The sequence below is a fragment of the Stegodyphus dumicola genome, chromosome 12, assembly GCF_044657685.1.
Source record: "Stegodyphus dumicola isolate Sdum_Otavi_A_Nest chromosome 12, ASM4465768v1".
In the NCBI taxonomy this organism is placed as follows: Eukaryota; Metazoa; Arthropoda; class Arachnida; order Araneae; family Eresidae; genus Stegodyphus; species Stegodyphus dumicola.
The window spans coordinates 123,732,908-124,021,265 of NC_140779.1; the positions used below are offsets into that span (position 1 = coordinate 123,732,908).

Here is a 288,358-nt window from a genome sequence, read left to right on the forward strand (position 1 = left end):
AAACTAAAGTTGATGTATAATAGCGTTGTGTAAAGACTTAAATCTTGCAAAAAGTTATTGTATAAATTTTATTTAAAACATTCTAGCAAGAAAGAAGTTTTAGTCTGAAAGACTTTTTGAAATGTAGTATTATTTCAATGTAGAAAGAATTGGCACTTGCTTTGAAAAGAATAGAAGTTAACAATGTACTACTAATGTATGTTTTCAAATGTGTAAAATTAACGGCATGTTGATATGTTCTTATATACATGTGAACTGTTATTTTAAATGTTAAAAAATACCGTGATATGGTAAAAGTAAAAGTAATGTTAAAAATTTGTTATTCGTGTGACTGTAAAGATTAAATCATGGCGAATATGTGGTAAAGGTTGAATGATGTAGTTAGGCTCTCTGACGCTACACTTTAGAGTTAGCCACTTTTAGAATAGTACCTCAGGGTTTAGAGTTGAAAGTAGGGTGTGTTAAGAGGTCTCGTTATGTTGAATTTTAACACGTTAGTGTTTTGATTGTAGGAGGAAGTGTGGCACACGTAGACAGAAACACATTCGTGTTTGGTGTTCTTTTACAACACATGTCAGAGAGCACGGGAAGATAATTAAAATAGTCATGAATGAAATAAGAATGTTAAGAGAAATATAAATATGCATGTTACTTGCCATTTCATTGTGTAACATTTCATTAAACTAGTTTTTCTTCCAGATCTCTGGAAGGAACCAGATTTGAATAAAAGCTCCTGTTTAGATGCAGTACAGATGAAAAATTGGGTGTCCATGGAGCTGCTATTGTAAAAACAAATTTTTTTTAAATTTCTAGTTTCTAGTGAGAAATGTTTGTAAAAGATTGGCCTCGCGTTAGATTCTAGAGCTAAAAGTTTTCAACAAGGTCGTTTTAGACCTCAGTTTCAAACTAATTAACTCTGGCGGGAAGTATGTAAGGATCTTAAGTTTTACTAACGTTTATTTTATTTTAAATCTTTACTATCACTTCTTATTTTCTACTTCCGGCCAGAATTATAAGCGTGAAGGTTTTTATGCAAAGTTTGTCTGGCGAACGCCAAGTATTTAAGTGTGGCCTTTTTTTGCCAAGCAAAAGAGAGGAAGCAGTGAGTTCGAAGCAGGCCGCTTACCTTAGAAGTTACGCAGTTGCTATTTGCCTTCCAGGCCAGAGGTTTTAATCCTCTTGATAAATTAAACGTATTGTAGTGTTCACAGTCTCTGAGCTACATACGCTTCCTGTTATTATAAGGCCAATCTTACACGTGTATTATTCTAAAGTTAAATTAGAGTTTAGTTTTATTTTGATATCTTTTACGTTAGACCCCGAGTGGAGGGTCATTGTATTCCGAAGTACGGAAGTCATTGTATATAAAGAAAAATAAAGGGTTTTGTATACCCTTCGTCTGTATCCTGTCTACTTACTACAATTAGTGAACATAGCTTTAGTAAGCTCTCTGTTCTTAGTCAGGTCCTTGTATGTTTCCGAAGAAGGTTAGAAGAAACATTGAACCTGATAGTATTATTTGTTACTGTACTAAAAATGGTCTGCCTTAATGGATGTTGTGCATTATTTATTTTTAGATTATTATATTAGATTAAGTTTATTCTTATAGGAAAAAAAAAGTAATAATGTATATATGTGCAAGATAAGTTGATAAAAAGGTTAATTTTTTTGATTGTTTACTTAAAACATCCAACAGAAGTCATACACTTAAAATTTATATGTATAAATTGATTCCCATATTTGCATTAAACCGAATATCTTTAAATACATTATCTTAGAATAATAATGTACTTATGTAGAATTTACTAATATTTTACTCTATATACATACAAATATATTGCATTATTTCAGACTTCCATATTTAGATATTTGGATAAAAAAGGCCAAGCATTTTTAGATGTCCATCTGTAAATAGTATAAAGCAAACCTCTTACAGAAGAAGAAGAAGAAAAAAAAAAAAAAAAGGAAAAGAAAAGGACATTTGAAGTACAGTTCTTATACTAGAAATTAGGTGCTTTGAACCTATAAGTTCTTTTGATAAAGTTAATGACAAGACATAGTGCTGCCATTTATTTCTTAAATAGAATATATAAATATGTCATCTATTACTTGAATATAATATATATATATTAATATATAAATATGCTTGAATATAATGTATAATTATTTTCAGGAAAATATTCATAACATTATAATTTTTCTAACAAAAATAATCATCTGTTATCATACTTCAATACCATAAAATGGCAGTTTTCGGATAACCGGCTCTTGGCGACCTCGCTACGGCGGCCGGTGGTGGCGATTTCCGCCAAACCCGGCTACCCACCCCGACAACTTTCTGCTGACGTTTAGGTTACTGTAGAATCCGGAGTATCGGGAGGGATTTAGGGAAAACTTGTGTGCTCATATTTAAGGTCACGTGACCATTTTTCTTCGCTTCTGCTGCGTGGTTAGAAGTTGAGAAGTTTGTCTCCTACTTGATCGGAGCGTAGGTAAATAAGTAATAGTGTTAAATGCGAATTAAAACCGATAATTATAAATAAATAATAATGTTAAATGCGAATTAAAACCGATAATTATAAATAAATAATAATGTTAAATGCGAATTAAAACCGATAATTATAAATAAATAATAATGTTAAATGCGAATTAAAACCGATAATTATAAATAAATAATAATGCATAAATGCGAATTAAAACCGATAATTATAAATAAATAATAATGGTAAATACGAATTAAAACCGATAATTATAAATAAATAATAATGTTAAATGCGAATTAAAACCGATAATTATAAATAAATAATAATGTTAAATGCGAATTAAAACCGATAATTATAAATAAATAATAATGTTAAATGGGAATTAAAACCGATAATTATAAATAAATAATAATGTAATTAATTATTATTTTTATATGTTTTTTTCCCTTTTGCTTTTCATTTCTTACATATATACGGATAATTAAATATAATAAGAAGATTAATTATTATTTTTATGTTTTTTCCTTTTGCTTTTCATTTTTTACATATATTGTTCGTAATTGGAGTTTCAATAAAAAAAATTTAAATTCCCTTTTGCTTTTCATTTTTATTTTTAGAATTAAAACGGATAATTAAATAAATGATAAATTATTAATGTAAATAATAAATTAATGTATGTAAATTCGGTGTCTCCTACTTGATCGGAGCGTACGCAAATAAAAAGGCGACCCACTCTTTAAGGAAATGTTCCTCTTTTTGCAATCACAACTCGAAAATTATAAATCAGAGAAGTAACTAGGCAGGATTCTGATACTTAATTTGGAATGAACTTTGCAAGTCATTCCGTAGCGTTTAATTTTTTTCATATCTTGAATCTCTTACTATCATTAAATAAGGAAGAAATTGCAGGTTTAAATGTATAGTTCTCACAATGTAATAAACGACAGTACTTGCAACCTGTGCAGTCGCACGAAGAGGCATGGTTAGGGACAGAAAAAGTTTGGATTTAGAAGTACGATTGACATTACCAAATGGCAAAGTTAAAGGCAGATAGATTTTTTCTCTGTTATTTACACTAATAAGCGGGAGGGCAAGAACGCCTTTCTAATTGTTATTTGAAATTTTACAATTTACTTTACTTTTGCTTTTAATTTACTTTCTACAGCATTCAGTACGTGAAACCGTCAATAATAATATAATAATGATAATAAAAATGGTATCACACAACTAAAAGTATATACTACTTCGTAAATTTCGATAAATTAATTACTGAAAATATTAAGCATATCAATGGCAGCGTTGGACCTAATAGTTTTAAGTTGCATTTCAACATTTGAAAGAACGCGAATTACATTGCTATTTTCACCACACAAACGAATGGAATATTTCAGAAAAGAATTCTCCCCCGTTATTACAATATTTCAATAATTTTCGCAAATTACAAAATTTATTTAATACGTTTTAATAATAAATGAAGCGATTTTCACTCATATAATCCCTTTGTACATTACTATCTTTCATTTCAGAACCACTGCATAACTTTTCTAAGACATAAATAGCTTCCGTTAATATATGTTCCCATACATTATATTTATTTTTTTTATATTTTTGTCTTTAATAAATTAATGATAGATAGATAAAAAAATTGATACTGCTTAATTTATAAGCAGCGTAAAAACTGGAAATCTGAGGTCATTAATTTCCGAGACATTAATAGTTTTTCAAGATGCAAATAAAGCAGATAACAATAATCATAAATATTAATGCTCCTAAAATATATCCGCATTTCCTAACTGATTTTTGCTTTTTGATCCACCACAAACCTATTTTCATTAAATGAAGTTTTGCGCATTTCTCTGCAAAGTACGAAAAACTTGTTTCATAAAACGTTATACTTGTTTAGGAAAGTATAAAACAAGTATTTATGTGTACTACTTTTAAAATCCATGTGACAGAGTGTGAGTTCTCATCTTGAAATATACGTTGTGTCGATGAGCTTAACTACAAATTATTAAAAATTTCTGGCAAAATGCCAAAAATTAAAAACAAAATTTTTTAAACACGTCCTGCGCTGTATCTGCAGGATCTATCAATCAATCAATCGACACGACAATCGAAAATCAATCGACTTGAATGGAGCTCACCAACATGTAAAAAGCCTTTCTATTAATATGCAAGATATGAGAAAGAAGTTTGAAGACATTATGAAAGAAGCAGAGTTTTGAATATACAATTCTTGTATATTCACAAAAATACAAATATACAAATTTATATACAAATTTTATATACAAATTTTTGTGTATAAAATAAATGGGACATAGAAACTAAATTTGAAAAATAGAAGAAAATAAAAACAAGAAAATATTGATGAGTTATGTGAGGATAACAGGCTTGAAAATTCCGAAATGTCTTTTAAAGTAACAGTTTTTTATGCTGCTCTCGACATTTTAAATACTCAGTTAAAATACAGAATGACTGGAATAACAAAAATCGCAATGATGTTTTCATTTTTGGAACTTAAATTTCCGTATTTGTCATTGTTAACAAATACGGAAATTATTAATAACTAGCGAGCAAGCCCGCCAGCTGAGCTGGCTGAAACCCGCTTTTAATTGTTGACGTGTATAAGAGTTCCTATGTTAAATATCACCGTTATGCCATAGTTGGACCGAACTACCAGGGTTCAGCGGTTTTGCGCGGGTTCCCCCTGCTTTATTCCCGTGCGCATCCAGAAGGTACTGCATACACGTCACACATGCGTAAAATCACGAAAACACCTAAGCGGGCAGCCCGCTCGCCGGGATTCGAACTTTGGACCGAACTACCTGTGTTCAGCGGATTTGCGCGGTCTGCGCCCGCTTTATTCACTTGTGCATCCAGAAGATACTGCATTCCCAATACACATGCGGAAAATCACTGAAACACATATAGAGTCAGCCTGTTGGCCGGGATTCAAAAGTTGGACCGAACTACCAGCGTTTAACGGTTTTGACCGGGTTACGCCTGCTTTATTCACGTATTCATCCAGAAGATACTCCGCACATAATACACATGCGTAAAATCACGAAAACACCCATGCAGCCAACCCGCTAGCCGGTATTCGTAAGTTGGACCGAATAACCAGCGTTCAACGGTTTTTCGCGGGATTTATCCGCTTTATTCACCTATGCATCCAGAAGATACTGCATACACGGTACACATACGTAAAATCACCCAAACACCCATGGACCCAGCCTGTTTTCCGGGATTCGAAAGTTGGACCGAACTACCAGCGTTAAACGGTTTTGCGCGAGCTGCACCCGCTTTATTCACGTATGCATCCAGAAGATACTGCAAACATCATACACATGCGGAAAATCAAGAAAACACGCATTCAGCCAGCCCGTTAGCCGGGATTTGAACGTTGGACCGAATTACCAGTGTTCAGCGGTATAATATATGCATCCACAACATACTTCATAAACGTTACACATGCGGAAAATCACGAATATTTGTCATTGTTAACAAATACGGAAATTATTAATAATGTTTCAAAAATACAGAAAAAAATATAAAGAAGACTTTGCTAATGTACTGGAAGTACAACTTTTATTATTTATAAATACTTTCAGAACAGATATCCAAAATTTGAAATCCGTTAAGGATTTAGCTAAATTAGCAATGGTAAAATACTATGACATGACAAGCAGTTAATCGGGAGTGCAATTAACTTATATTGTATTTATCATTCATTATCTGTAACCAAAGCCACGAGCGAGAGGTCATTTTCAATAATAAAAACATATTTAAGAAACACTATGATACAAGATCGGTTGTTAAACCTATCACTATTGAGCGTTGAAGTTGACTTGGCTGTGAAAATGGACGTCCAGGTATTGATAAATAATTTTGCGGAAATGAAGGTTAGGAGACGCAAATTTTAACAAAAAAGATTTTTGTCTTTATGATGAATTTCGGTCACCAGTGTTATAATTACACTTATTGAGGGGGGTGGAATTAGAGAAGAACAGCAGTACGGGCTGAGGGAAAATTAAAAAGAAACAGGAAAAATCTTTAGCATTCATGTTTTTTTATAAAAATGATGTATTCAAATAGTTTAGTGTACCAAAAGGATTTTTAAAAAGACAGCAAAAATATTACATATTTTCTACTAAAATTGTATATTCAAATAGTTTTCTTTATGAAGTTTATGATAAATATGTTTTATATTTAACAAATGTATCATTTACATCATAAAAGTTCTTATTTATTACTTGTATATTATTGCATAAATTATGTTCGTAAGTTGAGTAAATCACAGAGTACTATCTATTGACGCAATATTTTTTCTGTACGTTTATCAATTATCTTGTCTGTCAATATCAATTATCTATCACTCACACGCACGCACACAAAAAGTCTTAAATTACAGAATTAAAATCATCTGACGTCAAATACCCAGACTAAAGCAAATTTGCATTTCACCAGTTAGCAAAGGGGAAATATTTTCCTTTTTATTCTTTCTTCATATTACATAACTTTCAAATGGTTCCCTGAGAACGTGCTTTTATTTTTTAACAATTAATCCAGATGTGATAAAAATCATGAAAACATTGGCTCCAGAAATCCTTGATTTTTTTTTTTTTTCCCCCACGTGTTTTTTTTTTTTTTTTCTTTAGTTTAATTTTTATTTTTAAGCACATTAAATTTATTGGTTTAGGGACCCAGGAAATTATTTTGCATACGGGACCAAGAATTCTAGTTACACCACTGTCTATAATGTATATATGCGTAGCTAGTATATGTGTAATGAGATGAACTACCAGTGCTCACACACTTTACCGCCAGGCCGCTGCTGAACCCTTCATTAATTAATGACATAATCACACAAAGCCACGCATTTACACACAACTCGTGAGCATAACAAGCAACCAGCGCATTAGCGGGATTCGAACTTCGGACAGAACTACCAGTGCTCACACACTTTACCGCCAGGCCGCTGCTGAAATCTTCATTAATTAATTACATAATCACACAAAGCCACGCATTTACACACAACTCGTGAACATAACAAGCAACCAGCGCATTAGCGGGATTCGAACTTCGGACAGAACTACCAGTGCTCACACACTTTACCGCCAGGCCGCTGCTGAAATCTTCATTAATTAATTACATAATCACACAAAGCCACGCTTTTACACACAACTCGTGAACATAACAACCAACCCAATTATTCTACACTTATATAATAATTCTATAATTATTCACATTATTTAAGTGATATGATTCATTAGTGTAATTGTACTGGCTCGTATACACACGAGGAAAACCACGAAATTTCCAATGCAGCCAGGGCAATATGAAAGACAAAAAAATGTAACAAATAACCAACAATTAAAGGTTACCAATAATAGTGTACAACAGAGATGTATACCTCTCGCCAACTGAAAACAATTGTTAAATTCAATGGAAATGAATTTTCAAAATCAACAGACATGCGGTCTTTAAATTTTGTACATCCGAATTGTCTTCTCTCTTAAGCAGCAATATGACAAAACATTTAAAAGAAGAGCATATCTTTAGAATTTCCGATAGACAGTCTTGCGCCGAACAGTGTTGCCATTGCTCGCTTAGAAATCGTCGAGTTTCTTAATCAAAAACACATAAATGCTTTACAAAATGTTAAATAGTTAATAAAACAAATTACAAATTTGAGCTTTCAGATGCCCATATTCGGGTGGTGACGTACATATTCAAAATTTCATAGCTGTAGGTACCGTTGTTTTATCACAGTATCTGCATAAATGTTATGTACGTTAAACATACGTATATTTATGCTGATTCTTTATTATTAAATATCTTTAAATATAACACACAGTGATAATATTCGGTAGAAACAGTTCAACGCAAAATGCGAAAACGAAATTAATAGCCCTTCTGGGCTAACGCGCTTTGGGATAAAAACGCAAAAATAGAACATAACAGCACATTGTCAGTGCTTAAAAAAAAAAAAAAAAAAAAAAAAAAAAAAAAAAATCGATAGGCCTTATTTAATTTAATAAAATCGAAAAGTTGAGCAAGTTGCATATTTTTGAGAGGATAAATATGCCACGAAACCTTCAAAATCATTTTTTAGTTCATCACGCACGCATATCTGCACACAAAAATAACAATACCTATTATTCTTCTGCATCTCTGTTTAAAAATGTTTTAAAAAAACATATGTACCAAAAAAATTTATTTGTAAAGTAAAATATTTTTTTTTTTCGAAAATATTTTAAATAAATTTAAAAAAGAAGATTTTTCGCGATCATATTTTGCCGCGGTTAAGCCCGTGCAACTGTCTGTCTGTCTGTCAGGTACTGAAAAAAATCAGTACCTCGGTACTTACGTGAAAACGTGGTTTGGACTTTGCCAAAGCTAAGTTTACTTTTAATCTATTTTCATCCATTACATTTTTTAATATTATTTTTCACTTGAAATTTGTTTTAATACTTTGTTTTCATAGATACATATCATTACTATTATTTTTATTTTCCTTTTTTTTTTTTTTTTTTTTTTTTTTGTAACAGTACTTTCTAGTTTAAACTTTTCACTTCTCTATCTTCCTATAATGAACTAATATTGTTTAATTAAACTTATAATTACTTTTCATCTTTATTAAACTTTTTTATTTCTGATAGTTTTGACTTTTGCATAATTGCCAAGTTTCTGAAATTTCTAACAATAAATTTCATTAAACTATTTCTGTCACTGTACTGACTTTTTTGAATATGGCTTCTTTGCATGAAAAACTGAAATATTTCTGTTTAATTACTGACATGCATTTAATTAATACAGAGGCAGCTGCACTCAAGTTTGCCACCGATGCTGGACTTCTTCCCAGAGAGGATGAGGCACCACCTTGCCCCAAGTGCCAGGCACCGATGAGAAGCAACAAGAGAAAGGAATCAAAGCTGGGATGGCGTTGGGTCTGCAGCCTGAGAAATCGCAACAACTGCTCTGGCATGATTGACCCCATTGAAAACACCTTTTTTGAAGGTACAAAAATCCCAATAAGGGAAGCTTTAGTCATAACTGTGTACTTTGTTCTAGATCACAGTTTTAGCTACATAAATCAGCAGCTAAAGCTATGGAGGGAAAAGCAAAAATTACCAGTAATTGCAAATGAGACTATAGTTGACTTTTTATCATATTGTCGTGAGGTATGCGAAATTTTTGCCTCTCATCATAGCAGAATGTTAGGTGGTAAAGGAAAATCTATATTAATTGATGAAACATTTTTGACCCGCCGCAAGTACAACCGCGGCAGGGTAACCAAAAATATGACCATCGTAGTTTTAGGCATCTACTGTCGAGAAGACAAAGAAGGATTATTTTTCAAGGTTAAAGGAAAAAGCAAAAGGCATTTGTGGCCTTACATTAAACGTCATGTTCACCCAGAAACCACCTTCATATACACTGACTCTGCTCCACAATATAAAAGGATAGAAAATTTATTTCCGGCAGCAACACATAAAACTACCAATCACAAGAAAGGTAAATATGTGTCTTTTTTTTTAATGAGTGACATTTTTTTTTCATCCTTAACATTCATTAATCCTTTATTTACAGGCGTATTCGTAGATCCCGATGATAAACAGAACACTATAAATGATCTTGAGGGTGAAAACAAACTTTTTAAGAGGTCTATAAAGAGCAAGAGAACAGATGATATTTGCACGCAGTACATGGCTGTACATTATTACAGGCGGTTCCGCTTGAAGCCCTTTACTTATGATGGAGAAAGACTTGCTCAGTTTCTACAGGACATTAAAGCTGTGTATCCAGGCCATGGAAAAGTCGGCCTTGAACTTAAAATGTTGGACGAAACAACATCAGAAAGCGAAGGAATTGAGGACCTGATGCCTCCAAAGAAATCAGCCCGACAAGATGATGATATACCATTCATTCAGGAAGATGATGATAAATGGGGTAAAACCAACAAATATAACTTTATTTTTGACATAATTTATTTATTTACATATATATACATACAAAAATTGCATTTAAATATTAAATTACATACCATTATAATCTATGTGCTTATTTTTCAGAGTAAGGGAACACAGACCAAGTTTTAAAACTGGAATAAATGATAAGAAAAGCATACAAGTAAATTGTTTACTATAATTTGTGTAAATGTTCAGATGGTCCACAAATTTTGATTTAATACCTTTTTGTTTTTCACTACATGAAATTGTTATTTTTTATTTCCTTTTAGAATTCAACCAAAAAACAGAGCCCAGAAAACAAAAGGATGGAAATGTTGCGAAAATGTTTCATATCTTTTACAGAAAGAGGTAAATATGTATTTCAGTTATTCTCAACTTTTATTTTGACGTGAGAGCTATTCTTTATATATTTTGTTATTCCTTCATTAAAATAAACTTTCTTTCACAGCTGCAGATCCAAAATGTCATGAAATACTATGACAGAGGTAAGACAAAATTTTAACCATTCACAGCTTATGTTTCAAATTAGTGCTTCACTTTATTTTAATACTACTTCTTCAGTAAAAGCAACTGTAAAATTTATTTAGTTATTATTAGTATAAGTTTACCTACTTATTTTTCAGTAAAAAAACTTTATTGCAAATTAGGTAATCCAAAAAAATAAATAAAAGAAAGAAGAAAATTAATTTTGACAGATAAATTGACAAACATAGAGGTGAGTTGATTAATTTAAAGGTTTCCAGCCTACTTCTTACCAGAAAACATTTTATTGTTAAGGATAATTTATCACCCCTTTCAGGTAAAGAATATTGCAGAAATGAGAAATGAATCATGGAAAGAAATGAATCTTCAGTCAGAAAATATACAGGTGAATTCATTACTTTTAATGTTTCCAGCCTGTTTATTTTAATTATGTATTTTCATACTACGTTTATTATTTTAATTTTACCGTTTATTTATTATTTTAAATATAAGGATTCAATCTTACATTATTAACTTCTTAAACTTGCCACCCTTTTGTGGTAATTGTGTGTTTTTGTACTATGTTCAATTATTATTTTCTAGTTAAAAAGAGTATGTAGTTAACAAAAGATTAAAACTAAACAACAGAAAGAACACTTTTAGAAAAAATATTAAAACATTTAATAAAAGTGTTTATATATACGCTAACTTATGTTTTCATTATCGTAACCTTGTTTAGTTATCTTGTATTATGAATATGCATAATATGGATATTTTGTTTAGGGACTTCAAAAATAACATTTTGCTGCCACTTAGACGAGGGAAGAAGCAGATGGAGAAATCAACTCGGATGACAAACCCAGTACCTGGGGGTATAGCCAGGTTTTTCTTTCAAGAAACACATCCGAGTTGAAACGACTGATGCGGGCCACACCTGAAAGCAAAGGAACTGAGCAACTGCTGCCACCGCAGGAAATCTCGATGATCATGAAATTTAAAATCTTGTTTACTTATCTTGTATTTTGAATATGCATAATATGGATATTTTGTTTAGGGACTTCAAAAATAACATTTTGCTGCCACTTAGACGAGGGAAGAAGCAGATGGAGAAATCAACTCGGATGACAAACCCAGTACCTGGGGGTATAGCCAGGTTTTTCTTTCAAGAAACACATCCGAGTTGAAACGACTGATGCGGGCCACACCTGAAAGCAAAGGAACTGAGCAACTGCTGCCACCGCAGGAAATCTCGATGATCATGAAATTTAAAATCTTGTTTACTTATCTTGTATTTTGAATATGCATAATATGGATATTTTGTTTAGGGACTTCAAAAATAACATTTTGCTGCCACTTAGACGAGGGAAGAAGCAGATGGAGAAATCAACTCGGATGACAAACCCAGTACCTGGGGGTATAGCCAGGTTTTTCTTTCAAGAAACACATCCGAGTTGAAACGACTGATGCGGGCCACACCTGAAAGCAAAGGAACTGAGCAACTGCTGCCACCGCAGGAAATCTCGACGATCATGAAATTTAAAATCTTGTTTACTTATCTTGTATTTTGAATATGCATAATATGGATATTTTGTTTAGGGACTTCAAAAATAACATTTTGCTGCTACTTAGACGAGGGAAGAAGCAGATGGAGAAATCAACTCGGATGACAAACCCAGTGCCTGGGGGTATAGCCAGGTTTTTCTTTCAAGAAACACATCCGAGTTGAAACGACTGATGCGGGCCACACCTGAAAGCGAAGGAACTGAGCAACTGGTGCCACCACAGGAAATCTCGACGATCATGAAATTTAAAATCTTGTTTATTTATCTTGTATTCTGAACATATATAACATGGATATTTTCTCTACAAAAAAATCCAAATAGTGAACTGCCAAGTAATACTGCTGAAAACTGCAAAATGTGGTGCTGAATGGTAAGTAATATAAAATATATGTGTACACATTAAAATTAGAGGATTATGGCTCCTGGCGAAACCTCGTAAAAAAAACGCATCAGGATTCCTACCTCCTAGTCTTACACGTACTAGCTTAAAAATTGGGATTATTTGTAACTATTTTGTTTCACTAATATCATTAATCACATTTCTTACTGTTTCTATTTTTTTTATCAAATTTAGATTTAATTAAAAATCACTTTAACCTGCATGTAACGTCATGTAATGTGAAAATAGTGCCTATTTTTTAAATGAAATTATATGATAATACCCGCATAAATATTTTTTTATAAATAATTGATTTAAATATAATAATTTACAAAATTTGGTAATGCTTCAATTAAAATGAATAGTCAAAAAGCAGAAGAAAAGATTTTTCTTTTTTTTAAGTACGTGTAAGTCTTAAGGTGATGTTGAAATGGAATCATTTCTAATTTCAAAATGCAAAATGCTTGTAAAAATTGTTCTTTTTCAGATCTGATGAACAGGCCTCGATCTATAAGAGTGGAGTTCAGTGAAACGAAGTATTGGATTTTAACAAGGAATGAATCTATAACAGTTTTTCTTGTGAAAAAATGAAATTTTATAAGTTATCGGCAGAGTCATAGTTACTGTTTTCAGCGCCCAGGGACAACTGAAGATTTTGTGCCCCTCCCGACTACTGGCCAAAAATGGAAAACATTCAACTCTAAAAATTCGTAACATCATTTTGGCTTCCCTTGGATGATGTGCCCACGGACATATGCCCCCTTTCTAGCCCTGGTTATCATATACACAGTTTCTTGTGAACTTGTTGACTGTGAGAACCTGGATACATATTTTCTTGCAAAACTGTGAGAAACTAGATAAAAATTTTCTTGTGAAAAGATGAAACTGTGAGAACCTGGATAAAAATATTCTTGTGAAAAGGTGAAACTGTGAGAACCTGGATAAAAATTTTCTTGTGAAAAAGTGAAATTTTTATATAAATATAAATAACATAATTTAAGAAGACAAAGATTGTACACGCAATGTCATCTAGGGGTAAGTACCTTCATTTTGCAATATATGTTTACATTGATAAATTAAAAAATATGAAATTCTAGCATATTGAAACATAAGTTAAGAAATATTTGTTTAAATTTATTAATTAAAAAAGGTGAAATTCTTACATATTGAAACAAAAGTTAAGAAATATATGTTTAAATTGATTAATTAAAAGAGTTGAAATTCTTGCATATTGAAAAATAAGTTAAGAAATGTATGTTTAAATTGATTAATTAAAAAAAAGTTGAAATTCTAACACAGGGAAAAATAGAAAATATATGTTCAAATTGATTAATTAATAAAAAAAATGAGTGCTATATACTGAAAAATAAGTTTCTTAAAAAGAACTTACCATATATTACAAATACCTTAATAAATGTTCTAATTTTTAATTTCTCATCCATATATATCATGTTTAACTATCATACACTTACCTGCATAACATAATTAATTTAAATATAAATTCATTATTAATTTAAATGCCAAATAATATAATGCCGAAATTACATGCAAGTCAAATTTTTAGGTTGGAAGCTTTCTTTTAAATCGATTGTTTACAGTTTGAGCGTAAGTACTTCTTCGCCCTATAGCGTTTCATGCAAAACATTTCACTCGTTAAAGTACACGTTAATTAAAATTTCTTGTTTTATTACTTTAGACTGAATTACAATTAGTAAGTTATCATATCATGCTTAGTAATATAACATTAACTATGTTGTACAACATTGAAGAAATAGGGAATGTCAGGCGTCATCATGTCAACATGAACAAGGGTAAGTTCAATTTTTCCTTTTGGCAGTTCAGAATTGTTTTCCCTGTCCACTTCCCTCGGATAGGGAAAACAATATTTGACCGCCATCTTGGATTTCGAAATGCGCTTTTTGGCGCATTTCTGAAATCCAAGATGGCGGCCAAAAACTCGCCAAATTCAGCCAAGAGCTGGGTATCCGAAATGAGCCCTATAAAATATATTTGGAGGTAAAATGACTTTCCTGTATAAAGTTTTATTTTTGAGCTTATGAGGGCAGGATATGATAATAAAACAAATACTGCATAAGTCATTTGTAAGCGATTATTTTTTCTATATTCAGAGTGTGTAATCAGTCACATATATTTATAAAAAATTCCTTAGAATTATCTTTATTATAATTTTGTACATATCCCCCTCCTTCTTTTCAATATTAAATATAAGAGAGTCAATTGTGTTTTTAATAAATCATCATCAGGTACACTATGAAAAGGTAAAAAATTTTCACGTCTTTATATTAAAATTTGAGTTCTTCTAAGAGTTTAAAACAAACCCACACACAAAAGTTTGCTGTAGAAACCAAAATTATGATAAAAAATTTCTAAACTGTTTTATTTTAAGGAGCTGGGTGGTTTGTTTACATTCTTTTTCAGCAAAACATTTTTCGAGACCAGACTCAAAAATGTATGTATGCATGTACACTCATGTCCAAAATTATGTTTACATGCATAAATTCACGGATTTCTCAGAGACTATGACTTATAATTTAATGAAATTTCGTGGAATCATACATAACATGATGACACATAAATGCAAAAGAAAAAATTGAAGATCACCTCATATGATATAAAATTGTAGCATGAAACAATAAAAATGGTAATAAAGTGTGACAAAGAGAGTTAAGAAAAAAAGGAATGATTCAGAAAAAGAATTAAGTCTTACGAATTTAATATGGAATATGATCTCCCCTGACTTGTACACACATATCACAACATGTTTTAAGGCTGGAAATAACGTTGTTAACCACAGTTTGGGGAATTAATCTCCACTCTTCCAGCAATGCCGTCTTCAGAGCATTTACATCTATAGGAGGAGGATGTATACGTGCAATTGCTCTTCCAAGGTAGTCCCATAAGTTCTCTATCGGGTTAAGCTCAGGAGAGTTTGGTGGCCAAGGTATTCGCTTAATGTCTTCACTTTCAAGGAATTCATCAACGAGGTTTGCTCGATGTGGACGGGCATTATAATCCATAAATAAAAAGTCAGCTCCATATGCATCCCTGAAAAGTCTTGCATAAGGATCTAAGACCTCATCGCGATATATCTGGCCTGTCACAGATCCGCTGCTGAACACGTGTAGGAGCGTACGTCCATCGATCATTATTTCACCCCATACCATCACACCTCCACTACCGAAACGGTCACGTTCCACAATGTTCGAGGGATCATTTCGTGTTCCTGACTCCCTCCAGATGTAAACATGTTTAGAATCACCAGTTAAATTAAACCGCGACTCATCAGTAAAGAGAACATGGGACCATTGATGTTCAGTCCAGTTTTGATGTTCTTTACACCAATTAAAGCGATCCCTCTTTTTCTGTGAAGACAGTAAAACACATACCCTTGGCTTTCTGGCATAAAGGCCTTTTTCATTAAGCCTTCTGTATATTGTTTGCCGTGATGCAACAGTTCCAGTGGCGGCTGCAAGCTCTGAACTTAAGACAGACAGACAGACAAAGTAGACAGATGTCTTGTTTTGCACCCGCTAAGTCTTTCTGCACCGATGGGCGAAACATCAAGCATAGGTGCGAGGGAAAGGTACACTCACGTTTGTGAAAATTGCAACACCAAGAAGGAATCGTCATAATTGAATGCAATTTAATACACAGTTGAGTGGTAGTGGTACAAATAAATGATTAAATGTTCAAAGCAAACAAACAAGAACAAGAGATCAGAATCAGTATTTTGTGTGGCCACCACGCGCCGCAATAAGTGCTGCTACACGACGTGGCATGGAGTCAAACAAAGTTTGAATGTCTGACTGAGGAAGAGCATTCCATATCGTTTGTACGCGTACCCAAAGTTCGTCTGCAGACGCAACAGGACGAGGATCACAAGCAAGACGCCGACCAATGACATCCCACACATGTTGAATTGGCGACATATCCGGGGAACACGCAGGCCAAGGAAGAAGCTGTACCTGCTGCGCTGCAAAGAAGGATTTAACAATCCGAGCAGTATGAGGGCGGGCATTGTCCTGTTGAAATACAGCGCCTGGCAAGCTTTGAAGGAAGGGAACAGCTTCGGGCTGTAGAACTTCACGGATATACCGGTTGCTGTTCAGATTGCCAGCAATTGAGATCGTCTATGATATGCTATGGCGCCCCAGACCATAACTCCGGGTGTTCGTCCACTGTGGCGTTCGATAATGCACTCCGGAAGGTGGCGTTCACCGGCATAGCGTCTGACACGAATGCGGCCATCATGGTACCACAAATTAAAGCGGGATTCGTCAGAAAACACGACATGCTGCCAATCAGCACGCCAGTCTCTATGCTGATTGGCCCACTGTAGCCGCAGGCGGTGATGGTCGTGCGTTACGGGGATCCTGTATAAAGGAGTCCGTGCGCGCAGTCCACACTGCAGCAGACGTCTACGAATTGATGAAGCACACAATGAAACACCTGTAGCTATTGACCACAGTGCTGCCAATTGTCTAGAGGAAGCTGTACGGTCCGTCCGCGCCATGCGGACCAGGTGTCTATCATCGCGATCTGACGTCACATTTCGGGGTCCACTCCCGGATTTCCGAGTTGTCCGACACTCGTCCGTCCAATGCTTCCAAACGCGCATCACTGTGCTGCTGTTACGCTGCACACGAGAGGCTACTGCACGATACGACAATCCAGCTTCACGAAGGCCGATGATTCTCCCTCGTTCAAACTCTGTAAGTTGTTCAAATCTCGCTCTCTTTCGTCGACGAGGCATAAGTACAGATTGAGTTAACGTTTACCACTAGCAGATAACCACCGATAACCATACACGCCTCGCTACAGCCGTCTATTTATTCGGATCCATCAGCCGTTCAGAGGGCGCTGCTCAGCATACGCAAGCGCTACGGATTTGCAATTCTAATCATTTGCATATCATGCGCTACTTTGCATTTCCTGAAAATTTCAGCTCACTCGCGTAAGTCCTTCATGGTGTTGCAATTTTCACAAACGTGAGTGTATATAGAAAGAGGGGCAATTTCGTATTTGAGGAGAGTAAAAAGGAACTTCGTACATCTTGTACGAGTTCAAAAGGCCATGAAGAAAAGATGGGACAAAATAAAATTTAAAATAAATGGCCCAAAAATAATAGAGGGAAAAAGAAAAAAAAAAAAAAAAAAAAGGCCTATAGAAAGAAAAGGAAAAGAAGTAGAAAATATCCTAAAATACGATTGTGTCCATGAGTGTAGTTAAAAGGAGAAGAAACTGTCTTCATTTACAATAAATAGTGTCTCACAGGTGTGTTTGTGTAGTGAGTGTGTTTGGTAATGGTGAATAGATGTGTTACTGGGGAAAAAACAAATATTGACGGTGTTAAAATGCTTCGTATCAAGGTATTTAGCATGGAATATAAAGTAATATGTACGCTTGCATCCTGAGATATCAACAAAGGTCATCAAACAAAAGTATATATTAATTTAACCAAAGTAACTTATGCTACTTTCATTCTCAACATTTTCATACATTTTTCAAAAAGCAGCAGCAGACTAACAACATAGAACCATATACAATACAAGACCACAACCGCATACACCCCCAAAAAAAAATAAATAAATAAATAAAATAAAAAAGATATATATATATATATATATTTATGTGTGTAAATAACTGAGTATATGTATTAAAAATACAAATTAAACAGTATTTATTAATTTAACTATCATAATTTATTACAAGATTAATTATTTTACTATCATAATTTATTACTAGTTAAATAATGTTAATATAACACAATGAGGCACACTGTTATTTATATAAGCTCATAGTTCTAAAAATTCATTTAAGGCGGTGAAGAATAAACCATCCCTTACATATGGACATTTAACAGATGGCAAAGAACAGTATGAGAAAAAATCGGTGAGGTATAATATTATTTAAAGGCGAAACTATATTCAAGCGATCTAGAAAGAAAAGAGAATCCAGAAGATCCGAGAGGGAAATAGCGCGATGCCCAAATTATCCCTCTCATCCCCAAATTTTCCTTCTCTCGAGATTCCTTAAGGGCTTTGTAAGTGTTGACAGACGTGAACTGATAACGCTGGCGTCTGTTTCGAGTTGATACACAAAGGAAGCCACAAGCAATGGCAATTTCAAGTATTTTTTAATGCTTTAAACTGATGAAAAATTAAGATTTATTGATTTAAAGGCACTTATTTATAGAAATTTGATTTAGTTTAGATGAAAGAAAAGTACTTACTTTAAATTCCAGGCTTTTGGAGTATATCCTTACATTGTCCGCTGTTTTATTCTCGTCAACATCGGAGCCGAAATTCATTGGAATGATATAGGTTTTGTAGGGGAAAAATAAACATTTTTCAAAGAAATTTAATCGATAATCACCAAGAGGAAAGGAAAAATTTTCACTTTTTTTACGGAGCGCAGCGATCGTGCTGCCGCTTGCCTCGGTGATCACCCCGCTATCAGCTCTGAATTTAACTGGCGAGCAGTAGCCTTTCTGTTACGACAGGCAGTTAATGCCAGATACCGATCTTCAGAAGCAGTTGTCATTCATTTCCGACCTTGTCCAGGCCTTCTTTACAACACTTCCATCATTTTGAAACTGTTTCCATAGCTTAGAGACTGTCTGTCTTGAAATATTCAGACATGTGGCTGTTTCCATGATTGACTGCTCTGCTTCTAAACGGCCGATAATTCACCACTTTACAGATTCTTCCAAATGATACTTCGAAGCCATAACAAACCGCTTTGAGTCCCTACACACTGAAATCAAACACTATGTTGCAGAAATTCACTCAAATATTCAGTCTGCGCAAAGCGCTTGATTCACCCTTGGATGACGTAACGCCTAGATTTGCATATCACAAACCGTTTGATTACTTTTGATTGGATAATGCTAATTAGGCTTGGTTTTCACACATTCCCTGCAAATACGGATCACATTGATTCGATATTTCATTGAATATCATCATTTTTGGGTATGTAAAGATAATTTTGGACATGAGTGTATATCTGTGCACACACACACAAACGTATGTACACATCTACATCCGTACATACAAGCATATGCACATACATTTCTGAATTAATCTCCTGAACACACTCTTTATGTATATAAATGCTTCTGTATGCAATTTTATAGAAATATTTAGCAACGCATGACAGAAAAATTACACAAGGTTTTAAGACGATTTTTCAATTTCGTTTCATAAGAATGTGATTTTACTGCTTGCATGCATGATTTATTTAAATCTGTTGATAAGAATTTCAAGAAATTTTGATTATTTGTGTAAACTCCGCATCAGTATAAAATGATCAAACATTAGCAATTTAAAAGAAGAAGAATATTCAGATATATTCAAAGCTCTTTATTTTATATAATGTTTTAGATATCTATCAAAGAATGATAGTAATTAGTCATCAAACGAAATAAAAAATAACTTTTTCTTGACATTCTAGCGCTACACGGTAAAGCAATTCACCCTTCCGATAATCAACACACATGTAAACAAACATCTCTTTACGACTGGTCGGAATGCGCAGAAATCACGAAAGTGTCTCTGCGCAACTAGTCGTACGTTTAGCATTTTTACCATGTTTCAGCTAAACTTCCGACGTCGTACGGGTAGACACAGCCCAAAGCTATCAGCTATTCGTCATCGATGGGGAAAGGACAGTCTGGGCCATCCGAAAAAGCGGCGACCGTTTACTTTACGATAAGGCGAACGTCTGTTTACTTCAATTAAAATGGTTTAGAAGAGATGACTCAGGACTTAGAAGACTTCAGGACTTATTTATCCTTGGAGATGACTGTTTCTACTTCGACTTAGCTTTTGATTTTTTAATAATATTTAATATTTTATGCAGACAAATTATGTTGAGCAGAATAATGAATTTCAGACGTGTTCAAAAGGTGTGTATCTGAATATAATAACATTTTTGTTGTATAGTATCCATTTTTTTTAATTTCACACATTTCTAAAGCAACAGAAGTACGGTATCACTATTTTGGCACACACATCAAAAACATGTATAATTAAAATGAATGTTACATTCCTTATTAAAAGTAATGGGTCTTCATTAAATGCAACCAACCATTCATGCTTTTAGAGGATTTTACATGTGGTGGTCTTAAAAAGATGATGTTCACTACCAATGTTTGTTTATGTTCCCAAAAACAGAGATCTCTTAAAAGGTGACCTCTTAGAGATGTTGTAAATAGATGATTTGCTATAATTATTTTCCAATAGATAATGGAATTAGTGTCATTTAATGTCAATAACTCGAGGAAGCAAGTTTAAATACGGTGCAACAAAAATACAGAAGTATTTTAAATGACGAAAATATTCATATTTTGTCAATATCAAATTTAAAAAAGAATTAATTTTGGACAAATTATGAAATCTAACTTTTAATGTCGTCTTCTGGTTTCTATATTTATATCTGGCAAAGTTTTATACTTGTTATGAAAAAATAAAAATGCAAGAAGTTTGAGTCCCGTAGGACAAAGATTGACCGGGAAATTTAGTTTCAAAATTTGCAATGTTTGGTGCCATTTGTAACTTGCCTTCGGGTATCCTTTAATTGAGTTAGAATAATTCGAGGAAATAAGTTTAAATGAAGTGCAGCCAAAATAAGCATAATTTAAATAGTCGTAGAAGGAAGTCATGCGGAATCCATATCAAATTTTCACTTTTTCATAATGACCATAAAACTTTCCCAAATACAAATACAGAAACTGGAAGACCGCATTAAAGATTAGCTTTCGTTATTTGTCCGTTATTCGTTATTTCGTTTGCTGCTTCCCCCATTCCCTTCATCAGAACCGCTAATGACGAAAGGGTGAAATTTCCCTGATTCATCCCCTTTCCAAAAACTCCTAGTTGAGACTTATTTGTTGAGACAAGGAATGCTATGTTATAAATGTCAACTTGCTTTTTACACTTAACAATATAATCGATAAAAACATTCGCACATGTATAGGTTAAGTACGAATTAAGAAAGAACTTAAAAGAAATTTAGAAATCTATAAAAGGTAAGGACATTTTTATGTTACTTTATTAGAGATAATAGTGAAGCACTAAATATTTCAATCAATGTTATTTCATAATACCTTTATTAATTTAAGAAATGGCCCATCAGCGGTAGAGCGGTAAAATCGCTGAACACTGGTAGTTCCGACCTGAGTTCGAACTCAGGCAAACGGGCTGGCTTCATAAGCGTTTTGTGGTTTTTTTCCCTTATCAGCTTACAAGCCAGCTTACCACGTACCATACGAGCCAGCTTTCCTAAGAAAGTGCTCTACGAAGGCATTTCTCCTCTTAGGCACATAGCCCCAGTGTGATTTGTCATAATCAACTAAACCAAATCATTTAAGAAATATATCAGTTGATCACTGCTCAGTGTACATCTGCTGTTTGCTTATAAAAACACTTTAGAGAACACTTTCTTTTTAGTAAAGACATTTCCACTATTTTGCTAATAATTCTGGAAGGCTCATAGAATCCGAAATTATGTTACACTAGCTAACAGAGAACTTAAGTCTGCTTAATACAACAAAAATCTGCTTGACTTGCTTTCGTGTCTTTGGAAAGTGCTCCGTGGTGGGCGGGGCCGTCGGACCCGAATCTTTTCTTTCCTCATGATGGCTAACCCTCAAATTTTTCTTATAAAGGATTTTGAAGTCACTCCAGTCACTCAACCGAATTCTGAAAAGCTTACTGCTAAACCAGTCACTCAACCTAGTCCTGAAAAGTCTACTGCTAAACCAGTCACTGAACCTACTTCTGAAAAGTCTACTGCAAACAAATTACGCACAGATACAAATGAAAAAAATCATAACAATAGTCCCCGTTTCCTAGTCATTTCTAGTCCTTCTGGCGAGCTGCAGAAGATGTCTCCTTTCATAATAAATAAATATATTCATTCTTGTATTGGTGAGCCGAGAAATATAAAGCGTCTCCGCTCCGGAGACTTGCTTGTTGATACAATCTCAGCCACCCAGTCTGCTTCTTTACTTCAAATAACTAAACTTGGGCAAGCGAATGTCACTGTAACAGCACATAAGACACTGAATTATTGTCGTGGCGTAATATCGGAATTCGACCTTCTGTATGTTCCTGAAGAAGAGATCGCTTCCGAGCTATCCGACCAAAATGTCTGCGGTGCTAGGCGGATCAAGATGCGTAAGGAAGGTAAGTTGATCGATACGAAACACGTGATCCTTACCTTCAACACGCCTGATCTGCCTAAGAATATTAAGGCCGGATATTTAAATTGTCCCGTAAGACCTTATATTCCCAACCCTATGCGATGCTTCCAATGCCAGCGTTTCGGCCATTCTAAGACGTCTTGTCGTGGCAGCCTCACATGCGCCCGATGCTCACAGATTGGCCATGATTCTGAAAATTGTACCGCTGCGCCTCTTTGTATAAATTGCAATGGTGAGCACCCAGCATTTTCACGCCTCTGCCCAAAATGGAAATTGGAAAAAGAAGTGCAGACTGCAAAGGTTACGAGGAACATCTCATATGCCGAAGCCAGAAGATTAGTACAAAGCACACAGCTACGACTAAATACATCTTACGCCAATGCTCTTAAAAGATCTCGCACAGTTGCCACCCAAACATCAGTTAGTATGCAGACTTCACCAAACAAAACTCAACAGACTACAAACAAAAGAAAGAAAATCCAACCCATACAGTACAAAATAAAGAAATAGTAATTTAAAGCAAACCCAAAACTACCACACGAAAAGAAACAAATAAAAATAGAAGTTCCAGCAATAGCTCTCTTGATGGAATGGTTTCTTAATCTGCGGATTCAGACGGTATGGAAGTAGAAGAGGGTCTGGAAGTTCCCAAGCATCTACTTCCACGAAAAACCAAACAAGAGCACAGAAAGAACAAAAACTATTCATAATGGCCACCCTCGTATCATGGAACTGTCGCGGATTCCACCGAAATCTGCTCGACATCAAAGCTATAATCAATGTTTATCAACCTGTATGCTTCGCAATACAGGAAACAAATCTAAAACCGGAACAACAAGCAAAACTCCGGAGGGTTTCTTTCGTCAGGAAGGATAACCTTGCAGGTGAGCGTGCCAGTGGAGGTACAGGTCTCCTCACCTCACTGGACTACCCCTCAAGTTCATTTCCGTTGACGACCCCCCTCCAAGTTGTCGCTACTCAAACAAATCTTGATATTGTTGTAACAGTCATTTCCCTGTATTTGCCTCCAAATGAGCATATTGATCAGCAAGATTTAAATAATCTAATAGAGCAGCTGCCTGAGCCTTTAATCATAATAGGAGATTTTAACGGCCATAATCCACTATACTATGGTTATACACTGTCAATACTATGGTTAGTAACCTGAGTAAATCCTGGAATATCACTAAATAACGAAGCAAATTCACTTACCACTTGTCGGATTCTTCGTTGCTCTTTATTAGGCAGGTGGTCAAGGTTTAACATCGGCGGTTCAGCCTTTTCTTCTCGAACTGGTTTCATCGTCAGCTTAAGGGACGCTTCATTAAAATCCAGCGTTGCTTGTGCCTCTGAAAGAAAATCTATTCCTAAGATAATATGTGCTTGCAGATTCTTTACTATGAAAAACATAACCTTTACTTGTTCGTCCTTGATACGGATGTATAGTGGTAATTTACCTATGCACTTACATCTTTCTCCTTGCGCCGCTAACACTGTCGTATTATCCGAATTATATATGCGGTATTTCCGAAAATACTTCCTAAAAAAATCTTCTGCCACACAGGAACACTGCGCACCTGTATCCAGGAGTGCGGTGGCTGGGATATTATTCACCAACACGTCAATCTTCGGAAGAGTCAAATTTTTCACCATTACTGTATTTAACTTGAAGGAAGAGGGGTTTCCTTGGCCTTCGGATTTCCGCACCCTCCCGTCAGCAGAAATCCGTTTTAGTTTAAATCATTTTTCATTTCCATGATTTCCTTCTTTTTCCACTGGCCTTGAGACTTTCTTCCTGGATTGCTATTGAACTGTCGACGTTCGCCGGCTGTTTTTGGATGCTCGGGTTTCCTTGCCCACTGATTTGCTTTGCTTCCGTAGCCGTGTGCTTGACTTTGCTGTGGTCTTGGCGCACCAAATTGGTTTCGTTGTTAATATTGGCGTCTTCTTTCAATGTCCGCCGTTCTTCTACTTTTAAACTGGATTGCTAGCTCAAATAATTTTTCCAGTGTAGTCGGATTCCTTAATTCAATAAACTCTTGCACTTGGGGAAGTAACCTCGGCAAAATCACTTGAATTATCTCAGGATCCGGACGGTTTCCATACAAGAGTTTGAAGACGTGAATTTTTCTTAAAATAAAGCTTGAGAGATTTTCGATTCTTTGCTGATATATGCTGAAAAGTTCCATTTCTAATTTCGCACGATCCCTTACGACAGGGAAGGATTTTACTAGGGCAGTCTTGAAATTCTCGTAAGTATAGGTGGGACTTCCTGCTTGACCCAAGAGACTTCTGCCTATACATTTGAACCAGTTAAGCGCATGGCCCCTCAAAGCGCTGGTAGCTAAGGTAACTTTTTGAAACTCGTGCACGGGGTAGAGCATGAAGTGGTCATCCAATTTTTCCAAAAAACTGGTTACCGGTGAGTTTCCATTAAATGTTGCTTCTGGTTTCATCGAAGCGCGCATGGTCTGGAGGATGTAACCAAATCCTTCCAGGGCGGCAGCTGGCATTTCTGGATTCTCAGCCGCTTCTGCAGGCAGCACAAGTTCTTCTTGAAACTCGGCCATGGTTATTCTTCTTCGTTGGGCGCCACTATCAGGTTCTATGTTCCGTCTTACTTTCTTTGGGAACATGCACAGACCTGACTCGGAACAGGGTGCTTACTAAAGCTATGTTCAATAAATGTGGGAAGTAGACAAGATACACAGGAAGGGTATACGAAACCCTTTATTTTTCACTCTTTACAATAATTTCCGTACTTCGGAATACAGAGACCAACTACTTGTGGTCTGAACGTAAGAATATAAAAATATAACTAAACTCTAACTTAACCCTCTGAGCGTTATGACCGGGTTTAGGCGGTGAAGACGGCCTACCTCGAAAGCGTTACGGACGCTTCTAGGCGGTCACTGGAAAAGTGTTCGAAAGCGTTACTGAGGGTTCTAGGCGGTCAGTGGTGAACACCTCGAAAGCGTTATGACCGCCTTAAAGCGGCCGTGCAGATGTCTCGTGCCCCCCTTATTTCTGGAACCCTGGAGATCTCTAAATGACAGTTCTCAGTAGGAGGCAAAGAGGGTTGCTCTTTTTCGTTTTAGACCGATATGTTTAATCGCCAAGAAAACGCTTGAGCATGTAGTGGTTTATAAAAACAAACAAACGTGGACATTCTTCGCGAAATAAAAAAGTAGCATGTAAGCATGTTTTTTCAATACTCTCTTTAAACAGATAACATTTTCATAAAATATCCTTTAGTTTTTAAATTGAATGTTCAGAAATATGCGAAATGCTCGTGAATTCAATTAAAAAATAGCATTAGGAAATATTTAAACAAATTTACTTATGGATATATAGATACATAATTAAAAGCGACAAGTTATAAATTTTAATTATTCGCGCGAAACGAAGCGCATTTAATTACTGCATTTAATTTAATACTGCATTTAATATGAATTATATATAATTACATGTAAAGAATAACATAATTAAGCAATAATTCAAATAAAAATTAGCCATCAACAGTAATTTATAATAAGCGTATTTTGAACGGGTTTATGAAGCATAATCTAATTTGATAGTAAAAATAATAATGGCGAATTATTTATTCATTTTGGAACAATATTCGTGGCTTATACTGGTTTGATGAAGTCCTGTTCAAATTCATTTCAAATATTCCAAATCTTTTTATGTACATTGATTTCAATGCGATTTTTATTAGAAAAAATTCAATGAGTTTGATTTTCTTACATAATTGTAATTGCATTGTTCAACGCAAAATAACTACAAGCATAAAGGCAAAGGTGTGTTAAAATTTCTGTATTTTGCTATATAAATTATTAAAATAACCAACCGACAGCCTAACAACTGAAAGTCCGAAATATAACCCGCAACTTTTCTAAAAGTAACAAATTTCAGTTAAAAAAAACCGCAGTAAATAAATAAAACGAAATAATATTAAGAAAAAAAGCACGAAATTTTTTTTTTTTTTTTTTTTTTTTATATATTTACTTACTTTATTTTTAGTTCAAAGGGGCAATTTGCACTGAAGGACTTTTAATTTCGCTTTAACATTTTTCATTGAAAACTATAAACGGCGAATCACTTTTCAAATTGTTGCCACTAAATATTATCGCTCTGTATTATACTTAAAGAAATTAAATATTGAAGAATCTGCATGAATGTACGCATGTTTCTCGCATTGTGATAAAACAACGGTACCTAGAGCTATCAAAATTTAAATAACGTAATCTTCCATACAATATGGGCATGTGGAAGCCCTAATTTGAATTTGAAATTTGTTTTATTATCGATTCCATATTTTATAACACTTCAACGAACTTTTGATTAAAAAACTATACGATTTCAAAGCGAGTAATGTCAACATCGTACGAAAAAAATCGTATTTTTATCTCCAGCGCGAGAGACTCTAAGATACGGTCATTTTAAAATAATTTTGAGATATTGCTGTTGAACTGAACTTTATGGTTTGAGTACGTAGAACATGATATTTAATGAGGTAACACACAAAACGTTAAAAACGCTCCTTTGACGTAGTTTAAAATCTGAAACCTTTCATATTTTTATTTATTAGTCCAAAGGGACGTATTAGTATTTAAAACAATAGTCCGTGAGAGATTATTGTTTTAAATACTAATACAGTTTTCGTTTTTGCGATTTTGCGTTGAATCACTAGAAACGGCGAATCACTTTTCAAACTGTTGCCACCAAATGTTATTAGTCCCGCATTACATTTGAAATAATTAAATAATGAAAATCTGCGTAAATGTATGTATATTTCTCGCATTGTGATAAAAAAAAGGTTTGAAAAAAGGCCATCCAAGTTTGAATGACGTAATCCTCCTACGAATATGGGCATGTGGAAGATCAAATTTGAAATTTGGAATTTGTTTTATTATCTATTTCATATTTCGTGAAACTTTAACGAATTTTTGAGTAACAATCTCAAAGATTTCAAACCAAGCAATAGCAACACTCTACGGGGGTGGAAACCTTTTTATCTCTAGCGCGCGGAATTGTGTACCGGAAATTCTAAATATATGCTCATTTTAAAATTATCGACATTGCTATTGAACTGAATTTTATGGTGTAGGTGCACAGAACATTGTATTTAATAAATAAAGGTAGCACACAAAACGTTAAAAAAATGTCCTTTTAGACGTTTTTTTTTTTTTTTTTTTTTTTTTTTTTTTTAATTTTTATTTTTATTTTTTTTTTATTTTTATTGTTTTTTGAATATATGTTGTTGGCGAATGACGCAGTAGTCGTGTATAATCTGAATATATAATAATTATTTGTGCTATTTTTCATTTGAAATGCATAGAATTCTCTAAAATAGTAGCATTCTTAGATTGAATACTGTCTAAACAGGTGCAATGATATTTTAACTTCATTACCATATCAAATACAGTTTCTTTTCAATTTAAAAACTTCGGTCTGAAGCACCTTTTTGAATCATAGTATGAGTTTTAATAAAATGTGTAGTAGTCCGAATTTTTAAAAGTATTTAGAATTACTGAAATAAAAAAAGCTAACCTTTTTAGAATTTCTTTATCAAAGTATTACATCTTAGGCCAGCAAGACTTGATTAGTAAAATCTGGGAAAGGATCTATGATTGTTTAGTAAGAAGTAAAAAAAAAAAGTACTCTAGGTCTAAGCAGTAAAAAAAAGCTTGTCCCTCTATAGAAAATTCTCACGTATGTTAGAAAAGATTTTGCAAGACGTTAATATTTTAGCTTAAACATGATTTTTTTTTTTTTAAATTTAGTCTCTTGTTTTAGAGATGGTGTTCAAGCATTTTACCATAATTTTATTTTCACATGTGCAGAATTTTTATATTTTTTATTGATTGCTGTATTTTTAACTTCCATAGCATAAATTAAAGAAATACACATAGCAACTTCAGCCATAAACAGATGACTTAAGAGAAATTTGTTTTGACATATTATGTGAAAGACTAAATAAATATTAAATGCTTTTGCATTTATGTTACATGACAGTAATTTGAAAACAATAACTGTAGATGCGCAAAAAACCTGTACTTATAACCTTCTGCATTTTTAAAGAAAGTACAAAATAGTTCAGAATAGCAGATGGCTTTCAGATCATTCAGTAATGTCATCGTAAGTATATTCTCTTCACGTTTCGGAAGAACTGCAGTAGTTCAGATTTGTCGTAAAAGACTAATTACACACCTGGGGATTGGCGTACTTAGGGAACGGAAAAATAAGCTTTGAAACATACTCATACAAAAGTCCTACCTTTTCTTCGACAGATAAATGACAGATGTGATATTTGAACACATGCTTTCAATCAGTTGTTTCCTTCTAACAAAGCGTCTTGCGCGGCTAGCAGGATCCTAGCAAAGTCTTGTAATAGTCTCTTGTTTTAAATATGCTGTGTTCGAACTCAGACTCAAAGACAGGCATTTAAAGATTTTATTAATGCTTTCTTTTACATTCGGCGATTCAATATTTATTAAAAAAATAAGCACATAAATAAACTTGCGTAGCTGATCAAAATTATGTTGCTGTGGAAATGTTTCATCAACAGTTATTAGTAGTTATAACAGCATAACTAAATAAGCCCATTTCGAAATATGGATGATATCGCATTCATTATTTTTAATCTGAAACAATATCATGTTGTTATTACTAGATAAAATGGCTTAAAATAAGCTGACACATTATAAGAAAATTTTTTAAAATGAAAATTGAATTCACTTTCTTTCACATAATTTATGACCAGTTCTTCCAAAATATTTTAAAGCTTACTTTACTACATAATAAAAATGTCTCCACGTTCGTTGTTTTTAGTTAGTTTGCAATTTTAATTGGAGCTGTTATATAAGAAGGCTATTTATCGTTGTTGTTGTGTTACAGTATTTATTTTATTGTATAATGCAAATTTTGATCAATTGGTTAATTTTATAATGTATAGAGGAACTTCAAAAAGAAAAAAAGTAATTTCCACCGTTATAATATGTCCTTAAATGGTTCCCCCAATAAAAACATAGTTAACTAAGTAGTATACTACATTATATTAATTAATTTACTAACCAAATAGCAGAAACATTTCAAATTCGAAATCCATCTTTTTACTAAGTACTTTTTGCAAAGTAACAAAAATTCTAATCCCTTTGCTGCTTAAATTAAATATAAACAAAAAATGTTTTTTTTTTTTTTTTCCATGAAATGCTAATTTTATGTTATTTGATAAAAACTGGGAAGTGCAAAATCAAAATCCTGGCGAAATACATATATTTATGAATGAATAGAGCACACAAACATTTCTTCACCCTAAGCACGAACACAAATAATATTTTAAACAGCTTAAAATGAATCCAATTTCAAAGTATTTAATTTGTGATAGATAATGACAGAAAACATTTTCCAATATTACAAGATAAAATGAGGTTATTTCTCACATAGTTTCACAAATAAACTCACAAAATAAAGAACGCTTTTTTAAATTTTTAATTTGCAGTATGTTAGATGCTTTATTGAAGAATTTGCAATAATATCGTTCTGATTTTTATTTTATCCAAGATTGCCATTATTTTTTCCTGATGAGCAACTTGCTAATTATTAGTCCAATGTAGAGTCCTCCTTCTGTTTTCTCATAAAATCGCCTTTGTAAATTTAGAGTTTAATTTAGCAAAACGTTTTCCACCTAAGTGGTAAAATGTCTTCGTAAAGGATTCCCTAAAGAAATCTGCCTTGTATTTATGTTGCATTTAGGGATATTTTCAAAAATACACGCTGCTGATTGTTATTTTTAATAGGTGAACAAAAGAAATATTTTTTAAGAAAGAATATAACTTAACTGCAGCGCTATATCTTATTCCTAGATAGCGAAGCTTGATTACAAACTCAATTTTTAAAATACATTTAATTATCTTTATGCTTTAAAAAATACCTTATCTGGTAATTGTAAATGCATAAATCACTTGTTTTTTAAAACTAAGTGATCCACTCTAAGTTGAATAATTACAAATAGTATAATGTGAACGATCAATGAAGCTAGAACCGCCAGTTTATTCTTATGTAATTAATAAAAATTTCATTGTTTCAGCATCCTAGTATCTTTCTTCTTCCATACTAAAGCTCACGTTTAAGCGTTAGAAAATAATCATATTTCTTTCAATTACCATCCCTCAGTGGAAACTGATGAATAATAGTTTTCATGCATAACAAAGGTGTTTTACTGGGTATTCGGATAGAAAAAAAAAAAAAAAATTCTCGAAAAATTTGAGTTGTTAATATATTTTTGCATAACATCCTGAGAGGAATTCATTAATAATAGTAATATGTAAAGCCATGAAAGAGGTAAACTCAAAACGTCCTTGGAAGTATCAAAATCATGATCGATTCAGTTATTTAAATAACGCAAAGCTGCGAGGGCTACCTGCCTATGAGGAAGGATGCCTTCGTGGAGGACATTCTGAGAGAAACTAGCATATTATACAGGGGGAAAACCACAAGAACCAACCATGCAGCCGGTCAGTTCGCTTGTGATCGAACCCAAAACAGGTCGAACTGCCAGTATTCAAAGGTGTATCTTAACCACTGATGAGGCTTGGACCAAGGACCAAGGCGTTTGAATTACGGAGTACCTTTGCAATTAAATGCAATTACCTCCACATCTTCGTTCAGAAAATTGGAATGATTAAGAGAAAGTAGTAGCTAAAGTTTGTGAAAGAAGCAGTTAAGCAAAAAATCAAGATTCGATAAGAGTCCTCTTGTTTGGACACAGGAGGAAAGAGCAAGCATTGATCACAATGGAGGGTGTTTAGCCCCCCGTTGAGTCAACTGCTTGTTCTCAGATACAATAGGAGAGGCAGCCAGTACGCTGAGCGTGAATGGTTGCCATGGAAACGAAACAGCTGATGGAGAGAGGCGCGGAAAAACCGGGCCCCGGGAAAGGTAAGGTAACTGTATTCAAGCTTTTAGCTAAGAGCCTTGGGATGGTCGGGGTGGGGGGACGAGGTCATTGACCGAAGAAGGCGAAAGAGTCGAAAAAGCGCTTGCTGTTTGAGTAGCGAAGAACCGAAGGGTGAAATTGTAAGAAATGCAGCTTGTATTGCAGAGATGAAGCTTTAGCTAGGGAGAAATGATTTAATAATTTTTGAGTAGCAGATGGATATTAACATTTGAGGTATTAGTTTTTTAGGGATTAAAATATTTTAAAGAGTAATAAGCTTTTAAAGATTTAAGAGTTTAGTGATTAAGATATTTAAAGAATTATATGTTATTTGATTCTACATTCTTCCGGCAGCAGAGGTCTTGGCAAGAGTGGGTATTAAATAAAAATAGCAGCACGGTGATGGATTCGCGAAAAGCTATGCCAGATTAGGTCTGGGGGGTATGTTTAGTTAAATGTAACTGGGTTAGGCCCATGAAGTACTGATAGTTTAGCCAGATGAGGTTCCCCGATCAAGCAAACAAACCCTTTTAGGCCGCCTAGGGAAGATGTTATAAGACCTGTCCATGACAGCCCTAGGTCTTTTAGCAGAACTAGGTTCAGCTGGATTGTAGGCAGGAATGTTATGCAAGACCGGGTTGCTAATCTGTTCAATTCTATTGAAAAATTTTGCCGAAATGTGCTTGAAATAAGCATCCAGGGGAAGAATTTTGAGGTCAGAATGTAGTACTTCATTGCGTACATACCAGTGAGCATTAGTTAGGATGCGAAGCGTGACGTTTTGGAAAACTTGAATCTTCTTAAGATGTGAATTAGCTGCTGTGGCCCAGATAGGTGCTGCGTAAGTCAGGATTGGCATGATGGTGCTTGTATAGAGTAGAAGCTTGTTACGGAGAGATAGGTGGCTGGTTCTGGATATTAATTGCATTAGTTGATTCCTGGTGGTTTTAGCTTTACTTATTGCGTATGAAATATGGACGCCCCAGATTAGCTTCGCATCCAGATAAACTCCGAGATATTTGTAGTAGTCCACCCAAGGTACATTTTCATTGTAGAGCTTGAGTGGTTGGAGTTGGCTGTGAACATTCCTTTTTCTGGAAAAGAAAACGGTGGCAGCACTTTTTGCAACATTAATTTTGATCTTCCAGTCAACGAGCCAGGACTCTAAATCTGACAGGTATTGCTGGAGATGATGCAAAGTGTGGTGAAGAGTTGAGTGTTGTGAAATAATGGCAGTGTCGTCTGCATAAAGTGCAAGATCGACAGTGGGTAATTGTGGAATGTCGTTGACATACAGGTTAAAAAGATACGCGCTAATTATTCCTCCTTGAGGGACCCCAGCCAGGATAGGGCGGGGGGAAGAGAGAGAATTTTTAACTTTGACACAGAAATGTCGATTATTTAGGTAGGAGTGCATTAGTCGCACAAAGTCAGCCGAAAGTCCAAGTCGCATGAGCTTGTATATTATGCCGATGTGCCAACACCTGTCGAATGCCTTTGCTACATCTAAATAAACAATAGCGGTTGGCATTCTATTGCGAGCACCCGTATGAATGATTTCCACTACTCTCAGTAGCTGGGCCTGAGTGGAGTGTTTAGCTCGAAAACCGAATTGTTGTGGGATAATTATATTTTGGTTTCGGCAGAAATCTTTCAGGTGTCTAAGCAATATTGTTTCGTAAAGTTTACTAAGAGAGGACAGGAGGCTGATCGGCCTGTAATTTTGAGGGACTTTTGGGTCCGAAGCAGGTTTTAGAATAGGAATTACGCAAGACTTTTTCCAGCTATCAGGATAATATTTTAGCCTAAGCATAGTATTAAACAAAAATGCTAGGTAAAATATGATTTTAACTGGGAGGTTTTTAATCATGCGATTGTTAATATTATCCAGGCCTGGTGCCTTTTTGGGGGTTAAGTCACGTATTATATATGCTAACTCGGACATTGTTGTTTTAATGGGTTCTTCTGAATCAGGGGCTGTGTCTAGGAAATTATTAACCTGTATTTGGACCTCTCGCCCATGCGGAGTGCAGGTATCGAACAGAGGCCCAGTATTTGGTGAAAATTGTTCCTGTAGACTGTCAGCAAGGCGTTCAGCTTTGTCTGTGTCTGTGATTGCCATCCGGTTATTAACCGTGCCCATTAGGGGGGGAATGTCATTTTTTGGTTTGCGTAGCCGAGCGCTAGCTTCCCAAAGGCTATTATTTGTGGTCTTTAAGGACCTAAGATAAGAGTTAAATTTATCATCAGAATACCTTTTGATGTCAGATTTAATCTCGTTCTGGAGTCTTCGTAGTTGTGTTCTGGTAGTTTCAACTCGGGTTCTTTGCCAATCTCTACGAAGACGGTTTTTAATTTTGATTTTATCTTTAATGTAGGCCGGGAGTTTGGAATAATTTGGTCTAAATTTAGGGAATGGGGCCGTATCAAATGCACTTTTAATTGTGCTAGTAAGTTGCTCAATAGAGTTATCAACTTCTTGATTATTGCTAATTTTGAGGGGGGGAAGATTTTTTGAATTCAAAATATGCCAGAAATTGTCCCAATTAGTGGAGACTTGCGCCGGTAAATTTTGATTAATTTTGACACAGTTAAGGGTAAGGTGAACCGGGTAGTGGTCACTTGACAATTCCGGAATCACTTGTATCGAATGATCTAATGGTATATTTTTGAACAGAGCCAAATCAATAATAGATGGAGCACCTATGCCTCCAGGAAACTGATAATGCGTAGGTACTCCTGGCGCAATAATTTGGATGTGGGCGCCCTGAGCCCAGTTTTTTAATTTATCACCATAGTTATTGGCAGTGACGCAATCCCAACTTCTATGGCGGGCATTAAAATCTCCTGCAATAATCATGTTATTTAAGACTCCGCTAAGTTTTTTAAGGTCAGGAAGAAAGTTTGGTCCCTTTCTTGGAGGCATATAGCAGGACGCTACTGCTATGGGGGGTAAATTTTGAATATAAATTTGGACGATAGTTGCTTCAAGAGCCTCCATGTGCGGAGTTGGAATTCTACTGTGTTTGACAGTGCGTTTTACATAAATAGCAGTGCCACCACTAGCGCGAATAGCGTCACTGTTACTAGCCGCTCTATCATTGCGGTAGCAGTAATAATTAGGAATATTGGCGCTACGTTCCTCAACCAGATGAGTTTCCTGAACAAGGAAGAGGTCCACAGCATGCTCACTGATATAGTCCCGTAATTCATGAATTTTGGGAAGAACGCCGTTCGCATTCCAGAAGCCGATGAGGAGATTGTCTCTATTTGAGGCGTTGAATGTTGCAGTTTAAGATGTGAGAGCACAGTAGCTTTCAAAGATGTAGAATGCTTTTTCTGGTCCAGAAGTAGCAGATTTTAGTTGTGGTAGGGCCTTCCGGAATGCTGCTAGCAACAGATTCTGTTCGATTCCAAACTCCCTTGATATTTGAAAGACACTCCTGAGTGTGTCTGTACAGGAGTTGTCGTCCGGGGCTGCAGTTGGGGCTAGAACCTGGGCCGGTGGTTTCTCCAGCGCAGGAACAGTCACAGGAACAGTAGAGATGGTTGGTGCTGCTGCGTTACTAGCAGGAACGGACGTTCTTCCGGGATTTGTACGCTTGTTAGCTACTACTGATGAGAATAAGGGGGCCGTGCTGCTAAATGGAGTAGGAGCGGGAGCGGGTACAAAATTTTGTTTCCCGGCACCTGGGATTTTCGAAACGGGATTAGGTGGGATCCTCTGTTTCTGGGTCTTGTTAGCTGAATTCCTTGGACAGTGGTTCCAGTTCGCCGCATGTCCTCCTGAGCAGTTTGCACAGACGTTGGGCTCCTCAAATGGCTTGGGGCAGTCCCGGGCAAAGTGAGGTCCGGCGCATCGCAGACATCTAACTGGAAGCGTGCAGACAGCACTGGAATGAAAAAATCCTTGGCATCTCCAGCATTGGGAGACCTTTCCTTTGCGGCCACGGTGTTTTTCGACTTGGATGTCCATGCCGAAAATTTGTGTCTCCTCGAAGATGTCATATACACTGATGGTCGGGTTTAGTGGTATGAGAAACAGAGGCATTGGGTGCCGGGATTTGTAATGTCTTAACTGCGTTACACTAATCACGCTGTAACCCATCAGAGAGAGTTCAGATTTTATTTCCTCCGTCTCAGTTTTCACCGGGAAACCCCGAATGATAACTTTGAGGGGACGATCCTGCTTCAGATGGAATGATTTGTATTCCGCGCCCTGATTTCTCAGGACGTGGTCTACAGATCGATACTCCTCTTCAGAGGTTACCGTGATTCGTAGATAGTGGCCTTTCATTCGGCATTGTGCTTTTGGTACAGTTCTCTGTACGACTTTGACTAAGAATTTCCAGTCGTTCGGGACGACAAAAAAGTGCGGAATATTCTTAGCGGGAGGGGGAGGGGGAGGCCCGCTTTCGCTCCGCTCCGATGCTTCTTCCTGAATTTCTCCTTCCTCTAGTGAGGGGGGGGGGAGGCAGAACTGGTTTTTTCACTCCTCTCGCTCCAAGATGGAGGCGAAGAAGAAGTGGCTTCCTTTGAACTTTGCTTATCAGGCACTTTATCTAGTTCTTTTAGAGTTGGCTTTTTAGCTATGAGGTGTTTTGAAGGTATTGAAAATCCTTCGGAGTCAACTTTAGGCTTTTTTTGGGGTGGTTGTTTGGCTGACTTTTTAGCTTTAGTAGGGGTTGCTTTTGGAGTGGTATTCGATGATTTTTTAGGAGATTTCGGATTGTATTTTTCACGATGATCAAAAATTAGTTTGGCAGGTTTGATAATAGGATTTTTATCATTGCTATTAGCATTATTGTTAGTTCTCTCAGATTGCGGCATCTTTTTTACAGATTTTGAAATAACATCCAATTGTGAATCACTATCTGGGGGGTTTTCGCATGCGCGAAAAAGTTTTTGAAAGCACTCTTCTTCAGTGCTTGGGATTGCGAATAGGGGGAGATTCAGGCGTTTGGCGAGAGAGGTTAGTGAAAAGAGTACTACCTGGGATTCTTTTTCCACTTGCTTGAGGTCGAAGTGCTCGAGTGGCGTTGTCCTTCTGGATCTGGTTAGCGTCGCCTCTAGCTCTGCAAATCTCGATTTCAATGCATAAAGTTGTTTAATCTGCAGAAGCAGATTATCAATGATGATTTCTTCTTTATTTATGGTCGGCTCAGAAACATCCTTCACAGGCTCAGCTGGAGGAGAATCGATGATGGCGGTCGTATCCATAGGCTTCGGTGAGTCTACGGGGCCGGCCCGTGCGTCCGGCGTTGGCAAGGGAGAAGGCGAGGAGCTCATGACAGGACGTCTGCTCTCTTCGGTGGCTATCACAATCATGAATCTCCAAACTTATTCATCTAGACGTGCTGTCAATTTACCTTACAAGGGCAGCCCCCCCCAAAAAAAGATCATTCCTTATATTCTCCTCCCTTAAGGACCGGGATTTGAACCACAGATCTTCCAATTTTACTAGCTGGATCTGCTACTACTTGCACCACCACAGGACGCAAGGTAAACCAGTAAGTCTTTATAAATGTACTAGCACGACAGCATTAATTATATGAATTGTTGGGCATTTTAACTTCGAAAATTAGATAGAATAGTATTTGAAAATGAATATTTTGTTCAATTATTTTTAAGTTTGTTTGTAAACTGATCGTTGCCTTTCCAATTCAAAAAAATTTCGAATCATATCTAGATGCTTGATATATCATTAAAACATTTACTTGATTTGGCCACCTACTTAACTTACACGTTGACCATTTAAATAGAGCACTACCAATTGGCACATTCGCATCTCTTTTCTGTTTCGCATCTCTTTCTCGGAAACAAATATACCTCTGTAGTAGATTAATGTATAGGTAGCAGACATTCTGTCACTGTCAGCCGAGCGGTAAAGTCGCTGAGTCGCAGAATACCGAGTTCTGACTTAAGTTCGATTCTAGGAGAACGGGCTGGCTGCATGGGCGTTTTCATAGTTTTCCGCATATATAACATATATACGAGTAGTTTTTTTAAAAAGTCCTGGGGCCCACCAGCGGCCGAGCGGTAAAGTCGCTGAACAGCACTGGTCGTTCGGTCCGAGGTTCGAATCCCGCGAACGGGCTGGCTGAAAGGCTGTTTTTGTGGTTTTCACCATGTGTAACGTGTATACGAACCAGTTTCCCTTAGAAAGTCCTCCACGAAGCCATCCCTCCCCTTAGGCAGATAGCCCTCGAGGCTTTGCCGTAATTAAATAACCTAACCTTTAAAAAGTTCTCCACGAAGAGACCCTCCTCTTAGGCAGACAGCTCTAGCATGCTTTGATGTAGTCAAATAAGCCAAAACATTCTGTTGGCGAAAAAGCAAGATTGCATTAAAATTCAGATTGCCTGAATTTTAACAATTCTCAGAAACGAAACACAAATAACAAGAAACTAAAAAAATATTTATAATTAATTAGGATATATAAACGATGTAATCATTAAGCATATTTTTAGTAAGAAAGAATATTTTGTAATAAATAAATGAAAAATATATTTAATATTAAAGAATCCTCTATATATCTCTACAAAGTATAAAAATTACAAATATTTTTCAAGGTGCATGTGTATATGTACCTGATAAAAAGATTTACATTGTTTATTATTCTAGCGATATTTTTAACCAGATGCATATTTTCCGTGAGGCATTTTCCGGAGATTTTTTTCACCGATATACATTTTCAGGATATTTTCTTGGCATTCGTTTTACTCAAGTGGTTAGATTAAAGTGTTATTTTGTATGCTGTGAAACCTAACTAGAATTTATTTTCATTCCATAGTTGCTTCACATAAATTTTCGATTTCATGTAATATTCAGTTTCATAATGGCATTTTGAGATTTACTATACATTTCAGTTTTTTTTTTTTTTTTTTTTTTTATTAAATGTCGTCTACAACTACTTTCAATAAAATACTGATATATAATAGGGAAATATAACATACACGCGCACTCATGCTCACAAACATACATCACCATATGTATACACAGTGTTTTGTTCTGTGTGTTTACATATATATATATATAGTTTACATACAAAACCATTTTAATAATTCCTATGAAAAATGTGATAAATTTTCACGAAATAAACTGCTTGCACTTTCTATAGTTTAACATAGATCAAGATTTTAAAGTCTGAATTTAAATAATGATATTGTGTTTATATGTACTGTAATTACTGATGAAAGGATGTTTCTGAATTTAAAGCCAGGGTAGCTTAAATTACTAACAGACGGCAAATACACAACTTGAAATCAGAGTCTTTGGAAGAAGCAATAAATTTAGAATTTACGGCAGCTCCATTTCTTGTCATAGTTAACAAAAGGAACAAACTGAAAAAGATCAGAATTACAGATTGTCCTTGCACAAAGGTCTCCCATACAAAGTAGAAAATGTACAAAGGTGGTAAGCTTTTAGTTCAGTACCCCCTGGAGCTATATTTACGTTGAAGTCAACTTGGAGATTCCGCTATTAGGTGTTTTCTTTGAAAAGGGTAATATCTTTTTCAGCACATAACCAGAAATAAGAGTTTATGTTTTCATTACTTAATCTTCAAAGCTGTATAATTTGGAGCATCTGCTCGGAAAACTGTTAACTTATTTTTCATCATTTATGAAAAGAATACACACCTGCGTAAATGTCTTGGAGAAATAATATCGTTAACAATTTTGCTACAAGGAATTTTTTTTTTTTTGTTTTGTTTCTATTAACATCTCGATAATGCACGTAGTATATAAATACTTGCATTGTAACTCTTATATAGTTAATTACAAGGAAATTGCATTGTAACTCAAACTATAAAATTCAGTTCAACAGCAATATCTCAAATTACATATCTTTAGAATTTCCGATACAGAGCCTCGCGCTGGAGATCATTTTTTCCCCGTACAGTGTTGCTATTGCTCGCTTTAAAATCGTTTCATTTTTTTAATCAAAAATTCGTTGAAGGGTTACAAAATCTGAAATCGATAAAAAAATAAATTTCAAATTCAAATTAGGGCTTCCACGTGCCCATATTCTATGGAAAATTATGTTATTCAAATTTGGGTGGATCTAGGTACCGTTGTTTTATCACAATGCGAGAAACATACGTACATTTATTGAGATTCTTCATTATTTAATTTCTTTAAATATAAGACAGAGCGATAATACATGGTGGCAACGATTTCAAAAGTGATTCAGCCTCTTAGCAAAATGCCAAAACGAAATTAATAGTCCTTCAGAGCCAACCTACACTTTTGGACTTTAAAAAAAAAACGACCGAATGGATGTAAAATGCACAATTTAAGGGAAATTTCCTTGCGTGGATTAGGTATTCCAGATTACCTCAGCTTAAAGGTAATAATTTTATCAGATTCTAAATAATGAGAAAAAGGAATTTAGACTCCCAGGTATATGATATACCGATGAGACAAATAATATGTACGTATGTCCGATCTGTAACAGAACTGCTATAGGCAAATATTAAGTTGCATTATACGTAAAGTTTTGCTTAATTTAATAACATATATAGTGAGACATCAGATAAATAAACAGCTAATGAGCAATATATCGAACAACTAAGCAGTGAAGAAAATCACATCATATCATATGCTCCTTTTTTAGAAGGCGGCTGAAAAATCGGCAAAAATATTTTGTAATTATGTTATTACATTAAAATTGCGTAATTGAAAAGGCGATAACCGAAGAATCGAATTATCGTAGTTAATTTTATATACAGTTTTAATTTAGCTGTATTAAAATTTTTAATATTTATAAATTTCATTACATTATAAGGTATTTCTCCCGCCTTCGTGGTGTGGTGGTCTGCACGCTCAGCGCGTAATTGAGAGGTCCGGGGTTCGATTCCCGGCATATTTTTCATCACTCCTGCTTTCCAAAAATTACCTAATTTCTCTACAGTGGCGCCCGAACTAAAAGGTTGTTGGATGATGATTCTCCTTCCCCTGGATTAGGTGACCTAAAAACCCAGTTGCCAAATCCCATCTTCTTGGTATGCCTTCGTGGTGTGGTAGTCTGCACGCTCAGCGCATAATTGAAAGGTCCATGGTTTGCTTCCCGGCATTGCTTATTTTTCATTTTTTCTGCTTCCAAAATACCTAATGTCTCTAGAACGTAAAAAATAACAAAAATTGTGTTTATGATTTCTCATTCATGAATAAGTTTTTTGATAAAATTATTCAAGCTAATTTGTTTTAAGTGCATTCTGCACTCTGATTTATCCAAGTTTGGAAAGTGTGTCTAGAAGCAAAATATTGTTTGCATTTTATTCTCCTTCGAAAAAAGTTTCAACACTTCAAATGTATTTACTGCCTTTTTTTATGTCATACTTTCTCTGTGTATGTATATCGTACTTCCTCAGAACGATATATGTATATAGAGAACTGTCGTACTTCCTCGGTCCTACTTTTATATCGCACTTTATCGGAAGCTCATTTGATTTAACTGTAAGCGATGAAAAATACTAAGGTTATCTGCCTAAAGAGCGTAATGTTTTCGTGAAGGATTCTGTAAGGAAACCTACCTCACATTTGTACTCCCTATGGAGAAATCCACAAATGCAGCCAGGCATTTGCCATGATTCTGGCCCAGGTCGAAAACTCAAATTCTTTGGGCTTATCCAATCGGCCATCAGGAGGCCCAGTTTTATAGAAAATTACTTGAATCAAGTCATTGAGAATTTAGTAATTTCTTGTTACATAGTATCTGCTAAATAACTTAAAGATGATATAGATTTAAAATTCTAACATAATACAGCGGTAATATCTCTGAACACTAGTACTTCGAGCCAGTGTCTAGTTCTGGCGAACAGGCTGACTCCATGGAGGCTTTCATGGTTTTCCTTATGTGTTAACGTCAGTGCCAACCAGTTTTCCTTAAGCAGTTCTCCACGAAAGCATGCCTTCATTAGGCAGATAATACTTACGAATACTTGTTTTGCGAAATCAAATAAATAAAACTAAACCTAAAACACTTGCCACCTTTTAAAGGACATTTTACACACAACATCCTCCTGTAACAGCAATGAGATAATTTTACTTGATCGCATATTTCATATTGATATATTTTACCCGTTCCAATATTCAAAAGGATAATTATAACACTATTTTGGCTGATTATAGAGTTAGAAATAGATTATAGAACAGACGGACATAGATGATAGAAATCGATCTTTACACAGAGCTTGTATCATTGTTACATTGTAGTTGAACTGACTGCTTATATTATATACAGGTAGATAACATAAATTTAAGCATACCAAATTTATGAGTAAAAATATTACTTTAGAATGAATATTACACAAACATTTTTCAGAAAAACAATTTAAGGTGGAAATATTGTGCGATATGCATTCTAAAACAATATTTTCCTCCTTAAATTGTCTTTCTGGAAACCGTAACTGGTTTTATATGTAATATTTTATAAAAGGATTTAAAGAAAATTTAATCAGTTATTCTTTAAAATTTCAACTTTCCTTGAAAAGAAAATGTATTTAATGTGTTTCTTCTCAAGGTATGCTATTTAGATTATTTCTTGACTTCCTTGTAGAATATTTACAAACAAATAAAGCTGATACATTTGAGATCATTTGATATTCAAACCATATATTTATTTATTTTGAAACATCTTAAAAAATCTGATGCGGACACCACATGACTTCCTTGTACGACAAATAAATGAAACACAATTTTTGCTAAACTTCATTTAAACCTATTTCGTTTGAAAATGAGATATGATCTTCCATTTCAAAATGCCCCTTTGGCACTGTCGAAAGCAATAAAAAAGGGAGGTGCACAATTAGATGTTATACAGATGCCCCATACAGAAACTTTCATCATTCTACGGTTAACCGTTTCTGAGTTATGCAATATACATGCATACATACGTACAGACATACGTCGCGCTAAAACTAGTCATAAGTCCCAAACATAAAATTTCAACATTTTATGTTAAGTTATGCGTCATACGTACGTGTAAACGTCATGATGGAACTATTCAAAATGGAAATTTCCTTTGAAATAGGAAAATCAAAATGTTTCGCGATTACAATACTTTATTTGTTTCTCACAAGTCAAAACGGTGTCATAAATAACTAACTACTAATAAATTTATGATGCAATCTAAAGAATCATTTAAATCTAACACTTTAAACTGGAATAAACTTATAATATTTGAAAATTAAATATAAACATAATACTAAAATAAGTTGCGAATAATTTGTATTCGAAAATTTGGAACACGAGAGAAAAAAATTCTCACAAATTCCCTTTGTATATTAAAAAGTATTTCCTCAGAAAATAAGGATAAAAAAAAATGCAAGATTAATTTTTCACCATTATCGAAGCAATTCCTTAAAGAAACTGAAAATTTAAAGCATTTTACGTAGTTTCTCTTACTGATGTATATTGACTAACTTTCTGTATTCGGCACACATCTTGATTTAAGGTACGAGTAATGTATAGCATATGTGTTAGTGTGCAAATTATAAAGTAGCCAAATAAGAGATAAAATACTATTTTAGCAACCAGTCTCGTGACGAAGATACCATAGGGAGAAAAACTAATTTCACTCGCTAAATTCAACGGAGGGGAGAATTAGCTTAATTATATCCACATGGTAAGGGGGGCCCGCTTTTGAAGCAGATTGAGTAAAAATGCTTGCCGCTTTTGCGACAGTCCTGGTAAGAAAATACGATTATTTTTACGTCGTTTTCTGAAAAAACCCGTAACACTCGGGGGGTTAAATTTGGAATAATCAACAAGGGCCTACGTGTAAGATGGGCTGGATATTAACAGGAAGCCGTATGTAGTACAGAGAACTGTTAACACTACAATACGTTTAAAATTATCACGAGGATTAAACCTCCGGCCTGGAAGGCAAACAGCAACCGAGTAAAACTTCTAAGGCAAGCGGCCTGCTTCGACTAACTCCTTCCTCTCTCTCGCTTGGCAAAAAGTCACAACTTAAGTACTTGGCGTTCGCCAGAAAAATTTTGCATAAATAAGTTAACGCTTTTAATTCTGGCCGGAAGTAGAAAATAAGAAGTGATAGTAAAGATTTAAAATAAAATAAACGTTAGTAAAACTTAAGATCCTTACAAGTTATTTTATTTTTATTTATTTATTTATTCATCTTTCCTGATGGCCTTCCATAGAGCTCCAGCACTTCTAATTTTAAAAATTAAGTCCTGACTACAACCAATGATTGCGAAAATAAAAGTCAAGTAACTTATTTAGTGATAATTAAATAAAATAAAAGCCAAAGCTTTTATTATATATATATATATATATGTAAGATAAAAATGTATGAATCAGAATTATAATATAACTATAAACATTAATTCTTCCTCTCTATTCTAAAATCGTAATAACTTATCTGCATTGCGTCATTCAAATTAATCATGCGATCTTACGTAAACGTTAATACCAGATGCCTCTTGACGACCAATCACCGAATTGTAAACCAAAACTTTTCTCTTCGCGTGCTTCCATCTTTCATAACTACGCACTTCAGTTTTTGCTCTCTACTGTGCTAAGATGTAATTTCGCTGGCTTGCTTTCTGTCTCAACAATATCAAAAATGTAAATCTTCTGTGGAAAGGCACGACTAGAGTGCTATTTCATCTGTGGCCACATAATGTCAATTGGAAATAAAAATGGAATTAAAACTGCCTCAACTGCCAAGTTCTTTAGATCACCGATCTACAGTAAGGCTCCTATATACCAGGCTGAATCATCAGGCATTCGCGATCCCAAGTGGGAGATTTAATGGCGGCTGTGTAGTTACGGTGCAACAATTTTTTGTGTTTTTTTGTGTAAAATGGGCGGATGTGCAGCTATTAATTGTTCAAATCATTCACGGAAAGGTCATACATTGGTAAAATTTCCTAAAAATGAAGAAAGAAGAAAAGTATGGGTAAATAATTGCAGAAGAGACAATTGGAAACCTGGTCCAGGCGCTGAACTTTGTTTAGTAAGTATAATGTTAATTACGCCTTCATTTAGAGTTTTTTATAATGTGCAAGTAAAGTGAAATTCTTGTGTACAATAACCTGAGTATCTGCTAATTTCTGTAATAATAGCTATAATTAAATTAGTCTAGGGTTAATGTACCCGTCGCCAAACATCGCCAATGTGGATGTTTTGAATGTGGAAAAGAAATTTCTCTTCTAATATAAAGCGCAGATTTTGTTTTCCTGTGCTAATTGTGGAATTTATACTAATGTAACATGAAAATCATTAGCATATTGAAATTTATTAAAAAATAAATAATAATTTGGAAAGTCAAGATAAAATCTGAATGTTTGCTAAAGATATATGTAACATTATACTATAGTTGCAATATCGTTGGAATGATATATAATTTTTTTCTTTATTTTATAATCACTGTTGTTAAAAAGTTAGATGAGTTGTTTATGCACGGTGCCCACTACTGTTTCTTGGTTAAAATAACTTCCAGAATTTTGACATTGACATCTGATGTCAGTAGAATAAATTGAATAGTATGAGACAAAATATATATAATCTAATCAATAATTGCAAGTACCATATAGTTATAATCACAGTATTATACAATTTGGCAATGGAGTAAAGATTTAGAAATGAATGCAGAACATTCAAATAAGCACAGAAAACTTGTGAAACTGCATGTGTATTTTTCAAAAATAATTGTAGTGTTTTTAATGCATGTGTAGTGTTTTTAATGCATGTGTAGTGTTTTATGCATGCATAACAATCAAATAAATCTGCCTGTAATGATGAATTTCAAAAGCCAAGCCAAAATCCTTTCATGAATTTGATACTTCTAAAGAATGTGATCTCGTCAAATTAAAGCCTCATGACATTGATAAACAGTTATTACTGATCTGTGTTACAAAACAGATTTTTATACATGATAAATAATATTTTCTGAAGCGTTATTTTGTGTTGTCATCTCTAAATAAAAAATTGCCTACAAATTCAGAAAGCTACTGAACTACGTTCTAGAGTTTTTAATAACTTTAATTGGATATGTCTGTGCCGATGTAATTAAAAAAATTGTCCTTTAAACTGGCCTTGATGCTTTTTAAAATGCATGTTGGCACTGTGCTCCGAAATTAGGGCTATGTTTTGAATGATTAGAGAATTAAAAATTAAATATTTCAATTAGAGCAATAAACATTACTACAATTATAACAAGAATCATAGTCTGATCTAATTATAAATGTATTTATCGGCCTAGTATCTTAAAAGTTGGGTGAAGTGAACTCTTATTTTCTTATCTATTGTAAGAGCACTATAGCAAGAAATATAAAGTTTTATTTTAGTTGTTTTTAATGTCATAGCAAAACACTACTTCATTTAATTTTTGGATAATGTTCTAAAGAACACTTTAAATTATAGGCAAAAAATAAATATTGGATAATTAAATTCTGCCCAAGCTTACAAGATGCTGCCGCTGATATTTAGATTTTTGTTGTTTGACTTCTGAATCATGTTAGACATGGTTTGTTTATTGTTTCAGTTTTTTATAATACTGGGCCTAATTTAATTACCTGCATATTTATTTATTGCCTATACTTACTTACAGTTCATGCTTGCTGCCTTTGGCACAACCTCACTGTGTGGTTTGTTTTTTGTACTTTTATTTATTTTGTATATTTTTTTTTATTACTTTATATATTTACAGGATCATTTTGAGGAATCTCAATTTGAGTCACTATGCAAAGATAGTTAAAAACTAAGAAAAACTGCAGTACCAACACTCTTTAGCATTCCAAATCCACCACCATCTGTAACTGACAAGAGGATAAGAGAAGTAAGATGTCCTAAGCCAAATACTGAAGTGGTAAATTATTTAATATTCTCCAAAAAAATTGTTGAAAAAATCATTGTTATTACAAATATATTAATTCATCCAACCATTGTTTAAAAAAATAATCACAGCATAACATGTTTACTATTTCTTTTTGAATTTAGGAAACTCTACCTGCTTCAAATGAAGAGTTGTTAAAAAAAAATAGAATTCCTTGAGCAACAGCTTCAAGAAAAAGATGCAAAATTGACATCATTTTTGTCCGATGAGCAAGTAGGAGCCCTTGCTGTGCAGTCAAAAAGGAACTGGTCAGAAAAGTCCATTATAAAAGGACTGAAGATGCGATTTGCTTTGGGCAAACATGGATATAATTACCTCAGAAGTACTGGATATCCAGCACCATCGTACAGTACCTTGAACAGGAGGATTAGGGAAATAAAAATAAATTTCGGCATTTTAGAAAATTTGTTTTTTTTCCTCAAGACAAAAGTTCATTCATTGGATGCTCTTGATAGGAACTGCTGCCTTTTAGTTGACGAAATGGAAATAGCTTCATATCAAGATTTTGATACATCGTCTAAGTCATTCATTGGAAATGTTACGTTAGGAAAACCTGCAGTTGCTAAGCATTACACTATTGTAATGCTTAGAGGCCTTAAAACATCATGGAAACAGATTGTTGCCAATGAATTAACAGGGCCTTCAACATCAGGTTCTGACATGAAAGATCTAATTCATAGAACTGTAGTAGCAGCTACAGAAATAGGTTTAACTGTAAGAGCCTCTGTTTCATATATGGGAAGCAATAACAGAGCAATGTGGTCGTCATTGGATGTATCTGTCTCTAGGACAGATAGGAAGACAAATTACAATATTGGAGGACCTGATGTTTTCATTCACAGTATTGCAGATGTACCACATCTCATTAAAAACATGAGAAATGCATTTCTTTCAAGTAGTATTGCAGGTGTACCACATCTCATTAAAAACATGAGAAATGCATTTCTTTCAAGTATTATAATATTACCAGAGGAATTTCGCCAGCAGCATGCTTTGCCATCGAGGATAGTATCTTCAGTGTATGTGAAACGACTCTGGTCAAGTGAGATAGAATCAGATGCTGCCCTGAGATCTCTACATCACTTGAACAGAGTTCATCTCTTCCCAACACACTTTTCCTCGATGAATGTGGCATCTGCTGTGCAATTGTTTTCTGTAAAAACAGCTGCTGCTATTGAAAAAGCAGTTATTTTACACCAAGTTGCAAAAGAAGCATTAACTTCTGCATGGTGGCTGAGACTTGTAGCAGAATGGTTTACACTTATGACTGCAAGGCATCCAAAAAAAGGCATCACTATCAAAAATCAAGATGAGAAATTTAATATTTTATTGAAATTCATTCATGTGACTGAAACTGTTCAGTTTGGGAAAGCATGGAAGCCATTTCAAACTGGCATTATTATGAGCACATTGAGTGCTGTGAAACTCTCAAAAGAATTATTTTCCGAGGGGTTTATATTTTTCTTACCAGGCAGGTTGACACAAGATGCGCTGGAAAATGCCTTTTTACAGATTAGACGAAAGTCAGGTGCAAAGCCTACTGCTTTGCAAGCCAAGAGAGCACTGAAATTAGTGTGCCTATCACAGTTCATTTCAGATATCAATAATCCAAATTATTGTTCTGAAAGTGACCACAGCCTCTTTGATGCTTCTGAATTAGAGGTTGCTATCAGAAAGGAGGTCTTGCATCCTATCTCCAATTCTGTAGTGCCATCTACCTCTTCTGCAGTGGCAGTGAAACGTCGCTTGCCCCCAGCTGTGGAAGAAAATGATGTACATTACATCGCAGGAGCCATATATAATAAGTTGTTGAAAAAAAAAAGCATATGTGAAAATTGTAAAACAGCTATGACCATTTCAGAGGACATGCTGGAACCTGACATACCCGAGCATCGCACAATTCTTACAAAACATAGCAATAAAGGTGGACTGAAGATCTCTTCAGGAATGTATCGAATATGTAGGGAAGCTGAACGAGAATTTCAAAAATGTAAAGATGTACTCCTTCGTTTACAATCAGCCATCACAAAAAAATTAGTTGAAAGAATAATTGATAAATGTACGCATGTGGCCATGCCAGAATGCTGTAATCTTAAGAAAGTAATTATTGATAATTTTTTTATTACTAGATGCAAAGGCCTTACACAGCATCTTATCAACAAAAGAGCCCATAACGTTTCATATTCATCAGTATCGGCCAATAAGAAACAAAAAGTAAAATAATTTTAGAAGGTATGTATGTTTTATATTAAATAATTTATGTGTTTTATGTAATATGTATTACTTTTTCCTAGGCTATGAGTATATAAATTTCTGTGTTTGATGTTATATATGTTACTTTCTGCTAGGCTATGAGTATATTATTATGGTATTATTTTCTTGTTTCTAATGTATAGAAATATAGCATATTTTCCAGTATAAAATTTCAGTTAAGTTTTACTTAAAAGTATGGGAAAGCAGATTTGTTTCATGCATGATCTTTATAATACTGGTATGAAATAAATGAATTTTAATCTGTAAACAATTTTTTGTTAATATTGAAATGTGTTTCTTTGGATACATTTTTAGGCACTTGTGGATCATGTCAGACAACATGCAATAGAGAAAAGATGTCCGTGTGCATAAATTTTCCCATTGTGTTACTTCATTTTATCTAAATTTCAAGGATAATTCTTTTCATTTTTATATGGCATGTTATCAGTATAAAGGCTAGTGAAAATAAATTGGTATGTGTATCTGTTTTTGAAGTGTAATGCTTAAATAAAAAGATAGTGTGTGTGTATCCTTGAAATTTAAACAAAATTTCAGAAAAATACTATCCTTGAAATTTAAACAAAATTTCAAGGATAGTATTTTTCAGCGTTGTACTGTTTGTTATTTCTCAATGTAAAGGGTAACAAGGGGAAAAAAACTGGTATGGTACATCTGTTTTTTAAGCATGATAATTTTATTTATTTCTTTAGTGATGCATGTATATAGAGAGAAGGTATTTGGTCCAACTGAAGTTATAATAAATCTAATTTTACTAGATCTCTTTCTCCCCTCAGGTGTAGAAAATTTTCAAATGCAGAAAGTTTATTTGCAGAATTAATTCATTTCTGATAAACTTATTATCATTAATTTTTTATATAACATGTTATTAAGTTACATGTTTGACTACTGTGTAATAAACTTGTATTTAGGGCAAAAAATTAACTATTTTGCAGCTGGTGACTAATATCATATGCTTCTAAGAGTATTACTTTTAACTTTTTTCATAATTTTTGTATTTCAGGAACATGAAACTGTTATTTTGATATACTTAAATAATAAAAGTGTGTATCTGAATCAATTAATGGATACAAATATTTTACAGTTATTTTTAGAACATATTTGCTTCTAATAATTCATAAAGTATGTTAAAATATAGGTAAATAATTTGGTGCAGAATTCAAATTTAGGGTTTGAAATATAGTGAATCATGAGACTAAATGATTTTTATTGTCATGATTTGCCTGGGCTTAAGAATGTACTTTTCGCCCGGTGGAAATTGTCATCAAACTGTCCTGAACAGGCTTTTTGTTGATAATAACTTCCAGGCTTATCAGTACCTCCTTTTGAGTGGAGGGTATACAAATATAGTACCCAATTTAAATTACATTGTGATTGTAATAATATTGTGGTATTAAATAAGTGATTATAATTACAATTTAGATAATTGCATTGTAATTATATTACATTGTATCTGGGAACTCTTAATTTCATTACTTTATGCAATTATGTAAGTGCATAATCTAATTGCAATAATATAATCTATTCACAATTACAAAATAATTATAAATGCAGTTACATCTTAAATAGAGGCCATTTTAATACTTTTAAATTTTCGCAAGATAACTTCCCATTAAGGTTCATTTGGAGGAAACTATGCAAATACTCAAAACGAAATTATGCTAAATTTACATATTTTGTACAGTAGTTTCTTGTTATAATGCTGTTCAATATATTTTCAATACTTTTGTAAATTTAACGACATTCTTTGCAATCACTGTGGTGCTTTAAAAAGAAGTTTCTTAGTTATGCTTTCTAATAAGAATGTGCTAAAAATTAAGTATTATGTATAATAACTAGCAATTAAAAAACCTTGACTGCATGAAAATGCTGTTGCTGTGTAAAATAGAAAATAAGCTTTCTTTTATGCTTTGAAATGAATTACGTGGGGTTAAGTTGTCCTTTTACAATTTAAGAATGTGGTTAACACACATTCTTAAATTGGACAGGTTTTATCTAAATTATTAGTATAAAATATATAAACTATGACTTATTTTGTAACATAACTCAAATTACAAAATTCATTCTATATATGTTTAAATTTATTATCTTTTATGGAATAAATGTTTTTTAATTTAGGTAAAAATTGCATTTTTAGAAGTAGTACAAATACAATGCAACACAAAGGTGATCTGATTGGAGAGGAAGGACTTTTTATTACGGTTTCTAGTTCGTATTTATATTACATTTGGTGAAAATCATCCAAAACACAGAATGCTGTACTTTCTTCTTCCATATATGTTATGAAATATTTCACACATTTAAAAGAAAGTGTTTCTTCAGAGTCTTGCACAATTATTTCCATATACCTTAGACTAAAATTACAACATATTCTTAAGTTATTTTTTAGTATGAATTTACAGTGTTTTTATGGAAATTTTTGTTAAAATGTCATTAAGATAAATTTATTTGCACACTCTACGCTTTAACTATTTCCCCATTTGACACTATTGAAAGTTTTTATTCATATCTTATTTATTTTAGTCTGCTAACAAAACTGAAACATCTAAAGAATAAGTTATTTTGAATATGTTTACAAAATATACGCGAAATTTTTATTTAAGTGAAAACGTCTATATACTATTCGAGAATTAATAAATTATCCGAAAAGTTTATGTGCGCTGAATGCCGCGCGTCTATAAAATAAATCTTTAAAAAAACAGCAGACATTCAGCCAGTGTGTGCGATAAACGCGCCAAAATTGGTAGCGCGTTCCCTCCCTCGCCAAGAGAGAAAAGTTGGTGATTCAGCCTGGTTTAGAGGAGCCTTAATCTACAGCGTTCCGTCAGTTTCCTTTGCTTTTATTATAACAATTAAGCCGGCAGGATAGTTTCCTACAGCCTGAAACCTCAATGGAAAATTTAATTCAGCTCTTCAAATCATCGTTTTGTGATAAATCCAAGATAATGTGAAAGAAGTAAATCATCAAGTTTGTTTTTTCAGTGTTTTAAAAAATAACAGATCATTCTTCTGCTGTGGTGTTTGCAAGTGCTTCAAAAAAATAAATAAATAAATAATCTCGTGTAGTGTTTACAGATTGAAAGTAATCTCTCGATAAATTGAGAAGTTCGAATGCCTAGTGAAAAGGAATATTGAATTTGCTTCGCCGATCTCTACAATATTTAGAAAAAAAGTGCTTTAAATCATCAGTGAATTACCGTTTAGGAATTCAGCATTACAGCGGGTTCAAGGTCGATCCGAGGTAGTGTTTGCAAGTATGTGCGACAGAAAATTATCTGCACTTCCGGTTTTTCAACAGCTCAAAAATTATTACATTCGTGTGAATCTAGCTCAGGAACTAAATTATTTAATGTGCTGCGGATTCTATAGTTTTCATTTCAACTTTGGTTAAAATTTCTGCAATTTATTTTGAGAAAATCTGAAATTCTTGTTCATTAATTTTTCTAATTTTTCATAATTATGTGTGAGCAAATTAAGTAATTAATTTTAAGCTATTTAAATTATTCATAGGGAAGGATATTAAGATAAGTTTTTATGTTTTTGAAATTTTGTTGAGAATTTTGAATACGAATTTTATAATTATTCTAAAAATAAAGGTGTAAAAAATAAGTGAAATTATTACAGATATGTAATATGAAATTATGGTAAATGCATGTTAAATTTATGGGTGATTGTACGTTAAGTATAGTGTATGTCGAAGGAGTACTGGGTTCTTAAGCAGAGGCCTGTAATTACCTCTGTACAGTTGTTCCCTTTACCCTCTTCAAGTAAGATAATGTTGGAGGCTCTCATTTTATGAGTGTTTGTAATTTTTTTATATTATTATTATTATTATTATTATTATATATATTTTATTATGGAATTTATTAGTGCAGTTCTCAAAGGCCAGTTACCTGAATGCAAGGAACGCAGGCCTTTTCAAGTAACTGTCTAGGCACCCTGGGCCACCAGTGCATAGAACACACTGGATAGCTCAAGAGGACAGCCCTATTGATGGATATGTTTGTTTAGAAGTATTGCGAGGCTTCCAGTTTGGTAAAATACAGGAATTGTAAATGAAAGATGATAACGGTGAAACCATAATTTCTGAAGCTTACTCCTATTATTATATGGTATTAAAATATAATTTATCAATATGAAAATTAATATCATAAATATTTATGTGCATTACATTTAATTATAAGTAATGATTATGTAAAAGTTTATTTTGTGATATTCTGCGATAACAAGAACCTTCCCTGAAGAATTATGATTATGTGAACTCTCAAACAAAAAGACTTTTGGACCGAAATGCTGAAAAATTCAATAGGACTCTAAAAATTAAAAATTTATTTAAAAAAAATTGATATTTATAAATTATACTTTACAGGACAAAAATTTTATGATTTATTTTTTTTTTTAACATTTGCTAGTGCTTTAACTCTTTCTCTTTAAAAAGACTTCTCTGTCGCTACGCCTTTTTCTTTTTGAAGGGGGGAATATGTAAGATAAAAATGTATGAATCAGAATTATAATATAACTATAAACATTAATTCTTCCTCTCTATTCTAAAATCGTAATAACTTATCTGCATTGCGTCATTCAAATTAATCATGCGATCTTACGTAAACGTTAATACCAGATGCCTCTTGACGACCAATCACCGAATTGTAAACCAAAACTTTTCTCTTCGCGTGCTTCCATCTTTCATAACTACGCACTTCAGTTTTTGCTCTCTACTGTGCTAAGATGTAATTTCGCTGGCTTGCTTTCTATCTCAATAATATCAAAAATGTAAATCTGTGGAAAGGCACGACTAGAGTGCCAAGTCATCTGTGGCCACATAATGTCAATTGGAAATAAAAATGGAATTAAAACTGCCTCAACTGCCAAGTTCTTTAGATCACCGATCTACAGTGTTCCGTCAGTTTCCTTTGCTTTTATTATGACATATAGATATGTTTGAGTGTGTGTGTGTGTACTTTAAATTTAATTATAAGGACATATATATATGTACTTTACATTTAATTATAATTTATTTGATATATATATATATATATATTTACGTTTGGTAGCATTACCGATTGCAATAAAAAGGGAGGTGCACATCTAGATGTTATAACGGACCCATATACAAAATTTCAACGTTCTATAACTAATCGTTTTTGAGTTATGCAAAATGCATACATACGTACTTGCACATCACGAGAAAAATCCCTTTCAAGTATCAACTTAGAGTCATAATCATTATTAGTCATAAGTATCAGCTTACAGTAAATGGGATTACATTTAACAATAAGTTTTTTTTTTGAAAAAAAAAAAAAAAAAAAGAAGAGTCCTTCATTGTGTTCGTGCGTACAGACGTCACCCGAAAAAGTAATTCACATGGATTCCGTAATCGTCAAAAACGGATATTTCCGTTAAAATATGATACCCAAAGTTTTCTCGATTACAATAATTACTACCATTTTATTTGATAGTAAAAGTACAGTAGTAAAACTGGTTTGTTAGTAGTTTGATAGTAAAAGTGATACAAGGAAGTAAAGAACCTATATTAACCTACATATTCTTATATAAACAATACCTAAGTGCAGTATATAAATATTTCAAATCAATAAAATCTCACTATGGCACGCTCAAGAAAAAAAAAATAAATAAATAAATAAATTATCATCTAAATTTTCAAATTACAAACATAAAAAGCAATAGTAAAAAGCAAATACAAAATAACGCTTCCCGCTATCAAAATTACTCATCTTCTTAAATATCAACAACTAAACTAAATAGTATTTCAACTAAAACACATAATGTAAACAAGAGTTTGCCCGATGCCCAAAAAAATTCAAAATTATCTATGAAAAATATGAGCACTTTGTAACGCAACCGCATCATTCTCATTCGCATAGAAACCGCATCATTCGAATTCGCATTGCAACCGCATCATTCGTACTCGAACAAATCGCATCGTACGACAGATGCGAGTAACGAAATGAATTTGTGAGTACCGAATCGGTACTTCGAGTCAACCGATGTACCCGTTACTCAGTAACGAATACATGCGGTTTGCTCCAGGCTGCAGCTCTAGTGTAATGCGAAGAAAATGGCTAACATAAGACAATGTTTATATCTATAGTTGGGGACTGGCGCTGCGATCACGAAAGCTGGAGGCAGTGTCTAAACATAGCTCCGAAATTTTTTAAATAACTGTTTCAGTAAATATTTTCAACTCTCTAAAAAAGTTTAATGCACCTTTCCTATGCAATGTCTCATTCATCAAATTGAAAAAGGAAACTTCGCTTCATCGAAACTTCAGGTGTTTTGTTAGCTGTTTACTATCAACACGAGAAATCCAAAAGAGGCCCTGACACGGAATATTCAGATAAGTAACATTCTGTTCTCTATACAATATATGTTTCTCTATCACTAGAGTGCAATTAAATTTTTTTATTTATTATTTTTAATAAGATTCTAGCATTATACAATAGTTAGTAATAGTAGCAAGTCATGTGGTTCTTTTCTTCGTAACTATTCCGTAGAGACGCCACATTCCTTATCAGTAGTCTGTTCTCATCAGCAATTCACACCCTTCGGAGGCCCCCCTCTTCGTGCTTAGGAATTTCTTGAGAGGGAAAAAATGGGGATCTCTTGACCAACGATGAGTATAGATTGTGATTTTTGTAACTAAGATCCCCGACTTTTTTTTTTTTTTTCAGGTCTCAAACTTAGAATTATGAGCAAATAAAAATACAGTGTGACGGAATTTGTTAAAGTTGTACTATAATAAATTACAATGGTTAATTAATAAATTAATTTTATATTTAACTAATATTTAAGAAAAATAAACTGTGTAATTTATTTTTGCTGAAATGCTCTCACACTGTGTATGGATTTATGATTTTGTCAATTACTGTTTTTATGAAATATACATGAATTTTTTGGGAACGTTAATACCAGATGTAATATTTAATGTTACTTTAGATAAAATATTATGTACATCTCTGTGATGATATATGTCTTTTCTTGTTAGGTCTCAAGATAACAAGTCCGTTACAATTATGCGACTACAAACGCTGACGGTTTACGGAAGTTAGCGGGTCTCACGTGACTGGTGGCAACAATACGTCCCAAACTATTTGTCTGGGTTACTATAATTGGCTGTTTTCCACTTTTTTATGTGAATTTCGAGAAGTTTAGTTTATAGAAAATCCTTAATACCATGATGTAAACAAACAACGATGGCAAAAAATTATTTGGTAACTACATCCATTACGTATTGATAAATGTTTCGACATAATTACATATAACTGCATTAATAACCAAATAAAACAAACTTAGATTACAAATGCGTTGTCTAATGGAGCATGTAACTAAAACTTCAGAATTGTAGAATCCGGAAGATTTTTTTTCCGAGTTAGAAGTATAACAAAATACGAGCAGTGTTCTAATAAATTTTTAAATCTTCATATTCTTTAATATTACTGCTGTTTTTGATAACATGATCATAACGTAACTGATGATCATAACATAACTGATAATTAATTATACTGCTGTTTTTGATAACATTAACAACTTTCGTTGGTGTTAAAATAAAATCTATTAATTCTGCTGAATACTGCTTTTCATGAAAGCACGAGAATATTTTAATGGGATTATTAAAGTATCTGTAATAAAGAAAAAAAAAAGTAGGTTAGGAATAAACAGTAAGGAAAAGGAAGATTACTAATAATATATATTAACTATTGTATATATGTGTAATTTTGTGAATTGTGAAATAATGATATTTGTTCATTTTATAATTTAATAAATAAAAATTGTGAAAAAATTATATTTGTTCATTTTATAATTTAATAAATATTATGAAAAAGCTACGTACTTTTTAAAAAATCATTTGCACTTTTTTTTCATTATTGCATTTAAGTTTTATTCATTATTTGAATCAATATATATAAGAATATAAGAGAATTGTATACATTTTACAAGTAAAATATTATACGCAGTATGAATGGAGATATGTTACTGTAAGATCCTAAAGTCTGGTAAATCCTAGGTTTTACCAGTAAAACCTAGCTTTTACCAAAGTAGCTTGTTAAAAGCTCGAAGTATGCTTTAATATGATTCCACTTCAGCCTTTGAGGTAAAACCGAGAAGTTACCAATGCCTTCTGGTAAAATCCTGAAATGAGGGATTTAAATCAACCTTGAATAAGCCTCCGCACACAAATTCCGTCATGACACTTTTCTGTTCCTGCCTCTCCTTATTTGCACCATTCGCAGTCTAACTTGGACATAATTTAAATAAGTGTAAGCAGCTACAATCTAAAAAAGAAGAAGTTAGTCCACAAGTGCAGAATCGCCCACTTATCGATGTGCACATGGACAAAGTCAAGGGAGTGTGTAGTGCCAAGTGCGTAGTGCATGTTATTTTAAGCAAAAATAGGTCGTTGTGTACATGGACACTGAGTTTGTGCAATTCTTAGACTTGTTATTTTCAAGTTGGCGATTTTGAGAAATGCGCTAAGCAGGGGTGATTCTGCACTTTCCCTGAAGTTTGTTTCCATTTTTACATACTTTGTTTTTTTTATTTTGCTGATGGGAAATGAGTGATGTTATGCGGAAAAAGATTATGACATTTTGTCTGAATTTGTAAAAAATAAACCTGATAACTGCTTTTATTTAACAAGTGAAAAATGTGTGATGGAGAAACAAACAGTTCATTACAGAAGGTTGAAACGCTGTCGTATTCTAATTGGAGGAAAGGACAAACTTATAATATCACTATTTGCAAAAATCCTATATTATGTTACAACTGATGAAGTCTTCAACACAGCACTCATATTGCAATTGGCCATGGTGAAAGAACTTGCATGATTAAAGAACTGAATCGTAAGTACAAGAATGTAACAGTAGAACCTATCTTCACATATCTAAGACTATGCGAACCATGTCAGAAGAAACAAAAAACTGTGAAAGAGGGGATTGTAATTAAATCAGTTGTGCATAGTGAAATGAATTCTCGATGCCAAGTCAACCTAATAGATATGCAGTCCAATACTGATCAAGATATGAAATTCATTTGAGTGCATCAAGATCATCTTACATAATTTGTCCTACTCTGAAGTTTACACAGTAAAAGAATTGTTGAAGTAGCATATCACTTTCTGGATATTTTCATAGCTTTTGGAGCCCTGAACATTCTTCATTCTGATAATACGAGGGAATTTTGCAACCAAATCAAATCATAAACAGTTTATGTGAAATGTGGAGTGATATAAAAATAGCTCACTGAAAATCGAGACACAGTCAGTCACAAAGTTCTGTCGAACGGGTGAACCAAGATGTTGAGAACATGTTGGAAACAAATAAGATAGGAAATTGGTCAGAAGGATTAAAATTTATTCAAAAATAAAAAACAAAGCATATCAGGAGGGATTCAAATGTTCATCTTAATGAAGCTATCCTGTGATGTCTTGCAAAGTTGTCCTATGAAGCTAGGACTTGCTAACTCAGTTTTGCCACATAATTTGATTAGTAACATGACCACTGAACAAGATTTAGAAAAAAGTTATAAGTAGGTATTACTAATGAATGTGTGGTTAATACAGAAAATGGGAAAACTAATCTCGAATCAACAGTTGATTTAGAATCGCAAGATAATAATAATGCATATGAAAAATAATCAGGCATAACAATGGAAGCAGATACTGAAGTTTGAATTGAAATGAAAGAACCAGATATATGCTCTGACACAACGGGTGCAATTATCAAGAAAACTCAAAATGTGAAAGTGTTTCGAGAGACAGTTAAGGAAGGACTTCAGAAGCAGGCAAAGAAGATGAAGACTGTGTCTACTAAAAACTTTCCAAAACCTACATTTGGACAAATACTTTTGGAAAAATGTTAAAATAAAAGTACCTGATATTGATAGATCAAAAATGGATCCAAAATCAATAATAGCCGTTATTAGAGATATTTAAGATGATGAGTTTTTATGTTTTTGATAGTAAGTTCGGTAAATTAAAATCGTTGTAAACAGGAAAGCAGTTTATTTTTTGTAAAGAAAAATTTTTTGAACATTGAAGAAGTTGGTATAGAAAGTAATTGTATGTGAAATAGTAAAAAAAAAAAAAAAAAAAAAAAAAAATCTTTAGTTGGGGTACAAGGACTTAGAAAATGCAGCTGTTATAAAAAAGTGTACTACAAACATCTGTTTGTGCAAATCAGCTGATCTACTTTGTAAATCCAAATGCCATAACAATCAAACTTGTTGTAACAGGTAATAAAATGTATTAAAGTAGTAGTACTAAAGAAAAACATGCTACAGTTTTCTTATTTTTTTAGTTACGTGCTTATTTAACTCTACCTTATATGTTGTGGTATTTCAATTCCTAGGTTTTTAATCTTTTTTTTTTTTTTTTCCTCGTTTTCAATCTTAGAACTTTGTATTTATCAAGTAATAAAACAGAAGCTGCTTACAGTATCATCTGTATTCAGGCTTACAGTACTGGATATTTAAGATCCTTCAAGATTCAGTGTTATTCAACTTTGGCATGTTTGATAGTGAATATAAGTAAAATATGTTACAAATAAGAAATATTTGAATTTCAGTTATTATACTTGATACTCAAGTCATAAAAATGTTATTTATTCCTTGTTAGTTGAAATCATATTTTAGGATATTATGAGTTAAATTTCGTAAACTATATACTTAAAATGGAAAACCTTTGAAAATTTGTCCTTAGGTGATAAAATAATATTAAAATATAGCATATAAGCATAAAATTAGAATTCAATAGCCAAGCCAGAATTTAAATTACTAAAGTTTAAAATGCTAAATTTAAATTACTAAAGTTTAAAATAGTGTGAAGAAAGTCTCATGTTATTTCGAGCTTCCCAATAATGTTTAAGTAGAGAATTCTTTGTTAGAGCAGGACAAAGAAGGAAGTGATCACTATCCATAAAGCCAGAATGGCAGAGATAATCAAGACTATTAAAAATTCCAGTCTTACTCATATGGACAGCCCAGCAATGATATTCCACTGCTAATCAAAACACAACTATTGTATCTTCACAAGGGCACCAGTCTAGTAAATCATCAAAATCCTTGAGTTTTTCCCTCAATGTAAATTGAACAAAAACCTGCTGAATTTTAAGCTTCATGGCTCAAAGTTTATCTGAGACATCTATGAAAGTCTAAGAATGTTGTTGAAACTTGAGTTGGAAATTTGTATCTCATGAGACATGCACAGTTGTCCAGTTCAGTATAAAAGTAACTCTTAGGCTTGTTTTTTTCAATGCCAGTCAAGGCGAAGAATCTGATTTTGCATTTGTTCTAATTTGTTCTTCAAATCCTCAAAGGCAGTTATTAATTGAGTGCTGGAATATTTCATAACAGTAAGTAGGTTTGTAAGTTGTAAATAAAGTGGAAGTCGCATATCCCCACCTTACTCCTGTTGTTTAATTACATTGATACAATTATTTATCCTTAATGTTAGTTCCTCCACCCATTAATTCCAAGACCAATTCCTATTTAAGACAATTACCATGTAGTTAAAAGTTTAGAAACAATTATTTCAATGATAATTCCTCCAATCCATTAATTCCAAGACAAATTTCTATTTAAGACAATTCCCATTTAGTTAAAAGTTTAGTATTGAGGCACATGGATATTATTATATAAAACTCCAAGTCAAAAGGCTTGTGACACAATACAAAAGTTATACAGGCAAGGTTTCTGTTTCTATGCATGTTATTTAATTGGCACCAAGTACTCAAGTCTTCATGACATCATTTAATTAACTATTTCTGTGTACCTTTTTTGAGGATGGAAGACCATATCACCAAATTTTCAGCATACATCAATACATTTACATCCCTATCTTCTAACATAAATATAAGATTGTTGACATGTATATTACAAAGGAACAGCTGAACATAGTATCCTAGGGAAGATGGGGCTGAAGTTGCTTGTGATGAGATATGAGTAAAGTGTAATGCAATATGTTGTGTTATTCATAACACAGTGCATTTATTATAAGACAGATCATTTAAAAAATCATTATTTGAGTTTTGCATTTCTATTTTTTATTTTATTTTCTATTACTTGATTCTCCCTTTAAAACAACTGTAATAACAGAGATACAAGACTGAAATAATGATTTTGTTTCTTACCTGCTTTAAAATGAACACACTGTATGTCAGTGTTAGACTATCAAATTATATTAGAAGTTAGAATATCAAATTATATGGAACTAGAAGCATATCTTCTGTCCTTCATTTCTTTCCAAATTCAGTACCAAGCATCATTTCATCATGTGGTGGAATATGCGAATTAAACTGTTGGTCATACAGGTATAATTCCACTGCGCTAATGCTGCAGCCATCCAAATTTTGATAGAGAACACCCCTGGGGATACATCTGAGTGTCTTCCATTTCTCGTTCCCTGCCACCAAACCACTCAAGAGGACTTTTGGCTCACTAGTCTTTTTAAATGGCCGCATATCACACACATTCTATTACACTAACAAACATCCATGCACTCTCTGGAATTTGAACCCAGGCCCAAAGTAGTATACTTTTAATGAAAACATAATTATAAGGTGGCAGATGAAATTTTGGTAGTTTGAATTTATTTGACATTTCCTATGTTATTAATTTTATGTGTTCAATTGTTATTATTTTCACTTCTATGTGCGGTTTTTATTATTTCTTTTTTGTGCCAAAGAATTCAACGAGTTCATAGTACAACATCTGTCATGATGCAATAACTTTTTTTTTTCTCACAGTTTACATAAATACAACTTTACAATGTTTGTAAATAATGCTTTTATATTCAATTATCTGGATTTAGTATTTAAAGTAACAATACTTTTCCATTATGTGCCTGCCACCCTTTTTGACACCTGTGAAAGAGAAGCTAAACACATGTTGAGACCTAATGGTAGCATTATTGGTGGACTGTGTGTATGAACAAGAATAATTAAATACCCACATACTATTACAATAATACCTATAAGATGTGTGGCAGATGCATAATGGAAAAGTACCAAAGTAACTTCAATTAAGAAGAAGAGCTATCAAAAGCTCAATATTGGCTGGGAAATTTGTGAAAAGTATGTAATATTGAGAGAAAAATTGTTTGATTTTGCATAAATAACTAAAATAAAATAAATTGATGTAGTTCAAGAAAAATAACTGAAAAGGCTGGAGGTAAAAATCCTGAGTTCATGACAGTTACTTCTGACTATGATCCTAGTATAAAATGACCACATTTTCATTGAGACAAAGCGGGACAAATGGAATGAAATGAAAATTGTAATTTAGTTATGAAAGCAGACCAATAATTCAAAAAATATATTTTATTCTATACATTCATATACTTTTCTATAAATATACAAAAATATATTTATTATTAGCTATTGATAACTATAAAATATTTGCAAAAAAAACAATAATTTGAATACTATATTTTTTAATTAAATTAAAATTTAATTAAAAAAATTATGATTTTCATTCACGGTTATATTTTTTATCTGAGTGAATACTTTGCAATAGATTCGGATCATTTATTGAAATGTTGTGAAATTTCTCACATGAATTGGTCAAATTATATTTTACCCTTAATACGGATTTTAGAGTTTTAATGTTCAACTGCATTTTTTGAATTATCCATATTTTATTGATACTAGAAAACACACGTTCCGTTGCTGCATTTGTTCCTGAAAGAGCATTCTAAAGTTTTAAAGTGTTCTAAAGTTCTAAAGTGTTCTAAAGTTTTCAAAATATTTTCATAAGGAAATATTATTCTGTTTAAAATGAAGGAATAACTCCGTCCATTTTTTATCTGTTTCCGCATTTGCAGACAACCAACATTTCATTTTTTCTTCAGTAACATATCTTTTTACCAATGACACCTCATCAAAAAGACCATTTTCGCAAATATTATTTTTCAGAAAATGGTTACTACTATATTAAAAATATTTTTCCACATGTTCCCATAAAATCTCCTTTTTTAATGTCACCCAATTCTTTTATATTCAATTTCTACGCTTTCACAAAAATCCTTCAAACTTTCAACACGTGCAGTATATATATAAAAATATGAATAAATTTTTGCAATAATATTTTCAAGATCCACTGGAAGTAATTCAGATGCTGTTTGAATAGTATTGTGTAGAATGTGTGCTGGACAAGCTACTCTAATAATTTTGTGGTTCAAATGTTCGTTAAGTTCGTAAAAACGTTATTGATGCTTCTTCTAGCTTTTCCACCAAAATTTGCATTAGTGTTATCCTCACAATAGGCAATGATTTTATAGTTCAAATTATTATTTTTTAAAATAGTACTTATTGAATCAAAAATTATTTCTGAAGTTTCAGCCGGCAGTAAAATAAAATCTAATATTCTAATTTTAATTTCTGTTTCTAGATCAAAAAGTTTAACAATTGTGGAAAATAATTTTAAATCTTTGTGGCTGGAAGCATCATAATATATGGATATAAATGTGCATTTGAAATCTAATAGTTTCTGCAATTGTGAAAACGAATACAGTCAAAAGTGTTTAATCCGGACTCGTCGGGACTTTGGCGATTCCGGATTATCGATTTTTCCGCATTATAGATCATCAGTTTAAATCTGGTAAGATTGCATGCAGAAATCATAAAATTAAAAATATGAAACCGTGATTTATAAAATAATGAGCAATTATGATCTAAAGGGTATCAAAATTTACAAAAAAAAGAAGCTTAATATTTATTTGTTTACTTTATTGAACATTTCTTTCAACGCGCGCATGCGTAAAGCATACATTAGGCATAGTCGAAATTAGAAAATTGCAACCAGAAAACTATTTGATTTGTATTCGTGATATTTATAATGAGGAGGAATTTGATTTAAATCATATCAAAGACCGAGTAAATCGAGATGAAATACAACATTTAGTAAGGAATTATAAGCCGACTAAAATAAAAACATCTGCCCTGAAGATAACGATAGTGCTGACAGATCAACTTCCAGTTCATCGCTCGCCGCGACGTCCCCCCCCCCGCGCAGAGCAGCGTGAAATTGATAAACAGATTTCGGAACGGTTAGATAAACAAAGGATATGCCTTTATCCATTTTTGTAGCAATTCCACTTTTTGTTTGATGGACATCGAAACATACTTTCGTTTTGTAGATCCTTTGGGAGCTCCAGCATCGGAAATTCTATTTGACATAATCGAAAGTTCAAGCTTACTTTTATAAAATTGCTCTTACAGTCTGCAAAAAATAATAAGCCGGATCCAATTAGAAGATTAAGGAACAACGCAATCATCAACATTAACTGTAATAGATAATTAGATAATTTTAGCTTATACCGTCCGTTATTAAACGCGCACGCGAAAACGTATTCTACGCTTGCGCAGACGCATATGCAAGTCGTAAAGGTCTTGCGCGCACGCGTAAACGCCTATGCGCATGCGTCAACGCGGCGCATGCGCAGAAAGATTTTAGCTTTGAGGTCCGGATTATAGATCATTCCGGATTATGGGTGTCCGAATTAACGACTTTTGACTGTATAGTGAAAAAAACATTACAAATAATTGCTTCAGTTTTTGTCGTTGCATCTGCAAATTTTTTGTTGTACAATGTTTTGATCATTTACGATGTACAATCAATTGATCTGAAACTTTGATTGTGGTTTATAGTGTGGAAAGCAAATAGCCCTTCAGCTAATGCTAGCTGTTCCTCCATTAACAATAGATAATCCTTGACGAGACGTAACGACAATGATCGAACACCACCGAGTAAATCTAACTTATTACATCGCCTATTTTAGTGTACTCTGCATACATTTTATGTGTTTTTTTATTTATGTATTTTTTATTTCTTTATATTTACTATAATAATTAATAAATAATAGGTAATATATTTTAACAGTACATTTAAAATAAGAAATGCAGATGTTTTCTAAAAAAGCGGGACATTTTTAAAAATCTGTGGGGCACGGGACAGTCCTCCAAAAAGCAGGACTGTCCCGCCAAAATCAGGATGTGTTGTCCTAGTAATTTTAACATTAGTAATAATGAGAGCAATAATTGAATTGCTTTAGCATTTTTCTCTTCATAAAAGAAATTGAGTAATGTACTTCAACATTGATGTGATAAGATAGAATCCTTCTGTAAGTGATGCCAAAGAACTGAAAGCTCTGCTAGAGAAAGGGGATAATTATTTTATTTTAGAAAATATTCACCAAATCATTGCATCAGGGACTTGAACAATGGAGATCATAATTAATTAATCATAGTGAAGAAAAAGACCATGCATTTTGCTTCTGTTTTAGCTGTTTTTCAGTAATAAAAATCATTCTCTTATGATGGATATAAGGACTTGGAGCATTTACATCTGCCTCTGAAATGAAATAAAAGATGTCTAAAAACCACCTGAAACCTCATGAGAGCTGGCACTAGAATCTGTGCGGTCACACCAGATGACATTATTTAGAAATAGGGGCTCACCAGCGGCCGAGCGGTAAAGTCGCCGAACACTGGTAGTTCGGTCCGAGGTTCGAATTCCGCAAACGGGCTGGCTGCATGGCCGTTTTCGTGGTTTTACCCATGTGTAACGTGTATACGAGCCAGTTTCCCTTAGAAAGTCCTCCACAAAGGCATCTCTCCCCTTAGGCAGATAGCCCTCAAGGCTTTGCCATAGTTAAATAACCTAACCTAACATTTAGAAATAGTTGAGATTACAACAAGTGGAAAAAAAAATCTAGTGTTGAAAAGGCCTAATCGTGAATCCCATAAGAAATGATTCACTTGTAATCTAAAATATGAGACAGTAGATTCGATGCAATAAAATTATTAAATGTAGGCTTTAGTGTACAAAAGCATAGCAAAACATGTAATGGCCATTTCCCAAAGTTCAGCTGAACTTTTATATCCAAATTGTTACTGAAAATATCTAAAAGACTACTTTAAATTATTTCAGAAAAAAACATTAAAGTAAGTTGGTTTATTTTATTTCTGGGACTAAATAAAAGAAAATAATTTATGCAGAAAAGCATTAAAATATAATGATTTATTTTGTTTCTGAGAAGATAAAACAGAAGAAAAGTTATGCAGTCAGGAATGCTAAGTAATGCGACATATTTTTAGATAATAGTCATTAAATGACATAAGCAAAATACATTATAAGGTTTCTTATGTGGATGAAGGTATGTTCCATGTATAAAAATTTCTGAAAATTTCACATATGAAAATATATTCTGAAAATTCAATTTAAACTGAATATTTATATTAACAAACATTTATCAGATGCAAATATTCTTGTCCCAAACATGTGTGCTCAAAGTCATGACAGTAGATACCACATGAAAAGAATACATTTAGGTGTTCCATAAATAATGCATTAGGGATTTGAAGCACAGAGCTGATTTTTATATTATCTCTTTTCATTCTCTGAATCATAAGAACTGATTGAATTGGAAATAATGCCTCAACGTTTTCTGGTGAAAGGTCTAGAAATTATGTGTTTTTATAATTATAAATATCAATACATATTTTTGAGGTTACACTGAGGAATTTTTAAAACATATATTGCAATGCTGACTCTAACTAAGTAGAGCATTACGTAGATATTTTTTTGCCTTAAGCAGAGGCATACCCCTATGTTTATTGAAATTAATGATATTTATACATTTTCATATTCATTGAAGATAAATATTTCAAATCACAACATTCTAACACTTATAATATGTTCAATCATAGCTTTATATATTCAGAAAAATTATGTTACAAATAATGATCTATATTTATAAACTGAGAAATGTTTAAAAAATAGCAAATATCAAAGAAACAGAATAGATAGCAACGTAAAAAATGCTGTACTAATTATGTAATTTTATATACAGTAAAAAGTCGTTAATTCGGACACCCATAATCCGGAATGATCGAAAATCCGGACCTCAAATCTACAAACTTTCTGCGCATGCGTCGCTTTGACGCATGCGCGTAAGACCTTTACGGCTGCGAATATGTGTGTGCGCATGCGGATAATACGTTTACGCAAGCGCGTTTAATGTATAACGTACGGTATAAGCTAAGCTGAAATTATCTAATTCAGGTAATGTTGCAGATTGCGTTGTTCCTTATTCTTCGAATTGGATCCGGTTTATTATTTTTTGCAGACTGTTACAGCAATTTTATAAAAGTAAGCTTGAACTTTCGATTATGTCAAATAGAATTTCCGATATATATTTACTAATATGTAAAGGATCTACAAAGCGAAAATATGTTTCGAAGTCCATTAAACCAAAAATGGAATTGCTGCAAAAAATGGATAAAGGCATATCCTTTGATTATCTAATCATTCCGAAATATGTTTATCAATTTCACGCTGCTCTGCGGGGGAAGGGAAACGACACGGCGCGCAATGAATTGGAAGTTGATCTGTCAGCACTATCCTTATCTTCAGGGCAGATGTTTTTATTTTATTTGGCTTATAATTCCTTACTAAATGTAGTATTTCATCTCGATGTACTCCGTCTTTGATATGATTTAAATCAAATTCCTCCTCATTATAATTCGCTTCCGATAGTGAAGAAAGTGGCACAGAGGTTATTGAAAACGAAAAAATTTCGATTGACAAATTAGTCGGTATTCTCGACACAGCAATTATAGGACTTGAACAGCGGAACTTTGTAACTGAAGAAGAAATTATGTCTGTTTATATAATTAAAGAGAAAGTATTATCACATAAAACAAAGCAACTTAAACAACTTACATTGAAAGAAATGTTTAATAAAAATAAAAAAAAAAAATAAATATTAAGCTCTTTTTTTTTTTTTTTTTTTTTTTTTTTGTTGTTGTTGTTGTTGTTGTTGTAAATTTTGATATCCTTTAGATCATAATTGTTCTTTATTTCATAAATTACGGTTTCATATTTTTAATTTTATAACTTCTGCATGCCATCTTACCAGATATAAACTGATGATCTATAATCCGGAAAAATCGATAATCCGGTATCGCCGAAGTCCCGACGAGTCCGGATTAACGACTTTTGACTGTATATAATTTAATTCTCCTTACCTTTATAGAACAAAATCATCAATATTTTTTCCAGAAGGAATTCGATAGCTTAATTCATATTCTATACAAAGAATAGATGAAGATGTTTCATAATTTTTTATTATTTTAAGATTATAGAAGCTTCTCTTACCATCAGCTACAGTAACTGGGAATATTAGCCTTATTTCAGCTTCAAATTTCATTATGATTGAACTAGGCTGTAATTAGAGAATTATCTTCAAAAGATTTAAAGCAGTCTTACTGTTCAAATAACTGGTTTTTAAAACTAGGAAGTTGTGATGAAATTTTTATTTGTATATCATTTAGGTATTTAAATGTTAAATTATAAGCTTCTTCATTTGGATAGCTTAAATTTTATTAATGTTAATTTTTCACTGAATAGAAAATGAAAGTCAAAAGATAACTCGTTAAATTTACATATCTCAGTTTTTTTTTTGTTGTTGTTGTTGTAAGATTAAAACGTTAAACTAATAAACGATTATTACTTCTTTCATTTCTACTACGAGAATTCCCCCCCCCCTACAAAATTAGTTCTTTTATCAATTTATTACATTTTCACCTTCTCTTCAGATTAGGTTACTTATATTTAAAGCTGAATATCAAATTTCTAAAAAATGTTTTCAGATATAATTTTATGTCTTCATTCTAATCAATGACAATCCCTCTTTTTTATATTTATATAAATAATTCAATTCAGTTGTAGATTGTCAGGATTTCTTTGATATGGGAGATGTGAAAAATTAGCAATGCCTTCGCCGGGACTCGAACCTAGACCTCTCGAATACGCACCGAGTGTACTACCATTACACCACGAAAGCATGCAGAAAGGAGGGGGGAAAACACCTTAGGGAACCCAATCGCCAAATCCTGATGGCTAAGAATCATCATCCACCATCTTTAAGGTCGGGGCCACTGTAGAGTCACTAGGTTATTTTCGAGCAAGAGGATATGGGAAATGAGAAATACCCTCGTCCTTTCGAATACGAAACGAGTGTGCTAACCGTTACATCACGAAGGCATGCTGAAAGGAGGGAGAATAACAAAGCAAAATAAAGGAAATTTTCTCCTGGAAAATTTGAAATGAAATTTAGAATGCAAAATTGGGCTATTGTGGTAATAATTGGCAATTAAGAAAGCATTTTTAGATTTGAATATAAGCTACCAGATTATAAATAAAGGTACAGCAGTGTAAATAAAAACTAAATAGTAGAGTAAAGCAGAAGAATTATTGCTGATTCCATGGACAGATCCCGACTTTTTAAGAGGAATCATAATAACATATATATATATTGGGTTTTAACGAAACTTTCCCGCCACCGCAAATATCGTCTTCGCAAACATAATACACTGGCGTGCTTAATCATATTTTGTCAAATGGTTTTTGGCATTTGAAAAAAACAGATTTGTTTTAGAACACTCATAGAGATATTAGGTATTTTTTGGAAGCAGAACAAGGGAAAAATTAGCAACACCTTGGCCGGGAATCGAACCACAGACCTCTAGAATACTCGCCGAGTGTGCTGACCACTACACTACGAAGGCAGGAGAAATTCTTTATATACTCTCCCTTTTAAAGGGCGTCTGGGGTTTTAGGGGACTCAATGGCCAAATCCTGGGTGTGGAGAATCATCACAACCACCCTTTTAGTTCGGGCGCCACTGTAGAGACATTAGGTATGTTTTTGGAGCAGGAGAAGTTAAAAATGAGCAACACCTTCTCCGGTAATCGAACCACGTACCTCTGGAATACGCGCCCAGCGTGCTGACCACTACACTGCGAAGGCATGCTAATAAGGCGGGAGAACTAGCTTATACACTGTGTTGTGAAATTTGTAAAAAATTATCGTTATTATTAAATACAAGGTGTCTGAAATAGAACTATCACGCTACCAGATTAGAACCATCATTTACTTCCAATTCTGTTTCAAAAAATCAGCTACAAAATGTCACCAAATCATGTGCTACAGATTTAGGTACTAATGTCGTAACATATGACACTGTGAAGGTTTGGAACCGAAAGTTCAAAAACAAGGGCTGGGCTCAAAAGCAGAGCGCTCTGGCAGGCCTACTGACGTTGATGAGGCCCGCTTGCGAAAACTTGTAGAAGAAAATCAGTATAGAACCCATCGAGAGCTTGCTAAGGAGTTAGACGTTAGTCCCATATCCATTAGTCGCGCTATACGTCGCATAAACTTGACGTATAAGTTCAATCGCTGGGTGCCACATGAACTGTCTCAAAAAGATAAGGATATACGTGTTCGGGCCTGCACTAATCTGCTCGAATATCAACGCAAGGACAAAATTCTGGACTGAATCATCACTTGTGATGAAAAGTGGATTTACTTCAATAACACAGGCCGAAAAGAGGGTTGTTCTGTGGCCTGTGAGCCCGTTGGCAGCGTCGCAAAGCGCAATTTGACTAACAAAAAGATACCTTCCAGAATACGTTGGCTCATGCGAGCAGTGTGTGGTCGGGCGTTGTACTGCTGAAAGAAGGCATTGGCCACTCCCTGAAGGTACAGAAGTGTCAGCAGCCGCAGCACATGATCCACGTATCATTGGGCCGTCATAGTGCCTTGAATACGAACTAGAGGTGACCTGGAATCGTAAGCAGTTGGCCCCCAAACCATGATGTCGCGCAGTGGAGCGTTCCACAATTGCTGCCGGGATTGAACTTGTCTCCACATCGACGCCACACTCGTACGCGGAGACTATCATTGGAGAAACAGAAGCTAGTCTCATCCTGAGAACACGACCTATGTGCCATTCCGTCGTCCACATCGCTCGAGCACGGCACCATTGCAGACGTTGGAGTGTATGATGTGGGGTCAATTGCAGTTTCTTAGCGGACGCCACGAATGCAGGCCACTAGCCACCAATCGACGGCAAATAGCTCTGGTCGATATTGGAGCATGCAGGGTGTCTTGAACATGCTGCAGAATGGAGGTAGTGCCACCTCCTGTCGTCGAATGCGTCGGTCCATACGTGCTGACGTCACTCTGGCTGCACTGGCACCCGTCGAACTTGGCACATTTCCTTGTTCCAACCATCGTTGCCACAGCTGGTACACTGTGGATGCATCAAGGTGTGTGTCAGCTGAGATTTGCCGTATGGATCCACCTGCCTTTCTCAGCCCGATCACCATGCCCCTCTTAAAATCTGCTGTAACTGCCTCCGTTGACGGCCTGGCATTCTCTGCCTCTAAGACAAAAACAGATTTTGTACGATGATTTCCCTAGCAGAAATAACGGCACTAAAGTTGAACATTCTGCAGGTTCCTTCCCTTATATCTTTTTCAACGTGCGTTGGAGAGCTGCTCATCTCACATCATTCGCATAATTCGGTGAGGTGCGTCTACCCTGAAATTTGCGTAATTTTTAGGCCTGTCCTGCTTGGTGTTGCATTTTCCAATGTTGAGTAGTGCATTTTCTCTCATATCCTTGTTTTAAACAGTGCAGAATTTCGATTTTTGTACCGTTAGATAGGACGAAAAATAATATTCCAAATTAAGAGTTTTTGGAAATTCTAAAGTAATTTACCAAATTTGTACTTTTTTTAAAAAAAATCATTCAGTTTTTTTTTATTATGGCGTTATTCTTGATTGTGACGAATTTATGATTCGAAATATTTGATCCTTCGTTTTTAGCAACGTACAGTTTCAAGTGATGGGCATTTAATTTGCATACAAATGCAGATTTCAGCAGGTAAATTAGGTACTAATTATGTTAACAGATGCGGGCTTGGAAGAGTTTGGCGCGTTTTAAAATATTTTGAATTTTTGGAGAGAGATTATGTTGCAATAAGACATTTTTAATCATCAAAGCGTTCCCTCAAAGCTATCGGCAAATAATGTTTACTTCTTAAATTTTATTTGAAATAAAACAGAGCCTGGTATATAACGCAATTCGAAAAGGAAAAATTTCCATATTAAAAATTAAAGGGCCTGAAATAAAAATAGAATTTTTATCTTATACAAACATACACATATTCAAAGTGATTAAAAAATATCAGCCAAAAATGAAAGGCAGGTAGAGGGGATGAAATAAAGAGATTTTGTAATGGAATATGTGCGCTTTGAGGGGATACAGGCCGTTGTTGAGCGGTAAGTAAAAGCTTTTAGCTGGCGAAAATCGTCGTTACTCTTGCAGATTTGGAGCGGCATGCATCCCTAAAAAAACACGAAATTCGGCGGTAAAGCTCAGAACCAAGGATACTGCCTTGTGGGATACTGGATCTTATAGGTCTTGGAGTTGACTTTTCATTTCCTTGTGCAACGAAGAATGTACAGTTTTGCAAAAAGGAGAGGATCAGAAGAATAAGTTCTCTAGGATCTAGTTTGATAAGCTTGAAGATGAGCCTCTCATGGCAGAGGCGGTCAAATGCTTTTGCCACGTCCAACATAAGGAGCGCAACACTTATTGTGAAATGCAGATCCGACGAATTCAACAATTCTCACGAGTTGGCAAGTAATGCTAAGATTTTTTCTGAAGCCTTATTGATCGTTAGGTAAAAGATGAAAATATGGCTCAATTCTTGTAAGTATAATTCGTTCCTAAATTTTTCCTAGGCTGGATAACAGACTGATAGGTCGATATCCGTCAGGTTTGGTGAGAAGAAAGGTCTTTGCTTGATAACAAGGATCAGGAAAATAATTTAGTGTGAAACAGGCGTTAAGTATGCTGGCAAATTTACTGATAATATTTCTGGGCAAGTTACGAAGCATTTTGTTGATATCTTATAATGTCGTGAAAGAAAGGAGTGGCACTTAAAAACAAAGGCCATAAATTATTGATAACAATTATTGGGTAATTTCTTTTCATCCCCCAAACTTTTTTTAAAATTTATTAAATGAAAATAAAACAAATGCATATTGAACTATTATTCTGTATAGGAAGCATATCCAAAATGATATAAGGGAAAAATTATCTGAATAGAGGAGAAACGAACAGTGCGTTTCACAAATGGGATGACAACTCTACGCTGGAAAAATAAGCTTGACATTTTCATGTTGATTCATATGCATAATCTAGTGGTTATACACTGACTACCAATAAGTATTTGGACACCTAAGCAAATGATGATACCTGCGGTCCTAAGGTACGTCAAGGACTCCGACGATATATATCGTGTAGGAAACAGCATCGGCTTTAGTCGCGTGCAAGATGCCTCGCAGTTCGGAGCTCTCTGATTTCGAGAAAGGTATAATTATCGGGTATCACAAATGTGGCCGATCCTTAAGGGACATATCTAATGATCTGAAGTACCCAAAATCGACAGTGGCCTATGTGATTAAGAAGTGCAAGGTGTGCGATGATTGTCGGAATGTGCCCCGAGTCGGCAGACCAACGAAACTGGAAGATAAAGACCGACGAGTGCTGTCCAGAGAAATTCGCCAGAACCACACCCAACCAATGTCCCTCATCCGCGAGGAGTTTCTACAGGTATCCGGGAGTATTGTTTCAATGAATACCATCCGTAAGGAAGCACATTTGCTTGGTTTTCATGGTCGTGATGCTGCCCATAAGCCTTTGATCACAAAGTCCAACCGCGCTGTTCGGTTAATGTGGTGCATAGCACATCGAAATTGGACCGTAGATCAGTGGAAACAGGTTCTTTGGAGTGACGAATCAAGGTTCATCCTTTACCTTTCGGATGGCAGGGTCTGGGTCTGGCGTCTACCTGGAGAACGTCTCCTGCCAGAATGCATTGTGCCAACAGTCAAGTTCGGCGGAGGTGGAATTATAGTCTGGGGGTGTTTCTCCTGGTATGGGCTGGGATCCTTAGTCCCCATTCATGGTAAGCTCAACTCTGATGCCTACTGCACTATTTTTGGATGACAATGTGCTTCCTACGTTGTGGCAGTTTTACGGGTTGGACCCCTGTTACTTTCAGGACGACAATGCCAGTTGTCATGTTTCGACGTTAACCAAGGCTTGGTATGGTGCCAATGGACTGGCCTGCCCAGAGTCCAGACATGAACCGTATCGACAACCTCTGCGACAAGTTGCATCGCCGAATTCAGGGGTGCAATACCCGTGCAAAATTGGCGAAGGAACTTCTATGTCTTCTCCAAGCCGAGTGGAAGAATATACCACTAGCTGTCATACAAAGACTTGTGAAAACAGAGTCGTAGGTAGGGTTTTCAGCGCCCACGGACAACTGAAGATTTCGCGCTCCCTACTGCTTGCCAAGTATGAAAAACATTTAATTTTAAAATGTCGTAACATCAGTTTGGCGCCCGTTGGATTCTGCGCCCGGGGACAGATGTCCCCCTTGCCCCCCTCTAGCTACGCCCCTATGTGAAAAGTATGCCCTGGAGGGTCCACGCTGTAATTACCTCTCGTGGAGGCTCTACCAATTATTGATTTTGAATAAAATTATTTTTCTTTTCTATCACAGGTGTCCAAATACTTATTGGTGTCCAAATATCACAGGTGTCCAAATACTTATTGGCAGTCAGTTTAGCTGCTGGAAAGTCAAAACTCGAAATTGCAGCTTGTTGCTATTCCCTCGTGTCTAACGTGATTTATAAGCCGCTTTCTCTCGAAGTCTTCGACGAACTTAAAAGTTAAATTAATTAATTAAAGAAATTCGAGGACTATCTGTGTGGGAAGAGATGCCGTCGTAGAAGACTTCCTAAGGAAAGCAGGCACACATTCACGTTTTATATGAGGAAAGCCATGAAACCTTTCATGTTCGCCTGAATTTTAACCCCGGTTGACCTACCAGTGTTCAGCGATCTTATCACTCTTTCGCTGGTGGGTTCCTCCACAAAAGTGTCCATATTTTAGGCAACTAGCAATGAACTTCTGAAAACTAATGAGCAGATTTTAACGAAATTTGCTATGAATATACATTTATAACAGAGAAAGAGATGTATTATTCAAAAATCATTTCATATATGCGAGATTGTCAATAAAGTTCACGATGCAAGGATGTCGAAAATCCACGTTGTGATATCGAACTAAAAATAAGTGCAATATGAGCTATGTGTCCCTCTCACAGCCAGACAGGTCGCGCAAGGTGACGCCATACTGGACATGAGGCAGTTAAGGAATTCCTGTGTCAGGCGATCCCACTTCTACAGCAAGGCAGTTTTCAACTTCGCTTTAGTTCTTGGAGGGGGAAATGGCGAGATTAAACTGGACTACCAAAAGCGTCATCGAAGACATGTTTTTTAGGATTAAGGTGAGGACATCTAGCTGGCCAGTCCATGTTGACAAATATACTTACTTTACTTTACAAGTAATGGTTGACTAGCTGAGCCCTTTATAGACGACCGTTATCGTTTATTAACAGGAACCCACCACCAACTGCGCTCCTGGAAAGTCGAAAAAAGAGCTCTAAGATCTCTCTATACCTTGTAATAGTCTGGAAGCATTTGTCAAACACATGCAGGTTGTGTGGCTATTCAACATAATGCCTGTTCAAACCATTACACTTCCACAACCATAATGATCTTTTTTCTGATGAAGAGGGGGTGGTATCTTGTTGCATACTCTCTCCAGATAACAGAGGCGTAGCTAGGTTTCCAGCGCCCGGGAGCAACTGAAGATTTTGCGCCCCTTTCTCTGTGCCAAGAACTGAAACATTTCATTCTAAAATTTCGTAACATCAATTTGGCGCCCTCTGAATGCTGCGCTCGGGGACAGATGTCCCCCCTTGCCCCACCCTAGCTACGCCACTGCCAGATAAAGATACGCTAAGAATCAGTGCCCCAGGATGAATCGCGGCTCACCTGTGAAAAAGCACGCTGTTCCGCTGAAATCTGGCTCAAGGCACGTGTCATTTATACTATGCTAAACATGCTCTCTTCCGTGCTGCAGTGAGCAGAACACAACCAGAGATTTTCCTGGCATACAGCCCTATCTCACGAAGCTTTGAGGCAACTGTAAACCGTAAAACTCGAGTTACATTGACAGCACACATCTCACGTAACAGCTGTAGCGGTCCCGTGTCGCCGCCCTGAATGTTCTAAATTATGATTCTTTCATCGTTTTAAATGTTTGTAGACCTTGTCCAGGTCTTCTTGATATAGATCCATTGTGTACTTCTCGGAAGTGCATATAAAATAGGAACGCTATAGATCCATTGTACTGAAACTACTTCCGGAAAATGGCAAATGACACTGGACTTTACATTGCAGCCATCTGCGCTTTTGACTGTCCTATCTCCAATCTACTGACAATACCCCCCTTATTCCATCATCTATACATTCTTGGCTACTAATTTTACTTGATACGTCATAAAATTTACCCCACTCTTGCGAGAAACACAGCAAATGTTGTAAAGAAGTACAAGTACACAAATCGCCGAAAACCCTTCGTGCGGCCTAGATCCCCTCCGCAGATATGCGTACGCTTTATATTCGACATGTTTCATCATAATTCTTTAGAGCCATAATTAGTATCTTTGGTTCAATACTTTTTGTAAAAATAGACATAATTTGCAAATTTTCTTAATTTTGCACTTCAGTGTAGTTATGCCAAGGCCGTCTTAACGCATGTGTTCCTCAGCCCCAAGTGCGTACGGGCCCTATGCTTATGCGTTTATATTTCACTTACATTTCATTTTTCTGAGCAGTTGCTAGCTACATATCTCTTCAGGTGTCAAACTGATGTTACGAAATTTTAGAATGTTTTTCATTCTGTAAATTTTACTACTTTCATGGGGAGGGCACAAATAACCACTATAATGGTTTGGTTTATTAGATTACGGCAAAGCACTCGAGGGCTATCTGCCTTAAGGGAGGGATGCCTTCATGGAGTACTTTTTATGGAAAACTAGCTCGTATACACGTTACACATGGGGAAAACCACGAAAACGTTGATGCAGCCAGACCGTTCAAGGGATTCGAACCTAGGACCGAACTACAAGTGTTCAGCAGCGTTACCGCTCGGTCGCTGGTGAGCCTCTATAATGACTCTTCTCATTAGGGAACAGTAATAAAGGAGGGCAGAAAAGTGATTTGGATCGTGCCTTTCTAAAGGGCTTTACAACCTTTTTTTCGCTGTTCTAAAGGATGTTTTCCGCGAAAAAGCGCGAATTAGGGAACTCAACATGTTTCAGCTGTTTTTAGAATGATGTCTGTTTGTGTGTGAATATGTTTTCATCCACAATAACGCTTGCTGGAACTTCCAAAAATTCCCATTTTCCATATTTAAGCTTTCTACATTCGTACATAAAGAGTTGATTAGATTTTGGGCAAAATTGGACAACTAGAAGTGGTACTTTGCTTGAAGCTCATAAGGCCTGTTTACACTACTTATACTCCAACCTAGAGCAAAACTTGTCAGCAGTCAATGTGTGAATGACATTTTTACAAATTTGAAAATGTGCATATAAAGCATATTTTTATTACCCATTTATTAATTTTTAATTAAATCATTAATTGTAATCCATTTAATTAGATTAGCTTAAAATATCTCTCTATATAAAATTGAATAAATAAAAATCTTATAAATTATATGCATATTTTATTAGAAATTTTCCTTTTATTAAAGCAGAAATATCAAAATTTACTAAAACATTACTGATGCAAATATTTTAAATCACAAATAATCATAGAGAAAATTAGAATCCATAAATCGTATATATTTAGGTTTTTGAATTCTGATTTCTATAGAAAAATAAAGTTACAAAAAATTGAATTTTAGATACAGAAGAATAGTACTATATAATGATAATAAAATTACTTATAATTTCTTTACAAATAATGAATATAAATATTTATAGGTAGCATGCTTAGTAAGATTAAGCTCTAAATTATGGAATTTTTTAAATAAAGTTTCTTTTCCCATTATATTTAACTTTTCAATTAGAACTGCTTCAAGAGTTTCATGCCTAAATATAGTTAAAATCCAGTCTTATCTTCTTTACTTTTAATGGAAAAAAATTCTTTAGCAAGCTGTATTGGAACTTAGTATAAAAAAAGATATGAATGGGTGCATTAAATACAAAGTAATGCTTTTTGCTTTAATAATAAGCAAAAACCACTACTTTGTATTTAATGCACCCATTCATATCTTTTTTAATTTTACAGTTTTTCTCCATACTATATCAAATCTGCATCTTCTTACTTTCCAGTTTTGGCATTTAAGACTTTCATATCAATGGGAACAACTAGATTTTTCTTAATATTAATACACTGGAAGTGATACTTTTAACACTTGGAACAGGCTTTTGTAAAAAGACAAGAGAAACTTCTGAAATTTGGTATTTAAAATAGGTACGTGATTGAGAACAACATATTATATTTATAAGCGTTAAATGTATTTTGGAATTGTGCTAAATGCTATGAGAATAAATTCATTATGAAGCAATTAAATGTATTAGCCTTAGTCCATAATTTCATATTTATTTCATTTTTCCAATAAAAGAATGCTTTCACCAAATGTTACTGTTATGTGTTATTTTTAAGGATACAATTTAACAACTATACAAAGAAATGGACTGACATAGTTGACACTATATTGAGAATTCTAAAGATTTAAAAAAATGTATGATTAAGTCATTGATTTGTGAATCCGAAACCATATATGACCGCACGATGACTTCTGCGAAAGTCATCCTGTGGTCATATATGGTTCCGAGTCCACAGGATGACTTTTCATGTACCATTATTTTTTTATATTTGATGGGAGGAATGAATACTAAAAAATGACCAGTGTTTATAATTAAGACTGAGCCATAAAGTTAACAAATTAATTAGATTTCATTTATAAATGATCAACTAGATTTTGATAGTTCACTTAAAGCTCCTTACTATTTTGTCAATTCCACGTCTCAAAATGGTTAGAGGCCACATTTCTTGAATCTGAGGAATATTTAGTTGCAATATTTGAAAATAACAGAAATCTGGAATAAAAACAAGTGAAACATATCATCCATCTTCTGTGAAATATACCATCTGCTTTTTTAACAATTAACAAGAATTCAAATGTAACTTTACCAGATGTTCTTTAAATTCTATATAGGGAACATATTTTTATATGTCCTAAAAGCAATTATTTTCTGAAAGCTTTACAAATATATTGCACAGTCAATCACAAAAACAATTGCCATTGGGACTTAATCTTTTCTTATACTGGCATGGCATCCATCCATATAAGAGATCATTCAGCTACCATGCAATTAAAAAAAAATTATTTCAACAAAAAAGTGTTTTAAAGCATAAAAAAATATGTTACATAAAGACAATAAAACTTAAATTTATAATTTCACTTTTAATGTTACACAAAATTTAGATCATTAATAACAGCAGAATCAAGATTAAATATCCTGTTACATTAAAAACTTCATTAATATCTAATTCATCAATCATCTGTATATTTTGTATGTAATCAGCCTTTATGAAACCAAATTAAAAACTTCATTAATATCTAATTCATCAATCATCTGTATATTTTGTATGTAATCAGCCTTTATGAAACCAGTCATACAAGAAATTACCAATAAGTTACCGAAAAATAGAAATCTGGTTTTCATATAAAAAGCAGGAAATTATGCTTAATTCTTCTCAGTCATTTCCTAAAAAATATTTGAAAATTCCAGAACAAGTTAAAATAGGTTCCCGGATAAAAGACCACTGAACAAATACCATTGTGATAATTGCCCGTGCAACAAATACCTATGTGGATAGCAGCCAGTGACACACTTATGAATATAATTTACTTAAATAATTATTAAATACAGCAGTATTATATATCCATAACATTTAAATGTTAAAATACAGTAAAAGCTGGACTATCAACTAACTGGAAATTTAAGTGACATATAAAGCAAGGACAGGCCTCCAGAAACCCTGCTGATAACTTCTAAATTGTGAAGAGATTTACATTTACACACCTTTCTTACATTCCCTCTTCCCCACTGCTATATCCATCATACTGTTCTAAGAATTCCTCCAGAGAATAGGCTTCACCCAAGGCTAACAGTAACTATAATAGTCCTTATTTTTGGCTCAGATTCTTCTCACCAGTTGTGAGAAGTTACACATTTCAGTTCCCATTAGAAGTCCTTTGTTACTACTAGAGGGGAACATAGATTTCTTGTGGTGAGCAAACAGGACCAAGGTCACTGCATAGAGTGGAAATTTGGAAGTGCACTTGAACACAGGTGTTCTATCAGAAATTGTTTTCACCTGTTTTACTAACAGATTTTTCATTAAATTGGTCCTCAAGTTGAATAGGCTATAGGTAACAATTTCTAAACATCTTTTAGTGTGACAGGAAATTAATATTGTATCTATTTTGATTAATTATCCATCTGCTGACTGAAAATCTTTGCCAGAACTTGACTGCAAAAATGGAAGATTCTTCAACATATAAAAAACAAAATAATTAAGTTTTGAAAAAGGTGAAAACAAGCAAAATTTAATGAAAGACTTTAGCATCGGATTAATTATAATTTATGACATTAAACTAGGAAAAAATGAATGAACAATGGTGATACAAAGTGCAAAATTATCATACAAAATTTAAGTTTTTGATATGCTATATCCTTAACTTGAATCATGATATTAAATAAAAATTGGCCATTTTCTTTAAGCTCCTACTGGAATGAATGGTGCAAATTTGGCAACATCTCCTTTAATTTTCATGATGACATTTAATAAGAAGATATTTTAATTTTATATGGCAAAAGCCTAGCAAATACATACAAATTTATTTGTGAAGTTTTTTTTAAACGTTACATAATTAATTGTAGGCTTTTGATTAGAAGCTGATAAAAAATAAGAAGACAGTTTTTATAGTATTAGACCTGAAATTTCTTTCTCCATTAACAGGACTTTTCTGCCAATTGCATTTTATATATGCCCACAAGCGGCCGAGCGGTAAAGTCGCTGAACACTGGTAGTTCAGTCCGAGTGGTAAAGTTGCTGAACACTGGTAGTTCGGTCCAAGGTTCTAATCCCGGCTGCATGGGTGTTTTCGTGGTTTTCCCCATGTGTAACGTGTATACGAGCCAGTTTCCCTCATCTTTGGCAGATAGCCCTAGTGTGCTTTGCCGTAATTAAATACACCAACACCACACCATTTTATATATTATTATCCGGAAATTTTATTTATCAAGAATTTGCATATCCCAAGCATTTCATAGTCCATCTCTTACCGTGTAATATATATGAGAGTCAAAATATGTATTATTATAGTAGTAAATGTGTTAATGAAATAGCAATAAAATCATAGAAACTTAATTACTGCAGTTAAACCGATTTTTACCATTTCATTGAAATTTTATTATCATTTTCACATATTCCTTTAGTTAGGGATAGATTTTTGTTGTTGCCTACATAAAAGAGAAAGCTTAAAAATTGCATCCCTGATGCTTACTGAATATACAAATTTTATTTCATTTATGTACTGAATTTTTTGATATTTCAATCTTCACTTAAGTTACATGCTCAGATTTATTTTGAAAGGAAGAATGCCTGGAAGTAAATAATTTTACATTTTATTCAAGTTGGCTCAGTCTTGAAGGAAATAAATCTTAATATTTCTTCTTTATTACCTATTGCTATATAACACTTCAAGAAGCGTTTTTTTTTTGCGATTCTTATTTTAAAGTTATTTTGGAAAATGCTTTCAGTTTACTTACACAGAGCATATTTCTTCATACCCTATGTATACATGAACTGATTTATTAGCTTAAAAACTGATCCAATATACATTCTTCCACTTATGGAATTTTTCAAAATAAGATGAAGACTGACTCCAAGACATTGAGGATTTTGATTAAAAAATTAACTTTTTCTATAGCTCCCAGAGAGAAAAATCTCCAATCAGCAAAATATGCACTGATCTGTTAAAAAAAATTCTATCTATGTTCGAACTTTGCAAAAGTTAATGTTTAATTGACTAACAGAACAGGGCATTATAATGGCTTAAGCTATTGTATCGACCACCACAACATTCTGAAAAAAAGAATGGCGGCTTTGAAAGTTCCCACGGACAGAGCATTTCTTAATGAATTCTCAGAAAGAAAGTGACCAGCAGCCACAAAACAAACTCAAGTTTTTGTTCCTCTTATAGTTGTCCGAAGGGAGACATTGTTCTGTTCCCTTTCATCAGTTTATAGGTGCGTTGTCTCAGACCACCTGGTTTGAGTCCCCAGGCTGTCTTCATTATATCCGATTTTTAATCAAGGTTCTCTTGCCAGTCAAGAGGCACTTTTAAAATTACGAACAAATGAGGATCCTCAATATTTTTTCAACATGCCCAGGACAACTTGAACAAAATCATGGAACGTAGTTTTAGAGAAGGAGTGAGAGTGAGTTACAGTAAGTGAAGAGAGAAACCTTCTCTTGGTTTTTCCAGCTTGGTCATGCGCAAATTTTATTTCGCTCTGCGTAGAGTGACATTAATATCTCTGCCAAGAGTTTACAGTGAGGTAGCCTCGCGTTACCTTACCAGACAGCATCCAACTCAGTCCGGGAACCACTAACTTGGAGAGACGATTAATTCTAAACAGCATCATCTTGAATTATTTTGAAACAAGAGCTTTTATCTAGAATCAGTGCTAAATGGAAACTTTATTCACAATGTCTGGTTGTTATAGTCCCCCCCCCCTCACCCTACAGTGAGTTTATTTATTTTTGCATATAGCCTAGAAAGAACTCCAATAAATTTATTTACACTTACCTCTTGCCTTCTGAATTCGTCACAGCATGGAGGACTTCATAAAGACTGGCTCATATTTACATACACAGTATGAGCAAAGCTATAAAAGCAGTGTGAAACTAGCCTCTTTGCCAGCATTCAAACCTTTGTTAAGTGATAAAAGTTTAGAGCTGTTTTATTCACTTAGCCACAGGTGAAACTGATAGGGTCAACTACCCTCAGGATGTTTGTGACAGCAGTCGTATGCTTTTTTTTTTAATCAATTAACTGAATATTAAGAAGTTTTTATTGTGAAAATAGTACTTATTACAAACTAAGAGTCATCCTTTTTGAAAGTCGAATTCCTTGAACTAAAATTTTTGGTAAGCTGGCCCTTTCTTGAATTGCTTTATAACTGTTTTCTTACCTTCCTTTCTTGCTAAGTCAAAATCAGACAATATCCTTTTGCATTAGAGGTCATATAATGTCCTTTGTGAAATTTTGAAATACGAAATAGTTTATCTTGTGATCTTTTAAGAGAAGCTGCATGCCTTCTTGTGGCAATTCAAAAATGTATTAAAAGGTAGTTTTATAAATACAATCTACATTTCCTCCATTTGGAACACCATGGAAATGAACTATTTCAAATCTGCATTTTTATCCTAAGCTCTAAAACATTAATGCCCTAATTGCCAAATTTTTTATCTTAATGATAATCCCCAACTCTATGCAAATACGAATACCTTATTGTATTTTATTAAAATTAAAACATTTAAAAGTTGTGTTTTAGCTTCACACTGCTGCCAGTTACTGTTTCACTCTATAGATAGCTACTGATAAACATATATTCGATTACCTGCTGGGTTTTAATGGTTCATTTAAAAAAAAAAAAAAAAAAAAACACAGAAAATTTGAAACTAGTATATGCACTTCTGATATATAACTAGAAATAATAGATTTGATTAACAACTTGTCTTAATTTTAAAATGTCAACGAAATAACATCTGCTAATGAGTAAAGAAAGTATATCTGACAAGTGAAAAATTAAGACTACTCAGTCAGTTTAGGATCACCGTTGACTCTCCCAATATTAGTAATAATAAAAATTAAATTGAGATATTATGAATTTTCTCAGGGGGATTATTGAATACATTTTCTTCTTTGAAAAATAAAAATAGTTAGAAAAGGAATGAATTTACTCATTAACATATTTAAAATGGAATTAAAAGCGAAGTGCAATCAACAAACCAAGTAATTATTGTCCTGACCAGAAATTAGTTGACTTTTATAATTAATAGATGCGAAAGAGTTTCGTCTTTTTCTCCAGTAAGAATCAAGATTTAACCCGCGAGCACACGCACCGATCCGACGAACACGAGAACACGCGTCGGGTATGTCATACCCGAATAAAAAAATTGTAATTAAAAATTTGTCAACAAAAATTAATCGTTTTTAAAAGAAATTAAATGTAAAACCAAGTTAATACTTCATTTTAGACAAAATAGGAAACAATAAGGCGACTTACAATTTTTTGAACATTGTTTACAAAATGAGGTCATATGTTCCATACATATATTTTTGCTACTATTTTCACAAATGAAGTTGGGAAGTAGTCTTTCTATCCTTTTTCTTGGGGCACTCTGTACACCTCTTGTAAGTCATTTTAGGGGATAGTTCATTGTTAACATGTTCATCGGTGGTCAGTGTTTGTCCAGAATCAGGAACCACAGATGCTCGCCGTCATTCATTTTGAACATTTTTCTATTAGCTGCATCCCTAAGGCTTTGAGAAAAGTACTCATCCCGTTCACGAGTGAAATTTTCTCGTATTGAATAAATGTAAATATTTTTATTGTCAACTACATGTTTTAACATATCTTCATCAATAAGCAATGACAAGGAATCTAAAGGTGTTGAGAATTTTTTAGAATACTTTGTATTTCCAGGGAGTTTAGTTATAATATTTTTGGAAATTTATTTTTGTTCCATTTTTTCCAACATAAAAACTCTGCTACATTCTAGAGTTTCATTTTCTGTTTCTGTATCTGAATCACTACTCTCTATGGGTGAATCATGATTACTATTATATTCTTCATCATCAACATCTTCCTCTTCTTAACTAAATGAATCCTCATCAGAAGAAACTGTTTCAGGGAGATTTCTCAATCTTTTCATCTCTTCATCGTAAGGAATATACGGAGCCATGCTTACAACTCAAGAAAAACCTACACTAAAGCTTGAAAATGAGAAGTGACTCACTGAGAAACGCGAGTACACGCACGGGTATGACATGCCCGAACAATGCTGTTCCTAAAAAACCGTTGCACTTGCCATCTCAGGAATTTCCCCCATTTAAGTATGTGATCTTAAACTCAGCTACACCAAGTTTCGTCCTTTTATGAAATAATGGGTGAGAAATATACAAAAAGAAAAATGCACATGGTTATGATATACCCGCCACGTGTGCTCGCAGGTTAAAAAGCTGTTTAGTAAAATTATTCAAATTGCTCATAAAAAAACAGAAACTGGTCATCCTATCAAACTTGAAATGCAATCTTTAAATCGGAATATATAATTCTTATAAGAGCAAGTTTTATTTTCTTACCTGAAAAAATTGCTTCATGACACTTCTGTCTTTGATTATTTAAAAGCAATGCAAACTTTGTAAAAACAAGTGTACAAAAACATATTCTCATAAGACAAAAATGAAAATTTAACATTAAGAATGTATGAAAAAGAAATTTTACATGTACATTAAATATATTTATGTAAATAAAATTTAAAAAGTAAATTCTTCTAGCTATTGCCTATGAGCTAAAGTGATACTTTGGTTCCTTTGCTAAGTAGTATGAACACAAAGTAAAGATTCAATTGTAATTCAAAAAGTAAAAACATAAAATATATGAAATAATAGTTAAGAAAATTAGAAAGCTTAACTTGATTTAAACTTAAAAGTTAATATGTAGAATAAAGTTGAAGCTATTTCAAAACACATTAGAAAAAATACTACCCCCCCCCCAAAAAAAAACTACAGCTGAGCAGCGTCGCCTTGCATTTTCCCATTAACCGCTGCTTAGTAGTTTTTGTTTTTTAACATTTTTTTGTAGTATTTTTTCTAATATGTTTTGAGATAGCTTAAACTTTATTCTACATACATATAAACTTTTAACTTTGAATCAAGTTAAGCTTTCACCATTTTCTAACTTTCTTAATTAGTATTTCATATATTTTGAGTTTTTACTTTTTGAATTACAATTGGATCTTTACTTGTGTTTATACTACTTTGCAAAGGAACCGAAGTATCACTTTAGATCATAGGCAATAGCTAGAAGAATTTACTTTTGTCGCATAGGCAATAACCACAGTGGGTTTATTTTTGGTGCTTTTATCCTCCTGTCACTGTTAAAAGGTTATAGTACTAGAAAAGCATAAAAACAGTATTTTAACACATAACACATTGTGAAAATCTAACTTAAGCATTAACTATAAAGAATACTTAAAAATTCTTTTTTTCAAATCCATTGAGACAATATAAAAATACACAGGTTTCCATGCCATCCAAGAGGTACTGTGCAAGCTCGTTACCATGCTGGTTCTCCTAAACTAACATTTTTACATAGCTGCTTTTTTGGTAACGTCAATTCTGAACATTCAAAGAAAATTATATCAGCCAGTTGAAAGAAAAATGATAATTTAAGGCCTATATAAAAACTATGTTACAAGGCTTTAAACAGCCAATTTTGAAGCTAAGTACCATCAAGTGTTACTAAAAATAACAAGACAAGACCAATTTAATAAGGGAAATACATTTCGGAATTAAATTTCACAAACATTCAATTCAAGGTTTAAAGCAAGAAGAAAGAAAATTCATACTAAATGCAGTCTTTGAATTTACAAGTTACGGCAGTAAAATATATAAAAAAAGCTTAGGGCACAGGAAACACAAGATAAAATACTACCTATGTGAGTTTAATGCTATATCAATAGGTCAGAAAACAAAAATTAGATAATATTTAAAACAAATGAACTATATATTTAACATCTATATTTTCACAATCTCTCCACCTAATTGTGTAAAAATAAACTTCCTAAATTCATATAAATTGAAAGCCTGTTTAACATCTAAATTTCTGCTAATCTGATAGGCATAATAACAAATGAATACTCCACAACTCATGCCATCATTCTGAATAGCGTGATTGGGAAACGAACAATACCAATTATCACATATATCTAAAACATTATTAAGGATACTTTGCCACAAATGAATTAATGAATACACAGAATTTTGAATGGCATTAAAACCAAGTGGATCATAAAACTGAAACATTCTATCTTTAATCTTTGCAACAAGTAAAACCCAATGATTATTATTGATAAGAGAAAAGAAATCAACAGATGCAAAATCAGCTTTTTTCCATACATTTGGAGTTTTATTACCTGACTGAAAATATGGTGTATGGTAACATTTGGCAGCTATGAAAGAAGTATTATGAAGAATGGTAAAAAAAAAAAGCATCAATAATATTGTCACTAAGCCAGCCAAGCTGAAAATTATTATTTACAGCCTTCAGGGCTAAATTTCTTCATTTGAAATATAAGAATCAAGAGATTTTATATCGAGATATGTTAGATGTGTTTCCTCAGCTCGCAGAACACATTTTGAAATATCGGATACATTAAGCTCAGGGGTAAAAGAATTATATTTAAGTAAATTGCTACCCTTAACCTTAATTGTAATATCCTGTGATGATTTATGATCATTCACATTAATATTATTTGATAACCCTAACAAACCTTCCTTGACATTTTTTTTATTGTAAGTATCGGGATAATCTAGAATTTTACGTTTTATACCCTTCATAGATGTTGTACGAAACAGAGTTTGACGTGATAATTTTAAATTTGGAGCAACCTGAGTAAATGGCATTTTATCAGAAAAATCTTTCAAATGGTTTGATTTTATTGCACCTTTACAATAAGAAACTATATCTTTTAAATTCTTTGTTATACTAGGTATTAATATCTTTTGGATTGCCGGATGTGGCAACATAACTAATAATTCAGACATTAAAGTCTTACAAGTGTTAATTTAGGTTCAGTGTTACACACAACAGTATCTGAAATAGCATTAGATTTTTTAATCAATTCTAGAGGGGAGTAGTTTTCTGCTTTAAGGATATCTGTTGCAATTACAGAAGGACTTGGTTGCCTGCATGTAATTGAATGTATTTTATGTACGTGTTTACATAGTGTGCTGAAGTCTGGACAATTACAATTATATAAACGATGACACAGAGTTAGACAGGAGAGGTTAATACACTTTGAATAACACTGATCTGTTTCTGAACATAGTTCATGCAACCGCTTAACTGTATATTGAATATTTTTACGTGTCTGTGATTTTATAGACCACAACAAGGATGTGTTTCTGTTACATCACTATCAGGTATTTTCATTCCAGATTCATGTCGTTTATTATAAGTTGGCGGGTAGATGCTCTCTTTACAGTTAATTTCAACTTTATACTTATAAGCCATGTAAATATCTTCTTCAATTTTTAAAAGCACATTAATTAAATTATCAAGGCTATTAAATTTACATGGTTTTCAATTTATTGAATTATAAAGTACATGGTTTTCAATTTATTGTGAAATGACTTGCAATACATGTTAGTATCTGTGAATGCATGAGGGAAGTTTCTGTATGCCATTGACCACAGACTTGCTCGACAAAAATAATACTCCTCAAAATAATTTACAAACGATGGTGCAACAGCTCGAAACTTTTGAAGGAAATTAACCATCATAGAAATAAATAAATAAGAATTAGTTTCTTCAAGCAATATAACTAAATTAAAATAAATTTCATCCCTAAGTTTTTGACTTCAAACCATTCGAAATACACTACGTTGCCATGCACGATGTACATGCTATTTACATAGTATATGTTTAATACCTGGACCAAATGCTTTTTCAAATGCAGGATGTGTAGTTTTATCATCATCTGTCATTAAACAATTAATATTAAGCTCAGGTATTACACATTTGATACTAAGAAATAAATTGTACATCGTATCCTGATCCAACTGATTTGAAATAAAATGTGCTACGGGGTAACCACTACCAAATTCATCTGGAACAATTAAATTTAGCAAATAAAAATCATACTGATTTGTTTTGTGAGTAGAATCTATACATAAAATCCTGCCACAACCTTTAATCATCATTTCTTTTTGCTCCTTTGTCTGCAATCCTAGTGCAAAAGACTTATTTGGAAAAGACAGTGTGTTAAGGCCTTTCGGACCATACAATGTTGGTTTTCCTCGAGATTTGTAAATAAGAATAGGGTCATACGATTCCTGCCTAAGTTTCTCAACCATGGCAGCAACAGAAAGTGAATCATCACTAAGAGAAGAAATCATTACACGCTTTACATAGTAATTTATAGTCCTACGTGTTACAAAATTATCTTTAATACTTAAGCTCTCTCTATTATCACGTGATCCACTTCCATCTCGGATAAATTCCTGAATTTGATCGGTGGAAACACCTAACTGAGCATAAGTTTTGATTTGATCACGACAATTCTGACTAAGCTGTTGAAATTTGGTATTTTCAAACGACAGCTCATGATTGTGACCTGAATAAAAAATAGCTGTCATAAGATCTTGTTCCTCAGAAACTAAAATTCTGGATGGACATCTGAAGCCTAATGGTAAAGAACCTTTAAGATTTTTTCTACTTGAAATTGGCACTGGTTTTTTTGTGTTACATTGAAGTGACAACAATAATAATGGTATGCTTTATTAACTTTATGTTTACTCCTAGAACACTTCTTAAAAGAACTGAATGTTTCCTTAGAATGACATTCTAACCACAGCTGAAACTCCACCATTGATGAAAATGTAAGCTCCTTCACATCCATCTCACAATTGTGAAATTTAGCCAAATGTTTATTATGATCACTAATAAACCGGAAGGATGCCTTGCAATCAGGAAAAATACACGGTTTACGAATATTTAAATTATTTTTAGAACAGCAAAACTTCTTATGATGAAAAAGGTTACTGCGGGTTTTACAGTCTATCTCACAGTTGTCACAAATATATGATTTTGAATCAATTTCAGAAGACACAGATTTACACTTTTTTTTTATGATTAAAAAATGACTGTCTTGAAGCATATGACTTCATGCATACCTCGCACGTTCTTGGATATTTATTTTCTATTTAATCATTCTTTATTCTAGTACATAAATTATCCTTATTTAAAATTTTACAGTTACGTTTGTATCTTGATAAGTTTCTTTACAAGAGAAATCTTTCTTACAACATGGACAAATTATAGTCTTTATATTTGGGTTAACAGAGGTAATAACTTTGCAGTTTTCTTCAACATACCCATTTTCAGATTTCTGTACATTACTTTCACCCTGATTAGAATCATTTGCACCCCCAAACTTAATGTTAGAACATTCTGAATAATTTTTAAGAATAGAAAACTTGTTAAAATGAAAATATGGATGGTAAGAATTAAAATTTGCACAAGAACCAACAACTGATGGGCAAGTATTGGAATTGGTGACAAGCTCAGTAGATGAAACAGAGCCGCAAAAGCCAGTAGGCTGAGAAGTGACTAACGACATAAAAGAAAATTTAGATACAGATGTAGTAGCATTCTGCAAATCTGAATCAGAGCAAACAAATGAACCCTTAAAAACTGGAAAATTCGACATGGAAGTACAAGAATTGAAACTGATACCAAGATGAGATGATGATGAATTGGAATCCGAAGAGCCTGCAGGTTGAGAATTAGACACTGAATTTCCAGGAAGTTCAGAAATAGCTGCAGTATCAGGAAGTTGAGATCCAGTAGAATTTAAAACACCTGATGTAGTGTGGACAGTACATTCGAGAGCTGGAAAATCCAATACATCAAAACACGGGAGCTGCTATCCAAAATTGTACTAGAAAATCCATGTTTTAAAACATCTGAGTAAAGTGGCTTAAGAGGTGGATCCAAAAAATTTACACTAGTGCCAAGTGAATATTCAAGAAGTGGAAAATCTGATAAACTCGGAATACTGGGATTAGTATTCAAAACAGAGCTAGTAAAGCAATCATGCTTTAAAACATCTGAATAAAGCGGTTTAGAAGAAGAAACATGACACAAAAAATTTCTAGAATTACAAACCCGAACACTGGAAACTAAAGAACGTTTCACAACATCTGAAAAGAGTGGTTTGGAAACAGAAGCACCAAGACTACTACCCAAATGAGTACTCAGAACAGAAGGAATACTGGTTAATGCTGGGAAACTGCTAAGGGATGTAGAACAAAATGGTGCACTTACCTCTGCAACAGTCAAACTTCTCCTGATATCTTTTAGCAAAAATTTTCCCCAGCTGCTGATTACCTCTCCGATTAAGGTGTAAACCGTCTCTGGATAAACAAGTACTCCAAGAATAATCAAAAGAGCTGCAAAAGAAAAACCCATCTTTACCATCGTATGTTGCGAGAAGTCTTGAATTTATTTTTAGTATCTTCCTATTAAGTTCTTGTAGGTGATACGTGTTACAATCTCGATATAAATCCCGGCATCGTGGGAGAACACCTGAAAACAGAATGCCCTTCGGGTTTAATCGTTCAATTCCCTTATATAGACAACCATATTTACGATGAATTTCATCTAAATCGTCATTTGAATTACTGGTACCAACGTGGACGAAAACTAAATGAAAATGGTTGTTCATAAAGGCAATCTCACGTGTCAACCTTTCAATCCTAGCTCCTGGAAAGCAACGAAAAACTTCGTAATCAGGTAAATTCGCAGACAAATATTCTTGTAAATATTTAATTATAGAATTCCCGATTATGAGTATTTTCATCTTTTCAGATTGCTTAGACAAACACATAACTAAAATAAGATAATTAAAACTCAAAATATCAGCGCTAATACTACGTACCTTGCTACAACAGCAGCACGAGCAAGCAAAATGGCGAGAACCTGTATTGCTTACTTCCAAAAATTACATTTGGCTTCATTTTTCAATTTTGGCGCAAATTACGGTAACCTCTTAGTATTGCCATCGGTCACGTGAGACCCGCTAACTTCTGTAAACTCTCAGCGTTTGTCGTCGCATATATCTGCAAACCTCCAAGATAACGGCATACACATTACCATGTAGGAATTCATTCATTCATTCATTTATTTTTTTTTTTTTTAACTTAGCTAAAGTTTGCTTCTTAAAGACACGCATTTTTGCAGATGAACTCCTTATCTACGCTCATGGACACAATCGTATTTTAGGGTATTTTCTACTTCTTTTCCTTTTCTTTCTATAGGCCGTTTTTTTTCCCCTCTATTATTTTTGGGACATTTAATTTAAATTTTATTTTGTCCCATCTTTTCTTTCTGGCCTTTTGAACTCGTACAAAATGTACGAAGTTCCTTTTTACTCTCCTCAAATACGAAATTGCCCCTCTTTTTATATTACCTTTCCTTCGCACCTATGCTTGATTTTTCGCCCATCGGTGCAGAAAGACTTAGCGGGTGCAAAACAAGACATCTGTCTACTTTGTCTGTCTGTCTGTCAGAAAATGGCTAAAGTTGTCTTCGAGTTGTTGTTTCTCGGCGCTATTTCTGGAATCTGCGATTAGAAAGTGCAAAAAACTATCAGATTTATCATTACATTTGTAATAATGATTTGTCAGATTATCTCAGTGATAAGTGAAGAGTAACACGTTGGAATTATCGTTGTGCTTACTTCAATAGAAACCTTAGTTTATGTTCTGCATCACAGAAATTCAACTTTGACTGTCCAATCGGCGGTTCTTTCTTCGCACTCGGACGTGAACTGGTATTAATCTGAGAAATTTCTTACTAATAATGACTGTGAAAGCCGTAAGAAAATATTAATAATAGAAATAAGCTGTCTTTCTACTACTAGTGCGGAACGCTACTATTAGTATTTGTTTTCAAATGTCTAGTTTCTGGTGCTGGCGAAGCACTTATAACCCACTGCCTATAAGGCAAAACTCTTCCCCATTATTATTTCGTTCAGTTGTTAATGGTAATAATTTGTTTTCAGATTCATTTCTCACCTATTTTTTTATGGTTTTAGGCTTATTATGTGCATGGAATATTTTTTTTATCAACAAACTTGCGCATTTTTACGTACATGATTTTGGATTGTGTTATAGACTACAACATCATATATTTGCTATAGCCAAAACATGTCTTGCAAATGCTCGGTGCACTTGGTACGGTATTAATTGGAGTAGAGTTTTTGCAAATATAGGCTGAGGAGAAAATGTTGTTTTGAAATTATAATATTGTATGGAGTAATTTTCGACATGTTGTTTAGTGTCAAATTGTTATTTTTCTACACAAACATAAAATACGCGAAGAATGACATTCTTCGTACGATATCAAAATTTGGGGATTTGATGTGAGAGTGATTGGATAGGTATTACGTGTATCTGATTTGAGAAAGGGCAGTGATATGCCTATTGTACTTTTATTTTTATGTGCATTGTCTATGTCAAGTGTCTATTCTTTGCTTCTTACAAATGTTAATATCTCTAATAACATTAGATTTTTTTAATCGCATCTGGAAGTGTTCAGTTTTAGGGACTCTGGAGTAAGGATAAGAGTTGTAACTCGGGATGAACTTGTTTGCCTGCATATAAATTGTATGTGTTTGTGTGGTGTGTTGGAGTTTGGACTGGTAGCAGATTGTAGAAATTTAGACGAAGAAGCTAAACACTTAAAATGTAAAGTCCAGTCCGCATGAGTTTTTGACTCGTGTCCAGACTCGTTTTCAGCATGATCAGGTTAAAGGGAGATCTTAATCCCATGCTCCTTAAAAAAATCACATTTCTGAGCAAAAGGTATAATGACATTATTTGATGGTTGGTATTTTTAGAGATATGAACACAGTGTCAAAATAAAACTGAACAATTTTATGTGTTGCTTTTTACTGGGTCGATTGATAAAATTCAACTTGTGTTTATCCTTTCTTGAGAGCATAACTTGGGTTATATATTAGATTTGTATGGTGAAAATGCTGTTGAACCCGACCCTTGGCAGATTTTGAAAATTGCCAATGGAGCATCACTGAGAGTAAGTTAATGTATATGTTACAGTTAAAGTAATAAATCTGGCTAGTATTAATAATCACATTTTCTGGTAAATGCGATAAATAAGGCACATTAATCACATTAACCAGTTAATATTATTAATTGCCTGTAAAATTGAGTCAGTCTGATTAATTAGGCATTACTTAACTTAATTTTTTCATCTCTGTGTGCTACGAGAACAAATCTGACTTAGACATAACTAGAGTTAAAAATTAAAAGGCTTACCTGAAATACAGGTTTTTGCTTATGTTTAAAATAATAGCTTTAACAGTTTTTTTTAATATATATTATCACATATATTGATGAATCATAGTTTTTGAAAAAATTAGTTATAAATTTTACTACCGTTTTACAAATACAAATTTAATAGTATAAATACAAATTTAATAGTATAAAATTTGAGACAACTCATGAATTGATTCAAGGCATTGACTTTGGTAGAATATACTACAAAGCTTCACATGATATAAAATACTACTCTTCTGTTATTGGGAGCTTGATTCAGAAATGTATGCATGCACGTGTGTATTGACTTATATGTGTGTACAGATGCATTAGATTGTCTCTTATGTGGCACAATTTTTTTTTTTTTTTTTTTGTCTGACTTTAAAATGCATACTCTCTTTTTATAAATACTACACCCTACTTAAGTATGAAATTTGGTCTTTCTATGACGATTACAACCAGTGACGACCGAGTTGTGAAATTTTTTTAAAAAGATACTTTTTCCTAATATTTGGTATATCTGTCAATAAACTAAGTAATTTACAGATGGAGTGCAATTAAAAATATTTTATTTGTAAAATATAAAATAATAACAATTAGCCAAAGTAATTTCTCTTTAGGGTCTGTTTTTTTTTAGTCTTGGATAAAACTATATTTGATGGTGCCTCCTTGGTGAACTTAACGATTTTTGTTTGGTGCCATTCCTGTTCGCGTTGAACACTGTGCAAATAGGCATGGTGGCCAAAACATAATGAAATTGCAATGACGACAATATAAGTAAATGTAATGAACCAATTAAAATGCCCCCTTTGACGCGTGGTGGTTGAGCTTTTTTTTATATCTGTGATTATTTTTAGGCTTTTATATCTGCGCGGCTTACATAAATCGTCGCATACAAATACGCGAGATTTATGGGCTACTGATGGATCAGGCATTGCAATTTTATGAACACAATGTCATATAAAAGATTTAATTTTCTTCTCTGGTTTCTACGATTAGACAATGTGACTGATTGTGAAGCTCGGAAAAAATTGAATTTTTTTGCCGATTTCAATGAAAATTCCCCAAAGATATACAGTGGTGCCTCACACAACGAACTTAATTCGTTCCAGGAGCAAGTTTGTTATGCGAAAAGTTCGTTAAGTGAAATGAGTTTTCCCATAACAATACATGTTAAAAAAAAATAATTCTTTCAGTAGCATAAAATATGCTAAGATGACATAAAAAAAGATAAATTTTTTGTTATTATTTTTATTTAGATACATCTAAAAACATAATTAAAAAAAAACATTTTTTTAATTTTAAGAGAGACTAAGTAGAGTCTGCCGAATTTTGCACATCTTCATCCATTTTCTGCTTTTTGGCCGGTGGTTTCATGAAAAACCTGTCCAAAGTCGTTTTTTCTCTTTTCTCCAACATCTGCCGGAAATAACGGACAAGAGTATCGGAGTAAAGATTGTACATCCTGTTTGCTTCAGCTGAATCCGGATAGTGGGCATTGGTAAACTCCTGAACTGCTTTTCATTTGACCAGGATGTTCTTGATGTCAGCAGTTGGGATTGGCTGATTGTTTGATTGTTGCTTCTCGTTATCAGATGACGCTTCCCTTTGAGCATTGTCCTGTTGCTGGACCAGAAGTGCTTGAAGCTCGTCAGTTGTCAGCTCTTCTTCGTGTTCCTCAATAAGCTCCTCCACCTCTAATTCCAACCTTTGGGTGACTGTGATGATGTCCTTCACTACTTCTGTGTCGTCAACTACTGCTTCTTCCTGGGTCCACGAAGGCACAAGCATCTTCCAAGCAGAAATGAGGGTCCTTTGTGACACTTCTTCCCAGGCCTTTCTGTATAAGTCTTATTGCCATAAGAACATCAAATTTCTCCTTCCAAAACTTTCGGACAGTCATATTGTCTCCACCAAACTCGCATTCTTCAAAAATCTTATTAAAGAGGGCTTTAATGTAGAGTTTTTTTAAAGTTCGCAATAACTTGCTGATCCATTGGGTGAAGAATGGATGTGGTGTTTGGTGGCTAATACTGCACCTTGATAAAAAGATAATTTTCTTGCAATATATCCTCTAGGTCTTTTGAGTGAGAAGGGGCATTGTCAAGTATAAGAAGGGCTTTGAGCGGCAAAGGTTTCCAGAATCCATTCGTTGAAGATAACTTGGGTCACCCAGGCTTTTTGATTGGACTTCAAACGGACGGGCAGTTTGTACTTAATAATGTTAATTTTCTTGAAAATTCTTGGATTTTCAGAGTGATAAACCAATAGAGGTTTGATCTTGAGGTCTCTGCTGGCATTAGACGAAAACATAAGGGTAGGTCTGTCCTTCATGGCTTTGTGTCCTGGCAATTTCTTCTTCGCATTGAACACTTGTTGTGGGCAGTATCGTTCATCCTTAATACATTTTTGAAAGTTAATAGAGAACTTTTCTGCTTCTTTCTTGTCAGCACTGCCAGCCTCACCATGCATAGTAACGCTGTGGATTCCACACCTTTTCTTAAATCTAAAAAACCACCCCCTGCTAGCTTTGAATTCTTCTTCATTATCTTGATTGCTGCTACTTCCAGGGACGTTTTTCTTTAGATCGTCATAAATTCTCTTGGCTTTGTGACAGATAATATCTTGGGTTGTTACGTCACCTTTCACCTGCCTGTCCTTAATCCAAATCTCTAATATCCTCTCCATTTCCTTGTGGATTGAAGACCTATGTTTTTCATGAAATAGTTTTGATACTCCTTTGGCTACTTTGGCTGATTTGATTGCATCCTTATTTGTGAAAATGGTGGTCTTGCTGAGGCCAAACTCTTTGACGAGGTCACACTGCTTTACCTCACATTCACTCCTTCTAATTATTTCCTGTTTCATTTCGACAGAAATCACCTTCCTGCTTTTTTTAGAAGCCATGATATAAAAAAAATATTGATTTTAACTTAAAAGGACGATATTGAGTTTAACTTAAAAGGAGGTATTGCCGCGATACGGGCTTAAGTTAAGCAGAGTGACTAACGACTGCCTGCGCAGAAGGATGCAATACATCGGCAGCGATCGTGGAAGCTCGGGCGAAGCAGTTGTGGAAGCTTGGACAAAGCTGTCATGGAAGCTCGGGCGACTTCGTTGTGTGAAACAAAGTTCATTGTATGAATCATGAAATGAAGTTCGTTGTGTGCAGCGTTTGCTGTGCGAGGCGTTCTTTATGCGAGGCACCACTGTACCTTATTGGTAAATATGTTATTATCGAACAAAAATTAGAGAAATTTCAAGGGTGGTGTTCCTTTCGTCAGTATATACCCAGCAAACCAGCGAAGTATAATTTCAAAATATTTGCGGTAGTGGATTCAAGAACTTTCTACAGCTATAACATGGAGATATACGCAGGACAACAGCCCAAAATTCCCTTTAGAGTTGGAAATTCACCATTTGAAATTACAAAATGTCTGTGCACCCCATTGTTTGGAACAGGCAGAAATATAACATTGGATACTTGGTATACGAGTTAGCTTCTTTGATGAAAGTTCTTTTGCTAGAGGATAGCTATTGTAGGAACTCTGAAGAGAAGCAAAAACTGAAATTCCCACTAAGTTCGTCCAAACAAAAACTAGGAACGTTTATTCTTCTATATTTGGGTTCCAAAAGAACAATTCTAGTATCGTATGTGCCTAAAAAATAAAATGTTTAGTTTTATGATCTACAGTGCATTGCGATGACGCCATTGATGAAAGTCATGATACGAAGAAACCAGAAATAATTCACTGTTAGAAAAGGTGGTGTACACAAAGTTGATGAAATGTCATCATTATATACGACAGCTCGGAAAACCAAAAGATCCCCGATGGTCGTTTTTTACTGTGTTAAGGGTCCCTGCAATAAATGTCCGAGTTGCCTTATTCTCAACAAAGACCCCTCCCTTACAATATCGAAATAGTAGAAAGTTCCTAAAAAATTTGGCTATATCTCTTATACCCAGCCAGGGAGAACATCCAAGAAATCCCTCCAACTATCAGACAATTGCCCTTACTAGTTGTTGCGTATGAAAGCTGTTTGAAAAAATGGTAAACAGCCGCCTAATCTACTTTTTCGAAAAGAATAATAATATATCGCCTTATCAAAGCTGTTTTCGAAAGGGGAGAACTACCGTAGATAATATGTTGTTCTTAGAGACATCTATTCAAAAAGCTTTTGTAAGAAAAAGTCACCTTGTCTCGGTATTCTTCGACATTCAGAAACCTTTTGATATGGCATGGAGATACGGTATACTTCGCGATCTTCACGAGAGTGGCTTCCGTGGCAACCTACCAATTTTCATTCAGAATTTCTTGAACACGAACTTTTCAAGTAAGGATTGGCACTGTTTTGTTGGATGTTTTTGAACAGGAAGAGGGTATGCCTCAAGGCTGTGTGCTGAGTGTAACCCTGTTCAGTTTAAAAATAAACTCGTATTAAAAGAACTTCCTCCTAGCATCTTGGGATCTCTTTATGCTGATGATATACAGATTAGCTGTCGAGGGGCAGACATGACATTCATAGAGAGGCAATTGCAGATGACTTAGAATAAGATCCAAGAATGGTTAGACAAACACCGCGGTTTTCATTTTCGAAACAGAAAACTTTTTGTGTTCAATTATGTAGGAAGCAAGGTCTCCATCCTGAGCCTGAGTTATATCTGAAGGGTACAATTATTCCAGTTGCACCTGAAGTAAAAGTTTTAGGAGTGACGTTTGGTCCAAAATTGACTTTCCATTCTCATGTTTTAAACCTGAGAAGGAAGTGTTTAAAAACGCTAAATACTATGTTAAAAGTGTTGGCGAACACCTCCTGGGGTGCTCACCTGAGAAAGAAGTGTTTAAAAACGCTAAATACTATGTTAAAAGTGTTGGCGAACACCTCCTAGGGTGCTCTGTGCTTTGCATTTACAGAGCTCTTGTCCGCTCTAGACTGGACTTTGGCTCTGTTGTTTACGGATCTGCTCGGCCAACAGTTTTGTTAAAACTAGATTTTGTTCACCATCAAGCTCTGCGGATTTGTTCAGGAGCTTTCAGAATTTCTCCTGTCCAGAGCCTGTATGTTGACATTAATGAACTATCAGTTCATCTGATGCGTGAGCAATTGTCCATTTTGCAATATTTTAATATTCTATCCCTACCTGAACATCCCAATAAGCTGTGCTTACTTGCTAAAGTGTGTAACACTTTATTTGAAACACATCCATCCTGTGTTCCTACTTTTCCTTTAAGAGTTTGCCCTGTCATTGAGGAACTTTCCTTCTCTGATAGCCCTCAGGGGCTCACTTGTGAGTACGAGTGTGGCAATCCCGAGGTACGTTAGCCATCTTCTGGGTGAGAAGGCGAGAAAACTGCCCACGTGTTTGCCGTGCGTGGAGACCCGTGTGGCTGGAAAGGAGGGTACTGGTAGTTGAGGGGCGAGCTACTGTCCCCAACACACTGCTTTGGCCTCTGCTTCAGCTAAACGGGAGACACCTTAGTCGTCCTCACGGGTGTCAATCGGCTGGTCACTAGTCCTTGTGTCAGTGGCTTGGGGTCAAGCTCTCGGGAGTACCTGCTTTCGGGAAAGCCGACTGTGGGGCTTCAGTTTGCGTATAGGTCCGGCCAGCCCTAACACAGGAATCTGTGTTCCCTTGTTGGGCTCCGTGGTGGGCGGGGCCATTGGACCCGAATCTTATCTCTTTCAAACATGGCTTCACTTTTTATATTAAAAAAAACTGATACAAACGAAACTAAACAAGAAATAGAAATTATAGACAAATCCATTAACAAAAAGATCCGTACCGATGCAAATGCAAATGCAAATGCAAAGGAAACTACTGAAAATCCGCGCTTCCTAGTTGTCTCTAGCCCTTCTGGTGAACTGCAAAAGATGTCTCCTTTTCTAGTAAGCAAATACATTAAATCATGCATAGGTGAGGCAAAGAACATTAAGCGTCTCCGTTCTGGAGACCTGCTTATAGATACCGTTTCGGCCACCCAGTCTGCTTCACTTTTGAGTCAAACCAATTTTGGACAAGTACCTATAACTGTGTCAGCACACAAAACACTTAACTACTGTAAAGGTGTGATCTCGGAAATCGACCTTATGCTTGTTTCAGAAGAAGAGTTGGTTTCTGAGTTGGCTGACCAAAAGGTTTGTGCTGCTAAGCGGATCAAGATGCGTAAGGAAGGTCAGTTGATCGACACAAAACACATGATCCTGACCTTCAAATCGCCTGATCTGCCAAAGAATATAAAGGCTGGGTATCTAAACTGCCCCGTAAGACCGTATATTCCCAACCCAATGCGATGCTTCCAATGCCAGCGGTTTGGTCACTCTAAAACATCCTGTCGTGGCAGCCTGACGTGTGCTCGATGCTCGTCGGTTGGTCACGATAGTGAAAATTGCACTGCTGCTGCATTGTGTGTAAATTGCAAAGGCGATCATCCGGCATTTTCTCGTTCTTGTCCAAAATGGAAAACAGAAAAGGAAGTACAGACGACAAAAGTCACTAGAAACACCTCCTACGCAGAAGCCAGAAGCACCATCTTTGTTGCCATTTTGCACTTTTAGTGTCAGAAATGACCTGTACAACAGCGATCATTATCCTATTTTTGTATCTCTTGCACGAAGAGGAGCAAACCCCATGTCGAGACTCCCTCGGTTTATACTGGACAGGGCAGACTGGGAACTCTTCTCTTCCTCCGCAGAGCTCACAGAGGAAATGGTAGAAGATGTGCATATCGATGACGCTGTGGAAGCTGTTACTAATACTATTACTCAGGCAGCTATGTTTCGATTCCTAGAACATCAGGAAAAATACTAAAATATTTGAAACCGTGGTGGAATCGCGACTGTCATGAAGCACTGAAAAAACAGAAAAAAGCATGGGGTATTTTTCGTAGATATCCTAATCTGCGAAACCTCATAGCCTTTAAAAGAGCCAAAGCAAATGCACGAAAGGTAAGAAGGCAGAGCCAAAGGAATTTTTGGATTTCATATGTGTCGTCAATAACATCCTCCACGCCTAGCAAGCGGGTTTGGGAAAGAGTTCGAAAAGCATGCGGCATATATAAAGACCACTCACTTTCCTTTTTGGAAAAAGATGGCCGAGTGATTAGCTCCATAGAAGAAATTGCAAATACTATCGGTGAGACATTTGCTTCCGTTTCTTCCAGCAGAAACTATACACCTGCATTTCTTTCTATGAAGCAGCACTCTGAAATAAATCCCATCGCATTCAACTCTTCCAAATCTGAGCCTTACAATAGAGACTTTACTATGCTTGAATTAAGGAGTGCTTTAGTGCAGACACATAGGTCTTCTCCGGGTCTTGATGGAGTGAATTATGAAATGCTAAAGCATCTGTCCTATAAGTCACTGAAAGCCCTTCTCACTCTTTACAATAGAGTGTGGAAGGAGCATACTTTTCCCAGTGCATGGAGGAGAGCTGTTGTCATTCCTATTGCTTGCCAAGCCAGGAAAGAACCAAGGAATCCCTCCAACTATCGGCCAATTGCCCTTACGAGTTGCCTCTGCAAACTGTTTGAAAAGATGGTAAACAGCCGCCTAGTCTACTTCTTGGAAAAAAATAATATCATATCACCTTATCAAAGCAGTTTTCGAAAAGGGAGAACAACCGTAGATAACATGCTCTTCTTAGAGACATCCATTCGAAAAGCTTTTGTAAGAAAAAATCACCTTGTCTCAATTTTCTTCGATATAGAGAAAGCTTTCGATAAGGCATGGAGATACAGTATACTTCGCGATCTTCACGAGAGTGGCTTGCGTGGCAACCTACCAATTTTCATTCAGAATTTCCTGAACGCTAGAACTTTTCAAGTACGAATTGGCTCTGTTTTGTCAGATGTTTTTGAACAGGATGAGGGTGTGCCTCAAGGCTGTGTGCTTAGTGTAACCCTGTTTAGTTTAAAAATAAACTCAGTACTAAAAGAACTTCCTTCCACCATCTTGGGATCTCTATATGTTGATGATCTGCAGATTAGCTGTCGAGGGGCAGACATGAGATACGTAGAGAAACAGTTGCAGATAGCTCTGAATAAGATCCAAGAATGGTCAAACAAACAGGGATTTACTTTTTCGAAACAGAAAACTGTGTGCGTGCACTTTTGTAGGAAGCGAGGTCTCCATCCTGAACCTGAGTTATATCTCAATGGTTCAATTATTCCAGTTGCGCCCGAAGTAAAATTTTTAGGAGTGACATTCGACCAGAAATTGACTTTCCTTGCTCATGTTTTAAACCTGAGAAAGAAGTGTCTAAAAATACTAAATATTTTAAAAGTGTTGGCGAACACCTCCTGGGGTGCAGAGCGTTGCTCCATGCTTCGCATTTACAGAGCCCTTGTTCGCTCTAGACTGGACTATGGCTCAGTTGTTTACGGATCCGCTCGGTTATCAGTTTTGTTAAAACTCGATCCTGTTCACCATCAAGCTCTGCGTATTTGTTCAGGAGCTTTCAGAACTTCTCCTGTCCAGAGCCTGTATGTTGACTCTAACGAACCATCACTTTATCTGAGGCGTGAGCAATTGTCCCTATTGCAATATTTTAATATTCTATCACAACCTGAACATCCCGATAAACTGTACCTACTTGATGATGTGTGTAACACTTTATTTGAAACACGTCCATCCTGTGTTCCTACCTTTCCTTTAAGAGTTCGGCCTGTCATTGAGGAACTTTCCCTCTCTGATATGTGCCCCCAAGCAGTACAGAATTTTGAAATCCCACCTTGGGAAAATGTACGGATTCAGCTTCTTGATGTTTTCAAGCATCAGGTCAAGCCAAGCACCAATGACATCATTTATAGACAACTCTTCGCTGAGCACAGGCACAAATATAGCAGTTATCTTCCAGTTTATACAGATGGTTCCAAGTCAAAAGATCATATCGGGATGGCATTTGTAATTGAATACCACATGGAGGGCAGATGCTTGCACCATGCCTCCTCTGTCTTAACATCTGAATTAACTGCAATATATTATTGTCTTTTGTACATCTCTAAGCTCTGCCACAAAAAGTTTATAGTTTATACAGACTCCTATAGTGCACTGAAATCTTTAGAAGCTTTTTCTAACTCTCAAAACCCAGTCATAGTGGATGTTCTCAAGATACATATAAACCTAACGAGTCGTGGATTTGAAATCCTGTACTGCTGAGTTCCCGGTCATGTGGGAATTAAAGGGAATGAGCTGGCAGATATCACAGCCAAATCTGCTGTTGAACTGTCCAGTCGCCTCATCCCTTTTGGAGACATCTCTTGTGTTGTGAAAGAGAAGATACGAAAAAAATGGCTGCAATTTTGGGATGTTCAGCGTCAAAACAAGTTAAGACATGTAAAGCCTAGAATTGAGCGTTGGGATTTTGCTGGAAATCGTAAAGAAGTTGTTGTTTTGACTCGCCTCAGAATTGGTCACACAAGAGTGACACATGGCTACCTTTTAAAAGCAGAGAATGAGCCTGTCTGTTCAAAATGTACTGTTTGTCTATCTGTCCGTCATATTTTAATTGAGTGTCCATATTTTAATAATCTTCGTCAGAAGTATTTTAATAGCTGTGACATACCTCTCGACTGTTTAATCGGAAGGGAGGTGAATTGTAATTTATTTTATTATTTAAAAGAGACTGGCTTTTATCACCTAATGTAATTTGTTTTGAAGATTGTGTCTTGAATTTTAAATGTGTGGTTTTAACTTGTTTTTATATGACTTCATCCTCTGGATTTGATACATTTGTCTACTTGTTTTTATTTATTGTATTTTAATTTCATAAATTGTACTCACCCTATCTCGCGTTTGGCGCACTATAATCAACTTTGGTTTTGCGCCATAATCTCTCACTCACTCACTCACTCACTGATATTGTTGCTCGTTGTTGGCATTTCGTTCCGCACAATTGATACATTTGAGAGTAGAGCTATCGCAGTCTTTGCGAGAGTGGCCCACCCCGCCACAGTGATCACACGCTTCCTTCGTCTGACATTGCTTTGAGATATGCCTGAATTGGCAGCACTTAAAGCATTGTGTGGGTCTTAAATATTCTTTAATGCTAAATCGTTCCCAATTAATGCATACCTTTTTAATTTTTTGGAGTTGCTTGAAAATTTCTGGGGTGACCTCGCACACCCAGTGGTTTTTGTTCTTTTGTTTAATGGGGAATTTAACCGTTAAACCTTCCCCAACAAGTTCTTCATTTTGAGCCTTTGCCCTCAGGGGCTCACTTTTGTGAGTATGGGTGTGGCAATCCCGAGGTACCCTAGCCCTTAAGGGGATCATCTTCTTGGTGAGACGGGTGTCACGATCCTGGAGCCCCAGTGATCTTTCCTCTTTTCTGTCTCCTCTCCTCTTGGCTGGATCTTTTTCCCTTCCCTTCTCCCTTGTGGTTTCTCTCTACGGAGTTTGGGGCTCGTCACGAGAGGCTGGAACAGACCTTGTTTCTAGTTTTCAAGTGGGGAGAAAACTGCCCACGTGTTTGCCGTGCGTGGAGACCCGTGTGGCTGGAAAGGAGGGTACTGGTAGTTGAGGGGCGAGGTACTGTCCCCAACACACTGCTTTGGCCTCTGCTTCAGCTAAACGGGAGACACCTTAGTCGTCCTCACGGGTGTCAATCGGCTGGTCACTAGTCCTTGTGTCAGTGGCTTGGGGTCAAGCTCTCGGGAGTACCTGCTTTCGGGAAAGCCGACTGTGGGGCTTCAGTTTGCGTATAGGTCCGGCCAGCCCTAACACAGGAATCTGTGTTCCCTTGTTGGGCTCCGTGGTGGGCGGGGCCATTGGACCCGAATCTTATCTCTTTCAAACATGGCTTCACTTTTTATATTAAAAAAAACTGATACAAACGAAACTAAACAAGAAATAGAAATTATAGACAAATCCATTAACAAAAAGATCCGTACCGATGCAAATGCAAATGCAAATGCAAAGGAAACTACTGAAAATCCGCGCTTCCTAGTTGTCTCTAGCCCTTCTGGTGAACTGCAAAAGATGTCTCCTTTTCTAGTAAGCAAATACATTAAATCATGCATAGGTGAGGCAAAGAACATTAAGCGTCTCCGTTCTGGAGACCTGCTTATAGATACCGTTTCGGCCACCCAGTCTGCTTCACTTTTGAGTCAAACCAATTTTGGACAAGTACCTATAACTGTGTCAGCACACAAAACACTTAACTACTGTAAAGGTGTGATCTCGGAAATCGACCTTATGCTTGTTTCAGAAGAAGAGTTGGTTTCTGAGTTGGCTGACCAAAAGGTTTGTGCTGCTAAGCGGATCAAGATGCGTAAGGAAGGTCAGTTGATCGACACAAAACACGTGATCCTGACCTTCAAATCGCCTGATCTGCTAAAGAATATAAAGGCTGGGTATCTAAACTGCCCCGTAAGACCGTATATTCCCAACCCAATGCGATGCTTCCAATGCCAGCGGTTTGGTCACTCTAAAACATCCTGTCGTGGCAGCCTGACGTGTGCTCGATGCTCGTCGGTTGGTCACGATAGTGAAAATTGCACTGCTGCTGCATTGTGTGTAAATTGCAAAGGCGATCATCCGGCATTTTCTCGTTCTTGTCCAAAATGGAAAACAGAAAAGGAAGTACAGACGACAAAAGTCACTAGAAACATCTCCTACGCAGAAGCCAGGAGGCTGGTTCAAAGCACACAGCTTCAACCAAATAGATCATATGCTAGTGCCGTTAAAGCAACAAGGACCGTTGCAACTCAAACATTGATAAATGCACAGATTCCTCCAAACAAAACCCAGAAGCATGCAAGCCAGAAAAAGGAAACTCCGACTCATGTAGTGCAAAAACAAGAAATAGCAATCCAGAGCAAATCCAAAAATGAGCCTTCAAAAATAGAAACAAAAAACAGAAGTAATAGTAATAGTTCATTTGAGGATATGGTATCTGAATCTTTAGATTCAGATAGTATGGAAGTAGAAGAGGGGCTAGAACTTCCCGTGCATCTACTTCCATGAAAAACAAAAAAGCAGCACAGAAAAAACAAACATGAATTATAATGGCTACCCTGATGTCTTGGAACTGTCGCGGATTCCACCAAAATTTTCTCGACATCAAAAGTATAGTCAAAGTTCATCACCCTGTGTGCTTGGCAGTACAGGAAACAAATCTGAAACCAGATCAACCAGCAAAACTTCGGAGGTTCTCTTTCGTCAGGAAAGATAACCTTGCAGGTGAACGTGCCTGTGGAGGTGTAGGTCTTCTCACCTCACTCGACTATCCCTCAAGTTTCCTTCCTTTGACGACATCCCTCCAAGTTGTCGCTATACAAGTAAATTTTCATATTGTAGTTTCAGTTGTTTCTCTTTATTTGCTTCCTAATGAGCACATTGAGCAGGAAGATTTAAATTGTCTTATAGAGCAGCTGCCTGAGCCTTTCATCATAATAGGAGATTTTAACGGCTATAGTCCGCTCTGGGGTAGTAAAGGTACAAATTGCCGAGGAAGACAAATTGAGCAGATGATCGAAGATCATAGCCTTTGTCTCCTGAATAATGGGCAGGTTACTTACTTCCATGAGCCTTCAAGGACATTCCACGCTCTCGACTTTGCCATCTGTTCACCGTCTCTGTTGCCATTTTGCACTTTTAGTGTCGGAAATGACCTGTACATCAGCGATCATTATCCCATTTTTGTATCTCTTGCACGAAGAGGAGCAAACCCCATGTCGAGACTCCCTCGGTTATTTAAATATTTTAACAGCTGTGACTTACCTCTCGACCGTTTAATAGGAAGAGAGGTCAATTGTAATTTATTTTATTATTTAAAAGAGATTGGCTTTTATTACGAAATGTAATTTGTTTTGAAGACTGTGTCTTGAATTTTAATATGTGTTTTTAACTTGTTTTTATTTGACTTCATCCTCTGGATTTGGTACATTTATCTACTTGTTTTTATTTATTGAATTTTAATGTCATCAATTGTAATCATCTCATCTTTTGTTTGGCGCGTCATAATCATCTCTGGTTTTTCGCCATAATCACTCACTCACTCGCTCTAGACTGGACTATGGCTCAGTCGTTTACGGATCCGCTCGGTCATCAGTTTTGTTAAAACTCGATCCTGTTCACCATCAAGCTCTGCGGATTTGTTCAGGAGCTTTCAGAACTTCTCCTGTCCAGAGCCTGTATGTTGACTCTAATGAACTGTCACTTTATCTGAGGCGTGAGCAATTGTCCCTATTGCAATATTTTAATATTCTATCACAACCTGAACATCCCAATAAACTGTACCTACTTGATGATGTGTGTAACACTTTATTTGAAGCACGTCCATCCTGTGTTCCTACCTTTCCTTTAAGAGTTCGGCCCTATCATTGAGGAACTTTCCCTCTTTGATATGCGCCCCCAAGCAGTACAGAATTTTGAATTCCCACCTTGGCAAAATGCACGGATTCAGCTTCTTGATGTTTTCAAGCGTCATGTCAAGCCAAGCACCAATGACATCATTTATAGACAACTCTTCGCTGAGCACAGGCACAAATATAGCAGTTTTCTTCCAGTTTATACAGATGGTTCCAAGTCAAAAGATCATGTCGGGATGGCATTTGAAATTGAAGACCACATGGAGGGCAGACGCTTGCACCATGCCTTCTCTGTCTTAACATCTGAATTAACTGCAATATATTGTCTTTTGTACATCTCTAGGCTCTGCCACAAAAAGTTTATAGTTTATACTGACTCCTATAGTGCACTGAAATCTTTAGAAGCTTTTTCTAACACTCAAAACCCAGTCATAGTGGATGTTCTCAAGATACATATAAACCTAACGAGTCGTGGATATGAAATCCTGTACTGCTGGGTTCCCGGTCATGTGGGAATTAAAGGGAATGAGCTGCAGATATCACAGCCAAATCTGCTGTTGAACTGTCCAGTCGCCTCATCCCTTTTGGAGACATCCGTTGTGTTGTGAAAAAGAAGATACGAAAAAAATGGCAGCAATTTTGGGATGTTCAGCGTCAAAACAAGTTAAGAAATGTAAAGCCTAGAATTGAGCATTGGGATTTTGCTGGAAATCGTACAGAAGTTCTTTTGACTCGCCTCAGAATTGGTCACACAAGAGTGACACATGGCTACCTTTTAAAAGCAGAGAATGAGCCTGTTTTTTCAAATTGTAATGTTTGTCTATCTGTCCGTCATATTTTAATTGAGTGTCCATATTTTAATAATCTTCGTCAGAAGTATTTTAATAGCTGTGACTTACCTCTCGACCGTTTAATTGGAAGGGAGGTGAATTGTAATTTATTTTATTATTTAAAAGAGACTGGCTTTTATCATCTAATGTAATTTGTTTTGAAAATTGTGTCTTGAATTTTAAATGTGTGGTTTTAATGTTTTATATGACTTCATCCTCTGGATTTGACACATTTGTCTACTTGTTTTTATTTATTGTATTTTAATTTCATCAATTGTACTCACCCCATCTCGCGTTTGGCGCACTATAATCAACTTTGGTTTTGCGCCATAATCTCTCACTCACTCACTTAATCATCCTTGGTTTTGCGCCATAATCTCTCACTCACTCACTCACGCAAGTGCAGATGTTATTTTAAAAAGTGTGTCAACATGCACTCGTTCTGATGACAAAACTTTCATAGTGCTTTCTTCTAACTGTGATATTAGACAGAATAAAGCATCTGAAGGATAAATTAAATGCCCTTTACTTTTTAAAGCAATTAATTTGTCATTTTTTTCCAAATTATCCTGTCTATTATTTTTTAGAGAATTGACACATTCATTGCACTTTGAAAAACGGCTCACACGTCTTGCTATATATCCTGCAATGTAGGATATTATGAAATCCGATGTAGTCTGCAAGCTATATGTATGATCGCTTTCCAAAGCTTCTTCAATAAGTTCTGTTTTCCCCCATCCAAGATGCTGTCCAACTGATCACTCCAGATCTTCTTCCTTTCAGATGTCATCTCTCTCATCTCCAGTAAGGAAGACAATACCTCAGAAGAAGCACTGCATCCTTTATTTGGTTTGATCAAAGAGTATGTGCTGATCAGTCTGTATACTTGCAAGAAAATTGCAGAATCCGGATGATCATTTGATCCACATGCACTTCTCATCATCCCGAAGAATACCTGAAATATAAAATTATATTATGCAATATCTGGAAAATATAGCATTCAAATGAATGCAAAATTGTAGTAAATTAATTGCAAGTATGATCATTCATAAATTTAGATCAACTTTTATTTAGCATTAATATTAAATGAAAAACATCTGATCTTTCATCAGACTAACAATGTAATATTTGTGGCTACATACAGATAATTACAAATATACTGTAATATTTCGTTACTTAACAAATAACTTTATTTATTATTGAAGTGGCAATGCCATATTTGTATGACGTATCCATTGCTCAGCAACGTAAGAAATTGCTTAAACTTAGAATTCTGAAGTTTTACCAGCTAGTAGATGCTTGAAAAATTTATAACCAAAAGACTGTATTCAAATTAATTATCTCAGTAAACTAAAAATAAAATTTATGTTTTACTAAGAAGATTATCTGTTATTTTGTCAATTACTGCAAAATGCATTACAATACATAATATAAAATACGCATGGAATTTTTTTTTTCAACTATTATAGTTAAATTATAAATCTTACTTCAAGTGAATCTTGATTTAAACGTGATGTCATCAAATACTCAAATCCACATTTAATGCTTAAATATTGAAACAGTTGCAATGTAGACTCCAAAGTGATTTTTAAGCCTATGACTCTGAAAGGAAGTTAGTTTTTCCAAGCATTTCCCATTGTTGAATGTATTCCAGGAAATCCTGAATAATCTATAAAGAAAATAATTTGTTTTGTTAGAATACGTCCTTCAAAAACTTAAAAGGTAACTCAAATCTTTTCTTTGCATTTACCTTATGCTCAGACGAATTAAATCTCAAAGCAGTGGCAGGTATACGTGAATTCATCGCATCAATTAGGTGATTGAATTTCCTAATAAAAGCGATGGATGAATTGCAGTCTTTCAGGTGATTGTGTTGATCCTTGTATATTTCCATACCTGAAGCAACAGATTCACTAAAAAACTAAGAAATAATAGTTAGCATTTTATGGAATATTTACTTTTAGAATAAGATGGCATTTATCACTGAGTTTTAAGCATTCATACTCATATAAAATTTTTAGATTATATGCACTTACTTTTTTAATAACTTGAATTTTCGTTTTTAATATTATTCCAACAGACACAACTTATATTTGCTAATATTTATAAGATAATCTATCAATAATTTTACCAAATTCACTTTATTATTATAATAAAAGATTTTTTAATATGACATTACATATCTCAGTATAGAATAACTGTTTGTATGTCATTAACAACTTTCTTTTTGGTATCATCACAGCTTTAAAAATTGTCATTCTGTTTTAGAGCAAATAAATAAAGCTAATTATTTTACATTATAAGAAAATATCTTTCACCTGAAAAGCCATAGCTACATTCATTTTCTGGAAATTTTTGGGATGAACATGATCTGGAGTGAGACGTGGACAGAGCTTTAAATTATATCCTCTGGGATTATCAAGGGTTATTATGGCTTCCCAGTGCTTTAACTGAATAAGCCCATCTGGTGTCTAAAAAGAAAATTCAAATAATTAAATTCTTAAGTAACAAATATATACTTGAATGATGAAAATATTTTGCTTACAGTTTGGCATCAATAAAGCCAAGCTTTCTTTTTATTTTACTGGTCCCTAAATATTCCTCTAAACTTACCACAATATTCTGTTTCATGCAAATGCAGTTTCTGACATTTTTTATTAAATGTGTGGAAATCTGAAAGAAACCACAACCTCCTATCTGGATCGCACATGTGCTCACAGCTAGTATTTTTGTCAGAAATACCACACTGTTTCCACATGTTACGATTCCATGTTGCTCCATCAGTAGTTATCCCATCAACAAATAATCCAGCCTTTTCTAACAACAAAACTCCTTCTACTATAAGATGATGCAAAACAGAGCCTATAACAGTAATGCATTCATTTTTAAGGAATCTAAATTTATATATGTCTATTTTTTGTTTTTAAAAACTCAGATTTACTGTATCGTTTGCAAATTTTAATATGACATTAAAATATAACCTTTTTATTTTTAGCAAAATACAATTGTTTTGAAAAGTTAATCTTACCTGAAGCAGCCCCTTTACTCAGAAAACATGCTACTGCTTGCACCCATTTTCCTTTGAATGGCTGGAACATAAAAACTAACACATGGTCTCCTTGCTGCTCCTTTTGATGATCAGGTGTGAAATCCCCTAAATCTGTGAATCCTTGAACACTTAAATTTGTTCTGTCAAAAACAATAGATGGGATACCTTCATTTCATCAAGAAGCAGGATTCCTAAAAAGAATATTAGAAAAATATTTTTAAATTAATTTTTCTACTTAGAAATGGAAAAAAAGTGCATTTTTGTTGAAATGCTTCTTTGAAGAGGATGAAATTATCACTGTTTTAGTTGAAATAAGTTCTTTCTCATAATTTTCCTTGTGATCCCCAAACTTCATCATACATTGGTAAAGAAAAAAATACACATTTACACATGCATTTTTTTTTAAACTTCCTGGTTATCAGCACACCTAAGGAAGAGTCACAAACTTGTTGCCAGCCTTAAGGAGCATTTGGTATCTTGTTAGGGACTTTAGACTAACCTTTACATCTACTTGTACAATGCATTTTTTTTTACATTCTTTGTCCTGCATGCTTAACTCCTCAAAAGTAATTACACTAATTGATAGTTGTGTTTGGAGATAATTAATCCCATTCCTTCCAAACAGAACTATCAATGCAACGCCCCCCCCCAAAAATAATAATAATAAAAAAAACTATTTTCAAAAGGGCAAATTAACATGTACTCAGACACATGCCAAATAGACAGTTTTTGGTGACACTGGGGGATTGCCAGATAAAACTTTTCCTTTTTTATGAGTTTTCAGTGAGGGTGCTGATAATGCGAAAGTTTTTTTTTCTTTTCTCTTTTTTAATTGATAAATGTCTTTCTATACAATGTTTAACAAAATCTGAAAATTAAAAAAAAAAAAAAAAAAAAAAAATCCAATAACCACAGAAATTTCAAATATGTGTAAAGGAATAACAGAAAAAAAAAATCTTGTATGGTTAAAAATAATTACGTCATACCATGCCGATCAGGGGGACTCATATTGGCAGTTTTGATACGAATTGAATCAAAAACTGCATCCTGGAAGCCATAAACTCCCTTAATTCTTTTGATGTACCTATTCAACGTGTTGATACATGGCAGTGCAAGGATGTTATGTTCCTTCAAGTGTTTATATGCTTTTCTGCTCTTTATTTTTAACAGTAAGCATTCATACCCCCATTGAACTGTGTATCTCATTCCATTTCCACTAACTTTTGCAGCAGCTATGCAGGCTTCTACCGATATTTGCTGTGTTGATGGCAAGCTTGAGAGAATGTCCTTAACAGCATCTTTGTTTGCCTGTGCACATTTTTTCTTAATATTTTCCATTTCCATTTTCACAAGATTAAGCTAAAGAAGAAAAATAAATTACAATCTTAATAATAAAAGTACACAAGAAATAAAAGAATATAATATACATAATTCTAACCTTTCTTACGAGACGAACATTCTTACGAACGATATTTTTATAACATGTTTTCATTATCTTATGTTGCTGGCAACTCCTTTTCCTTAATTCCATTCTTTTTTCTTTAAGCCGCTGACGATCTGCTGCTTTTGTTTCATTAGCTATACAGTTCTGACATGCAGTGGTTTTAGGGCCTCTTTTGAAACCAACAGATCCTGCATATGCAAGGCAGTTTTCTTCTCTGGAAATATAATCATAGTTTAACTAAATATAGTTAATTATGTTCTCAATTAGGATATGCGTTTCTCATTAAGTACTAGAATAATGACCAAAAATAACTAATTTAATGAAAATAAACATTTTAAAAGAAAACCTGTCTATGTTTCTGCAAATAACATAGCAGCTTGCTTAGAAGAAGTAGAATGTTAAGTCCTCAATAGAAGTAATTCGACTTTTGGAAATTAAAATATGCCTAACCCTCAGGGGGCTCACTTTTGTGAGTACGGGTGTGGCAATCCCGAGGTACCCTAGCCCTTCAGGGGATCATCTTCTTGGTGAGACGGGTGTCACGATCCTGGAGCCCCAGTGATCTATCCTCTTTTCCGTCTCCTCTCCTCTTTGCTGGAACTTTTTCCCTTCTCTTCTCCCTCGTGGTTTCTCTCTACGGAGTTTGGGGCTCGTCACGGAAGACTGGAACAGTCCTTGTCTCTAGTCTTCGAGTGGCGAGAAAACTTTACCACAATTTTACCACAATTTAAAACTATTAATTAATACTCAATTCACAATATAAAAGCAGCAGCTATTCAAATTATTGAGGGCCCTCAGGGGCTCACTTTTGTGAGTACGGGTGTGGCAATCCCGAGGTACCCTAGCCCTTCAGGGGATCATCTTCTTGGTGAGACGGGTGTCACGATCCTGGAGCCCCAGTGATCTTTCCTCTTTTCCGTCTCCTCTCCTCTTGGCTGGTACTTTTTCCCTTCCGTTCTCCTCCCTCAGGGGGCTCACTTTTGTGAGTACGGGTGTGGCAATCCCGAGGTACCCTAGCCCTTCAGGGGATCATCTTCTTGGTGAGACGGGTGTCACGATCCTGGAGCCCCAGTGATCTATCCTCTTTTCCGTCTCCTCTCCTCTTGGCTGGATCTTTTTCCCTTCCCTTCTCCCTTGTGGTTTCTCTCTACGGAGTTTGGGGCTCGTCACGAGAGGCTGGAACAGACTTTGTTTCTAGTTTTCAAGTGGGGAGAAAACTGCCCACGTGTTTGCCGTGCGTGGAGACCCGTGTCGCTGGGTCCTGGTAGTTGAGGGGCGAGGTACTGTCCCCAACACACTGCTTTGGCCTCTGCTTCAGCTAAACGGGAGGCACCTTAGTCGTCCTCACGGGTGTCAATCGGCTGGTCACTAGTCCTTGTGTCAGTGGCTTGGGGTCAAGCTCTCGGGAGTACCTGCTTTCGGGAAAGCCGACTGTGGGGCTTCAGTTTGCGTATAGGTCCGGCTAGCCCTAACACAGGAATCTGTGTTCCCTTGTTGGGCTCCGTGGTGGGCGGGGCCGTCGGACCCGAATCTTTATTCTTTCACTATGGCTTCTCATATTTACTTAATAAAAGATTTCGAGGTAACTCCAGTCACTCAAGTCAATCCTGTCACTCAAGTCACTCAAGTCACTCAACCTAGTTCTGAAACTTCTACTCCTAAACCAGTCACTCAACCTAGTTCTGAAACATCTACTGTTAAACCAGTCATTCAACCTATTTCTGAAACGTCTACTGCTAAACCACTCACTCAACCTACTTCTGAAAAGTCTACTGCAAAAAAATTACGTACAGATACAAATGAAAAAAATCATAACAATATTCCCCGTTTCCTAGTCATCTCTAGTCCTTCTGGCGAAATGCATAAGATGTCTCCTTTCGTAATAAACAAATACATCCAGTCCTGTATTGGTGAGCCGAGAAATATAAAGCGTCTCCGCTCCGGAGACTTGCTTATTGATACAACCTCAGCCACCCAGTCTGCTTCTTTACTTCAGATAACTAAACTTGGGCAAGCGAATGTGACTGTAACACCACATAAGTCACTCAACTATTGTCGGGGTGTAATCTCAGAATTCGACCTTCTGTATGTTTCTGAAGAAGAGATCGCTTCTGAGCTCTCCGAACAAAATGTCTGCGGTGTAAGGCGGATCAAGATGCGTAAAGAAGGTAAGTTGATAGACACGAAACACGTGATCCTTACCTTCAACACGCCTGATCTGCCTAAGAATATTAAGGCCGGATATCTAAATATTCCTGTAAGACCTTATATTCCAAACCCTATGCGAGGTTTCCAATGCCAGCGTTTCGGCCATTCTAAGACGTCTTGTCGTGGCAGCCTTATATGCGCCCGATGCTCACAGATTGGCCACGATTCTGAAAATTGTACCGCTGCGCCTCTTTGTATAAATTGCAAGGGTGAGCACCCAGCATTTTCTCGCCTCTGCCCAAAATGGAAATTGGAAAAAGAAGTGCAGACTGCAAAGTTTACGAGGAACATGTCATATGCCGAAGCCAGAAGATTAGTCCAGAGCACACAGCTTCGACCAAATACATCATACGCCAGTGCTGTAAAATCATCTCGTACAGTCGCCACCCAAACATCAATAGGCACACAGACCCTAGCAAATAAAACCCATCCGTCTACATCCAACAAGCAAAAAGAAAATGCAACCCATATAGTACAAAAGAAAGAAACAGTTATTCAAAGTAAGCCCAAAACTTCTACACATAAAATATCCAATAAAAATAGAAGTCACAGCAATAGCTCTTTTGATGAGATGATTTCTGAATCTGCGGATTCAGACTTTATGGAAGTAGAAGAGGGTCTAGAAGTTCCCAGGCATCTACTTCCACGAAAAACAAAAGAACAGCACAGAAAAAACAAAAACCATTCATAATGGCCACCCTCATGTCATGGAACTGTCGCGGTTTCCACCGAAATTTCCTTGACATCAAATCTATAATAAATGTGTATCATCCTGTGTGCTTAGCAATACAGGAAACAAATTTGAAACCCGAACACCATGCAAAACTTCGGAGGTTTTCTTTCGTCAGGAAGGATAACATTGCAGGTGAGCGTGCCAGTGGAGGTGTAGGTCTCCTCTCCTCACTGGATTATCCCTCAAATGTACTTCCTTTGACGACATCCCTCCAAGTTGTCGCTACTCAAATAAATTTTGATATTATTGTTTCATTTGTTTCTTTGTATTTGCCTCCAAATGAGCACATTTATCAGCAAGATTTAAATAATCTAATAGAGCAGCTGCCTGAGCCTTTTATCATAATAGGAGATTTTAACGGCCATAGTCCACTCTGGGGAAGTAAAGATACAAATTGCCGAGGAAGACAAATAGAGCAGATGATCGAAGATCATAGCCTTTGTCTCCTAAATAATGGGCAAGATACGTACTTCCATGAGCCTTCAAGGACATTCCACGCTCTCGATCTTGCCATCTGTTCACCATCTCTGTTGCCATTTTGCACTTTTAGTGTCGGAAATGACCTGTACAACAGCGATCATTATCCTATTTTTGTGTCTCTTGCACGAAGAGGAGCAAACCCCGTGTCGAGAGTCCCTCGTTTTATCCTGGACAGGGCAGACTGGGAACTCTTCTCTTCCGTTGCAGAGCTGACAGAGGAAATGGTAGAAGGTGTGCATATCGATGATGCTGTTGAAGCTGTTACTAATACTATTATTCAGGCAGCTATGCTTTCGATTCCTAGAACATCAGGAAAAACACTAAAATATTCGAAACCGTGGTGGAATCGCGACTGTCATGAAGCACTGAAAAAACAGAAAAAAGCATGGGGTATTTTTTGTAGATATCCTACTCTGCGAAACCTCATAGCTTTTAAAAGAGCCAAAGCAAATGCACGGAAAGTAAGAAGGCAGAGCCAGAGGGATTCCTGGATTTCATATGTGTCCTCAATAACATCCTCTACGCCTAGTAAGCGGGTTTGGGAAAGAGTTCGAAAAGCATGCGGAATGTACAAAGACCACTCACTTTCCTTTCTGGAAAAAGATGGCCGAGTGATTAGCTCCATAGAAGAAATTGCAAATACAATTGGTGAGACATTTGCTGCCGTTTCTTCCAGCCGAAATTACTCACCTGCATTTCTTTCTATCAAGCAACGCTCTGAGAAAAATCCCATCGCTTTCAACTCTTCCAACTTTGAGCCGTACAATAGAGACTTTACTATGGTTGAACTAAAGAGAGCTTTGTTGCAGACACATAGGTCTTGTCCGGGTCTGGATGGCGTGTATTATGAAATGCTAAAGCATCTGTCCTGTAAGTCACTGAGTGCCCTTCTCACACTTTACAATAGAGTGTGGAAGGAGCGTACATTTCCCAGTGCATGGAGGAGAGCTATTGTCATTCCTATTGCGAAGCCAGGGAAAGACCCGAGGAATCCCTCGAACTATCGGCCAATTGCCCTTACCAGCTGTGTTTGCAAACTGTTTGAAAAGATGGTAAACAGCCGCCTAGTGTACTTCTTGGAAAAGAATAATATTATATCGCCTTATCAAAGTGGTTTTCGAAAGGGGAGAACAACCGTAGATAATATGCTCCTCTTAGAGACATCCATTCGAAAAGCTTTTGTAAGAAGAAATCACCTTGTCTCAATTTTCTTCGATATAGAGAAAGCCTATGATAAGGCATGGAGATACGGTATAATTCGCGATCTTTACGAGAGTGGCTTGCGCGGCAACCTACCAAATTTCATTCAGAATTTCCTGAACGCTAGAACTTTTCAAGTAAGGATAGGCTCTGTTTTGTCTGATGTTTTTGAACAAGAAGAGGGTGTGCCTCAAGGCTGTGTGCTCAGTGTAACTCTTTTCAGCCTAAAAATAAATTCTGTATTAAAACAACTTCCTCCCACCATTTCAGGTTCTTTATATGTTGATGATCTACAAATTAGCTGTAGAGGTGTGGATATGAGACATGTAGAGAGACAGCTCCAGATCGCTTTGAACAGGATCCAGGAATGGGCAAAAAGACAAGGATTTACGTTTTCGAAACAGAAGACTGTGTGCGTGCATTTTTGTAAAAAGCGAGGTCTCCATCCTGAGCCGGAATTATACCTCAATGGGTCTGTAATTCCAGTTGCACCTGAAGTAAAATTTTTAGGGGTGATGTTCGACCGAAAATTGACTTTCCTTCCTCATGTCTTAAACTTGAGAAAAAAGTGTACCAAAGTTCTAAATATCTTAAAAGTCCTGGCGAACACCTCCTGGGGTGCAGAGCGTTGCTCCATGCTTCGCATTTACAGAGCTCTAATTCGCTCTAAACTGGACTACGGCTCAGTTGTTTACGGATCTGCCCGGTCTTCAGTGTTGTTAAAACTAGATCCTGTTCATCATCAGGCTCTGCGGATTTGTTCTGGAGCCTTCAGGACATCTCCTGTGCAGAGCCTTTATGTTGACTGTCATGAGCCATCACTCCGTTTGAGGCGTGAGGAGTTGTCTCTTTTACGCTATTTTAATATTTTATCTCAACCTGACCATCCTTATAACTTGTGTATATGTGAAAATAGCTGTGACCTTTTATTTGAGGCACGTCCATCCTGTGTGCCTTCTTTTCCTGTTAGAGTTCGTCACCTCATTGAAGAATTCTCCCTGTTTGATATTTCCCCACAGGCAGTACAGCATTTTGAAATTGCACCTTGGGAAAATGCACTAATCCACCTTCTTGACATTTTCCACAATTACGAAAAAACAACTACTGATGAGAGCATCTACAGACAAATTTTTGCTGATCACAGGCAGAGTTACAGGAGTTATGTTCCCATATATACGGATGGCTCTAAGTCAGCTTGCCATGTTGGCATGTCATGTATAATTGGTGACCACATGGAAGGCAGACGTTTACACGACGCTTCCTCTGTCTTAACCTCTGAACTGACTGCCATATATTATGCGCTTTTGTACATCTCAACGCTGCACCATCGAAAATTCATTGTATATACGGACTCCTACAGTGCATTGAAAGCTTTAGAATCCTTTTCTAGCACTGAGAATCCTGTGATAGTGGATGTTCTCAAGTTGAATATTAAATTGAAATGTCGTGGATTTGAACTTCTGTACTGCTGGGTCCCCGGACATACAGGAATAAAGGGCAATGAGCTGGCTGATATCGCAGCGAAATCTGCTGTTGAAATGTCCGGCCACCTCATCCCTTTTAAAGATATCCGTTGTGTCATAAAAGAGAAGATCCGAAAGAAATGGCAGCAACTTTGGGACCTTCAACTTCATAACAAGTTGAGAAGGGTGAAGCCTAAAATAGAGCATTGGGATACTACTAGCAATCGCAGGGAGGAAGTTCTTTTGACTCGCCTTAGAATTGGTCACAGTAGAGTGACACATAACTACCTTCTGAAAGCTGAGAACGAGCCTATTTGTGCAACTTGTAATGTTTGTCTTTCAGTTTATCACATTTTAATTGAATGTTCATATTTTAATAATCTTCGTGAGAAGTATTTTAATAGCTGCGACCTGCCTCTCGACCGTTTAATCGGAAGAGAGGTCAATAATAATTTGTTTCACTACCTCAAGGAAACAGGTTTCTATTATTTAATTTGATTTTTGTCCTGAGATTTTATGTTGGAATTTTAATTAATCAGATGTTTTAGGATTATATATCTATACTGCATCTCTCATTATCAAAGTTATAATCAGCATTTTCATCCCATCATTTAAATATCTTTTTACTTGCCTCGATTTTAAAAGTGTGCTGTTGTCTTTATATTTTTTGTTCCTTTAGTTTGTATGTTCAAAAAAGAATCCTGTGTTTGGCGCATATGGCCTATTGAGCTTTGCGCCATAAAACTACTACTACTACTACTACTACCTTCCGTTCTCCCTTGTGGTTTCTCTCTACGGAGTTTGGGGGCTCGTCACGAGAGGCTGGAACAGACCTTGTTTCTAGTTTTCGAGTGGCAAGAAAACTGCCCACGTGTTTGCCGTGCGTGGAGAAGTGTTGTTTACTTCATAGATAATTCTTCTATTTTCTAACATTGATTCAATTACCTTATAAAGGTTGATAGGACACATAAGATTTCTCAATTCTTGTAGAAGAAAAGGCCACCAAATAATATTGAAAGCGCTTTTAATATCAAGAGATATAATATTCGTTTAACAGTTATTTTTCCGATTGTTTTCAACTGTGTCAATTATGTCTTTTATGGCATCCGTAGAGCAGACTCCAGCCGTAAAGCCGTACTGTTTATTACTGAGTTTGTTGTTTGAAAATAGGTAATAGTTTAGCCTATTGGTAATTAACTTGTCATAAACTTTGCTCCATGTGTTTAGTAGACATATTGGTCTGTATGCTTCTGGAAGTTCCAAATTTTTGCCTTCTTTGGAAAATAGAACAAGTTTAGCGGTTTCCCAGCAATCAGGAAAAGTACCTCTTCTAAGAAGTTCATTAAATAGTACCGTATGTACTTATTGGGTTGGCGTGGAATGCTTCTAAGATTATTTCTTTAGGAATGTTGTCCAATCCAGGAGCTTTGCCTGAATTGAGTGATTTAATCGTGAATTCAACTTCCTGTTTGGTGAACGGAAGATCTCGCTTAGCGCCATATCGAGTCTTAATTTGATTTCTTATCTGTCTATGTCCAATTGAATCTGTGCTCTGGTCATTAGCTGGGAAGTGGTGCGCCAGTAACAATTTAAGAGTCTCATCAATGGTCTCAGTCTTTGAATTGTCTGGTTTAAGAAGCGCTTTAATTTGAAAAGGCCCCTCAGGGGGCTCACTTCTGTGAGTACGGGTGTGGCAATCCCGAGGTAAACTAGCCCTTCAGGGGATCATCTTCTTGGTGAGACGGGTGTCACGATCCTGGAGCCCCAGTGATCTATCCTCTTTTCCGTCTCCTCTCCTCTTTGCTGGAACTTTTTCCCTTCTCTTCTCCCTCGTGGTTTCTCCCCTCAGGGGGCTCACTTCTGTGAGTACGGGTGTGGCAATCCCGAGGTACCCTAGCCCTTCAGGGGATCATCTTCTTGATGAGACGGGTGTCACGATCCTGGAGCCCCAGTGATCTATCCTCTTTTCCGTCTCCTCTCCTCTTTGCTGGAACTTTTTCCCTTCTCTTCTCCCTCGTGGTTTCTCTCTACGGAGTTTGGGGCTCGTCACGAGAGACTGGAACAGCCCTTGTCTCTAGTCTTCGAGTGGCGGGAAAACTGCCCACGTGTTTGCCGTGCGTGGAGACCCGTGTCGCTGGAAAGGAGGGTCCTGGTAGTTGAGGGGCGAGGTACTGTCCCCAACACACTACTTTGGCCTCTGCTTCAGCTAAACGGGAGGCACCTTAGTCGTCCTCACGGGTGTCAATCGGCTGGTCACTAGTCCTTGTGTCAGTGGCTTGGGGTCAAGCTCTCGGAAGTACCTGCTTTCGGGAAAGCCGACTGTGGGGCTTCAGTCTGCGTATAGGTCCGGCTAGCCCTAACACAGGAATCTGTGTTCCCTTGTTGGGCTCCGTGGTGGGCGGGGCCGTCGGACCCGAATCTTTATTCTTTCACTATGGCTTCTTCTCATATCTACTTAATTAAAGATTTCGAGGTAACTCCAGTCATTCAAACTAGTTCTGAAACGTCTACAGCTAAACCAGTCACTCAACCTAGTTCTGAAACGTATACTGCTAAACCAGTCACTCAACCTAGCTCTGAACCATCTACTAATAAACCAATCATTCAACCTAGCTCTGAAACGTCTACTACTAAACCAGTCACTCAACCTGTCACTCAACCTAGTTCTGAAAATTCTGCAAAAAAATTACGGACAGATGCAAATAAAAAAAATCATCACAATAGTCCCCGTTTCCTAGTCATCTCTAGTCCTTCTGGCGAAATGCATAAGATGTCTCCTTTCGTAATAAATAAATACATCCAGTCTTGTATTGGTGAGCCGAGAAACATAAAGCGTCTCCGCTCCGGAGACTTGCTTATTGATACAAACTCAGCCACCCAGTCTGCTTCTTTACTTCAGATTACTAAACTTGGGCAAGCGAATGTCACTGTAACAGCACATAAGACACTGAATTATTGTCGTGGCGTAATATCGGAATTCGACCTTCTGTACGTTCCTGAAGAAGAGATCGCTTCCGAGCTATCCGACCAAAATGTCTGCGGTGCTAGGCGGATCAAGATGCGTAAGGAAGGTAAGTTGATCGATACGAAACACGTGATCCTTACCTTCAACACGCCTGATCTGCCTAAGAATATTAAGGCCGGATATTTAAATTGTCCTGTAAGACCTTATATTCCCAACCCTATGCGATGCTTCCAATGCCAGCGTTTCGGCCATTCTAAGACGTCTTGTCGTGGCAGACTCACATGCGCCCGATGCTCACAGATTGGCCACGATTCGGAAAATTGTACCGCTGCGCCTTCGTGTATAAATTGCAAGGGTCAGCACCCAGCATTTTCACGCCTCTGCCCAAAATGGAAATCCGAAAAAGAAGTACAGACTCTTAAAGTTACCAGGAACATCTCGTATGCTGAAGCCAGAAAACTAGTTCAAAGCACACAGCTCCAATCAAACAAATCTTATGCCAGTGCAGTTAAAACAACACGTAGCATTGCCACCCAAACATCAATAGGCACACAGACTAAACCAAATAAAACCCAACCAACCACATCCACCAAGAAAACGGAAAATGCAACTCATTTAATACAAAAAAAAAGAAACAGTCATTCAAAGTAAACCTAAAATTGAAAGTCACAAAATAATTAATAAAAATAGAAGTCCCAGCAATAGCTCTTTTGACGAAATGATTTCTGAATCTGCGGATTCAGACACTATGGAAGTAGAGGAGGGTCTAGAATTTCCCAGGCATCTACTTCCACGAAAAACCAAACAAGAGCACAGAAAGAACAAAAACCAGACATAATGGCTTCCCTCGTCTCATGGAACTGTCGCGGTTTCCACCGAAATTTGCTCGACATCAAAGCCATAATTAATGCTTATCATCCTGTATGCTTCGCAGTACAGGAAACAAATCTAAAACCAGAACAACAGGCAAAACTTGGGAGGTTTTCCTTCGTCAGGAAAGATAACCTTGCAGGTGAGCGTGCCAGTGGAGGTGTAGGTCTCCTCACCTCACTGGATTATCCCTCAAATGTGCTTTCTTTGACGACATCCCTCCAAGTTGTCGCTACTCAAACAAATTTTGATTTTGTTGTTACAGTCGTTTCTCTGTATTTGCCTCCAAATGAGCATATTGATCAGCAAGATTTAAATGGTCTTTTAGAGCAGCTGCCTGAGCCTTTCATCATAATAGGAGATTTTAACGGCCATAGTCCGCTCTGGGGTAGTAAGGATACTAATTGCCGAGGAAGACAAATTGAGCAGATGATCGAAGATCATAGCCTTTGTCTCCTCAATAATGGGCAAGATACTTACTTCCATGAGCCTTCAAAAACATTCCATGCTCTCGACCTTGCCATCTGTTCACCATCTCTGTTGCCTTTTTGCACTTTTAATGTGGGTAAAGATCTTTACAACAGTGATCATTATCCCATTCTTGTGTCTCTTGCACGAAGAGGAGCAAACCCCATGTCGAGATCCCCTCGATTCATACTGGACAGGGCAGACTGGGAAATCTTCTCTTCCATTGCAGAGCTCACAGATGAAATGGTAGAAGATGCGCATATCGATGACGCTGTTGAAGCTGTTACTAATACTATTATTCAGGCAGCTATGCTTTCGATTCCTAGAACATCAGGAAAACTACTAAAATATTCAAAACCATGGTGGAATCGCGACTGTCATGAAGCACTGAAAAAACAGAAAAAAGCATGGGGTATTTTTCGTAGATATCCTACTCTGCGAAACCTCATAGCCTTTAAAAGAGCCAAAGCAAATGCACGAAAAGTAAGAAGGCAGAGCCAGAGGGATTCCTGGATTTCATATGTGTCGTCAATAACATCCTCCACGCCTAGCAAGCGGGTTTGGGAAAGAGTTCAAAAAGCATGCGGCATATATAAAGACCACTCACTTTCCTTTTTGGAAAAAGATGGCCGGGTGATTAGCTCCATAGAAGAAATTGCGAATACTATTGGTGAGACATTTGCTTCCGTTTCTTCCAGCAGAAACTATACACCTGCATTTCTTTCTATGAAGCAGCACTCTGAAATAAATCCCATCGCATTCAACTCTTCCAAATCTGAGACTTACAATAGAGACTTTACTATGCTTGAATTAAGGACTGCTTTATTGCAGACACATAGCTCTTCTCCGGGTCTTGATGGAGTGAATTATGAAATGCTAAAGCATCTGTCCTGTAAGTCACTGAATGCCCTTCTCACTCTTTACAATAGGGTGTGGAAGGAGCACGCCTTTCCCAGTGCATGGAGGAGAGCTGTTGTCATTCCTATTCCTAAGCCAGGGAAAGATCCAAGGAATCCCTCCAACTATCGGCCAATTGCCCTTACGAGTTGCCTCTGCAAACTGTTTGAAAAGATGGTAAACAGCCGCCTAGTCTACTTCTTGGAAAAGAATGATATTATATCGCCTTATCAGAGCGGTTTTCGAAAGGGAAGAACAACTGTAGATAACATGCTCCTCTTAGAGACATCTATTCGAAAAGCATTTGTAAGAAGAAGCCACCTTGTCTCGATATTCTTCGACATTGAAAAAGCTTATGATAAGGCATGGAGATATGGTATACTCCGGGATCTTCACGAGAGTGGCTTGCGCGGCAACCTACCAATTTTCATTCAAAATTTCTTGAACACTAGAACTTTTCAAGTAAGAATTGGCTCTGTTTTTTCGGATGTTTTTGAACAGGAAGAGGGTGTGCCTCAAGGCTGTGTGCTCAGTGTAACCCTGTTTAGTTTAAAAATAAATTCTGTACTAAAAGAACTTCCTCCCACCATCTTGGGATCTCTATATGTTGATGATCTGCAGATTAGCTGTCGAGGAGCAGACATGAGATATGTAGAGAGGCAACTGCAGATGGCTCTGATTAAGATCCAAGAATGGTCAGACAAACAGGGATTTACATTTTCGAAACAGAAAACTGTCTGCGTGCACTTTTGTAGGAAGCGAGGTCTCCATCCTGAACCTGAGTTATATTTGAATGGTACAATTATTCCAGTTGCGCCTGAAGTAAAATTTTTAGGAGTGACGTTCGACCGAAAATTGACTTTCCTTTCTCATGTTTTAAACCTGAGAAAGAAGTGTCTAAAAACACTAAATATTTTAAAAGTGTTGGCGAACACCTCCTGGGGTGCAGAGCGTTGCTCCATGCTTCGCATTTACAGAGCGCTTATCCGCTCTAAACTGGACCATGGCTCAGTTGTTTATGGATCCGCTCGGTCATCTGTTTTGTTAAAACTGGATCCTGTTCACCATCAAGGTCTGCGGATTTGTTCAGGAGCTTTCAGGACTTCTCCTGTGCAGAGCCTATATGTTGACTGTAACGAACCATCACTTTATCTGACGTGTGAGCAATTGTCCCTTTTGCAATATTTTAATACTCTATCACAACCTGAACATCCCAATAAGCTGTGCTTACTTGATAATGAGTGTAACACATTATTTGAAACACGTCCATCCTGTGTTCCTACTTTCCCTTTAAGAGTTCGCCCTGTCATTGAGGAACTCTCCCTCTCTGATATGCACCCCCAAGCAGTACAGAATTTTGAAATTCCACCTTGGGAAAATTCACGGATCCAGCTTCTTGATGTTTTTAAACATCACGTAAAGGCGAGCACTAACGAGATCGTTTACAGACAAATTTTCGCTGAGCACAGGCACAAATATAGCAGTTATTATCCGATATACACAGATGGATCAAAGTCAAATGATCATGTCGGGATGGCTTTTGTATTTGAAAATTACATAGAGGGCAGATGCCTGCACCATGCTTTCTCTGTCCTAACATCTGAACTAACTGCAATATATTATGCTCTTTTGTACATCTCAAAGCTCTGCCACAAAAAGTTCATAGTTTACACAGACTCGTATAGTGCTCTTAAATCCTTGGAAGCTTTTCCCAACGCTCAGAATCCTGTGGTAGTGGATGTTCTCAAAATTCATAGAAATTTAATGATACGAGGATATGAAATCCTGTACTGCTGGGTTCCCGGGCATACGGGAATAAAGGGAAACGAGCTTGCAGACATCGCGGCAAAATCTGCTGTCGAACTGTCCAGTCGCCTTATCCCTTTTAGAGATATCTGCAGTGTCATCAAGGGAAAGGTCCGAAAAAAGTGGCAGCAAATTTGGGATGTTCAGCACCACAACAAGTTGAGAAACGTCAAGCCTAGAATTGAGCATTGGGATTTTGCTGGAAATCGTAAAGAGGACGTTCTTTTGACTCGACTCAGAATTGGTCATACCAGAGTCACACATAGCTATCTTCTTAAAGCTGAAAATGAGCCTGTTTGTTTTAATTGTAATGTTTGTTTATCTGTTCGTCATATTTTAATTGAGTGTCAATGTTTTAATAGTCTTCGCCAGAAATATTTTAATAGCTGTGACTTACCTCTCGACCGTTTAATCGGAAGAGAGGTCAATTCTAATTTATTTTATTATTTAAAAGAGATTGGCTTTTATTACCAAATGTAATTTGTTTTGAAGACTGTGTCTTGAATGTTAATATGTGCTTTTAACTTGTTTTTATATGACTTCATCCTCTGGATTTGGTACATTTATCTACTTGTTTTTATTTATTGAATTTTAATGTCATCAATTGTAATCATCTCATCTTTTGTTTGGCGCGTCATAATCATCTCTGGTTTTTGCGCCATAATCACTCACTCACTCACTCACTCACTCACCCTCGTGGTTTCTCTCTACGGAGTTTGGGGCTCGTCACGAGAGACTGGAACAGACCTTGTCTCTAGTTCTCGAGTGGCAAGAAAACTGCCCACGTGTTTGCCGTGCGTGGAGACCCGTGTCGCTGGGTCCTGGTAGTTGAGAGGCGAGGTACTGTCCCCAACACACTACTTTGGCCTCTGCTTCAGCTAAATGGGAGGCACCTTAGTCGTCCTCACGGGTGTCAATCGGCTGGTCACTAGTCCTTGTGTCAGTGGCTTGGGGTCAAGCTCTCGGGAGTACCTGCTTTCGGGAAAGTTTACTGTGGGGCTTCAGTTTGCGTATAGGTCCGGCCAGCCCTAACACAGGAATCTGTGTTCCCTTGTTGGGCTCCGTGGTGGGCGGGGCCGTTGGACCCGAATCTTATCTCTTTCAAACATGGCTTCACTTTTTATATTAAAAAAAACTGATACAAACGAAACTAAACAAGAAATAGAAATTATAGACAAATCCATTAACAAAAAGATCCGTACCGATGCAAATGCAAAGGAAACTACTGAAAATCCGTGCTTCCTAGTTGTCTCTAGCCCTTCTGGTGAACTGCAAAAGATGTCTCCTTTTCTAGTAAGCAAATACATTAAATCATGCATAGGTGAGCCAAAGAACATTAAGCGTCTCCGTTCTGGAGACCTGCTTATAGATACCGTTTCGGCCACCCAGTCTGCTTCACTTTTGAGTCAAACCAATTTTGGACAAGTACCTATAACTGTGTCAGCACACAAAACACTTAACTACTGTAAAGGTGTGATCTCGGAAATCGACCTTATGCTTGTTTCAGAAGAAGAGTTGGTTTCTGAGTTGGCTGACCAAAAGGTTTGTGCTGCTAAGCGGATCAAGATGCGTAAGGAAGGTCAGTTGATCGACACAAAACACGTGATCCTGATCTTCAAATCGCCTGATCTGCCAAAGAATATAAAGGCTGGGTATCTAAACTGCCCCGTAAGACCGTATATTCCCAACCCAATGTGATGCTTCCAATGCCAGCGGTTTGGTCACTCTAAAACATCCTGTCGTGGCAGCCTGACGTGTGCTCGATGCTCGTCGGTTGGTCACGATAGTGAAAATTGCACTGCTGCTGCATTGTGTGTAAATTGCAAAGGCGATCATCCGGCATTTTCTCGTTCTTGTCCAAAATGGAAAACAGAAAAGGAAGTACAGACGACAAAAGTCACTAGAAACATCTCCTACGCAGAAGCCAGAAGGCTGGTTCAAAGCACACAGCTTCAACCAAATAGATCATATGCTAGTGCCGTTAAAGCAACAAGGACCGTTGCAACTCAAACATTGATAAATGCACAGATTCCTCCAAACAAAACCCAGAAGCATGCAAGCCAGAAAAAGGAAACTCCGACTCATGTAGTACAAAAACAAGAAATAGCAATCGAGAGCAAATCCAAAAATGAGCCTTCAAAAATAGAAACAAAAAACAGAAGTAATAGTAATAGTTCATTTGAGGATATGGTATCTGAATCTAAAGATTCAGATAGTATGGAAGTAGAAGAGGGGCTAGAACTTCCCGAGCATCTACTTCCATGAAAAACAAAAAAGCAGCACAGAAAAAACAAACATGAATTATAATGGCTACCCTGATGTCTTGGAACTGTCGCGGATTCCACCAAAATTTTCTCGACATCAAAAGTATAGTCAAAGTTCATCACCCTGTGTGCTTGGCAGTACAGGAAACAAATCTGAAACCAGATCAACCAGCAAAACTTCGGAGGTTCTCTTTCATCAGGAAAGATAACCTTGCAGGTGAACGTGCCTGTGGAGGTGTAGGTCTTCTCACCTCACTCGACTATCCCTCAAGTTTCCTTCCTTTGACGACATCCCTCCAAGTTGTCGCTATACAAGTAAATTTTCATATTGTAGTTTCATTTGTTTCTCTTTATGTGCCTCCTAATGAGCACATTGAGCAGGAAGATTTAAATTGTCTTATAGAGCAGCTGCCTGAGCCTTTCATCATAATAGGAGATTTTAACGGCCATAATCCGCTCTGGGGTAGTAAAGATACAAATTGCCGAAGAAGACAAATTGAGCGAATGATCGAAGATCATAGCCTTTGTCTCCTGAATAATGGGCAGGATACTTACTTCCATGAGCATTCAAGGACATTCCACGCTCTCGACCTTGCCATCTGTTCACCATCTCTGTTGCCATTTTGCACCTTTAGTGTCGGTAATGATCTTTACAACAGCGATCATTATCCCATTTTGGTGTCTCTTGCACGAAGAGGAGCAAACCCCATGTCGAGACTCCCTCGGTTTATACTGGACAGGGCAGACTGGGAACTCTTCTCTTCCATTGCAGACCTCACAGATGAAATGGTAGAAGATGCGCATATTGATGATGCTGTTGAAGTTGTTACAAATACTATTATTGAGGCAGCTATTCTTTCCATTCCTAGAACATCAGGAAAAATACTGAAATATTCGAAACCGTGTTGGAATCGCGATTGTCATGAAGCACTGAAAAAACAGAAAAAAGCATGGGGTATTTTTCGTAGATATCCTACTCTGCGAAACCTCATTGCATTTAAAAGAGCCAAAGCAAACGCACGAAAAGTAAGGAGGCAGAGCCATAGGAATTCTTGGATTTCCTATGTGTCATTAATTACATCCTCTACGCCTAGTAAGCGGGTTTGGGAAAGAGTTCGAAAAGCATGCGGAATATATAAAGACCACTCACTTTCCTTTTTGGAAAAAGATGGCCGAGTGATTAGCTCCATAGAAGAAATTGCGAATACTATCGGTGAGACATTTGCTGCCGTTTCTTCCAGCAGAAACTATTCACCTGCATTTCTCTCTATCAAGCAGCACTCTGAAATAAATCCCATTGCATTCAACTCGTCCAAATCTGAGACTTACAATAGAGCATTTACTATGCTGGAATTAAAGAGAGCTTTATTGCAGACACATAGGTCTTCTCCTGGTCTTGATGGCGTGAATTACGAAATGCTATCCTCACTCTTTACAATAGAGTGTGGAAGGAGCGTATTTTTCCCAGTGCATGGAGGAGAGCTGTGGTAATTCCTATTGCGAAGCCAGGGAAAGATCCAAGGAATCCATCGAACTATCGGCCAATTGCCCTTACGAGTTGCCTCTGCAAACTGTTTGAAAAGATGGTAAACAGCCGCCTAGTCTACTTCTTGGAAAAGAATGATATTATATCGCCTTATCAGAGCGGTTTTCGAAAGGGAAGAACAACTGTAGATAACATGCTCCTCTTAGAGACATCTATTCGAAAAGCATTTGTAAGAAGAAGCCACCTTGTCTCGATATTCTTCGATATTGAAAAAGCTTATGATAAGGCATGGAGATACGGTATACTCCGGGATCTTCACGAGAGTGGCTTGCGCGGCAACCTACCAATTTTCATTCAAAATTTCTTGAACACTAGAACTTTTCAAGTAAGAATTGGCTCTGTTTTTTCGGATGTTTTTGAACAGGAAGAGGGTGTGCCTCAAGGCTGTGTGCTCAGTGTAACCCTGTTTAGTTTAAAAATAAACTCTGTACTAAAAGAACTTCCTCCCACCATCTTGGGATCTCTATATGTTGATGATCTGCAGATTAGCTGTCGAGGAGCAGACATGAGATACGTACAGAGGCAATTGCAGATGGCTCTGAATAAGATCCAAGAATGGTCAAACAAACAGGGATTTACTTTTTCCAAACAGAAAACTGTGTGTGTTCACTTTTGTAGGAAGCGAGGTCTCCATCCTGAGCCTGAGTTATATCTGAATGGTACAATTATTCCAGTTACGTTCGAAGTAAAATTTCTAGGAGTGACGTTCGACCGAAAATTGACTTTCCTTTCTCATGTTTTAAACATGAGAAAGAAGTGTCTAAGAACACTAAATATTTTAAAAGTGTTGGCGAACACCTCCTGGGGTGCAGAGCGTTGCTCCATGCTTCGCATTTACAGAGCGCTCGTCCGCTCTAAACTGGACTATGGCTCAGTTGTTTATGGATCCGCTCGGCCATCAGTGTTGTTAAAACTGGATCCTGTTAACCATCAAGCTCTGCGCATTTGTTCAGGAGCTTTCAGGACCTCTCCCGTCCAGAGCCTGTACGTTGATTGTAACGAACTGTCACTTTATCTGAGGTGTGAGCAAATGTCCCTCTTGCAATATTTTAATATTCTATCCCAACATGAACATCCCAATAAACTGTGCTTACTTGATGATGCGTGTAACGTTTCATTTGAAACGCGTCCATCCTGCGTTCCTACTTTTCCTTTAAGAGTTCGCCCTGTCATTGAGGAACATTCCCTCTCTGATATGCGCCCCCAAGCAGTACATAATTTCAAAATTCCACCTTGGGAAAATCCACGGATTCAGCTTCTTGATGTTTTCAAACATCACGTGAAGGCGAGCACTAACGAGATCGTTTACAGACAACTCTTTGCTGAGCACAGGCAGAAATATAGCAGTTACTATCCGATTTACACAGATGGATCAAAGTCAAATGATCATGTCGGGATGGCTTTTGTATTTGAAGATTACATTGAGGGCAGATGCCTGCACCATGCTTGCTCAGTCATAACATCTGAATGAACTGCAACATATTATGGTCTTTTGTACATCTCGAAGCTCTGCCACAAAAAGTTCATAGTTTATACAGACTCGTATAGTGCTCTGAAATCTTTGGAAGCTTTTCCCAACACTCAGAATCCTCTGGTAGTCGATGTTCTCAAAATTCATATAAACTTAACGATTCGAGGATATGAAGTCCTGTACTGCTGGGTTCCTGGACATGCTGGAATAAAGGGAAATGAGCTTGCAGATATCGCAGCCAAATCTACTGTTCAACTGTCTAATCGCCTTATCCCTTTTAGAGATATCTGCTGTGTCATCAAGGGAAAGGTCCGAAAAAAATGGCAACAAATTTGGGATGTTCAGCTTCAAAACAAGTTAAGGCAAGTAAAACCTAGAATTGAGCATTGGGAATCTACCAAAAATCGTAAGGAGGACGTTCTTTTGACTCGCCTCAGAATTGGTCGCACTAGAGTGACACATAGCTACCTTTTAAAAGCTGAGAATGAGCCTGTTTGTTCAAATTGTAATGTTTGTCTATCTGTCCGTCATATTTTAATTGAGCGTCACTGTTTTAACCAGATACTTTTTTACTCGACAATAAATTCAGAGCACAGAAATAAATTTTTCAATATTATCACTATTCAAGTGATCTGAATGTGAAAATGTCAGTAAATGTCCATATTAACAAAATAATAATGAATAATTCTCACTATAACAGTAGCAGTTATTACAAACATGTCATATTGTCGGCATGAAGCACATAACTTAAAACAAGTAAATCTGGAGTATATCGATATTTTTCTTTGTGTACATTTAGTTTATGTACTTGCTCGGAAAAGAGGTTTAGTTACGATTCTTTTTCAGATAATACTCTTTTCAATTTTGAAAGCATACCATCCACAATTTGTGTAAGTTCTGAATATGTCCTCTGTTTTGAAATTTATAAGGCAGACTTTCAAATTCCTTTAGTACTTCTAAAAACATGTTTACGAGTATAAATTACTAATTCTTAAAGGGAAAATACATTAGCACATTTTTAGAGGGAAAACACAAACAATCCTCATTTATTACTACCAACTTCAGAATTTCTGGAGTTGGGTCACTTAAAATGTCATTTAACATAGTTGAATTTTCAGTATGGAGAGATGTATAAAATGTTTATAGATTTGATGTTCTAGGTAAGCTTATTATACTTTTCTTTTGTCTATAATTTTTCTTCTATTGCTTTCTCTCCTAAACGAGCTATCATCTTTTCAGACGACATTCTCTATACAGATTTTAATGACATGTAAGATGCGCCATTAGGAAATTGAGAGATAACACATCATTTTTTGAAACATTACTGAGAAATTGGGATTTTAATGGGTTTTGCTGATTCCTCATCATACGTTTCCATTTCTTGTGCTTCTTCATCCACTCAAAAATGAAAGTCACACACCTATAAAACAAAATAGCTTAAAATTAAATTGTTGTGATTACAATAGTTACATGTATGTTAATATTTAGTAACAGAAGTCAAGGAGCCCTATGATTTAAATGAGTACTTTGATAACTATATACTAATTACAATGCCATTTTAAAATTAACTTTTCATAATAATAGTTACGTATATGTAAACATTTAGTAATAAAAGTCAGTAAGCCCTATGATTTAAACGAGTACTTAGATAACTAAATACCATTTAAAATGCTTTCATTTTAATCAATATAATTGTTTAAGTAATTTGTAATGTTTAGAAAGCTCATCATGATGATTACAATTTATTTAGATTTAAAGAAATTTATAACATTGGTAAATAATTAGGAGTATCAAACACTGAGTGTTGAATATAATCAGTTACTTTAAATACATTGATAGCAAACTTATATAAATCAATATGAACATTTTAAAATGAAACCTAATATTATTTGTTAGCTCCTTTTCTTTGGCACATAAATTGGCTTTTATATAACTACTACATTGAGAATTCTTCCTGTTAAGTGAAATTTTATTTCATTTACATTTATCTGTACCCAAATAAGAAATTAGAGAAAGTTAATATTACAATTTTCATGATTAAAATTGTTAGCTTTGAAGGAAAATATTTCTTTGAAGTTATTACAATTGGCGAGACTTAACCATAAACTTCTTGTCAAAAAACTCAAATTTAATAATTAAAATAAATACCACAAATGTATCAATAAAATTAATAAAAAAAAAAAAAAACTAGTAAAGACTTAAAAAAAACATGAAAAATGCAACAAAATCTGACTTACTTTTTATCCTTAGTAGCCATCTTTGCTTTGCAGACTACTTTTTATCCTTAGTAGCCATCTTTGCTTTGCAGACTTCTTGTCTATTTATTTCTACGTTAAAGTTCACTTCGAAGGTTCAAAAGATCTTTTGGATCATTTTCATGACACGTCGTATTTCATCCTACGAAATTATAACATCACGAGAACAGTTAATATAAAAATTCCGAAGACTCGCCACACGTTCATTGTTCGCCACTACTACGGGGCTTTGAGCTTGTTGGAAGGAGCGAAGTTCGTCAGACGACTGCCTGTGACGTCAGAGCTTCCTCTCGCTTCAGTGTCCTGGCTTCCTTCTATAAGGAGGTGTTGCTAGGTGGCATTTTTAGTTTAAATCTGTTGAAGTAGCATTGTAAGGCTCCATGATTTGAAAGCAGTTGATTCAGAAAAAAGTCGTTAAAGTGTCTCTTTTCGGAGATTCTAGGAAGGATCTTGAATGTTGATGTGCCCGTTTCTTCTTCTTGCCATCGAAGTTGCCACAGAGTGAGAGCTTTTTCTTTTGCTTGCCTTACCATGAAGCTCAGAGGAAGTTTACATTCTATGTGCGCTTCAGAAGTGATACCTTTTTTGGCGAGTTCATCCGCTTTTTCATTACCTCTGTAGCCTTGATGACCTCTTATCCAATGTAATTTAGCTTTAGTTTGGAAGACGAGCTTTTTAACTTCCAGTATTTCTTGGTTTAGGGAATCAAATTTTTTCAAAGATTTCAATACAGCTTGACTATCAGTATAAATATGGGCTATATGCTTATTTCTTATTAGCCAACTGAGGGCTGATTTTAACGCTTGAGTTTCGGCTTGAAATACTGAGCAGTTAGGGTTTAGTTGAAAGGCAAATTCCGCTGTCAATGCGCCATTCCAATAGACACAAAAACCCGCTCCTGAGCCTTCTTCAGATTTGGAGCCGTCCGTAAAAAGTTCATAATTTCTATTTATTGGTAAGTGATCATCCCATTCATATGTCATTATTGATGCAGGATGGATTGACCATTTATTCTTGGGAAAGTCTTAAGGTTTCTTTTGAAAAATGTAGATTTTTCAAATGTAAAGTCTGACCAGCCTCTTTTGGTTCTTTGAATAGCACTTTCTTGATCCAGTTTAATATCTAGTGGGATCAAACCGGCTAAAATCTGTAGAGCAGAAGTCTGAACAGTTTTATAACATTTTGTCATAGCTAATAGGGCAACTCTTTGTATAGTATTCGCTTTAGTTCTCATTTTAACAGTTGGTGGAAACCACCATGCTGCACAGGCGTAGACTGCCGTTCTTTCTATAGCTCGGCCCTCAGGGGCTCACTTCTGTGAGTACGGGTGTGGCAATCCCGAGGTACCCTAGCCCTTCAGGGGATCATCTTCTTGGTGAGACGGGTGTCACGATCCTGGAGCCCCAGTGATCTATCCTCTTTTCCGTCTCCTCTCCTCTTGGCTGGATCTTTTTCCCTTCCCTTCTCCCTTGTGGTTTCTCTCTACGGAGTTTGGGGCTTGTCACGAGAGGCTGGAACAGACCTTGTCTCTAGTTCTCGAGTGGCGAGAAAACTGCCCACGTGTTTGCCGTGCGTGGAGACCCGTGTCGCTGGAAAGGAGGGTCCTGGTAGTTGAGGGGCGAGGTACTGTCCCCAACACACTGCTTTGGCCTCTGCTTCAGCTAAACGGGAGGCACCTTAGTCGTCCTCACGGGTGTCAATCGGCTGGTCACTAGTCCTTGTGTCAGTGGCTTGGGGTCAAGCTCTCGGAAGTACCTGCTTTCGGGAAAGCCGACTGTGGGGCTTCAGTCTGCGTATAGGTCCGGCTAGCCCTAACACAGGAATCTGTGTTCCCTTGTTGGGCTCCGTGGTGGGCGGGGCCGTCGGACCCCAATCTTTTCTTATTTCAATATGGCTAATTCTCAAATTTTTCTGATCAAAGACTTCGAAGTCACTCCAGTCTCTCAACCTAGTTCTGAAACGTCCACTACTAAACCAGTCACTCAACCTAGCTCTGAACCACCTACTAATAAACCAATCATTCAACCTAGTTCTGAAAAGTCTACTACTAAACCAGTCACTCAATCTAGTTCTGAAAATTCTGCAAAAAAATTACGGACAGATGCAAATAAAAAAAATTCATAACAATAGTCCCCGTTTCCTAGTCATCTCTAGTCCGTCTGGCGAAATGCATAAGATGTCTCCTTTCGTGATTAACAAATACATCCAGTCTTGTATTGGTGAGCCGAGAAATATAAAGCGTCTCCGCTCCGGAGACTTCCTTATTGATACAATCTCAGCCACCCAGTCTGCTTCTTTACTTCAAATAACTAAACTTGGGCAAGCGAATGTCAATGTCACAGCACATAAGACACTGAATTATTGTCGTGGCGTTATATCGGAATTCGACCTTCTGTATGTTCCTGAAGAAGAGATCGCTTCCGAGCTATCCGACCAAAATGTCTGCGGTGCTAGGCGGATCAAGATGCGTAAGGAAGGTAAGTTGATCGATACGAAATACGTGATCCTTACCTTCAACACGCCTGATCTGCCTAAGAATATTAAGGCCGGATATTTAAATTGTCCCGTAAGACCTTATATTCCCAACCCTATGCGATGCTTCCAATGCCAGCGTTTCGGCCATTCTAAGACGTCTTGTCGTGGCAGCCTCACATGTGCCCGATGCTCACAGATTGGCCACGATTCTGAAAATTGTACCGCTGCGCCTCTTTGTATAAATTGCAAGGGTGAGCACCCAGCATTTTCACGCCTCTGTCCAAAATGGAAATTGGAAAAAGAAGTGCAGACTGCAAAGGTTACGAGGAACATCTCATATGCCGAAGCCAGAAGATTTGTCCAAAGCACACAGCTACGACCAAATACATCTTACGCCAATGCTCTTAAAAAATCTCGCTCAGTTGCTACCCAAACATCAGTTAGTATGCAGACGCCACCAAACAAAACTCAACAGACTACAAACAACAAGAAGAAAGAAAACCCAACCCATACAGTACAAAATAAAGAAATAGTAATTCAAAGCAAACCCAAAACTACCACACGAAAAGAAACAAATAAAAATAGAAGTTCCAGCAATAGCTCTCTTGATGGAATGGTTTCTGAATCTGCGGATTCAGACGGTATGGAAGTAATAGAGGGTCTGGAAGTTCCCAAGCATCTACTTCCACGAAAAACCAAACAAGAGCACAGAAAGAACAAAAACCAGACATAATGGCCACCCTCGTCTCATGGAACTGTCGCGGTTTCCACCGAAATTTGCTCGACATCAAAGCCATAATTAATGCTTATCATCCTGAATGCTTCGCAGTACAGGAAACAAATCTAAAACCAGAACAACAGGCAAAACTTCGGAGGTTTTCCTTCGTCAGGAAAGATAACCTTGCAGGTGAGCGTGCCAGTGGAGGTATAGGTCTCCTCACCTCACTGGATTATCCCTCAAATGTGCTTTCTTTGACGACATCCCTCCAAGTTGTCGCTACTCAAACAAATTTTGATTTTGTTGTTACAGTCGTTTCTCTGTATTGGCCTCCAAATGAGCATATTGATCAGCAAGATTTAAATGGTCTTTTAGAGCAGCTGCCTGAGCCTTTCATCATAATAGGAGATTTTAACGGCCATAGTCCGCTCTGGGGTAGTAAGGATACTAATTGCCGAGGAAGACAAATTGAGCAGACGATCGAAGATCACAGCCTTTGTCTCCTAAATAATGGGCAAGATACGTACTTCCATGAGCCTTCAAAAACATTCCATGCTCTCGACCTTGCCATCTGTTCACCATCTCTGTTGCCTTTTTGCACTTTTAATGTGGGTAAAGATCTTCACAACAGTGATCATTATCCCATTCTTGTGTCTCTTGCACGAAGAGGAGCAAACCCCATGTCGAGATCCCCTCGATTCATACTGGACGTCCCTCAAATTTGTTCAGGAGCTTTCAGGACTTCTCCTGTGCAGAGCCTATATGTTGACTGTAACGAACCATCACTTTATCTGAGGCGTGAGCAATTGTCCCTTTTACAATATTTTAATACTCTATCTTAACCTGAACATCCCAATAAGCTGTGCCTACTTGATAATGAGTGTAACACATTATTTGAAACACGTCCATCCTGTGTTCCTACTTTCCCTTTAAGAGTTCGCCCTGTCATTGAGGAACTCTCCCTCTCTGATATGCACCCCCAAGCAGTACAGAATTTTGAAATTCCACCTTGGGAAAATGCACGTATCCAGCTTCTCGATATTTTCAAACATCACGTAAAGGCGAGCACTAACGAGATCGTTTACAGACAACTCTTCGCTGAGCACAGGCACAAATATAGCAGTTATCATCCGATATACACAGATGGATCAAAGTCAAATGATCATGTCGGGATGGCTTTTGTATTTCAAGATTACATTGAGGGTCGATGCCTGCACCATGCTTTCTCAGTCCTAACATCTGAACTAACTGCAATATATTACGGTCTTTTGTACATCTCAAAGCTCTGCCACAAAATGTTCATAGTTTATACAGACTCGTATAGTGCTCTTAAATCCTTGGAAGCTTTTCCCAACACGCAGAATCCTGTGGTAGTGGATGTTCTCAAAATTCATAGAAATTTAATGATACGAGGATATGAAGTTCTGTACTGCTGGGTCCCTGGACATGCAGGAATAAAGGGAAATGAGCTTGCAGACATCGCAGCCAAATATGCTGTTGAACCGTCCACTCGCCTTATTCCTTTTAGAGACATCTGCTGTGTAATCAAGGGGAAGATGCGGAAAAAATGGCAGCAAATTTGGGATGGTCAGCATCACAACAAGTTGAGAAACGTCAAGCCTAGAATTGAACATTGGGATTTTGCTGGAAATCGTAAGGAGGACGTTCTTTTGACTCGCCTCAGAATAGGTCACACTAGAGTCAGACATAACTATCTTCTCAAAGCTGAAAATGAGCCTGTTTGTTTTAATTGTAATGTTTGTTTATCTGTTCGTCATATTTTAATTGAATGTCCATGTTTTAATAATCTTCGCTAGAAATATTTTAATAGCTGTGACTTACCTCTCGACCGTTTAATCGGAAGAGAGGTCAATTGTAATTTATTTTATTATTTAAAAGAAACTGGCTTTTATTACCAAATGTAATTTGTTTTGAAAACTCTGTCTTGAATTTTAATATGTGCTTTTAACTTGTGTTTATATGACTTCATCCTCTGGTTTTGGTAAATTTATCTACTTGTTTTTATTTATTGAATTTTAATGACATCAATTGTAATCATCCCACCTTGTGTTTGGCGCGTCATAATCATCTCTGGTTTTGCGCCATAATCACTCACTCACTCACTCACTCTAATTTGAAAAGGAAGGAAGATATTTCCCTTTTGCAAATCATAATGTATGCCAAATGGAGATTTTGGATCTATGCTTTCTAAGTGATTTTTCCAGCATGTTCTTTTGGAGCGAAGAATCTCTCGCTTGTATTTGGCTAAGTCTTTTTTGTATATAGTCTTATAATATGCTCTTAGGTTATCATCTTGAATACAACGCTGATAGCGTTTTCTTTCTGCTAAGATTCATTTCCGCATAATATTAAGCGATTGAGTCCACCAAGGGACTCCTTTGTGTTGAAGATTGAGGAATTTTCCCTTTGCTTTAATAGCTTGGTCGCAGAGAAATTTGATTTTTTGAGTCCAGGTAATTATTAAGGCGTTTAGGTCGACTGTATCTATCACATATTGAGGATTGATAACTGAAAAGTAACTACCAAGTTGTTCTTTAAGTGTGAGCTAATCCATCTTATTCAATTTATACTTCCTTCTTATTGCCTGATTTGAGCTTTTATCATAGGAGATTTCAAAAGTTACATAGCAATGATCGCTAAGCGAAGGAACGTCCAAAACTTGCCAATCATAAATTATATTTGCTTGGGATGCTGTTAAATCTATCCAGCTTTTTCCTCTAGAACAATTATAAGTTGGGGGACCTTGAGGATCATTTTCAATAATAAATTGTCTAGAAATCAGAAATTCTCTGACCATTCTGCCTCTGGGGTCTTCGAATGGAGAACCCCATAATTCACTTTTAGCATTTAGATCACCGAAAATAATATTATCTTTATTACTTGATAAGTTTCTCTCGACTAAGTCGAGGAGAGAAGTTAAGTCTGTAAGGTCCCAGACCAGTACCTAAGTCGTCTACAGACGATTTGGCGCCTGCACGTCACACCTGCATGGTATGGATATCGAAGCGGGGACCACGTAGTCTCAGCGGCCCCTTGATTGCTCCGAGTCGAATAGGCCTCGTCGCCAGAGTAGTCTGACCTGTCCGGGACAGATGTACGCTCCGGTTAAAATAGCCCACCGACGCGCAAGGCACAAACGGTATCGTTGCAATGATTAGGTGGGATTCTGACTTAGAGGCGTTCAGTCATAATCCCACGGATGGTAGCTTCGCACCACTGGTCACTCGACCAGGCACATGTACCAAGTGTGCGAACCTGCGGTTCCTCTCGTACTGAGCAGGATTACTAGCGCAACGACCGGTCATCAGTAGGGTAATTAATTAATTTTACTACCCACTCCTGCGAATTAACGCAACTGTGGGAAACCTGTTTTCTCCCCCTCTGTCTGGGGAAGACTTCCTCCGTATCAGGCGGGAGGAAGAGGTTGAGCGGACCGGTCGTAATTGGCTCGTAAGTGGTTTGGTATCCACGTGAACACTTGGTTTTTTCCCCTTCGTATCAGGCGGGAGGGTGCTGCAACCCATTTGTGCAATTGATGAAATGGCCCTTTTAGGTACTTAGTCATTTTGGGTGCCGTGTCGTAGTTGCCTTGCGGCTGAACATCGTATCGTGGAGGGCCTTTCGGCGAAGTCTCCATAGCTCACCACCATATTGCGTCTCAGTGACTGGAAGATTTGTCGGGAGTAATGATCTCGCCAACAAATAGTTTTATTTGAGGATCGCAATCAAGATCCTCTTAATTTTACTTTTAACTTTATTAATGCTATTATCAAAAATACCAAAGAGACACAAAATTTGATATTTACATATATACAGTGCTAATGAGAATACGAGTCTTAGATTGTTGATGAGGGTATCATGCTGCCATGATATCCTTTACATACGCTGAGTTATTGTCTACTATGACTTGAATCATCTTTTGGATTCCTTTGAGTCCTGCCGGATATTTTACTGGATGTTCTAAGTCCAGCGATGAGAAGGAACTTAGAAAAATTTATTTCCTTTGCCTATCAAGCATCGGACAACTCATGATGTAGTGTGCTGCATTTGCAAGGATTGCGCTTGTGCCGCAGGCACATTTAACTTGCTTCTTAAAGAACCTGTTTATGTAGCTCGGGAACTTGCCGTGATTTGTTAGTGCTTGGACTTCATAGAAGTTTGTTCTTATTCGTTTGGGGGAGACTGTTGGGAATAACCCATGTGTCCATCTTCCTGTTGTTTCGGAGTCCCAGCGTTCCTGCCATTGCTTTATTAATTCTTGTTTAATTTTATGTTTTACGGCTAGTTCTGACAATGGAACCGCCATGTCTATTGTGTCTCTTTCCGTTGCCCTTTTTGCTACTGTCCGCTCTCTCGTTGCCTTTTGTTCCTTCGTGGGCTTTGACCCAATTGAGGACTGTGTTGTGCGTTCCTTGGAGAGTGCAGATAATCTCCTTAAACGCTTTTATGCTTGAACTTGTAATCTTTATTTTGTTTAAACTTTGTAATGAGCTTTGACTATCTGTGAAGATTTTAATTGGGGTATTGTTGTCTGCATTGTGGCTTAACCACTTACACACTTCTTTTAGAGCCACGACTTCCGCTTGGAAGACTCGCTTTGTCGATTAATCTTATTTGTTTGCTCGTAATTTCTCGGGAGTTGTTGTATATTACAAATGCTGCTCCTACTCTGTTGTCTCCCTCAGGGGGCTCACTTTTGTGAGTACGGGTGTGGCAATCCCGAGGTACCCTAGCCCTTCAGGGGATCATCTTGATGAGACGGGTGCCACGATCCTGGAGCCCCAGTGATATATCCTCTTTTCCGTCTCCGCTCCGGAGACTTGCTTATTGATACAAACTCAGCCACCCAGTCTGCTTCTTTAGTTCAGATTACTAAACTTGGGCAAGCGAATGTCACTGTAACAGCACATAAGACACTGAATTATTGTCGTGGCGTAATATCGGAATTCGACCTTCTGTACGTTCCTGAAGAAGAGATCGCTTCCGAGCTATCCGACCAAAATGTGTGCGGTGCTAGGCGGATCAAGATGCGTAAGGAAGGTAAGTTGATCGATACGAAACACGTGATCCTTACCTTCAACACGCCTGATCTGCCTAAGAATATTAAGTCCGGATATTTAAATTGTCCTGTAAGACCTTATATTCCCAACCCTATGCGATGCTTCCAATGCCAGCGTTTCGGCCATTCTAAGACGTCTTGTCGTGGCAGACTCACATGCGCCCGATGCTCACAGACTGGCCACGATTCGGAAAATTGTACCGCTGCGCCTTCGTGTATAAATTGCAAGGGTCAGCACTCAGCATTTTCACGCCTCTGCCCAAAATGGAAATCCGAAAAAGAAGTACAGACTCTTAAAGTTACCAGGAACATCTCGTATGCTGAAGCCAGAAAACTAGTTCAAAGCACACAGCTCCAATCAAACAAATCTTATGCCAGTGCAGTTAAAACAACACGTAGCATTGCCACCCAAACATCAATAGGCACGCAGACTAAACCAAATAAAACCCAACCAACCACATCCACCAAGAAAACGGAAAATGCAACTCATTTAATACAAAAAAAAGAAACAGTCATTCAAAGTAAACCTAAAATTGAAAGTCACAAAATAATTAATAAAAATAGAAGTCCCAGCAATAGCTCTTTTGACGAAATGATTTCTGAATCTGCGGATTCAGACACTATGGAAGTAGAGGAGGGTCTAGAATTTCCCAGGCATCTACTTCCACGAAAAACCAAACAAGAGCACAGAAAGAACAAAAACCAGACATAATGGCCACCCTCGTCTCATGGAACTGTCGCGGTTTCCACCGAAATTTGCTCGACATCAAAGCCATAATTAATGCTTATCATCCTGTATGCTTCGCAGTACAGGAAACAAATCTAAAACCAGAACAACAGGCAAAACTTCGGAGGTTTTCCTTCGTCAGGAAAGATAACCTTGCAGGTGAGCGTGCCAGTGGAGGTATAGGTCTCCTCACCTCACTGGATTATCCCTCAAATGTGCTTTCTTTGACGACATCCCTCCAAGTTGTCGCTACTCAAACAAATTTTGATTTTGTTGTTACAGTCGTTTCTCTGTATTGGCCTCCAAATGAGCATATTGATCAGCAAGATTTAAATGGTCTTTTAGAGCAGCTGCCTGAGCCTTTCATCATAATAGGAGATTTTAACGGCCATAGTCCGCTCTGGGGTAGTAAGGATACTAATTGCCGAGGAAGACAAATTGAGCAGATGATCGAAGATGACAGCCTTTGTCTCCTAAATAATGGGCAAGATACGTACTTCCATGAGCCTTCAAAAACATTCCATGCTCTCGACCTTGCCATCTGTTCACCATCTCTGTTGCCTTTTTGCACTTTTAATGTGGGTAAAGATCTTCACAACAGTGATCATTATCCCATTCTTGTGTCTCTTGCACGAAGAGGAGCAAACCCCATGTCGAGATCCCCTCGATTCATACTGGACAGGGCAGACTGGGAACTCTTCTCTTCCATTGCAGAGCTCACAGATGAAATGGTAGAAGATGCGCATATCGATGACGCTGTTGAAGCTGTTACTAATACTATTATTCAGGCAGCTATGCTCTCCATTCCTAGAACATCAGGAAAACTACTAAAATATTCAAAACCATGGTGGAATCGCGACTGTCATGAAGCACTGAAAAAACAGAAAAAAGCATGGGGTATTTTTCGTAGATATCCTACTCTGCGAAACCTCATAGCCTTTAAAAGAGCCAAAGCAAATGCACGAAAAGTAAGAAGGCAGAGCCAGAGGGATTCCTGGATTTCATATGTGTCGTCAATAACATCCTCCACGCCTAGCAAGCGGGTCTGGGAAAGAGTTCGAAAAGCATGCGGCATATATAAAGACCACTCACTTTCCTTTTTGGAAAAAGATGGCCGAGTGATTAGCTCCATAGAAGAAATTGCGAATACTATCGGTGAGACATTTGCTTCCGTTTCTTCCAGCAGAAACTATACACCTGCATTTCTTTCTATGAAGCAGCACTCTGAAATAAATCCCATCGCATTCAACTCTTCCAAATCTGAGCCTTACAATAGAGACTTTACTATGCTTGAATTAAGGAGTGCTTTATTGCAGACACATAGGTCTTCTCCGGGTCTTGATGGAGTGAATTATGAAATGCTAAAGCATCTGTGCTGTAAGTCACTGAATGCCCTTCTCACTCTTTACAATAGGGTGTGGAAGGAGCACGCCTTTCCCAGTGCATGGAGGAGAGCTGTTGTCATTCCTATTCCTAAGCCAGGGAAAGATCCAAGGAATCCCTCCAACTATCGGCCAATTGCCCTTACGAGTTGCCTCTGCAAACTGTTTGAAAAGATGGTAAACAGCCACCTAGTCTACTTCTTGGAAAAGAATGATATTATATCGCCTTATCAGAGTGGTTTTCGAAAGGGAAGAACGACTGTAGATAACATGCTCCTCTTAGAGACATCTATTCGAAAAGCATTTGTAAGAAGAAGCCACCTTGTCTCGATATTCTTCGACATTGAAAAAGCTTATGATAAGGCATGGAGATATGGTATACTCCGGGATCTTCACGAGAGTGGCTTGCGCGGCAACCTACCAATTTTCATTCAAAATTTCTTGAACACTAGAACTTTTCAAGTAAGAATTGGCTCTGTTTTTTCGGATGTTTTTGAACAGGAAGAGGGTGTGCCTCAAGGCTGTGTGCTCAGTGTAACCCTGTTTAGTTTAAAAATAAATTCTGTACTAAAAGAACTTCCTCCCACCATCTTGGGATCTCTATATGTTGATGATCTGCAGATTAGCTGTCGAGGAGCAGACATGAGATATGTAGAGAGGCAACTGCAGATGGCTCTGATTAAGATCCAAGAATGGTCAGACAAACAGGGATTTACATTTTCGAAACAGAAAACTGTCTGCGTGCACTTTTGTAGGAAGCGAGGTCTCCATCCTGAACCTGAGTTATATTTGAATGGTACAATTATTCCAGTTGCGCCTGAAGTAAAATTTTTAGGAGTGACGTTCGACCGAAAATTGACTTTCCTTTCTCATGTTTTAAACCTGAGAAAGAAGTGTCTAAAAACACTAAATATTTTAAAAGTGTTGGCGAACACCTCCTGGGGTGCAGAGCGTTGCTCCATGCTTCGCATTTACAGAGCGCTTATCCGCTCTAAACTGGACCATGGCTCAGTTGTTTATGGATCCGCTCGGTCATCTGTTTTGTTAAAACTGGATCCTGTTCACCATCAAGGTCTGCGGATTTGTTCAGGAGCTTTCAGGACTTCTCCTGTGCAGAGCCTATATGTTGACTGTAACGAACCATCACTTTATCTGACGTGTGAGCAATTGTCCCTTTTGCAATATTTTAATACTCTATCACAACCTGAACATCCCAATAAGCTGTGCTTACTTGATAATGAGTGTAACACATTATTTGAAACACGTCCATCCTGTGTTCCTACTTTCCCTTTAAGAGTTCGCCCTGTCATTGAGGAACTCTCCCTCTCTGATATGCACCCCCAAGCAGTACAGAATTTTGAAATTCCACCTTGGGAAAATTCACGGATCCAGCTTCTTGATGTTTTTAAACATCACGTAAAGGCGAGCACTAACGAGATCGTTTACAGACAAATTTTCGCTGAGCACAGGCACAAATATAGCAGTTATTATCCGATATACACAGATGGATCAAAGTCAAATGATCATGTCGGGATGGCTTTTGTATTTGAAAATTACATAGAGGGCAGATGCCTGCACCATGCTTTCTCTGTCCTAACATCTGAACTAACTGCAATATATTATGCTCTTTTGTACATCTCAAAGCTCTGCCACAAAAAGTTCATAGTTTACACAGACTCGTATAGTGCTCTTAAATCCTTGGAAGCTTTTCCCAACGCTCAGAATCCTGTGGTAGTGGATGTTCTCAAAATTCATAGAAATTTAATGATACGAGGATATGAAATCCTGTACTGCTGGGTTCCCGGGCATACGGGAATAAAGGGAAACGAGCTTGCAGACATCGCGGCAAAATCTGCTGTCGAACTGTCCAGTCGCCTTATCCCTTTTAGAGATATCTGCAGTGTCATCAAGGGAAAGGTCCGAAAAAAGTGGCAGCAAATTTGGGATGTTCAGCACCACAACAAGTTGAGAAACGTCAAGCCTAGAATTGAGCATTGGGATTTTGCTGGAAATCGTAAAGAGGACGTTCTTTTGACTCGACTCAGAATTGGTCATACCAGAGTCACACATAGCTATCTTCTTAAAGCTGAAAATGAGCCTGTTTGTTTTAATTGTAATGTTTGTTTATCTGTTCGTCATATTTTAATTGAGTGTCAATGTTTTAATAGTCTTCGCCAGAAATATTTTAATAGCTGTGACTTACCTCTCGACCGTTTAATCGGAAGAGAGGTCAATTCTAATTTATTTTATTATTTAAAAGAGATTGGCTTTTATTACCAAATGTAATTTGTTTTGAAGACTGTGTCTTGAATGTTAATATGTGCTTTTAACTTGTTTTTATATGACTTCATCCTCTGGATTTGGTACATTTATCTACTTGTTTTTATTTATTGAATTTTAATGTCATCAATTGTAATCATCTCATCTTTTGTTTGGCGCGTCATAATCATCTCTGGTTTTTGCGCCATAATCACTCACTCACTCACTCACTCACTCACCCTCGTGGTTTCTCTCTACGGAGTTTGGGGCTCGTCACGAGAGACTGGAACAGACCTTGTCTCTAGTTCTCGAGTGGCAAGAAAACTGCCCACGTGTTTGCCGTGCGTGGAGACCCGTGTCGCTGGGTCCTGGTAGTTGAGAGGCGAGGTACTGTCCCCAACACACTACTTTGGCCTCTGCTTCAGCTAAATGGGAGGCACCTTAGTCGTCCTCACGGGTGTCAATCGGCTGGTCACTAGTCCTTGTGTCAGTGGCTTGGGGTCAAGCTCTCGGGAGTACCTGCTTTCGGGAAAGTTTACTGTGGGGCTTCAGTTTGCGTATAGGTCCGGCCAGCCCTAACACAGGAATCTGTGTTCCCTTGTTGGGCTCCGTGGTGGGCGGGGCCGTTGGACCCGAATCTTATCTCTTTCAAACATGGCTTCACTTTTTATATTAAAAAAAACTGATACAAACGAAACTAAACAAGAAATAGAAATTATAGACAAATCCATTAACAAAAAGATCCGTACCGATGCAAATGCAAAGGAAACTACTGAAAATCCGTGCTTCCTAGTTGTCTCTAGCCCTTCTGGTGAACTGCAAAAGATGTCTCCTTTTCTAGTAAGCAAATACATTAAATCATGCATAGGTGAGCCAAAGAACATTAAGCGTCTCCGTTCTGGAGACCTGCTTATAGATACCGTTTCGGCCACCCAGTCTGCTTCACTTTTGAGTCAAACCAATTTTGGACAAGTACCTATAACTGTGTCAGCACACAAAACACTTAACTACTGTAAAGGTGTGATCTCGGAAATCGACCTTATGCTTGTTTCAGAAGAAGAGTTGGTTTCTGAGTTGGCTGACCAAAAGGTTTGTGCTGCTAAGCGGATCAAGATGCGTAAGGAAGGTCAGTTGATCGACACAAAACACGTGATCCTGATCTTCAAATCGCCTGATCTGCCAAAGAATATAAAGGCTGGGTATCTAAACTGCCCCGTAAGACCGTATATTCCCAACCCAATGCGATGCTTCCAATGCCAGCGGTTTGGTCACTCTAAAACATCCTGTCGTGGCAGCCTGACGTGTGCTCGATGCTCGTCGGTTGGTCACGATAGTGAAAATTGCACTGCTGCTGCATTGTGTGTAAATTGCAAAGGCGATCATCCGGCATTTTCTCGTTCTTGTCCAAAATGGAAAACAGAAAAGGAAGTACAGACGACAAAAGTCACTAGAAACATCTCCTACGCAGAAGCCAGAAGGCTGGTTCAAAGCACACAGCTTCAACCAAATAGATCATATGCTAGTGCCGTTAAAGCAACAAGGACCGTTGCAACTCAAACATTGATAAATGCACAGATTCCTCCAAACAAAACCCAGAAGCATGCAAGCCAGAAAAAGGAAACTCCGACTCATGTAGTACAAAAACAAGAAATAGCAATCGAGAGCAAATCCAAAAATGAGCCTTCAAAAATAGAAACAAAAAACAGAAGTAATAGTAATAGTTCATTTGAGGATATGGTATCTGAATCTAAAGATTCAGATAGTATGGAAGTAGAAGAGGGGCTAGAACTTCCCGAGCATCTACTTCCATGAAAAACAAAAAAGCAGCACAGAAAAAACAAACATGAATTATAATGGCTACCCTGATGTCTTGGAACTGTCGCGGATTCCACCAAAATTTTCTCGACATCAAAAGTATAGTCAAAGTTCATCACCCTGTGTGCTTGGCAGTACAGGAAACAAATCTGAAACCAGATCAACCAGCAAAACTTCGGAGGTTCTCTTTCATCAGGAAAGATAACCTTGCAGGTGAACGTGCCTGTGGAGGTGTAGGTCTTCTCACCTCACTCGACTATCCCTCAAGTTTCCTTCCTTTGACGACATCCCTCCAAGTTGTCGCTATACAAGTAAATTTTCATATTGTAGTTTCATTTGTTTCTCTTTATGTGCCTCCTAATGAGCACATTGAGCAGGAAGATTTAAATTGTCTTATAGAGCAGCTGCCTGAGCCTTTCATCATAATAGGAGATTTTAACGGCCATAATCCGCTCTGGGGTAGTAAAGATACAAATTGCCGAAGAAGACAAATTGAGCGAATGATCGAAGATCATAGCCTTTGTCTCCTGAATAATGGGCAGGATACTTACTTCCATGAGCATTCAAGGACATTCCACGCTCTCGACCTTGCCATCTGTTCACCATCTCTGTTGCCATTTTGCACCTTTAGTGTCGGTAATGATCTTTACAACAGCGATCATTATCCCATTTTGGTGTCTCTTGCACGAAGAGGAGCAAACCCCATGTCGAGACTCCCTCGGTTTATACTGGACAGGGCAGACTGGGAACTCTTCTCTTCCATTGCAGACCTCACAGATGAAATGGTAGAAGATGCGCATATTGATGATGCTGTTGAAGTTGTTACAAATACTATTATTGAGGCAGCTATTCTTTCCATTCCTAGAACATCAGGAAAAATACTGAAATATTCGAAACCGTGTTGGAATCGCGATTGTCATGAAGCACTGAAAAAACAGAAAAAAGCATGGGGTATTTTTCGTAGATATCCTACTCTGCGAAACCTCATTGCATTTAAAAGAGCCAAAGCAAACGCACGAAAAGTAAGGAGGCAGAGCCATAGGAATTCTTGGATTTCCTATGTGTCATTAATTACATCCTCTACGCCTAGTAAGCGGGTTTGGGAAAGAGTTCGAAAAGCATGCGGAATATATAAAGACCACTCACTTTCCTTTTTGGAAAAAGATGGCCGAGTGATTAGCTCCATAGAAGAAATTGCGAATACTATCGGTGAGACATTTGCTGCCGTTTCTTCCAGCAGAAACTATTCACCTGCATTTCTCTCTATCAAGCAGCACTCTGAAATAAATCCCATTGCATTCAACTCGTCCAAATCTGAGACTTACAATAGAGCATTTACTATGCTGGAATTAAAGAGAGCTTTATTGCAGACACATAGGTCTTCTCCTGGTCTTGATGGCGTGAATTACGAAATGCTATCCTCACTCTTTACAATAGAGTGTGGAAGGAGCGTATTTTTCCCAGTGCATGGAGGAGAGCTGTGGTAATTCCTATTGCGAAGCCAGGGAAAGATCCAAGGAATCCATCGAACTATCGGCCAATTGCCCTTACGAGTTGCCTCTGCAAACTGTTTGAAAAGATGGTAAACAGCCGCCTAGTCTACTTCTTGGAAAAGAATGATATTATATCGCCTTATCAGAGCGGTTTTCGAAAGGGAAGAACAACTGTAGATAACATGCTCCTCTTAGAGACATCTATTCGAAAAGCATTTGTAAGAAGAAGCCACCTTGTCTCGATATTCTTCGATATTGAAAAAGCTTATGATAAGGCATGGAGATACGGTATACTCCGGGATCTTCACGAGAGTGGCTTGCGCGGCAACCTACCAATTTTCATTCAAAATTTCTTGAACACTAGAACTTTTCAAGTAAGAATTGGCTCTGTTTTTTCGGATGTTTTTGAACAGGAAGAGGGTGTGCCTCAAGGCTGTGTGCTCAGTGTAACCCTGTTTAGTTTAAAAATAAACTCTGTACTAAAAGAACTTCCTCCCACCATCTTGGGATCTCTATATGTTGATGATCTGCAGATTAGCTGTCGAGGAGCAGACATGAGATACGTACAGAGGCAATTGCAGATGGCTCTGAATAAGATCCAAGAATGGTCAAACAAACAGGGATTTACTTTTTCCAAACAGAAAACTGTGTGTGTTCACTTTTGTAGGAAGCGAGGTCTCCATCCTGAGCCTGAGTTATATCTGAATGGTACAATTATTCCAGTTACGTTCGAAGTAAAATTTCTAGGAGTGACGTTCGACCGAAAATTGACTTTCCTTTCTCATGTTTTAAACATGAGAAAGAAGTGTCTAAGAACACTAAATATTTTAAAAGTGTTGGCGAACACCTCCTGGGGTGCAGAGCGTTGCTCCATGCTTCGCATTTACAGAGCGCTCGTCCGCTCTAAACTGGACTATGGCTCAGTTGTTTATGGATCCGCTCGGCCATCAGTGTTGTTAAAACTGGATCCTGTTAACCATCAAGCTCTGCGCATTTGTTCAGGAGCTTTCAGGACCTCTCCCGTCCAGAGCCTGTACGTTGATTGTAACGAACTGTCACTTTATCTGAGGTGTGAGCAAATGTCCCTCTTGCAATATTTTAATATTCTATCCCAACATGAACATCCCAATAAACTGTGCTTACTTGATGATGCGTGTAACGTTTCATTTGAAACGCGTCCATCCTGCGTTCCTACTTTTCCTTTAAGAGTTCGCCCTGTCATTGAGGAACATTCCCTCTCTGATATGCGCCCCCAAGCAGTACATAATTTCAAAATTCCACCTTGGGAAAATCCACGGATTCAGCTTCTTGATGTTTTCAAACATCACGTGAAGGCGAGCACTAACGAGATCGTTTACAGACAACTCTTTGCTGAGCACAGGCAGAAATATAGCAGTTACTATCCGATTTACACAGATGGATCAAAGTCAAATGATCATGTCGGGATGGCTTTTGTATTTGAAGATTACATTGAGGGCAGATGCCTGCACCATGCTTGCTCAGTCATAACATCTGAATGAACTGCAACATATTATGGTCTTTTGTACATCTCGAAGCTCTGCCACAAAAAGTTCATAGTTTATACAGACTCGTATAGTGCTCTGAAATCTTTGGAAGCTTTTCCCAACACTCAGAATCCTCTGGTAGTCGATGTTCTCAAAATTCATATAAACTTAACGATTCGAGGATATGAAGTCCTGTACTGCTGGGTTCCTGGACATGCTGGAATAAAGGGAAATGAGCTTGCAGATATCGCAGCCAAATCTACTGTTCAACTGTCTAATCGCCTTATCCCTTTTAGAGATATCTGCTGTGTCATCAAGGGAAAGGTCCGAAAAAAATGGCAACAAATTTGGGATGTTCAGCTTCAAAACAAGTTAAGGCAAGTAAAACCTAGAATTGAGCATTGGGAATCTACCAAAAATCGTAAGGAGGACGTTCTTTTGACTCGCCTCAGAATTGGTCGCACTAGAGTGACACATAGCTACCTTTTAAAAGCTGAGAATGAGCCTGTTTGTTCAAATTGTAATGTTTGTCTATCTGTCCGTCATATTTTAATTGAGCGTCACTGTTTTAACCAGATACTTTTTTACTCGACAATAAATTCAGAGCACAGAAATAAATTTTTCAATATTATCACTATTCAAGTGATCTGAATGTGAAAATGTCAGTAAATGTCCATATTAACAAAATAATAATGAATAATTCTCACTATAACAGTAGCAGTTATTACAAACATGTCATATTGTCGGCATGAAGCACATAACTTAAAACAAGTAAATCTGGAGTATATCGATATTTTTCTTTGTGTACATTTAGTTTATGTACTTGCTCGGAAAAGAGGTTTAGTTACGATTCTTTTTCAGATAATACTCTTTTCAATTTTGAAAGCATACCATCCACAATTTGTGTAAGTTCTGAATATGTCCTCTGTTTTGAAATTTATAAGGCAGACTTTCAAATTCCTTTAGTACTTCTAAAAACATGTTTACGAGTATAAATTACTAATTCTTAAAGGGAAAATACATTAGCACATTTTTAGAGGGAAAACACAAACAATCCTCATTTATTACTACCAACTTCAGAATTTCTGGAGTTGGGTCACTTAAAATGTCATTTAACATAGTTGAATTTTCAGTATGGAGAGATGTATAAAATGTTTATAGATTTGATGTTCTAGGTAAGCTTATTATACTTTTCTTTTGTCTATAATTTTTCTTCTATTGCTTTCTCTCCTAAACGAGCTATCATCTTTTCAGACGACATTCTCTATACAGATTTTAATGACATGTAAGATGCGCCATTAGGAAATTGAGAGATAACACATCATTTTTTGAAACATTACTGAGAAATTGGGATTTTAATGGGTTTTGCTGATTCCTCATCATACGTTTCCATTTCTTGTGCTTCTTCATCCACTCAAAAATGAAAGTCACACACCTATAAAACAAAATAGCTTAAAATTAAATTGTTGTGATTACAATAGTTACATGTATGTTAATATTTAGTAACAGAAGTCAAGGAGCCCTATGATTTAAATGAGTACTTTGATAACTATATACTAATTACAATGCCATTTTAAAATTAACTTTTCATAATAATAGTTACGTATATGTAAACATTTAGTAATAAAAGTCAGTAAGCCCTATGATTTAAACGAGTACTTAGATAACTAAATACCATTTAAAATGCTTTCATTTTAATCAATATAATTGTTTAAGTAATTTGTAATGTTTAGAAAGCTCATCATGATGATTACAATTTATTTAGATTTAAAGAAATTTATAACATTGGTAAATAATTAGGAGTATCAAACACTGAGTGTTGAATATAATCAGTTACTTTAAATACATTGATAGCAAACTTATATAAATCAATATGAACATTTTAAAATGAAACCTAATATTATTTGTTAGCTCCTTTTCTTTGGCACATAAATTGGCTTTTATATAACTACTACATTGAGAATTCTTCCTGTTAAGTGAAATTTTATTTCATTTACATTTATCTGTACCCAAATAAGAAATTAGAGAAAGTTAATATTACAATTTTCATGATTAAAATTGTTAGCTTTGAAGGAAAATATTTCTTTGAAGTTATTACAATTGGCGAGACTTAACCATAAACTTCTTGTCAAAAAACTCAAATTTAATAATTAAAATAAATACCACAAATGTATCAATAAAATTAATAAAAAAAAAAAAAAACTAGTAAAGACTTAAAAAAAACATGAAAAATGCAACAAAATCTGACTTACTTTTTATCCTTAGTAGCCATCTTTGCTTTGCAGACTACTTTTTATCCTTAGTAGCCATCTTTGCTTTGCAGACTTCTTGTCTATTTATTTCTACGTTAAAGTTCACTTCGAAGGTTCAAAAGATCTTTTGGATCATTTTCATGACACGTCGTATTTCATCCTACGAAATTATAACATCACGAGAACAGTTAATATAAAAATTCCGAAGACTCGCCACACGTTCATTGTTCGCCACTACTACGGGGCTTTGAGCTTGTTGGAAGGAGCGAAGTTCGTCAGACGACTGCCTGTGACGTCAGAGCTTCCTCTCGCTTCAGTGTCCTGGCTTCCTTCTATAAGGAGGTGTTGCTAGGTGGCATTTTTAGTTTAAATCTGTTGAAGTAGCATTGTAAGGCTCCATGATTTGAAAGCAGTTGATTCAGAAAAAAGTCGTTAAAGTGTCTCTTTTCGGAGATTCTAGGAAGGATCTTGAATGTTGATGTGCCCGTTTCTTCTTCTTGCCATCGAAGTTGCCACAGAGTGAGAGCTTTTTCTTTTGCTTGCCTTACCATGAAGCTCAGAGGAAGTTTACATTCTATGTGCGCTTCAGAAGTGATACCTTTTTTGGCGAGTTCATCCGCTTTTTCATTACCTCTGTAGCCTTGATGACCTCTTATCCAATGTAATTTAGCTTTAGTTTGGAAGACGAGCTTTTTAACTTCCAGTATTTCTTGGTTTAGGGAATCAAATTTTTTCAAAGATTTCAATACAGCTTGACTATCAGTATAAATATGGGCTATATGCTTATTTCTTATTAGCCAACTGAGGGCTGATTTTAACGCTTGAGTTTCGGCTTGAAATACTGAGCAGTTAGGGTTTAGTTGAAAGGCAAATTCCGCTGTCAATGCGCCATTCCAATAGACACAAAAACCCGCTCCTGAGCCTTCTTCAGATTTGGAGCCGTCCGTAAAAAGTTCATAATTTCTATTTATTGGTAAGTGATCATCCCATTCATATGTCATTATTGATGCAGGATGGATTGACCATTTATTCTTGGGAAAGTCTTAAGGTTTCTTTTGAAAAATGTAGATTTTTCAAATGTAAAGTCTGACCAGCCTCTTTTGGTTCTTTGAATAGCACTTTCTTGATCCAGTTTAATATCTAGTGGGATCAAACCGGCTAAAATCTGTAGAGCAGAAGTCTGAACAGTTTTATAACATTTTGTCATAGCTAATAGGGCAACTCTTTGTATAGTATTCGCTTTAGTTCTCATTTTAACAGTTGGTGGAAACCACCATGCTGCACAGGCGTAGACTGCCGTTCTTTCTATAGCTCGGCCCTCAGGGGCTCACTTCTGTGAGTACGGGTGTGGCAATCCCGAGGTACCCTAGCCCTTCAGGGGATCATCTTCTTGGTGAGACGGGTGTCACGATCCTGGAGCCCCAGTGATCTATCCTCTTTTCCGTCTCCTCTCCTCTTGGCTGGATCTTTTTCCCTTCCCTTCTCCCTTGTGGTTTCTCTCTACGGAGTTTGGGGCTTGTCACGAGAGGCTGGAACAGACCTTGTCTCTAGTTCTCGAGTGGCGAGAAAACTGCCCACGTGTTTGCCGTGCGTGGAGACCCGTGTCGCTGGAAAGGAGGGTCCTGGTAGTTGAGGGGCGAGGTACTGTCCCCAACACACTGCTTTGGCCTCTGCTTCAGCTAAACGGGAGGCACCTTAGTCGTCCTCACGGGTGTCAATCGGCTGGTCACTAGTCCTTGTGTCAGTGGCTTGGGGTCAAGCTCTCGGAAGTACCTGCTTTCGGGAAAGCCGACTGTGGGGCTTCAGTCTGCGTATAGGTCCGGCTAGCCCTAACACAGGAATCTGTGTTCCCTTGTTGGGCTCCGTGGTGGGCGGGGCCGTCGGACCCCAATCTTTTCTTATTTCAATATGGCTAATTCTCAAATTTTTCTGATCAAAGACTTCGAAGTCACTCCAGTCTCTCAACCTAGTTCTGAAACGTCCACTACTAAACCAGTCACTCAACCTAGCTCTGAACCACCTACTAATAAACCAATCATTCAACCTAGTTCTGAAAAGTCTACTACTAAACCAGTCACTCAATCTAGTTCTGAAAATTCTGCAAAAAAATTACGGACAGATGCAAATAAAAAAAATTCATAACAATAGTCCCCGTTTCCTAGTCATCTCTAGTCCGTCTGGCGAAATGCATAAGATGTCTCCTTTCGTGATTAACAAATACATCCAGTCTTGTATTGGTGAGCCGAGAAATATAAAGCGTCTCCGCTCCGGAGACTTCCTTATTGATACAATCTCAGCCACCCAGTCTGCTTCTTTACTTCAAATAACTAAACTTGGGCAAGCGAATGTCAATGTCACAGCACATAAGACACTGAATTATTGTCGTGGCGTTATATCGGAATTCGACCTTCTGTATGTTCCTGAAGAAGAGATCGCTTCCGAGCTATCCGACCAAAATGTCTGCGGTGCTAGGCGGATCAAGATGCGTAAGGAAGGTAAGTTGATCGATACGAAATACGTGATCCTTACCTTCAACACGCCTGATCTGCCTAAGAATATTAAGGCCGGATATTTAAATTGTCCCGTAAGACCTTATATTCCCAACCCTATGCGATGCTTCCAATGCCAGCGTTTCGGCCATTCTAAGACGTCTTGTCGTGGCAGCCTCACATGTGCCCGATGCTCACAGATTGGCCACGATTCTGAAAATTGTACCGCTGCGCCTCTTTGTATAAATTGCAAGGGTGAGCACCCAGCATTTTCACGCCTCTGTCCAAAATGGAAATTGGAAAAAGAAGTGCAGACTGCAAAGGTTACGAGGAACATCTCATATGCCGAAGCCAGAAGATTAGTCCAAAGCACACAGCTACGACCAAATACATCTTACGCCAATGCTCTTAAAAAATCTCGCTCAGTTGCTACCCAAACATCAGTTAGTATGCAGACGCCACCAAACAAAACTCAACAGACTACAAACAACAAGAAGAAAGAAAACCCAACCCATACAGTACAAAATAAAGAAATAGTAATTCAAAGCAAACCCAAAACTACCACACGAAAAGAAACAAATAAAAATAGAAGTTCCAGCAATAGCTCTCTTGATGGAATGGTTTCTGAATCTGCGGATTCAGACGGTATGGAAGTAGAAGAGGGTCTGGAAGTTCCCAAGCATCTACTTCCACGAAAAACCAAACAAGAGCACAGAAAGAACAAAAACTATTCATAATGGCCACCCTCGTATCATGGAACTGTCGTGGTTTCCACCGAAATCTGCTTGACATCAAAGCCATAATTAATGCTTATCATCCTGTATGCTTCGCAGTACAGGAAACAAATCTAAAACCAGAACAACAGGCAAAACTTCGGAGGTTTTCCTTCGTCAGGAAAGATAACCTTGCAGGTGAGCGTGCCAGTGGAGGTATAGGTCTCCTCACCTCACTGGATTATCCCTCAAATGTGCTTTCTTTGACGACATCCCTCCAAGTTGTCGCTACTCAAACAAATTTTGATTTTGTTGCTACAGTCGTTTCTCTGTATTTGCCTCCAAATGAGCATATTGATCAGCAAGATTTAAATGGTCTTTTAGAGCAGCTGCCTGAGCCTTTCATCATAATAGGAGATTTTAACGGCCATAGTCCGCTCTGGGGTAGTAAGGATACTAATTGCCGAGGAAGACAAATTGAGCAGATGATCGAAGATGACAGCCTTTGTCTCCTAAATAATGGGCAAGATACGTACTTCCATGAGCCTTCAAAAACATTCCATGCTCTCGACCTTGCCATCTGTTCACCATCTCTGTTGCCTTTTTGCACTTTTAATGTGGGTAAAGTTCTTCACAACAGTGATCATTATCCCATTCTTGTGTCTCTTGCACGAAGAGGAGCAAACCCCATGTCGACATCCCCTCGATTCATACTGGACAGGGCAGACTGGGAACTCTTCTCTTCCATTGCAGAGCTCACAGATGAAATGGTAGAAGATGCGCATATCGATGACGCTGTTGAAGCTGTTACTAATACTATTATTCAGGCAGCTATGCTCTCCATTCCTAGAACATCAGGAAAACTACTAAAATATTCAAAACCATGGTGGAATCGCGACTGTCATGAAGCACTGAAAAAACAGAAAAAAGCATGGGGTATTTTTCGTAGATATCCTACTCTGCGAATCCTCATAGCCTTTAAAAGAGCCAAAGCAAATGCACGAAAAGTAAGAAGGCAGAGCCAGAGGGATTCCTGGATTTCATATGTGTCGTCAATAACATCCTCCACGCCTAGCAAGCGGGTTTGGGAAAGAGTTCGAAAAGCATGCGGCATATATAAAGACCACTCACTTTCCTTTTTGGAAAAAGATGGCCGAGTGATTAGCTCCATAGAAGAAATTGCGAATACTATCGGTGAGACATTTGCTTCCGTTTCTTCCAGCAGAAACTATACACCTGCATTTCTTTCTATGAAGCAGCACTCTGAAATAAATCCCATCGCATTCAACTCTTCCAAATCTGAGCCTTACAATAGAGACTTTACTATGCTTGAATTAAGGAGTGCTTTATTGCAGACACATAGGTCTTCTCCGGGTCTTGATGGAGTGAATTATGAAATGCTAAAGCATCTGTCCTGTAAGTCACTGAATGCCCTTCTCACTCTTTACAATAGGGTGTGGAAGGAGCATGCCTTTCCCAGTGCATGGAGGAGAGCTATTGTCATTCCTATTCCTAAGCCAGGGAAAGATCCAAGGAATCCCTCCAACTATCGGCCAATTGCCCTTACGAGTTGCCTCTGCAAACTGTTTGAAAAGATGGTAAACAGCCGCCTAGTCTACTTCTTGGAAAAGAATGATATTATATCGCCTTATCAGAGTGGTTTTCGAAAGGGAAGAACAACTGTAGATAACATGCTCCTCTTAGAGACATCTATTCGAAAAGCATTTGTAAGAAGAAGCCACCTTGTCTCCATATTCTTCGACATTGAAAAAGCTTATGATAAGGCATGCAGATACGGTATACTCCGGGATCTTCACGAGAGTGGCTTGCGCGGCAACCTACCAATTTTCATTCAAAATTTCTTGAACACTAGAACTTTTCAAGTAAGAATTGGCTCTGTTTTTTCGGATGTTTTTGAACAGGAAGAGGGTGTGCCTCAAGGCTGTGTGCTCAGTGTAACCCTGTTTAGTTTAAAAATAAATTCTGTACTAAAAGAACTTCCTCCCACCATCTTGGGATCTCTATATGTTGATGATCTGCAGATTAGCTGTCGAGGAGCAGACATGAGATATGTAGAGAGGCAACTGCAGATGGCTCTGATTAAGATCCAAGAATGGTCAGACAAACAGGGATTTACATTTTCGAAACAGAAAACTGTCTGCGTGCACTTTTGTAGGAAGCGAGGTCTCCATCCTGAACCTGAGTTATACTTGAATGGTACAATTATTCCAGTTGCGCCTGAAGTAAAATTTTTAGGAGTGACGTTCGACCGAAAATTGACTTTCCTTTCTCATGTTTTAAACCTGAGAAAGAAGTGTCTAAAAACACTAAATATTTTAAAAGTGTTGGCGAACACCTCCTGGGGTGCAGAGCGTTGCTCCATGCTTCGCATTTACAGAGCGCTCGTCCGCTCTAAACTGGACTATGGCTCAGTTGTGTATGGATCCGCTCGGTCATCTGTTTTGTTAAAACTGGATCCTGTTCACCATCAAGGTCTGCGGATTTGTTCAGGAGCATTCAGGACTTCTCCTGTGCAGAGCCTATATGTTGACTGTAACGAACCATCACTTTATCTGAGGCGTGAGCAATTGTCCCTTTTACAATATTTTAATATCTTATCCCAACCTGAACATCCCAATAAGCTGTGCTTACTTGATGATGAGTGTAACACTTTATTTGAAACACGTCCATCCTGCGTTCCTACCTTTCCTTTAAGACTTCGCCCTATCATTGAGGAACTTTCCCTCTCTGATATGCGCCCCCAAGCAGTACAGAACTTTGAAATCCCACCTTGGGAAAATTCACGGATTCAGCTTCTGGATGTTTTCAAACATCACGTGAAGGCAAGCACTAACGAGATCGTTTATAGACAACTCTTTGCTGAGCACAGGCACAAATATAGCAGTTATTATCCGATATACACAGATGGATCAAAGACAAATGATCATGTCGGGATGGCTTTTGTATTTGAAGATTACATTGAGGGCAGATGCCTGCACCATGCTTGCTCAGTCATAACATCTGAATGAACTGCAACATATTATGGTCTTTTGTACATCTCGAAGCTCTGCCACAAAAAGTTCATAGTTTATACAGACTCGTATAGTGCTCTGAAATCTTTGGAAGCTTTTCCCAACACTCAGAATCCTCTGGTAGTCGATGTTCTCAAAATTCATATAAACTTAACGATTCGAGGATATGAAGTCCTGTACTGCTGGGTTCCTGGACATGCTGGAATAAAGGGAAATGAGCTTGCAGATATCGCAGCCAAATCTACTGTTCAACTGTCTAATCGCCTTATCCCTTTTAGAGATATCTGCTGTGTCATCAAGGGAAAGGTCCGAAAAAAATGGCAACAAATTTGGGATGTTCAGCTTCAAAACAAGTTAAGGCAAGTAAAACCTAGAATTGAGCATTGGGAATCTACCAAAAATCGTAAGGAGGACGTTCTTTTGACTCGCCTCAGAATTGGTCGCACTAGAGTGACACATAGCTACCTTTTAAAAGCTGAGAATGAGCCTGTTTGTTCAAATTGTAATGTTTGTCTATCTGTCCGTCATATTTTAATTGAGCGTCACTGTTTTAACCAGATACTTTTTTACTCGACAATAAATTCAGAGCACAGAAATAAATTTTTCAATATTATCACTATTCAAGTGATCTGAATGTGAAAATGTCAGTAAATGTCCATATTAACAAAATAATAATGAATAATTCTCACTATAACAGTAGCAGTTATTACAAACATGTCATATTGTCGGCATGAAGCACATAACTTAAAACAAGTAAATCTGGAGTATATCGATATTTTTCTTTGTGTACATTTAGTTTATGTACTTGCTCGGAAAAGAGGTTTAGTTACGATTCTTTTTCAGATAATACTCTTTTCAATTTTGAAAGCATACCATCCACAATTTGTGTAAGTTCTGAATATGTCCTCTGTTTTGAAATTTATAAGGCAGACTTTCAAATTCCTTTAGTACTTCTAAAAACATGTTTACGAGTATAAATTACTAATTCTTAAAGGGAAAATACATTAGCACATTTTTAGAGGGAAAACACAAACAATCCTCATTTATTACTACCAACTTCAGAATTTCTGGAGTTGGGTCACTTAAAATGTCATTTAACATAGTTGAATTTTCAGTATGGAGAGATGTATAAAATGTTTATAGATTTGATGTTCTAGGTAAGCTTATTATACTTTTCTTTTGTCTATAATTTTTCTTCTATTGCTTTCTCTCCTAAACGAGCTATCATCTTTTCAGACGACATTCTCTATACAGATTTTAATGACATGTAAGATGCGCCATTAGGAAATTGAGAGATAACACATCATTTTTTGAAACATTACCGAGAAATTGGGATTTTAATGGGTTTTGCTGATTCCTCATCATACGTTTCCATTTCTTGTGCTTCTTCATCCACTCAAAAATGAAAGTCACACACCTATAAAACAAAATAGCTTAAAATTAAATTGTTGTGATTACAATAGTTACATGTATGTTAATATTTAGTAACAGAAGTCAAGGAGTCCTATGATTTAAATGAGTACTTTGATAACTATATACTAATTACAATGCCATTTTAAAATTAACTTTTCATAATAATAGTTACGTATATGTAAACATTTAGTAATAAAAGTCAGTAAGCCCTATGATTTAAACGAGTACTTAGATAACTAAATACCATTTAAAATGCTTTCATTTTAATCAATATAATTGTTTAAGTAATTTGTAATGTTTAGAAAGCTCATCATGATGATTACAATTTATTTAGATTTAAAGAAATTTATAACATTGGTAAATAATTAGGAGTATCAAACACTGAGTGTTGAATATAATCAGTTACTTTAAATACATTGATAGCAAACTTATATAAATCAATATGAACATTTTAAAATGAAACCTAATATTATTTGTTAGCTCCTTTTCTTTGGCACATAAATTGGCTTTTATATAACTACTACATTGAGAATTCTTCTTGTTAAGTGAAATTTTATTTCATTTACATTTATCTGTACCCAAATAAGAAATTAGAGAAAGTTAATATTACAATTTTCATGATTAAAATTGTTAGCTTTGAAGGAAAATATTTCTTTGAAGTTATTACAATTGGCGAGACTTAACCATAAACTTCTTGTCAAAAAACTCAAATTTAATAATTAAAATAAATACCACAAATGTATCAATAAAATTAATAAAAAAAAAAAAACTAGTAAAGACTTAAAAAAAACATGAAAAATGCAACAAAATCTGACTTACTTTTTATCCTTAGTAGCCATCTTTGCTTTGCAGACTACTTTTTATCCTTAGTAGCCATCTTTGCTTTGCAGACTTCTTGTCTATTTATTTCTACGTTAAAGTTCACTTCGAAGGTTCAAAAGATCTTTTGGATCATTTTCATGACACGTCGTATTTCATCCTACGAAATTATAACATCACGAGAACAGTTAATATAAAAATTCCGAAGACTCGCCACACGTTCATTGTTCGCCACTACTACGGGGCTTTGAGCTTGTTGGAAGGAGCGAAGTTCGTCAGACGACTGCCTGTGACGTCAGAGCTTCCTCTCGCTTCAGTGTCCTGGCTTCCTTCTATAAGGAGGTGTTGCTAGGTGGCATTTTTAGTTTAAATCTGTTGAAGTAGCATTGTAAGGCTCCATGATTTGAAAGCAGTTGATTCAGAAAAAAGTCGTTAAAGTGTCTCTTTTCGGAGATTCTAGGAAGGATCTTGAATGTTGATGTGCCCGTTTCTTCTTCTTGCCATCGAAGTTGCCACAGAGTGAGAGCTTTTTCTTTTGCTTGCCTTACCATGAAGCTCAGAGGAAGTTTACATTCTATGTGCGCTTCAGAAGTGATACCTTTTTTGGCGAGTTCATCCGCTTTTTCATTACCTCTGTAGCCTTGATGACCTCTTATCCAATGTAATTTAGCTTTAGTTTGGAAGACGAGCTTTTTAACTTCCAGTATTTCTTGGTTTAGGGAATCAAATTTTTTCAAAGATTTCAATACAGCTTGACTATCAGTATAAATATGGGCTATATGCTTATTTCTTATTAGCCAACTGAGGGCTGATTTTAACGCTTGAGTTTCGGCTTGAAATACTGAGCAGTTAGGGTTTAGTTGAAAGGCAAATTCCGCTGTCAATGCGCCATTCCAATAGACACAAAAACCCGCTCCTGAGCCTTCTTCAGATTTGGAGCCGTCCGTAAAAAGTTCATAATTTCTATTTATTGGTAAGTGATCATCCCATTCATATGTCATTATTGATGCAGGATGGATTGACCATTTATTCTTGGGAAAGTCTTAAGGTTTCTTTTGAAAAATGTAGATTTTTCAAATGTAAAGTCTGACCAGCCTCTTTTGGTTCTTTGAATAGCACTTTCTTGATCCAGTTTAATATCTAGTGGGATCAAACCGGCTAAAATCTGTAGAGCAGAAGTCTGAACAGTTTTATAACATTTTGTCATAGCTAATAGGGCAACTCTTTGTATAGTATTCGCTTTAGTTCTCATTTTAACAGTTGGTGGAAACCACCATGCTGCACAGGCGTAGACTGCCGTTCTTTCTATAGCTCGGCCCTCAGGGGCTCACTTCTGTGAGTACGGGTGTGGCAATCCCGAGGTACCCTAGCCCTTCAGGGGATCATCTTCTTGGTGAGACGGGTGTCACGATCCTGGAGCCCCAGTGATCTATCCTCTTTTCCGTCTCCTCTCCTCTTGGCTGGATCTTTTTCCCTTCCCTTCTCCCTTGTGGTTTCTCTCTACGGAGTTTGGGGCTTGTCACGAGAGGCTGGAACAGACCTTGTCTCTAGTTCTCGAGTGGCGAGAAAACTGCCCACGTGTTTGCCGTGCGTGGAGACCCGTGTCGCTGGAAAGGAGGGTCCTGGTAGTTGAGGGGCGAGGTACTGTCCCCAACACACTGCTTTGGCCTCTGCTTCAGCTAAACGGGAGGCACCTTAGTCGTCCTCACGGGTGTCAATCGGCTGGTCACTAGTCCTTGTGTCAGTGGCTTGGGGTCAAGCTCTCGGAAGTACCTGCTTTCGGGAAAGCCGACTGTGGGGCTTCAGTCTGCGTATAGGTCCGGCTAGCCCTAACACAGGAATCTGTGTTCCCTTGTTGGGCTCCGTGGTGGGCGGGGCCGTCGGACCCCAATCTTTTCTTATTTCAATATGGCTAATTCTCAAATTTTTCTGATCAAAGACTTCGAAGTCACTCCAGTCTCTCAACCTAGTTCTGAAACGTCCACTACTAAACCAGTCACTCAACCTAGCTCTGAACCACCTACTAATAAACCAATCATTCAACCTAGTTCTGAAAAGTCTACTACTAAACCAGTCACTCAATCTAGTTCTGAAAATTCTGCAAAAAAATTACGGACAGATGCAAATAAAAAAAATTCATAACAATAGTCCCCGTTTCCTAGTCATCTCTAGTCCTTCTGGCGAAATGCATAAGATGTCTCCTTTCGTGATTAACAAATACATCCAGTCTTGTATTGGTGAGCCGAGAAATATAAAGCGTCTCCGCTCCGGAGACTTCCTTATTGATACAATCTCAGCCACCCAGTCTGCTTCTTTACTTCAAATAACTAAACTTGGGCAAGCGAATGTCAATGTCACAGCACATAAGACACTGAATTATTGTCGTGGCGTTATATCGGAATTCGACCTTCTGTATGTTCCTGAAGAAGAGATCGCTTCCGAGCTATCCGACCAAAATGTCTGCGGTGCTAGGCGGATCAAGATGCGTAAGGAAGGTAAGTTGATCGATACGAAATACGTGATCCTTACCTTCAACACGCCTGATCTGCCTAAGAATATTAAGGCCGGATATTTAAATTGTCCCGTAAGACCTTATATTCCCAACCCTATGCGATGCTTCCAATGCCAGCGTTTCGGCCATTCTAAGACGTCTTGTCGTGGCAGCCTCACATGTGCCCGATGCTCACAGATTGGCCACGATTCTGAAAATTGTACCGCTGCGCCTCTTTGTATAAATTGCAAGGGTGAGCACCCAGCATTTTCACGCCTCTGTCCAAAATGGAAATTGGAAAAAGAAGTGCAGACTGCAAAGGTTACGAGGAACATCTCATATGCCGAAGCCAGAAGATTTGTCCAAAGCACACAGCTACGACCAAATACATCTTACGCCAATGCTCTTAAAAAATCTCGCTCAGTTGCTACCCAAACATCAGTTAGTATGCAGACGCCACCAAACAAAACTCAACAGACTACAAACAACAAGAAGAAAGAAAACCCAACCCATACAGTACAAAATAAAGAAATAGTAATTCAAAGCAAACCCAAAACTACCACACGAAAAGAAACAAATAAAAATAGAAGTTCCAGCAATAGCTCTCTTGATGGAATGGTTTCTGAATCTGCGGATTCAGACGGTATGGAAGTAATAGAGGGTCTGGAAGTTCCCAAGCATCTACTTCCACGAAAAACCAAACAAGAGCACAGAAAGAACAAAAACCAGACATAATGGCCACCCTCGTCTCATGGAACTGTCGCGGTTTCCACCGAAATTTGCTCGACATCAAAGCCATAATTAATGCTTATCATCCTGAATGCTTCGCAGTACAGGAAACAAATCTAAAACCAGAACAACAGGCAAAACTTCGGAGGTTTTCCTTCGTCAGGAAAGATAACCTTGCAGGTGAGCGTGCCAGTGGAGGTATAGGTCTCCTCACCTCACTGGATTATCCCTCAAATGTGCTTTCTTTGACGACATCCCTCCAAGTTGTCGCTACTCAAACAAATTTTGATTTTGTTGTTACAGTCGTTTCTCTGTATTGGCCTCCAAATGAGCATATTGATCAGCAAGATTTAAATGGTCTTTTAGAGCAGCTGCCTGAGCCTTTCATCATAATAGGAGATTTTAACGGCCATAGTCCGCTCTGGGGTAGTAAGGATACTAATTGCCGAGGAAGACAAATTGAGCAGACGATCGAAGATCACAGCCTTTGTCTCCTAAATAATGGGCAAGATACGTACTTCCATGAGCCTTCAAAAACATTCCATGCTCTCGACCTTGCCATCTGTTCACCATCTCTGTTGCCTTTTTGCACTTTTAATGTGGGTAAAGATCTTCACAACAGTGATCATTATCCCATTCTTGTGTCTCTTGCACGAAGAGGAGCAAACCCCATGTCGAGATCCCCTCGATTCATACTGGACGTCCCTCAAATTTGTTCAGGAGCTTTCAGGACTTCTCCTGTGCAGAGCCTATATGTTGACTGTAACGAACCATCACTTTATCTGAGGCGTGAGCAATTGTCCCTTTTACAATATTTTAATACTCTATCTTAACCTGAACATCCCAATAAGCTGTGCCTACTTGATAATGAGTGTAACACATTATTTGAAACACGTCCATCCTGTGTTCCTACTTTCCCTTTAAGAGTTCGCCCTGTCATTGAGGAACTCTCCCTCTCTGATATGCACCCCCAAGCAGTACAGAATTTTGAAATTCCACCTTGGGAAAATGCACGTATCCAGCTTCTCGATATTTTCAAACATCACGTAAAGGCGAGCACTAACGAGATCGTTTACAGACAACTCTTCGCTGAGCACAGGCACAAATATAGCAGTTATCATCCGATATACACAGATGGATCAAAGTCAAATGATCATGTCGGGATGGCTTTTGTATTTCAAGATTACATTGAGGGCCGATGCCTGCACCATGCTTTCTCAGTCCTAACATCTGAACTAACTGCAATATATTACGGTCTTTTGTACATCTCAAAGCTCTGCCACAAAATGTTCATAGTTTATACAGACTCGTATAGTGCTCTTAAATCCTTGGAAGCTTTTCCCAACACGCAGAATCCTGTGGTAGTGGATGTTCTCAAAATTCATAGAAATTTAATGATACGAGGATATGAAGTTCTGTACTGCTGGGTCCCTGGACATGCAGGAATAAAGGGAAATGAGCTTGCAGACATCGCAGCCAAATATGCTGTTGAACCGTCCACTCGCCTTATTCCTTTTAGAGACATCTGCTGTGTAATCAAGGGGAAGATGCGGAAAAAATGGCAGCAAATTTGGGATGGTCAGCATCACAACAAGTTGAGAAACGTCAAGCCTAGAATTGAACATTGGGATTTTGCTGGAAATCGTAAGGAGGACGTTCTTTTGACTCGCCTCAGAATAGGTCACACTAGAGTCAGACATAACTATCTTCTCAAAGCTGAAAATGAGCCTGTTTGTTTTAATTGTAATGTTTGTTTATCTGTTCGTCATATTTTAATTGAATGTCCATGTTTTAATAATCTTCGCTAGAAATATTTTAATAGCTGTGACTTACCTCTCGACCGTTTAATCGGAAGAGAGGTCAATTGTAATTTATTTTATTATTTAAAAGAAACTGGCTTTTATTACCAAATGTAATTTGTTTTGAAAACTCTGTCTTGAATTTTAATATGTGCTTTTAACTTGTGTTTATATGACTTCATCCTCTGGTTTTGGTAAATTTATCTACTTGTTTTTATTTATTGAATTTTAATGACATCAATTGTAATCATCCCACCTTGTGTTTGGCGCGTCATAATCATCTCTGGTTTTGCGCCATAATCACTCACTCACTCACTCACTCTAATTTGAAAAGGAAGGGAGATATTTCCCTTTTGCAAATCATAATGTATGCCAAATGGAGATTTTGGATCTATGCTTTCTAAGTGATTTTTCCAGCATGTTCTTTTGGAGCGAAGAATCTCTCGCTTGTATTTGGCTAAGTCTTTTTTGTATATAGTCTTATAATATGCTCTTAGGTTATCATCTTGAATACAACGCTGATAGCGTTTTCTTTCTGCTAAGATTCATTTCCGCATAATATTAAGCGATTGAGTCCACCAAGGGACTCCTTTGTGTTGAAGATTGAGGAATTTTCCCTTTGCTTTAATAGCTTGGTCGCAGAGAAATTTGATTTTTTGAGTCCAGGTAATTATTAAGGCGTTTAGGTCGACTGTATCTATCACATATTGAGGATTGATAACTGAAAAGTAACTACCAAGTTGTTCTTTAAGTGTGAGCTAATCCATCTTATTCAATTTATACTTCCTTCTTATTGCCTGATTTGAGCTTTTATCATAGGAGATTTCAAAAGTTACATAGCAATGATCGCTAAGCGAAGGAACGTCCAAAACTTGCCAATCATAAATTATATTTGCTTGGGATGCTGTTAAATCTATCCAGCTTTTTCCTCTAGAACAATTATAAGTTGGGGGACCTTGAGGATCATTTTCAATAATAAATTGTCTAGAAATCAGAAATTCTCTGACCATTCTGCCTCTGGGGTCTTCGAATGGAGAACCCCATAATTCACTTTTAGCATTTAGATCACCGAAAATAATATTATCTTTATTACTTGATAAGTTTCTCTCGACTAAGTCGAGGAGAGAAGTTAAGTCTGTAAGGTCCCAGACCAGTACCTAAGTCGTCTACAGACGATTTGGCGCCTGCACGTCACACCTGCATGGTATGGATATCGAAGCGGGGACCACGTAGTCTCAGCGGCCCCTTGATTGCTCCGAGTCGAATAGGCCTCGTCGCCAGAGTAGTCTGACCTGTCCGGGACAGATGTACGCTCCGGTTAAAATAGCCCACCGACGCGCAAGGCACAAACGGTATCGTTGCAATGATTAGGTGGGATTCTGACTTAGAGGCGTTCAGTCATAATCCCACGGATGGTAGCTTCGCACCACTGGTCACTCGACCAGGCACATGTACCAAGTGTGCGAACCTGCGGTTCCTCTCGTACTGAGCAGGATTACTAGCGCAACGACCGGTCATCAGTAGGGTAATTAATTAATTTTACTACCCACTCCTGCGAATTAACGCAACTGTGGGAAACCTGTTTTCTCCCCCTCTGTCTGGGGAAGACTTCCTCCGTATCAGGCGGGAGGAAGAGGTTGAGCGGACCGGTCGTAATTGGCTCGTAAGTGGTTTGGTATCCACGTGAACACTTGGTTTTTTCCCCTTCGTATCAGGCGGGAGGGTGCTGCAACCCATTTGTGCAATTGATGAAATGGCCCTTTTAGGTACTTAGTCATTTTGGGTGCCGTGTCGTAGTTGCCTTGCGGCTGAACATCGTATCGTGGAGGGCCTTTCGGCGAAGTCTCCATAGCTCACCACCATATTGCGTCTCAGTGACTGGAAGATTTGTCGGGAGTAATGATCTCGCCAACAAATAGTTTTATTTGAGGATCGCAATCAAGATCCTCTTAATTTTACTTTTAACTTTATTAATGCTATTATCAAAAATACCAAAGAGACACAAAATTTGATATTTACATATATACAGTGCTAATGAGAATACGAGTCTTAGATTGTTGATGAGGGTATCATGCTGCCATGATATCCTTTACATACGCTGAGTTATTGTCTACTATGACTTGAATCATCTTTTGGATTCCTTTGAGTCCTGCCGGATATTTTACTGGATGTTCTAAGTCCAGCGATGAGAAGGAACTTAGAAAAATTTATTTCCTTTGCCTATCAAGCATCGGACAACTCATGATGTAGTGTGCTGCATTTGCAAGGATTGCGCTTGTGCCGCAGGCACATTTAACTTGCTTCTTAAAGAACCTGTTTATGTAGCTCGGGAACTTGCCGTGATTTGTTAGTGCTTGGACTTCATAGAAGTTTGTTCTTATTCGTTTGGGGGAGACTGTTGGGAATAACCCATGTGTCCATCTTCCTGTTGTTTCGGAGTCCCAGCGTTCCTGCCATTGCTTTATTAATTCTTGTTTAATTTTATGTTTTACGGCTAGTTCTGACAATGGAACCGCCATGTCTATTGTGTCTCTTTCCGTTGCCCTTTTTGCTACTGTCCGCTCTCTCGTTGCCTTTTGTTCCTTCGTGGGCTTTGACCCAATTGAGGACTGTGTTGTGCGTTCCTTGGAGAGTGCAGATAATCTCCTTAAACGCTTTTATGCTTGAACTTGTAATCTTTATTTTGTTTAAACTTTGTAATGAGCTTTGACTATCTGTGAAGATTTTAATTGGGGTATTGTTGTCTGCATTGTGGCTTAACCACTTACACACTTCTTTTAGAGCCACGACTTCCGCTTGGAAGACTCGCTTTGTCGATTAATCTTATTTGTTTGCTCGTAATTTCTCGGGAGTTGTTGTATATTACAAATGCTGCTCCTACTCTGTTGTCTCCCTCAGGGGGCTCACTTTTGTGAGTACGGGTGTGGCAATCCCGAGGTACCCTAGCCCTTCAGGGGATCATCTTGATGAGACGGGTGTCACGATCCTGGAGCCCCAGTGATATATCCTCTTTTCCGTCTCCGCTCCGGAGACTTGCTTATTGATACAAACTCAGCCACCCAGTCTGCTTCTTTAGTTCAGATTACTAAACTTGGGCAAGCGAATGTCACTGTAACAGCACATAAGACACTGAATTATTGTCGTGGCGTAATATCGGAATTCGACCTTCTGTACGTTCCTGAAGAAGAGATCGCTTCCGAGCTATCCGACCAAAATGTGTGCGGTGCTAGGCGGATCAAGATGCGTAAGGAAGGTAAGTTGATCGATACGAAACACGTGATCCTTACCTTCAACACGCCTGATCTGCCTAAGAATATTAAGTCCGGATATTTAAATTGTCCTGTAAGACCTTATATTCCCAACCCTATGCGATGCTTCCAATGCCAGCGTTTCGGCCATTCTAAGACGTCTTGTCGTGGCAGACTCACATGCGCCCGATGCTCACAGACTGGCCACGATTCGGAAAATTGTACCGCTGCGCCTTCGTGTATAAATTGCAAGGGTCAGCACTCAGCATTTTCACGCCTCTGCCCAAAATGGAAATCCGAAAAAGAAGTACAGACTCTTAAAGTTACCAGGAACATCTCGTATGCTGAAGCCAGAAAACTAGTTCAAAGCACACAGCTCCAATCAAACAAATCTTATGCCAGTGCAGTTAAAACAACACGTAGCATTGCCACCCAAACATCAATAGGCACGCAGACTAAACCAAATAAAACCCAACCAACCACATCCACCAAGAAAACGGAAAATGCAACTCATTTAATACAAAAAAAAGAAACAGTCATTCAAAGTAAACCTAAAATTGAAAGTCACAAAATAATTAATAAAAATAGAAGTCCCAGCAATAGCTCTTTTGACGAAATGATTTCTGAATCTGCGGATTCAGACACTATGGAAGTAGAGGAGGGTCTAGAATTTCCCAGGCATCTACTTCCACGAAAAACCAAACAAGAGCACAGAAAGAACAAAAACCAGACATAATGGCCACCCTCGTCTCATGGAACTGTCGCGGTTTCCACCGAAATTTGCTCGACATCAAAGCCATAATTAATGCTTATCATCCTGTATGCTTCGCAGTACAGGAAACAAATCTAAAACCAGAACAACAGGCAAAACTTCGGAGGTTTTCCTTCGTCAGGAAAGATAACCTTGCAGGTGAGCGTGCCAGTGGAGGTATAGGTCTCCTCACCTCACTGGATTATCCCTCAAATGTGCTTTCTTTGACGACATCCCTCCAAGTTGTCGCTACTCAAACAAATTTTGATTTTGTTGTTACAGTCGTTTCTCTGTATTGGCCTCCAAATGAGCATATTGATCAGCAAGATTTAAATGGTCTTTTAGAGCAGCTGCCTGAGCCTTTCATCATAATAGGAGATTTTAACGGCCATAGTCCGCTCTGGGGTAGTAAGGATACTAATTGCCGAGGAAGACAAATTGAGCAGATGATCGAAGATGACAGCCTTTGTCTCCTAAATAATGGGCAAGATACGTACTTCCATGAGCCTTCAAAAACATTCCATGCTCTCGACCTTGCCATCTGTTCACCATCTCTGTTGCCTTTTTGCACTTTTAATGTGGGTAAAGATCTTCACAACAGTGATCATTATCCCATTCTTGTGTCTCTTGCACGAAGAGGAGCAAACCCCATGTCGAGATCCCCTCGATTCATACTGGACAGGGCAGACTGGGAACTCTTCTCTTCCATTGCAGAGCTCACAGATGAAATGGTAGAAGATGCGCATATCGATGACGCTGTTGAAGCTGTTACTAATACTATTATTCAGGCAGCTATGCTCTCCATTCCTAGAACATCAGGAAAACTACTAAAATATTCAAAACCATGGTGGAATCGCGACTGTCATGAAGCACTGAAAAAACAGAAAAAAGCATGGGGTATTTTTCGTAGATATCCTACTCTGCGAAACCTCATAGCCTTTAAAAGAGCCAAAGCAAATGCACGAAAAGTAAGAAGGCAGAGCCAGAGGGATTCCTGGATTTCATATGTGTCGTCAATAACATCCTCCACGCCTAGCAAGCGGGTCTGGGAAAGAGTTCGAAAAGCATGCGGCATATATAAAGACCACTCACTTTCCTTTTTGGAAAAAGATGGCCGAGTGATTAGCTCCATAGAAGAAATTGCGAATACTATCGGTGAGACATTTGCTTCCGTTTCTTCCAGCAGAAACTATACACCTGCATTTCTTTCTATGAAGCAGCACTCTGAAATAAATCCCATCGCATTCAACTCTTCCAAATCTGAGCCTTACAATAGAGACTTTACTATGCTTGAATTAAGGAGTGCTTTATTGCAGACACATAGGTCTTCTCCGGGTCTTGATGGAGTGAATTATGAAATGCTAAAGCATCTGTGCTGTAAGTCACTGAATGCCCTTCTCACTCTTTACAATAGGGTGTGGAAGGAGCACGCCTTTCCCAGTGCATGGAGGAGAGCTGTTGTCATTCCTATTCCTAAGCCAGGGAAAGATCCAAGGAATCCCTCCAACTATCGGCCAATTGCCCTTACGAGTTGCCTCTGCAAACTGTTTGAAAAGATGGTAAACAGCCACCTAGTCTACTTCTTGGAAAAGAATGATATTATATCGCCTTATCAGAGTGGTTTTCGAAAGGGAAGAACGACTGTAGATAACATGCTCCTCTTAGAGACATCTATTCGAAAAGCATTTGTAAGAAGAAGCCACCTTGTCTCCATATTCTTCGACATTGAAAAAGCTTATGATAAGGCATGCAGATACGGTATACTCCGGGATCTTCACGAGAGTGGCTTGGGCGGCAACCGACCAATTTTCATTCAAAATTTCTTGAACACTAGAACTTTTCAAGTAAGAATTGGCTCTGTTTTTTCGGATGTTTTTGAACAGGAAGAGGGTGTGCCTCAAGGCTGTGTGCTCAGTGTAACCCTGTTTAGTTTAAAAATAAACTCAGTACTAAAAGAACTTCCTTCCACCATCTTGGGATCTCTATATGTTGATGATCTGCAGATTAGCTGTCGAGGGGCAGACATGAGATACGTAGAGAGGCAGTTGCAGATAGCTCTGAATAAGATCCAAGAATGGTCAAACAAACAGGGATTTACTTTTTCCAAACAAAAAACTGTGTGTGTGCACTTTTGTAGGAAGCGAGGTCTCCATCCTGAACCTGAGTTATATCTCAATGGTTCAATTATTCCAGTTGCACCCGAAGTAAAATTTTTAGGAGTGACATTCGACCGAAAATTGACTTTCCTTTCTCATGTTTTAAACCTGAGAAAGAAGTGTCTAAAAACACTAAATATTTTAAAAGTGTTGGCGAACACCTCCTGGGGTGCAGAGCGTTACTCCATGCTTCGCATTTACAGAGCGCTCGTCCGCTCTAAACTGGACTATGGCTCAGTTGTTTATGGATCCGCTCGGTCATCTCTTTTGTTAAAACTGGATCCTGTTCACCAATAAGGTCTGCGGATTTGTTCAGGAGCTTTCAGGACTTCTCCTGTGCAGAGCCTATATGTTGACTGTAACGAACCATCACTTTATCTGAGGCGTGAGCAATTGTCCCTTTTACAATATTTTAATACTCTATCTTAACCTGAACATCCCAATAAGCTGTGCCTACTTGATAATGAGTGTAACACATTATTTGAAACACGTCCATCCTGTGTTCCTACTTTCCCTTTAAGAGTTCGCCCTGTCATTGAGGAACTCTCTCTCTCTGATATGCACCCCCAAGCAGTACAGAATTTTGAAATTCCACCTTGGGAAAATTCACGGATCCAGCTTCTTGATGTTTTTAAACATCACGTAAAGGCGAGCACTAACGAGATCGTTTACAGACAAATTTTCGCTGAGCACAGGGACAAATATAGCAGTTATTATCCGATATACACAGATGGATCAAAGTCAAATGATCATGTCGGGATGGCTTTTGTATTTGAAAATTACATAGAGGGCAGATGCCTGCACCATGCTTTCTCTGTCCTAACATCTGAACTAACTGCAATATATTATGCTCTTTTGTACATCTCAAAGCTCTGCCACAAAAAGTTCATAGTTTACACAGACTCGTATAGTGCTCTTAAATCCTTGGAAGCTTTTCCCAACGCTCAGAATCCTGTGGTAGTGGATGTTCTCAAAATTCATAGAAATTTAATGATACGAGGATATGAAATCGTGTACTGCTGGGTTCCCGGGCATACGGGAATAAAGGGAAACGAGCTTGCAGACATCGCGGCAAAATCTGCTGTCGAACTGTCCAGTCGCCTTATCCCTTTTAGAGACATCTGCTGTGTCATCAAGGGAAAGATACGAAAAAAATGGCAGCAAATTTGGGATGTTCAGCATCACAACAAGTTGAGAAACATCAAACCTAGAATTGAGCATTGGGAGTTTGCTGGAAATCGTAAAGAGGACGTTCTTTTGACTCGACTCAGAATTGGTCATACCAGAGTCACACATAGCTATCTTCTTAAAGCTGAAAATGAGCCTGTTTGTTTTAATTGTAATGTTTGTTTATCTGTTCGTCATATTTTAATTGAGTGTCAATGTTTTAATAGTCTTCGCCAGAAATATTTTAATAGCTGTGACTTACCTCTCGACCGTTTAATCGGAAGAGAGGTCAATTCTAATTTATTTTATTATTTAAAAGAGATTGGCTTTTATTACCAAATGTAATTTGTTTTGAAGACTGTGTCTTGAATGTTAATATGTGCTTTTAACTTGTTTTTATTTGACTTCATCCTCTGGATTTGGTACATTTATCTACTTCTTTTTATTTATTGAATTTTAATGTCATCAATTGTAATCATCTCATCTTTTGTTTGGCGCGTCATAATCATCTCTGGTTTTTGCGCCATAATCACTCACTCACTCACTCACTCAGATTTATATGGTCCTGTAAAGGGCATTTAACCCCACCCCAAAAAATTATGCTGTTATAGAAATTGACAGATGCATATTACCCTACGAGGAGATAATTTTTAATAGCGATTTAATCAATGGATCTTGACCATTACACTTAACTTCATGTCGAAACAGGTATTCAGTAGGTGATTAGCTAATTCTACTTTTCAAGACCACAATTTTGTACTCATAATATCAAAGGCAGCAGGATTTTATAGACTAAGAGCATCAGTTGCACCTTAACAAAATTTGCGAGATAATTAACAATCTTATGCACATAATACCCATGCCTGCCTATGGATATGCCTGCCATTCGTCAGTCATAATAGTTGGTTCCTCTGCCATGTGCTTCTTAACCAGACACTTGTTGGTTTCTTTCCTAAGGCATGAAACCAATGATAATGAAATATGCCTAATCCATTTCCATTGAGACATAATTTCATGTTATGTCTCTCAGAACATGTTTTTGATTGAAAAATAAGCTTTCTAAGACACTACAGACAAGTATTATCATCTCTGACAATTTCCTTAATTAAAAAAAAAAATCCATCTATTCATAGCTCAAAAATTCAGAAAAGATAATGTAGAAATCTGTAAAAATAACAATAAATAAGTGAAGAATAAATTACACATGAAAAAAAAAAGCAATGAATGTGTAGCACAATAGTACCAAGTGCAGTTTGACACACAATACTGAAATTATAAAAATGTCAAAACAAAACTAACCTTTAATGAAAACACTTTCACACTAAAATATTCATTTTCAACAGAGATATAGCGAATTTTCCAAGAGCTCACACAACCACCAACCAACATGGATGAAAGCATGCGCAGAACCCAGAACTAGGGCGGTAAGATACGAGGAGAGACCGATCCGCCTAGTCTTTAATAAAAGACCGTATGATCATGTATGGGTCTCTCCCCAAAATAAGAACCAAAACGACGGCTACCAGCAATCCGTGGCTCCTCACATAATAAAAAGCCGGAACTACCAAGAGATAAAAGATCGAAATGGGTCTGCTAGTAAAGCCAAAGATGTAATTAATTTGTTCCGAGAGACCAAAGCATGAGCTCGGGCAACGAAAAAAAAAAAAAAAAAAACATTAATTTAAGGAAACCAAGGAAAAAGTAAACTTACAATGAAAGGTCACAAAGCTGAATTTCACGCATACTAATAGGAAAGTGAGAAGAACATAACATAACTAACTCAGGAAAATGTTTTGTTAATAATAACTAAAAAGAGAAGGAAAAAGAACATCAAACAAACAATTGACTCACAATGATCAAACATACAAGCACATAACGCAATCAAAGAATTAAAATATCTGGAAGGACCAGGAACAGAGTCGCCGAGGAATTCCCAATAAAACTTTTTTAAACATTTAAGATTTAATCAATTATAAATGTTCAATCTAGTTGCTAGTTTCGGTACGATTAATCGGAATTAGTTTAATTCGTGACCATTACATCTCAATTCAAATCAATAATTTAAGAGGATTTAATTAAAGTAGTTAATTTGTTCTATATATCCAAGCCAACCAGAAAAGGATCACTTCCGATTTGACCATCGAGACTCTAGTTCTCAGTGGTACTTCAATATAATTACAAAACAACAATTTTTACAAATCTAGCAAACTTATACTACATAAATTTTTAAGAATTTAACTCTGAAGAACATACATAGTGTTCAAAGCAACAATGATTGAAACATTGATTAATGTACTCGATGAGCTAGACAGTGTGTAATAAAACTTCTTAAATCCTTGGCATAAAATGTTTTAAATCGTGAATAAAGTGAAATAAGACAAGACAAAATATACAACAGTAAAATTTCTCCCGGGTTTTAGTATAAAATTCAATACTCAAAATTTACATTAAAACAAAAAAATTTGACAGACAATAAAATCAAGATCTGAAGAAAAACCAGAGAATCATTAAGTAAAAACTAATACAGCTCAGTAAAATTTGAATATAAAATCAAATATATTTGTTTCATAATAAAACACCAATTTCTAAAAAAAAAAAAAAAAAAAAAAAAAAAAAAAAAAATTGTCTACTACAAAAGTAAAAACATGTCATCAAATATATATACCAAAGGCCGCTCTATTACCATTGATCATAATCATAGCACTCTTTGCAAAACCTCCCAATCCTTTCAAATCGATTGGTGCAATGCCAAAATATTTATTTCTTAAATCATTTAATTGAGGACAGTAATAAAGAAAGTGCTCCGCGTTCCCAATTGTATTACAGAAACTGCATGAATCAGTGTTCTGCAAGTTGAAACGGGAGAGGTACGCGGGAAATCTACCGTGACCAGTCAAAAACTGGTTGACATCTATGTCAGAAATAGGTAACATATCTTTTTTGATTTTAATATTTTGTAACAGACCCACACACCTCTCAGATTCATGCCATGAAGAAGACCATGTTTTCATATAGTAACTCTTCATATTTCGAATGGCAAAGCTCCTGGAACCAGACACCTCAAGGAACGGAATATCATCATCTATTGCTTCGGCCCTTTCATTGCCAAAAAACCCTACATGGGCCTTAACCCAGTGAAATTTTATATTTATTTTACATTTCAAGTATTTATAAGTCTGCTTAATTTCAAAAATCAAGGAATTATTGGTACGGGTCGAGGACAGGGATTGGAGCACGGACATACAGTCAGAAAATATATTTACATTAGTTACAGAAGGTAAATATTTCTGGATCCATTTTAAGGCTTTAAGAATGGCACAGCATTCTGCCTGATAAACCGAATTATAATTATTTAATTTGTACATTTCAAATGCAATTTCGATACCATAGTAGAAAACAACAAAAGCTGCACCAAATTTATCAACCTGCCCCGACCCGTCAGTATAAACATCTATTTCATTTACAGTAGGCAAACATTTATCAAAATCAATAAGAATAGAATTAGATGGGTGTAAAAAGCCCGTATAAAAATTTTCAAACATATATTTAGTAATTAAAATGTCATCATATAAAATAAAATCCAATCTACCAGTCCTTAAGAGAAATTTTTCATAAAATAATTTATATAATAAGGAAAGGGGCGGCGTACCGGCAAGAACGCAGAGCACTTCAGTACAGAATGTACGAAAGGCACGGGTAATACATAGGCACCAGCTCCGTTGAATGGTATGAAGTTTATTCCTCAGTCTAACGAGTTCCCTCGCTCTGGAACCCCAAGCACCTATACCATAAAATATCTTCGGGGCGATAACATTCCTAAAAATCTCTCTCAATATATAAGCCTTGATAGCCAGAGTGTCTGCAGAGAAGGTCCTCTTATAATACATGAGCAAATTATCGGAAGATCGATGTATGTTTTTAAAGTGCTCTGTAAAGGTGAGCTTTTGGTCTATGCTCACGCCTAAGTATTTGATAGTAGTGTCAAACTTGATTCTTTGACCGAGATAGCGAAGTTGCGGGGTTCTAATATTCATTCCACCCCTCGGAAACATAATAGCTGAGGTTTTGCTTATATTGAAATATAAACATTCGTCTATTCTCCATTTCTCAAGTTTTTCCATAACTTGGTCGAATAAATTTTCTATTTTTGCCAAAGATGGAGCAGCGATTAAAATGACCAGATCATCTGCATAACCAATAAGTTCCACTCCATCGGGTAACTCCAAAGAAAGGATCTTATCTATAATGATATTCCAGAGCAGGGGGGCACTGCAGGAGCCCTGCGGACAACCAACAAAAATGTCAAGTTCAATCAAAGCCTCTCTATTTCCAAAGCCATTGTAAATTATCCTGCGCCCAGGAAAATAATCCATGTAGCTCCGCACAATATTCCTTGGAGTCTTTAGAGCAACAAGGGTCTGCAGGAGAGAACGCCATCGCACCGAATCAAAAGCAGAGGATACATCCAAAGAGACCAAGACTACGTGTTGTGTCTTTTTATGGGTTCTAATGAAGTCCATTACATCATAAAGAGCTTCGTCCGTAGAGCGACCAGTGACAAACCCATATTGTCGCCTACTAAGTGGAGCATTAATGTTTAAATGGTGTCCAAGTCTTTCCAGTATAATTTTTTCATAGACCTTACCAAAGACACTTAAGAGTACAATTGGTCTCAAGTTTCCATTTGGCTTAGGGAGTAAAATCACTCGGCCCAATTTCCAACAACGAGGAAAAAAGCCGAATTTAAAACAAATTAAAAAGTTGTAAAAATAAGTCTAAAAATGTGTTGATAAAAACCTGTACAAAAATAGGGTTAAAAAAGTCCGGACCAGCCGCACTTCGTTTCCTCAGCTGATCAACAGCACATCTGATTTCAACAGAAGTAATCATGGGCTCAGCATTATTCATGATTCCTTCATCTTCAAAGACAAATTTATCAAAACAGCCCAATTTCAAGGTCCCGGTAATAGTCTGACGGTTTAGTTCTTTCAAATCATTAATTCCCACTGGATTATTAAAAGTAGAAGCAGGTCTGGTTTTACCAGAAGCAATGCGGTAAAAACCATCATAATAATTGATATTGTTAATGAAAAATTGTCTTTTGATATCAAATTAGTCCTCCTAATAGTTCGCTTATAAATGGCAAGTTCCTTTTTATAAAGGATTTTCCTTTTTAGACGGACGTCTTCTAAAATACCAGGAGTCTGGAAACTTTTCCTCAGGGCTCTTATTTTACGTCTTAGGCAGGTAAGGTGGGAATTCCACCAAGAAATGTTTTTATCCTTGGTATGTCCAACCCTTAATTTCTTTACCACGTCTCGAGAAATATCTTTAAAGAATTCCGTGGTACAATAATCGAGACCTCTAGGATTGCTGCAAGCATCGAGCTGTAATTTAAAATCGTGTACCTTTTTGTGCCTGCTTTTACAAAATCTTATGATCCTTGAGACGTCCCTGGAAATGTTAATTCCGGGATCCATAAGGAGGTCCACATCGTAAACGAGGCGTACATAGCGGTGATCGCTCAGGCTTTCATCCAGCAGAATCTCCAGTTTACCAGAGTGGGTATAAACATCCGAGGAGGAAAGAACCAGGTCAGTCCAACCTTCGCCAACAGCCGATTTGGAAGTTGCTACAGAGTCGGATTCGTTATATAAAATCAAATTGTTTGAAATAATAAAATCACAGATTTGAAAATTGTATTGAGCTGAAGAGTAATCTCATATTAAACCATACTTTCATCTTTTTGCATTGGATTATTCAAATATGCAAAAAGCAGGCAGATTCACTTTTTCCTTGTTTACCAGTACTGGCCTTTATGTGTCGTTTAAAAGAAAAATATTAACATGACAAATATTTCCCCATTGAGGCAGAAATTTAATCGACTTGCCATTCCATTTCGTAAACAACAGAAACCGTATTTTTAAAAGCATGAGAGATACTTACGTATTAACACGTCGTGAAATTTTCAAAGGCAATCATATATGGCAATTCAGCAAATAAGAAGTATTTTGAGAAGATATAAGAAGCTCCTTTAAAATCTGTAACTGCACGTTTTGGAATTATTGGATTTATTTGAAGAGGCAATCTCTACGTGTCACTTTTTATGCATGAAGTTGTATCAGAATAAAAAAATTTTGTATTTCATTCCTTTACTATGAAAGTTTTTAGATCAAACTGTACAGTGTGATAATAGAATGCCCTTATGGATGATTTTCAACAGAAGATTGTCTCTTTAATGAGAGAGTAATAAGAGAAACAGCCTTACTTTTTATTAGAAGAGAATATAAATTACAAAATTAAAATAAAAATAAAAAAAAAAAAACATGTGCATTTAAAAATAACTGTTTTTCAATATTAAATGATGAGTGTATTTCTAGTCAGTCAGTCAGTAATTAGGTAAATAGTGCATATCACATTTTAGAAGAAATCTCAAAACATTGAAACTTAGATGACATTTATTTATGACTTTCTTTATGAAACCAAGACAGTACACAATTTTGATCTTAAAAACTTGCTATTATGTGTCAAGCTGTGATAAGCTTTTTCTTAAGCTGCATTACAAAAAGTTGAAGTGTGAAAAAAATCTGAACAATAAATGTTTTAAATAATTATGAGATCTATTTCTTCCTATAAACATACTAATACATTAACGAGATTAAATATTCTTTCATTTCATCTTATAATGATAAATATTGTTCGAATAAGATTTCATTTTTCTTTCTTAATGTGGGAAATTAAAAAAGGAAGTAGTAGAGGAAAGAAAGGCTTAAAAAAAAAAATCCACTTACTTTTGATACTTGTTTCAATTAATTCTTTCAGTTAAAGCACTTTGAAATAATACAATGAACAATAGCTAACTTAAACATGTAATACATATTTTTCACATCAGATTTATTCAAAAACGAAACATTCACAATATATACAATTTATATTTATTTCTGTATTAGTAACGAAACTTTATACACTTTTTGAATTACAACAAATCTATCTACTGAAAAAATTAAGTACATTTCTGAGTCACATATACTCCCCATTTTCCAATGTAATAAAACAGATATCATAATCACAATAAGAAACCCCTCATAATGTCACATCACAATATGTTATGTTATCTTTACAACGTAGAAGACGAATCAGAAATATGCTAAGTAAGGTATGTACGGTAATTGGAATTAAATTCAAAATGATGTTTGCTTTGAAACGAGTTATGTCACAGACTACACTTTAAGTGGACAATTTCTAAGAAAGCCGTTTTATATTTGTGCATTTCTTTGTATGAATTTGCTAAGAACATAAGCTTTAAAATGAAGTGATTATTAGAATGCTTTGTAATTAAATTTCGGTTTCAAAAAATGACGTATGATAAGTATCTGAAACAGTAATATATACCGCGATATACGATTTAGAATTATTTTATCTTCAATTAAAAGATTTTCCTTACAATTTAATGATTCATTCGAAGAAGACTACCCTACACCTACATTATTGTTTCAATACGCCATAACCGTTGGTATATTGTGACCGTTGCTGTCATAGAACTTTTGTTTCTAATGGAATTATGTTATAAATGGCTTCGGTGTATTTCAATTTGCAATCAATTTCGTTTCAGTTTCATGCAACTATTATTACAGGAAAAAAAAAGTATTGCATGCATTCAGTACAACAGTGTTTGGACTTCCATGTAAGAAGTATTTTGAGACATTTTTCTTGAGTTTCATAGAAATACTCCAGGTGAAAATGTCTTTTTATTTGCGATCTATAAAAGTATGTAGTACCATATTCAAATAACCTAACTTGAGTGGAATAATTGACATGGAATGCGTGTATAAGAAATGATTATTGACTACTGCATATTTATTTGGTAGTTCAATTTTTTAAGTAAGTAATGAATTTAGATTTCAGTTTTCTATAATTACATAGAGATCCAATTATTAGATGAATTGAATCGTGTGTCATGGACATTATTATCATATTATGTTAAATGATGACGTTATGTGTGTGTATTGTGACACTGAGTTATGAGTTTAAAGAATGATATTTGAAGCTATCTGAGATATAGAGTACTTCCTTATTAACACATTTAACTGACTAATCCATTCCAACCAGTTATCAACTGCTACAAAGTGAAAATTTTACATGAGATATAATTTATATGTTAGATTTACATACAATTAATACAAGTATCTGAATGATTGTTTTACAAAAAGGGTGAATAAATGAATATTAAATAAAACTGACAGATATTACTATGATTATTTTCATTCAATACAAAAGATTCAGCATGACAAACATTGCAATAAAATAAATATATTAAAATAACAGATAAATAATTAATTAATAAATAAAAGATTAATATTACAATAAAATATTAATAAATATAATTCAAGAATAATTGTAATTATAAATTCAAGACATTCAACAGAATTGACATTATAAATTAAGAAACCAGATTCAAATAAACATTCGAAATAATATTAAAAAAATTTTCAAAGTCCTAAAAGAACCCTGGAGCTTCTTAAATCATATGAGAAAATATTGGAAAGCCGAAATCATAACAGAAATTTTATCAAAGTCCAAATACTATGTGAAAACCTACATTCATAAGAATTCCTATAAAAAAATTTTCAAAGTCCAAATCATATCTCAATATTTTTCCAAGTCCAAATCATAACTGAAAATTTTTCTAAGTCCAAATACTATTGGAAAACCTACATTCATTAGAATTCCTATAAAAAAAAATTTCAAAGTCCAAATCATAACTCCAAAATTTTTCTAAGTCCAAAATTTTTGTAAGTCCAAAACCTATCAGAGAACCTACATTCATTAGAATTCATATAAAAAAAAATTTCAAAGTCCAAATCATATCTCAAAATTTTTTAAGTCCAAATCATATCAAGAGAACCTACATTCATTAGAATTCATATAAAAAAAATTTTCAAAGTCCAAATCTTATCCGAAAACCTCTATGCATTCGGATTCCTAAAAAAAATAAAACGATTTGTTGGCGGCCAACAAATCTTCCAGTCAGAGGACGAGTCTCAATAGATCGCAGTATGGTGGCTGCTCTACTACTTACAACATGAAAATGGATTATCTGGTCCTCACTTCTTAAACAGAAGTATCACCAGAGCCAGTAGGCCAAGAAAGTTTTCAATTTTTTTGGAGCAATAGCTCAAAGAATAAATAAAGCCAATTAGAATTTTGAAAAACCTAGTTAGAATTTTGAAGTCTTCTGACTAGGAGATGTGCTGGCCTCGCCAACGTCTTTATTGAAAAATACATTACATAGCATACATTTAATATTTACAAAAATTAGTTATGTACATGAGATTTATAAAATGCAACATCTTACAATACGTAAAACAAAGAAAAGAATTCAAGAGGAAGTAATACAATGATTATAAGTATGATAATATGGCAGAACAAGTGTATTGTTTTACATGATACAATTATTACAGTTACAGATCTAAATATAATATGAGTATTATATTTAGATCGACTTAGCCTCAACCCAACTATTACGAAGACCACTTAGGAGTTTTAATCTAATTCCTTATAGTCCGAGGAGCCGGGCCCCAAACCGGATCTGCCTCAGACTGAAATAACTCCAAAAACCTCCGCTTACTGGGCCGGGCCCGAGGGGTCACCACTCCCTGTTCTCGGCACTTCGGCGGAGGCGTGACTGACAACCTGATGGACTTGACCGGTCGTTAATGCTCCCGCCAGTACTACACGGGCAGCGCGTCCCATCAGGACATTACCTAGCAAACTCGGTGCCGTCCCACACCGTGGTCCCGTCAGGGGGCTCACTTCTGTGAGTACGGGTGTGGCAATCCCGAGGTACCCTAGCCCTTCAGGGGATCATCTTCTTGATGAGACGGGTGTCACGATCCTGGAGCCCCAGTGATCTATCCTCTTTTCCGTCTCCTCTCCTCTTTGCTGGAACTTTTTCCCTTCTGTTCTCCCTCGTGGTTTCTCTCTACGGAGTTTGGGGCTCGTCACGAGAGACTGGAACAGCCCTTGTCTCTAGTCTTCGAGTGGCGAGAAAACTGCCCACGTGTTTGCCGTGCGTGGAGACCCGTGTCGCTGGAAAGGAGGGTCCTGGTAGTTGAGGGGCGAGGAACTGTCCCCAACACACTACTTTGGCCTCTGCTTCAGCTAAACGGGAGGCACCTTAGTCGTCCTCACGGGTGTCAATCGGCTGGTCACTAGTCCTTGTGTCAGTGGCTTGGGGTCAAGCTCTCGGGAGTACCTGCTTTCGGGAAAGCCGACTGTGGGGCTTCAGTTTGCGTATAGGTCCGGCTAGCCCTAACACAGGATTCTGTGTTCCCTTGTTGGGCTCCGTGGTGGGCGGGGCCGTCGGACCCGAATCTTTATTCTTTCACTATGGCTTCTTCTCATATCTACTTAATTAAAGATTTCGAGGTAACTCCAGTCATTCAAACTAGTTCTGAAACGTCTACAGCTAAACCAGTCACTCAACCTAGTTCTGAAACGTATACTGCTAAACCAGTCACTCAACCTAGCTCTGAACGATCTACTAATAAACCAATCATTCAACCTAGCTCTGAAACGTCTACTACTAAACCAGTCACTCAACCTGTCACTCAACCTAGTTCTGAAAATTCTGCAAAAAAATTACGGACAGATGCAAATAAAAAAAATCATCACAATAGTCCCCGTTTCCTAGTCATCTCTAGTCCTTCTGGCGAAATGCATAAGATGTCTCCTTTCGTAATAAATAAATACATCCAGTCTTGTATTGGTGAGCCGAGAAACATAAAGCGTCTCCGCTCCGGAGACTTGCTTATTGATACAAACTCAGCCACCCAGTCTTCTTCTTTAGTTCAGATTACTAAACTTGGGCAAGCGAATGTCACTGTAACAGCACATAAGACACTGAATTATTGTCGTGGCGTAATATCGGAATTCGACCTTCTGTACGTTCCTGAAGAAGAGATCGCTTCCGAGCTATCCGACCAAAATGTCTGCGGTGCTAGGCGGATCAAGATGCGTAAGGAAGGTAAGTTGATCGATACGAAACACGTGATCCTTACCTTCAACACGCCTGATCTGCCTAAGAATATTAAGGCCGGATATTTAAATTGTCCTGTAAGACCTTATATTCCCAACCCTATGCGATGCTTCCAATGCCAGCGTTTCGGCCATTCTAAGACGTCTTGTCGTGGCAGACTCACATGCGCCCGATGCTCACAGATTGGCCACGATTCGGAAAATTGTACCGCTGCGCCTTCGTGTATAAATTGCAAGGGTCAGCACCCAGCATTTTCACGCCTCTGCCCAAAATGGAAATCCGAAAAAGAAGTACAGACTCTTAAAGTTACCAGGAACATCTCGTATGCTGAAGCCAGAAAACTAGTTCAAAGCACACAGCTCCAATCAAACAAATCTTATGCCAGTGCAGTTATAACAACACGTAGCATTGCCACCCAAACATCAATAGGCACGCAGACTAAACCAAATAAAACCCAACCAACCACATCCACCAAGAAAACGGAAAATGCAACTCATTTAATACAAAAAAAAGAGAAACAGTCATTCAAAGTAAACCTAAAACGGAAAGTCACAAAATAATTAATAAAAATAGAAGTCCCAGCAATAGCTCTTTTGACGAAATGATTTCTGAATCTGCGGATTCAGACACTATGGAAGTAGAGGAGGGTCTAGAATTTCCCAGGCATCTACTTCCACGAAAAACCAAACAAGAGCACAGAAAGAACAAAAACCAGACATAATGGCCACCCTCGTCTCATGGAACTGTCGCGGTTTCCACCGAAATTTGCTCGACATCAAAGCCATAATTAATGCTTATCATCCTGTATGCTTCGCAGTACAGGAAACAAATCTAAAACCAGAACAACAGGCAAAACTTGGGAGGTTTTCCTTCGTCAGGAAAGATAACCTTGCAGGTGAGCGTGCCAGTGGAGGTGTAGGTCTCCTCACCTCACTGGATTATCCCTCAAATGTGCTTTCTTTGACGACATCCCTCCAAGTTGTCGCTACTCAAACAAATTTTGATTTTGTTGTTACAGTCGTTTCTCTGTATTTGCCTCCAAATGAGCATATTGATCAGCAAGATTTAAATGGTCTTTTAGAGCAGCTGCCTGAGCCTTTCATCATAATAGGAGATTTTAACGGCCATAGTCCGCTCTGGGGTAGTAAGGATACTAATTGCCGAGGAAGACAAATTGAGCAGATGATCGAAGATCATAGCCTTTGTCTCCTCAATAATGGGCAAGATACTTACTTCCATGAGCCTTCAAAAACATTCCATGCTCTCGACCTTGCCATCTGTTCACCATCTCTGTTGCCTTTTTGCACTTTTAATGTGGGTAAAGATCTTTACAACAGTGATCATTATCCCATTCTTGTGTCTCTTGCACGAAGAGGAGCAAACCCCATGTCGAGATCCCCTCGATTCATACTGGACAGGGCAGACTGGGAACTCTTCTCTTCCATTGCAGAGCTCACAGATGAAATGGTAGAAGATGCGTATATCGATGACGCTGTTGAAGCTGTTACTAATACTATTATTCAGGCAGCTATGCTTTCGATTCCTAGAACATCAGGAAAACTAAAATATTCAAAACCATGGTGGAATCGCGACTGTCATGAAGCACTGAAAAAACAGAAAAAAGCATGGGGTATTTTTCGTAGATATCCTACTCTGCGATACCTCATAGCTTTTAAAAGAGCCAAAGCAAATGCACGAAAAGTAAGAAGGCAGAGCCAGAGGGATTCCTGGATTTCATATGTGTCGTCAATAACATCCTCCACGCCTAGCAAGCGGGTTTGGGAAAGAGTTCAAAAAGCATGCGGCATATATAAAGACCACTCACTTTCCTTTTTGGAAAAAGATGGCCGAGTGATTAGCTCCATAGAAGAAATTGCGAATACTATTGGTGAGACATTTGCTTCCGTTTCTTCCAGCAGAAACTATACACCTGCATTTCTTTCTATGAAGCAGCACTCTGAAATAAATCCCATCGCATTCAACTCTTCCAAATCTGAGTCTTACAATAGAGACTTTACTATGCTTGAATTAAGGAGTGCTTTATTGCAGACACATAGGTCTTCTCCGGGTCTTGATGGAGTGAATTATGAAATGCTAAAGCATCTGTCCTGTAAGTCACTGAATGCCCTTCTCACTCTTTACAATAGGGTGTGGAAGGAGCATGCCTTTCCCAGTGCATGGAGGAGAGCTGTTGTCATTCCTATTCCTAAGCCAGGGAAAGATCCAAGGAATCCCTCCAACTATCGGCCAATTGCCCTTACGAGTTGCCTCTGCAAACTGTTTGAAAAGATGGTAAACAGCCGCCTAGTCTACTTCTTGGAAAAGAATGATATTATATCGCCTTATCAGAGTGGTTTTCGAAAGGGAAGAACAACTGTAGATAACATGCTCCTCTTAGAGACATCTATTCGAAAAGCATTTGTAAGAAGAAGCCACCTTGTCTCGATATTCTTCGACATTGAAAAAGCTTATGATAAGGCATGGAGATACGGTATACTCCGGGATCTTCACGAGAGTGGCTTGCGCGGCAACCTACCAATTTTCATTCAAAATTTCTTGAACACTAGAACTTTTCAAGTAAGAATTGGCTCTGTTTTTTCGGATGTTTTTGAACAGGAAGAGGGTGTGCCTCAAGGCTGTGTGCTCAGTGTAACCCTGTTTAGTTTAAAAATAAATTCTGTACTAAAAGAACTTCCTCCCCCCATCTTGGGATCTCTATATGTTGATGATCTGCAGATTAGCTGTCGAGGAGCAGACATGAGATATGTAGAGAGGCAACTGCAGATGGCTCTGATTAAGATCCAAGAATGGTCAGACAAACAGGGATTTACATTTTCGAAACAGAAAACTGTCTGCGTGCACTTTTGTAGGAAGCGAGGTCTCCATCTTGAACGTGAGTTATACTTGAATGGTACAATTATTCCAGTTGCGCCTGAAGTAAAATTTTTAGGAGTGACGTTCGACCGAAAATTGACTTTCCTTTCTCATGTTTTAAACCTGAGAAAGAAGTGTCTAAAAACACTAAATATTTTAAAAGTGTTGGCGAACACCTCCTGGGGTGCACAGCGTTGCTCCATGCTTCGCATTTACAGAGCGCTTATCCGCTCTAAACTGGACTATGGCTCAGTTGTTTATGGATCCGCTCGCTCATCTGTTTTGTTAAAACTGGATCCTGTTCACCATCAAGGTCTGCGGATTTGTTCAGGAGCTTTCAGGACTTCTCCTGTGCAGAGCCTATATGTTGACTGTAACGAACCATCACTTTATCTGAGGCGTGAGCAATTGTCCCTTTTGCAATATTTTAATACTCTATCTCAACCTGAACATCCCAATAAGCTGTGTTTACTTGATAATGAGTGTAACACATTATTTGAAACACGTCCATCCTGTGTTCCTACTTTCCCTTTAAGAGTTCGCCCTGTCATTAAGGAACTCTCCCTCTCTGATATGCACCCCCAAGCAGTACAGAATTTTGAAATTCCACCTTGGGAAAATTCACGGATCCAGCTTCTTGATGTTTTTAAACATCACGTAAAGGCGAGCACTAACGAGATCGTTTACAGACAACTTTTCGCTGAGCACAGGCACAAATATAGCAGTTATCATCCGATATACACAGATGGATCAAAGTCAAATGATCATGTCGGGATTGCTTTTGTATTGGAAGTTTACATTGAGAGCAAATGCCTGCACCATGCTTTCTCAGTCCTAACATCTGAACTATCTGCTATATATTATGGTCTTTTTTACATCTCAAAGCTCTGCCACAAAAAGTTCATAGTTTATACAGACTCGTATAGTGCCTAAAAATTGCCTAAAATTGAGCATTGGGATTTTGCTGGAGATCGTAAAGAAGAAGTTCTTTTGACTCGCCTCAGAATTGGTCACACAAGAGTGACACATGGCTACCTTTTAAAAGCAGAGAATGAGCCTGTTTGTTCAAATTGGAATGTTTGTCTATCTGTCCGTCATATTTTAATTGAGTGTCCATATTTTAATAATCTTCGTCAGAAGTATTTTAATAGCTGTGACTTACCTCTCGACCGTTTAATGGGAAGGGAGGTGAATTGTAATTTATTTTATTATTTAAAAGAGACTGGCTTTTATCACTTAATGTAATTTGTTTTAAAGATTGTGTCTTGAATTTTAAATGTGTGGTTTTAACTTGTTTTTATATGACTCTTCATCCTCTGGATTTGACACATTTGTCTACTTGTTTTTATTTATTGTATTTTAATTTCATCAATTGTACTCACCCCATCTCGCGTTTGGCGCACTATAATCAACCTTGGTTTTGCGCCATAATCTCTCACTCACTCACTCACTCATTCAGGAAATCCGCGATATTTAATCAGGAAAAAAAAAAAAAAAATGGAAGGTATGATTATGGGCTTTCTAATACCAAAATTAAAATTAAAGGAAATACGAGTTAAAGTGAAGTGAGTTATAAAAAAGCCGGCCCTCTCCTGAGAAAATGGTTTAGAAATAAGAAAAAGTATTTTGGCAGAAACGCATTATATGAGAAAGACGATTGGAGAGATTTTTGTTATGATGAACCTGGCTTACAAAGTGTCATAGATTTTCTGTAGAAATAGGTTGAAGATGAAGATGAGAAGTTAATGAACAGGAATATGCAAAATGATCAGGATCTCCGGCACCGCCACAGGGACAATGAGCCGAGGGACGCAAATTAAATCGAGTTAAATATGAAGGAAAAGGGCCATGGCCCGTCAAAAACCAAGTTCAATACGAAGTAGAAGTTTGTAATGAGAAAGATACACGAGGGAGAAAACTATAAGTCCGTCGACCCACTGCATCGCTATCCCAGCGCTCCTGCCAAATAGACAATAATGAATTAAAAGAAACCCGCTTAAGATAAGAGGGAGGAGCAGGAAGAGATGAAAGAGAGCGATGAGAAAGAAAAGCAGCCTCTTTAGCTAACCGATCCGCCATTTCATTACCTACAATACCCACATGAGCAGGTATCCAGGCCATCCACGGTCGATCAGTCACAGGAATTGATTGTAAAACTGTCTGTATTTCCCTAACCAAGGGGTTACGAGATTGTAATTGCAAAAGAGATTGAAGGCTAGAGGCTGAATCAGAAAAAATAGAGGACGATAAAGGAAGGAAAGATGCTGCAAGTCGAACTGCTTTACGCAGTGCAAGAAGTTCGGATTGAAAAACAGAATTAACCGGACCAAGACTCCTTTTCCAAGAGAATTGGAGAGTATGTTGAGAATAGACACAAAGACCGCAGCCCGTTCCCTCATCAATGCGAGAGCCATCAGTAAATATTGAAAAATCTGTAGAAGGTATATTTGAACTATTATGTGAAATTCTAAGTGGGAGATCAAACTCAGAAGGAGAACATACAAAAGAAGAGTAATGGTGCATATAATCTGAAGGACTGTAAGTTAGATTCCACAATGAAAATGAATTCCGAAGACGAAGAACATTTGCCAGCATAGACTCTCGCTCCACAGGTAAATCAAGGGGAGGAATTCCACTCAGGACTTGTAAAGCAGAAGAGGATGTTGTACGAAAAGCACGAGTGATTAAGAGTAGGAACGGACGCTGAAGACTTATTAAGCGACGTCGCATCTGTAGTGAGAGAGAACGTCCCCAAGCAGAGGAAGCATATAAGACCACGCGTTCAATAACAACGCGATACCATAGCTTCAAAATGTAGGGGGGAACGCCCCAAGAACCGCCCGTAACTTTAAAAAAGGAGTTAGTAAAGGAAGCAAGACGTCCCTGAAGAAATTTGAGGTGAGAAGTCCAAGAGAGGCGGTTATTAATTACAAGACCCAAAAGTTTTATATCAGTGGTAAATTTAATTGGTTGACCAAGAAGTTTTAGCGATGGATTCCTGCGAAGCATACCCTTGCGACCAATTAGGAATGCTTTTATTTTGGATGGTGAAAGTGTGATTTTATGTTGCTTGGCCCAATTTTGTATAAGATCAAGACAAAATTGCGTATGCGATTGAATTTGTGAGCGACCGGATACTACTAGAACAAAATCATCAGCATAGGCTAAAAGCTTCGCATCCTCCACCGAATCAAATAGTTGTAAGAGAGAATTGGCAACCAAGTTCCAAAAAAGAGGTCCAAAACAAGATCCCTGGGGACAGCCTCTTGACAAATCTTTGACATAGACATCGGTAGAAGTTGAAATTTGAACAGAGCGAGAACAAAAATAGCTACTAACAAAATTTAAGAGATATGATGGACAACCAACTTCGATTAATGTTTCCACTACATCTGGCCACCATAGCGCATCAAATGCGCCACGGATGTCCAGAGATATGAGAACAGAATGGAGGTCGTTGACTCGATTGTGCTCCATGATAGTAAAAAGTTTGTCGAAGAAATGATCAGTGGAAAGGTTAGAGCGAAACCCAAATTGTGAAGGATGAAAAAATTGAATCCGTTTAAGAAAATAAGTCGAAGAAGGATTGTCCGCTCTAAAAGCTTGCCAAAGGCTGGAAGAAGACAAATAGGACGATAAGAAGTAGGTAAAAAGGGATCTTTATCTTTTTTAAGAAACAAAACCACCTCAGCTATTTTACTAGCCGAAGGGAAATGTTGAAATTTAGAGCAGGCATTTAGAAAAGAAAAGTAAAGAATCTTAATTAGATTATTATCAAAAAGATCACGACCCGGAGCTTTCCTGGAATTCAACGACCGAACTATTGAGTCAACTTCAAAACGTGTTGGTAGAACGACATTCCCCTCGGGTTCCGCCAAGCGGGATTGTTGAAAAAGTAGACGAGATTGTAATTGCCGAGAGGAGTCAGTAGAAGGATCATCTTGCCCAAATAGTTCATCTAGAAAGATCCGATAAAAATCAGCTTGTGTACTAGCGGATGAAATTATCTGCATTGGCAGGCGAGATGGACGAAAAACTTTATCGACGGCTACCTTGAACACAAAATCAAATGAATCAGACACAGAAGAACACAATGAAGACCAAGAAGCTCGCTTGGCCTTACAAATCTCGCGTTTAAAAGTTGCTTGTAGACGTCGATATTCAAGGAAACGAGAATTACGAATAGATGGATCAACAGCTGATTGAGCACGACGACGCAAAGCGCGTACTCTCCTACGCAACAGCTGGAGAGAAGAATTCCACCATGGTGACTGACGAAATCGAGGAGATCTTTTAAATTTAAATGATGAAAGAGAATCAAGATAAATAGATTGTATGAAATTAGAATATATAAGATCAAGATCCCCGATAGAAGCACAAGAAGAAAATTGGTGAGTAAAGTATTGGGCGGAAGGTGCGAAACGAGAAATGAAAGGTTGAGGATTAACATCCAGGGTTTTAAAACGCGTAACGGAGGAAAAAGAAATAATGTCTGCGAAGTTGAAAGTGATATACTGATGGTCACTAAGACTGACCAAATCAGTACGGACTTGCCAATTTTGGATGAGTGGAGAAAGTGAAGCACTAACTAGAGAAAGATCAATCCAACCCTGGGAACGAGAAGTCAAAAAAGTAGGAAGTGAGTTAGAAGTGTTAAGTACAACCAAATGATGGAACGTAAAAAAATCAACTAATTGAGTACCACGAGGGGTACAATCCCGGTCACCCCAAAGGGAATGTGAAGCATTAAAGTCACCAAGAATAATATGTCTATAGCCAGGCCTGCAACGACTAAACATTAAATCTAGATCCCGAAAAAGATGTGTTAAATCATCATTGGGAGGAACGTACACAGAGGTAAGAAGAAATGTCGCGGTATCTGTTGAAAATAGTGCAGTGACAAAATATTGTGAATGAAAAAATAATTGTAAAGGAAAAGAAGAAGAAAATACCAAAGCTGACAGCCCCGAGTCAGACTGATAAAAAGAAAGTTGAAGAGGGAGACCAGCAATTGAATTATGCAAGGAATAAAATTCCTGAAGGAAGGCAAAATCAAAATCTCCCTCCAAGAAAACTTGCATAAAATGATCAGTACTGGCTCGAGACTTCTGAAGATTGCACTGCAAAAAAGATAGATTAAATATAGAATGTCGAAAATTAGGTGGAAAACGTGAGATAGACATTATGAACGCAAAGATTGTTGTAACCTACGCTGTAATAAGAATTTATACGTTGGACATGAAAGAGAATCCGCTGTATGATGAATATCAAAATTAGAGGATCTGTCACGATTTGAACGTATACAGTTAATACAGCGATGAGGAGAATTACAAGTAGATGCAGAATGTGATTCGGCACAACGAACACAGATAATAGGTAAGGTACACGACGAAGAAGAATGCGCAAAAGATTGACACTGATTACAACGAGAGAAGCGAAAGTAAGGACGGATTTTACAAGAGTTGAGACCAATATAAAACGAACCCGCAGAAAGGATTGAACGGGCAACGGTTCGATCCACTTCAAAAACAGAATGATTAAAATTTTCAGAACGTGGTAAAAGACGCTGGATCGAAAAATTAGTAGAAGAGAGATTAGGAAAAGATGCGATCAAAGCTTGTTCAATATCTCCCGTTGATAAGTGTGCAGGAATATTAAAGATTATGAGAGAGAAATGAATTGGACCGGGAACTCGAAGTTGAATTTGATGCTGTAGTTGTGGATGAGATGAAACAAAAGATTGAAATGATTGAAGTTGTGTAAGAGTAGAAAAACGTAGGAGTAATTCACCACGCCTTGTGGAGCGTATTTGTTTAAAGTTGAAAGAATATTGGTCCTGGCCTAGAGAACGAACAAGAAAAGAACGCAATTCAGAAGGAGTCAAAGACTGAGATGACGAAAGTATAAGAACAGGATCAGAAGAAGACTGTTGTGTTACTGTCGGTTTAGCTAATAAAGGATCCGTGGGATGCGGTACAGAAGAGCGTGATGGTGTTATTGGAGACTCAGCCAATTCCTCTGTCTCTGGAAGAGTTGTGAGAGGTGCTAATCTACGCCAGAAAATTCGATTAGAACGAGAGCGTGAAGAGAAAGATTTAGATCCAGTGACAGAAGTTGTAGACTGAGAGACAGATAACTGTTTGGATACCTGTGGATCTGGTAAAACTGTCGATCCCACTGGCAAAGTAGATGAAACTGAAGTACTGATCGGAGGATTTTGAACAGACCGGCGTCGTGAAGATCCTGATAAAGAAGGAGTTAATGCCGACAAATTTCGATTTAAAGGAAGCTGGATAGACGTAAGTTTCGTTTGATGTAGAGAAGATGAAACATTCGAAGACAAAATTAGCGATTGCCCTGTAGGTTGAGACGAGGACAATGAACTCTCCAACGAAGATCGAGGAGGTAAAGGATTAAAGAATAGGGGATCTAAATTAACAGGCCCCCTCAGGGGGCTCACTTTTGTGAGTACGGGTGTGGCAATCCCGAGGTACCCTAGCCCTTCAGGGGATCATCTTCTTGGTGAGACGGGTGTCACGATCCTGGAGCCCCAGTGATCTATCCTCTTTCCGTCTCCTCTCCTCTTGGCTGGATCTTCTTCCCTTCTCTTCTCCCTTGTGGTTTCTCTCTACGGAGTTTGGGGCTCGTCACGAGAGGCTGGAACAGACCTTTTTTCTAGTTTTCAAGTGGGGAGAAAACTGCCCACGTGTTTGCCGTGCGTGGAGACCCGTGTCGCTGGAAAGGAGGGTCCTGGTAGTTGACGGGCGAGGTACTGTCCCCAACACACTGCTTTGGCCTCTGCTTCAGCTAAACGGGAGGCACCTTACTCGTCCTCACGGGTGTCAATCGGCTGGTCACTAGTCCTTGTGTCAGTGGCTTGGGGTCAAGCTCTCGGGAGTACCTGCTTTCGGGAAAGCCGACTGTGGGGCTTCAGTTTGCGTATAGGTCCGGCTAGCCCTAACACAGGAATCTGTGTTCCCTTGTTGGGCTCCGTGGTGGGCGGGGCCGTCGGACCCGAATCTTTATTCTTTCACTATGGCTTCTCATATTTACTTAATAAAAGATTTCGAGGTAACTCCAGTCACTCAAGTCAATCCTGTCACTCAAGTCACTCAAATCACTCCTGTCACTCAACCTAGTTCTGAAACTTCTACTCCTAAACCAGTCACTGAACCTAGTTCTGAAACATCTACTGTTAAACCAGTCATTCAACCTATTTCTGAAACGTCTACTGCTAAACCACTCACTCAACCACTCACTCAACCTACTTCTGAAAAGTCTACTGCAAAAAAATTACGTACAGATACAAATGAAAAAAATCATAACAATATTCCCCGTTTCCTAGTCATCTCTAGTCCTTCTGGCGAAATGCATAAGATGTCTCCTTTCGTAATAAACAAATACATCCAGTCCTGTATTGGTGAGCCGAGAAATATAAAGCGTCTCCGCTCCGGAGACTTGCTTATTGATACAACCTCAGCCACCCAGTCTGCTTCTTTACTTCAGATAACTAAACTTGGGCAAGCGAATGTGACTGTAACACCACATAAGTCACTCAACTATTGTCGGGGTGTAATCTCAGAATTCGACCTTCTGTATGTTTCTGAAGAAGAGATCGCTTCTGAGCTCTCCGAACAAAATGTCTGCGGAGTAAGGCGGATCAAGATGCGTAAAGAAGGTAAGTTAATAGACACGAAACACGTGATCCTTACCTTCAACACGCCTGATCTGCCTAAGAATATTAAGGCCGGATATCTAAATATTCCTGTAAGACCTTATATTCCAAACCCTATGCGATGTTTCCAATGCCAGCGTTTCGGCCATTCTAAGACGTCTTGTCGTGGCAGCCTTACATGCGCCCGATGCTCACAGATTGGCCACGATTCTGAAAATTGTACCGCTGCGCCTCTTTGTATAAATTGCAAGGGTGAGCACCCAGCATTTTCACGCCTCTGCCCAAAATGGAAATTGGAAAAAGAAGTGCAGACTGCAAAGTTTACGAGGAACATCTCATATGCCGAAGCCAGAAGATTAGTCCAGAGCACACAGCTTCGACCAAATACATCATACGCCAGTGCTGTAAAATCATCTCGTACAGTCGCCACCCAAACATCAATAGGCACACAGACCCTAGCAAATAAAACCCATCCGTCTACATCCAACAAGCAAAAAGAAAATGCAACCCATATAGTACAAAAGAAAGAAACAATTATTCAAAGTAAGCCCAAAACTTCTACACATAAAATATCCAATAAAAATAGAAGTCACAGCAATAGCTCTTTTGATGAGATGATTTCTGAATCTGCGGATTCAGACTTTATGGAAGTAGAAGAGGGTCTAGAAGTTCCCAGGCATCTACTTCCACGAAAAACAAAAGAACAGCACAGAAAAAACAAAAACCATTCATAATGGCCACCCTCATGTCATGGAACTGTCGCGGTTTCCACCGAAATTTCCTTGACATCAAATCTATAATAAACGTGTATCATCCTGTGTGCTTAGCAATACAGGAAACAAATTTGAAACCCGAACACCATGCAAAACTTCGGAGGTTTTCTTTCGTCAGGAAGGATAACATTGCAGGTGAGCGTGCCAGTGGAGGTGTAGGTCTCCTCTCCTCACTGGATTATCCCTCAAATGTACTTCCTCTGACGACATCCCTCCAAGTTGTCGCTACTCAAATAAATTTTGATATTATTGTTTCATTTGTTTCTTTGTATTTGCCTCCAAATGAGCACATTTATCAGCAAGATTTAAATAATCTAATAGAGCAGCTGCCTGAGCCTTTTATCATAATAGGAGATTTTAACGGCCATAGTCCACTCTGGGGAAGTAAAGATACAAATTGCCGAGGAAGACAAATTGAGCAGATGATCGAAGATCATAGCCTTTGTCTCCTAAATAATGGGCAAGATACGTACTTCCATGAGCCTTCAAGGACATTCCACGCTCTCGATCTTGCCATCTGTTCACCATCTCTGTTGCCATTTTGCACTTTTAGTGTCGGAAATGACCTGTACAACAGCGATCATTATCCTATTTTTGTGTCTCTTGCACGAAGAGGAGCAAACCCGGTGTCGAGAGTCCCTCGTTTTATCCTGGACAGGGCAGACTGGGAACTCTTCTCTTCCGTTGCAGAGCTCACAGAGGAAATGGTAGAAGATGTGCATATCGATGACGCTGTGGAAGCTGTTACTAATACTCTTACTCAGGCAGCTATGCTTTCCATTCCTAGAACATCAGGAAAAATGCTTAAATATACGCAACCATGGTGGAATCGCGACTGTCATGAAGCACTGAAAAAACAGAAAAAAGCATGGGGTATTTTTCGTAGATATCCTACTCTGCGAAACCTCATAGCCTTTAAAAGAGCCAAAGCAAATGCCAAAGCAAATGCACGAAAAGTAAGAAGGCAGAGCCAGAGGGATTCCTGGATTTCATATGTGTCCTCAATAACATCCTCTACACCTAGTAAGCGGCTTTGGGAAAGAGTTCGAAAAGCATGCGGCATATATAAAGACCGCTCAATTTCCTTTCTGGAAAAAGATGGCCGAGTGATTAGCTCCATAGAAGAAATTGCTAATGCAACTAGTGAGACATTTGCTGCCGTTTCTTCTTCCAGCCGAAATTACTCACCTGCATTTCTTTCTATCAAGCAACGCTCTGAGAAAAATCCCATCGCTTTCAACTCTTCCAACTTTGAGCCGTACAATAGAGACTTTACTATGGTTGAACTAAAGAGAGCTTTGTTGCAGACACATAGGTCTTGTCCGGGTTTGGATGGCGTGTATTATGAAATGCTAAAGCATCTGTCCTGTAAGTCACTGAGTGCCCTTCTCACACTTTACAATAGAGTGTGGAAGGAGCGTACATTTCCCAGTGCATGGAGGAGAGCTATTGTCATTCCTATTGCGAAGCCAGGGAAAGACCCGAGGAATCCCTCGAACTATCGGCCAATTGCCCTTACCAGCTGTGTTTGCAAACTGTTTGAAAAGATGGTAAACAGCCGCCTAGTCTACTTCTTGGAAATAATAATATTATATCGCCTTATCAAAGTGGTTTTCGAAAGGGGAGAACAACCGTAGATAATATGCTCCTCTTAGAGACATCCATTCGAAAAGCTTTTGTAAGAAGAAATCACCTTGTCTCAATTTTCTTCGATATAGAGAAAGCCTATGATAAGGCATGGAGATACGGTATAATTCGCGATCTTCACGAGAGTGGCTTGCGCGGCAACCTACCAAATTTCATTCAGAATTTCCTGAACGCTAGAACTTTTCAAGTAAGGATAGGCTCTGTTTTGTCTGATGTTTTTGAACAAGAAGAGGGTGTGCCTCAAGGCTGTGTGCTCAGTGTAACTCTTTTCAGCCTAAAAATAAATTCTGTATTAAAACAACTTCCTCCCACCATTTCAGGTTCTTTATATGTTGATGATCTACAAATTAGCTGTAGAGGTGTGGATATGAGACATGTAGAGAGACAGCTCCAGATCGCTTTGAACAGGATCCAGGAATGGGCAAAAAGACAAGGATTTACGTTTTCGAAACAGAAGACTGTGTGCGTGCATTTTTGTAAAAAGCGAGGTCTCCATCCTGAGCCGGAATTATACCTCAATGGGTCTGTAATTCCAGTTGCACCTGAAGTAAAATTTTTAGGGGTGATGTTCGACCGAAAATTGACTTTCCTTCCTCATGTCTTAAACTTGAGAAAAAAGTGTACCAAAGTTCTAAATATCTTAAAAGTCCTGGCGAACACCTCCTGGGGTGCAGAGCGTTGCTCCATGCTTCGCATTTACAGAGCTCTAATTCGCTCTAAACTGGACTACGGCTCAGTTGTTTACGGATCTGCCCGGTCTTCAGTGTTGTTAAAACTAGATCCTGTTCATCATCAGGCTCTGCGGATTTGTTCTGGAGCCTTCAGGACATCTCCTGTGCAGAGCCTTTATGTTGACTGTCACGAGCCATCACTCCGTTTGAGGCGTGAGGAGTTGTCTCTTTTACGCTATTTTAATATTTTATCTCAACCTGACCATCCTTATAATTTGTGTATATGTGAAAATAGCTGTGACCTTTTATTTGAGGCACGTCCATCCTGTGTGCCTTCTTTTCCTGTTAGAGTTCGTCCCCTCATTGAAGAATTCTCCCTGTTTGATATTTCCCCACAGGCAGTACAGCATTTTGAAATTGCACCTTGGGAAAATGCACTAATCCACCTTCTTGACATTTTCCACAATTACGGAAAAACAACTACTGATGAGAGCATCTACAGACAAATTTTTGCTGATCACAGGCAGAGTTACAGGAGTTATGTTCCCATATATACGGATGGCTCTAAGTCAGCTTGCCATGTTGGCATGTCATGTATAATTGGTGACCACATGGAAGGCAGACGTTTACACGACGCTTCCTCTGTCTTAACCTCCGAACTGACTGCCATATATTATGCGCTTTTGTACATCTCAACGCTGCACCATCGAAAATTCATTGTATATACGGACTCCTACAGTGCATTGAAAGCTTTAGAATCCTTTTCTAGCACTGAGAATCCTGTGATAGTGGATGTTCTCAAGTTGAATATTAAATTGACATGTCGTGGATTTGAACTTCTGTACTGCTGGGTCCCCGGACATACAGGAATAAAGGGCAATGAGCTGGCGGATATCGCAGCGAAATCTGCTGTTGAAATGTCCGGCCGCCTCATCCCTTTTAAAGATATCCGTTGTGTCATAAAGAGAAGATCCGAAAGAAATGGCAGCAACTTTGGGACCTTCAACTTCATAACAAGTTGAGAAGGGTGAAGCCTAAAATAGAGCATTGGGATACTACTAGCAATCACAGGGAGGAAGTTCTTTTGACTCGCCTTAGAATTGGTCACAGTAGAGTGACACATAACTACCTTCTGAAAGCTGAGAACGAGCCTATTTGTGCAACTTGTAATGTTTGTCTTTCAGTTTATCACATTTTAATTGAATGTTCATATTTTAATAATCTTCGTGAGAAGTATTTTAATAGCTGCGACCTGCCTCTCGACCGTTTAATCGGAAGAGAGGTCAATAATAATTTGTTTCACTACCTCAAGGAAACAGGTTTCTATTATTTAATTTGATTTTTGTCCTCAGATTTTATGTTGGAATTTTAATTAATCAGATGTTTTAGGATTTTATATCTATACTGCATCTCTCATTATCAAAGTTATAATCAGCATTTTCATCCCATTATTTAAATATCTTTTTACTTGCCTCGATTTTAAAAGTGTGCTGTTGTCTTTATATTTTTTGTTCCTTTAGTTTGTATGTTAAAAAAAAGAATCCTGTGCTTGGCGCATATGGCCTATTGAGCTTTGCGCCATAAAACTACTACTACTACTAAATTAACAGGCGATGAAGAAGAAGGATCGACACTAATTGAAGGTTGAGAAACCTGAGGTGAGGTTGAGAGTTCTGAAAGAGTATCAGTTTGTGTTTGAATAGATTGAAATGTAACAGAAGGTTTATGAAAAAATTCTTGAAGAGGCTGCAAAGAAGTTTGAATATGAGAAATGTCACGAGTAATGGGGGCCAAAATCTGAGCTACCTGCTGATGGAGATCGGTAACCAATGCCTGTGAAGTACGAAAATGCTCTTGTTGAATGACAATATCTCTGATCTGATTGAGATGAGAAGACAAAACTCGCAAATCAGCAGTGGAAAGCTTATGCCTGCCACGATGACGCTCTAAATGACTTTGAGTATTGTTCAACAAGGTGATTATCTGATCAGCTGGCTGCTGAGATCTGTGTTCAGAGAATTCCGAGGCAGATGGAGAAAGTAAGTTAGGAGCGTTAAACGAAAGAGTTCGAGAAACAGAATGATGGGAACGAGGAGAAGGAGAATCTATGTGATTATCAGGAGAGGGCGGGTGAGACGAGTGTAATGACGCCTTAACTTTAGGAGATTCTGTGACAACTGTGTGTATGGATAGTGGACTAGAAAATTGCGAATTGATTTCGACACGTGATTGGAACGCCGCCAAAGAGTCAGTATGTGATGTTGAAAAAGTCTCAGTGTCGGGTAAAAGTGAGGTTGTATCAATGGATTTATCAGATAAAATATCATGGAGAACTACAATTGGTAATGTAAGACAAGTATCATCAGGATGAGAAGATTGCTCATAAACTCCCTCCATGTGCAGTGATAGTTGGAGGAAAATAAATAAAGAAAATATATATTAATAATAAAAGAAAAATTATACGCATTCAATGCACAAGATGAGAGAAATTAAACATTACCTTAATATGAGACAATTAATACTATGCAAAAGTTAAAAATTAAAAAGTAATAAATTTGTAAAAAAGTATAAAGTAAAAAATAAACTTTAGTGAAAAAAATTAAATAATTAAACAATAATAAAAAAATTAAAATGACGTTTAAGCACAATTAGACCCACCACACGTCATATCCAAAAGAAAATAAAGTGAATGTTAAAACAGTATTTATGAACCACGCTAACTGTAAAATGGGCTTCTCTGGGATATAAGTACCCTTGCGGTAGATCACTTTTACAGGCAAGGTAAAAGGATAAAGTTTCGAACAGCAAGAGCTAGTATGTGATGGAAAGACAGAGAAGACCAGATACCGTATTTTGACGAAAACTTAAAAAATTTAAAAAAAAAAAAAAAAAAAACTATCGTTCAGAGAGATAATTTGGAAGAATTTTCCTTTGTTTTGAGGAATAAGGAGTAATATAAAAATATATTCAGAACGTTTGAAAAAACTGTACTACATTTTAGAATAGCGCGAAAAGACAATGGATGGTATTATGAAAAGTTGCGATTGTTAAGGAGGAACATATATTAAAGGATATGATAGAAATTAGGGGTGGATATGACGTAATGGATAATTACAAGGAAAAGTGGCGTAAGATAGCGTCTCTGACGCTGAAATTAAATTAGTCCATATATTAATCTTAATACATATCCCAAAGGATGTACAGAAAAGGTTTGGCGATTTTTATAAGCGCTGTTTAAGCCAATGTGGCAGACGTAAAATAATATACAATGTCTTAAAACGATGTTAAACTGAGATTAAAATGTAAAAAAGGTGAAATATAAATTATATGAAATACAATTAAAAAGTTTAAATAATAATTAACTCATAAATTCGGTAAGTACGGTATAAAAAAATAAGTTAGGAAGATACAAAAATCGCCAAGAAGAACTCCATCTTGAATTCAAGCTTGTTCAATATTATACTAAAGCAATAGAAAAAAAAATGAAAAATTAATGAAAATTAAGGATAAACACTGCTTTTGGTATTAAAAAACTAACACGTTAAAAATATACCTCAATAACACTATTATAAACTGTTATTAAAATGCACATAATAAACTAAACAGCGCCAAGCATGATTTGGCGACGAACAGTAAGGCAAACAGACATAAAAACATGTATAACTTGTGAAAGAATACTCCGATTACTAAAATTCTTTCTGATAATGATAGAGCACAAAATTCCGCACAAAAAACACACTTGGAGCCGAGAGTGACAACAAAGTTTTCAAATAGAATTAAGCAAAATAAACGCGCACACCACACACTTGACACTCATATGAAGACTGAAGAATGAGAATATTTTGCAAAAGATTGCGCGGATTGAGAAAATGACTGCAGATAATTTGTAAGCACAATAAAGCACACAAATCACTCTCTTGGATACTAAGGATATAACAAGTTCTTCAGGTAGTATTTCACTATTGAAGTACCAAAATACACTGGAATCACAGATGTAGAGATGAAGACACACTAAATGCTTGAAAATGAATGCACGAATTGGGATAAAGGTGTGAGATGTAGACGAAGCTCTAAGTTTCAAGCAAATCACACACTTAAATGCACTCAATATTACTAATACTTCAGGTAGTATGTCGTTGCAAAAACACAAACACACATCGCAAACACAGATGTAGTGATGTAAACAGAACGAAGTAACACACCAATTGAAGCACTATAGATCGATTCAAATGGAAGATTCACTAAAACTCAGTGTAGAACTGTGCCGAAAATCTCAATAAAGTTGCAAACAGTGTTGTGAATCTTGGAAATATGATGAATGGAGTACATCGCTGAAGCGCTGGGTGTGGTCGAATCAGTATGAATAGTTACAGGTATATAACTATAATTCAAGTAGAAAAGTAAATTCCAAAGGACTCATACGACATTCATATACGTAAATATAATAGATATGCTTTCCAAAATGAAGAGAAATAGTAATTTTGACACATATTTGCGGGAACAACAAAATCACTAGTGACGACAGGTTCGAAGTGTAAGTTGTAGTTGTAGATAGGGACAGGTACACCACTGATCAGGCCTCCGTCCTAAGGTAAGCCAAGCGGAGTAACGCCTGATCAGTGAAACTATTCTACCACTAGCAGCCGCCATCACCTGCAGGAAGGACCGACAGGCCAGCGAGCATTTATTAATCAAAATACAATTTTACAAATTTACAGGGTCACAAAATTTGGTAACATACATCTTTTACATGTGCTATTCTATATAAACAAACAAAGTTTAACATGATTGTACAAAATAAATATATACATATGACAAGATACAATAATAATAAATATAAAAATAAAAAGATAAATAAAAATAAATAAAATATAAGAAAAACAAAACTTCTCTGATGTAAGGTGCATTGTAAGCATCTAGAAGGCATAGAGTTCATTACATATATGCAAAATCCTTATAAGTCTATTATGGCTTCCATTATGTTTCAGGAGGGGTTGAGCCCACTGACCCCTATGCCTTTCAGCAGGTATATGGAAGTGGTGCGATCGAGTTAGTTCACAATGAAAGAGAAAATGATCCGGAGATCCTCTCTGGCCACAGTTGCATAAGTCCGTGTCTTTTAGGCCAAAGCGGAAAAGATAATCCGGAAAAGGACCATGTCCTGAAAGAAACGTAGTTAAGGCAGATGATGTGACAAGTCCTGTAGTATCTGGTTTCGACAGAAAGTTATAAGTTCTGCGGCCAGTGGTGGAGTTGTTCCATAAGTCTTGCCATTTAGTAAGCAAGTTCAGGAAGGTGGAGCGCTTAAGCTGTGATCGTGGCAATGGGAGGTAGAATTCCAGCAGAGAGGAGTTCATAGCCGCATCTTTGGCTCGAGTGTCCGCAATTTCATTGCCCACGATACTGGTGTGTGCTGGCACCCATGATAAACTAGGCCGAGCTGTAGGCGTCAGATTGAGTATCTGTCTCTGTATTTTTTGGACAATAGGATGTCTGCTCAGTCCACCTCCTAGTGCTTGAAGACTAGGCATTGAATCACTGTGGATCTGGACCTGTGTTCGAAATTTGCTGGCAATGTTAATTGCTTTTTGAATAGCAGTCAACTCAGCCTGATAGACTGTATTATTGATGTTAAGTCTCCTTTTCCATTTGGCTATAACTGTGTTGTCATTCATCACACAGAGTCCTGAACCAGTGCCTGAGTACATTCTGGAGCCATCTGTAAAAATATTCACTGTGTTAACGCCAAGTCCTAAGTATTCTAAGTTGACATGCTTATATAGGTCATGAAGTGCCGGATGACATGGTATTTCGTGTACACTGGCTTCATAGGTATTGGAGAGGTAATGATGGCCCCAGAGTGAATGATCTTAGCGAAGGCGGAGGACACGACAGATTGTAGCTTCTCTTTTGGCTATCAGATCCAGGGGAGGAAGGCCCGTCAGAATCTGCAGAGCTCTTGTAGAGGTTGTTCGGTAGCCTCTGCTGATGCTCAATAGATGAGGACGTTGTATGGTGTTAAGCAGACGTCGTTCATGTGCTGTGAGTCTAGTAGCCCAGATGCCAGAGCCGTACAGTGCCAGTCTCTGTGTGACAGTAAGGTACCATTGCTTAAGCAGTTTGGAGGAAACTCCCCAAGAAGCTGCAGCAGTTCTTTTGAGCGTTTTGCTTAGGTGAAGAGTGCGAGACTGTATATATCGTAAATGCGGGATCCAAGATAAGCGATGATCTAGGATGATTCCCAGAGAACGCATTTGTCGAACAATTTTAATGGAGGTGCCCATTAGTTTGATAGATGGTTTTCGCTTGAACAGGCCATTAGCACCTATCACCAAGGCTGTTGTTTTGGGAACAGAGATTGTAAGCTTGTGTTCTCTTGCCCACGAAGCAAAATGATCAAGATACTGCTGAGTGATCATTTCCAAGCGTGATTTGCCACTGGTGATGAGAATAAAATCATCGGCGTATGCAATAATTTTGAAGTCTTCAGAATTATCCAGTTTTCTAAGAATTGAATCAGCTACCAATGTCCATAATAAAGGTCCCAAGCAAGAACCCTGGGGACACCCACGTTGCAATTCATGAACTATAGTACAGGCATCAGTTGTAATCTGTACGGATCGGTTGCACAAGTAGCTGCGAATGTGGTCTTGCAGGTCTGACGGACACTCCATAGTGGCCAGGGCATCGGTGATGTCCGGCCACCACAAAGAGTCAAAAGCTCCCTGTATATCTATGCTGGTGACCAAAGTGTGTAAGCCAGTCTGTTGGTTCTGTCGGATGGTGGTAAGTAAATCCTCGATGGCGTGTTCAGCCGAAAGACCAGTGCGAAAGCCATATTGATTGGCAACAAGCAGGTTGTTCCGTTGGAGAAAAAAGTTTAATCTCCCCAAGACAAGTCTTTCTAATAATTTACCATAGGCCGGTAGAAGGCAGGTGGGTCTGTAGGAGGTGGGCTGAGAGGGATCTTTCTTTTTTGTGAAATAAAACTACTTCAGCCCTTTTGGTGGCAGTAGGGAAATGACGTGCTCGCCAGCAGGCTTTAGCAAAAGCCAGAGTTAAGGTGGGAGCAAATGAGTGTATCATCTGAATAATTCGATTGTCAATTCCATCAGGTCCTGGCGCCTTTGAAGGGTTTAACTTTGTGACAATGTGCTTGACTCCCGCTTCACTGGGAAGAGGTTCCAACGTGGGATGGAAAAAAGAATAGTTGTGGAAGTTAGCTCTCAGTGATTCATGAACAGTGGTGTCCTCCGTAGCGTCGTCCGTCTGGAACAACGAGCTCATTACAAAGCGAATAGTGTCCGCAGGATCTCTAGCCGTATTTAGAATAGAGGAGGGAAGAAGTGAAGGATGAAACACTTTATCCATGGCCATATGAAAGGTAGTGCCATATTGCTCGATGGTATGAGAGCAGTACTTCCTCCACGATTCTTCTTTTGCGACATTTATGTGTTGCTTGTAATGCGCTTGAGCTTTTTTAAATTTCGTGAAAAGTTGCATTTTGACTTCGATAATAGGCTCAGTTTGAGTCTGTCGTCGGAGTTTGCGTAGGTGACTTCTTTCACGGGCAAGTTGGCTGTTCCACCAAGCGGCACTTTTGCGTATTTTTACTTGTCGGGTCCTAAATGAGTGCTGACAGGCAGTAACAACCACCTCAATAAATCTATTGTACGTGGTATCAAGTTGTTCAGCAGTGCTAGATTCATTAAAAGCTGCTATAAATGAATCAACAGAAGGAGTCAGAGAATGTCTCAGCTTGTCCAGGCCACCGAAAGCTGTTTTGAATCTCCTTTTCTGCTGTATGTCAAAGCTGGCATTAAGGCTGAAAGTAATTGCATTGTGGTCACTGAGGGTGATCCAATCGACGACTGTCCAGTCTGTAATTTTGTTCGCTATTTTAGGGGTGGCAAGTGTTATATCCAGCCATCCTTTAGCTCTAGAGGTGAGAAAAGTCGGAGGAGAGTCTGCGGCATTTATTATTGCAAGATGATTAGACTCAATAAAATCAAGCAGGTAGGCCGAACGTGAATCTTCATTTGGGGAACCCCAAAGGCTGCTTGCGGCATTTGCATCTCCACCTAGTATGATATTGATGAAGGAGCAGGTCCTAATATAGTCGAGTTCAGGTAGAATCTGATCCAGGTCTACACTAGGAGGGAAGTATGCCGAAATCACGAGCAGGTTACATGTGATGACTATAGAAATGGTATGTGTGGTGGCCCTCCAAATAGTTGGTGACATAAGGCCATTATAAACTATGGCAGCTTTGCTATTAGTGGATAAAAAGATCTTATTTTGTGCTGTGGATCCTGTAAGAGTGTTGTCACGATTGATATGAGGCTCCTGTAAGAGGGCTAAAGCTATACCTTGCTCAAATTGTGTATGTAGCATAGTAGCAGTTGCAGCCCGAGATTTTTGTAGATTACATTGCAAGAAGCTTAAATCCTTCATATGGAGAATAGGCTCAGTAGCTGCCGATTGGAAATCTGAGTTCATTATTCTGCCTGTTGGAGTGCGCGTTGCAGCTCCTGTCTGTATGATGGACATGATCTCGAATTCGCAGAGTGCTAGCAATCAAAGTCTGTTCCTTTTTTAATGTTGTTGTTAATGCAATTAGAACAATTTGGAGGTGCCGTACACGTGTCTTCGTTCTGTTCGTGAGAACCTGCACAGTTTACACAGACAGGGGAGTTCTTGCAAAATCTGCTTGTATGTCCTAACCCCTGACAGTTGAAGCACCGAAACACTCTGTAATACTTTCTAAAAGGGCAAGAGTTGAAGCCCAAGAAGAGTCTGCCACTGGTGCCAAGTTTCTGTGAGTAGTCCTTATCAAGGCTAATTACCCAGTTATTTTTTGCGTCTGATCGTGCAAGAGTGTACGCTGGTTAATGGCTCCTTCGTTATCTGTTGGCAAATGTGCTTGAAAGGCTTCTATTAAATCCTGTGTACTCAGTTCTTCTGGCACTCCAAAAAGAATGATGGAGTCCCTTTGCGGTTTTGGCTCTCGAATTTTAACACTCTTATGTAGCTGTTGCTCTGAATGTAGAGAGTCTTTTAATTTGGTTAGATGTTCTTTGGTGTGGCAACGAATGAGGAGCTCTTGAGAACGAGTGGGGCGGATCTGCTGAATTGGGATGCCAAGTTTGGTTAGATTGAGCTTAGAAGCCAATTCATGTTGGAGGGCTGACGGAGAGGTTGTTGAATCCGTAGGAGCAACAAGAAGAACGTGCTCAGATAACTACTGCGTTTGTTGGGGCCGCTTTTTCTTTCGCTGAACCAAGTGGAAGGGAGCTTCTTTTGCAGTACTCTGCACGACTTCAGAATACAAAGATCTATCAGAAGTAGGTTGAGGCGTCGGTAGATGGGAAATAGGTTCTATAATGGACAGAACCTTTTTTAGTGAATCCGATTGCCCGTTCAATATGTCCAGTTGTGCCTGTTGTGCGTTAATTAGCAGTTCTTGTTCTAAGAAAATTTTTTGTGCAAAGTCAATAAAGTCGGTAAGGATTTTAGTGTCGTCTCTATTCAGCTTATGCTTGGCACGTCTTTCTCTTAAAAACTTATAAATAAAAGAGCTATGTGCAGCAAAACTTTGTGCTCTCGGAGTTGAAGAGTCAATAGTTGGAGCAATAAAAGTATCCTCAGAGGTAATTGAAGTAGTGGCTATTGGCACGACGTTATTATCATTGACGGCCATCAGGCTAATGAATCATCAGTGATGAAACTTGGTAATGTTGTCCCTTCAGGGGATCATCTTCTTGATGAGACGGGTGTCACGATCCTGGAGCCCCAGTGATCTATCCTCTTTTCCGTTTTCCTCTCCTCTTCTCTACTACCTCTTCCCTTTCCTTCTCCCTTGTGGTTTTTCTCTTCGGAGTTTGGGGCTCGTCATGAGAAACTGGAACACCCCTTGTCTCTAGTTTTCAATTGCCGAGAAAACTGCCCACGTGTTTGCCGTGCGTGGAGACCCGTGTCGCTGGAAAGGAGGGTCCTGGTAGTTGAGGGGCGAGGTACTGTCCCCAACACACTGCTTTGGCCTCTGCTTCAGCTAAACGGGAGGCACCTTAGTCGTCCTCACGGGTGTCAATCGGCTGGTCACTAGTCCTTGTGTCAGTGGCTTGGGGTCAAGCTCTCGGGAGTACCTGCTTTCGGGAAAGCCGACTGTGGGGCTTCAGTTTGCGTATAGGTCCGGCTAGCCCTAACACAGGAATCTGTGTTCCCTTGTTGGGCTCCGTGGTGGGCGGGGCCGTCGGACCCGAATCTTTTTTCTTTCAAATATGGCTAATTCTCAAATATTTTTAATTAAAGACTTTGAAGTCAGTCAAGTAGCTCCAAAGACTAATTCTTCTGAACAGTCAACTGCTAAAAAAATACGTACTGATCCCGATGTCAACAATCCTAAGAATAGTCCACGTTTCCTTGTAGTATCAAGCCCTTCTGGCGAAATGCAAAAGTTATCTCCATTCGTAATTAGCAAGCATATTCAATCTTCTATAGGAGAACCAAGAAATATAAAACGTCTTCGGTCTGGAGATTTGCTGATTGACACAGCTACGGCCATACAGTCTGCCTCCCTCCTTCGACTAACCAAGCTCGGGGAAGTAAATGTCACTGTATCTGAACATAAAACACTAAACTATTGTAGAGATGTAATTTCGGAATTTGACCTTTTGTCTGTTTCCGAAGAAGAGTTAGTTTCCGAGCTTGCCAATCAGAAGGTGTGTGCTGCCAGGCGGATCAAGATGCGTAAGGAAGGTCATTTGATAGACACAAAACACGTGATCCTGACCTTCAAGTCGCCTGATGTGCCTAAGAATATTAAGGCTGGCTATCTCAATTGTCCTGTACGCCCGTATATCCCAAACCCGATGCGATGCTTTCAGTGCTAGCGTTTTGGCCACACTAAGATCTCCTGCCGTGGCAAACTCACGTGTGCACGTTGCTCCGTGGCTGGCCACAACAGTGACGCGTGTACTGCTGCCTCACTGTGCATAAACTGTAAGGGTCAACATGCAGCTTTCTCACGCTCATGTCCCAAATGGAAAGCAGAGAGGGAAATCCAGGCTGTTAAACATAAGAGAAATATATCATATGCAGAAGCCAGAAGGATAGTCGAAGGCACTCAACCACGAACAGGGATGTCTTTCGCTAGTGCTGCAAAATCAAAGCGATCTGTTGGTACCCAAACTTCAGTAAGCACACAAAGACCAGCACCAAAAATCCAACCCGCAATAAGCAAGCCAAAAATAGACAAACCAACACTGGAAATGCAGAAAACCGAAACAGTAAGCCCAAACAAATTAAAAAACCTCACTCAAGAAGCAGCAAAGAAAGAAACAAGTGCAAGTAATAGTTCATTTGATGAAATGATTTCTGCCTCCTTTGATTCAGATAACATGGAAGTAGAGCCAGGGTTAGAAATTCCCAAACATCTACTTCCACGCAAAACCAAAACGCAGCACAGAAAGACTAAACATCATTCATAAATGGCCAATCTCATATCATGGAACTGTTGTGGTTTCCACCAAAATCTCGTTCATATCAAACATCTGATTGATGTCTATTATCCTGTGTGCTTGGCAGTTCAGGAAACTATTGAAACCAGAACACCAGGTTAAGCTACGGAGGTACAATTCAAACAGGAAAGATAATCCTGATGGCAATCGTGTCTGTGGAGGCGTAGGAATTCTAGCGTCACTAGACTACCCTTCCAGCTCCATCTCATTACATACAGGCCTCCAAGCTGTAGCTATTGCAGTCAATATCCAAAATTTAGTTTCGATTTGCTGCCTCTACTTGCCTCCAAGCCAAAACATCGATCAACGAGATTTAGATAATTTAATAGAACAGCTGCCTGAACCTTTTATTATAATAGGTGACTTTAATGCCCATAGCCCGCTCTGGGGAAGTAAGGATTTAAATTCTCGAGGTAGACAGATTGAGCAAATGATTGAAGATCACTGCCTCTGTCTTCTCAACAATGGACAAAATACCTATTTCCACGAGCCTACTAGAACCTTTCATGCTATTGATCTTGCCATCTGCTCGCCATCTCTTTTACCTTTTGCTTCGTTCAATGTAGGGAATGAACCATATAATAGTGATCACTTTCCCATTTTTGTTAGCCCTCAGGGGCTCACTTTTGTGAGTACGGGTGTGGCAATCCCGAGGTACCCTAGCCCTTCAGGGGATCATCTTCTTGATGAGACGGGTGTCACGATCCTGGAGCCCCAGTGATCTATCCTCTTTTCCGTCTCCTCTCCTCTTGGCTGGAACTTTTTCCCTTCCCTTCTCCCTCGTGGTTTCTCTCTACGGAGTTTGGGGCTCGTCACGAGACTGGAACAGACCTTGTCTCTAGTTCTCCAGTGGTGAGAAAACTGCCCACGTGTTTGCCGTGCGTGGAGACTCGTGTCGCTGGAAAGGAGGGTCCTGGTAGTTGAGGGGCGAGGTACTGTCCCCAACACACTGCTTTGGCCTCTGCTTCAGCTAAACGGGATGCACTTTAGTCGTCCTCACGGGTGTCAATCGGCTGGTCACTAGTCCTTGTGTCAGTGGCTTGGGGTCAAGCTCTCGGGAGTACCTGCTTTCGGGAAAGCCGACTGTGGGGCTTCAGTTTGCGTATAGGTCCGGCTAGCCCTAACACAAAAATCTGTGTTCCCTTGTTGGGCTCCGTGGTGGGCGGGGCCGTCGGACCCGAATCTTATATTTTCTTAATCATGGCTTCTCTTTTTATTTTAAAAAAACCTGAATCAAATGACTCGAAGAAAGATATAGAAATCGTTGACAAATCGATTAACAAGAAGATCCGTACGGATGAAAATACCAAAGATATTGAAGTTACTGACAAATCCGTTACCAAGAAGATCCGCACCGATGCAAATGCCAAAGATTCTACTGATTCTCCGCGCTTTCTTGTTGTTTCCAGTGCCTCTGGAGAATTGCAAAAGATTTCTCCTTTCCTGGTAGCAAATACATTCATTCCTGCGTGGGTGAGCCAAGGAACATAAAGCGTCTCCGTTCTGGAGACTTGCTTATTGATACCCTTTCGGCCACCCAGTCTGCTTCACTTTTACATCAAACCAAATTTGGACAAGTAGCTATAACAGTGTCAGCACACAAAACACTTAATACCTGTAGAGGCGTGATCTCGGAGATCTTCCTTCTGTGTGTTTCAGAAGAAGAGTTCGTCTCCGAGTTAGCTGACCAAAATGTCTGTGGTGCTAGGCGAATCAAGATGCGAAAGGAAGGTCAGTTGATTGACACGAAACACGTGATCCTGACCTTCAAATCGCCTGATCTGCCGAAGAATATAAAGGCTGGGTATCTTAACTGTCCCGTAAGACCATATATTCCCAACCCAATGCGATGCTTCGAATGCCAGCGGTTTGGTCACTCTAAGACATCCTGTCGTGGCACCCTTACGTGCGCCAGATGCTCGTTGGTTGGCCACGATAGTGAGAATTGCACCGCTGCGCCATTGTGTGTTAACTGCAAGGGAGATCACCGAGCATTTTCTCGCTCTTGTCCAAAATGGAAATCTGAAAAGGAAGTGCAGGCGACAAAAGTAACTCGAAATGTGTCTTATGCTGAAGCCCGGAAAATAGTACAAAGCACACAAGTGCGCCTAAATTTATCTTTTGCCAGTGCGGTTAAGTCCACAAGATCAGTTGCCATCCAAACATCTTTCATTTCAACAAAAAGCCAAGAGCTTCAAACTAATAACAAAAACAAGAAAGACCCACTTCACACAACCCAGAAGAAAGAAATAGTAATTCAGAAAAGTCCAAAAACAAGCCTACAAAAAACAGCTAACAAAAATCGAAATCTGAGCAGTAGTTCAATTGACGATTTAATATCTGACACCCCGGACTCGGATAATATGGAAATAGAAGAAGGAATGGAAATCCCAAAACACCTGCTCCCTCGAAAGACAAAAAAGGAGCACCGAAAAAATAAACAGGAGACATTATGGCCACCCTTATCTCTTGGAATTGTCGCGGTTTCCACCAAAATTTGCTTGACATCAAAGCTATAATCAATACCTATAATCCTGTCTGCTTAGCAATACAAGAAACAAATCTCAAACAGGAACATCAAGCAAAACTTCGGAGGTTTTCTATTGTCAGGAAGGATAACCTTGCAGGTGAGCGTGCCAGTGGGGGTGTAGGCCTCCTCACCTCACTGGATTATCCATCAAATGCACTTCCTTTGACGACATCCCTCCAAGTTGTCGCAACTCAAGCCAGATTTCATACTGTTGTCTCAGTGGTTTCTCTGTATTTGCCTCCAAATGAGCACATTGATCAGCAAGATTTAAATTATCTCATAGAGCAGCTGCCTCACCTCTTTATCATAATAGGAGACTAACGGCCATAGTCCGCTCTGGGGTAGTAAAGACAAACTGCCGAGGAAGACAAATTGAGCAGATGATCGAAGATCATAGCCTTTGTCTCCTGAATAATGGGCAGGATACGTACTTCCATGAGCCTTCAAGGACATTCCACGCTCTCGACCTTGCCATCTGTTCACCATCTCTGTTGCCATTTTGCACTTTTAGTGTCGGAAGTGATCTCTACAACAGCGATCATTATCCCATTTTTGTGTCTCTTGCACGAAGAGGAGCAAACCCCATGTCTAGACTCCCTCGGTTTATACTAGATAGGGCAGACTGGGAACTCTTCTCTTCCATTGCAGAGCTGACAGATGAAATGGTAGACAATGCGCATATCGATGATGCTGTTAATGCTGTTACAAATACTATTATTGAGGCAGCTATGCTTTGTATTCCTAGAACATCAGGAAAAATATTTAAATATCCGAAACCATGGTGGAATCGCGACTGTCATGAAGCACTGAAAAAACAGAAAAAAGCATGGGGTATTTTTCGTAGATATCCCACTCTGCGAAACCTCATAGCATTTAAAAGAGCCAAAGCAAACGCACGAAAAGTAAGGAGGCAGAGCCAAAGGAATTCTTGGATTTCCTATGTGTCCTCAATTACATCCTCCACGCCTAGTAAGCGAGTTTGGGAAAGAGTTCGAAAAGCATGCGGCATATATAAAGACCACTCACTTTCCTTTTTGGAAAAAGATGGCCGTGTGATTAGCTCCATAGAAGAAATTGCGAATACTATTGGTGAGACATTTGCTGCCGTTTCTTCCAGCAGAAACTATTCACCTGCATTTCTCTCTATCAAGCATCACTCTGAAATAAATCCCATCGCATTCAACTCTTCCAACTCTGAGCCTTACAATAGAGACTTTTCTATGCTGGAATTAAGGAGAGCTTTGTTGCAGACACATAGGTCATGTCCGGGTCTGGATGGCGTGTATTATGAAATGCTAAAGCATCTGTCCTATAAGTCACTGACTGCCCTTCTCACACTTTACAATAGAGTGTGGAAGGAGAGTACTTTTCCCAGTGCATGGAGGAGAGCTGTTGTATTAAATGAGTTGACTTTTCTGTTTTCTTAGCGGATGTAGTCGGTTGGGTTTTATTTGGTTTAGTCTGCGTGCCTATTGATGTTTGGGTGGCAATGCTACGTGTTGTTTTAACTGCACTGGCATAAGTTTTCTTTGATTGGAGCTGTAGTTTTCTGGCTTCAGTATACGAGATGTTCCTGGTAACTCTAAGATTCTACTTCTTTTTCGGATATCCATTTTGGGCACAGGCGTGAAAATGCTGGGTGCTGACCCTTGCAATTTATACACGAAGGCGCATCCTGGTAACTCTAAGAGTCTACTTCTTTTTCGGATATCCATTTTGGGCACAGGCGTGAAAATGCTGGGTGCTGACCCTTGCAATTTATACACGAAGGCGCAGCGGTAAAATTTTCGGAATCGTGGCCAATCTGTGAGCATCGGGCGCATGTGAGGCTGCCACGACAAAACGTCTTAGAATGGCCGAAACGCTGGCATTGGAAACATCGCATAGGGTTTGGAATATAAGGTCTTACAGGAATATTTAGATATCCGGCCTTAATATTCTTAGGCAGATCAGGCGTGTTGAAGGTAAGGATCACGTGTTTCGTGTCTATCAACTTACCTTCTTTACGCATCTTGATCCGCCTTACACTGCAGACATTTTCTTCGGATAACTCAGAAGCGATCTCTTCTTCAGAAACATACAGAAGGTCGAATTCTGAGACTACACTCCGACAATAGTTCAGTGACTTATGTGCTGTTACATTGACATTCGCTTGCCCAAGTTTAGTTATCTGAAGTAAAGAAGCAGACTGGGTGGCTGCGTTTGTATCAATAAGCAAGTCTCCGGAGCGGAGACGCTTTATATTTCTCGGCTCACCAATACAAGACTGGATGTATTTGTTAATCACGAAAGGAGACATCTTATGCATTTCGCCAGAAGGACTAGAGATGACTAGGAAACGGGGACTATTGTTATGATTTTTTTTATTTGCATCTGTCCGTAATTTTTTGCAGAATTTTCAGAACTAGGTTGAGTGACTGGTTTAGTAGTAGACTTTTCAGAACTAGGTTGAATGATTGGTTTATTAGTAGATGGTTCAGAGCTGGGGGGTGAGTGAGTGAGTGATTATGGCGCAAAACCAGAGATGATTATGACGCGCCAAACAAAAGATAAGATGATTACAATTGATGACATTAAAATTCAATAAATAAAAACAAGTAGATAAATGTACCAAATCCAGAGGATGAAGTCATATAAACACAGGTTAAAAGCACATATTAAAATTCAAGAGACAGTCTTCAAAACAAATTACATTTGGTAATAAAAGCCAATATCTTTTAAATAATAAAATAAATTAGAATTGACCTCTCTTCCGATTAAACGGTCGAGAGGTAAGTCACAGCTATTAAAATATTTCTGGCGAAGACTATTAAAACATGGACACTCAATTAAAATATGACGAACAGATAAACAAACATTACAGTTAAAACAAACAGGCTCATTTTCAGCTTTTAAAAGGTAGTTATGTGTCACTCTAGTGTGACCAATTCTGAGGCGAGTCAAAAGAACTTCCTCCTTACGATTTTTGGTTAATTCCCAGTGCTCAATTCTAGGTTTTACATGTCTTAATTTATTTTGAAGCTGAACATCCCAAAGTTGTTGCCATTTTTTTCGGATCTTTTGTTTCACAACACAACAAATGTCTGCAAAAGGGATGAGACGACTGGACAGTTCAACAGCACATTTTGCTGTGATATCTGCCAGCTCATTCCCTTTTATTCCCACATGCCCGGGAACCCAGCAGTACAGGATATCATACCCACGATTCATTAAGTTTATATGTATTTTGAGAATATCCACTATTACTGGATTTTGAGTGTTAGGAAAAGCTTCTATTGATTTAAGAGCACTATACGAATCTGTATAAATTATAAACTTTTTGTAGCAGAGCCTTGAGATGTATAAAAGACTATAATATATCGCAGTTAATTCGGATGTTAAGACAGAAAAAGCATTGTGCAAGCGTCTGCCCTCCATGTGGTCTTTAATTACATATGCCATCCCCACATGATCTTTTGACTTGGACCCATCTGTATAAACTGGAAGATAACTGCTATATTTGTTCCTGTGCTCAGCGAAGAGTTGTCTGTAAATAATCTCGTTAGTCCTTGCCTTCACATGATACTTAAAAACATCAAGAAGCTGAATCCGTGCATTTTCCCAAGGTGGGATTTCAAAATTCTGTACTGCTTGGGGGTGCATATCAGAGAGGGAAAGTTCCTCAATGACAGGGCGAACTCTTAAAAGAAATGTAGGAACACAAGATGGACGTGTTTCAAATAACGCGTTACTCACATCATCAAGTAAGCACAGCTTATTGGGATGTTCAGGTTGGGATAGTATATTAAAATATTGCAAAAGGGACAATTGTTCACGCCTCAGATAAAGTGATGGTTCATTACAGTCAACATACAGGCTCTGGACAGGAGAAGTCCTGAAGGCTCCTGAACATATCCTCAAACCTTGATGGTGAACAGGATCCAGTTTTAACAAAACAGATGACCGAGCGGATCCATAAACAACTGAGCCATAGTCCAGTCTAGAGCGGATAAGCGCTCTGTAAATGCGAAGCATGGAGCAACGCTCTGCACCCCAGGAGGTGTTCGCCAACACTTTTAACATATTTAGTGTTTTGAGACACTTCTTTCTCAGGTTTAAAACATGAGAAAGGAAAGTCAATTTCTGGTCGAACGTTACTCCTAAAAATTTTACTTCGGGCGCAACTGGAATAATTGTACCATTTAGATATAACTCAGGTTCAGGATGGAGACCTCGCTTCCTACAAAAGTGCACGCACACAGTTTTCTGTTTCGAAAAAGGAAATCCCTGTTTGTCTGACCATTCTTGGATCTTATTCAGAGCCATCTGCAATTGCCTCTCTATGTATCTCATGTCTGCTCCTCGACAGCTAATCTGTAAATCATCTACATATAGTGATCCTAAGATGGTGTGAGGAAGTTCTTTTAATACAGAATTTATTTTTAAACTGAACAGCGTTACACTAAGCACACAGCCTTGAGGCACACCCTCTTCCTGTTGAAAAACATCCGAAAAAACAGAGCCAATCCTTACTTGAAAAGTTCTAGCGTTCAAGAAATTCTGTATGAAAATTGGTAGGTTGCCGCGCAAGCCACTCTCGTGAAGATCCCGGAGTATACCGTATCTCCATGCCTTATCATAAGCTTTCTCAATGTCGAAGAATATTGAGACAAGGTGACTTCTTCTGACAAAGGCTTTCCGAATAGATGTCTCTAATAGAAGCATATTGTCTACGGTCGTTCTCCCCTGTCGAAAACCGCTCTGATAAGGCGATATAATATTATTCTTTTCCAAGAAGTAGACTAGGCGGCTGTTTACCATCTTTTCAAACAGTTTGCAAACACAACTGGTAAGGGCAATTGGCCGATAGTTCGAGGGATTCCTCGGGTCTTTCCCTGGCTTCGCAATAGGAATGACAACAGCTCTCCTCCATGCACTGGGAAATGTACGCTCCTTCCACACTCTATTGTAAAGTGTGAGAAGGGCACTCAGTGACTTATAGGACAGATGCTTTAGCATTTCATAATACACGCCATCCAGACCCGGACAAGACCTATGTGTCTGCAACAAAGCTCTCTTTAATTCAACCATAGTAAAGTCTCTATTGTACGGCTCAAAGTTGGAAGAGTTGAAAGCGATGGGATTTTTCTCAGAGCGTTGCTTGATAGAAAGAAATGCAGGTGAGTAATTTCGGCTGGAAGAAACGGCAGCAAATGTCTCACCAATTGTATTTGCAATTTCTTCTATGGAGTTAATCACTCGGCCATCTTTTCCCAGAAAGGAAAGTGAGTGGTCTTTATACATTCCGCATGCTTTTCGAACTCTTTCCCAAACCCGCTTACTAGGCGTAGAGGATGTTATTGAGGACACATATGAAATCCAGGAATCCCTCTGGCTCTGCCTTCTTACTTTCCGTGCATTTGCTTTGGATCTTTTAAAAGCTATGAGGTTTCGCAGAGTAGGATATCTACGAAAAATACCCCATGCTTTTTTCTGTTTTTTCAGTGCTTCATGACAGTCGCGATTCCACCATGGTTTTGAATATTTTAGTAGTTTTCCTGATGTTCTAGGAATGGAGAGCATAGCTGCCTGAATAATAGTATTAGTAACAGCTTCAACAGCGTCATCGATATGAGCATCTTCTACCATTTCATCTGTGAGCTCTGCAATGGAAGAGAAGAGTTCCCAGTCTGCCCTGTCCAGTATGAATCGAGGGGATCTCGACATGGGGTTTGCTCCTCTTCGTGCAAGAGACACAAAAATAGGATAATGATCGCTGTTGTACAGGTCATTTCCGACACTAAAAGTGCAAAATGGCAACAGAGATGGTGAACAGATGGCAAGATCGAGAGCGTGGAATGTCCTTGAAGGCTCATGGAAGTATGTATCTTGCCCATTATTTAGGAGACAAAGGCTGTGATCTTCGATCATCTGCTCAATTTGTCTTCCTCGGCAATTTGTATCTTTGCTACCCCAGAGTGGACTATGGCCGTTAAAATCTCCTATTATAATATAATGCTCAGGCAGCTGCTCTATTAGATTATTTAAATCTTGCTGATAAATGTGCTCATTTGGAGGCAAATACAAAGAAACAAATGAAACAACAATATCAAAATTTATTTGAGTAGCGACAACTTGGAGGGATGTCGTCAAAGGAAGTACATTTGAGGGATAATCCAGTGAGGAGAGGAGACCTACTCCTCCACTGGCACGCTCACCTGCAAGGTTATCCTTCCTGACGAAAGAAAATCTCCGAAGTTTTGCATGGTGTTCTGGTTTCAGATTTGTTTCCTGTATTGCGAAGCACACAGGATGGTACACATTTATTATAGATTTGATGTCAAGCAAATTTCGGTGGAAACCGCGACAGTTCCATGACACGAGGGTGGCCATTATGAATGGTTTTTGTTTTTCCTGTGCTGTTCTTTTGTTTTTCGTGGAAGTAGATGCCTGGGAAATTCCAGACCCTCTTCCACTTCCATAAAGTCTGAATCCGCAGATTCAGAAATCATGTCTTCAAGAGAGCTATTGCTGCGACTTCTATTTTTATTTGATATTTTTTGTGTGGCAGTTTTCGGCTTACTTTGAATAATTGTTTCTTTCTTTTGTACTATATGAGTTGCATTTTCTTTTTTCTTGTTGGATGTAGACGGTTGGGTTTTATTTGGTAGGATCTGTGTGCCTATTGATGTTTGGGTGGCGACTGTACGATATGATTTAACAGCACTGGCGTATGATGAATTTGGTCGAAGCTGTGTGCTCTGGACTAGTCTTCTGGCTTCGGCGTAAGAGATGTTCCTAGTAACTTTTGCAGTCTGCATTTCTTTTTCCGATTTCCATTTTGGGCACAAGCGAGAAAATGCTGGGTGGTCACCCTTGCAATTTATACATAAAGGCGCAGCGGTACAATTATCAGAATCGTGGCCAATCTGTGAGCATCGGGCGCATGTGAGGCTGCCACGACAAGACGTCTTAGAATGGCCGAAACGCTGGCATTGGAAACATCGCATAGGGTTTGGAATATAAGGTCTTACAGGAATATTTAGATATCCGGCCTTAATATTCTTAGGCAGATCAGGCGTGTTGAAGGTAAGGATCACGTGTTTCGTGTCTATCAACTTACCTTCTTTACGCATCTTGATCCGCCTTACACCGCAGACATTTTGTTCGGATAACTCAGAAGCGATCTCTTCTTCAGAAACATACAGAAGGTCGAATTCTGAGATTACACCACGACAATAGTTCAGTGACTTATGGGGTGTTACAGTGACATTCGCTTGCCCAAGTTTAGTAATCTGAAGTAAAGAAGCAGACTGGGTGGCTGAGTGTGTATCAATAAGCAAGTCTCCGGAGCGGAGACGCTTTATGTTTCTCGGCTCACCAATAGAAGACTGGATGTATTTGTTTATTACGAAAGGAGACATCTTATGCATTTCGCCAGAAGGACTAGAGATTACTAGGAAACGGGGACTATTGTTATGATTTTTTTTATTTGCATCTGTCCGTAATTTTTTTGCAGAATTTTCAGAACTAGGTTGAGCGACAGGTTGAGTGACTGGTTTAGTAGGAGACGTTTCAGAACTAGGTTGAATGATTGGTTTATTAGTAGATGTTTCAGAACTAGGTTGAGTGACTGGTTTAGTAGGAGATGTTTCAGAACTAGGTTGAATGATTGGTTTAGTAGTAGATGTTTCAGAACTAGGTTGAGAGACTGGAGTGACTTCAAAGTTTTTTAATAAAAAAATATGTGTATTTGCCATATTGAAAATAGAAAAGATTCGGGTCCGACGGCCCCGCCCACCACGGAGCCCAACAAGGGAACACAGATTCCTGTGTTAGGGCTAGCCGGACCTATACGCAAACTGAAGCCCCACAGTCGGCTTTCCCGAAAGCAGGTACTCCCGAGAGCTTGACCCCAAGCCACTGACACAAGGACTAGTGACCAGCCGATTGACACCCGTGAGGACGACTAAGGTGCCTCCCGTTTAGCTGAAGCAGAGGCCAAAGCAGTGTGTTGGGGACAGTACCTCGCCCCTCAACTACCAGGACCCTCCTTTCCAGCGACACGGGTCTCCACGCACGGCAAACACGTGGGCAGTTTTCTCGCCACTTGAAAACTAGAAACAAGGTCTGTTCTAGCCTCTCGTGACGAGCCCCAAACTCCGTAGAGAGAAACCACAAGGGAGAAGGGAAGGGAAAAAGATCCAGCCAAGAGGAGAGGAGACGGAAAAGAGGATAGATCACTGGGGCTCCAGGATCGTGACACCCGTCTCACCAAGAAGATGATCCCCTGAAGGGCTAGGGTACCTCGGGATTGCCACACCCGTACTCACAAAAGTGAGCCCCCTGAGGGAGATGGTTCAGAGCTAGTTTGAGTGACTGGTTTAGCAGTATACGTTTCAGAATTAGGTTGAGTGACTGGTTTAGCTGTAGACGTTTCAGAACTAGTTTGAATGACTGGAGTTACCACGAAATCTTTAATTAAGTAGATATGAGAAGAAGCCATAGTGAAAGAATAAAGATTCGGGTCCGACGGCCCCGCCCACCACGGACCTTCTTTTCCTGTTAGAGTTCGTCCCCTCATTGAAGAATTCTCCCTGTTTGATATTTCCCCACAGGCAGTACAGCATTTTGAAATTGCACCTTGGGAAAATGCACTAATCCACCTTCTTGACATTTTCCACAATTACGGAAAAACAACTACTGATGAGACCATCTACAGACAAATTTTTGCTGATCACAGGCAGAGTTACAGGAGTTATGTTCCCATATATACGGATGGCTCTAAGTCAGCTTGCCATGTTGGCATGTCATGTATAATTGGTGACCACATGGAAGGCAGACGTTTACACGACGCTTCCTCTGTCTTAACCTCCGAACTGACTGCCATATATTATGCGCTTTTGTACATCTCAACGCTGCACCATCGAAAATTCATTGTATATACGGACTCCTACAGTGCATTGAAAGCTTTAGAATCCTTTTCTAGCACTGAGAATCCTGTGATAGTGGATGTTCTCAAGTTGAATATTAAATTGACATGTCGTGGATTTGAACTTCTGTACTGCTGGGTCCCCGGACATACAGGAATAAAGGGCAATGAGCTGGCGGATTTCGCAGCGAAATCTGCTGTTGAAATGTCCGGCCGCCTCATCCCTTTTAAAGATATCCGTTGTGTCATAAAAGAGAAGATCCGAAAGAAATGGCAGCAACTTTGGGACCTTCAACTTCATAACAAGTTGAGAAGGGTGAAGCCTAAAATAGAGCATTGGGATACTACTAGCAATCGCAGGGAGGAAGTTCTTTTGACTCGCCTTAGAATTGGTCACAGTAGAGTGACACATAACTACCTTCTGAAAGCTGAGAACGAGCCTATTTGTGCAACTTGTAATGTTTGTCTTTCAGTTTATCACATTTTAATTGAATGTTCATATTTTAATAATCTTCGTGAGAAGTATTTTAATAGCTGCGACCTGCCTCTCGACCGTTTAATCGGAAGAGAGGTCAATAATAATTTGTTTCACTACCTCAAGGAAACAGGTTTCTATTATTTAATTTGATTTTTGTCCTGAGATTTTATGTTGGAATTTTAATTAATCAGATGTTTTAGGATTTTATATCTATACTGCATCTCTCATTATCAAAGTTATAATCAGCATTTTCATCCCATCATTTAAATATCTTTTTACTTGCCTCGATTTTAAAAGTGTGCTGTTGTCTTTATATTTTTTGTTCCTTTAGTTTGTATGTTAAAAAAAAGAATCCTGTGTTTGGCGCATATGGCCTATTGAGCTTTGCGCCATAAAACTACTACTACTACTACCAAGCCCTTTTGGGACTTAGAGTATTTTTTTTCTCTTCCAATATCAGATGCCACCGATACTTTCTACGTCCGAATTGACTAAGTCCCTTTTTGGACTTTGATTATTTTTGCTTTTTGTTCTCTGACCTATAATAATCTAAGTCCAACAGCTCCGAGATTTTTCTAAGTCCCAGAAGCAGGAGCCAAACAACTCAACTTTCCTATCGCATAAAAATGCGGAGCGACAGGAGCACGAGGCCCCCGCCGATCCCACCTGAGTCCCGATCTGGGCTCGAAATCTTCCGATACTGCCGTCCTCAGTATTGAAAGGTGGCTCTGCTCTTGAGCGCACCAAGTCCTTTTTCGGACTTAGAAGACATTATCTTTGAAGTCCAGTGCCCTCTGGACTCTGTTTCCAGGGTCCTCAGACCCCGGACTTAAAAGAATTTCTTCAGGTCCAATATGGACTATACCTTTTTAAGATTCTAAGTCCTTTCGGGACTTAGAATATTTTTGCCCTTTTGGTACTTTCCTTTTTATTTCTAAGTCCAACAATCTCAGAATTTTTCTAAAACCCAGAAGCAGGAGGAAAACAACTCAACTTTTGATTTTCATGAAAATGGGGAACCCACCGGGTTTCTCGAGCAGTTTTTGTCTTTCGTTGCGCAGCCAGCTCTTTTGTGGTTTGATCCACGGCTGGAATAGGTCATGCGCGCTCGACAACCAGACGGATGCCAACCTCATCCGATTTCTTAGCCATGCTTTCGCTATTTAGTACGGCCATGCTGTACTTTGCTTAATTTAGCGCCAGTTCTGCTATATTTTCCCATTGATTTGTGGGATCCGTCAATTCCTTTAATTTCAAATCCTTTATTAAATTCCTTTAAGTTTCAAATATTGTTTTTTATTCTGGTTTTCTCCAGTGCTTGGCTCTATCCATGCCACCCTGCACGAACAGGTATGCTGTTTTCTCACCGTCGACAGAGTCACGGTATTACATAATGGAACATATTTAGGCCCCTCAGGGGGCTCACTTTTGTGAGTACGGGTGTGGCAATCCCGAGGTACCCTAGCCCTTCAGGGGATCATCTTGGTGAGACGGGTGTCACGATCCTGGAGCCCCAGTGATCTATCCTCTTTTCCGTCTCCTCTCCTCTTTACTAGATCTCTTTCCCTTCCCTTCTCGCTTGTGGTTTCTCTCTACGGAGTTTGAGGCTCGTCACGAGAGGCTGGAACAGACCTTGTTTCTAGTTTTCGAGTGGCGAGAAAACTGCCCACGTGTTTGCCGTGCGTGGAGACCCGTGTCGCTGGAAAGGAGGGTCCTGGTAGTTGACGGGCGAGGTACTGTCCCCAACACACTGCTTTGGCCTCTGCTTCAGCTAAACGGGAGGCACCTTAGTCGTCCTCACGGGTGTCAATCGGCTGGTCACTAGTCCTTGTGTCAGTGGCTTGGGGTCAAGCTCTCGGGAGTACCTGCTTTCGGGAAAGCCGACTGTGGGGCTTCAGTTTGCGTATAGGTCCGGCTAGCCCTAACACAGGAATCTGTGTTCCATTGTAGGGCTCCGTGGTGGGCGGGGCCGTCGGACCCGAATCTTTCTTCTCTTCAATATGGCTTCTTCACACATATATTTAATTAAAGATTTCGAGATCACTCCAGTTACTCAAGTTACTCCAGTCTCTCAACCTAGTTCTGAAACATCTACTACTAAACCAGTCACTCAACCTAGTTCTGAAACATCTACTAATAAACCAATCATTCAACCTAGTTCTGAAACGTCTACTACTAAACCAGTCACTCAACCTGTCACTCAACCTAGTTCTGAAAATTCTGCAAAAAAATTACGGACAGATGCAAATAAAAAAAATCATCACAATAGTCCCAGTTTCCTAGACATCTCTAGTCCTTCTGGCGAAATGCATAAGATGTCTCCTTTCGTAATAAATAAATACATCCAGTCTTGTATTGGTGAGCCGAGAAACATAAAGCGTCTCCGCTCCGGGGACTTGCTTATTGATACAAACTCAGCCACCCAGTCTGCTTCTTTACTTCAGAATACTAAACTTGGGCAAGCGAATGTCACTGTAACACCCCATAAGTCACTGAACTATTGTCGTGGTGTAATCTCAGAATTCGACCTTCTGTATGTTTCTGAAGAAGAGATCGCTTCTGAGTTATCCGAACAAAATGTCTGCGGTGTAAGGCGGATCAAGATGCGTAAAGAAGGTAAATTGATAGACACGAAACACGTGATCCTTACCTTCAACACGCCTGATCTGCCTAAGAATATTAAGGCCGGATATCTAAATATTCCTGTAAGACCTTATATTCCAAACCCTATGCGATGTTTCCAATGCCAGCGTTTCGGCCATTCTAAGACGTCTTGTTGTGGCAGCCTCACATGCGCCCGATGCTCACAGATTGGCCACGATTCTGATAATTGTACCGCTGCGCCTTTCTGTATAAATTGCAAGGGTGACCACCCAGCATTTTCTCGCTTGTGCCCAAAATGGAAATCGGTAAAAGAAATCCAGACTACAAAAGTTACTAAGAACATCTCTTACGCCGAAGCTAGAAGACTAGTCCAGAGCACACAGCTTCGACCAAATTCATCATACGCCACTGCTGTTAAATCATATCGTACAGTTGCCACCTAAACATCAATAGGCACACAGACCCTACCAAATAAAACCCAACCGTCTACATCCAACAAGAAAAAAGAAAATGCAACCCATATAGTACAAAAGAAAGAAACAGTTATTCAAAGTAAGCCGAAAACTGCCACACAAAAAATATCAAATAAAAATAGAAGTCGCAGCAATAGCTCTCTTGATGACATGATTTCTGAATCTGCGGATTCAGACTTTATGGAAGTGGAAGAGTGTCTGGAATTTCCCAGGCATCTACTTCCACGAAAAACAAAAGAACAGCACAGGAAAAACAAAAACAATTCATAATGGCTACCCTCGTGTCATGGAACTGTCGCGGTTTCCACCGAAATTTGCTTGACATCAAATCTATAATAAATGCGTACCATCCTGTGTGCTTAGCAATACAGAAAACAAATCTGAAACCAGAACACCATGCAAAACTTCGGAGGTTTTCTTTCGTCAGGAAGGATAACCTTGCAGGTGAGCGTGCCAGTGGAGGTGTAGGTCTCCTCACCTCACTGGATTATCCCTCAAATGTGCTTTCTTTGACGACATCCCTCCAAGTTGTCGCTACTCAAACAAATTTTGATTTTGTTGCTACAGTCGTTTCTCTGTATTTGCCTCCAAATGAGCATATTGATCAGCAAGATTTAAATGGTCTTTTAGAGCAGCTGCCTGAGCCTTTCATCATAATAGGAGATTTTAACGGCCATAGTCCGCTCTGGGGTAGTAAGGATACTAATTGCCGAGGAAGACAAATTGAGCAGATGATCGAAGATGACAGCCTTTGTCTCCTAAATAACACGTCCATCCTGCGTTCCTACCTTTCCTTTAAGACTTCGCCCTATCATTGAGGAACTCTCCCTCTCTGATATGCACCCCCAAGCAGTACAGAACTTTGAAATCCCACTTTGGGAAAATTCACGGATTCAGCTTCTTGATGTTTTCAAACATCACGTGAAGGCAAGCACTAACGAGATCGTTTATAGACAACTCTTTGCTGAGCACAGGCACAAATATAGCAGTTATTATCCGATATACACAGATGGATCAAAGACAAATGATCATGTTGGGATGGCTTTTGTATTTGAAAATTACACAGAGGGCAGATGCCTGCACCATGCTTTCTCAGTCCTAACATCTGAACTGACTGCTATATATTATGGTCTTTTGTATATCTCAAAGGTCTGCCACAAAAAGTTCATAGTTTCCACAGACTCGTATAGTGCTCTTAAATCCTTGGAAGCTTTTCCCAACACGCAGAATCCTGTGGTAGTGGATGTTCTCAAAATTCATATAAATTTAACGATTCGAGGTTATGAAATCCTGTACTGCTGGGTTCCTGGACATGTTGGAATAAAAGGAAATGAGCTTGCAGATATCGCAGCCAAATCTGCTGTTGAACTGTCCAGTCGCCTTATCCCTTTTAGAGATATCTGCAATGTCATCAAGGGAAAGGTCCGAAAAAAATGGCAGCAATTTTGGGATGTTCAGCATCACAACAAGTTGAGAAACGTCAAGCCTAGAATTGAGCATTGGGATATTGTTGGAAATCGTAAGGAGGACGTTCTTTTGACTCGCCTCAGAATTGGTCACACTCGAGTCACACATAACTATCTTCTCAAAGCTGAAAATGAGCCTGTTTGTTTTAATTGTAATGTTTGTTTATCTGTTCGTCATATTTTAATTGAGTGTCCATGTTTTAATAGTCTTCGCCAGAAATATTTTAATAGCTGTGACTTACCTCTCGACCGTTTAATCGGAAGAGAGGTGAATTGTAATTTATTTTATTATTTAAAAGAGATTGGCTTTTATTACCAAATGTAATTTGTTTTGAAGACTGTCTTGAATTTTAATATGTGCTTTTTAACTTGTGTTTATATGACTTCATCCTCTGGATTTGGTACATTTATCTACTTGTTTTTATTGATTGAATTTTAATGTCATCAATTGTAATCATCCCATCTTGTGTTTGGCGCGTCATAACCATCTCTGGTTTTTGCGCCATAATCACTCACTCACTCACTCACCCCAAGACATTTATGTCCTGTTGAATCGGAGTAACAATCACTTCGTTTCGACCCCTCTCAGCATCGTTAACTTGATCGGCTGGATCTGAATATTGTGTGCCAGAAACAACACGATCCTTGATGCTTAACACATCATCGTGAACCAATTGAATTTGATTATGTAAGCCAACTTCCAAGTCGCAGACCCGTTTTTCAAATTCCGAAAGTGTAGAACCCGAACCCGCCTCAACAACATTAAGGCATTGATTTTTGGCCAAATCGTTAATCATACACAGATTCTCCGTCAGAGAATCAAAAAAACGCATACCAATTTTCTTAGATTTCATTGTGGAAATAATATTAAGAGTACCAAAATCATAATTGAACAACCAACTTCGTTGTTAGACATTGCCGGAAGCGGATTCGAAATATCAGAGTCGTCCGACAAAGGCAACTCATTCTGAGAAGCGATGCCCGGAGTCTGAGAGGGACACTTTACATTTTCATCAATTTTTTCTTCAACATTAGAATCAATAATAACATTGACATTTATATCTGAATTTGCAACAGACTCCATATCGAAAAATTTGAAAAAAAATAAAATAAAAAAAGAACTCTAATTTTTCTTTCCCTCTTCAAAAAAAGAGAAAAATAAACTAAATTTTTTCAAACCAATTCTAAGCCAAAAATTTCTTAAATAAAATTAAAAAATACAAAGTTATTAAGCAGGACAACCACACCTCTCTGCCAAGGAGGTGATTAACAAGGCAAGGCAACTACAGTGGACAAGATACCAAACTCCAAACGGAGATTTACACAATACCAATACCTGCTCCACACTGGAGACTTTACGATACCTTATTACCTGCTCCCGAAGGAGACTTTAAATACCTTTATTACCTGCTCCAGATGGAGACTTTAAAATACCTTGTTACCTGCTCCACAGAGGAGACTTTAATACCTTTTTACCTGCTCCAAAGATGGAGACTTTACAATTACCTTTACCTAGCCCAAACCTCAAAGAGGCCACAGGGCAACTACAATACCTGCGATTACCTACCCCAAATCTCACAGAGGCAAGCAGGGGATTTTAACTTAAACTAAAACTTAGATATTTTAACACAGTGGGAACACCTAAATAAAATTCGCGAAATTACCTTAGAACCGACTTGATCTCATCTCCGACGACTGGAACCGAAGAGCTTAACCTAAAACATAGAGCACACACAAACAAACAGAAATTACCAACACTTATTTTACTAAAATCCCGAAATAACACCTGAAAAACTAATAATTACCTATACCTAAACCGTTTCTGAAAAGAAACGAGAAACTTATAATACCTCGATTTACCTGCCCCAAACCTCAAAGAGGGTTTTTAGGGGATTTAATTCTTAAATTTAACTTAAGTCTTTAAACCTATAGAAATGAATACCCTTAAATTTTTAACCTGAAATGAGAAAACCTAGATATTTAACCCTGAAAGAAAAACCTACTATAATTAAACTTAAAATCCTATTTGTTGGCGTTGTTTGTGTGTCCCTAACAGAAAAGACACAGACGCAACATAATAATACACATACAAAAACATTACAAACATATAACAAATAACATAAAGTGCGTGTCCAGATTGATGGGCAGTATCAAAAATCTGTCTTCGTGGGCGAAGGCTCCGCTCTAAAGATGGTCTTGAATCCTTGGGCTTGAAATCACAGGCAGTAGGATCTCTTCCTTCAGTAGCCTCTTCTCTCCTCCGTCTGCTACAACAGGAATCTAGAAATAGAACATGTTAGTTACACAAAATAGCTCACCACTTTCCCGTGGGAGCAGAACCTTTACACTGTCAAGATGGCGTTAGCACGAAAGCAAGACAACAGCCTCTCGACAGTGGACACGCCACCCACTACCGCCCAACTAGCACTACACGGAAAAGCAATTCACCCTTCCGATAATCAACACAAATGTAAACCAGAACTAGGGCGGTATTAAGTATGGACGCAGTCCGACCCCCCTGTCAATCTTAATGATTGACCCTATGGTCATAGGACTACGTCCAAATCAAAACCACAAACGAGGACAGCCAGAGACCCAGCACCCAAACGACACGCCATGTTCCGCGAGACCAAAACCCAGAGCCCCGAGTAACCAAAGAGTTAGAATAAAGCAAAGAAAAGAAATTAAAAGATAACAGACAGATCTCAACATAGATAAACACATAATAATATATATATATATAAACATTAAAAGATAATTATGATAATTTTTCAGATCTGCCTCAAAGACGACACAAGAGGAAAGAAGAGAAGAACAAAAAATAGCTAACTAAATAAAATGCATGTTAAAAACAAAAATAAACATAAGGAGTGGACAAACAATACATAACACATAGTACATCGAAAAGCACCACCAGGAACCCATTCTAAAACTGATGATCAGTCAACCTGAACACCCACCGCTCGCCGCCTACTATTAATAATCCTCATAATCTCTCTACATGCTTCTATAAAATTACCATAATTTTCAAAGGGATCATTACCAATTTTATATTTGTTGACAATATGTAAAGTGAGTGTACAGTCGCTGAGAAAGTGCCGCGCATCCCCCAAAACACCACATGTTGTACACAAACTATTTGTTTGCAGTTTGAACCTCGAGAGATAGACAGGGAAACGACCATGACCCGTCAGAAATTGATTCGCATCTATATCATTAAAAGGAAATAAAAATTTATGCTTAATAAAATCCAAATTTTCAAGATAACATTTTCTTTTGTTAGAATATATCCATTTGTTATGCCATTTTTTATAATAATATTTTTTCATTATATTGCAAGTAATTCTAATAGAGCTAGGAAAACTAGTACCCCCCAGTCCATCTCCCGATGAGGCTTCCTTGGCGAGGACATCAGCCCTCTCATTACCAAAGATTCCCACATGTGCCTTAACCCAACCAAAGATGATATTATATTTAGATTTCAATATACAAAATAGATCTTTAATAGAATAAACCAAATCATTTGTACTATTTAACGAATTTAAAGCTTGCAAAGAAGACATAGAATCAGAAAATATAAATATGTTTGTGAAATCTAAGTTACAGTTTTTAATCCATTTTAGCGCATAGAATAAGGCAATGAGCTCGGCCTGAAAAACGGAGTTGAAACTTTCGAGAGTATATTTCTCACAGTGTATCTCCGTTCCATAATATAAGACCGTAAATGCTGAGCCCACGCCGCCATTCATGCACGAACCATCCGTAAAGATCTCGCATTCCCTGATATCAGAAAAGAAATACATAAATGGAATAATGATACGTTTAGAAGGATGTAGAAAATGAAAATTGAATCTATGAAAAGCTGTTGAAAAAACCGGAATATCATTATAAATAATTACTTCGTTTATACCCAAACGCAATCCCGTTTTATCGTAAAAATATTTATAATAAATAGAGAGGGGTGGGATCCCCGCCAAGGCGCACAGCACCTCCCCAGAAACGGTATGAAAACATCTTGTAATAGTGACCAGCCATCCGCGTTGAACAGAGTCCATTTTATTCCTCAAGCGGACCAGCTCCCCGGCCCTGGAGCCCCAAGCCGAGATTCCATACATGAAAATTGGGATGAAAACATTAAAATAAAGTGCTTTTAAAATATCCTTTCTAATATATAGGACGTCACCAGAAAATTTATTTCGATAAAATTTAAGAATAAAATCACATTTTTTATGTACACTATTGAAATGAGAGATGAAATTCAGTTTGGAGTCAATCACGACACCCAAATAATTGATGGAATCCGAAGGCTTTAAGATATTATTATATAACCTTAATTTAGGAGGTCGGACGCCATGGCCACCTTTTGGGAAAAACAGAAAATTAGTTTTATGAGTATTAATAGTCATTTTTTCATTGGTACACCAGGTGTTTAAGACTCGAACAAAACAATCAAATTTTCCCTCTAGCTTTTCTAGCGAATCGGCATTAATTAAAAGTAATAAGTCATCAGCATATGCCACAACGTCAATCCCCTCTCCAAATTCCCTATTTATCAAATCATGCATAATAAGGCTCCAGAACAGAGGAGCACTATTGGACCCTTGAGGACAGCCTCTGAAAACCGACCGCTGAATAGATATTTTTTTTGACCTTGACTGAAACAAAATTGATCTATTACAAAAATAGTTGAAAATAATAGCAAATAAATTATAAGGTATCCCCAGCTGTATCAGATGATGTAATAGTGAAGGCCAAAACACGGCATCGAAGGCCCCAGAGACATCAAACGAGACAACTGCAACATGTTTTATTTTGCGATATGACTGTATAAACTCTATAACCTTAAATAAAGCTCCCTCAGAAGATTTTTGAGGGACAAAACCATATTGTTTTTTAGAAATAAAATCATTCTTAAACATAAAATGAAAAATTCTATTAGATATTAGTTTATCCAGAACTTTACCAAAAGTTTTTAACATGCAGATGGGACGAAATTTACCGGTATCCTTTTTAGGTATGAGTACCAACCGACCCACTTTCCAGGTCGTTGGAAAAAGACAAAAACTTAAACACTTGTTATAAAGAATACAAAAAAACTCAGGATAAAATTGAAATAGGATTTTAATAAACTTTGCAGAAATCCCATCGAGTCCTGGAGCACTTCGAGCCCGAAGACTTCCGATTGTTGTGGAAATTTCATTAAATGTGAACTCAGGATCATTAAACAAAGATAAATCAAAAGCTGAGAGATCACCCAACTCAGCGTCCTCTGGACCTCCCAAGCAAATATTGTCATCAAGAATTTTAGAATAATGTTCATACAAATCAGTATCATTATACAAATTAACTCTATTAGTATCAATCTGCTTCTTTGATTGTCTAAAGGGATAATCAAAGTAATTTTTTGCCTTTAAAAATAAGTTTACCTTAAATTGCCGTTTAGTTTTCTTAATTTCCGATATTGTGCTAAACTCTTTTTATACACAATTTTCCTTCTAAGGCGGATATCATCCGATATGGAAGATACCTGGCATGAGGACCTCAAGGCTCGCACCTTCCTACGAAAGGCGGTCAAAGAGTCATTCCACCAACTGTTTTTCATAGGAACTTATTTGCACATTAATTTGTTTTTCATTTCAAAAATCAAAAAATCCTCAATATTTTGTATTAGAGAATCAAGAACATCTCGTTCCTGTGCATCACTTAATAGTAAACAAAAATGTTGAATCTTCAAATTAACAGATCTACAAAATTTTTGTAGTTTATATATATTATTAGTAAAAGAAACACAAATATCTTCATCACACTTTTGAGAATTTAAATTAATTACAACATATCTATGGTCGGAATGACTTTCTTCTTTATCCAAAATCTCAATGTTAACTCCCCGACAGTCCATCGAGGAAGACGCGAGAAAGAGATCGGTCCACCCGACCCCGACCGAGGAAACAAAAGTAGGAATGGAAGAAGAATCATTTAAAATAACAAGATCATTACCGTTTATAAAATCATTAACAATTGTACCCCTAGCATCAATAGAGTCTGCCCCCCAATTAAAGTGTCGAGAATTAAAATCACCAAAAATAAAATACCTGTTAAACTTAGATAAAACCTGTTCTAAATTATAAAGATGCATGTTTAAATCCTCGGACGGGGAGAAGTACACCGATATCAAACCAAGAGGTCCGTCATCACAAAAAAATCCGTATAGCCACAATACAATCAGAGACAAAAACTGTAACATAATCAATATTCTTATTAAGTATATAAATAGCACTGCGTCCATCAATCTGATGAACAACAGCCCAATGTCCAGGGACATGAGCGGGAGATCCTCTTACACTATAGCCCTCAGGGGCTCACTTTTGTGAGTACGGGTGTGGATAAGATGTCTGTCTCCTTTCGTAATAAATAAATACATCCAGTCTTGTATTGGTGAGCCGAGAAACATAAAGCGTCTCCGCTCCGGAGACTTGCTTATTGATACAAACTCAGCCACCCAGTCTGCTTGTTTACTTCAGATTACTAAACTTGGGCAAGCGAATGTCACTGTAACACCCCATAAGTCACTGAACTATTGTCGTGGTGTAATCTCAGAATTCGACCTTCTGTATGTTTCTGAAGAAGAGATCGCTTCTGAGTTATCCGAACAAAATGTCTGCGGTGTAAGGCGGATCAAGATGCGTAAAGAAGGTAAGTTGATAGACACGAAACACGTGATCCTTACCTTCAACACGCCTGATCTGCCTAAGAATATTAAGGCCGGATATCTAAATATTCCTGTAAGACCTTATATTCCAAACCCTATGCGATGTTTCCAATGCCAGCATTTCGGCCATTCTAAGACGTCTTGTCGTGGCAGCCTCACATGCGCCCGATGCTCACAGATTGGCCACGATTCTGATAATTGTACCGCTGCGCCTTTGTGTATAAATTGCAAGGGTGACCACCCAGCATTTTCTCGCTTGTGCCCAAAATGGAAATCGGAAAAAGAAATCCGGACTACAAAAGTTACTAGGAACATCTCTTACGCCGAAGCCAGAAGACTAGTCCAGAGCACACAGCTTCGACCAAATTCATCATACGCCAGTGCTGTTAAATCATATCGTACAGTTGCCACCCAAACATCAATAGGCACACAGACCCTACCAAATAAAACCCAACCGTCTACATCCATCAAGAAAAAAGAAAATGCAACTCATATAGTACAAAAGAAAGAAACAATTATTCAAAGTAAGCCGAAAACTGCCACACAAAAAATATCAAATAAAAATAGAAGTCGAAGCAATAGCTCTCTTGATGACATGATTTCTGAATCTGCGGATTCAGACTTTATGGAAGTGGAAGAGGGTCTGGAATTTCCCAGGCATCTACTTCCACGAAAAACAAAAGAACAGCACAGGAAAAACAAAAACCATTCATAATGGCCACCCTCGTGTCATGGAACTGTCGCGGTTTCCACCGAAATTTCCTTGACATCAAATCTATAATAAATGCGTACCATCCTGTGTGCTTAGCAATACAGGAAACAAATCTGAAACCAGAACACCATGCAAAACTTCGGAGGTTTTCTTTCGTCAGGAAGGATAACCTTGCAGGTGAGCGTGCCAGTGGAGGAGTAGGTCTCCTCTCCTCACTGGATTATCCCTCAAATGTACTTCCTTTGACGACATCCCTCCAAGTTGTCGCTACTCAAATAAATTTTGATATTGTTTCATTTGTTTCTTTGTATTTGCCTCCAAATGAGCACATTTATCAGCAAGATTTAAATAATCTAATAGAGCAGCTGTCTGAGCCTTTTATTATAATAGGAGATTTTAACGGCCATAGTCCGCTCTGGGGTAGGAAAGATACAAATTGCCGAGGAAGACAAATTGAGCAGATGATCGAAGATCACAGCCTTTGTCTCCTAAATAATGGGCAAGATACATACTTCCATGAGCCTTCAAGGACATTCCACGCTCTCGATCTTGCCATCTGTTCACCATCTCTGTTGCCATTTTGCACTTTTAGTGTCGGAAATGACCTGTACAACAGCGATCATTATCCTATTTTTGTGTCTCTTGCACGAAGAGGAGCAAACCCCATGTCGAGATCCCCTCGATTCATACTGGACAGAGCAGACTGGGAACTCTTCTCTTCCATTGCAGAGCTCACAGATGAAATGGTAGAAGATGCGCATATCGATGACGCTGTTGAAGCTGTTACTAATACTATTATTCAGGCATCTATGCTCTCCATTCCTAGAACATCAGGAAAACTACTAAAATATTCAAAACCATGGTGGAATCGCGACTGTCATGAAGCACTGAAAAAACAGAAAAAAGCATGGGGTATTTTTCGTAGATATCCTACTCTGCGAAACCTCATAGTTTTTAAAAGACCCAAAGCAAATGCACGGAAAGTAAGAAGGCAGAGCCAGAGGGATTCCTGGATTTCATATGTGTCCTCAATAACATCCTCTACGCCTAGCAAGCGGGTTTGGGAAAGTGTTCGAAAAGCAGGCGGAATGTATAAAGACCACTCACTTTCCTTTTTGGAAAAAGATGGCCGAGTGATTAGCTCCATAGAAGAAATTGCAAATACAATTGGTGAGACATTTGCTGCCGTTTCTTCCAGCCGAAATTACTCACGTGCATTTCTTTCTATCAAGCAACGCTCTGAGAAAAATCCCATCGCTTTCAACTCTTCCAACTTTGAGCCGTACAATAGAGACTTTACTATGGTTGAATTAAAGAGAGCTTTGTTGCAGACACATAGGTCTTGTCCGGGTCTGGATGGCGTGTATTATGAAATGCTAAAGCATCTGTCCTATTAGTCACTGAGTGCCCTTCTCACACTTTACAATAGAGTGTGAAGGAGCCTACATTTCCCAGGGCATGGAGGAGAGCTGTTGTCATTCCTATTGCGAAGCCAGGGAAAGACCCGAGGAATCCCTCGAACTATCGGCCAATTGCCCTTACCAGTTGTGTGTGCAAACTGTTTGAAAAGATGGTAAACAGCCGCCTAGTCTACTTCTTGGAAAAGAATAATATGATATCGCCTTATCAGAGCGGTTTTCGAAAGGGGAGAACGACCGTAGACAATATGCTTCTATTAGAGACATCTATTCGAAAAGCCTTTGTCAGAAGAAGTCACCTTGTCTCAATATTCTTCGACATGGAGATACGGTACACTCCGGGATCTTCACGAGAGTGGCTTGCGCGGCAATCTACCAATTTTCATACAGAATTTCTTGAACGCTAGAACTTTTCAAGTAAGGATTGGCTCTGTTTTTTCGGATGTTTTTCAACAGGAAGAGGGTGTGCCTCAAGGCTGTGTGCTTAGTGTAACGCTGTTCAGTTTAAAAATAAATTCTGTACTAAAAGAACTTCCTCCCACCATCTTGGGATCTCTATATGTTGATGATCTGCAGATTAGCTGTCGAGGAGCAGACATGAGATATGTAGAGAGGCAACTGCAGATGGCTCTGAATAAGATCCAAGAATGGTCAGACAAACAGGGATTTACATTTTCGAAACAGAAAACTGTGTGCGTGCACTTTTGTAGGAAGCGAGGTCTCCATCCTGAACCTGAGTTATATTTGAATGGTACAATTATTCCAGTTGCGCCTGAAGTAAAATTTTTAGGAGTGACTTTCGACCGAAAATTGACTTTCCTTTCTCATGTTTTAAACCTGAGAAAGAAGTGTCTAAAAACACTAAATATTTTAAAAGTGTTGGCGAACACCTCCTGGGGTGCAGAGCGTTGCTCCATGCTTCGCATTTACAGAGCGCTCGTCCGCTCTAAACTGGACTATGGCTCAGTTGTGTATGGATCCGCTCGGTCATCTGTTTTGTTAAAACTGGATCCTGTTCACCATCAAGGTCTGCGGATTTGTTCAGGAGCATTCAGGACTTCTCCTGTGCAGAGCCTATATGTTGACTGTAACGAACCATCACTTTATCTGAGGCGTGAGCAATTGTCCCTTTTACAATATTTTAATATCTTATCCCAACCTGAACATCCCAATAAGCTGTGCTTACTTGATAATGAGTGTAACACTTTATTTGAAACACGTCCATCCTGCGTTCCTACCTTTCCTTTAAGACTTCGCCCTATCATTGAGGAACTTTCCCTCTCTGATATGCACCCCCAAGCAGTACAGAATTTTGAAATCCCACCTTGGGAAAATGCACGGATTCAGCTTTTTGATGTTTTTAAGTATCATGTGAAGGCAAGGACTAACGAGATTATTTACAGACAACTCTTCGCTGAGCACAGGAACAAATATAGCAGTTATCTTCCAGTTTATACAGATGGGTCCAAGTCAAAAGATCATGTGGGGATGGCATATGTAATTAAAGACCACATGGAGGGCAGACGCTTGCACAATGCTTTCTCTGTCTTAACATCCGAATTAACTGCGATATATTATAGTCTTTTATACATCTCAAGGCTCTGCTACAAAAAGTTTATAATTTATACAGATTCGTATAGTGCTCTTAAATCAATAGAAGCTTTTCCTAATACTCAAAATCCAGTAATAGTGGATATTCTCAAAATACATATAAACTTAATGAATCGTGGGTATGATATCCTGTACTGCTGGGTTCCCGGGCATGTGGGAATAAAAGGGAATGAGCTGGCAGATATCCCAGCAAAATGTGCTGTTGAACTGTCCAGTCGTCTCATCCCTTTTGCAGACATTTGTTGTGTTGTGAAACAAAAGATCCGAAAAAAATGGCAACAACTTTGGGATGTTCAGCTTCAAAATAAATTAAGACATGTAAAACCTAGAATTGAGCACTGGGAATTAACCAAAAATCGTAAGGAGGAAGTTCTTTTGACTCGCCTCAGAATTGGTCACACTAGAGTGACACATAACTACCTTTTAAAAGCTGAAAATGAGCCTATTTGTTTTAACTATAATGTTTGTTTATCTGTTCGTCATATTTTAATTGAGTGTCCATGTTTTAATAGTCTTCGCCAGAAATATTTTAATAGCTGTGACTTACCTCTCGACCGTTTAATCGGAAGAGAGGTGAATTGTAATTTATTTTATTATTTAAAAGAGATTGGCTTTTATGACCAAATGTAATTTGTTTTGAAGACTGTCTCTTGAATTTTAATATGTGCTTTTAACTTGTGTTTATATGACTTCATCCTCTGGATTTGGTACATTTATCTACTTGTTCTTATTTATTGAATTTTAATGTCATCAATTGTAATCATCCCATCTTGTGTTTGGCGCGTCATAACCATCTCTGGTTTTTGCGCCATAATCACTCACTCACTCACTCTTAATACTCTATCTCAACCTGAACATCCCAATAAGCTGTGCTTACTTGATAATGAGTGTAACACATTATTTGAAACACGTCCATCCTGTGTTCCTACTTTCCCTTTAAGAGTTCGCCCTGTCATTGAGGAACTCTCCCTCTCTGATATGCACCCCCAAGCAGTACAGAATTTTGAAATTCCACCTTGGGAAAATTCACGGATCCAGCTTCTTGATGTTTTTAAACATCACGTAAAGGCGAGCACTAACGAGATCGTTTACAGACAAATTTTCGCTGAGCACAGGCACAAATATAGCAGTTATTATCCGATATACACAGATGGATCAAAGTCAAATGATCATGTCGGGATGGCTTTTGTATTTGAAAATTACATAGAGGGCAGATGCCTGCACCATGCTTTCTCTGTCCTAACATCTGAACTAACTGCAATATATTATGCTCTTTTCTACATCTCAAAGCTCTGCCACAAAAAGTTCATAGTTTACACAGACTCGTATAGTGCTCTTAAATCCTTGGAAGCTTTTCCCAACGCTCAGAATCCTGTGGTAGTGGATGTTCTCAAAATTCATAGAAATTTAATGATACGAGGATATGAAATCCTGTACTGCTGGGTTCCCGGGCATACGGGAATAAAGGGAAACGAGCTTGCAGACATCGCGGCAAAATCTGCTGTCGAACTGTCCAGTCGCCTTATCCCTTTTAGAGACATCTGCTGTGTCATCAAGGGAAAGATACGAAAAAAATGGCAGCAAATTTGGGATGTTCAGCATCTCAACAAGTTGAGAAACATCAAACCTAGAATTGAGCATTGGGAGTTTGCTGGAAATCGTAAAGAGGACGTTCTTTTGACTCGACTCAGAATTGGTCATCCCAGAGTCACACATAGCTATCTTCTTAAAGCTGAAAATGAGCCTGTTTGTTTTAATTGTAATGTTTGTTTATCTGTTCGTCATATTTTAATTGAGTGTCAATGTTTTAATAGTCTTCGCCAGAAATATTTTAATAGCTGTGACTTACCTCTCGACCGTTTAATCGGAAGAGAGGTCAATTCTAATTTATTTTATTATTTAAAAGAGATTGGCTTTTATTACCAAATGTAATTTGTTTTGAAGACTGTGTCTTGAATGTTAATATGTGCTTTTAACTTGTTTTTATATGACTTCATCCTCTGGATTTGGTACATTTATCTACTTCTTTTTATTTATTGAATTTTAATGTCATCAATTGTAATCATCTCATCTTTTGTTTGGCGCGTCATAATCATCTCTGGTTTTTGCGCCATAATCACTCACTCACTCACTCACTCAGATTTATATGGTCCTGTAAAGGGCATTTAACCCCACCCCAAAAAATTATGCTGTTATAGAAATTGACAGATGCATATTACCCTACGAGGAGATAATTTTTAATAGCGATTTAATCAATGGATCTTGACCATTACACTTAACTTCATGTCGAAACAGGTATTCAGTAGGTGATTAGCTAATTCTACTTTTCAAGACCACAATTTTGTACTCATAATATCAAAGGCAGCAGGATTTTATAGACTAAGAGCATCAGTTGCACCTTAACAAAATTTGCGAGATAATTAACAATCTTATGCACATAATACCCATGCCTGCCTATGGATATGCCTGCCATTCGTCAGTCATAATAGTTGGTTCCTCTGCCATGTGCTTCTTAACCAGACACTTGTTGGTTTCTTTCCTAAGGCATGAAACCAATGATAATGAAATATGCCTAATCCATTTCCATTGAGACATAATTTCATGTTATGTCTCTCAGAACATGTTTTTGATTGAAAAATAAGCTTTCTAAGACACTACAGACAAGTATTATCATCTCTGACAATTTCGTTAATTAAAAAAAAAATCCATCTATTCATAGCTCAAAAATTCAGAAAAGATAATGTAGAAATCTGTAAAAATAACAATAAATAAGTGAAGAATAAATTACACATGAAAAAAAAAAGCAATGAATGTGTAGCACAATAGTACCAAGTGCAGTTTGACACACAATACTGAAATTATAAAAATGTCAAAACAAAACTAACCTTTAATGAAAACACTTTCACACTAAAATATTCATTTTCAACAGAGATATAGCGAATTTTCCAAGAGCTCACACAACCACCAACCAACATGGATGAAAGCATGCGCAGAACCCAGAACTAGGGCGGTAAGATACGAGGAGAGACCGATCCGCCTAGTCTTTAATAAAAGACCGTATGATCATGTATGGGTCTCTCCCCAAAATAAGAACCAAAACGACGGCTACCAGCAATCCGTGGCTCCTCACATAATAAAAAGCCGGAACTACCAAGAGATAAAAGATCGAAATGGGTCTGCTAGTAAAGCCAAAGATGTAATTAATTTGTTCCGAGAGACCAAAGCATGAGCTCGGGCAACGAAAAAAAAAAAAAAAACATTAATTTAAGGAAACCAAGGAAAAAGTAAACTTACAATGAAAGGTCACAAAGCTGAATTTCACGCATACTAATAGGAAAGTGAGAAGAACATAACATAACTAACTCAGGAAAATGTTTTGTTAATAATAACTAAAAAGAGAAGGAAAAAGAACATCAAACAAACAATTGACTCACAATGATCAAACATACAAGCACATAACGCAATCAAAGAATTAAAATATCTGGAAGGACCAGGAACAGAGTCGCTGAGGAATTCCCAATAAAACTTTTTTAAACATTTAAGATTTAATCAATTATAAATGTTCAATCTAGTTGCTAGTTTCGGTACGATTAATCGGAATTAGTTTAATTCGTGACCATTACATCTCAATTCAAATCAATAATTTAAAAGGATTTAATTAAAGTAGTTAATTTGTTCTATATATCCAAGCCAACCAGAAAAGGATCACTTCCGATTTGACCATCGAGACTCTAGTTCTCAGTGGTACTTCAATATAATTACAAAACAACAATTTTTACAAATCTAGCAAACTTATACTACATAAATTTTTAAGAATTTAACTCTGAAGAACATACATAGTGTTCAAAGCAACAATGATTGAAACATTGATTAATGTACTCGATGAGCTAGACAGTGTGTAATAAAACTTCTTAAATCCTTGGCATAAAATGTTTTAAATCGTGAATAAAGTGAAATAAGACAAGACAAAATATACAACAGTAAAATTTCTCCCGGGTTTTAGTATAAAATTCAATACTCAAAATTTACATTAAAACAAAAAAATCTGACAGACAATAAAATCAAGATCTGAAGAAAAACCAGAGAATCATTAAGTAAAAACTAATACAGCTCAGTAAAATTTGAATATAAAATCAAATATATTTGTTTCATAATAAAACACCAATTTCTAAAAAAAAAAAAAAAAAAAAAAAAAAAAAAAAAAAAAAAAAATGTCTACTACAAAAGTAAAAACATGTCATCAAATATATATACCAAAGGCCGCTCTATTACCATTGATCATAATCATAGCACTCTTTGCAAAACCTCCCAATCCTTTCAAATCGATTGGTGCAATGCCAAAATATTTATTTCTTAAATCATTTAATTGAGGACAGTAATAAAGAAAGTGCTCCGCGTTCCCAATTGTATTACAGAAACTGCATGAATCAGTGTTCTGCAAGTTGAAACGGGAGAGGTACGCGGGAAATCTACCGTGACCAGTCAAAAACTGGTTGACATCTATGTCAGAAATAGGTAACATATCTTTTTTGATTTTAATATTTTGTAACAGACCCACGCACCTCTCAGATTCATGCCATGAAGAAGACCATGTTTTCATATAGTAACTCTTCATATTTCGAATGGCAAAGCTCCTGGAACCAGACACCTCAAGGAACGGAATATCATCATCTATTGCTTCGGCCCTTTCATTGCCAAAAAACCCTACATGGGCCTTAACCCAGTGAAATTTTATATTTATTTTACATTTCAAGTATTTATAAGTCTGCTTAATTTCAAAAATCAAGGAATTATTGGTACGGGTCGAGGACAGGGATTGGAGCACGGACATACAGTCAGAAAATATATTTACATTAGTTACAGAAGGTAAATATTTCTGGATCCATTTTAAGGCTTTAAGAATGGCACAGCATTCTGCCTGATAAACCGAATTATAATTATTTAATTTGTACATTTCAAATGCAATTTCGATACCATAGTAGAAAACAACAAAAGCTGCACCAAATTTATTAACCTGCCCCGACCCGTCAGTATAAACATCTATTTCATTTACAGTAGGCAAACATTTATCAAAATCAATAAGAATAGAATTAGATGGGTGTAAAAAGCCCGTATAAAAATTTTCAAACATATATTTAGTAATTAAAATGTCATCATATAAAATAAAATCCAATCTACCAGTCCTTAAGAGAAATTTTTCATAAAATAATTTATATAATAAGGAAAGGGGCGGCGTACCGGCAAGAACGCAGAGCACTTCAGTACAGAATGTACGAAAGGCACGGGTAATACATAGGCACCAGCTCTGTTGAATGGTATGAAGTTTATTCCTCAGTCTAACGAGTTCCCTCGCTCTGGAACCCCAAGCACCTATAGCATAAAATATCTTCGGGGCGATAACATTCCTAAAAATCTCTCTCAATATATAAGCCTTGACAGCCAGAGTGTCTGCAGAGAAGGTCCTCTTATAATACATGAGCAAATTATCGGAAGATCGATGTATGTTTTTAAAGTGCTCTGTAAAGGTGAGCTTTTGGTCTATGCTCACGCCTAAGTATTTGATAGTAGTGTCAAACTTGATTCTTTGACCGAGATAGCGAAGTTGCGGGGTTCTAATATTCATTCCACCCCTCGGAAACATAATAGCTGAGGTTTTGCTTATATTGAAATATAAACATTCGTCTATTCTCCATTTCTCAAGTTTTTCCATAACTTGGTCGAATAAATTTTCTATTTTTGCCAAAGATGGAGCAGCGATTAAAATGACCAGATCATCTGCATAACCAATAAGTTCCACTCCATCGGGTAACTCCAAAGAAAGGATCTTATCTATAATGATATTCCAGAGCAGGGGGGCACTGCAGGAGCCCTGCGGACAACCAACAAAAATGTCAAGTTCAATCAAAGCCTCTCTATTTCCAAAGCCATTGTAAATTATCCTGCGCCCAGGAAAATAATCAATGTAGCTCCGCACAATATTCCTTGGAGTCTTTAGAGCAACAAGGGTCTGCAGGAGAGAACGCCATCGCACCGAATCAAAAGCAGAGGATACATCCAAAGAGACCAAGACTACGTGTTGTGTCTTTTTATGGGTTCTAATGAAGTCCATTACATCATAAAGAGCTTCGTCCGTAGAGCGACCAGTGACAAACCCATATTGTCGCCTACTAAGTGGAGCATTAATGTTTAAATGGTGTCCAAGTCTTTCCAGTATAATTTTTTCATAGACCTTACCAAAGACACTTAAGAGTACAATTGGTCTCAAGTTTCCATTTGGCTTAGGGAGTAAAATCACTCGGCCCAATTTCCAACAACGAGGAAAAAAGCCGAATTTAAAACAAATTAAAAAGTTGTAAAAATAAGTCTAAAAATGTGTTGATAAAAACCTGTACAAAAATAGGGTTAAAAAAGTCCGGACCAGCCGCACTTCGTTTCCTCAGCTGATCAACAGCACATCTGATTTCAACAGAAGTAATCATGGGCTCAGCATTATTCATGATTCCTTCATCTTCAAAGACAAATTTATCAAAACAGCCCAATTTCAAGGTCCCGGTAATAGTCTGACGGTTTAGTTCTTTCAAATCATTAATTCCCACTGGATTATTAAAAGTAGAAGCAGGTCTGGTTTTACCAGAAGCAATGCGGTAAAAACCATCATAATAATTGATATTGTTAATGAAAAATTGTCTTTTGATATCAAATTAGTCCTCCTAATAGTTCGCTTATAAATGGCAAGTTCCTTTTTATAAAGGATTTTCCTTTTTAGACGGACGTCTTCTAAAATACCAGGAGTCTGGAAACTTTTCCTCAGGGCTCTTATTTTACGTCTTAGGCAGGTAAGGTGGGAATTCCACCAAGAAATGTTTTTATCCTTGGTATGTCCAACCCTTAATTTCTTTACCACGTCTCGAGAAATATCTTTAAAGAATTCCGTGGTACAATAATCGAGACCTCTAGGATTGCTGCAAGCATCGAGCTGTAATTTAAAATCGTGTACCTTTTTGTGCCTGCTTTTACAAAATCTTATGATCCTTGAGACGTCCCTGGAAATGTTAATTCCGGGATCCATATGGAGGTCCACATCGTAAACGAGGCGTACATAGCGGTGATCGCTCAGGCTTTCATCCAGCAGAATCTCCAGTTTACCAGAGTGGGTATAAACATCCGAGGAGGAAAGAACCAGGTCAGTCCAACCTTCGCCAACAGCCGATTTGAAAGTTGCTACAGAGTCGGATTCGTTATATAAAATCAAATTGTTTGAAATAATAAAATCACAGATTTGAAAATTGTATTGAGCTGAAGAGTAATCTGATATTAAACCATACTTTCATCTTTTTGCATTGGATTATTCAAATATGCAAAAAGCAGGCAGATTCACTTTTTCCTTGTTTACCAGTACTGGCCTTTATGTGTCGTTTAAAAGAAAAATATTAACATGACAAATATTTCCCCATTGAGGCAGAAATTTAATCGACTTGCCATTCCATTTCGTAAACAACAGAAACCGTATTTTTAAAAGCATGAGAGATACTTACGTATTAACACGTCGTGAAATTTTCAAAGGCAATCATATATGGCAATTCAGCAAATAAGAAGTATTTTGAGAAGATATAAGAAGCTCCTTTAAAATCTGTAACTGCACGTTTTGGAATTATTGGATTTATTTGAAGAGGCAATCTCTACGTGTCACTTTTTATGCATGAAGTTGTATTAGAATAAAAAAATTTTGTATTTCATTCCTTTACTATGAAAGTTTTTAGATCAAACTGTACAGTGTGATAATAGAATGCCCTTATGGATGATTTTCAACAGAAGATTGTCTCTTTAATGAGAGAGTAATAAGAGAAACAGCCTTACTTTTTATTAGAAGAGAATATAAATTACAAAATTAAAATAAAAATAAAAAAAAAAACATGTGCATTTAAAAATAACTGTTTTTCAATATTAAATGATGAGTGTATTTCTAGTCAGTCAGTCAGTAATTAGGTAAATAGTGCATATCACATTTTAGAAGAAATCTCAAAACATTGAAACTTAGATGACATTTATTTATGACTTTCTTTATGAAACCAAGACAGTACACAATTTTGATCTTAAAAACTTGCTATTATGTGTCAAGCTGTGATAAGCTTTTTCTTAAGCTGCATTACAAAAAGTTGAAGTGTGAAAAAAATCTGAACAATAAATGTTTTAAATAATTATGAGATCTATTTCTTCCTATAAACATACTAATACATTAACGAGATTAAATATTCTTTCATTTCATCTTATAATGATAAATATTGTTCGAATAAGATTTCATTTTCCTTTCTTAATGTGGGAAATTAAAAAAGGAAGTAGTAGAGGAAAGAAAGGCTTAAAAAAAAAAATCCACTTACTTTTGATACTTGTTTCAATTAATTCTTTCAGTTAAAGCACTTTGAAATAATACAATGAACAATAGCTAACTTAAACATGTAATACATATTTTTCACATCAGATTTATTCAAAAACGAAACATTCACAATATATACAATTTATATTTATTTCTGTATTAGTAACGAAACTTTATACACTTTTTGAATTACAACAAATCTATCTACTGAAAAAATTAAGTACATTTCTGAGTCACATATACTCCCCATTTTCCAATGTAATAAAACAGATATCATAATCACAATAAGAAACCCCTCATAATGTCACATCACAATATGTTATGTTATCTTTACAACGTAGAAGACGAATCAGAAATATGCTAAGTAAGGTATGTACGGTAATTGGAATTAAATTCAAAATGATGTTTGCTTTGAAACGAGTTATGTCACAGACTACACTTTAAGTGGACAATTTCTAAGAAAGCCGTTTTATATTTGTGCATTTCTTTGTATGAATTTGCTAAGAACATAAGCTTTAAAATGAAGTGATTATTAGAATGCTTTGTAATTAAATTTCGGTTTCAAAAAATGACGTATGATAAGTATCTAAAACAGTAATATATACCGCGATATACGATTTAGAATTATTTTATCTTCAATTAAAAGATTTTCCTTACAATTTAATGATTCATTCGAAGAAGACTACCCTACACCTACATTATTGTTTCAATACGCCATAACCGTTGGTATATTGTGACCGTTGCTGTCATAGAACTTTTGTTTCTAATGGAATTATGTTATAAATGGCTTCGGTGTATTTCAATTTGCAATCAATTTCGTTTCAGTTTCATGCAACTATTATTACAGGAAAAAAAAAGTATTGCATGCATTCAGTACAACAGTGTTTGGACTTCCATGTAAGAAGTATTTTGAGACATTTTTCTTGAGTTTCATAGAAATACTCCAGGTGAAAATGTCTTTTTATTTGCGATCTATAAAAGTATGTAGTACCATATTCAAATAACCTAACTTGAGTGGAATAATTGACATGGAATGAGTGTATAAGAAATGATTATTGACTACTGCATATTTATTTGGTAGTTCAAATTTTTAAGTAAGTAATGAATTTAGATTTCAGTTTTCTATAATTACATAGAGATCCAATTATTAGATGAATTGAATCATGTGTCATGGACATTATTATCATATTATGTTAAATGATGACGTTATGTGTGTGTATTGTGACACTGAGTTATGAGTTTAAAGAATGATATTTGAAGCTATCTGAGATATAGAGTACTTCCTTATTAACACATTTAACTGACTAATCCATTCCAACCAGTTATCAACTGCTACAAAGTGAAAATTTTACATGAGACATAATTTATATGTTAGATTTACATACAATTAATACAAGTATCTGAATGATTGTTTTACAAAAAGGGTGAATAAATGAATATTAAATAAAACTGACAGATATTACTATGATTATTTTCATTCAATACAAAAGATTCAGCATGACAAACATTGCAATAAAATAAATATATTAAAATAACAGATAAATAATTAATTAATAAATAAAAGATTAATATTACAATAAAATATTAATAAATATAATTCAAGAATAATTGTAATTATAAATTCAAGACATTCAACAGAATTGACATTATAAATTAAGAAACCAGATTCAAATAAACATTCGAAATAATATTAAAAAAATTTTCAAAGTCCTAAAAGAACCCTGGAGCTTCTTAAATCATATGAGAAAATATTGGAAAGCCGAAATCATAACAGAAATTTTATCAAAGTCCAAATACTATGTGAAAACCTACATTCATAAGAATTCCTATAAAAAATTTTTCAAAGTCCAAATCATATCTCAATATTTTTCCAAGTCCAAATCATAACTGAAAATTTTTCTAAGTCCAAATACTATTGGAAAACCTACATTCATTAGAATTCCTATAAAAAAAAATTTCAAAGTCCAAATCATAACTCCAAAATTTTTCTAAGTCCAAAATTTTTGTAAGTCCAAAACCTATCAGAGAACCTACATTCATTAGAATTCATATAAAAAAAAATTTCAAAGTCCAAATCATATCTCAAAATTTTTTAAGTCCAAATCATATCAAGAGAACCTACATTCATTAGAATTCATATAAAAAAAATTTTCAAAGTCCAAATCTTATCCGAAAACCTCTATGCATTCGGATTCCTAAAAAAAATAAAACGATTTGTTGGCGGCCAACAAATCTTCCAGTCAGAGGACGAGTCTCAATAGATCGCAGTATGGTGGCTGCTCTACTACTTACAACATGAAAATGGATTATCTGGTCCTCACTTCTTAAGCAGAAGTATCACCAGAGCCAGTAGGCCAAGAAAGTTTTCAATTTTTTTGGAGCAATAGCTCAAAGAATAAATAAAGCCAATTAGAATTTTGAAAAACCTAGTTAGAATTTTGAAGTCTTCTGACTAGGAGATGTGCTGGCCTCGCCAACGTCTTTATTGAAAAATACATTACATAGCATACATTTAATATTTACAAAAATTAGTTATGTACATGAGATTTATAAAATGCAACATCTTACAATACGTAAAACAAAGAAAAGAATTCAAGAGGAAGTAATACAATGATTATAAGTATGATAATATGGCAGAACAAGTGTATTGTTTTACATGATACAATTATTACAGTTACAGATCTAAATATAATATGAGTATTATATTTAGATCGACTTAGCCTCAACCCAACTATTACGAAGACTTAGGAGTTTTAATCTAATTCCTTATAGTCCGAGGAGCCGGGCCCCAAACCGGATCTGCCTCAGACTGAAATAACTCCAAAAACCTCCGCTTACTGGGCCGGGCCCGAGGGGTCACCACTCCCTGTTCTCGGCACTTCGGCGGAGGCGTGACTGACAACCTGATGGACTTGACCGGTCGTTAATGCTCCCTCCAGTACTACACGGGCAGCGCGTCCCATCAGGACATTACCTAGCAAACTCGGTGCCGTCCCACACCGTGGTCCCCTCAGGGGGCTCACTTCTGTGAGTACGGGTGTGGCAATCCCGAGGTACCCTAGCCCTTCAGGGGATCATCTTCTTGATGAGACGGGTGTCAAGATCCTGGAGCCCCAGTGATCTATCCTCTTTTCCGTCTCCTCTCCTCTTTGCTGGAACTTTTTCAGTCCTAACATCTGAACTAACTGCTATATATTATGGTCTTTTGTATATCTCAAAGCTCTGCCACAAAAAGTTCATAGTTTACACAGACTCGTATAGTGCTCTTAAATCCTTGGAAGCTTTTCCCAACACTCAGAATCCTGTGGTAGTGGATGTTCTCAAAATTCATATAAATTTAACGATTCGAGGTTATGAAGTCCTGTACTGCTGGGTTCCTGGACATGCTGGAATAAAAGGAAAAGAGCTTGCAGATATCGCAGCCAAATCTGCTGTTGAACTGTCCAGTCGCCTTATCCCTTTTAGAGATATCTGCAATGTCATCAAGAAAAAGGTCCGAAAAAAATGGCAGCAATTTTGGGATGTTCAGCATCACAACAAGTTGAGAAACGTCAAGCCTAGAATTGAGCATTGGGATATTGTTGGAAATCGTAAGGAGGACGTTCTTTTGACTCGCCTCAGAATTGGTCACACTCGAGTCACACATAACTATCTTCTCAAAGCTGAAAATGAGCCTGTTTGTTTTAATTGTAATGTTTGTTTATCTGTTCGTCATATTTTAATTGAGTGTCAATGTTTTAATAGTCTTCGCCAGAAATATTTTAATAGCTGTGACTTACCTCTCGACCGTTTAATCGGAAGAGAGGTCAATTCTAATTTATTTTATTATTTAAAAGAGATTGGCTTTTATTACCAAATGTAATTTGTTTTAAAGACTGTGTCTTGAATGTTAATATGTGCTTTTAACTTGTTTTTATATGACTTCATCCTCTGGATTTGGTACATTTATCTACTTGTTTTTATTTATTGAATTTTAATGTCATCAATTGTAATCATCTCATCTTTTGTTTGGCGCGTCATAATCATCTCTGGTTTTTGCGCCATAATCACTCACTCACTCCCTAATACTCAAAATCCAGTAATAGTGGATATTCTCAAAATGCATATAAACTTAATGAATCGTGGGTATGATATCCTGTACTTCTGGGTTCCCGGGCATGTGGGAATAAAAGGGAATGAGCTGGCAGATATCACAGCAAAATATGCTGTTGAACTGTCCAGTCGTCTCATCCCTTTTGCAGACATTTGTTGTGTTGTGAAACAAAAGATCCGAAAAAAATGGCAACAACTTTGGGATGTTCAGCTTCAAAATAAATTAAGACATGTAAAACCTAGAATTGAGCACTGGGAATTAACCAAAAATCGTAAGGAGGAAGTTCTTTTGACTCGCCTCAGAATTGGTCACACTAGAGTGACACATAACTACCTTTTAAAAGCTGAAAATGAGCCTGTTTGTTTTAACTGTAATGTTTGTTTATCTGTTCGTCATATTTTAATTGAGTGTCCATGTTTTAATAGTCTTCGCCAGAAATATTTTAATAGCTGTGACTTACCTCTCGACCGTTTAATCGGAAGAGAGGTCAATTCTAATTTATTTTATTATTTAAAAGATATTGGCTTTTATTACCAAATGTAATTTGTTTTAAAGACTGTCTCTTGAATTTTAATATGTGCTTTTAACTTGTGTTTATATGACTTCATCCTCTGGATTTGGTACATTTATCTACTTGTTCTTATTTATTGAATTTTAATGTCATCAATTGTAATCATCTCATCTTTAGTTTGGCGCGTCATAATCATCTCCGGTTTTGCGCCATAATCACTCACTCACTCACTCACCCCTCTTACACTATATGGCTCGTGTATAGTTATTAAATCAATATTCATGGACAAAATACAAGTAAAAGTACAAAAGCAAACCAAAAAAATACAAACAACAGAACCTATGATCTAAGTGAGCCAGTCATCAAAAGGAATTCATAATCATCAAAAGCATGTTAAACATATCATAATGCAAAAAAAACAAACCTCAACATAGAACGACGGCCATCAGGTGTCAAAATCTGTATGTGCTTTAATATATTCAATCTGTTTTCCATAAACAAAACAAGAGTGAGAATCCGCGGAATGATCACAATTCAACTGTTCACGGAATTCATTGCAATAGTGTACACAGTTGGCACATCTCAAAAAAAAAGCCGATGTACAGTCTCTCGTAGAATGCTCTTCAGAACAAAGTCCGCAGCAATCACGATTTGGACAGTTTTTAACGGAGTGGCCATACATCTGGCACTTAAAGCAACGAAGAGGGCGTAGGAACAATTTCAAAGGAAATGTCCGCCATCCGATAGTGATGTGACCATCTTCAACGACATACGCTTGACACTTCGCCGAAACAGAGAACACGCGATGTCCCAAATTTTGATTCGATTTATGTTTCATAGAAAATAGTTGTTTAACGCATTCACCCTTAGGATAATCACAATAACGTTTTAAAGCCATACCGACCTGTTCGGATGACAAAGAATTTGGAATATTAAAAATGATAATCTTAGGTCGGATGAATCTCTTTTTCCGTGCCCGAAGCACACCCCTAAAGACTGGATCTCGTTTAACAGCATCCACAAGAGCATGGGCGTCATCATTCGATCGCATCTTAAAGATGACAGATCCATTGCGGCGCTGGATAGACTTGCGAGGAGAGGCAGAAACTTTCCCTTGAAGATTCTGATTCAGAGTGTCAAAGACATCAACATCGCGATTCAAGGGAGAAACAATTACTTCATTTCTACCTCGTTCAGCATCGTTGATCTGGTCCGCAGGATCTACATATTGAGTATTTGAGATGACACGCTCCTTGATGCTAAGTATATCGTCGTGTACCAGTCGAAATTGATTACTCATATCAGTCCTAAGGTCTTCAATACGTTGAAAGACCTTCGTAAAGTGTTATCGTGGTTAGATTCAATAACTTTTAAACATTGATTTTTTGCCAAATCATTAATTAATACCATTTTTTCAGTCAAAACGTCGACGAAACGCAGACCAATTTTCTTTGACCTCATAGTTGAAATAATGTTAAGTCTCCTTAACAATAGCCATTATAGAACAGCCAACCTCATTATTTGACATAAATACATTTGATCCCGAACCCAAAGAATCATCTGACATGGACCGATGACCATCGTTCCATTTAACATTTAAATTCTGAGAAGTCAATCTCTGAGTTTTGGAAACCTGCAAACTCGAATTCTGAGTGTTTAAAGAACAAAAATCTACTCTCTGAGTATCTAGACTCTGTAAATTTGAATCCGAACTCTGAGGATTTACACTCTGAGAGCCTAAGCTCTGCACATCCAAACTCTGAGCATTACAATTATCTCTACTCTCATCCACAACAAGTGGAGAAAGAGCGGAATCCTTATTGACCTCAGACATAATAAAAATAAAAATAAAAAAACTAACACAAACTTAGAAAAAAATCACAAAAAAAAAAAAAAAAAAAAAAAGAAAGAAAGAGAGAATTCCAAAACGAATTCTCTCAAACTCTTACAAATTTCTTTACCTTAAAATTAAAGGACTACCACAGCCCTCTGCCAAAGAGGTGATTAACAAAAACCAAGGCAACTACAAGGGAAAAGCGTACCAACTCCACACGGAGATTTACAATACCTTTTACCTGCTCTCACTTGAGAGACTTTACAATACCTTTTTACCTATTCCTCTCAAGGAGATTTACAATACCTCAGATTGATATTTACAATACCTTATTACCTACTCCAAAGAGGAGGTTTACATTACCTTTTTACCTACTCCAACAGGAGCTTTACAATACCTTTTACCTACTCCGAGAGAAGATTTACAATACCATATTAACAAAGCCCCACATGGAGCTGCACACAAAATAAACCTATTACCTTACCCCCAACCTCACAGAGGTCATACAGGGGAATTATACTTAAATATTTTAACTTAAATTCTTTAACAAACTTACCAGTTATACAAACTTTTAACTCACTCTCGATGACCGGCTCTTACAAAGAAATTCTATCGCATAGAAACACGAATACCTGAAAACATAGAATAAATATCCAATATTTAAAGATCCTAGATTAAGCTGAAAAAGAACGCGAGATTAAACATACCTTTATTACACCTTTCCTCTTAATTCAAAATATACCTTAATGATACACTCAATTATATCCCAAATTTTATACCCCTAAACGAGTCCAAGTTAGACTCTTAAAACATCCCTTAAATATACCCTTAAAACATCCCTTAAATATACCCTTAATTAAACCTTAATTACCTTGATTACACTTAATTAAACCCTTAAGATATTCTGAATAGGATAGGACTGTTGTTTGCGTACCCTAACAGTAAAACACAGGGACAACAAACATTACATTACAAAACTTACAGAGACACTACAAAAATACATAAAATGCGTGTCCAGTACAGGGCAGTATCAGATCTTGTTTCATGGGTGAAGATCCTCAGGATATTCTTGAACTTGCTGTAGATGACCCAGTAGGAGAAGAAGCCAGAAGTCGATCTTCGCCTCAATCTTCCCTCCGGAGTTCCAGTATGCCAAAGGCGGTAGAATCTGTAAAGAGATGTTAGTACAAAGCATACACTAGCAAGGAGGACCTTGAACCATCAAGCAGGTATCAGCTCGTCAAGCAAAAAGACTACCTCTCGATGGTGGACACGCCACCCACTACCGCCCAAAATACAAATCAACAGAACTAGGACGGTATAATTACGGGGCGCAGCCCCCAGCCCACCTAACCAAGACAAGCCTGGTCATATGACTACATGGGAGCAAGCCCGTCCAACAACAAACGACGAGCCAGCGATCCAGCCGTGCTCAAAACACTCAACAAGAGAACAAGAAAAAACAAAAAGAAAAACTACAAGCCCCGGGAAACCAAACATCAGGAACCGAGTAACAAAAAAGTTAGTAAAAGGAAAACATAAAGAAATAATAAATACGACCAGGGAAATTCACTTTATCCCTGGACCTAAGACATTCATACAAACGAACAGAACCAAATAATAATAATAACTGTTAGCAAACAAAAAATAAGACGACGTAAGAACAAATAAACACATATACATACATCATTCACACAAAAATGCCTATGGCTTCTTTTGACGAATTTATAATCCTCATAATCTCTCTAGAATATTCTTGAAGATTCTTATAATTTTTCTTAAAGTCACTGTGAAGTTGTTTTCTATATTTAACCCTTGCACTCCCGGTAAAACTACAGTCTTCAAAAAAATGCTTCGAGTCTCCAAGATCATTGCAAACTTTACATTTATCACTATCCTGTAGTCTGAATCTTTTTAAATAAGCTGGAAAACGACCATGTCCCGTTAAAATCTGATTGACATCAATATCTATATACATTTCCATCTTTTTTCCTACATATATATTTTTTAACAAGCCATAGTTTCTACTAGAGTGTTCCCAGCTGGTGTTCCACTCATACAAGACCTGATTAAATAAAACGGAGGTGGCTCTTCTTTTAGAGTATGGTATATACTTCACAATAACATTCTCATCCAATATCGCAGCTTTTGCCAATTCATCAGCCCTCTCATTCCCATCATAACCAGCATGTGCTTTCACCCAGTGAATTTTAATATTATGTATATTTTTCAATTGTAAAAATAAATCTTTTATATCAAATACTAAACAGTTTTTATTTTCCGGGCCCGAGAGGGATTGCAGTACCGACAAGTCATCGGAGTAAATATTTATGCAATAACCAACTTTCAAAGTCCTTTTAATCCAATTCAAAGCCTCAAAAATTGCATACATCTCAGCTTGATACACAGAGTTCATAGCATGGAGTTTAAATTTACAATTATGAATCTCAATGCCATAGAAGAAAACAACAAATGCACCTCCAATACCACCCTCGAGCCCCGAACGATCTGTATAGATATCCAATTCTTGATATTTCAAATAGTTACAATCATAAACAATCGAAATTCTATTAGCAGGATGTATATAGTTATCATCAAAACTTCGGAAAGCATCGCTGTTAATGTTACAATTATCAGTCTTTATTTCCTTCACCAAATCATTTAAAAGTAAAAATTTTTGATAGTAAAATCTATATTGGGAAGAGAGGGGAGGAATTCCTGCAAGAATACAGACCACCTCCGTAGAAACAGTCCTGGAGACTCTAGTAATAGCCAGCATCCAGCTCCTCTGCAAAGAATTTAATTTATCTCTTAGTCTGATCAGCTCCCCTGCCCTAGCACCCCAAGCACCTATACCATAAAATATTTTCGGTAAAATAACACAATTAAAAATCTTCTTCAATATTGGTGCTTTCTTTTGTAATATCTCTACATTAAAAGTACTCCTATAAAAATGTAAAATCTTATCAGTATCTCTGTGTAAAAGTTTAAAATGTTCAATAAAATTCAATTTTTCATCAATAACTACACCAAGATATTTTATATTCTTCTGAAATCTAATATTTTTTCCATCAAATTTCAATTTCGGGACTCTAGTCTTGGCACCTCCCCTAGGAAAAAAAGAGTCCAAAAGTCTTATCCACATTAAATTGAATGTTTTCACATTGACTCCAATTAATCATCTGTTTTTCGACTTCAGTAAATGTATCCTGAATTTTCTCCAAAGAGGTGCCACTGATAAGAAGTAAAATATCATCAGCGTAGCATATAAGTTTTGCATTAGGAACATTAAAACTAGTCAGGAGTGGGTTAACTATAAGGGCCCAGAACAGGGGAGCGCTACATGATCCCTGCGGACATCCTTTATACATTTTCAAATTTATATCAATATTTTCTGATACACCCTTAAAAACTATACTTCTATTATTAAAATAATCCTTAATAAGCATATACAACTTTTTTGTTACCCCTAACTCAATCAATTTGTTCAACACGGAGGACCATCGTACAGAATCGAAGGCAGCTTTTACATCAAAAGAAACAATAGCAACATGTTCAGTGCTCTTCAATTTTCGTATTTCATCCACAACTTTAAAAAGAGCCAAATTCGCTGATCTTGGTTTTCTAAAACCATACTGACTATCCGCTAAATGATGTTTACCATTTAAAACATATAATAATCTATTAACAATCAACTTGTCCAAAACTTTGGCAAATACCTTTAACAAACATATAGGGCAATATTTTTCTTCATTTTTTGGTAACAAAATTAGTTTACCAACTTTCCAAGCATCCGGAAAAACATTTAAAGACAGACACCTATTATAAAGTATAACAAAAAAAGAGGGGTAATTTACAAAAAGTCTTTTTACTACTCTTGCACGAATCTCATCAAGTCCCGGAGCAGCTTTATCTCTGAGATTTAATATAACTTCTCTGATTTCTTCATAAGTAAAATCCACTTCATCTTCCAAACTTTCACTACTGAACTCAATCTCATTATTATCAAATCTATCCATTTCATCTTCCCCAATATTGAGTGTCTCTCTAACAATTCGTCGATATTCCTCTTTAACATCAATATCCGTTTTATTCTCATCATCTCGTAAGATAATCTGCCTCCTGATTTTATTTGTTGCGATTTTAAATATCCCTTCATAATATTCTTTATTCTGAATCAAAATCTTATTTTTAAAATCACCCCTAACTTTTTTAATTTTCTTTTTATACAAAGCCAAGCACTTCTTATATTCTATTTTTCTTCTCATTCTTATATCTTCATCTAGACCTTTTACTTGACAACTCTTACGAATAGCACGAATTTTCCTTCTAAAAAGATCCAAATCTTGATTCCACCAATTAGCATTTCCACCCTGTCTAATCTTACATCTTAAATCTCTCTTCATCCGTCCCTCAATCTGTTTCTCCATATAGATAATCAAATCATTAAATTCCTTGACATCATTTATATCAACAAGTCGATCTTCGATTTCCAAGATCAGTCTCCTCATTCTCATACAACATCTATCAATTCTTTTAAGACTGTTTGACAAAACAACTTTTTCTTCATTTTTATCACAAATATCCCTAATATTTACTACAATATAGTTGTGATCACTAAGTGAATTTTCCTCCAAGATATTCATATCAAAATTCTCTATTACAACTCTCGGAGAACACAGCACTAAATGAGTATAACCATCTCCCCGTACAGAGGAAAAAGTAGGTTTTGAATCTTCTTTATTTAGTAAAATCAAGTCATTTAAAATAATAAAATCCGAAGTTAAAATACCTCTCTCATCCAAACTCTTTGCCCCCCCAATTAAAATTCTTTGAGTTAAAATTAGATAAGACTTCCTCCAATCTCAAAAGGTAATTGTTCAAGTCTTCAACTGGAGAAAAATAAACCGAGATCACTCCAAAATTCCTTCCATCCTCTTGAATTTCTATAACAGTTATAATATCTGAGGTACATCTAACAAGGAACTCAATCTTGGAATTCACAACTACCACAGCGGATCTACCTCTATCTGCATGGATGGTCCTCCAGCTATTTTTAGTATATGCCATTCTATTTCCAACATAATAGGGTTCTTGTATAGTAATAATATCCGGAATGTCCTCAAAAATGTTATCTATTGCAGAGAGCCGGCATGCTGCAGCATTACAGTGATTAAGGTTGCAGTTTAAAATTTTCATAATTAAAAGAATTCAAGATAAAATCATCAAATATATATGTGTATAATATAAAATCAAATATATACAGTTTAAAATCAATATTTACAATTAAAATCACTTACTAATTTTCTAAACTTACCTGGGAGGCAAGGGAATAAGTCCTTCCAAGTCTTCCACTTGTTTATTCTTCTATAAATCTTCTTTTATATAAATAATTGACAGGAAATTCTATAGATCTTTATTTCACACTATATAACTATTTTAAAACCAAAGCCACAGGAATAAAAATAAAAACTATAAATAAGTAACTCTCCCCACCGCAGTATCCAATACTAATCATATTTCCAAATCCAAATGTTCCTCGATAAATTTCTTTTCTCTTAAAAGTGAGGGACAACCTCTCCAAAGAGAATCATGTTCACAATCGATAGCAATACCAAATTTATCCAGAGCCTCTTCGCAGTTTACACACTCTTTCTTATCACTTTGACAATTCTTCTTTTCGTGTTTGCCGCTGCATCCCGAGCAAACTTTTTCAGATCTACAATTTTTCTTGACATGTCCAAACCGGAGACAGTTCATACATCGTTTGGGTTGAATAAACAACTTCACACGGGCGGCTAAAACCCGCCGGGAACTGGAGAAATTCAACCAATCAGAGACAACCGTTGCGCCAGGAACTTTTGGCGTCATTTTCCGATCGCCAAACGCAATTTTTGTGCAAAACTGGTATACAAGAAAGCAGTTGTTAATGTTATGGTAACTTGTTCGTATTTCTTGGGTAGAAGTAGTTCATTTGTTTTGGTTATTTTGTGTTGCCCTGATATGATTTAATATTTAATTTACTGTAGAAGCGATAAGTGAAGTATGTAAATCTCAATTTCGAAAACAAATACAACTTTATATTCCACTCAATTGGCTAACTCGATACCCAATAACTTTACTTTTAAATAAAGGGTGAAAATAATAATTGATAAAAATTACTTACTTTGAAATTTCTGGGCTCTTTGTGTATTTGAAAATGCTTGTTGATATCTAGGTTCATATTATTTCATGTACTCTAAACATCGTGAAATTCAATAAAGAAAAATATTTTAAGAATGTCTTTTTTTTTTTTTTTTTTTTAAATTTAAACTACTTTTAAAACTTTTAGAAATTTCTCTTTTGTATATTTTTCCGTAGGCAAAAATCACATTAACAAAAGCTCCTACTGAAATAGAGAAAATACAATGATTATTCAGAGAATCTGTATATTAAAATGCTGATGTGGGATAACTCATAAAATAACCCAGTAACTCCCAAAAGAAAAAAAAATAATTGAAAAAATTAACATGAAACTTGTTTATGCATTATTCTCCATCGAAATAATTCTGTTTCATTTCCATTGTGTTATGTAAAAATAAAGATGTAATTTTTAAAGTCTTGGAATATTAGCACAATCAAGTAATTTTTATTCATGATGAATCTGTGGGGTATTTTACACTTTATATTACACCGTATGTGTTACTATGTACATTATTTTCTTTCATTGCCAAGACTTTTCTGAATAATATGCAGTAATTTATCACCTTCATTAGTCTCCAGGGTTTGTAATTATATTTTAGGAAATCACACAGTCTTTAAGCTGCAATTTTAATTCCACTTGCTTATGATTTCAGATGTCATGTATTAATCCCTAGCAGAAATTCTGTATAAGTTTTCTTGGAATCCAAAGCATTTTCTTTTTCTGTACAAATAAAATATTCCAACAACAGCTATCACCATTGGATGCCTCTAATTTTTATTTTGTAAAGAGCAACAAATTGTATATTGTAGTCTACACATCTACTGCCTATGTTCCTATAATTTGCTATCATTTCTGATTGTGGAATTGTGGTGAATTTTCACAATTCTGTATTATGCATATTAGAGCATGCATAAAAATATTTCAATTGGTAAGAGATTGTATAAGTGTTTTCTTTCTTTTTTTAAAAAAGTTCTGTATCAATGGTAATAATTTATTTAATTCATTATTGCAAAGCAGGAAAACAGTATCTTCTTAAGGGTAGAAGACTTTCATGAAGTATATGTTTAAAAGAATATGACTTCTGTTCAAGCGGCACAAGAGAAATATCCCATGCAGCTAGCCTGTCCACCAGTGTTCAAACTACTCGTATTAGTGCTTCTTAGTCTTATCCACTCGACTGCTGATGAATACTAATTATGGAAGATAGTAATAATTTTTCTCAGTGTGAAAATTTTGTGACCATTTTATAGAAAGTTTCTCACTGTAGTCTGCTCCAGAATCTTCGGATGAAGTTATCATTACATGATATATCATAATTTATTCTTTATATTGAAACTGATTGGGGAACTTTTTTTTTTTTTTTCATCTGGAATAATTGTTCTTAGTAGCAGAATAACTGCACACAAAGGACTCTGTTTATAATTGTTATTCTCCAAGCAGATTTAATAAATTAACATCATTCAGTTTATTATACCAGTGTTGTATAAGAGTCAAAAACGGTTTTAAGACAAATGGGTGGTATCTGAGTATAAGTGTGCATTTAGTTACAATAATTAGTAATAATCATTTATTGTTTTACAATGGTTTACATTAATGTTATGTTTTCCTAATATCTAACATGTTAAATAACAATTCTATTTTGCTTGGTTTAAGGTTGGTTCCTAGGGACCAATGCTATATTTAATATGTTAAGAAATGACTGATGAAGTGTTAAATTGATAAAAACAACTTACTTATACATAGAAAACAAACACTTGAAATTTTGAACTTCAAGTTATACTTTGTGATTATCCATATGATCCATGCGCAAAAAATATTTTAAAATATAGTATTAAAAAAGAAAATTTGCAGAGTTTAAAAATTTATTAAAAAATATTCATATTATGCTACATAATCTGATATTTTGAGCAATATATATTAAATTGTAATTTATCAACCTAGATAAAATTTTGATTAAAATATCTAGTGGTGAGCTATTAAAATATTAACAAAGAGCACACACTTTATTTTATAAAATTCAAAATACCAAATTATGTTTAATTTTTACAAAAACGGAAAACAAATAGTAACTGTGCATGAAAAAAAATTAAATAAGAAATATCATGGAAATTACATAAAATAGCAAATAAATTTCATGATGTGCACAATTTGTGCCAGAAGTTGCCTCTCACTTTTCTTCTCACATCAGTTGATCATTTGTAAGGTTTTAAGAACCAGCAGAGATTTTTCAAAAATTTTGTAATCTGCTAAAGGTTTCCCCATTTAGCATTGTCTTTAAAACTTCATGTGAGTCAAAGAAGGTCTTATTGTGGAAACACTTTTCGTTAAGCTTAAAGCCTGCTTAGCTTCACCTCTATTAATACTAATAGTCTTTATAATAACTATACCTTCCTTTACACTATTAGAAATTCCATTATGCAGTTTTCATGTTAAAACCATCTCGATGGAAATCCTAAAATAATTTATTTATATTTCATGTTTTAATGTAAAATTTAACGTATGTTAAAGTACGGTTACAACATGCAAGACGTTTTTCCCTGGAATAAGTAATAAGCAAACAAAAAGAACAAAGGACAAATTGAGCAAAGGACGCGTGCAAACTTCGTAGATCTCATCACTGAAGATATCATAATGGACTTTTTGTACCCCATTTAATGTTGAAAACACCTAATATTACTGATACTAAGAATAGGCTAAATAGATTTCACTTGTATATATATCAAAGCTATATTTGCAGACATCTTTAGAAATTTCAAGACACTTTCAACTCAGACTAATTGCCAAGCAGGCTCATTTCCATTGTAGAACTGATGGTAATGAAAAAGCTGATTTCCTCACACAGAAAAAAACAAATTTACTGAGTGCATTAGATTTCACTTTCTAAAGCTTTTGACAAATTTAATTTGTAAATTTTTCGTGCAGAGTCATTTCGAGCATGTAAGCGAAGAACTTGGAATGCTGTTCGAACAAATCCACCTGTGGTCCCAGGTTCTCAAAAATATATAGTTGTCACAAAATTTGTCAGGTCATGAATTTCAAGATTAAAATAAATCAAGAAGGCTTAGAATGATGCAGAATTTGTATAATTCTTATTAATTTTGAGTGTTATCCAATATCTGTTCTTCAAAAGGCCAGGAATAAAAACCTTTTTTCATTTTTATTGAAGAAGAGGGGACCTACGTCAGTTATTTCTTAAAACTGACACAAGATTTTATGTTAAGCTGCTATTTTTGCCTTACTTTAATTTTATATGTTTTTGTCAGTTAAGTATGACATACTTTTATCTGCTCTTGAATGTCAGAAACATTAATTTTTCTAAACCATGGGTTGTATCAAAATAAAGTACTTTGGAAGTAGATTTAAGCAAAATAAGTATGTTTCAGAGAAGACTCATAAGTATTACAGAAATATAAATTCTAATTGTATTGGAAGTCTATAACTTTAAAATACATAATTACAAATGTTTGATATGTACATATTTGGTTATATGGTGCCTGTCCCCATACTGCTTGATAAGAGTACTCTAGCTGATGTATTTTGTGTAATATGTACATGACACATATATTTCACTGGCATATCGGTTTCCGCAGCCACAGTAATCTTGTTTGCAGATCAGACTTAATATTGGGTACAAATACTTTGTTTTTCATTTACCATTTTATACAGATCATCAGACCAGATAAGCTAAGCAAAAGGTGTCCAAATATATAGTTAGGATATAAACCTAACTATCAGTGTTCAGCAGTCTTACCATTCATGGGCACTTTTTCAGATGATTATCAACTGCATTATATTACATTATAAAGATCTTCCCATTTTACACTCCTCACGTTATGCTAATGACAATTTTTCTAAAAATCTATTTGTTACATGCATTAAACCTTCACACATCCTTCTTTTGAAATTGGGAAAGAATTCCAGATTTTATTAGATAAACAAAACAATTTAATAAAATTTCATATTAACCTTTTCAAAAATACAGTACATTTGAGATTTTTACTATCAATTTATTCAACATACTACATTTCTTAAAAATCAAATATCACACAAAAACGTAATGCATTTTAGAAAAAGTTCAATCAAATTATTTATTATTATCTAGGAATCTTCTAATATATATATATATATGTTCTGCATGTGGCTTTGTTGGCTAAATTTGAGTACCTAATAAATACTTATATATATATATGTATATATATAAAGAAAGAAAAAAGCAACACATCTTCTACACAGGCCAAATTAATAAGCCTTTTTCATGTGCATTTTTTTCTTGATGATCAAAAAATAAATTCTTTCTGTAATTTTCAGTGCCACAAAATAAAGTGAAATGTACAATTTAGCATAAAACTTTTGAGATACAACACCGTACACCTTTTTTTGCGGGAACAGGCTAGAAATTTTATTACACATTTCACGTGATAATCCACCGAATTTTCCGTATTCACTACATTGTCTTTTATAGCAATAAAAGTTAGAAAACTATTATAAATTGATGCGAAAAAGACGTAATCAAAAGATACGAAAAGAGGAATATGAGCGGAAAAGTCTTTTATAGCAATAAAAGTTAGAAAACTATTATAAATTGATGCGAAAAAGACGTAATCAAAAGATACGAAAAGAGGAATATGAGCGGAAAATAAATCCAAAACAAACCCTTCAATTGCTGGCATAAAAATTGGTCGCCGAAAACAGTCTCCGGCGGTAGCTTATTCTGATTGGTTGAATTTCTTCAGTTCCCGGCGGGTTTTAGCCGCCCGTCAATTTCACCGTGTAGGACTTCCAACCTATCATTACTCTATTATCATCTATAATAACATGTTGGCACTTGGCAGAAACCCCAAAAATCCTATGAGACACTCCGCATTCATTTGTTTTAATGCGGAACAAGGGTCTCACACATTTCCGGTCACATACACAAAATTCACTAAGATTATTAATAACTAAATCATCTTCTATTGAATCGCTAATATTATACATGATGATCTTCGGTTTAATAAACCTACTTCTATGTGTCCGCATGAGTGTATTTAATTTCGGATTTTCCGAGATTGCCTTCTCAATAATAGAGATATCTGTCCTATCTTTTAAATCCACAACCATGTCTCCGTTTTTCCTTCTAAATGTGCTAAAGCTTTTGACTCCAATATCCTGAGGTTGAATCTGTGCATTTAATTCGTCATATACATCTACATTCCCATCAGCTGGCTTGATTATCAATCTATTGGCTCTAGATCTAATCCCAACTTTCTTTTTCTTATCTTTGTCATTCAACTCATCAATTTCCCTATTTTTTCTACCGTCAAATCTGTCATCAATTATCTGTTTAAGCTCTTCCTTGAATTCTAAGAGGGTCTCCTCGTTGCTCTTGGCCATGTCCATCTCCAAAATCTTAAGAGAGGACGTATGTGCCCATTTAGTAACTGCTTCTATCTGATTATTAAGTTCCATTATCAAATCCTTAGGAACACGCTTCGTCTTAAGTTCATCTATAATTCTGTAAAATTCCCTAATAATATGAGACATTTCTCTGTCTCTTTCTTCCATGACTAGAAATAAAATGGACAGCAAGAGCAGTAATCTTAGTTTCTATATGAACTGCGGCGAGGGAGGTAATAAAAATACTAAAACATTAATTACACATAAAATCTCAACCAAAACTTTCCTTAAAATTTCAATAAAAACACTAAAATTCAATATCTTTCCAATTCTATTGTATAAAAAGATTTAAAATGATCTAAAATAATTTTTATGATAAAAACCAAAGTTCTGGCATTAAAATTGAACAATTCGACCAACGGGCCAAAAGACAAAAATTCGGTACACCAAAAGCTTTCAAAATTTTCTTTCACCGGGCTAAAAGACATTCCACAGTGGTGTTATAAGAAGATAAAAGTATACTGAACAAGATTCTTTAATCAAATAAAGTTTACACACAATATTTAACGAGTAATAAGTATAAACTTACCCGACCATGCCAGGTGGGCGTTTCAGCACGGCCGATTTCGAAGAACACTCATAAAAGCTTAAATATGCATTTTCTTGCACAAAACTTGATATTTCCTAATAGCGGAGAACATAAGCGATGCAAAAATAACACTCAGAAATCAATACAAGCACTTTACACAAATTTAAAAGCCTTTAAAATACCAACAACAAACTTTCCACGCATCAATCACTTCAACGTTGCCAGAACCGACCAGAACTAGGGCGGTACAAAAATGGGCGCAGCCCCCGGTCCCCCCAATCGACGTAAGTCGATCCTATGACCAAAAGGGGGCCGACCCTTCCAACCAACAAACTTGCCCAGCGAGCCGGCCGTGCTCCAATAATAAGTATAATGACTCTCTAAAAGTAATAAAAAGAATTCTCATAAATGTAACTAGCCCCAGGGAAACCAAGCCCAAGCTCCGGGCAACAAAAAGAGTTAATAAAACGCAAACAAAACAAACTGAAAATCCACAAATACAATGGTTGCAAGCCTAAAAAACACTCATTCTCACATAAAAACTGAGGAAAATAAAAATTTTCACAATGTTAGTATACAGCAAAATAAAGCGAACAACACATAACCATACATACAACACAAAACCAATCACGCATCCAACAAAAAAAAAAAAAAAAAAAAAAACTACTCGAGACAGAGCATCAACAGGTCCACGACATTTTGTTGTAATACCTAATCACCCAAAAGTGCCACTAAAGCAAACTATTACCAGGTCAAATCTCAATTACTACAGAAGGACCATTAGCGACATAACCTCTGAGACACTAGTTCCCAGAGGCCCAATTTACAAAAACATTGGTTTGTAATTTTTAAAGGTTTAAATATATTACTCCGAGTTTTACAATAATATTTTACAAAGCCGTTTCAATTTTAATAAAGTACGATTACTATAACTTTTAGTTTTCAATATAACAATTATCTTAAAACAACTTTCCAAATATATTTTGTTCAAAATTCCTCGCCATGTCCTAAAACAAACCCATTTACCAAATCTCCAAAACTGGGAACAAAACAGTTAAAAATATATAAAATATATAAAAGTGCATGTCTCGATGTGTAGTAAAAAAAGGAAGACAAAACACAATAATCATAAAATACAAAAAAAAAAAAAAAAAAAAAAAAAAAAAAAAAACAGCTCCACAGAACAATCAATACAGTAAAAATAGACCTTTTGTCTATATCTTATTTACAATAAGAACCTCAAAAATTTATAACATTTAAAATACAATAAAACTCCCGTCCTTCAAACCATAATTCCAATTTTCTTCCTATTATTATTTACAATTTTCATAATTTCAACAGCAAACTTTTCCAGTGTACTATACTTGATATTTTCTATCTTTTTAACATTAAATCTATCCCTCACACTCTGAGTTAATCGACAGTGCACGACGAAGTGGACTGCGTTGCCAAGAGTATTACAATATGTACAATTTTTATTGCCCTGGAGGTTAAATCGACTAAGATATTCGGGGAATCTGCCGTGATCTGTTATGATCTGGTTTAAGTCGATGTTGTCATAAAGTTTCATTTTCTTTTTAATCTCTATCGTTTCTAAAAATCGTGTTCTTTTTCCGGTGATTTCGCAATCATTTTTCCATTCTATTATGTGCTTCATTTTAATCTTTGTGATCAGTTTCTGTCTGGAATAACGTAAATTATATACAGTACCCTCCCCCAGGGCAGCCTCCTTAGCCAGTACGTCGGCCCTCTCATTTCCTTTATATCCCTTGTGGGCTCGGATCCAATGTAATTTAATATAGTGCATTTTATTTAATACCTGGAAGATATTTTTAATTTCTCTAAAAATGTAATTCTTTGGCTCTGGTCGGGAGAGTGTCGTTAACACAGATAACGCATCTGAATAAACGTGTATTATATATCTAACTTTAAGTTCGGTTTGAATCCATATCAGAGCCTCTTTCAATGCCAAAGTTTCAGCCTGATAAACAGAATTTAATGTGCTTAACACATACCTCTTCTTATCGATCTCTATTCCATGAAAGTATACAACAAAGGCGGCGCCGACACCCCCCTCGATCTCAGAGCCATCAGTATAAATATCAATGTCCCCTTCATTAACTATTATATCATCATATGGTAAAATGTATAAATTACTCGGGTTAATTTCATTAATATCGTATTTAGTCACATAGTCTATTTCAATTACTGTATTTTCACAATGCACATTCTGTAATAAATTATTACGCAATAAAAATTTCTCATAATAAGTCTTATAGTGAATTGAGAGGGGAGGCGCACCAGCAAGCACACACAGAACCTCCGTCGAAACTGTTCTAAAAGCTCTTGTTATGGTCAGCAGCCAACTTCTCTGCAGTGAGTCTAACTTATTTCTGGTTCTTATAAGTTCCCCTGTCCGGATACCCCATGCGCCGACACCATACATAATTTTTGGCAAGATAACATTAAAATATATTTCTTTTAAAATGTGACTTTTCCTTCCCAAGATAATTGTGTTAAAAGTGTTCAAATAAAAAGTTAAAATCTGTTCAATATTTCTTTGTATATGTTTAAAATGAGTAATAAAATTCAACTTTGTATCAAATATGACACCTAAATAACACATGTCCTCACCAAATTTAATATTCTTGTTGTCAAACTTCAATTTTGGAGCCCGTACTTTTATGCCATTTCTTGGGAAAAATAAAGCTTTAGTTTTTTGTATGTTAAATATCACATTATTGACCTTGCTCCATTTCATAAAAGTCTCATTTAATTCCCAAATCTCCTTTCCATTTTCTCCAAGGAGACATCATAAGTCAAAACTAAGATGTCGTCTGCAAAGCAATAAATATCATTGTTAGGCTTTTCTACTAATATTTCATTAACTATGAGGTTCCAGAACAGGGGAGCGCTACAGGAGCCTTGTGGGCAACCTTTTCCAATATTATAAAATAAATTACTTGTTGTGTTACTAACTGCAAAGATTAATTTTCTATTACATAAGTAATCCTTAATTAATTCGAATAACTGCTTAGTGATGTTTAAATTTGAGATTATCTGGAGAAGTCTAGATCTATCAATCGAGTCAAATGCACCTTTTATGTCAAAGGAGATCATGGCCACGTGATATTCGTTTTTATAGGTCCTAATTTTTTCCATAACTTCGTAAAGTATTAAGTCCGTTGATCTGTTCCTTCGAAAACCGTACTGTTTTTCACTTAAGTGTTTGTCGCGAGTAATTATATGATTTAATCTTCTAGTGATTAACTTATCCAAAATCTTTGCGAAGGTCTTCAACAAACAGATCGGTCTGAATCTATCCTCGTCTTTAGGTATTAAGATCAACTGACCCTCCTTCCATGTCTCCGGAAAAATCTTTAAAACCAAACATTTATTGTATAAAATTATAAAAAAAGAGTTAAAATATTCAAATACACATTTGACAACAATGACACCAATCCTGTCCGGGCCCGGAGCCGAACGGTCCCTTAGCTCATTAATTGCAATATATATTTCCTCTATTGTAAAACTTCTCTCTTCTTCTGTTTCATCTTTTCCAAAATCCACCTCCCCCAGATCTCTCTCCTCGCTCTCTTCAATGTTCAAAAGTCTTCTAATAATTTCATCATATTTATCCCTCAATTCATTCACTTCCTCATCAGTCTCTCTCTTCAAAATCTCTTTTCTTCTTCTTTTTCCAGAGGCTATTCTATAAAATTTGTCATAATAAAAGTTACTCTTCAGGAATAGCTCTTCTCTATAATTCCTTTTAACACATCTGATTCTTTTCCTAAACCAGGCCCTAGTCTTCTTGTAGTCCATTTTTCTTTGTGTCCTTATTTCTTCAGGAATATCCCTGACCTGGAAGCTTTTCCTTAGTGCTCTGACTCTTCTTTTTAAGGTTGTCAATTCATCATTCCACCACTTAATCTTTTCATTATTATCCTTCCCTTTCTTCTTTATTTTAAGGTACTGATCCATCTTTCTAATAATAAGATTTTCAAAACAGCATACCAATTCATTAAACTCCACTGCACTATCCGTTCTACAAATCTTGGCCTCCAGATCCTCGATTTCCCTTCTACTACGTCTGATCATAAGTTGTATTCTTTGTCTATTTCTGGAATATTTAGGAAGTTCTCTATCTTCTATGACTAAATCATGAAGACTAACCATGATATATTTATGATCGCTTAATGTATCCTCATCCAATACAGAGTAACCAATCCTTTCAATTTCCATTTCTGAGGAGCATAAGACAAGATCTGTCCATCCGGTTCCAACAGCTGACGAAAAGGTGGGTGTAAAATCCTTAAAATTTAAAATCTTCAATGAATTGTATATAATAAAATCATAGGTCAATAGAACCCGAGCATCCAGCTCATTTGCCCCCCAGTTAAAATTTTTTCCATTAAAATCTCCTAAGATAATAAAATTATAATTATACAACTCAAAAACACACTCCAGTTTATGTAAATAATCTTCCAGGTTTTCTGCCGGAGAAAAATAAACGGAGATAATGGCCAACCTCTTTCCCTCAGTAAAAACTGTAATAGCAACAATACACTCAAAAATAAAATCCACTATAAAATCAATGTTCTTGTTTATCACTATTATAGCAGCTCTACCATTCTTTTCATAAATTGCTCTCCACTCTCCACTAATGTGGGCAATTTTATCTCTAACATAATAAGGCTCCTGCAGCGTTATGATATGTGGGGGCTCATTCAAAATCTTTTGAATTGCAGAGAGTTGGCATGCTGCTGCGTTACAATGATTCTGATTACTATTTAAAATTTTTAAATTAAATGACTCCATACTAATCCAAAATAAAAGTGAGTAAAGTAAAATAATTATATACAATTATCAATAAGAACAATATTTACAATTAAAATCACAATTATCAAATCTTCTTCAACAATATATATATATATATATGCAGTTAAAATCAATAAAACCAATATTTACAATTAAAATTTAATCTCCAAATATCTTTTCAGTAAGCTATAAAAGCTTGAGTAAAATATATAATTAAAATCAATCAGGGTAAAACAAAGTTTTACAATAAAATCTCAATTACCAAACACCGTTTTGGAATATTATCTATGGTATGACCAAACAAAAGAAATATTGTACTTACTCGAGGTGAGGGATAAGACTGTCTGTACACTCTTCTGTATTACAATAGTTATAAAAATATGATTCAATTCTATTTACACTAATAAAAGAATTAATCTAAGAGTCCCAGCTGACCAAATATACAATAATAATTAAATATCTAAGTGATCTTTTATAAAATTAATTTCCTGAATATACACTGGACATTCTTTCGAAAAGGCATCATGATTTGTCATATGATCCGTATTAAATCTCTGATTATAGTCTCTACAGTTAATACAACATACCTCCCCCTCTTTACAATTACCTTTTTCGTGAGTATTCGTACATTTGCTACAAGCCATAGAATTTCCACAGTCCTTTTTGACATGGCCAAAGGCCAAGCAATTAATACATCTCTTTGGTCTCAAGAAGAGTCTGGCAGGATAGGATTTCCTATCAACTAACACTCTTTGATCTTCAATAAAATTCTTTTGACATTCACTAGTCACCAAAAAGATACGGTGAGAGACACATTTCTCCGTAGCACCAAACTTGAAGAGAGGCTTAACACAATTACCATCACAATCACAATATCTTCTCATACTCTGTTTAATCTTCTCGTCCTCTATATCATCTGATACATTGTAGATAATCAAACGTGGTCGAATAAATTTTCTTCTTCTGGATGTAACCACCCGGTTCAAATTATCATTCTTTTTTATCTCTCTTTCTAGAGTCTTACATTCATCTTTATTACTCAATTGAACCACCATGGTTCCATCTCTTCTCACATAAGATTTCTTGACTGCCACACCTATCTTCACCGGATTAATGCTACTTTTCATCTCATCATAAACGTCCACTCCTTCCTTGATTGGCTTTAAAATTATCTCATTTTCCTCCCTATCACTCTCTCTTCTCCTTTTCCTCTTTTTTCTCTTCTCCTATTTTTCACTTCCTGCCACTCCTCTCTCTGTTCACTTTTTCCACTCACTTTTCCTTTAACTTCGGAGACCTCTTCAATCAAAAAATTAATTTTATCATTTAAGTCATTGTACTTCTTCTCACTCAAGTTCTCTAAACATCTATTAGATACCCACTCTGTAATAAATAAAAGTCCGTTACTAAGAGATTCAACAAGCGCTTTTGGAATCCGTTTCTCCCTTAAATTATCCACTATCTTATTCATCTGTTTAATTACCGATGCGATATCGTTCTTGTTATCCATATCAATAGTCTCCAATGTATCTTCGTTATTTACTTTATTTTGTGACATTGTCGGCTATGGGACTTACGCTAATCAATTTACATAAATTACATAAATATACTAATTAAACCCGAATAAGAGTATTTATATTAAATCACTTTTAAATCAAAACACCATTACGTATACAAATAAAAATTTCCAACATTAATAGTTCTAAAATTTCAATCTAAAAATACTAAAATCTTTCACTAAACTTAAATATACACATAAAATTCAAACCACTATAAAATCCATTGTCCAACGGGCTGGAAAACATATATAGTCAATGCACCAACTTATATATAAGTCTCTCCTGGCGTAACACTTAAAAATCCAAGTTTTCAATAATTTTCAGTTGGCTAAAAGTTGACATGCCCGCGGTGCAAAATCACAAAAGCTCAAACCCAAACAAAACGTAGTATCAAATTTTCAAATACAAATAACCCCAAAAATAGGCCATGAAAATTAATCAAATTCACTATACAGATAGTAAAAGATGTATAGAAACTAAATATCAAAACAAAAGTACTTTACCAAGTCGGTGTAAAATAATACAGGCCAAAACTTCAAAGTCGTATGCAAATGAGCTCCTGAATACGCATGAAATCCTAAAATGCTTGTAACTCGGTCAAACATCCTCGATTCTTTTAAAGTAAGACATCTTCACAAACCGGAAGGCCTGTAGATTTCAAATATAGCACTGTTAGACACCAAAAATCAATATGCACAAATATATAAGCTTTTCTACACAAGCGCAACAAACACAGCAAACATCATGGCCGACAGTTACGGTCAGGAGAGAGAACTAGGGCGGTGAAATACGAGGAGAGACCGATCCGCCTAGTCTTATTAAAGACCATATGATCGTGTATAGGTCTCCCCCCAAAATGAGAACCAAAACGACGGCTACCAGCAATCCGTGGCTCCTCACATAATAAAGAGCCGGAACAACCTAAAGATAGAAGGTCGATATAGATCTGTTCATAAAGTCAAAGGTGAGATTGAAATGTTCCGAGAGACCAAAGTATGAGTCCGGGTAACGAAAAACATTAATCTAAAGAAACCAAAAATAAAGTAAACTTACAATAAAAGGTCACAAAGCTAAATATCACCCATACTAAAGGAAAGTGAGAAGAACATAACATAACTAACTCAGGAAAATGTTTTGTTAATAACAACAAAAAAGAGAAGGAAGAAGAACAACAAACAAACAGACAGCTCACAATAAACAAGCATACGAACACATAACACAATCAAAGAATTAAAAACATCTGGAAGGGCCAGGAACAGAGTCACCGAGGAACTCCCAATAAAACCTTTAAGCTTTTAAGATTTGATCAAATATAAATGTTCAATATAATTGTTTTAGTTCCGGTACAATTAATCAGAATTAACTTAACTCATGTCTAACTATTTCATCTCAATTCAATTCAATAAATTAGAGAAATTCAATTAAGATAGTATAGTATTAATTTGTTCTGTAAATCCAAGTTAACCAGGAAAGGATCACCTCCGATTTGACCACTGAGACTCTAGTTCTCAGTGGTACTTCAATATAAATACAAAACAACAATTTTTACAGATCTTGGTAAACTTATACTACATAAATTTATAGATATTTAACTCTGAAAGACATGTAAAGTGTTCAAAGCAATAACGACTGAAACATTGGTTATTGTACTCAATGAACTAGACAATAAGTAATAAAATTTCTAAAGACCTCAGGCATAAAATGTTTTAAATCGTAAGTAAAATGTGAAAAATGAAATAAGACAAGACAAAACATGAATCAGTAAAAATTTCTCCCGGGTTTTGTATAAAATTCAATATATCTTAAAATTTACAATAGAACAATAAAATTTGGCAGACAATAAAATCAAGATCTGATAGAATCAGAGGTCCAATAATTTAAAACTAATACAACTCAATAAAAATTCAATATATGAAATCAAATATATTTTGTTTCATAATAAAACACTATTATTCTAAAAATTATCTACTACAAAAGTAAAAACATATCATCAAATATATATGCCAAAGGCCGTTCTATTACTGTTAATCATAATCATGGCACTCCTTGCAAAGCCTCCCAATCCTTTTAAATTAATTGGTGCAGTGCCAAGATATTTATTTCTTAAGTCATTCAATTGAGGACAGTGATGTAGAAAGTGCTCCGCGTTCCCAATTGTATTACAGAAGCCACATAAATCAGTGTTCTGTAAGTTAAAGCGGGAGAGGTACGCGGGAAATCTACCATGACCGGTCAAAAACTGGTTAACATCTATATCAGAAATAGGTAACATATCTTTTTTGATTTTAATATTTTGTAGCAAACCCACGCACCTCTCAGATTCATGCCATGAGGAAGACCATGTTTTCATATAGTGACTCTTCATATTTCGAATGGCAAAGCTCCTGGAACCAGACACCTCAAGGAACGGAATATCATCATCTATTGCTTCGGCCCTTTCATTGCCAAAAAACCCTACATGGGCCTTAACCCAGTGAAATTTTATATTTATTTTACATTTCAAGTATTTATAAGTCTGCTTAATTTCAAAAATCAAGGAATTATTGGTACGGGTCGAGGACAGGGATTGGAGTACAAACATACAGTCAGAAAATATATTTACATTAGTTACAGAAGATAAATATTTCTGGATCCATTTTAAGGCTTTAAGAATGGCACAGCATTCTGCCTGATGAACCGAATTATAATTGTTTAATTTGTACATTTCAAATGCAATTTCAATACCGTAGTAGAAAACAACAAAAGCTGCACCAAATTTATCAACCTGCCCCGACCCGTCAGTATAGACATCTATTTCATTTACAGTAGGCAAACATTTATCAAAATCAATAAGAATAGAATCTGATGGGTGTAAAAAGCCCGTATAAAAGTTTTCAAACATATATTTAGTAATTAAAATGTCATCATATAAAATATAATCCAATCTATCAGTCCTTAAAAGAAATTTTTCATAAAATAATTTATATAATAAGGAAGGGGGCGGCGTACCGGCAAGAACGCAGAGCACTTCGGTAGAGACTGTGCGAAAGGCACGGGTAATACATAGGCACCAGCTCCGTTGAATGGTATCAAGTTTATTCCTCAGTCTAACGAGTTCCCCCGCTCTGGAACCCCAGGCACCTATACCATATAATATCTTCGGGGCGATAACATTCCTAAAAATTTCTCTCACTATATAAGCCTTAACAGCCAGAGTATCTGCAGAGAAAGTCCTCTTATAATACATGAGCAATTTATCGGAAGATCGGTGTATGTTTTTAAAGTGCTCTGTAAAGGTGAGCTTTTGGTCTATGCTCACACCTAAGTATTTGATAGTAGCGTCAAACTTAATTCTTTGACCGAGATAACGAAGTTGCGGGGTTCTAATATTCATTCCACCCCTCGGAAACATAATAACTGGACAACCAACAAAAATGTCAAGTTCAATCGAAGCCTCTCTATTTCCAAAACCATTGTAAATTATCCTGCGTAAATTAGGGCGGTACAAATCTGGGCGCAGCCCCCAGTCCACCTAATCGACGTAAGTCGATCCTATGACCAAAGGGGGCCGACCCCTCCAACCAACAAACTTGCCCAGCGAGTCGGCCGTGCCCCAATAATAAATATAAGGACTCTCTAAAAAATAAACAAAAAAAAAAAAAAAAAAAAAAAAACTACTCACAGAAAAAACTAACCCCAGGGAAACCAAGCCCAAGTTCCGGGCAACAAAAAAAGTTAATAAAACGCAAACAAAACAAACTAAAGATATACAATAAAATGGTAGCAAGCTTAAAATACACCCATACACACAAAAAAACTGAGGAAAATAAGAAAATTTAGACAAATTTAGTATAAGGCAAAAATAAAACAAACAACACATAACCATACATACGACACAAAACCAAACCACACGAGACAAAGCACCAACAGGTCCACGACTCTTTATTGCAGAACCTAACCACTCATAAGTGCCACCAAAACAATCCACTGCCAGGTCAAGTCTCGATTAATTCAGAAGGATCATTAGCGACACCACCTTTGAGACACTAGCTCCCAGAGGCCCAATTTGCAAAAACATTGGTTTGCAATTTTCAAAAGTTTAGAAAGATTATTCAAAATTTTACAATAATTATTTAAAGAACCGTTTCAAATTTAAAAATAGGTACGATTACTATAGCTTTTAGTTTACAATATATCAATTATCATGAAACGGCTTTCCAATATATCCCGTTCAAATTTCCTCGCAATTTCCTAAACAATCCCATCAAGCATATCTCCAAAACCGGGAACAAAATAGTTAAAAATATATAAAAGTACATGTCTCGATATATAGTAAGAAAAGAAAGACAACACACAATAATCATAAAATACATAAAAACAGCTCCAAAGAGTTAACAATACAATAAAAATAAACCCTTTGTCTGTATCTTATTTACAATAAAACCCCTAAAATTTATAACATTTTAAAATACAATAAAACTCCTATTTTCAAACCATAATACCAATTTTCCTCCTATTATTATTTATGATTTTCATAATTTCCACAGCAAATTTTTCCAGTGTACTATACTTTACATTTTCGATCTTTTTAACATTAAGTCTGTCCCTCACCCTCTGAGTTAATTGACAGTGCTCGACGAAGTGTACTGCGTTGCCAGGAGTATTGCAAAATATACAGTTTTTATTGCCCTGGAGGTTAAAACGGCAAAGATATTCGGGGAATCTACCGTGATCTGTTAGAATCTGATTTAAATCGATATTATCGTAAATTTTCATTCTCTTTTTAATCTCTATTGTTTCTAAGTATCGTGTTCTTTTCCCGGTGATTTCCCATTTATTTTTCCATTCCATTATGTACTTCGTTTGAATCTTTGTGAACAGTTTTTGTCTAGAATAGAGTAAATTAAATACAGCACCCTCCCCCAGGGCAGCCTCCTTAGCTAGTACGTCAGCCCTCTCATTTCCCTTATATCCCTTGTGTGCTCGAATCCAATGTAACTTAATATAGTGCATTTTATTTAAGACCAGAAAAATATCTTTAATTTCTTTAAAAATGTGATTCTTTGGCTCTGGTCGGGAGAGTGTCGTTAATACAGATAGAGCATCTGAGTAGACATGTATCATATATCTGACTTTAAGTTCAGTTTGGATCCACATCAGAGCTTCTTTCAGTGCCAAGGTTTCAGCCTGGTATACAGAGTTTAATGTGTTCAACACGTACTTCTTATTTTCGATTTCCATTCCGTGAAAATATACAACAAAGGCTGCACCGACACCCCCCTCGATCTCAGAGCCGTCAGTATAGATATCAATATCCCCTTCATTATCTATTATATCATCGTATGGTAAAAAATATAAATCGCTAGGGTTAATTTCATTAATGTCATATCTAGTCACATAATCTATTTCTATTGCTGTATTTTCACAATGCACTTTTTGTAATAAATTATTACGCAATAAAAATTTCTCATAATAAGTCTTATAGTGGATTGAGAGGGGAGGCTCACCAGCAAGCACACACAGAACCCCCGTCGAAACTGTTCTAAAAGCTCTTGTTATGGTCAGCAGCCAACTTCTCTGTAGTGAGTCTAACTTATTTCTAGTTCTGATAAGTTCCCCTGTTCGGACACCCCATGCGCCGACCCCATACATAATTTTTGGTAATATAACATTAAGATATATTTCTTTTAAAATGCGACTTTTCTTTCCCAAGATAGTAGTGTTAAAAGTATTCAGATAAAAAGTTAAAATCTGTTCAATACTTCTTTGTATGTGTTTAAAGTGAGTAATAAAATTCAACTTTGTATCAAATATAACACCTAAGTAACACATATCCTCACTAAATTTAATGTTCTTGTTGTCAAACTTCAATTTAGGGGTCCGTACTTTTATACCATTTCTTGGGAAAAATAATGCTTTAGTTTTTTGTAAGTTAAATTTCACATTATTGTCCTTACTCCATTTCATAAAAGTCTCATTTAATTCCCGAAAACTTCTTTCCATTTTCTCTAATGAGACATCGTGGGTCAAGACCAAGATGTCGTCGGCAAAGCAATAAATATCATTATTTGGCTTTTCTACTAGAATTTCGTTGACTATGAGGTTCCAGAACAGGGGAGCGCTACAGGAGCCTTGTGGGCAGCCTTTTCCAATATTATAAGATAGATTACATGTTGTGTTGCCAACTGTAAAGATTAATTTTCTATTACATAGATAATCCTTAATTAATTCGAATAGCTGCTTAGTGATGTTTAAATTTGAAATTATCCTGAGAAGTCTTGTTCTATCAATCGAGTCGAATGCTCCTTTTATGTCAAAAGAGATCATAGCCACGTGATATTCGTTTTTATAGATCCTAATTTTTTTCATGACTTCGTAAAGTATTAAGTCCGTTGATCTATTTCTTCGAAAACCGTACTGTTTTTCGCTTAAATGTTTGTCGCGAGTAATTATGTGATTTAACCTTCTAGTAATTAGCTTATCCAAGATCTTGGCGAAGGTCTTCAACAAACAAATCGGTCTAAATCTATCTTCGTCTTTAGGTATTAAGATCAACTGACCCTCTTTCCATGTCTCCGGAAAAATCCTTAAAACCAAGCATTTATTATATAAAATTAGAAAAAAGGAGGTAAAATATTCAAATAAACATTTAACAACAATGACACCAATCTTGTCTGGGTCTGGAGCCGAGCGGTCTCTTAACTCATTAATTGCAATATATATCTCCTCTATTGTAAAACTTTTCTCCTCTTCTGTTTCATCTTTTCCAAAGTCCACATCCCCCAGATCTCTCTCCTCGCTCTCCTCAATATTCAAAAGTCCTCTAATAATTTCATCATATTTATCACTCAACCCAATATCTTCCTTATCAATCTCTCTCTTCAAAATCTCTTTGCCTCTTCTTTTTCCCGAGGCAATTCTATAAAATTTGTCATAATATAAGTTATTCCTCAGAAACAGTTCTTCTCTATAGTTCCTTTTGACACACCTAATTCTTTTCCTAAACCAGGCCCTAGTCTTGTAGTCCATTATTCTTTTTGTCTTTATTTCTTCAGGAATATCCTTGACCTGGAAGCTTTTCCTTAGAGCTCTAACTCTTCTTTTTAAGGTTGTCAGTTCATCATTCCACCATTTAACCTTTTCATTTTCGTCCTTCCCCTTCTTCTTTATTTTAAGGTATTGATCCATCTTTCTGATAATAAGGTTCTCAAGACCACATACCATTTCATTGAGCTCCGCAGAACTTTCCGTTCTACAAATCTTAGCCTCCAGATCCTCGAATTCTCTTTTACTACGCCTGATCATAAGTTGTATTCTTTGTTTATTTCTGGAATATTTAGGTAATTCTTTATCCTCGATGTGTAAATCATGAAGACTGACCATGATATATTTGTGGTCACTTAATGTATCTTCATCCAAAACAGAGTATCCAGTTTTTGCGATATCCATTTCTGAGGAGCATAAAACAAGATCTGTCCATCCGGCTCCAACGGCTGACAAAAAAGTAGGTGTAAAATCCTTATAATTTAAAATCTTCAAAGAATTGTATATAATAAAATCATAGGTCAATAGACCCCGAGCATCCAACTCATTTGCCCCCCAGTTAAAACTCTTCCCATTAAAATCTCCTAAAATAATAAAATTATAGCTGTATGAATTAAAAACATTTTCCAGTTTATGTAAGTAATCCTCCAGGTTTTCTGCCGGAGAAAAATAAACAGATATAATAGCTAGTTTCTTTCCTTCAATAAAAACTGTAATAGCGACGATGCATTCAAAAATATAATCCACTATAAAATCAATGTTCTTATCTATGACTATTATAGCAGCTCTACCATTATTTTGATTAATTGCTCTCCACTAATGTGGGCAATTTTATCTCTTACATAATAAGGCTCCTGCAGCGTTACAATATGTGGGGGCTCCTTCGAGATCTTTTGAATTGCAGAGAGTTGGCATGCTGCTGCATTACAGTGATTCAAATTACTGTTTAAAATTTTTAAATTATAAGCCTCCATACAAATCCAAGTTAAAATGAATTTATACAGCTAAAAAACAAACCTTACAATTAAAAACACAATTGTCAAATCTTTCAATAAAATATATGTATATATGTACAATTAAAATCAGTAAAACACAATATATATATGTGCAATTAAAATCAATAAAACCAATATTTACAATTAAAATTCAATCACCAAATAACACTTCAGTGAACTATAAAAATTTAAGTAAAATATATAATTAAAATCAATCAAGGTAAACCCAAGTTTACCATAAAATCTCAATTGCCAAACACCTTTCCAAAATATTGTCTATGATATGATCAAACAATTAAAAAAAAGTTATAATTACTGGAGGTGAGGGATAAGACTATCAGTACACTCTTCTGGATTACAATATTTATAAAATATGATTCCAATCTATTTACACAACAAAAAATAATTAATTTAAAAGTCCCAGCCGACCAAATATATAATAATAATTAAATATCTAAGTGATCTTTTATAAAATTCATTTCCTGAATATACACTGGACATTCTCTCGAAAATGCATTATGACCTGTGTTATACTTCATATTGAATCTCTTATTATAGTCTCTACAATTTATGCAGCATACCTCCTCCTCTTTACAATTACCTTTTTCATGAGTTTTCGCACACTTGCTACAAGCTATCGAATTTACACAATCCTTTTTGACATGGCCAAATGCCAAGCAATTGATACATCTCTTAGGTCTCAAGAAGAGTCTGGCAGGGTAGGATTTCCAATCTACTAATACTCTTTGATCTTCAATGAATGTCTTTTGACATTCTCCAGTCACCATAAAAACCCGGTGAGAAACACATTTCTCAGTGGCACTAATTCTAAATAGAAGTCTGGCACAGTTACCGTCACAGTTGCAAAATCTTGTCAGACTTTGCTGAATTCTCTCATCCTCAACATCATCCTCAACATTATATATAATCAAACGTGGTCGAATAAATTTTCTTCTTCTAGGTGTGACCACCTGATTCAGATTATCGTTCATTTTTATTTCTCTTTCTAGAGTCTTGCATTCATCTTTATTGCTCAATTGAACCACCATGGTTCCATCTCTTCTCAAATAAGATTTCTTAACTGCCACGCCAATCTTCGCCGGGTTAATATTACATTTCATCTCATCATAGACGTCCACTCCTTCCTTAATTGGTTTTAAGATGATCTCGTTGTCCTCTCTACCGCTCTCTCTCTCTTTTTTCTCTTCTCTTGCTTTTCACTTCCCGCCATTCCTCTCTCTGTTCACTTTTTCCATTCATCTTTCCTTTAACTTCAGAGACCTCTTCAATCAAAAAGTTAATTTTATCATCTAAGTCATTGTATTTCTTCTCGCTCAAATTCTCTAAACATCTATTAGAAACCCACTCTGTGATAAATAAAATTCCATTACTAAGAGATTCAACAAGTGCCTTTGGAATCCGTTTCTCTTTTAAATTGTCAACAATCCTATTCATCTGTTTAATTACCGATGCTATATCGTTTTTATTATCCATGTCAATTGACTCCAATGTATCTTCGATGCTAGCTTTGTTTTGTGACATTGTCGGCTATGGGACTTACAATAATTTATTCACATAAATTACATAAATATACTAATTGAGCTTATATAAAAAAAGGTTTAAGTTAAATCACTTTGAATCAAAACTCCATTATCTGTACAAGTAAAAATCTCCAACATTAATAGTAATCATATAATTTGTGCTAGAAATTTACTCTAAAATCTAAAATCTTTCACTAAACTTAAATTTAAACACAAAATCAAATCACTATAAAAACCAGTCATCAAACACTCTTCAAAATAAAATTCAGACCATAAAAACACATTAATACATTAAAAATACAATAAACACCCTAAAATAATAGTTCTGCGCTAAAAATATTAAAATCGTCCAACGGGCCGTAAAACCGAACTGTCGATGCACCCAGTTATCGGCTAGTTACTCCCAGGTAAAATAAATCTTCTATAAGAAAATTTAGTCACTGGGATAAAAGATCACAAGTCCCGGTGCAAAACATGAAGTTCAAAAGGTAAACATTCAACTTTCGTTCTTGATTAATGGAAACATTCTTGGCAAATGCTTTCGCAGTAGTTCGTCTTGCGACGGTCCAAGAATTTCACCTCTAGCGTCGCAATACGAATGCCCCCGTCTGTCCCTCTTAATCATTACCTCGTGTTCCGAAAACCAACAAAATAGAACCGAGGTCCTATTCCATTATTCCATGCACCATTATTCAGGCGTCACGCCTGCTTTGAGCACTCTAATTGTTTCAAAGTAAACTTGCCGGTCACCCAACACAACCGGTGAAGATCATCAAAGGAAACCGGCTGGCTGTTCAGAACAGGCAGTAACCACCGGTAGGCGGACCACCCGTCTGGAACTGAGATCCAACTACGAGCTTTTTAACCGCAACAACTTTAATATACGCTATTGGAGCTGGAATTACCGCGGCTGCTGGCACCAGACTTGCCCTCCAATTGATCCTCGTTAAAGGATTTAGAGTGTACTCATTCCAATTACGGGGTCTCAAAAGAGTCCCGTATTGTTATTTTTCGTCACTACCTCCCCGTTCTGGGAGTGGGTAATTTGCGCGCCTGCTGCCTTCCTTGGATGTGGTAGCCGTTTCTCAGGCTCCCTCTCCGGAATCGAACCCTGATTCCCCGTCACCCGTTACGACCATGGTAGGCGCGTAACCTACCATCGACAGTTGATAAGGCAGACACTTGAAAGATACGTCGCCGGGACGAGCCCGTGCGATCAGCCCAAAGTTATACAGAGTCACCACATGATACGGACACGAGGTCCGATTGGTTTTGGTCTAATAAAAGCGCTCGTCCCCAGAGGGTCGGAGCTCTGCTGCATGTATTAGCTCTAGAATTGCCACAGTTATCCAAGTAGTAAGGTACGATCCAAGGAACCATAACTGATTTAATGAGCCATTCGCGGTTTCGCCTTAATACGGCATGTACTTAGACATGCATGGCCAGGTAGCTTTTTTACGTTCATAGAACGTTCGAGCTGCGAGCAACTCGAATCCACCAATTTCTTAGCGCACACCTTGGAAAATGCGCTGGGAGCCGTTGTACAGGCGGCTCCCTCTTTTATTTCATACGCACAGATTTATTATCTCGTGCTTTCGGTAGCGGTTCAAAACTCACTACGTCCTCCACGGCATCAGCGCCGGGAGGTGAGCCTTCGTGGGCATGGAGAGGCTATTTTTACTGCGTTGGACGCAGATTCAAAAGGTCCCGTGTTTCAATTTTTATTATTACGGGTCTGGACGCCCAGCAACGGCACGGGGGCCGAGCTGGTCGCAGACTCGCTGTGAAAGTTTTCAGTTCTCAACCCCGTCTAGCGGCGAACACGAAGTTCCCGAAGACGAGGGAGGCCCTAGGGACAAGAGAGCTACTACGCCGGTCCGCAGGAGGGTCGCACACTCCTCCATCACGAAAGAACTTCGCGATAAGTTGCGTGCAACCGATCAAAGACGTTTCCCGACCGGAAGCGGTAGCCAACTCAACAACCAGTCGGTATATCGTCCCTGCCCGCAGACCTTTCGCTACGAAGGAACGGCTGTCTCCTTACCGTTCATTAAAAGCCAGAATAACGAGAGGAAACGAACGCACCACTCCCATGAAGAACTCATGGGAGCGCACAAACGAATCCGTCACGTCTGCTTTGCGGTCGGAGCGGTAGCCAAACCCTCGACCCTTCCACAGCCGTGCCCGTGAAGAGCTTTTGCGCCCAGGAGGTTCGCCGCCCAGCATAAAGAGACGCCAGTGCAACGTTCCGTCACGGAATAGCTCTCAGTCGTAGCGGTACTCCACGCTTTTGCGATTGACCATAACAACGTACGAGCCTCCGTGCCTGAGCGAGAATCGAAATACGACGCAACGCGTGCCTCGTTCGATCTCGTCAACCACTACCCCACATATAAGGTGGCGACAGTCATGTGCGCAAACAGGTTGTTTTTCAGGGTGACGGTAGCTCGGCATGCTTTCTCCCGACGTGGACCCCTCGCCGTGGTGTTTTTTTGCAAAAACGCTAATACGAACTTCTCGTTTCCCCGTGTGGGTTACGGTCGCTCTTCGTCTGTGTTTTTTTGGACTTTGAAATATTTTCGCGATTTTCGGGACTTTGTCGTTTTTTCTCGTAGTTGGACTTTGTCATTTTCTCGCACTTTTAAATCTCGTACTTCGTATTTTTTTGGGCTTAGAAATATTTTCGGCGTTGAAAAACGCGATTTTTCGAAACTTAGCCAAATTTTGTAGGAACGTTTTACGAGATGTGTGGACTTAGAAAATACCGACCTTTTTTCGAAATAAGGCGAAATTTCGAAAATCGTTAATTAATGGTTAATTCGATTTAATTTCAAATGTAATCGACTCTTATTTTATTAAAAAAACATTGTGTGCGAAAATCGCTCATTTTAAACGCTAAAAATCGCCCAAACAAAATGTAAACAAACTACTCAGAACCTTTATTTTACGTATTTTCCACTAAATTTCTTTCTTATTTATAAGATACAAGGCCACTAACTAACATTTTACCGAAAAACCGGTCAAAAACACTTCAGAATTACCGAAAAAACGGCCGAATGCAAAATGTAAACAAACCATGTAAAATGTTAAATACGCGTCAATTGGAATTAATTTCCTTATTAGGGTACAGTACTAAGAATAAATAACCACATTTTATCAAAAAGAAGTTTAAAAAATTTCAGATTTAATCATAAAATAAGATAATGCAAAATGTAAACAAACATTGTAAAATGCTAATTATGCATTATTTCGGCGAAATTCATATCATAAGTTTAAGCTAAGTGCCCATAAACTCATATTATTTAAATAAAATTACTACTGAATTACGCACATATTATAAACACTACTGAATTACGCACAAATTGACCTGATTCAAAAAGTAAACAAACCACATAAATCATAAAGTATTTACTTTTTCGCCAAGTGTTTTACTTTGATGGAAGGATTCTTATTTATATTTCAACACTGTATCTGAAAATAATCAAATAGCAACGCGAAAATCAGTTAATAAAGCTAAAACGAAACGTAAACAAATCGAAATCCGCTGGCTTTCACATAACGTTTTCGATACTGTTACACACTGGACGTGTAAAAATGCGTTACTCATAGCAATTTTTAACCAAATATCCTTATTCCGCATAAAATGAGCTAAATAATGCATGCAATCACATGCTTAAAAACTATAAGTAAAGTTACAAACACACTTTGCTTTGAAGCGAGTCGGCGCTCATATATGGAATACCTTTATTCCATATATGAATTGTGTGTAAATCTAAAGTCTTCTTCAATTAATTTGGGTAGAAGTTCATGTTCTGGTTACTTAGCATTAAATTAAGAATGAAAATAGGTGGAAATACTAAGTGGTTTGTTTACATTAGGACATGTTCGTGTAGAAGGTATAAAACAATTTAATTACCTGTTTTAGCTTGAAAAGGAGATTCAACATTGGATGTCCACTAAAGTAAAGTACTCCATATATGATCGCCGACTTGCTTCGAACGAAAGTGTGTTTGTAACTTTATTTAAATTTGTTTATGCATGTAATTGTATGCATTAGTTAGCTCATTTTATGCGGAATAAGGATATTTGGTTGGAAACTGCTCTGAATAACGCATTTTTACGTGGCCAGTGTACAACATTATCAACAACGTTAGGCGAACTACAGCGGATTGGGGTTTGTTTACATTCGGTTTTTGGTGTTTTTCAATGATTTTCGCGTTGCTGTTATCATCTTTTGACATACAGTGTTCACGTATGACTAAATATTCTTCATTCAAAGTAGAAAATTGGGTGACAAAATTACAAATTAATGATTTCGGTGGTTTGTTTACTTTTTGAATTAAGTAAATTTGTGCGTAATTCTGTTGTGCTTTTAATTAATTTTGTAAATAATTTGAGTTTATGGGCACGTACCGTTGACTTATGATATAAATTTTGCCGAAATAATGCATATTTAGCATTTTATACGGTTTGTTTACATTTTGCATTTGCCTGTTTTTTCGGTAATTCTGAAGTGTTTTTGACCGTTTTTTGGTAAAATGTTAGTTAGTGGCCTTGTATCTTATAAATAAGAAAGAAAGTTAGTGGAAAATACGTAAAATAAAGGTTTTGAGTGGTTTGTTTACATTTTGTTTGGGCGATTTTTAGCGTTTAAAATGAGCGATTTTCGCCGTTTTTTCGCACACAATGTTTTTTTTTAATAAAATAAGAGTCGATTACATTTGAAATTAAATCGAATTAACCATTAATTAACGATTTTCGAAATTTCGCCTTATTTCGAAAAAAGCTCGATATTTTCTAAGTCCACACATCTCGTAAAACGTTCCTACAAAATTTGGCTAAGTTTCGAAAAATCGCGTTTTTCAACGCCGAAAATATTTCTAAGTCCAAAAAAATACGAAGTACGAGATTCTGACTTGGGAAGTACGAGATTTCGAAGTGCGAGATTCTGACTAAGTTCAAAATATTTCTAAGTCCAGAAATATCAAAGTACGAGATTTCGAAGTGCGAGATTCTGACTAAGTTCAAAATATTTCTAAGTCCAAAAAATGCGAAGTACGAGATTCTGACCAAGTTGAAAATATTTCTAAGTCCAAAAAATGCACTATCGAGCAACCGTCACCCATACGGCGAAAAGAAAATCGCATTACTGTCCAGAAATGTCTGCAACGTTCAAGAGCTGAAGGGTCGAGCGACCGTAACCTATACGGCGAAACTCATTTTGTACGGAAATTTCCGTGGTTTGTTAAAGTTTTGAATTTAGTCAATTTGTGCGTAATTCTATATTGTTTTCAAACTCATTTTTATTATAATTTCAGTTTATGGGCATTTCACTTTCACTTATTAAAGAAAATTCGCCGAAAAAATGAATAATTAACATTTTACAGGGTTTGTTTACATTTCGCATTTTCTTATTTTCTGCTGAAATCTGAATTTGTTTTAACTTCTTTTTCATAAAATGTGATTATGCAGACTTAGTACTTTAACATAATAAAGAAAAAAATTGGAAAGATGCATAATTAACATTTTACACGGTTTGTTTACATTTGGCAATCGGCGTTTTTTTGGGTTATTCTGAACTATATTTGACCGTTTTTTTAGTACAATGCGAGTTCTTGGCCATGTACCTTTCAATTAAGAAATAAATTTATGCGAAAATATCATTAAGGTTATGGGTGGTTTGTTTACATTTTGATTAAGCGAATTTTCGCGTTTAAAATGAGCGATTTTCGTCTTTTTTTCGCACACAATGTTTTTAATAATAAAATAACAGTCGGATGTCATTGTGATTTCATGTGTGCAGCAGTGATACAATAGCTTAATTTAATGAATTAGGAAAAGCAAACAAAGGACAACTGCTTCATGAGAGAAATTTGTGAGAAATTCTGATTGATATTCACATTACACCTAAAAGTACATAGTATTTTGAAAGAGAAACAACTATTTTCTTTGATATTTGTATGAAACACTTAAAAAATTCTTCCAGTTCTGCAGTATTTCAAATCGTTCTTCACTTCAAAATATGAATCAAAGTTGTATTATTGAGGACATTTTTCATTAATATAAACTAAACTTCAAATATAATGGCAGACTAGGGAAAAATGCTTACTGGGATGAATTTCTAATGGACAACTGGTTTATATTCACATAAGACACCTAACAAACAACACACATAAAATATAGATTTGAAAACACAGAAAAACTGCTTTTACGTACATAACATGTTGCTTTCTGCTCTGAATTCGTGTAATTAAACATTTAAAAATTTTGTGTACTTCTGTAGTATTTCATATCATTAATAAGTTAGAAATATGAATTTGACACTTATTATTATCACTAACAATATACAGTTCCGATTACGCAAACACCAACTGATTATTATGTCCTAAAAATTTCACAGAATATGGAAGAGGACTAATAGCATTATGATATCGAAGCTTCATTACTACAGAAATCCCTTCTGAATTTCCCTTGTTCATTCAGATACTTAAATAGTACTAAAAAGCAAATCTTAGAAAACAGCTACTAGTGCAAAACATAAACAACTACCATTATATGAAGTGCATGTAGTTTTTTATTACAAATGGATTTGTGAATACCTAAGAAATTTTTTTATTCTTTTTGCAGTATTTAAAGTACTTATTAAAATGCGAAACAAGTAAATTTCACAAATCTTAATCCATAGATATACATAAAGCATATACAAGCATTTTGGACTGATATAATACAATGTAAACTTGATTCAGTATTTCTCAGAAGTTTTCATAATAGTACTATGTAGATTCTTTGTGCTGGACCTGCTCGTAATACTAGTAATGAACAATTAATCAGCAGTTCCTAATTGTATTCAATTAATGTATTATGATTATTCAGGGTACAAGTTTCAAGTTACACTAAATGCATAAGTTTAATAAGTTTCTTTAATATACTTTCCCATAATTGTACAAAAAAATTAAACTTGACTCTGTGAGTTCAACCTCAGGTTTATAATGAAACAATTCTCAATATTTACCCTATGTGTAAACAACAAAGAGAAATGCACATTGTTCTAAGAGATAAAATTCACTAAAACTGTTCGAGACATACAGTGCTAAAGACGAATTCTATTTATTACATGCAAGGTAAAATCAAAACAAGTTGGATTTCAATATCATGTATTCACAACAACAAATGCATATCCTGTGTGCAGCAGCGAAGAGCTGGTGAAATGAATTACCCAGTGAATGTGGCTCATAGTGACATTGCTACTACAAGAAATGCAAATTTTGAAACAGAAACACATCTTATTTCCATGGCAGGAATGATATAAAAGAGAAATGCACATTGTTCTAAGAGATAAAATTCACTAAAACTGTTCGAGACATACAGTGCTAAAGATGAATTCTATTTATTACATGCAAGGTAAAATCAAAACAAGTTGGATTTCAATATCGTGTATTCACAACAACTAATGCATATCCTGTGTGCAGCAGCGAAGAGCTGATGAAATGAATTACCCAGTGAATGTGGCTCATAGTGACATTGCTACTACAAGAAATGCAAATTTTGAAACAGAAACACATCTTATTTCCATGGCAGGAATGATATAAAAGAGAAATGCACATTGTTCTAAGAGATAAAATTCACTAAAACTGTTCGAGACATACAGTGCTAAAGATGAATTCTATTTATTACATGCAAGGTAAAATCAAAACAAGTTGGATTTCAATATCATGTATTCACAACAACAAATGCATATCCTGTGTGCAGCAGCGAAGAGCTGGTGAAATGAATTACCTAGTGAATCTGGCTCATAGTCACATTGCTACTACAAGAAATGCCAAATTTGAAACAGAAACACATCTTATTTCCATGGCAGGAATGATATAAAAGAGAAATGCACATTGTTCTAGGAGATAAAATTCACTAAAACTGTTCGAGACATACAGTGCTAAAGATGAATTCTATTTATTACATGCAAGGTAAAATCAAAACAAGTTGGATTTCAATATCATGTATTCACAACAACAAAAGCATATCCTGTGTGCAGCAGCGAAGAGCTGGTGAAATGAATTACCCAGTGAATCTGGCTCATAGTGACATTGCTACTACAAGAAATGCAAATTTTGAAACAGAAACAAATGTTCTTATACACATTACATGCTTCATCTTGTATATGTATGCAAACAGTGGACAACACAGTCTACTTTTTCAGTATTTCATAGCGTTCTTTACTTCAAAATATGAATCAAAATTTTATTTTTTAGGACATGAAGCAGATATGAACCTTTTTTTTTTTAATATATACTGTAATATAAACTTGATTTGTAACAGCAGACTAGGGCAAATTACCTACTGAAATTCAGATAACATATCCAAAAAACAACATATGAAGATACAACAGATGTGTCAACAACAGATG

General features: G+C 36.9%; 1 pseudogene; it reads right to left on the minus strand.

Annotated features, from left to right (window-relative positions):
- Positions 1–280,404: 280,404 nt before the first annotated feature.
- On the minus strand, positions 280,405–281,451 carry LOC146993755 (small subunit ribosomal RNA; annotated as a pseudogene).
- Positions 281,452–288,358: the final 6,907 nt, after the last annotated feature.